The sequence below is a fragment of the Heteronotia binoei genome, chromosome 1, assembly GCF_032191835.1.
Source record: "Heteronotia binoei isolate CCM8104 ecotype False Entrance Well chromosome 1, APGP_CSIRO_Hbin_v1, whole genome shotgun sequence".
In the NCBI taxonomy this organism is placed as follows: Eukaryota; Metazoa; Chordata; class Lepidosauria; order Squamata; family Gekkonidae; genus Heteronotia; species Heteronotia binoei.
In genome coordinates, this window is record NC_083223.1 from 285,174,094 (window position 1) to 285,452,589 (window position 278,496).

The following is a 278,496-nucleotide window of genomic DNA, read 5'->3' on the forward strand; positions in this document are numbered from 1 at the left end:
AGCCCAGAGGGAGACCCGGCAGGCCAGGTGCCTCCTGCTCTTAAGGAGCCCAGGCTCAGCAGCCCAGCCTGTAGGTGATGGCTCCCTGGAGCCAGATCCAGCTAGAATCCCTAGGGAAGTGGGAGCCCTCCTCATCAGCAGGGTGGCAACTGAGCCTTTTTGCAAGCAACTCAAACGATGCTTGAGAGCAGGGCTGCCCTGCCAGAGGAACTGCAGGGGGATCGGAGTCTTGAGGGGCATTCTAACACCCAAGAAGGAGGTTGTTCCTGCCACATTAGCATCCTCCAGTGTCTTCTCCCCCCACAACAGACACCCTATGAGGTGGGTGGGGCTGAGAGGTCTCTCACAGCAGCTTTCTAGGACAACTCCTACGCGAGCTCTGGCTGACCCCAGGCCATTCCAGCAGGTGCAAGTGGAGGAGTGGGGAGTCAAACCCAGTTCTCCCAGATAAGAGTCCGCACACTTAACCACGACACCAAACTGGCTCTAGTGTGCTCTGGAGTCATTCTTCCTGAACTAGGACAAAAAATGTGTGAGCGGGAGGCTAAAAATCTGTGAGCTAGCTCACACTAACTCCGCTTAGAGGGCACACTGACTGCCAGCCATTCAGCACAACTGGGGCTGCCCTCCCCACCACTCTGTGTAGCAGCCCCACAGTCCTTCCTTGAGGCCTTGAGTGGAGTTGTGGGTCTCTGGGTGGAGCCCCCCCCCCCTCCGGGCGTAGTGTCCCCCCCCTCCCCAGCCCGCCATCTCCAAGTGGGGAAAGAAGAAGCTGAAGGCGCTGAGCCAAGGCAGCCCCCACCCCACCCCCATTCCTCCTTCTCTTTTCCCAAAATAAGCCGGGGGGGGGGGGAGGCTGTGTGTCTGCGTGTGCAGAGAGAGACCAGAGTTGGCTCCGATCTGAGCAGAGAGAGAGAGCGCGCGAGTTCCTCCTTTCATTCTCTTTCAGTCTCCCTTCGCAGACAAAAACGGATTTCCTGCTGCATTCCTGGCAGGGCTGGGAAGGGGGGGTCCAGCAGCTACAGCTTTCCTCAGCTGGGGAGACGGGGAGGCCCAGAGCAGGTTCTGCAGGCAGCAGGTAAGGAGCCCCCCCCCAAAAAAGACACCTGTGGCTGCTGCTAGGAGAGAGGCAGCAAGACAAGGGGATGCGAGAAGCATCAGCCCATTCACTGCCACAGGAGGTGGCGGCGGCTACAAGCACAGACAGCTTCAAGAGGGGACTGGATAAACATCTGGAGCAGAAGTCCATCAGTGGCTCTTAGCCACAGCGTATTGTTGGAACTTTCTGGAGTAGTGAGACTCTGTCTTCTTGCTGCTTGGGGGGGGGGGCACAGTGGGGGGGGTGCTTCTGGAGCCCTAGCCCCACAGGTGGACCTCCTGACGGCACCTGGGTTTTTTGGCCAGTGTGTGACACCGAATGTTGGACTGGAGGGGCCACTGGCCTGATCCAACATGGCTTCTCTTATGTTCTTATGTCTGGGGCGGTGGTGCTCTATATTCTTGCTGCTTGGGGTGGGGGGCACAGTGGGGGGGCTCCTGGAGTTTTGGCCCCACTGATGGACCTCCTGATGGCACCTGGGTTTTATGGCCAGTATGTGACACAGTGTTGGACTGGAGGGGCCACTGGCCTGATCCAATAGGGCTTCTCTTATGTTCTTACGTCTGGGACAATGATGCTCTGTATTCTTGCTGTTTGGGAGGGGGCACAGTGGGGGTGGCTTCTTGGGTCCTGGCCCCACTGATGCACCTCCTGATGGCACCTGGGGTTTTTTGGCCAGTGCATGACACAGAGTGTTGGACTGGAGGGACCATTGGCCTGATCCAACATGGCTTCTCTTATGTTCTTATGTCTGGGGTGGTGGTGCTCTGTATTCTTGCTGCTTGGGAGGGGGCACAGTGGGGGGGGCTCCTTGAGTCCTGGCCCACTGATGCACCTCCTGATGGCACGTGGGGGTTTTTGGCCAGTGCGTGACACAGAGTGTTGGACTGAAGGGGCCACTGATCTGACCCAACAGGGCTTCTCTTATGTTCTCTGATGTTCTTATGACCGCAGGGGATGGGAAGGGGGCAGGCAGGGCCCACCTGAGGGGCAGGAGGAGCTCTTTTGCTGGCTCCCCATCCTCTCAGGCAGGCCCCCGAACTGGGTGCCCTCAAGTCACAGCCGCCTTCTGGGGACCCCCTCTGGGGCAAAGAGGTGGTTTCCCCCTGGCTTCCTCTGCCCTGTGACCCCGGACTCCCTCGGGGCCTCAAAGCCATGCTGAGCTGGTGAGACGAGGCCAGACGGGCAAGAGGCATTGAGAGGGGCCAGCCCACGCCTGCCTCCCTGCAGCAATTCCTGGGTGGTGGTCTCCAGCCCCGCCCCAGGGCTTCCCCTCTCTGGGGAGAGCAGGACTCTGGCCTGTGGCCTGGCGGTCAGAAGGGCCCTCCAGTTGCAGGTGACTTCTGGCCAGCCCTCCTCCTGGTGTTTTCAAGGCAAGAGGCAGGCAGAGGTGGTTTGGGGAGAGACAGTGGCTCAGTGGCAGAGCATCTGCTTGGTAAGCAGAAGGTCCCAGGTTCAGTCCCTGGCATCTCCAACTCAAAAGGGTCCAGGCAAGTAGGTGTGAATAACCTCAGCTGGAGACCCTGGAGAGCCGCTGCCAGTCTGAGTAGACAATACTGACTTTGATGGACCTAGAGGGGTCTGATTCAGTAGAAGGCAGCTTCATAAGTGTTAGGGAGGGACGGTGGCTCAGTGGTAGAGCCTCTGCTTGGTAAGCAGAAGGTCTCAGGTTCAATCCCCACTGGCATCTCCAACTCAAAAGGGTTCAGACAAGGAGGCGTGAAAAACCTCCGCTGGAGACCCTGGAGAGCGGCTGCCAGTCTGAGGAGACAAGGCTGACTTTGATGGGCCCAGGAGGGTCTGATTCAGTAGAAGGCCGCTTCATGTGTTTGCCCTGGCCTGCCTCTCCGCCGGGTATTCCTTGGGGGTCTCCCACCCAAGCCCTGCGGAGCTTCCAGGCTCTGACTGGATCCCGGCAGGCTGGGCTCTTGGGCTGCTCTGGCTCCCCCAAACTCTGCCCAAAGGCCGATGTCCAAGAGGCTGGCTGAGGGCCAGTGTCCCGCCTTCAAAGGCTCTTGGAGCGGGGGTCCTCTCAGCCCGCCTCACCTGCCCGAGGGGGAGGGGGACATCTGAGCCTGGCCCTCTCTCCCAGGCCTGCAGGCACCGCCACGCCCGCCCGCCTCCCCCAGCATCGCCTGGAGCGCAGCCTGGGTCACGCGGGGGACTTCCCGGGGGGGGGGGCGGCCCAAGCGGCGGCGACTTCCCTTCCTGCCCCCCCCCCCAGCCTGCAGAGGGACTGCCCGCCTTGTGCCAGCCAGCCTGGGCACCAGCAGAGGCGGGGGGGGGGGGCGCTGGGGCCCTCCTGCTTTCACTTCTCCATCCTTGGCCCCTTCCGGGGGGGGGGGGGAGACACGCGCTGCCTTCCTTCTCCTTCTCCTTTCCGCACAGCCCTTGGAAGGCCTCCCGGCAACTGTCGAGCGCGAAGGGGCTTCCCGGCCAGGGTAGGGGGCTGCTGAGTTCGCAGGCATCCCAGCGCGCCCACCCGCCCGCCCATCGCGTCTCCGCAGGCGCGGAGGAGGCTGCTTAGCCCGGTGGGCATCGCTGCGGGGCCCCCGGCGGGGAGAGGAGAAGCGGGAGGGGAGCAGGCCGGCCTCGCCCTCGGGGGGCTGGGGGGGGGCGCGGGGCGCGCTCGGGCCTGGGAGGGGGGGGCGGGGGCGGCAGAAGCGCCAGGCGGCTGGACTCACTCGAGCCGCTGACATCACTCGGCGCGCAGGAGGAGGAGGAGGAGGAGGAGGCGGCGGCCTTCTCTTCCTCCTCCTCCTCCGCCGCCGCTGCCGCCGCCCAGGGTGGGCCGGGCCGGGGCCGGGCCGACGGAGGGAGCGCCCTTCTCGCCGCCGTCGCTTTCGCCCAGCCCTCCTGCTGCTGCTGCTGCTGGCGAAGGCGGCCGCCCCTCTCCTGCGCGCCTCGCCTCGCCTCGCCTGGCCAGCCGGCCCGCCCCGTCGGGGAAGGAGGGAGCCGCCCTTCGCCAGGCCGGCCTCGGGGCCCTCGCTGCTCGCCGCTCTTCCGCCGCCGCCGCCGCCGCCGGTGAGTGGGTCTGCGCGCCGCGCCCGGGTCCCCCGCCGCCTGCCTGGGGCTCTCTGCACATGCTCGGCGCCCGCTTCCCAGAGGGTCCCCGGCGCTGCTGCTCAGGGGAGGGGAGGGGCGGCCTTCTCTGGCCGGGCTCTGCTTCGGCGCCGCCCTCCTCCCTGCCCGCTGCACTGCCGCTGGCCAGGGAGGCTCGACGCCGCCCTCGTTGTGGCCCGCAGTCGGCTTAGTGGCGGCGGCTGGCGGAGTGGCGTCTGGGGCGTTCCGGATCTCGTCCCAGACGGCGCGGCTCTTCGGAGGACCTGACCCCGCCCCGGTGGGTCCTGCTGCCTGCCGGCCGCGCTGGAGCGGTGGGGGGGCCCAGGACCCTCCGGAGAACAGCACAGGCCCCCCTCGCTTGGCCCCCTCCGGGATCACCCCCCGCCCACCCCTGGAAGTGAGGCTGCCTCGGCCGTCCTGCCCGGAGCGGGGGACCCTGGCTCTGCCCCAGAGCTCCTCCTCTGGTGGGTCGGGGGGGGGGGGGGGCAGCCGCTGGTGGGGGGGGGGGGTCCGTCGGGCTGAGCCCTTCCACTCGGCTGGAGCTCAGGAAGGCAGGGCGGGGGGGGGGGGGGTTAGTGAAGTCCTGTTTCTCCTCTCCCCCCCCCCCCGTGCTTTGAGGGCGCCGCCGGCCCTGAAGGCTGCCCGCTCCCTTGCTGTGAGATAGCCGGCCGGGCGGGCAGCCTCTCGCCTGCTCGGGGGACGACGAAGCGCTTTTGCACCGCGGGCAGGGGCAGGATTCTTGCTGCCCTTCTCTCTGCTGAGCCGGCCGCAGCGGCCGCGGGGCTCTCCGAGGGGAGACCGGACTAGACGTGGCCCCGCTGGGCCCTGAGGGGGCGAGCCTCCCGCCCTCTCCTCCTCCTGCTGCGTCGTCCCTCGGGGCTGCTTCCTGGGGGGGGGACAGCTCCCCCTCCCCCCCCGCCCAGAGCAGTGGGGCCAGGGAGGAGGGAGATGGGGGGCGCTGTCCGCCGCAGAGATGGATGCCCCCCTCGGCCCCTCCTCCCCGGCAGCCGGCCCCATTTCCCGCGCGGTTCCCTCTCCCGCATGAGTCACAGCCGCCGCGGAAACTCCCTCCCGGGCCAGATGGGGGGGGAGGGGCTGGAGGCAAAGAGGTGCTCCTGGGCGCCCCCCCCCCCGGGGCTGTGCGTCCCTTTGGGCCCGCTGAAGAGCGGCGGGGGGGTGCTGCTCACCAAGGTCCCCTCCCAGCGGCAGAGTCCGGCGAGCAAGAATTCTCCTGGGCGAGCCACTGGCAGTCAAGTTGGGAGCTCTTCATTGGCTGGGGGCCATCTTTCCCGAGCTGAAACAAAAATGCCTGAGCTGGAGGCTAAAAAACTGTGAGCTGCCTCACACTCACTCTGCTTAGAGGGGACACTGATGCCCACACAGGCAGGTTCTGGGCAGAAAAGTGGGCACACATCCGCTGACTGGCTTTTAAAAAGAAGCAGGAAGGTTGTAGCCCTACTGGCCATGGGGATCTCTTTGGAAGGGGGGGGGCAGGCCAGGGTCTGCCGAAGGGCGGAGGGAGGCCAGAAGCAGGCGCTGCCAAGGGAGGGTGTTGCTAAAGGAGGGGGAGGGGCCACTGTGCTTTGGGGAGGGGCTGTCGCTTGTGGGGTGTGGCCAGCCTCTGTGGCCACCTGCTCCTCTGCAGGGGGGGGGGGAGCTGCTGTCGGCTGGTGGGCACGGGGTGTCAATGAGGCTGGCATGACAAGCTGGCAGCCAGGCTTAGTGCCAGAGGTGAGTTGGGAGGGAGCCCTCTGGCTGACCCCCAGGGAGGCTGTTGGGGCCTGGGCTTTGCGCTCATGCCCTGAACCTAGGAGAGCTGCTCACTGCAAATGTGGCTGACTCTGGGCTGCCTCTCTTAGCACAAGGCATCGCTCAGGATTGCTTTGGGAATAAAATGGAGGAAAGAAGAACCATGCAGTGGCGGGGCTGGGGGGGAGAAGGAGAGAAGGGAGAGAGAGAGAGATTCCCGGCCAACCTAATTTTTTGCTCTAAGGAGTGTGGATTCCTCACCTTGCCCTCATTTTATTTGAACAGCAGCCTCCATCTCATGCTCTCTCTGCAGTCTTTATAGCTTGCCCCTCCTTGAAATGTGAAACAAAGTTAGAGCCCAACAGAGTTGGAAGGGACCTCCAGGGTCATCTAGTCCAACCCCCTGCACAATGCAGGAAACTCACAAACCCCTTCCCCCAAATTCACAGGATCCTCATTGCTGTCAGATGGCCCTCTAGCCTCTGTTGAAAAACCTCCAAGGAAGGAGAGCCCACCACCTCCCCAGGAGGAAGCCTGTTCCACTGAGGAACCTCTCTAAACAGTTATAGAATCATAGAATTGGAAGAGACCTCCAGGGCCATCTAGTCCAACCCCCTGCACAAGGCAGGAAACTCACAAATCCCTCCCCCTAAATTCACAGGATCTTCATTGCTGTCAGATGGCCATCTAGCCTGTTTAAAAACCTCCAAGAAAGGAGAGCCCACCACCTCCCGAGGAGAAAGCCTGTTCCACTGAGGAACCGCTCTAATGGTCAGGAAGTTCTTCGTAATGTTGAGCTGGAAACTCTTTTGATTTAATTCAATACAGGTAGAGGGTGAGCAGTAAATTAGCACACAACAGAATGAAGATGCTGAGCAGATGCAAGGACCAACAGGAATAAGAAGCTTAGTTTATATGGTTACCAATGTTCCCTCTGAACTGCAGAGTCTTGTGAGCAAGAATTCTACTTTGTGAGCTCCTGGCACTAAAGTTGTGAGCTCCTGCATAAATAAGTGTGCTCTGGGATCATCCTTCCTGAGCTGTGTGTGAGCTGGAGGCTAAAAATCTGTGAGCTAGCTCACACTAACTCAGCTTAGAGGGAACACTGATGGTTACCGTTTGAGTTTAATTTGGGGAAAACATGAAAAAATGAAATGTATCAAAATTGGGAAGTGATGGGCAGATGTATCCTCAACTGTGGAGTGCTGAGAGTAATTAGCGGAGGCCCTGCTGTTACACTCCATCTGTCTCCTCTCAAGCACGGAGGTGACTTTACAGCATCTTCCTCTTTGAAGGGGGGTTGTGTAGAGTTATTTCCCCTGTCCCCAGACCAGAGAAGTATATTCCAGTCTACCGTTTCAAATTACATTTCATTCTACTATTCACTGTGTTACATAACAATCTGTTATTTCAAACAAGAACAAAAATGGCCCCTGGGGGGGGGGGTTGGTGAGAATACAGAGGCAAGGGCTGAAAGCATTTAGCGTATACAGTAAGATAAGAATCCAATATCCCTGCTAAATCCTGGGGGGAGGGGGGGGCTATTCCGAGTGTTATAATGACTTGTAGTTGAGCAATTCCCATTTCTAATCTGTCCCTGAATTTCTGTTGTAATAAAACAGCTATCCACTGAAGTGTTCCCCTACAGGTTCCTCACTCTTGTGATTCTTGATGTCAGATTTGTGTCTATTTCTCCTTTGGCATAGAGTTTAACCTGTTTGATCTGTGTAGAAAACTGAAGGGTGTTGTTGGCATTTCATGTTAGCAGATGAGCAAGTGAGTGAGCCTGAGATGGTGTAGGGATTGTGTTGTCTGGGTGCATAACACGGCAGCAAAGTTGGCTTCTGGGTTTATTGCAAGCTCTGGTACCAGCATCCACCTTCAAATCAGATGTTGCATTATTGTGGGTGAGGAGTTGTCCGAGATTGGGGGGCTGTTTGTGAGCAAGAAAAGGTTTGCCCCCCCCCAAGAAGCAGTTGAGAAACAGGCAGTTGCCCTCCCCCCTTCAAAGAAGAAGATGGTGTAAAATCACCTCCATGCTTTGGGGGGGGGGGGGAGAGATGGAGTGCAATGGCAGCCCCTCCCCCATAAATTACTCTCAGCATTCCACAGTTCATCTGCCCATCAGTCTCCCAAGCACCAAGAAGACAGAGCATCACTGGGGAGGGATGGTGGCTCAGGGGTAGAGCATCTGCTTGGTAAGCAGAAGGTCCCCGGCATCTCCAACTAAAAAGGGTCCAGGCAAATAGGTGTGAAAAACCTCAGCTTGAGAACCTTGAGCGCTGCTGCCAGTCTGAGCAGACAATACTGCCTTTGATGGACCGAGGGTCTGATTCAATATAAGGCAGCTTCATATGTTCCAGTTTTGACACATTTATTTCCTTCACTATGTCTCCCCCAAATTAACTCCCCCCCCCCCCAAAAAAAGAATAGTCATATAAACTAAGCTTCTTATTCCTGTTGGTCTTTGCATCTGTTCAGCATCTCCATTCTGCTGTATGCTGGTTTACTGCTCACCAGCTGCCTATATGTATGGACTGGTAACTTCCAATACATCATATCTGAAGAAGTGAGCCTGCACATGAAACTTATACACATAATAAGGGCTTTTTTCATAGCAGGAACTCCTTTGCCTATCAGGCCTCACACCCTGATGTAGCCAATCCTCCAAGAGCTTACAGGGTTCTTAGTAGAGGGTGTACTGTAAGCTGCAAGAGGACTGGCTACATCAGGGGTGTGTGGCCTAATAGGCAAAGCAGTTCCTGCTAGGAAGAAGAAGCTCTGCACATAATGAAACTCTTGTCAGTCTCCAAGGTGCCCGACTGGACTCCGGCGTTGTTCTGCTGCTTCAGGCTGACACGTCTGCCCACCTGAATCTGTTGCTGCAGGGGGAACAGAGGAGAGTTTTAGCCATATTCTCCCCCCCCCCCCCCACACACACACACACTCACACTACCAGTCTGGAGTTTCAGCCGGAGCTCTGGGAGATATGATGGAGTTGTGCTGAATGAGGCCTCGAGGGTACGCCAGACATCAGAGAAGCCCTGTTGGATCAGGCCAATAGCCCACTTAGTCCAACACTCTGTGTCACACAGGGGCCAAAAAACCCAGGTGCCATCAGGAGGTCCATTGGTGGGGCCAGGACACTAGAAGCCTTCCCGCTGTGCCCCCCCCCCCCCAAAGCACCAAGAAGACAGAGCATCAGTGCCCCAGGGAGAGAGTCCCAAGGATACCCTGTGGCTAAGAGCCACTGAGGGCCTGCTGCTCGATCAAGCCCAGAGTGGAGCCTGCCAGGCTATAGGGGTGGGGGGCTGCTGCTAGGCTGCTCCTTCCCCTTGCAGGGCCAGGCCAGGCCAGAGGAAACGAAGCAAGGGGGGGGGGGAGATCCGCGTGCTTGTGGCAGCCTGCTTGGGAGGCCGCCGTTGCTGTGGCGCGCTCGCCGGGCCCCAAGTGCCCAGAGAGGCTAGGGAGAAGCTGCCCACCCCCACCCCGCCCCCCGCCTCTCTCCAGGCCGGCAGCAGCTCCCCTCCCTCCCTCCCCTCCCCTCGCACCACATTCCTGCAGCGGCGGCGGCGGCGTCCAGGAATCCTGATTCATCCTCGGGCTGCTGATCCAGCGCTCTGGCGGGCGGGCGGGGGGGGGGGGGCAGCGCCGCCGGCATCCTGCTCTCCCCTCCCCCCCCCCCGCAGAAGCAGCTGGGCCTTGCTGGGCGGCAGGCGCTGGCCCCGGGCGGCAGGGGCTGCCCATTGTCCTCCGGGGCTCTGGGCGCGGCGGCACAAGAGGGCCATTGTCCGGCCCCCTCCCCCCCCCCCCGGGCAGGCCTGGCCCGCTCCCCCTTTGTTTGCCGCCAGCCGGACATTCCAGGGGGAGGGGAGGGGGGAGGGCGCATCCCCCCCCCGCTCCTTGCTTTGGGGCCAGGGGGCCCCTCCCCCTCTCCCACACTGGCCCCGCCCCCTCGGCCTCGGAGGGCGGGGCTGGGGCTTCCCGACGCGTGGGGTCCGAGCTCAGCTGGCCTGCGTGGTGGTGGCCCCGCGGGGGGTGGCGGAGGCGGCAGAGCAGAGACTCCGCTGGGAAGAGCTGCTCAGCCGGTTGGAGCTGCTGCTTTGGCCTTCCCCAGTCCTCCCCCGGGGGCAGGAGCGATGGAGCGGGCAGGCGGCAGAAGAGGCCTCAAGCGGGGAGGGGGGCTCGGGTTTGGGGAGCCCTCGGGCTGCACCGCCCTGGCTGGAGAGGAGCCGAGCAAGGGGTGCGGGGGGGGAGGACTGGTGCTGCGCAGGGGTCTGCACTTAGCAGCCGACCTTCGTCGCCTGTGGCCGGGGCGGGGCACAACTCTCTCTTGGCCTGGCCTTCCTCTCAAGGCCGGTTAGAGTTGCAGCAGCCAAGCGGGGGCCAAGACCGTGGAAGGGATCCGGGAGGGCTTTGCCGTCTCCTGGGCATGGAGCAGGGGGCACTGGGGAGGTAGGTGTGTGGAGGGGGAGGGTGTTTGGGAGTTACCTGCATTGGGCAGCGGGCTGGACTAGATGACCCTGGAGGCCCCTGCCAACTCTGTGATTCGAGAATTCAGACCTGCAGCTGGTGGGAAGGAGGGGGGCGACCCCCAAGGTGTCTTGCAGTGGGGCTGGACTGGGCAGGGCGCAGAATTGAACGGCCTGTAAACAAGGACTTGGGAAGCAGAGGGGGGGTATGCTTTGCCCCCCTCCAGGACAAGGTTCAAGGCAGGAGGGCTAATCCGGAGCATTAGGGAGACCTTGGACATTGGCTCCCTCTCTGCAGAAGCCAGACCCTCCTCGGCCTCTCTTTTACTGGCTTCTGTGGTGGGGGAGGGGGGAGGGAGTGTTCTGCTGCTCCCAGATCCTGATGTTGTCCCACCTGACACCTGTGGGGTGAAGGGAGTGGGAAACAAAGACAGGATGAGGTGGGAAGGAAGGAGGAAGGCGGCTGGGGAGAGGGCAGGCGGCCAAAGGCTGGGGGGGCGGCTCTCCTCTTTCTTCTCCTTGTGGCTGTTTCCCGAGTCCCACTTCCTGTGCTGACAGCTTGGGGTGGGCTGAGGGGGTGGGGGCTGTGCTGTACCCCAGCCGGTAGAGACAGGACCTGCCTGTATTTACACCGCCCCACAAGGAAAGGGAAGCGGGGCCACCCTGGTTGGAGGTGCTGATTGGGAGCCTGTTTCCACATGGGTTATGATGGGTTAAAATCATAGAGTGCGAAGGGATCTCCAGGATCATCTAGTCCAACCCACTGCACAATACAGGAAACTCACAAACACCTCCCCCCCCCCTGCACATATCCCCAGTAGCCCCTGCTCCATGCCCAGAGGATGGCAAAAATCTCCAGGATCTCTGGCCAAACTGGCTTGGAGAAAAGTATCTGACTGACCCCAAAGTGGCCTGGGCGTGTAAGAAAGGGCCATGAGAACTAAGCCCGGATGCAACCTTTCCTGCCCTCCTTCTCATGATCTGACTGATTCACAGGATCCACATTGTGGTCAAATGGCCATCTAGCCTCTGTTTAAAAACCTCCAAGGAAGGAGAGCCCACCGCCTCCCAAGGAAGCCTGTTCCACTGAGGAACCGCTCTTAACAGTAATAGAATCATAGAATTGGAAGAGACCTCCAGGGTCATCTAGTCCAACCCCCTGCACAATGCAAGAAACTCACAAACACCTCCCCCCTAAATTCACAGGATCTTCATTGCTGTCAGGTGGCCATCTAGCCTCTGTTTAGAAACCCCCAAGGAAGGAGAGCCCACCACCTCCCAAGGAGGAAGCCTGTTCCACCGAGGAATCGCTGTAACGGTCAGGAAGTTCTTTCTGATGTTGAGCCGGAAGCTCTTTTGATTTAATTTCAACCCATTAGTTCTGGTCCTACCTTCTGGGGCCACAGAAAACAATTCCACACCATCCTCTATATGACAGCCCTTCAAGTACTTGAAGATGGTGATCATATCACCTCTGCCGCCTCCTCTCCAGAGTGTTGGACTGGAGGGGCCATTGGCCTGATCCAACAGGGCTTCTCTTATGTTCTTATGTGACACAGAGTGTTGGACTGGAGGGGCCACTGGCCTGATCCAACAGGACTTCTCTTATGTGACACAGAGTGTTGGACTGGAGGGGCCACTGGCCTGATCCAACATGGCTTCTCTTCTGTTCTCCAGCTCAATTCCATCAAGAGAGGTTTCAAGGGGCAGGGCAGTTATAACAATCAGTCTGTCACAGTCTGTTAATTCACTGCCCCAGGAGGTGGTGGCGGCTACAAGCATAGCCAGCTTCAAGAGGGGATTGGATAAAAATATGGAGCAGAGGTCCATCAGTGGCTACTAGCCACAGCATGTGTGTTTGTGTGTATTTTGGCCACTGTGTGACACAGAGTGTTGGACTGGATGGGCCATTGGCCTGATCCAACATGGCTTCTCTGATGTTCTTATGTGACACAGAGTGTTGGACTGGAGGGGCCACTGGCCTGATCCACCTGGGCTTCTCTTATTTTCTTATGGGACACAGAGTGTTGGACTGGAGGGGCCACTGGCCTGATCCAACAGGGCTTCTCTGATGTTCTTATGTGACACAGAGTGTTGGACTGGAGGGGCCACTGGCCTGATCCAACAGGGCTTCTCTGATGTTCTTATGTGACACAGAGTGTTGGACTGGAGGGGCCACTGGCCTGATCCAACAGGGCTTCTCTTATTTTCTTATGGGACACAGAGTGTTGGACTGGAGGGGCCACTGGCCTGATCCAACAGGGCTTCTCTGATGTTCTTATGTGACACAGAGTGTTGGACTGGAGGGGCCACTGGCCTGATCCAACAGGGCTTCTCTTATTTTCTTATGGGACACAGAGTGTTGGACTGGAGAGGCCATTGGCCTGATCCAACATGGCTTCTCTTATGTTCTTATGTGACACAGAGTGTTGGACTGGAGGGGCCACTGGCCTGATCCAACATAGCTTCTCTTATGTTCTTATGTGACACAGAGTGTTGGACTGGATGGGCCACTGGCCTGATCCAACATGGCTTCTCTTATGTGACACAGAGTGTTGGACTGGAGGGGCCATTGGCCTGATCCAACAGGGCTTCTCTTATGTTCTTATGTGACACAGAGTGTTGGACTGGAGGGGCCACTGGCCTGATCCAACATAGCTTCTCTTATGTTCTTATGTGACACAGAGTGTTGGACTGGATGGGCCACTGGCCTGATCCAACATGGCTTCTCTTATTTTCTTATGTGACACAGAGTGTTGGACTGGAGGGGCCACTGGCCTGATCCAACAGGGCTTCTCTGATGTTCTGTCACTTTCCATGACAGAGATGCAAGTCTCTTCCCCCCCCCCCCCCCCGCCCGCTTCCTATGGAGATCTCTGCATTTCCCCTTCTGTCTCTGCAACGAAAGAGGCTGGAGATTTGCTTCTTTTTTTGGAGATAAATAGAATGAAATGAATTTGCTGACAGGAAAAACAAAACAAGCACAGAAAAAGGCCGGAGTCCTCGTGGGGTGGGGGGGAGAGGTGGCACCTGAGATCCCAGGGCCGGGGGGGGGGGGGCTGAAACAGGCAGCCGCTTGGGTGGAGGGGGGCTTCTCTTTCCTGGCTGCCAGCTGGGCAGAGGGAGGGGCTTGTTGGCCAGTTGGACTCCTTTCCATCCTCCAGGCGGGGGGGGGGGGACTTGCGCTTTGGAGGGGGGGCAGCGTCTGCTTGGGGGGAGGGGCTGGGGGGCATGACATTGTTTGCAGGCTTTCTTGTGTTTGTGGGTCAGAATCCGCAGATTAGTTTCATCCCGACTGCCTTGAACCTCCTGCAAAGACAGCCCCGCAAGGCCCAAAGGCACTCCCTCCCTCCCCCCCCACCTTCGGACTGCTGCAGAGGCCCCCTTGGGAGGGGAGGTCAGGGGCCGGCCCAGATGCTGCTCAGTAGGGAAGGGCCCAGGGTCCCAGCAGGGCCTGCCCCACAGCTGGCTTCCAAGCCTCGTGACCCACTTGAGGGGTGGGGGGTAGCACCTCCAGCTGGGGAGCCATAGTGGTCCTCCAGCAAGAGCAGCGGGGGGGGGGAGGTGTCCCCCCCAGGACAGTCCACTCCACTCTGCCAGGCTTCCCTCCCTCCCTTCCTGCTTTTGCGGCGGCAGCTGGGGGGGGGGCTGTGAGGAGGGGGGTGCTCCTTCGGCTGGGTGGGACTTGGCACGGAGAGGCGGCTCTGGCGTGGGTAAGGTTGCCAAGTCCAATTCAAGAAATACCTGGGGACTTTGGGGATGGAGCCAGGAGACTTTGGGGGCGGAGCCAGGAGCAAGGCTGTGACAAGCATAACGGAACTCCAAAGGGAGTTCTGGACATCGCATTTAAAGGGACTGCACACCTTCCTTCCATAGGAAATAACAAAGGATAGGGGCACCTGCTTTGGGCGCTCGTAGAATTGAACCCCCTGGTCCAATCCTTTTGAAACTTGGGAGGTACTTTGGGGTGAAGCACTGGATGCTATGCTGAAAATTTGGTGCCTCTACCTTAAAAGACAGCCCCCCAGAGCCCCAGATACCCTCAGATCAATTCTCCATTATTTCTCCCTAGGGAATAATGGAGTGCCCAGCAGCCATTTCCCTCCCCCTGGCTTTCTGATGACCCTGAAGCGGGGGAAAGGCCTCCAAACCGGGGGATCCCCTGCCCCCACCTGGGGATTGGCAACCCTAGGCGTGGGGCTGCCCTTGGAGGAGGCCTCCTGGCTTCCTGCCCCGCAGCCGTGGAGGAGGGCGGGTGCAGCAGCGGGCCTGGTTGGGCGGCCCCTTCTCTGGCCGGCCCCCTCCCTCCCCTCTTGCCGGACCCACCGGCCGAGGGGGCTGGGCTAGCGGGGGGGGGTGCATGGGGGTGGGCTGTCCTCTGGAGGGGCGGGAGGGGGGCATCTCTCTGCGCAGGGCGGCCATCCAGCCTCCTCCTCTGCTCTCACCTGCTCCCCGTCGCCCCCCCTTGGGGTCTCAGCCGGCCGCCCTGCCTGCCTGCTGGGGGGGAGGGGGCAGCAGCAGGAGCACCCCTCCTCCGGGGCGGGCCAGGCCAGGAGAAGCCCCCCTGCCGCCCCCCCCCATGCTGCTGCCAGGGCGGGTGAGCATCAGGCGCCATCGGGGGTGAGGTGGGGGGGGGGCGCTGTGGCTGCCCAGCTTTCCTGGCTTGCCTTGGCCCGCTCCTGCTGCGACCACTGGGCGCTGCTTCCCTTGGGCTGCTGCTGGGTGCTGGGCTTCAGCGCCCCTGGCCCCTTGCGCAGGGCTGGGGGCTGAGATGGGATCAGGGAGTCCAGGCCTGCTGTTCCCCGCGGCTGCCAGCTCACCCAGCCCCTATCCTGGCTGCCCTGCCGGGGTCCCCTTCTCCCCCACCCCCGCCCGCCCGCCCGCCAGAAGGGTTTCTGCAAAGGATGGCTGGAGCGATGGCTGCCTTCCCCAGAGATGCCACCGACCTCCTCCCCCCGTCCCCCTCCCCACTGTCTTTTTCCCTCGGCCTGTGAGAAAATATTCTTGGCAGGACTTGAGGGGAAATGATGGCTCTCATCACAATTCCTGCCCCCCCCCCCCCTCTGCTGCGCCTGCAGAATCCCTCCTTTCCATGAATGAGCCCCCCCCCCTCATGCATATGGATGGCTGCTTTTTGCATCTCAGCCCTGAATGGGGAGGTTTTCCTTTATTTATTTTGTTTAGCCCGCCTGGAGCCTTCCTCTGGCTTGCCACTCCCCCCACCCCCCACCCTGGGGGATGAGCTCATGGGTTTCCTTCCCCAGGCCCATCAGTCAAGGGCAGGCTCACACGTCCCCTGCAGAGGCTGAGAGGAGGGGGTGGGATTGTCAGACCAGAACCAACGGGTTGAAATTAAGTCAAAATGAGTTTGCAGCTCAGCATTAGGAAGAACTTCCTGACTCAGTGGAACAGCTTCCTTGGGAGGTGTGGGTTCTCCTTCCTTGGAGGTTTTTCAACAGAGGCTAAACGGCCATCTGACAGCAATGAGGACCCTGTGAATTTGGAGGGGGGGAGGGATTTGTGAGTTTCCTGCATTGTGCAGGGGGTTGGACTAGATGACCCTGGAGGTCCCTTCCATATGATTCCATGGCAGGTTCCCCAGTGGAACAGGCTTCCTCCTCAGGAGGTGGTGGGCTCTCCTTCCTTGGAGGTTTTTCAACAGATGCTAGATGGCTATCTGACAGCAATGAGGATCCTGTAAATTTAGGGTGAGGAATTTGTGAGTTTCCCATTGTGCAGGGGGTTGGACTAGATGACCCTGGAGCTCTTTTCCATGATTCTATGACTGTTAAGAGCAGTTCCTCAGTGGAACAGGCTTCCTCCTCGGGAGGTGGTGGGCTCCCCTTTCTTGGAGGTTTTTCAACAGAGGCTAGATGACCATCTGACAGCAATGAGGATCCTGTGAATTTAGGGGGAGGGATTTGTGAGTTTCCTGCATTGTTCAGGGGGTTCGACTAGATGACCCTGGAGGTCCCTTCCATATGATTCTATGACAGGTTCCCCAGTGGAACAGGCTTCCTCAGGAGGTGGTGGGCTCTCCGTCCTTGGAGGGTTTAAAACAGAGGCTAGATTGCCACATGACAGCGATGAAGACCCTGTGAATTTAGGGGGAGGCATTTGTGAGTTTCCTGCATTGTGCAGGGGTTGGACTAGATGACCCTGGAGGTCTCTTCCAACTCTAGGACTCTGTGACTTTCACAGAAGGACTTCGGATGATCCCGTGATGCTCCCAAGTTTTAAAAACGGGTCCATCAGCTTTAATATAAAATCCACCAGCCTTAATATAAAAGGTTCCAGGTCTAACCATTATATTCCCTGATTCGAGTGTGTTTCTTTGTGCAAAGCATGGTTCTCAGCTGCACGTGCAAGCTTACCGTGCAAACAGGGTGCTTGGTTCACCGGCTGCAGTGGCATCCTTTCCGGGAAGAGCATGGCAGGTTCCCTCTTTCACCCCCCTCCACCCCGCTCTGCAGAGGCTCGGCCTCAGTTGGGGGCGGCCCTCTCTGGCCCCCCTGGAGGGGGTTCTTCTGGAGCTCCAGGGGAGATGCCGGGGGCAGCAGCAGCATGCCCCCAAAGCCCAAGCGGGGCCTGACAGTTGCTGTGGGTTTTCTGGAGAGTTCAGGCTTTGGCAATGGAGAGGCGGTTGGAAAACTCTCCGAAAGGCTGCTCAACACGGCCCCAAACACTGTGGGGCTTCCTCCCCCCCCAGGAAATCTTTTGCTCCACAATTTGCCCGGTGGGAGGGGGAGTTCCCCCAGCCTGCCTGCAAATGCCAGAGTTCAGTCCATGAAAAGAATCCCTTCCTTGATGACCAGTTGGCTGGAGTTCAGTTCGGGGCTCTTTCACTGGCTTCCAAAGCCCGTCGTCAGCAGATTCAGCCTCCTGCAGGATTGGGGGCCAGATGAACTGAGGGGGGGGGGGGGCAGCAGTTGGCAAAAAGCTTTGCGGTCACACAACAGGCAGGCATTCTGAGGGCAGGGGGGCATCCTTCAGCTGGTGATTCCTAAGGTACTCTGGCCTCAGGGGAGCCGCTGCCCTTTCCTTGGGGAGGGGCTCTGACTCAGTGCTGGAGCCTCTGCTTGGCAGGCGGAAGGCCCCGGTTCAATCCCCGGCAGCATCTCCAGTCAGAAGGACCAGGCAGGAGGTGAGAGGGAAGACGTGCACCTCAGGCCCTGGAGAGCGTCTGCCAGTCTGAATAGCTAGGACTCCCTTTGATGGCCTGATCTGGTTTCAGGCAACTCTGTGGGTTCCTGCGTCCTGAGGAAGGGGTGAGGTGGAGTGTTTAGGTGCTCCTGACTAGGTCCTTCCTTCCCTGGAGAGCCATTTTGGTGTAGTGGTTAAGTGTGCGGACGCTTACTTGGGAGAACAGGGTTTGAGTCCCCACTCCTTGAAAGGGCAGCTTCTGTCAGAGCTCTCTCAGTCCCACCTGCTTCACAGAGAGTCTGTTGTGGGAGAGGAAGATAAAGGAGATTTAGGCCGCTCTGAGACGCTGTCCTTGAAAGGGCAGCTTCTGGGAGAGCCCTCTCAGTCCCACCCACCTCACAGGGCGTCTGTTGTGGGGGGAGAAGATATAGGCGATTGTAAGCCGCTCTGATTCAGAGAGAAGGGCAGGGTATAAATCTGCAGTTCTTCCTGCCTGCCTGCTTTCCTTCCTTCCTGCCATCCCTCCCTCCAAGTGGGAGAAGGAAGCAGTGGTGATGGAGGCCCCAGATGTGAGGCAAGGAAAGAGAGATGGTGTGTGGGGGGTGATGGGGAAGGAAGAGGGGGGAGCTTTGTGCTGATTCCCCTCAGGGTTGTCTGGGTTTGAGCTCCACAGGGAAGAGGAGAGGGGGAAGAGGCAGCAGTGTTGGGGGGGGGGGGAGGCAGGTTTCCCGGTCATGATTGGAAGGAGGTGAGAGGAGGGGATGGCAACACCGAGTCCTCCCAGTTTTGGGCATCAGGAGCAGCTCTTCCTGCCAGCTCCTCCTCCTCCCAGTGGCTGCCCTGGGGTCCCCGGGCGATCTGGGAAGTGACCGGGCAGAGAGACCTGCTTGTGACCTCCAGGCATCTCCTGGGCAACCAATGCTTGGATTTTGTAATTATTTGAAATGCTTGTGTGCTGCTTTCCCCCCCAATTAGGGCCCTCATGGCAGTAGCTGGTTGAAAGAGATTAAAAATGCAGGGTTTAAAAGCAGGCCAGGCACCTCACACTCACAGTTTCACACAAACGAGGAGGAGGCCCAGTAAGGCCAGTTTGGTGTAGTGGTGAAGTGTGCGGACTCTGACCCGGCAGGGCTGGGTTGGATTCCCCACTCCTCCACATGCGCCTGCTGGTGTGACCTTGGGTCAGTCACAGTTCTCGAAAGAGCTGCTCTCATGAGCAGTCCTCTCAGAGCTCTCTCAGGACCACCCACCTCACAGAGTGGCAGAGAGGAAGGGAAGGAGATTGTAAAGAATTCTGAGACTCCAGATGAAAGCATGAGATATAAATCCATCAGAGGTCCACTGATGGACCTCTGCTCCATATTTTTATCCAATCCCCTCTTAAAGCTGGCTATGCTTGTAGCCACCACCTCCTGTGGCAGTGAGTTCCACATGTTAGTCACCCTTTGGGTGAAGAAGGACATCCTTTTATCCATTTTAACCTGTCTGCTCAGGAATTTCATCGAATGCCCACGAGTTCTTGTATTGTGAGTAGGGGAGAAAAGTACTTCTTTCTCTGCTTTCTCCATCCCATGCATTATCTTGTAAACCTCTCTCATGTCACCCCGCAGTCGACATTTCTCTTCTCCTCCTCCTCACAAAAAGAAAAGGTCTTCACTTGCTGGAATGCAGTGATCAAGGCAGGACAGATTATGGAGACAGAGTTCCATAAATTTGGTGCCACGACTGAGAAGGCTCCAGCCATCTGCCCCCAGACAGCAAGGGCACCCAAAGAAGGGCCTGGCTGGAGCAGCCAGGGAAGTTCTGATGGGAGAAGGTACTCCTTGGGGCATAGGGGCTTAAAGGTCAGTATCAGCCTATGGGATTTGGCCTGGGTAGCCAGTTTAGATGAAACAAGTGGGGAGTGCTGCGGTTTCTGTGACCCCCCTCCTGCTGGCGTTCTCTCTGCAGTGTTCTGCACAAGCTGTAGTGTCTGGACAGTGTTCAAGGGCTGGCCCCACGCAAGAGTGCATTGTAGTAATCTAATCCAGATGTTAGCAGGGCGTGTAGCAGATCTTTCTTAGGAAAGGCTGCAGTTGGGACATCACTAGAAGCTGGCAGGAGGCCTGGTCCAGTAGTACCCCCAGGATATGAACCAGCTCTTTTAGGGGGAGTACAGCCCCCTCCAGAACAGACCCTAGATTAGTCCTTCTGGACACCAGGAACACCTCTGTCTTAGAATCATAGAGTTGGGAGGGACCTCCAGGGACATCTGTCCAACCCCCTGCACAAGGCAGGAAACTCACAAACCCCTCCCCCTAAATTCACAAGATCTTCATTGCTGTCAGATGGCCATCTAGCCTCTGTTTAAAACCTCCAAGGAAGGAGAGCCCACCACCTTCCAAGGAGGAAGCCTGTTCCACTGAGGAACTGCTCTTAACAGTCATAGAATCATACAGTTGGAAGGGACCTCCAGGGTCATCTAGTCCAACCCCCTGCACACGGCAGGAAACTCACAAACCCCTCCCCCTAAATTCACAGGATCTTCATTGCTGTCAGATGGCCATCTAGCTTCAGTTGAAAAACCTCCAAGGAAGGAGAGCCCACCACCTCCCAAGGAGGAAGCCTGTTCCACTGAGGAACCGCTCTTAACAGTCATAGAATCATAGAATTGGAAGAGACCTCCAGGGTCATTTAGTCCAACCCCCTGCACAATGCAGGAAACTCACAAACGCCTCCCCCTAAATTCACAGGATCTTCATTGCTGTCAGATGTCCATCTAGTCTCTGTTTAAAAACCTCCAAAGAAGGAGAGCCCACCACCTCCCGAGGAAGCCAGTTCCACTGAGGAACTGCTCTTAACAGTCATAGAATCCTAGAGTTGGAAAGGACCTCCAGGGTCATCTAGTCCAACCAGCTGCACAATGCAGGAAACTCACAAACACCTTCCCCTAAATTCACAGGATCATTGCTGTCCAATGGCCATCTAGCCTCTGTTTAAAAACCTCCAAGGAAGGAGAGCCCACCACTTCCCAAGGAAGCCTGTTCCACTGAGGAACCACTCTAGTGGTCAGGAAGTTCTTCCTAATGTTGAGCCGGAACCTCTTTTGATTTAATTTCAATCTGTTGGTTCTGGACCTACCTTCTGGGGCCACAGAAAACAATTCCACACCATCCTCTAGATGACAGCCCTTCAAAGACTTGAAGATGGTGATCATATCACCTCTCAGCCGCCTCCTCTCCAGGCTAAACATGCCCAGCTCCTTCAACCTTTCCTCATAGGACATGGTCTCCAAACCCCTCACCATCTTCATTGCCCTTCTCTGGACCCGTTGCAGCTTGTCTAGATCCTTCTTAAGATGCAGCTCCAGTTTATTGCTCCTCACCCAGTGCAGAACAGCCCAGCTAAAACTCTGCCTGACCTCAACCCGTCGTTTCATATAAATGTTGGGAAGCCTGTGGGGACAAGGTGGGGCCTTGTGGGACCCACACAGACCATGAATTCAGGAATGGAAGAAGCTGTTAGGAGCAGGGGAACTGACATCCAGTGGGCGCAGAAAGCCCTACAAAGCTAGACTGGGCTGGTGGCTGAGAGAGAGGAGCTGATGGCCGACCCAGATCCGACAGACGGCGGAGAAGCAATTCGATAAATCGAAGGCCCAGATCAGATCCCAGCGGGTGGAGGAGGGAGAGACCCTCTTTCTAGGGCAGGGGAAGGCATTCCCTGCTGCCCTCTCTCCCATCAGGCAGATCCCCCCCCACACATGAATGGATCTGCCAGGAATCCGCTCTGCTCCAGCCTGAGGGATCTGAGTGAGTCAACAGTGTCCCCTCTCATTATAATATCGGCGGCTGTCAAAATGTTGTGATCAAAGCTGAGCGTTTATCATGAGGGTTTATTTAGGTTTGGGGTTGCACTGTGCAAAATGTGCTTTACTAACATACTGGGGTAAATGATTATCTATCTGCAACCACCCGTGGGACTATTAGCTACAGTTTATCATTGGAACTCTCTGTCTGGGGCAGTGATGCTCTGTATTCTTGTGCTGGGGGGGCAACAGTGGGAGGGCTTCTAGCCCCACTGGTGGGCCTCCTGATGGCACTTGGGGTTTTTTTGGCCACTGTGTGACACAGAGTGTTGGACTGGATGGGCCATTGGCCTGATCCAACATGGCTTCTCTTATGTTCTTAGGAGACACAGAGTGTTGGACTGGATGGGCCATTGGCCTGATCCAACAGGGCTTCTCTTATGTTCTTAGGAGACACAGAGTGTTGGACTGGATGGGCCATTGGCCTGATCCAACAGGGCTTCTCTTATGTTCTTATGAGACACAGAGTGTTGGACTGGATGGGCCATTGGCCTGATCCAACATGGCTTCTCTTATGTTCTTCTGTGACACAGAGTGTTGGACTGGCTGGGCCACTGGCCTGATCCAACATGGCTTCTCTTATGTTCTTATGAGACACAGAATGTTGGACTGGATGGGCCATTGGCCTGATCCAACATGGCTTCTCTTATCTTCTTCTGTGACACAGAATGTTGGACTGGATGGGCCATTGGCCTGATCCAACAGAGCTTCTCTTCTGTTCTTATGTGACACAGAGTGTTGGACTGGAGGGGCCACTGGCCTGATCCAACAGGGCTTCTCTTCTGTTCTTATGAGACACAGAGTGTTGGACTGGATGGGCCATTGGCCTGATCCAACATGGCTTCTCTTATCTTCTTCTGTGACACAGAATGTTGCACTGGATGGGCCATTGGCCTGATCCAACAGAGCTTCTCTTCTGTTCTTATGTGACCCAGAGTGTTGGACTGGAGGGGCCAATGGCCTGATCCAACAGGGCTTCTCTTATGTTCTTATGAGACACAGAATGTTGGACTGGATGGGCCATTGGCCTGATCCAACATGGCTTCTCTTATCTTCTTCTGTGACACAGAATGTTGGACTGGATGGGCCATTGGCCTGATCCAACAGAGCTTCTCTTCTGTTCTTATGTGACACAGAGTGTTGGACTGGAGGGGCCACTGGCCTGATCCAACAGGGCTTCTCTTATGTTCTTATGAGACACAGAGTGTTGGACTGGATGGGCCATTGGCCTGATCCAACATGGCTTCTCTTATGTTCTTATGAGACACAGAGTGTTGGACTGGATGGGCCATTGGCCTGATCCAACAGGGCTTCTCTTATGTTCTTATGAGACACAGAGTGTTGGACTGGATGGGCCATTGGCCTGATCCAACATGGCTTCTCTTATGTTCTTCTGTGACACAGAGTGTTGGACTGGCTGGGCCACTGGCCTGATCCAACATGGCTTCTCTTATGTTCTTATGAGACACAGAATGTTGGACTGGATGGGCCATTGGCCTGATCCAACATGGCTTCTCTTATCTTCTTCTGTGACACAGAATGTTGGACTGGATGGGCCATTGGCCTGATCCAACAGAGCTTCTCTTCTGTTCTTATGTGACCCAGAGTGTTGGACTGGAGGGGCCAATGGCCTGATCCAACAGGGCTTCTCTTATGTTCTTATGAGACACAGAATGTTGGACTGGATGGGCCATTGGCCTGATCCAACATGGCTTCTCTTATCTTCTTCTGTGACACAGAATGTTGGACTGGATGGGCCATTGGCCTGATCCAACAGAGCTTCTCTTCTGTTCTTATGTGACACAGAGTGTTGGACTGGAGGGGCCACTGGCCTGATCCAACAGGGCTTCTCTTCTGTTCTTATGAGACACAGAGTGTTGGACTGGGTGGGCCATTGGCCTGATCCAACAGGGCTTCTCTTACGTTCTTATCTATCATCTATCTATCATATTTATATCCCACCCTCCTCTATTGTGCTCAGGGCAGCTAACAACAGTTAAAATGCATAATGTTAAAACAGAATACAATAAAATCGTTAAAATCATTTCATACACATATAATACATTTACAGTTACAATCCTGAAGTCCAAGATGGTGTATTATTAGCTTTTATTTAGTGCTGCATACAATAATGTTGTTAAATATTGTTAGGCGCTCCATGTTTATACTGGGATGGGTTTTGATTTCCGTGCTGTGCTGGAGGGGCCGCTTCCCCATTAGTTATTAAAGGCCACTTTAAACAATTCTGTTTTACAGGCCCTGAGGAATTGTGGCAAGTCCTGCAGGGCCCTGATATTTTCGGGGAGAGCGTTCCACAGGGCAGGGGCTGCTACCGAAAAGGCTCTAGCTCCAGTGGTAGCCCGCTGAGCATCTTTTGGCCCAGGGGTCACAAGGAGATTTTGGGAACTTCTGGGGCTCATATGGAGAAAGGGGGTCCCGGAGGTAAGCAGGTCCCAGGCCATATAGGGCTTTAAAGGTCATAAAGTATGACCTTTAAAGTATAGGTCATACTTTGAAGGTCAGTAGGATCCTGTTGATGTGATTTGTGTGCCGTTTAGAGGGTCACACGACTGTGCTTCTCTGCTTCTGGGTGGTTGCCGACTTCTAATTTCCGAATCCATCATTTCTTGAAAGCCTCATTTTCTTGATGGTATGGAATCACTGCGTGTAATCTATCGCGCCACGCGTCCCTGAGAGAAAGGTGGATGGGAATAACAGGAATGATAAATAAAATAAGGTTCTACCGGAATAGAATCTTTCTTGTCATTGAACTTCATTGTATAATGTTGGTGCAGTCATGATTAATGCAGTAATTATAGCAGATCCATCAAAACAGATGCAGGGATTTGCCCAAACATTTGATTAAAAAATTACTAGTGAATCCATCTAATCCAGGAATCTTTCCCCACAATATTTAATCTCACTTAATATAAATTATAGAAATAATTCATATTTTGAGAGCCTATTTGGTGTAGCAGTTAAGAGGAGCAGACTCAAATCTGGAGAACTGGGTTTGATTCCCCAGTCCTCCTCCACTTGCAACCTGCTGGGTGACCTGGAATCAGTCGCAGTTCTCTCAGAGTTCTCTCAGCCCCACCTGCCTCACACGGTGTCTGTTGTGGGGAGAGGAAGGGAAAGGCAATTGCAGGCCGCTCTGAGACTCTGAGTGATGGGAGGGGGATAGATCCAACTTTTCTTTGTATTCTGTAAGTCCCTTAAAGAGAATCCAACTAGAAAAATAATATTTCTTTTTCCTAGTGGCTTGGACAGTTGCTACCTACCTACCTATGTGAACGGATTATATGGTTTAGCATCTTTTCCAGAAATGTTTTATGTCCACAAAGTTCCTCCGTTCTTAAATATCTCTCAGTGACATGTCCAAGGAAACTTGCCCAAAACAAGAGAAAGAAAATACGACCCACCCTAGAAAAGTAGTCCTATCCGTATGAATAGGGAGTGGAGAAAGGCCACAACCAATGTTCCCTCTAAGCTGCAGAGTCTTGTGAGCAAAAATTCTACTTTGTGAACTACTGGTATTAAAGTTGTGAGCAACTGGCAGTCAAGTTGTGAGCGACAGCATCAATGATTGTGCTCTGGGGTCCTCCTTCCTGAGCTAAGACAAAAATGTGTGAGCTGGAGGCTAGAAATCTGTGAGCTAGCTCACACTGGCCACAACTCCTGGATGAATCTTCCACAACCTGGATCTTTGTGACACACCGAGCTGAAGAAAGGGCCATCCCAAGCTCACATTTCCATCTCCCCCCCCCGCCCCCCAGCATCCTGATGTCTTTATTTCAGGACTGTAGGAAGCCAGGCAGGAACACCCCCCCCCCCTTTATTTAAAGGTCAATTGCAGGTGTCTTTAGCTCCATGTTGGCTCATGCCCATCTAGGGTGGGGGAGGAGTCCTTAACCCTTGAGTCCCTGCATGGTCTTGATGAAGGCATAGCATTTTAAAAGAAACAAGACAGATCCTTTTAAAAGCTCATCTCCCCCCCCTCCCTTGTTATGCAGGGGGGCATTTTTGATTTGGAGAGCCACATGGGAGATGTATGATGAAAGGCCCTCCCTCCTCGCCCGCTCTCTCTCCCCCCCCCCACCCCAGTCTGAATTGGATCAAGGGTGTTCCAGAGTTACCTTTTAAAGACAAACGGGGACTATTCTGTTATCTTGGATGGCATTCAGATGTCACCGCTGACTCTGATGAAACGGGTCTGGGGGCCCTCCTGGGCACAACCCCATTGCCTTTGTCCAGTTTGCCCCCACCCTCCTCTTTCACCTCCTACTTCTCTCCCCCACCCCGCCAGCATGGGGATTGATGGAGCTTCTGCTCCAGTTTGCCCAGAGGTGGCTCAAGGGCAGGCTGTTCCCTTCTGATGCCGACGGACTCCTGTTGCGATGGAGGGGGGGTCTGCTAGAACCCCCAGGGGTGGGGTGGGGGGTTTCCACTGCCGTTTGTGTCGCCTTTCCCACAGTAGTTCTCTGGGCTGCTCTCTGTGGCCTGAGAATCTTTGGCAATGATTGGTGGAAGTAATGGGGTCACCGTTGCAGTGACGGGATGGGGGACGTCTTCTGTTAAATTGTCCTTGAGGTGGGAAAGGGATTGGTGAGTGCTGTGAACGATCCAGCTAAGCTGGTTCAAGGTCATTTTTGATCATAGAAGAGGACTCAGTGTGGGCTGAGGCTGGTGGAAGCCAGCGAGGCAAGCCGGAGACGCTTGGGCAAATGTGAGTGCCCCCTCCCACAGTCAACCCTGGCTGAAGTGGCAAAGGCCAGGGACCTCTAGGAGGCAGGGCCAAGATGCTGGGTTAAGAGACTCCTGAGATATAGGGCAGCCCCCCACTCACCCACAACATGGGTAACATGGCGCCTGCCCACATCTTTCCTGTACCCCTCAAGTGGTTTTAGAAAGTGGGTGGAGTTTTTCTGCTCAGGAGGGATTGGGGTTGGCTGTCCAATTTCTTTTTTTAAAAATTTGCTTGCCCTGACCCAGGTTGTAGCTCAGGCCAGCCCAATCTCAGAAGCGAAGCAGGGCTGATTCTGGCAAGTCTTTGGATGGGAGACCTCCAAAGGAACACCAGCAGTCGGAAGGGCAGGGGAAGGCTTTATTCAGCCACCGGGGAGGGCGGGATACAAATCAAATAAAAATCAAATAAAAAAATATCCTCCAGGCCCCCAGGAAGGGTCATTCGCCAGAGGTCACCATGACTTCACCACAGGTCACCAGGTACACACACACACACACACAGAGTCACATGCACACACATAAAAATACAAAGAAAGAACCCAAAAGAGCAGCTGCCACAACAGTACCCAGATAGTCACTGTGTGACTGAAGGTAATGCAAGAAAATATTTTTAACCTGTATGTTTATTTCAAGAGGCATCTTGCTAAGCTCCGCTTGCGCCTGAAATGTGTGCCTGTTAGAGTGAGCCATGCCTTCACTGCCTCTCCCGACAGACATTTTGTGGCTGGCTCCACCCCCTGCTGCAGCCATTTTGTAATTGCACGCACTGCCCTCAGATTCCAAAGGTGCCAACGGCAGGCCCAGAAGGCTGGGGGCCCCAATCTAGGGGAGCATCCACAAACGCTTGCCCCACAGCTGATCTCGCCCGTGATGTCGGAGCAGACCTTCATCTAATGTCCGCTGTGTCATGTCCTTTAAGGAAAAAGAGGTAACAAATGGTGGTGTCACCCTAGCAGGAAACCTTGTTAAGGGTTGAGCAGTAGAACCGGCTGGGTGTTATGACTACCCTAGAGATCCATTTCGCGGCCCACGGGTCCATCTCCCCCGTACTTTGTGTGATCTGTGGCAGAAACCCCTCTTCCCGAGGCGGTGGCCTGTGGTCTCTGAGGCAGGCTGAGCAATGGGACAGCGATGCCCAGCTTGCCCTTCAGACTGGATTCGGAGGAAGTGCGTCCAGTGCTGTGTCTGGGGTTTGCCAGAGAGCGCATCCAAGAGGCATCGTGCTAAGCACAGCTTCTTCCTGACATGTTGAAGGGTTCCTGTGAGGCATGACTTCACTGCCTGACATTGCAGGCTCTCAGGGTTGGCAAGTCCAATTCAAGAAATATCTGGGGGCCTTGGGGGTGGAGCCAGGAGACTTTGGGGGTGGAGCCAGACTTTCCTATTCCCAAAATAAACACATAAAAATACAGCAGTGCAGTTCACCTGGATAGTCATCATTTCCTCATCGCCCAATAGCTGCAATTCTAGTAAATGAAAGTGAATACACACAAAGCAGCCCAATGCACGGAGTTTGCAAGCTCACATTTCACTGGGGCTTTACTCACAGGAACTGCTGTTCTTCAGGCTAACACTGGCAAACAAAAAGAGAGAGAGGTGGAGTTTTCCTCCATCCCCTATACAAAGTCTCTGAAAACAATGAAAAACAAGCACAGAGACACGCACACCCCTCTTATTGTCTCTACAAAGACTTCTGAAAAGTACAGGGCCTGCTTTCTTTCTTTCTTTCTTTCTTTCTTTCTTTCTTTCTTTCTTTCTTTCTTTCTTTCTTTCTTTCTTTCTTTCTTTCTTTCTTTCTTTCTTTCTCTCTCTCTCTCTCTCTCTCTCTCTCTTTCTCTCTCTCTCACACACACACACACACTTAACTGAAGCTGGTTCCTCCACAATGAGGTCTGAAAAGTACAGGGGCTACGCGGCTCTCTTTTACACATACACTTACTTGCTTTGAAACGAAAGCAAAACAAACCGAGGGGCTGTGCTCTAACCAGGCTCTACTGCTGACCCTTACCCATTAAGTACTTCCTGCTTTCTGCTCAAATTTTAAAGGCACACACACACATTTTAAAACCAGACCTGTTTGCAGGCTTCCAAACCTGCCAGAGATCTAGAGGTACATGGTGACTGTGGGGACGGGGCTTCCCCCCGCCAGCCACCTGGCTGGGGGTGGGGAGAAGCCTGTAAAACTGGGAGATCCCTTGCTAGGACCTGGGGATTGGGAAGCCTAAGGTGGGGGCCTAGGCACAGCCTCCCCCTCCCCGTGTCCACCCAAGGCTTGGGAGGACACCCCCACCCCACTGATTGGAGCTGCTGGACATGAGTAACGTCAGACGGTTCATCCAGCCAAGTTTCAGGCTGCTTTTCTTAAAAGAGAGAGAGAGGGAGAATGGGTGGATGACTGTAATCCTGGCTTTTTTGGTTTGGGTTTTAAAAAATGTTTGTGTGTATATGCGTGTCTGCACCTGGAAGTCCTAGCGACCTCTGGTGTCTGAGCCCTACTGGGGGGCTGGAGGAGATTCAGGGAGATGGCTGAATAGAGCCTGCCCCTGCCTCTCAACTGCTGGTCTTCCAAGGAGGTCTCCCCTCCGAGTCCTTGCCAGAGTTGACCCTGCTGAGCTTCCGAGGTCTGATGAGATTGGGTTGCCCTGGACTGTAATCCAGGTCAGGCGCTATGACCCTGTTTTCCAGTGTCTGGCACTCCACAAAACCAAGGCTGCCTTGGAGGGCAGGACAACCTCCCACCCCCACCCCCCTCTGGATGGAATGTGGGAAGTGGGCAGACTGGGCAGCTGAGACTTCTCATCTCTTTCCTGCACCCAAAGCTTCCCTCCACCCTACCCCCCAATGCCACTGGGATCCCTGTGGATCCATGTCCCCCAAGGCACTCAGGTAGAATGAGCCATGGATCGCAGGTGGATGCTCACCAACCAAATCCCAAACCCCCACCCCAAGCACATCCAGAGAAGCGCCTAGAGGGTAGATGTCCATGCCGGGGCTGGGGCGGGGGGTACCTTCTACAGGTTTTGAGGGTGGGAGTTGAACTGCTTTGTGGAGTACCCCAGCAGGTACACTCTGTCTGGAGGAGTGATACTCTGTCTTCTTGGTGCTTGGAAGGGCAAGAGTGGGAGGGTTTCTGGAGTTCTGGACCCACTGGTGGACTTCCTGATGGCCCCAGGGTTTTGGCCACTGTGTGACACAGACTTTTGGACTGGATGGGCCATTGGTGTGACTCAACATGTATTCTGCTATGTCTGGGGCAGTGATGCTCTGTATTCTTGGTGCTTGGGGGAGGCAAGAGTTGGAGGGTTTCTGGAGTTCTGTCCACACTGGTGGACCTTCTGATGGCTCCTGGGTTTTGGCCACCGTGTGACATGGAGTGTTGGAGTGGATGGGCCATTGGCCTGACCCATCATGGCTTCTCTCAGGTTCTTCTGTCAGGGGCAGTGATGCTCCGTCTTCTTAGGGAGCAACAGTGGGAGGACTTCTGGTGTCCTGATACCCATTGGTGGCCCCTGGGTTTTGGCCACTGTGAGTGTTGGCCTAGATGGGCCACTAGCCTGATCCAGCATGGCTTCTCTTCTGTTCTTTTGTCTGGGGCAGTAATGCTCTATATTCTTGGTGCTTGGGGGACACAGCGGGAGGGCTTCTAGTGCCCTGGCCCCACTAATGGACCTCCTGATGGCACCTGGGTTTTTTTGGACACTCTGTGACACAGAGTGTTGTACTGGATGGGCCACTGGCCTGATCCAACATGGCTTCTCTTATGTTCTTATGTGACACAGAGTGTTGGACTGGATGGGCCACTGGCCTGATCCAACATGGCTTCTCTTCTGTTCTTTTGTTTGGGGCAGGGATGTTCTGTTTTCTTGGTGCTTGGGGGGCACAGTGGGAGGGCTTCTAGTGTCCTGGCCCCACTGGTGAACCTCCTGATGACACCTGGGTTTTGGCCCCTGTGTGACACAGAGTGTTGGCCTGGATGGGCCACTGGCCTGATCCAACATGGCTTCTCTTCTGTTCTTTTTTCTGGGGCAGTAATGCTCTATATTCTTGGTGCCTGGGGGACACAGTGGGAGGGCTTCTAGTGCCCTGGCCCCACTGGTGGACCTCCTGATGGCACCTGTGTTTTTTTGGCCACTGTGTGACACAGATTGTTGTACTGGATGGGCCATTGGTCTGACCCAACATGGCTTCTCTTATGTTCTTATATCTGGGGCAGTGATGCTCTGTCTTTTTGGTGCTTGGGGGGCACAGTGGGAGGGCTTCTAGTGTCCTGAGTCCACTGTTGGACCTTCTGATGGCCCTTGGGTTTTTTTTGGCCACTCTGTGACCCAGAGTGTTGGCCTGGATGGGCCACTGGCCTTACCCAACATGGCTCAGGGATGTTCTGTTTTCTTGGTGCTTGGGGAGGGGGTACAGAGGGAGGGCTTCTGGAGCTCTGCCCCCACATGTGGGCATAGTGATTGTGGCCCCAGAGGCTTGCCTAGGCAAAAGGGGGCTGAGGCGCTCCAGAGGAGGCCCTGACACTGAAGGTGGAGCAGGAGCCAGAGATTTTGCTAAGGGGGCAAAGAAGGGCCCTGCCTGGGCGAGGAAAGCCACAGAGTCTTCACCTCAAAGGGCTCACGGAAGGTGCCAACACTGCCAACTGATGTCCCAAAGACTGCAGATTTCCAAGGCCTTGGATGCTTTAAAGAGGGCGGCATCCTATGGTTTCCACGAGGCTGAAGGGGCTGGGGCAGCAGAAGAGGGCAGGAGTCTGGTCGTGCCTTTGAGACAAACAAACGTTGTGGTGTGGGAGGGATGCGTTTATTACGAGTCCTCCTCTGCCACAACATTTTATGAGGAGGAGGATGAAAGACCTCAACTGGAATCTTGTGTTCAGTTTTGGGCACCACATTTTAAGAAGGATCTAGACAAGCTGGAAGGGGTCCAGAGGAGGCCGACGAAGATAGTGAGGGGACTGAAGACCAAGTCCTATGAGGAAAGGTTAATAATAATAATAATAATAATAATAATAATAATAATAATAATAATAATAATAACTTTTTATTTGTGTCCCGCCCTCCCCGCACAAGCAGGCTCAGGGCGGCTCCCAACATATAAATGCAATACAATACAATCATATAAACAATAAAATCATCTTAAATCAATATACAGTCACATTAAAATTAACATTAAGGTGCTAAATAGATCTTCTTAAGTTCAGTGGAAAGAAAAGAAAACATCCACAGCGACATTATCTTAGCTCGGCATGGCGAAGGCTATTTTGAAGAGGTATGTCTTACAGGCCCTGCGAAATTGGTCTAAACATCGCAGGGCCCGTACCTCCTCCGGGAGTTGATTCCACAGTAGTGGGGCCGCAATGGAGAAGGCCCGATCCCGGGTGGCCTTTAATCTGGCCTCCCTTGGCCCAGGGATATTCAGCTGGTGCTTACCAGCTGACCTCAGTGCTCTTTGGGGCTCATATGGGGAGAGACGGTCCCTCAGGTAGACAGGCCCTCAACCATATAGGGCTTTAAAGGTCATAACCAGCACCTTGTAACGAAGTCGGTAGACCACTGGCAGCCAGTGCAGTTCGCGCATGTGTTCCCATCTTGGAAGCCCCAATAGCAGCCTAGCCGCCGCGTTCTGCACCAGCTGCAACCGCCGAGTTTGGCACAAAGGCAGCCCCATGTAGAGGGCGTTGCAGTAATCCAGTCTGGAGGTGACCGTAGCATGAATCACCGTTGCCAGGTCCCGGCGCTCCAGGAAGGGGGCCAGCTGCTTTGCCCGCCAAAGATGAAAAAACGTGGACTTGGCAGTGGCCGCTATCTGTGCCTCCATAGATAGTGAAGGCTCCAGAAGAACCCCCAAGCTCCTGACCCTGTGGGCCGCTTTCAGCGGCACACCGTCAAGAGCTGGCAAGGGAATTTCCCTTCCTGGGGCACCGCGACCCAAGCAAAGGACCTCCGTCTTCGCCGGATTCAACTTCAGTCCACTCAGCCTGAGCCAGCCAGCCACGGCCTGCAATGCAAGGTCCAGGTTTTCTGGGACGCAGTCAGGTCGGCCATCCATTAGTAGATAGAGCTGGGTGTCATCTGCATATTGATGGCACCCAAGCCCAAACCTCCGAGCAATCTGGGCAAGGGGGCGCATGTAGATGTTAAACAACATCGAAGAGAGGACTGCCCCTTGTGGCACCCCACACACTAGTGGGTGCCTCCGGGACAGCTCTCCCCCAATTGCCACCCTTTGTCCCCGACCATCAAGGAAGGAGGAGAGCCACTGTAAGGCCGACCCCCTAATCCCTGTGTCGGCGAGGCGGCGGGCCAGTAACCGATGGTCGACCGTGTCGAACGCAGCCGACATGTCTAACAGCATCAGTACCGCCACGCCGCCTCGATCCAGATGCCGCTGGAGGTCATCCACGAAGGTGACCAGCACTGTCTCCATCCCATGGCCCGGACGAAAGCCGGACTGGTGGGAGTCTAAGGCGGAAGTGTCATCCAAAAAACTCTGTAACTGTAGCGCCACTGCCCTCTCAATAACTTTACCTAAAAATGGTAAGTTCGAGACCGGTCGGTAATTCGCCAATTTGGCCGGGTCTGCTGTACTTTTTTTTAGGAGGGGGCGGACCATAGCCTCTTTCAATGCTGTTGGAAATTGCCCTTCCAAGAGGGATCTATTTATGATATCCCGTACAGGATATCTAAGTTCCCTCTGGCAAGATTTAATTAGCCAGGAGGGACATGGGTCAAGATCGCAAGTTGTGGGGCACACAGTAGAGAGAATTCCGTCGACTTCCCCTAGGCTGAGTGTGTCAAAGTGGTCCAAAGTAAGACCAGAGGACAGGCACGGAGCCTCAGGTTCTTGTACTGCATCTAATGTGGCGGGAAAGTCCTGGCGGAGCGATGAGATTTTATCTGCAAAAAATTTCGCAAAAGCCTCACAGCCGATTTCCAATTCCCTCATATTTGGTCTGCCTTGAGACAGAGTGGTCAAATTCTCAACTATCTTAAATAATTGTGCTGGGCGCGAATTTGCAGACGCAAGGTTGAAGAAGCTGGGGATGTTTAGCCTGGAGAGGAGGCGACTGAGAGGTGATAGGATCACCATCTTCAAGTACCTGAAGGGCTGTCATATAGGGGAGGGTGTGGAATTGTTTTCTGTGGCCCCAGAAAGTAGGACCAGAACCAGTGGGTTGAAATTAAATCAAAAGAGTTTCCTGCTCAACATTAGGAAGAACTTCCTGATAGAGTGATTCCTCAGTGGAATAGGCACTCTCGGGAGGTGGTGGGCTCTCCTTCCTTGGAGATTTCTAAACAGAGGCTAGACGGCCATCTGACAGCAATGAGGATCCTGTGAATTGAGGGGGAGGGGTTTGTGAGTTTCCTGCATTGTGCAGGGGTTGGACTAGATGACCCTGGAGGTCCCTTCCAACTCTATGATTCTATGATTTGTACCCTTTCCTGCTGCTACAGAGGGACTCCCAGGGTCCCCCATCTTGATCTGTCTCCAGGAAGGGACAGGGTTTGGATTGGCAGCTCTCCTCTTGTGCTTTTGCTGGGAGCTGGCTCTGCAGAGCTGGCATGGTGCCCCCTCTGGGGTGGGTGAGCCTGGGATGGTCCTTCTGTCCTCCCGTGCCAGCACGGGGGGGGGGGGGGTGCGGGGTGAGAGGGAGGCAGCAGAGGACCATGCTGCACCCTCAGATCCAGAGCCCGGATGGGGGAGCCATTACTGGAGGGCTCTGCAGGCTGCCCCTCCTTTCCCTTGCCCCACAGCTCCTGGTTCCCGATCTCCCTCTCCCTGGTGCCTGAGAAACGGGCAGGAGGCCCAAAGTAGGAGCCCCTTTGTGAGTTCTGAAGGGATCATGAATGCCACGCTGAGCACAAGGGAGAAGCGATCCAAAAGGGGGGGCTCTGAGTGAAAGAGGGCTGATGCCCCCCCCCCTGAACAGGACTACACTGAGTTGGGGGGAGAGGCTGTCCGGAACTCTGAATGCCGTGGCAAAGAAATCACCAAGCGACTCTGAGGGAGGCGGCCCAGGCAATGTGTGTGTGGGGGGGGCGTGGGAACTGGCTAGAGCCCTCTCCCCCCCCCCCGTGAGTCACTGTCTCAGGAAAGCAGGGTGGGGGGAGGGCTGTTTCCTCTTCCTGGGGAAGCTGCAAGGAGACCCAAACAGGAGAGGGCTGGGGGCCTCCTGGGGGGAGCCTCAGGGCAGGTCCGGGTGGCTGGGTTTCCGCCTCCACCCCGTGCTGGATCCGGGTTCCCAGGCGGGCTGCAGCCTTCCCCTCTCTTGTTTCAGCTGCCGGCCTCCCTCCCAGGCCAGGCTGCATTTTGGGATCCGGTTGGCCCTACAAGTGCCCCTCTTCAGGCTTGAGGCCCAAGCCAGGGGAGGAAGGGGAGTTCCTCTGCAGACCACGGGCTCCTTTTGACCCTCCCTTCGTGTGCTTGGTGCAGGTGTGCATGGGCCGGCGGGTGGGGAGGAAAGAATTCATAGAATCATAGAGTTGGAAGGGACCTCCAAGTCATCTAGTCCAGCCCCTTGCAGGAAATTTGCAACTACCACCCCTCTATACACACCCCCAGTGACCCCTGCAGGCTCCGTGCCCAGAAGACGGCAAAACCCTCCAGGACCCCTGGCCAAAGCGGCCTGGAGAAAAACGGCTGCCTGACCCCAAAGTGGCCATCGGCATTTCCCTGGGCAGGTAAGAAAGGGCCACGAGAACGGAGCAGCCCTTCCTGCCCTCCTTCTCATGATCTGACTGATTCACAGGATCAGCACTGATGTCAGATGGGTATCTAAAAGCTAAAGATAGTCTCCTGTGCAAGCACCAGTATCTAGCCTCTGCTTAAAAATCTCCAAGCAAGGAGAGCCCACCATCTCCCGAGGAAGCCTCTTCCACTGAGGAATCGCTCTAATGGTCAGGAAGTTCTTCCTAATGTTGAGCCAAAAACAATTCTGATTTAATTTCAACCGATTGCTCTGGTCCTACCTTCTGGGGCCACAGAAAACAATTCCACCCCTTCAAATACGTACTTGAAGATCATGACCATATCACCTCTCAGCTGCCTCTTCTCCAGGCTAAACAGGCCCAGCTCCTTCAGCCTTTCCTCATAGGACTTGGTCTCCAGACCCCTCACCATCTTCATTGCCCTCCTCTGGAACCGTTCCAACTTGTCTATATCCTTCTTAAAATGTGGTGCCCAAAACTGAACACAATACTCCAGGTGAGGTCTTACCAGAGCAGAGTAAAGCAATACCATCACTTCATGTGATCTGGGCACTATACTTCTGTTGATACAGACCCAAAATCGCATTTACCTTTTTAGCTACCACATCACACTGTTGACTCATGTTCAGTGTATGGTCCACTAAGACCCCTGGACCCTTTTCACACAAACTACTGCCAAGAGAAGTCTCTCCCATTCTATAACTATGCTTTGGATTTTTCCTACCTAAATGCAGAATTTTACATTTATCCTGGTAAAATTCATTTTATTGGTTTCAGCCCAGTTTTCCAGCCTGTCAAGATCATCCTGTATCCTGTTTCGGTCTTCTACTGTATTTGCAACCCCTCCCAATAGAGTATCATCTGCAAATTTAATAAGCATTCCCTCTATTCCTTCATCCAAATCATTGATAAAGATGTTGAACAAAACAGGTCCCAGGACAGATCCTTGAGGCACTCCACTTGTCACTCCTAGTTTTTTTGGCCCCTGTGTGGAACAAGTGTTAGATTTCTCTTATGTTCTTATGTTCCTCTCCAAGAGGATGAGGAACCATTCACAAGCACTCTTTGAGTGTGATCTGTCAACGAGTTACAGATCCATCTAACAGTAACAGGATCCAAACCACATTTTACCAATTTGTCAGCAAGAATATTATCAAAAGCCTTATTGAATTCAAGATAAACAATGTCTACAGCAAGGTAGTCACTTTCTCAAAAAAGGAGATCAGGTTGGTCTGACATGATTTGTTTTTGTTCTCTTAGGAATCCCAGACAACTTTTCTAACTGTTCAAACACTAACTATTAGGGTTTGTAGAATCTTTCGGGCTCAAGTGCCATGTTCTACTGGAGAAAGTTTTCCTTCCAGACGTTTCGTTCTCAGCTGCAGAGAACATCCTCAGTGGTGTTGCAGCCGGAGCAGGCGTTCTGACCTCTGACCGCCTGCTCCGGCTGCGCCACTGAGGATGTTCTCCACAGCTGAGAACGAAACGTCTGGAAGGAAAACTTTCTCCAGTAGAACACGGCACTTGAGCCCGAAAGATTCTACAAACCCTAATTATGTTCCCAGCCGTGAAAACCTGAAATCTTTGACAAACACTAACTCTTTGACAATTTCTTGCAAAACTGGATTGGTAGTTACCCGGATCCCCCTTTTCCCCCTTCTTGAATATGGGGTCAACATTTGCCCACTTCCCATCTTCTGGCACCTCACCTGTTCTCTGAGAAGTCTCAAAAATAATGGCCAGAGGCTCAGAAATTATGCCTGGAAGTTCTTTTAGTACCCTTAGGTGCAGCTCCTCTGGCCCAGAGGACTTGGTTTCATTTAAAGAAACGAGGTGTTTATGTCCTACCCCATGCCGATCTTAGGCTGCAACTCCCTTCCCTCATCACATGTTCAGTTTTTGCCATGTCGAGCACCGTTTCTCTCAAAGGAGAAGACTGAGGAAAAGGAGGAATGGATAGGACTTCCAGTCAAGTATTGCTAGTCTACCTTTGTGTAAAGAAAGAGGCCCCTTTGGGTGGTGCCGGTCGTGGCTGGAAGAGGCAGGAGTGAGAACCAAGAGGCTGACCTGTCCTGAGGGCAGCAGTGGTGGAGCACCTGCCAGAGGTGCCAGTAGGCCCCGGGCATCTAGCTCTAGTGCCCAGCTTGCCAGGACCTGTGAGTCCCCCCAGGTGTGTCTCCAGTTCACATGCTGAATTCTTCATGGCTAAAAAGTGAGCTTAGGAGGGCGGAGGAAGAGAGAAGGGCCTGGCCTGATGGGGTCGCAAAGGCTCTGCAACTGAACGAGGACAACAGCAAAGAGCAGGCCTCCGGGGGCCCTGGAGGGCAGACCAGTGTGGCAGAGTGCCCCCCCCCCCGGCCTTCCCCTCTCGCAGCACTAAAGCCTCTGAAGGAAGAAGGCGGGTCCCTGGGTGTGCAGTGGTGGAGGAGGGAAGTTGGCTTCTGAGGGAGGGGAGATGAGGTGGAAAATTCCACTGTGGGAGCAGCGAAGGGCAAGACTGGGGTGGGGGCGGGAGGATTTATTTTGGTGCTTTTTTGTTTTTGGTTTAACATGAAAAAGGAGACCCTCCCTCCTCTTGTGGCCCGGGCGGAAGGACTGGGTGGGAAGTCTCAGAGGACAGCAGCCCACCCCCATGCGTCTGCTCCCGCCCACCCAGCATCCTCACTCAAGGGGTCTGCCTTGCTTGCCACACAACATTCGGCCCTCCTGGCAACACACAAACCCACACCCCGGGAGCCTCAGCCCTCCCCTCACTGCCCTGCCTGCCCCCTTTATACAGAGCTGACACACACTCCAATGGTTTTTTTTGTGGGGGGAGGCATAAAGGAAAGGATACTGCAGTTGCCATGGTAATGCCCATGACCGTCATGGTGGATGCTGGCTGTCTCCTAGGCAACTGCAAAGAAGATCGTCCTTGGGGGGGGGGGTGGAGGGAATAATGCCTGAGAAGAATGCAGGGGGATGGAACAGACCTGGGGGCAGTGGGGGGCAGGGAGATGTGTGTGTGTTGACACGAAGGGGAAGGCGGCCAAGAGAGCAGCCCCCAGTGAGTCCAGGCTTCCGTCCTGAGGGGAGCAAGCTGGTCTCCTAGTTGCTCCCCCTATGTGGTCTTCTTCCCCTAGGAGCAGCATTTTGGGGGCACAGCTCCTTCCAGGAGGGCCTAAGTGGGTCAGTCTGAGCTTGGGTGCCCAGGCTTCATCCATCCAAGATAATGCATGGAATGGAGAAAGTAGAGAATGGAGAAAGTAGAGAAAAAAGTACTTTTCTCCCTTTCTCACAATACAAGAACTCGTGGGCATTCGATGAAATTGCTGAGCAGACAGGTTAAAACGGATAAAAGGAAGTACTTCTTCACCCAAAGGGTGATTAACATGTGGAATTCACTGCCACAGGAGGTGGTGGCGGCCACAAGTATAGCCACCTTCAAGAGGGGTTTAGATAAAAATATGGAGCACAGGTCCATCAGTGGCTATTAGCCACAGTGTATGTGTGTATATAACATTTTTTGCCACTGTGTGACACAGAGGGTTGGACTTGATGGGCCGTTGGCCTGATCCAACATGGCTTCTCTTATGTTCTTATCCCCAGCTCTCAGGTGTGGCCCTGGGAATTTGGGCGCAGGGTCAGCCTGCCAAGGCAGAGAGAGGGTCACTGATTCGCACCCCCAGTCTCTTGCAGCCTCCAACCAGACAGTGGGACCCCCAGGGAGCACCAACAGGCCTCCATCCTCCCTTCCACCCCACCCAGGAAGAAGAGACTGGATTTATCCCTCACCTTCCGTTGGCGTCCCAGAGCAGCTTCCAATCTCCTTCTCCTCCTCCAGCAGACACCCTGTGAGGCAGATGGGGCTGAGAGAGCTCTGACAGAAACTGCTCTTGAGCAGAGCAGCCTTGAGAGAACTTTTAGCTGACCCAAGGTCACATCTGCAGGTGTATGTGAGGAGTGGGGAATCAAGCCCGGTTCTCCCAGATTAGAGTCCACATGCTTAACCACTACACCAAACTGGCTCTCTGGATGTGGGTACCTCTCTGGAAGGAGGTCTTCTTCTCCTCCTCCTCCTCCTCCTTCTTCCCGGATTCCCAGGGACAGAGAGAGAACTTTGTCACTCTGTCCTGCCCTGCCAGGGCTTGAGGGCAATGATGCTGGTGGACAACAGGAGCAAGACAGGCAGAAGGAAATTCTGCCTCAATAAGTTATTAAAATGTGTGATTTGCTGCCAGAGAATGTAATGGTGGCTACAGTATATACGGCTTAAAAAGGGGATTAGACAGATTCATGGAGGACAAGTCTGTCAGTGGCTACAACCACAGTGACTGAGAGGAACCGTCCTTTGAGTCCCAGAACCAGCAGGAAGCATCAGGGAGCAGCCGCAGCCTCCCTGCCCTGTTGTTAAGAAAAGAAGAGAAGCCATGTTGGGTCAGGCCAATGACCCATCCAGTCCAACACTCTGTGTCACATAAGAGAAGCCATGTTGGATCAGGCCAATGGCCCCTCCAGTCCAACACTCTGCGTCACATACGAACAGAAGAGAAGCCATGTTGGATCACGCCAGTGGCCCCTCCAGTCCAACACTCTGTGTCACATAAGAGAAGTCCTGTTGGATCAGGCCAGTGGCCCCTCCAGTCCAACACTCTGTGTCACATAAGAACATAAGAGAAGCCCTGTTGGATCAGGCCAATGGCCCCTCCAGTCCAACACTCTGTTTCACATAAGAACAGAAGAGAAGCCATGTTGGATCAGGCCTATGGCCCCTCCAGTCCAACACTCTGTGTCACATAAGAACAGAAGAGAAGCCATGTTGGATCAGGCCTATGGCCCCTCCAGTCCAACACTCTGTGTCACATAAGAACAGAAGAGAAGCCCTCTTGGATCAGGCCAGTGGCCCCTCCAGTCCAACACTCTGTGTCACGTAAGAACAGAAGAGAAGCCATGTTGGATCAGGCCAGTGGCCCCTCCAGTCCAACACTCTGTGTCACATAAGAACATAAGAGAAGCCCTGTTGGATCAGGCCAATGGCCCCTCCAATCCAACACTCTGTGTCACATAAGAACATAAGAGAAGCCCTGTTGGATCAGGTCAATGGCCCCTCCAGTCCAACACTCTGTGTCACATAAGAAGATAAGAGAAGCCATGTTGGATCAGGCCAGTGGCCCATCCAGTCTGATTTTCTTCTCAGGGAAGGCCTCGGCCTCTCTGCCCTGTTGCTGGACCTTCAGAGGAACTGGCTGGCCACTGTGTGAGGCAGGAGGCTGGACTAGATGGACCCTCCCTGGTCTGACCCAGCAGGGCTCTTCTGAGGTTCTCCTCAGGGGAAGGCCTCGGCCTCTCTGCCCTGTTGCTGGACCTTCAGAGGAATTGGCTGGCCACTGTGTGAGACAGGAGGCTGGACTAGATGGACCCTCCCTGGTCTGAGCCAGCAGGGCTGTTCTGATGTTCTTCTCAGGGGAAGGCCTCGGCCTCTCTGCCCTGTTGTTGGCCCTACAGAGGAACTGGCTGGCCACTGGGTGAGACCGGATGCTGGATTAGATGGACCCTCCCTGGTCTGACCCAGCAGGGCTCTTCTGAAGTTCTTCTCAGGAGAAGGCCTCGGCCTCTCTGCCCTGTTGCTGGACCTCCAAAGGAACTGGTTGGCCACTGGGTGAGACAGGAGGCTGGACTAAATGGACCCTCCCTGGCCTGATCCAGCAGGGCTCTTCTGGTGTTCTTCTCAGGGGAAGGCATCAGGCTCTCTGGCCTGTTGCTGGACCTTCAGAGGAACTGGCTGGCCACTGTGAGAGACAGGAGGCTGGACTAGATGGACCCTCCCTGGTCTGACCTGGCAGGGCTCTTCTGATGTTCTTCTCAGGGAAGGCCTCAGCCTCTCTGCCCTGTTGTTGGCCCTCCAGAGGAACTGGCTGGCCACTGTGTGAGACAGGAGGCTGGACTGGATAGACTCTCCCTGGTCTGACCCAGCAGGGCTTTTCTGATGTTCTTCTCAGGGGAAGGCCTCGGCCTCTCTGCCCTGTTGCTGGACCTCCAAAGGAACTGGTTGGCCACTGGGTGAGACAGGAGGCTGGCAGTGCTTGATTAAACCCTGTGGAGGCCCCTAGGCAGTCAAAATCTTGGGAGGCCCCTTGCAAATTATCTCAGAGTTGGAGCGCCTGCCCCACCGCCTATAAGAACATAAGAACATAAGAGAAGCCATGTTGGATCAGGCCAACGGCCCATCAAGTCCAACACTCTGTGTCACACAGTGGCAAAAAATGTTATATACACACATACACTGTGGCTAATAGCCACTGATGGACCTGTGCTCCATACACTGTGGCTAATAGCCACTGATGGACCTGTGCTCCATATTTTTATCTAAACCCCTCTTGAAGGTGGCTATACTTGTGGCCGCCACCACCTCCTGTGGCAGTGAATTCCACATGTTAATCACCCTTTGGGTGAAGAAGTACTTCCTTTTATCCGTCTTAACCTGTCTGCTCAGCAATTTCATCGAATGCCCACGAGTTCTTGTATTGTGAGAAAGGGAGAAAAGTACTTCTTTCTCTACTTTCTCCATTCCATGCATTATCTTGTAAACCTCTATCATGTCACCCCGCAGTCGACGTTTCTCCAAGCTAAAGAGTCCCAAGCGTTTCAACCTTTCTTCATAGGGAAAGTGCTCCAGCCCTTTAATCATTCTAGTTGCCCTTCTCTGCACCTTCTCTAAAGCTATAATATCCTTTTTGAGGTGCGGCGACCAGAACTGCACACAGTACTCCAAATGAGACCGCACCATCGATTTATACAGGGGCATTATGATACTGGCTGATTTGTTTTCAATTCCCTTCCTAATAATTCCCAGCATGGCATTGGCCTTTTTTATTGCAAACGCACACTGTCTTGACACTTTCAGTGAGTTATCTATCATGACCCCAAGATCTCTCTCTTGATCAGTCTCTGCCAGTTCACACCCCATCAACTTGTATTTGTAGCTGGGATTCTTAGCCCCAATGTGCATTACTTTGCACTTGGCCACATTGAACCGCATCTGCCACGTTGACGCCCACTCACCCAGCCTCAACAGATCCCTTTGGAGTTCCTCACAATCCTCTCTGGTTCTCACCACCCTGAACAATTTAGTGTCATCCGCAAACTTGGCCACTTCACTGCTCACTCCGAACTCTAAATCATTTATGAACAAGTTAAAAAGCATGGGACCCAGTACCGAGCCCTGCGGCACCCCACTGCTTACCGTCCTCCACTGCGAAGACTGCCCATTTATACTCACTCTCTGCTTCCTATTACTCAGCCAGTTTTTGATCCACAAGAGGACCTGTCCTTTTACTCCATGATTCTCAAGCTTTCTAAGGAGCCTTTGATGAGGAACTTTATCAAAAGCTTTCTGGAAGTCAAGGTAAACAACATCTATCGGGTCTCCTTTGTCCACATGTTTGTTCACCCCCTCAAAGAAATGCAACAGGTTAGTGAGGCAAGATCTTCCCTTGCAGAACCCATGCTGAGTCTTCCTCAATAACCCGTGTTCATCAATGTGCCTACTCATTCTGTCCTTGATAATGGTTTCTACCAACTTTCCCGGTATTGAAGTCAGACTGACTGGCCTGTAGTTTCCCGGATCTCCTCTGGAACCTTTTTTAAAGATGGGGGTGACATTTGCTACCTTCCAGTCCTCAGGAATGGAGGCAGATTTCAATGAAAGATTACAGATTTTTGTTAGAAGATCCACAAGTTCAACTTTGAGTTCCTTCAGAACTCTCGGATGTATGCCATCCGGACCCGGTGACTTATTAGTTTTTAATTTGTCTATCAGTTGTAGGACCTCCTCATTTGTCACCTCAATCTGACTCAGGTCTTTCAACACCCCTTCCAAAATTAGTGGTTCTGGGGCGGGCAAAAAGTTCTCGTCTTCTACAGTGAAGACGGAGGCAAAAAATTCATTTAGCTTTTCAGCCATTTCCCTATCCTCCTTCAGTAATCCTTTTACCCCATGGTCATCCAAGGGCCCCACTGCCTCCCTGGCTGGTTTCCTACTTCTAATATATTTGAAGAAAGTTTTATTGTTGGTCTTTATGTTTTTTGCAATATGCTCCTCATAGTCCCTTTTTGCCTGCCTGATCACAGTCTTGCATTTGATTTGCCACAGCCCTGGCTGCAGCTTGCAGGCACTTTCCCAAAAGCCCCTTTGACCAATCTGCAGGGGAGAGGCAGAGAGAGGCAAACTTGGAGACGATGCCAGCAGCAGCCGCACCAGGCAAGTGGGGCAAAGAGCAGCTCAGTGGCTGGCTGCACATGCAGGCTGGGATGGCTGCAAGCAGGGAGGGGAACCGGGGGGGGGAATTGGCCTGGGGTGTGTAAAAGCATGCGGGCTCATAGGCCAGTGCCTACTTGGCCTAATTGTTAACCCAGCCCTGAAGGCTGGACTAGATGGACCCTCCATTGTCTGATGTAGGAGGCTTCTGTTCACCAGAGTGGAGGGCCTTCTGGGTGCACCCCAGGTTTTTGCCCTCCCCCGTGGACCTTTGAGGAGCCAGGGCTAGGCTTGCCTGGTTGGTCTTGGGGATCCTTGCTTCAAGCAGCCCCTGGAAACAGAATGTGTGCATGGCTGGCTTTCTTTTGCTGCTCTTTCGTTGATGTGACTCTTCCTCAGGTTTGAGAGCTTTGAAAATGCAAGGGTGGCATATAGCTAGAGTTGCGAAGTGCAGGTTGGGAAATTCCTGGAGATTTAGGGGGTGGAGCCTGGGAACTGAGGAGGGGAAGGAGCTCTGCTGCAGAATCCACCCTCCCCAGCAGCTGTTTCCCCCAGTGGAGCTGAACTCTGTAGCCTGCGAATCAGTGGTAATTCTGCGAGATTTCCTGGCTCCACCTGGAGGTTGGCAGCTTCCGCTACAGGACTTGCAGAGCAAACTAAAGAAATGAGCCAGCAGCCAGGAGAGAAAGAGCAGGCCTCTGTTCCAAGAGGATGGCAATCTCAGGTTTGGGGCGGAAAGGAAACGAAAGAGGAGACTGGATGCAGAAGGGCATCAAGCATCACACCGGCTTCACTTTGCTTTGGCCTCTGCTCCCTTGTCAGGCTGTCAGGTTTCCTAATGGCTGTTTCCACGGTGGGGTGGAGTATCTGCCCTGGGTTCGATGCTTTGGGGAAGTCGGGTTTTTTGCTCCTTGCTCCATGAATGCCTCCTGCTGCCTCCCCAGTCCTCCGCCCCACACCCTGCTCCTAGGCTGTTAGGGTTTTGCTTTTCAGTCAGCAGTTGAACCCTTCTATATTGCTAGAACATTAGCCGGAGGAAAAGGCAGTTTGGTGCAGCCCGATCCTGCCAGAAGCTCAGCAGGGTTAGTGCTGGAAGGGAGACCACCGAGGCAGAATCTCCCTGACTTAATCCCTTCCTTGGAAAGGCCCAGTCGTGGGTCGCCCAAGGTCGGCTGCCATCTGAGGGTCCTTCCCACACAGAGCGTGAGGCTCTTTGAATCCCCAGGTTCCATTGTTGCAGAGAGATCCAGGGGAAAGAGAGGATGGAAGCTTCTACCCAGAACAAAACTCGCCTGGGCTCAGCGGCGCCTGGCTGGACTCAGACTGGGTTCTCCTGCTTCAGACCAACCCGGCAGTGCCCACCTGGATCTCTCTTCAAGGAAGGGGAGAGGTCTCTGCACCAGAAGGGGACAGAGACCAACTTTGTTAACCATGAAACTGCACCTTCAGCGAAGGTGGCACACACACACACATTAGCATTAACGTTATATTCGTAGAGCAATAGTCGTTATATTCATATAGCAATATTTGCATATTCGTATAGCAATATTCGTATGTTCATATAGCAATATTCGTGTATTTGTATAGCAATATTCGTGTATTTGTATAGCAATATTCGTATAGCAATATTCGTTATATTCGTATAGCAATATTTGTATCGCAATATTCGTTATATTCGTATAGCAATATCCCTTATATTCATATAGCAATATTCAACTGCTTTTTAAGAAAAATCCCCCAAAGCGCTGATGGCATGTGGGGTGAGGCAAGGCAACCTGCCCTGGGGGAGTCCAGTTTGTGGCTTTGCTGGTGGCCAAGTTCTCTGCAGAAATGGGGCTAGCCACTCAGCTCAGCATATTTAGTCAGCCAGCTGCACCCCAGGAGCTCTCCAGCGCATGGTGCTCCCTGCCCAGGCTGAACCTCTTCCCAAATCCAGTGGGGCAAGCGGGCATGGGCCAGGAGGAGGGGTGCATCCTGTGTCTGTTTGCAAAGTTTGAGGGGAGGAGGGTTGAGTCTCCAGAGGAGTGGAGTGGTGTGTGGTTGCATGGAAGGGCGTGATGAGACAGTGCAGTGGGCGGTGTCAGGCTTTGCTCTTCCTGTGTGACTGTGGGCTGCTTGCTCCAGGGAGGAGGGAGAAGCAGGGAGAACCAGGGCTGGGGCTCTGCTTTGCCAAGAACCCCTGGGAGGCAGGAGGGGGGGGGGGACTGCAAGGACTGGGAATAACTCAGGAGGGAGCAAAGCTGCGTCATGGCGTGCGGGGGGGGGGGGTGAGGATCTGCTGCTGCTGCTGCCTTAATCTGAGAAGCCATGCCTGGAAATGCAGCTGTCGAATTAATCACTCAATGGGGGGAGGGAATTCAGAGGGCCAGCATGGGGGGGGGGGCAGGCGAGGGAGAGTCTGGCTGTTCCCATGTGGACCTTTAAAAACAAATCTGTCTCCCCCTTCTCAGAGGGGGTCACGTGCCAAGGTGCCAGCATGCCTCTGCTCACACACACAGCCACACACACACACGCACACAGAGAGAGAGAGAGCAGCACACAGTGGCTGGCTGGGAAGCACAAAGCACGAAGGAGAACGGGAGAGCCAAGAGCTGAGCTGCTTTATCATCCCCCCCTGGCCCCAGAAACAAACACTGGGTCCCTGCCCCCCCCCATGCTGCTTTCAAGCTGCTCACAGCTCAACCCCTTCTGGGGCTTCTAGGGGCTGTGCAACCCCCCCGAGGAGGCCCAAGGGAAGTTGGCATCCGGCTTTCCTGTCATGGGAAGGGGTGGATAGGGGGTGGGGGGATGAGGAGCAGCTGGGAGCCCTCTAAGCTTCCTCCATGAAGCAAGCAGCCCCCCCCAGAGGTGTCTGCTTGAAGTTTGCCAGGACTGCAGGCACAGCTGGAGCGAGGGGGTGGGCTGGGCCGGGGGTCTGAATTTTTCCTTTATCCCCGCCCCCCACATAGGGATGGCCGAGTACAGCACCCTTCTGGAGGAGCTGGCAGAGAACATCACCCTGGAGGATCTAGACCAGCTGAAGTCGGCCTGCAAGGAGGACATCCCCAGTGAGAAGCACGAGGAGATCACCACCAGCCAGGACTGGTTCAGCTTCCTCGAGAAGCACAAGAAATTGGACAAAGGTGAGGAGGGAGGGAGGGGGGTTGCCTGGGCCCTGCCCCCTCCCCCCTCCCCATGGTTCTTCTCCCCCCCCCCCCGCCCTCCTGCCCAGGCCAAACCAAGCAACTGGATCAGGGCTCCCATGGGTCTCTCAAGACAGTCTGGCCTGCTGGGGTCGGTCTCACACTGGGCTGGCATAGGCTGGGGCAGGAGGGGCTGCAAACCAGCCCCCAAGCCCCTGGGCCCAGAGAGGTTCCGTGAGAACAGAAATAGCTGCTGGGGAGCAGATGCAGGAAACAAAATTGGCACCAAGGAAAAGAGAACTTCCACTCCCTGCCTCAGTTAGGCACGTGAAGCCCCATGGCATTCCCTTGCCCCATTTGGGTAGAAGGAGCAGCAGCACTTGGAGGGAGGAAGAGGGGGGAGGGCTCCTCTCAATTACGTCGGGCTGCCCTGCCTGCCTCAGAGGATGGGTCCACCTGGGCCGAACTGTGGTAGGCAGGCTCTGCCCCACACCTGAGCTGGAGGCCTCCGTGGTGTGGCCAGCAGGCTGGCAGAGCCAGGAGGGGGAGGGGCTGGCTCCTCTGAGAAGGAAGGGGGAGATGCTCAGGCAGCTGCCCCATTGCAGACAGGAGTGTGGTTTTCTCCGGCAGCCGCAAAGGTCTTTCTGGCTGCCTTAGCTGTGTGGGCCTCTGTGGATGGCCTGGCCTGGCCTGACTGCCCGAGGACCCCGGCCTTCCCCCACAGGCTGCCCTGCCAGGCAAGTGACAGGCTGGGCATCTGGGGGGAATGACACCGTTGGTAAACAAACAGCACCCCCCCCCTCCGCAGGCTGGCTGCTCACTCCGATTCCCCTGGCCCTCTGCGGGGACCCAGCTTCCCATTGGGGTGGGGAAGGGCTCCCCGGGTTCAGTGTCTGCTGGAGATGCTTCTAGGGACTGAACCTTGGAGCCCCTTTCCCACTGAGCCGCAGCCCCTCCCCTCTCAGCCGCTGCTGCCGGGCCCCTCAAAGTCTGTCTTGGCTGCTCAGGCTGGCAGCCGCTCTCTCTCTCTCCAGGGTCTCAGGCAGAAAGTCTTTCCCATCCCCTCCTGCCTGGGCCTTTCCACCGGAGATGCTTCTGGGGATTGAACCGGGGACCTTCTGCAGGCCAAGCAGAGGCTCTGCCACTGAGCTGCCAGGGCCCCTCCCCTCCCCTCCTGCATTTCCATCCTGCCATTGCTCGGGATGGGCTCAGGGCGGCAGCAGCCTGCATGGTGTTCTCCTCTAGTTCTTTTCCTCACAACCCCCCTGCGAGGTTGCCTGTGCAGGGATTGGCCCCCACCCCTCTAGCCCCTGGGCCCTACAGCCCCTCCCTTCCACCCACTGGCAACCAAGACCCTTCCTGGGGCTTCATCCTGGGACAGCCGGCTGTCCACCCCCCCACCCCCGACCCCACTCCGTAGAGCTGAAGGATGTCATTGTGTTTGGATGAAGTGGGGCTGGTGCTCGGTGGGGGTAGAACCTCTCCCTGGCTGGCTGACACGCACTCCCCCCCTTCCCCTCTGCTCAGGCTCAGCCACCCACGCACCACCAGCCCCGGTGTGAAGAAGAAGAGACTCACCCACACCGAGAGAGAGGGGGGGCCTCACATGCCTCCAGAGAGATTCACAGTCGTCAGGCACACCTGCAGGCAGGCACCCCCTTGCAGAAAAGAGGCAGAGCTCCTTCCCTGTGCCCTGAGGAAGGGGGGGGCATGGACCCTTGAAAGCAGCTCAGACCCCTGAAATCTGGCTGGGCTGGAGCCTGCCTCCTCTGCTGCAGACCAAGGGGGGAGATCTCCAGGCCCTGATTGTGAGCAGCCAGTGGGGCCAGGCGGGCAAGGGAGTGGGTTCAAAAGCCCCACCTGCCTCTGCGCTTTGCCAAGGGCACCCTGGGCTGGAGAGGAGAAGAGAGGAGCCATCTGGTCCGGCCAGGGTTCTGTTTCCCATTCTGTGGCCAGCTCAGCCCCCGGGCCTTCAGGGCCTGCTCTACCACCAGGTGCAGGACAGGGGATGAGGAAGAGGAGGGGCAGCGCCAGCACACAGAGACAAGCTGGGAGGCCTTGAATAGAGTTGCCAATCCCAGGTGGGGGCTCTCCCCCCACTTCAGGGTCACCAGAAAGCGCGTGGGGGGATGGAGAGAAATGTCTGCCGGGCACGCCATTATTCCCTATGGAGACTGATTCCCATAGGGTATAATGGATAATTGATCTGCAGATCTTTGGGGCACGGTGGGGGGCGTGTTTTTGAGGTAGAAGAACCAACATTTCAGCATAGCATCCAGTGCCTTTCCCCAAAATACCCTCCAAGTTTCAAAAAGATTGGACCAGGGGGTCCAATTCTATGAGCCCCCAAAGAAGGTGCCCCTAGAAAGAAGTGCATTTAAAAGATGTGCGGTCCCTTTGAACATGATGGCCAGATCTCCCTTTGGAGTTCAATGATGCTTGTCACCCCTTGCTCCTGGCTCCACCCCCAAAGTCCCCAGATATTTCTTGTATTCGACTTGGCCACCCTAGCCTTGAAACCAAACTCTGGCGTGGGCTTGAGTGGCAGGGGCCCCGCTGGGCACCCAGAATGCGGCCACCTCGGCCCCCCCTCCCCCCGTTCCAGGATTGGGTGGGGAAGTGTCCTCCTCCTGAGAGGCAGCGCTGCCAAGACAGGCCTGGAGAGACCAAGGCCACAGAGCCACGCACATTTGCCCCCTTTTGCAGCAAAGTCGCGCCACACAGTTCGCAATGCCTTTTTGCAACCACAGGCAGCAGCAGACGGCTTCCCCACAGCTTCCAGCACCTGACCCAGTTCTTGGGCAGAAGAGGGTCAGCTGCCGAGTCAGGTCCAGGCTGACACTTCAGCCCCAAAGGAATGATGCCTGCCCCCCCGGCCAGTCAGCAGTGGGTCTCGGGGGGGGGGGGGAGAGGGGATGGTTGAGCAGTGAGCCAGGGTGGGCCTACCTCTGGGGGGCTCTGTGGAGTGGAGGGTCCACCGTTAGCACCCCTTGAGGTGGGGCATCTGCCAGGGCCCCAGCCTGTCCCCCTCTTCTGCTTGCCAGCAGTGTTCTCCCTGGGCAGCTCAGCACCACCAGGCAACAGGGACACATTCAGCGGCAGCAGGAGCTGCCCTCCCTCACCTGTGCCTACCAGGTGCCATTAAGGGGAGGGATTGCGAGCAGGCAGGGAAAGGGAGCCTGGGCAGCCATGGGGTAGGAGATAGGGGGCAGGGCAGGTGAGCGGTAGGAGGCTGGGGGCAGGACAGGCGAGAGGTTGGGGGCAGGGCAGGCGTGGGGGTAGGAGGTTGGGGGCAGGGCAGGCGAGAGGTAGGGGGCAGCACAGGCGAGAGGTAGGAGGCTGGGGGCAGGGCAGACGCGGGGGTAGGAGGTTGGGGGCAGGGCAGGCGAGAGGTTGGGGGCTGGGGTAGGAGGTTGGGGGCAGGGCAGGCGGTGTGCCCGGGGGCCCAGATGGTAGGCTGAATGCCCTCTGCACCAGGCCCCTCGAACGGTGGAGCTGATCAGGCTGCTGTGGCCTCCCGTCTCCCCCCAGACAACCTCTCCTACATAGAGCACATCTTTGAGATCTCCCGCCGCCCCGACCTGCTGACCATGGTGGTGGAGTATCGCACCCAAGTGCTGAAGATCTCGGAGGAGGACGAAGTGGACACCAAGCTGACCCGCATCCCCAGCGCCAAGAAGTACAAAGGTCGGTGTCCTGTCCCTCCCTCCCTCCCCCACCAGTGAGGCCCTGCTCCATAGGGGCAAGCCCCACCTCTGGCTCCCTCCCCAAACCAAGCCAGGGGGCAGAAGGCCCTTTTGGACTCTTGGGCGGATCCAGCCAGTGGCCCAAGGAGGCCCTACAATGCTGGATGTGCCCCAATCCAGCAACTCCCCCCCAAAAAATGGGGGACCAATTTGTGAATGAAATGGGGGGGCACAAGGGGTGGATGGCAGGAACCCGTCTGCTCCCTCACGGTCTTCTCCTTCCACCCCTCTCTTTACAGACATCATCCGGCAGCCCTCAGAAGAAGAGATCATCAAATTGGCTCCCCCACCCAAAAAAGCTTAGAGGAGGGGAGGCAGAACTCCCCGGGGGGCCCAGCCTCTGCCCCCTCCCCAGTCCTGCCTGCTGTGCCTCTCCTCCTCCCATGGATGGACAGCTGGATGGATGGATGCATTCTTCCCGTTTTCTGTACTGGCCCCAGGGTGGAGGGGGGGGAGGTAGCCGTGGCCACTAACTGAGCCCCCTTCACCTCCCCTCCCCCCTGGTTTCCCACCCCTCGCTGGCACTGAGAATTCAGTGCAGCTGCTGGTGGGGGCAGGAGGGTTTGGGCGATGCAGGAGCTGCCCTTCCCCCCCCCCAGGAGCAAAACCCCAAATGAAGCACCCCTGGATCCAGAGTGGGAGGGGTCGGGAAAGTTGTCCAGGTGGAGCTGAGTGCAGACTGAGAAGGGAGGGGCCAGCGGGGGGGGTACCAAGCCCAGAGTAGCCATTGGCCACACACCCCCGGGGTCCCTTCCCTTGGGTGGGGGGGCTGGGCCTGGTGCAGCCCATATTCTTGTAGGCTGCATTGCTAGGAGTTGGGCAGGAGGGGACAGCAGTCATTTGTCTCGTGCCCCCTTCCCCTGAAAGACAGGGTCCCGGGCAGGGACTCACAGCTCTGCTCCTTCGGCAGGCAGAGGGCTGCGGGGAGGGGTGTCTTTGGGGGGGGGCCTTGATTTCTCAGGTAAGGTGTGGCCGATCCTTCTGCCTTCAGGGCAGTGGCGGGCACTGGGTATGCCTGCGGATGCCAGCCATCGGTAACTCCCCCCACCAGTTTGCAGAACCAGCTGCTCTGAGAGCCAGAAGAGCACCTGGCAAGTGTGTGTGTGTGTGTGGGGGGGGGTGATTCTGGAGCTTGAGGGGAGGGGGGGTTGGAATAGCACAGCAGGAGGTTCTAGTGTGTGGGGGAGGGTGGGAGGAGGGACAGCAGGTGCAGGCAGGTGATTGGCAGGCAGGATGCTTCATTTGGGGCTCTCTCATCCCCCCCCCCCCTGCAGCCAGTGCTGCTCACAAGGCAGGCTGCAGTTGGGGGGGGAAACAGATCCACACTCCCCCTCCCTGTCACCCTTGTGCCTTTCCTTGGTGTTGATCACACTCTGTCGCCTCTCCTTTGCCTACTCCACTGGTGCCTCGCTACCCTCTGCCAGCTGTGCTTGAAAGTGGGGGGGGAGGATGTGCCCTTCTTGACCCCCCCCCCAGCTGGGGGCCTAGGCCAGCAGCCATGTGGATCCATGGGGCTGGGGGGGCTGCCCCCTCGACTTGCACTCCCCCTTCTGGCCCCTGAGGCATTCAAGCCCCCCCCCCCAAATCTCTGCTCTCTCCTACAAGGGAGACAGTTCCCCTTTGGTATGCACTAAAAGGTAAGCCAGGAAGGGAGCCCCCCCCCGTGCCCCTCCTCACAAAGCCTTTGCTCCTGCCGCCTCGGCCACCCACTTGGCAACGCTTCTCACCTGTGGGGCAGAGGGTGGGGGGAACCATTCCTGCAGCCCCCTTCGCCTCCCTGGGATGCAGGAGTGAGCAGGGGAGGAGCACAACTGCTCTGTCCCTTCAGACTGCAAAGGAATTTCTCTTTCACGATGTCTTTTATTTAATTCATGCTGAAGCCGGCGCTGTGCATCGCGGTTTGTGAGCCAGGGGCCCCCCAGCCCCCCCCCCCCAATTGGCAGTCTTGTGCGTCTTGTTTTGCATTGCAACAGCTGGGCTTGCTCTGCGCCTCCTTTCCTTTCCAGGCCAGGCCCCCTCTGCAGCTTCTCCTAACTCTGCCCACCCCCAGCACCTGCCTGACGGCTTTGATGCCCCCTCCCCAGGGATGGAAGGGCCAGCAGAGGTGGGGGCTCCTCTCCCACCCACCCCCCTTCCATGGGACCAAAGGGCTGTGCTGCAGGAGAGCAGGGGGGAGTGGGGAGCGCCCCCTGGCAGCTGGCAGGCCACGACTGTTCAGAGGTCCCGAGAGCTGGCAGAATGGGCATGGAAGAGCTGGTGGCTGGGAACCCCTTGGCCTCTCTGCACACAAGGGGAATGGAGGGGAGGGAGGAGGATCCCTCTCCCCGCCAGGCTCCCCGCACTGAAGGCCCCCTGTGGATGGCCCAGGCCCTTTCCAAACCACCACCTCATCTGCCCTTTAAGCAGGGCTGTGGCAAACACCAAGAGACAGAAACTGTGGGCTGCTTGGCTGCCAGCACTCAAAAGCATTGTGCCCCCTCCCCCCACACCCCATGGCTGGATGCGTGGGCCCCCTCTGCCCAAAAGCCAGACTTGCCTCAGGAGAGCCCAGTCATCAGGTGCCAGCCCCCCCCCCCCCCCATCGACTGGAACGGGAATTTCAACCCAGGACTACTCCCAGAACACTGGCCCCCCTACCTCCACTTGAAGTGACCCTCTTGCTCCCTGGCCGAAGCCCCCAGCCTCCACCAAGGACAAGGGTGCCCTTCCCCTGGAGCCCTTCAAACCCTGGGCCTGCTGCCTCTCCCCCTCTGGACAGCCCTGCCCCCCTGCAAGAGAAGGAAGTGGGGCCACCCCATAGCTGGGCCCCGAGAGCCCTCCAGCGAGGGCCAGCCCCTTCTGCCAGCTCTCAAGACTTCCGCCCTGTCCCCGCCACCCCCCACCCCGATGCTCAGACCGTGCTAACTGTGTGTACATATATATATTTTAAAATATATGTATATTAAATATAACATTGAGTGTTTTCCTTACTGTTGGTTTAGTGTTAACTTATTCTCTTTTTTTGTCAAGTGGACCAAAATTTAAAAGAAAAAGCAAAAAGCGAAAGAGAGGGGGGGGGAGCATTTTTACCCCTAATGCAGCACAGTCTTGCTTAAAGAAGTATTTTGTAAAACTGCCTGTCTCGGTGCCCGCCTTGGCCTGACCCTCTTCCACAGCTCCAGTGGGGGGGCCCAGAGGTCTAGAGGCTGCCCCCTCGCCTCCCTGGACAGGTGGCAAGGCCTCCCTCGCAGGGCCGGGGGGAGCGAGGCAGAAGGCAGGAGACGGGCCCCCCAGCAAAGGGGAGGGCAGGGGCTTCCAAGATGGCCGCCCCCTTGGCTACCCCCACTGTGTCTCTCCCCCCCTCCCCAAAGGGCCTCGGGTAGCCCTGGCCTCTTTTCAGATTTCATACTAGATTTTGAAAATATTTCTTTAGTACAAACTGGTTGTAGCTAGAGGGATTTTTTAAGTGGTGACAAATTCCAACTGACTCGTGCTTTGCTTATTCTTTCCCACCCCCGTTTCTCTTCAAAGTGTAAAGAAAGTTGTTGTGCTAATAACAGAAATAAAAATCAAAGGTATTGTCTCTACAGGCTGTGACTGGACTGTTCTTTGTGGCCCTTCTTTCTCCAGGCCTGCGGCTTGGACCGGTTGCAGCGCCCAGCAGCGGCGGCAGGGGGAGGTGGGCTCTGGCACTCCCTTTCCTCCACCATTCTGATATTTATACCACTACACCCCCACTTCAATACAGAGCAGCAAGTTACCCCCAACGGCCTTCTAGTCCAACCCACCCCCTACCCAACCCCTGCTGTACACCCAGAAGAAGGCAAAACCCACCAGGACAGCCAGTTTGGTGTAGTGGTGAAGTGTGCAGACTCTGATCTGGGAGAACCAGGTTTGATTCCCCACTCCTCCACTTGCACCTGCTGGGATGGCCTTGGGTCAGCCATAGCTCTTGCAGAGTTGTCCTTGAAAGGGCAGCTGCTGTGAGAGTCCTCTCAGCCCCACCCACCTCACAGGGTGTCTGTTGTGGGAGAGGGAGATAAAAGAGATTGTGAGCCGCTCGGAGACTCGAGTGGAGGGCGGAATATAAATCCAATGTCGTCTTCTTCTTCTTGACCAATCTGGCCAAGAGGAAAATAAGCCGCACCCTGGGCTTGTAAGAAGAATGAAGCCCTGGTGCAGCCCTTCCTGCCCAAGTCCAAGGAGTCAGCCTTGCTATCAGATGGCCATCGAGCCTCTGCTTCAGAACCTCCAAGGAAGACCTTTTCCCGCAGGGGCTCCAGCCTGCCGGAGGAAAGGCTTTCTGACCCTCGCCTAGCTCCAGAAGAACAGCCGCTGCAAGCTGAGGCCCTTTGGACGAGCCAGAGTCGTGCGGCTCTCACCACTTCTGCTAACGCAGGAAGGCCAGGAAAGCCCTGCTGGGGTGGGGGGTGGGAAAGTGCCAGGGAGGAGAGAGGCCAAGTCACGACAGATGGGGGCAGGCCCTGGCCTAGGCCATGAGCTCCACTCAGTGGGAGTTCATGCCCCCCTCTTAAGGAAGAGGCAAGGGAGGGGGGCCACACAAGGAGGCCCTGCAGCAGGTGTCTCCACACACTTCCAGGACTCTCTCTCAATTCTTTTATTGCATTTATATAATATATATATATATTTAAACTTTTACAATAATTTTAACTTGATAACATCCAAGTTTAATTTGGTTCTTGTCTTAATACATATAAAATTAGGCCTCTAAACAGCAATAAGGGGGATCTTCTTTCCCCCAAAAAACAAATGAATAATTCTGAAGAGGAAGAGAAAAATAACCTTCTGTCTGTCCAGGGATGGGAACTCCGCCTGCCCACGAGGGAGACTCACTCCTCGGCAGGGAACTCTGACTTCTCGGGGAAGGTGGAGCAGAAGATGGGGGCCAAGTGCAAATCACCAATATGTACAAACTAGAGGCAAGCAAACTCTGCCCAGCGCTGGGCTGCTCCTAAGGGTCGCCCCACAAACTCAGCCAAAGGCATTCTAGGCAGCCCACGGGGGGGGCCCTACGGCTGCAGGAGAGGAGAGAGAAAAAACACCAACAAAAAACAACAGGGGCACAACGCCCCAAAAGGGGAGGGCGGAAAAGTGTGCTCATCTCGGAAGCAGCAAAACCGGGAGCTGGGGGGGGGGGGGCATGCGGTGGTGCTCATCAGAAGAGAGGAGAAAAAATCCATGGGCTTCTACCATGTTCCACAGAGCTCCCACCAATGGCTTGAGGGAGGAATGGAACTCGCAACCCATTCCATGCAGCGCTGGGGAGGAAGAGGCAGCCAAGCCCCCACTGCATTGGGGCGGGGGGGGGGGACTAAAGGGACCAAAGCCACAGTGGGGGGGAGCCAAGGGTGGTGGTGGGGGGTCTCCTCCCCTCAGCTGGGGGCTCAGGCAGAAGTCCAAGCCCCTCGAGGCCACAGTGGCTGCCCGGAGAAGCATGGGGAGGGGGCAGAATGTCCTTGGGGGTTCCATAAAAAGCCAAAAAAAGAGAAAAAGTGGTGAATTAAAAGCTGGGGGGGGGGGCTTTGCTTCAAGTGTCCGCCCTTTTGTACCACCCCCCCTCCATGGAGGCCTCAAGAAGGCATGCACTGCACTCGGTCCGGGCCCTCCTCGTCGTCATCCGACGTGTCTGAGGAGCTGAGGGAGTCGTCCGAGTCACTGTCTGTTGCAGCCACGCCGGGATCTCTGCGGCGCTGCGGAGGACAAAGTGGGGTCAGCTCAGGGGAGAGGAGGTGACAGCAGCTCCCTTCGACCAAAATGCCCCCTCCCCAAGAGAGACCGCTGATCCACTCCGCTCCCAGCCCTGGCCACAGCTATGGCCTTCGGGCCCCAGTCCCCGGCTGGCTCTGCACGCCTACCCGGTGGTGGCCCCTGGGCCGGAACTGGTGCATCAGGAACCACAGCAGCTGGTTCTCGTACATGTCGGTGTGGTGCAGGCTGTCTTTGTCCCGCTCCCGCTTGTTCTTCTTGATCACCTGGGGGGGGGGGAGGGGGGAGTGTCACTGCCACCCCCCAAAGGCAGGGCCCACTGGCAGCGAGGGGTGCCTTCTGCCCCAGGGAGGACGCCTCATGCAGCGCCCCCCCGGCCCAACCCCTCACCTTCTTCAAGTCGGCCAGCTGCGTGGGGGTCTCAGCCGTGGGGGCCCAGACCTTGACGTCGTGATCCAGCCCGCTGGTGGCCAGCACAGGCAGGTGTGGGTGGGGCTCCAGGCAGTTGACCTGCAGCAGGACAGGAATGGGGGCAGGCTGGGGCACCCGATGCAGCTTCTGCCCTTCTCCCCTGCAGAGAAGGCCACAGCCCTCTCCCTCCCTCCCTCCCTCTCACGCAGAACACTCACTCACCACGCCACCGTTGTCGCCTTTCATTAACTGCACGACCTGGCAGGAGGCCTTCTCCCACAGAAAGATGTGGCCGCAGTCGCTGCCGCTCACCACAAACTCGCTCTTGGGGCCGTAGAAGTTGACACCTTTCACTGGAAGGGGACAGAGCCGCTCAGATCCCCACAAGCCGGGGAGGGGGGGCAGAGGACACTCCACTGGGGGGGGGGGAAGATCCCCTGCTAAAACCCCAGTTCAGCTCCCAAGGAAGGCCCTCCCCGCAGCCTCCCACATGGAATCACTGAGGGGGGGAAGAAGATGAAGATGATGATATTGGATTTATATCCCGCCCTCCACTCTGAAGAGTCTCAGAGCGGCTCACAATCTCCTTTACCTTCCTCCCCCACAACAGATGCCCTGTGAGGTAGATGAAGATATTGGATTTATATCCCGCCCTCCACTCCAAAGAGTCTCAGAGCGGCTCACAATCTCCTTTCCCTTCTCCCCCCCCCCCCCCCAACAGACACCCTGTAAGGTAGATGAAGATATTGGATTTATATTCCACCCTCCACTCCCAAGAGTCTCAGAGCAGCTCACAATCTCCTTTCCCTTCCTCCCCCACAACAGACACCCTGTAAGGTAGATGAAGATATTGGATTTATATCCCGCCCTCCACTCCAAAGAGTCTCAGAGCGGCTCACAATCTCCTTTCCCTTCCTCCCCCACAACAGACACCCTGTGAGGTAGATGAAGATATTGGATTTATATCCCGCCCTCCACTCCAAAGAGTCTCAGAGCGGCTCACAATCTCCTTTCCCTTCCTCCCCCACAACAGACACCCTGTAAGGTAGATGAAGATATTGGATTTATATCCCGCCCTCCACTCCAAAGAGTCTCAGAGCGGCTCACAATCTCCTTTCCCTTCCTCCCCCACAACAGACACCCTGTGAGGTAGATGAAGATATTGGATTTATATCCCACTCTCCACTCTGAAGAGTCTCAGAGCGGCTCACAATCTCCTTTCCCTTCCTCCCCCACAACAGACACCCTGAGAGGTAGATGAAGATATTGGATTTATATCCCACCCTCCACTCTGAAGAGTCTCAGAGCAGCTCACAATCTCCTTTCCCTTCCTCCCCCACAACAGACACCCTGCGAGGTAGATGAAGATATTGGATTTATATCCCGCCCTCCACTCTGAAGAGTCTCAGAGCAGCTCACAATCTCCTTTCCCTTCCTCCCCCACAACAGACACCCTGCGAGGTAGATGAAGATATTGGATTTATATCCCGCCCTCCACTCCGAAGAGTCTCAGAGCCGCTCACAATCTCCTTTCCCTTCCTCCCCCACAACAGACACCCTGCGAGGTAGATGAAGATATTGGATTTATATCCCGCCCTCCACTCCGAAGAGTCTCAGAGTGGCTCACAATCTCCTTTCCCTTCCTCCCCCACAACAGACACCCTGCGAGGTAGATGAAGATATTGGATTTATATCCCGCCCTCCACTCTGAAGAGTCTCAGAGCGGCTCACAATCTCCTTTCCCTTCCTCCCCCACAACAGACACCCTGCGAGGTAGATGAAGATATTGGATTTATATCCCGCCCTCCACTCCGAAGAGTCTCAGAGCGGCTCACAATCTCCTTTCCCTTCCTCCCCCACAACAGACACCCTGTGAGGTAGATGAAGATATTGGATTTATATCCCGCCCTCCACTCCGAAGAGTCTCAGAGCGGCTCACAATCTCCTTTCCCTTCCTCCCCCACAACAGACACCCTGTGACATGGGTGGGGCTGAAAGGGCTCTCACAGCAGCTGCCCTTTTAAGGACAACCTTCCAGCAGGTGCAAGTGGAGGAGTGGCGAATCAACCCCGGTTCTCCCAGATAAGAGTCCGCACACTTCACCACTACACCAAACTGGCTCTCCAGTTGGGGGGACATGCAGCAAGGTAAGAGGGGGGTCAGCAGGAGGCACAGAACCAAGGGAGGGGCTGGCTCTGCTCCCTCCCCTGGAGAACCAAGAGCCCAGTGGCAGAGACTCCCTCCCAAGACCTCCTCCCTTCAGGCCGCTCCCTAGAAGAAGGTCCCTGGGAACTCCCTCAGTCTGCTCAGCTTCAGGCAGAAATCAAGGGCCTTGGAGCAGCCGGTGGAGGCGGAGTTTGCTGACTGCCCTTTTCTCGGTTGTTTCAACTAGTTATTTTCTTCACCAGCTGCAGCTTTCACACTTGGGGAGCGCAGCTGGGTAGGGCTATTTCATGACAACTGATATGCTCCTTCAAGCTGGCCGATTCCTGCCAGCAGCCCGCGAGGAGACTGAAACCGCAGGGGCCTCTGCCACTCCGGGGGGGGGGGGGCACAGGGTTCCTCCGCAGACCCCAGCTCTGCCCCCAGGAGGCAGTGCAGACCCCAGGGCTAGCCCGGAGGGAAACCACCAAGGAAGGGCACACTGGCTACGAACCTGTGGCGCTATTTCGATGCCCCTTGTATCTCTTGATGTATGCCGCTCCATCGCTGTGGGAGGAGTCGAAGAGATAGATGTCTTCATCGTTGTAGCTGGCCAGGAGTTCTGCAACAACACGCCAGAGCCTTCCAGCAGACCACAGGGCGCAGGACCCCCAACCAGGAAGGCCGGCAGAGAAGAACAGCACCCCGCCCCCACGCAGGGGCTGCAGGCAGCCAGCTCGGCAAGGAGACTCTGCCAAGGGAAGGCAAGCCAGGGGGGAGGCTGGCTCACCCACAGCGACAGAAGTCAACCCAGCTGGGAAAGCTTCACCAGCTTCGTCAGTTATGCCAACAACTGATTTTTGGCCAGATGGGGAGAGAACACAAAAAGCCTCCAAAGCCCCAGCCCCCTCCAAGACGTGCGCGCACCTGACCCATCGTGGCTGTACACCAGGCAGGTGATGTTGGCCTTCGACTCACTGTTGACCTGGGAAGAGGAGGAGGAGGAAGCCTGTGAGACCCCCTGCAGCTGAGCCCCAAGGACTTTGCACAGGAGGGAGGGGGTATTTGCCCTCCCAAGGAGCGGCAGAATCAGCTTTGCAGGGTCCAGACGCGAGGAGCCGCCTGGGAGTGCTCCCTTCCCCTGTCCTCTGCCTGCAGAGAACCCCACAGGTAGGTGGGTGGGTGGGAGAGGCTCAGGCAGGCTCCCAAGCGGACCCATCAGGTCTGCCCAGCTGGGCATCTCCAAGCCCCGCCCCCCCCCGCCTTAGATGGAAGGAAGCAAACCCCGGGGAACTGCTGCAGGAAGAGGCCCGGCGGAGGGGAAAAACCAGCTTCTCACCAAGTGGGGTGGGCAGAACTTCTTCAACACCCCATTGCTCTCCTTCTCGTCTATCTTCCGCTGGTCATAGATCCTAGGCCAACAACAAGCAGGAGGGTCAGGGCAGCAGCGAGAAGGTCTGAAGGCCCTCGGCCACCCACCGCCAGCCCTCCCATGCAGCAGGGGGCAGCAAACCACCCGCTAGGAACACAGCACCACAGGGGGGGCCTTCTGAGGCGGAAGTGGCGTCTGGCCAGGCTTCTAGTGGCAGAGAGGCTCACCCACCCCACCCTCACTAGGGGAGGAGGAGGAGGAGGGATCAGAGACTGGCTTCCAGAGGGGCTCTAGCCTCTGGGAAGTCGGGAAAAACTTCCACTGGGGCTGCTGCAGGAAAGAGCAGAGAGAGAGAGAGAGCGCACCACACATCCCAGCCAAAAGCTTTTGACTTCCTGAGAGCTCAGGCAGGAGTTAAGAGACATGTCCCAATCCAGAGGTGGTGGCGGCAGCAAGCATAGACAGCTTCAAGGGAATGGATCAACATCTGGAGCAGAGGTCCATCAGTGGCTATTACCCACAGTGTATTGCTGGAGCTCTCTGTCTGGGGCAGTGATGCTCTGTATTCTTGGTGCTTTGGGGGGGCACAGTGGGAGAGCTTCTAGCCCCACTGGCGGACCTCCTGATGGCACCTTGGGTTTTTGGCCACTGTGTGACACAAGAGTGCTGGACTGGATGGGCCATTGGCCTGATCCAACATGGCTTCTCTTATATTCTTATGTCTGGGGGAGTGATGCTGTCTTCTTGGTGCTTGGAGGGGGGCACAGAGGGAGGGCTTCTAGTGTCCTGGCCCCACTGGTGGACCTCCTGATGGCACCTTGGGGTTTTGGGCCACTGTGTGGCACAAGAGTGTTGGACTGGAGGGGCCATTGGCCTGATCCAACATGGCTTCTCTTATGTTCTTATGTGACACAGAGTGTTGGACTGGAGGGGCCATTGGCCTCATCCAACATGGCTTCTCTTATGTTCTTATGTCTGTGGGAGTGATGCTCTATATTCTGGGTGTTTGGGGGGGCACAGTGGGAGGGCTTCTACTGTCCTGGCTCCACTGATGGACCTCCTGATGTTACCCAGGGCCTTTGGCTTGATCCAGCATGGCTTCTCTTACGTAGCGGTGGAGCCTCTCGCTCAAAAATGAGGAGGAGAGCTGGGATGTTCCTACGCGACAAGAGTGCACAAGGAGGGCCCCAGATTGTGTCCACAGTGGGGAAGACAGAGAGCCAAGAGGCTTTGGGGCTCTTCCTCTGGGGCCTGGAGTGGCACAGAGAAGAAAGAGGATCTGAAAAGAGCTGCTCTTCTCAGGGGCTTCCTGAGCAGAAGGCACTGCGGCTTCTCAGGGCAGCAAAAGGAGCAGGATGCTGCTGGAAGGAACAAGGAGAAGCCAAAGGAAATCCCCAAAGAGGAGGAAGGGCACCCTGGAACCACCAAAGAAGGGCTTGGATAGTTCTACAAGCCCAGCCCAGAGGCTCCCACACAGGAGGAGAGACCGGACCAGACCCACAGTGCCCAGAGCACGGGTGGCACTGCCATCTCGGTCACTGCCCTGAGCTGCCAGCTGCTGCAGTTCCCACTCTCCATTTAGAGCCCCCACCAGGCAGGCAGGGCTCTGCCTCCTCCTCTCTTGCAGGCACAGGGCACTCCGCTTGCAGGAGATTCCAGGCGGGAATCGCAGGATACCAGAGCTGGAAGGGGCCACAGAGGCCATCCAGTCCAACCCCCTGCCCCTAGAGCATCCCTGACAAGGGCTGTCCAGCTGCTGCTGGAAGACTGCCGGGGGGGGGGGGGCTCACCCCTCCCTTGACGTGGTGTAAAGAAGTTTTTCCTACTGCCTTCCCACCCTTAATTTAGACTCATTCCACATTCCACTAAAGACATTCCCACGACTCTGCATACCAACTCCCTGCCCACTTTCTCTATATTTAAGGATGGCTGGCCATTCCCATTCTGTCTGATGAAGCCTGCTTAGAGCATACGAAAGCTGGCATTCTGAATAAACTGTAGTTGGTCTTAAGGTGCCCTTGTCTACTGCTTTGTTCTATCCCTTCAGACCACCACGGCTGCCCACTTGGATCTTTCTACTCTTCGTGTTATGCAGAATCCTAGAATCCCAGAGCTGGAAGGGGCCATAAAGGCCATCCAGTCCAACCCCCTGCTCCATGCAGGACCAGACTAGGGCGTCCCTGACAAGGGGTTGTCCAGCCGGGGGGGGGGGGGGGCTCAACACTTCCCTAGGGAGCGATTCCACCGCTGAAGAACTCTCTGACTGCAGAAAGAATTTTCCTCCTATCCAGCCAGCTGCTAATATCCAGAGAGTGGTCTTGTCAGCCACCAGCGAGCCTGCAGCAGACGTGGGCCAAGCCGAGAGGTGCCCTTCATTTCCCCGTGGCTCTCATCCCCTCTCCCAAACTCCCCAGCCCCCCGGCTCCTACGGCTCACCGGACGTATTCGTCTCGACCCCCCACAGCGAAGTGGTGTGTGTTGGAGGGATTCACGTAGATGGTGTACAAGCCCACTTTCTTCTCCTTCTCCTTCGTCACCACCAGTTTCCTAAACACAAAAGCAAAGACACACAAGAGCCAGTGCTCGGCCACCCCACAAGCCCCTCCTGACCCCTCGTGGGCCACCGCTGCTCCCCCCAAGCCGAGCAGGGAAGCAAAACCCCATTTGCAATGGGGGGGGGGGAGAGGAAGACGGTGCAGCCTGAGACCACCAAGTGCCCAAACTGGATCCAGAAGGAAAAGCTGCTGCTGCTGCTGCCCCAGAGGAAAGTCACAGGCCTCCCTGCTCCCCCCACAGCCGTGAGAAAGGGCTGCTTGCTACAGAGGGTTGCCTGGCACGGGAGAGCCCCAACCCCCGCTTACGAAGCAGGCCGGTCTTGTCGCAGGTCAATGGTGAAGACCACGGCATCTTCGCCAGCAGACAGGAAAGTGCAGGGAGAATTCGGCTCCAGGGCCAGCTGCAAGACAGGCACACGGGACGGGAAGCAAGTGGCAACACAGGTACAGAGTGCTTGTTGATGGTTCCTCATCCTCTTGGAGAGGAGTGGCGACGCCAGTGTCTCAAGGATCTGTCCTGCTGGCGCCTGTTTTGTTCAACATCTACAGAGGGGAGGCTTTCTCTCATTTTATTAGTTTTTTTAATACACTGTTGCCTGTGCTTGTTTTGCTTTGGAGGGCAGCAGGCAGCAGCTGGAGTGAGGGCTCCCGGGAAAGCGGTCCCAAGCCTGGCGGGCGGTCCCCTTGGGCCAAAGCTGCTGGGCACACAGACCAAGTGCCTGCCAGCTCTTCCAAGCCCTCTGGGCCAGGGGCAAACCAAAGGGATTCCAAGGGAAGACTCGCAAGTACTTGCCAGAGCCAGCCCTGCTTAGCTGATGAGATCCAGGCCAGCCCCCTCCCCCCTTGCATGTTCTGCCTTTTGCAGCTATTATTTTAGAAGAAGGAGAAGAATTCCAGATTTATACCCCGCCGTTCTCTCTGAATCAGACTCAGAGCGGCTCACAATCTCCTATATCTTCTCCCCCCACAACAGACACCCTCTGAGGTGGGTGGGGCTGAGAGAGCTCTGACAGAAGCTGCCCTTTCAAGGACAACTCTGCAAGAGCTATGGCTGAACCAAGGCCATTCCAGCCGCTGCAAGTGGAGGAGTAGGGAATGAAGAAGAAGAAGAAGAAGAAAGAAGATATTGGATTTATATCCCGCCCTCCACTCCGAAGAGTCTCAGAGCGGCTCACAATCTCCTTTACCTTCCTCCCCCACAACAGACACCCTGTGAGGTGGGTGGGGCTGGAGAGGGCTCTCACAACAGCTGTCCTTTCAAGGAGAACCTCTGCCAGAGCTATGGCTGACCCAAGGCCATGCTAGCAGGTGCAAGTGGAGTGGGGAATCAAACCCGGTTCTCCCAGACAAAAGTCCACACACTTAACCACTACACCAAACTGGCTCTCAGAAGGTACCGTGGGGCTGAGAGAGCTCTCACAGCAGCTGCCCTTTCAAGGACAACTCTGCAAGAGCTATGGCTGACCCAAGGCCATTCCAGCAGCTGCAAGTGGAGGAGTAGGGAATCAAAGCCCCGTTCTCCCAGATAAGAGTCCACGCTCACTTAACCACTACACCAAACTGACAGAGAAGGACAAACAGTGCTGCTAAGAGCGAGTGCCTGAGTGGGAGGGGTTCCAAGAGGCAGGCAGAGCCCCCCACCCCCCCCTTCTCGGGGAACTCACCTTGTGCGACGCGCCCTTGTGCTGGGCCACCTTCTTGGTGTTCTTGCAGCACTGGGTGGCCGAAAGCTCAGCCACTCGCACTTGGCCGTCACGAGCACACATGGCGATGGTGGAGTCCCCGCTGTTGGGCAGGAACTTGGCCTGCAGGGGCAGAATAGGGAAGGGAGCAGCTGGAGCCTTGAAAGAAGCCCTTGCGAGGAGCCTGCACCCCCCAGGGCACAAGGCCTGCCCTCCCCTCCCCCGCCAGGCTTCCTGCTTCAGCCCTCCTCTCTGGCTCGCGGCCCAGGGCAGAGATCAAGGCAGGCCCCTGAGCTTGGCTGCTGTGCATTGCACAGGTCTGAGCGCCTGCTCCGGCTGCAACGCCACTGAGGATGTTCTCCGCAGCTGAGAACGAAACGTCTGGAAGGAAAACTTTCTCCAGTAGAACACGGCACTTGAGCCCGAAAGATTCTACAAACCCTAATGAACCTACAGCACTGATGGTGGGATGGAATCCTGGAGCTTATCTCAAGGTCCCTTGTCTGCAGTGGGGCAGAGCCACCCCTCCGCTCTCTCAGCCAGGTCTGCCCCTCTGGGTGAGATCGCAGGCTAGCCCTCCAGTCATGCCCAAGCCCGACTACCTACGCTCTCCAGGCAGTTTTCTCTGACTTCCCCTGCAGGGGCTGTATTCCTTGACGCCCTCGTTTTCTCCCACGTCTATCTTTTTTTTCGGAGGGGGGGGAGTGGATGACTTTGCCAAGTGAAGGGCAGGGGAGGGACGGTGGGCTCAGTGGTCGAGCATCTGCTTAGTAAGCAGAAGGTCCCAGGTTCAATCCCCGGCATTTCCAACTAAAAAGAGTCCAGGCAAGTTGGTGTGAAAAACCTCCAATTGAGATCCTGGAGAGCCGCTAACAGTCTGAGTAGACAATACTGACTTTGATGGGCCCAGGGGGGTCTGATTCAGTATAAGGCAGCTTCAGATGTTCATATATTTCATAAGGGCAGGGTATAAATCCAATCTCTTCTTCTTGAGTACTCTCTGCTGATGAGAGTCATTGGAAGGAAAGTGCAGAACAGACCTGGGAGCCACGACTGAGACGCTGTGTCCTCGCCCTCTGCTCTGGTAGGGTCGGCCTGCGATCTCTCCAATAGGAGTCCACTCAAAATCTGCATAGCCCTACCTGAGCACCTAACCCCGCCTGGATGACTTCGCTCCACGGAAGGAGAAAGTGCTAACAAGTCATGAGATGTTCAGAGGGGTTTGCCTGCCTCTGCATAGTGACCCTTGAGGTCTCCCACCCAAGAACTGCGGAGCTTCTGAGACTGGAGGAGATCAGGCTAGCCGGTGCCACCCAGGTCAGGCCCCGCACCCAATTCCATATAGAGAAGTGAAGTCAGTGGGGAAAGAAAAGGCTTTCCCAAGAACTTCAACACCACCCTTTTTGGACTGAAAAAATGGGGTAATTTGGGGGAGCGTTAAAAAAAAAGCACTATGAAATACCTTCTCTTTTAGAATCAATAAATTGCTTCTCAAAGCCAGGGAGCAATACAAAAAACTGAGGACATTTTCACTTTCTGAGTGAGAAAAGCTTACAAATATACAGCATCAAAACGGAAAAACTGGTGAATGCCAAGGAGCAATTACAACAAAACTGGAGAGCACTGTATACAGTATTTTGAACAATGTTTTATTTAAATGTACACAGTCTGGGCAACAATAGGGTATATTTTCTATGATAATAAACTATTTAAAAGCTTGGTGTTTTTGTTGCTATTTAACTTAATAACCAAACACGCAGCAAGTCCCACCTCTTGTGATTCTCACGTAGTTTCTGCCCAAATTATAACCTGATGGGATTTTTTCCTATCTGCGATTTCTTCTACCTCTCCAATGGCAAAAAATTAAAGACCCATGTGCTGCGGGAGCTAAGGTGAAAGAGGGTGCGAATATTTGCCATTTTTCTTAAACAAAGCCGTTTATATTTTTAAATCCCATAAATAAGAACATAAGAGAAGCTACATTGGATCAGGCCAGTGGCCCATCCAGTGGGTCACACAGTGGCCAAAAAAGCCAGGTGCCAACAGGAGGTCCATCAGTGGGGCCAGGACAATAGAAATCCTCACAGTGTTGCTCCCCACACCCCCAGCACCAAGAATACAGAGCATCCCTGCCCCAGACAGAGAGTTCCAACAATACACTGTGGCTAATAGCCACTGATGGACTTCTGCTCCAGACGCTTATCCAATTCTCTCTTAAAGCTATGCTTGCAGCTGCCACCCCCCCCGACCCCCCCTCCCCCCGTGGCAGTGAATTCCGTGTGTTAATCATCCTTTGGGTGAAGAAGTACTTTCTTTTACCCGTTCTAACCCGACTGCTCAGTAATTTCATGGACTGCCCACGAGTTCTTGTATTGTGAGAAAGGGAGAAAAGGACTTCTTTCTCTACTTTCTCCATCCCATGCATTATCTTATAAACCTCTATCATGTCACCCCGCAGTCGACGTTTCTCCAAGCTAAAGAGCCCCAAGCATTTCAACCTTTCTTCATAGGGAAAGTGTTCCAACCCTTTAATCATTCTAGTTGCCCTTTTCTGCACTTTTCCCAATGCTATAATATCTTTTTTGAGGTGCAGTGACCAGAATTGCACACAGTATTCCAAATGAGGATGCGCCATTGATTTATATGATACTGGCTGATGTGTTTTCCAAACAGGACACAAACCACACAAAGCTGTCTTCTCCTGAAGGGGACCTTTGGTCCGTCAGGGGTATCTACTCAGAACGACAGAGTCTACCCGCCCTGAGCCAGTTCTATGGGAAGGGCAGGCTACAAATCTAGCTAACTAAATAAACAAAACATCAAGGGTTTCAGGCGGAGGTCTTTCACATCACCTCCTGTCTGGTCCTTTCAACTAGGGATGCTGCTGGGGACTGAGCCTGGGAGGGACCTTCTGCCTGTTAAGCAGGGCCCCTCTGGTGAGCTACAGCCCCCCCCCCCCAATTTTATATGCTGTTGTAAATAATGCATTTATGTTACGGTAGTAAAACTAGTCCGTAGTTCAGGGAAGGTTTTGTGTCTATTTCACCTTCCGCAGTGCAAGAACTGTGATGTGCCCCCTGCCCCCGCCCCACACAAGGGCCTCAGATAGATAGATAGATAGATAAGATGATAGATAGATAGATAGATAGATTTATTGTCATTGTTCTCAAAAAAGGAAAATGAGAGCAACGAAATGAGGTGCTCTTCCACAAACATACCAACACATCAACACTAAAGAAAAAAACATATACATAAACCATTTAAATACATCTAAAACAAATAACCATTCATAACCCTGCAGTTCGCCTACATCTAAAAGAAATAACCATTCATAGTCCTGCATTTAGCCTAACCACAGCACTTAAGAACATAAGAACATAAGAGAAGCCATGTTGGATCAGGCCAACGGCCCATCAAGTCCAACACTCTGTGTCACACAGTGGCAAAAAATGTTATATACACACATACACTGTGGCTAATAGCCACTGATGGACCTCTGCTCCATATTTTTATCTAAACCCCTCTTGAAGGTGGCTATACTTGTGGCCGCCACCACCTCCTGTGGCAGTGAATTCCACATGTTAATCACCCTTTGGGTGAAGAAGTACTTCCTTTTATCCGTTTTAACCTTTCTGCTCAGCAATTTCATCGAATGCCCACGAGTTCTTGTATTGTGAGAAAGGGAGAAAAGTACTTCTTTCTCTACTTTCTCCATTCCATGCATTATCTTGTAAACCTCTATCATGTCACCCCGCAGTCGACGTTTCTCCAAGCTAAAGAGTCCCAAGCGTTTCAACCTTTCTTCATAGGGAAAGTGCTCCAGCCCTTTAATCATTCTAGTTGCCCTTCTCTGCACCTTCTCTAAAGCTATAATATCCTTTTTGAGGTGCGGCGACCAGAACTGCACACAGTACTCCAAATGAGACCGCACCATCGATTTATACAGGGGCATTATGATACTGGCTGATTTGTTTTCAATTCCCTTCCTAATAATTCCCAGCATGGCATTGGCCTTTTTTATTGCAAACGCACACTGTCTTGACACTTTCAGTGAGTTATCTATCATGACCCCAAGATCTCTCTCTTGATCAGTCTCTGCCAGTTCACACCCCATCAACTTGTATTTGTAGCTGGGATTCTTAGCCCCAATGTGCATTACTTTGCACTTGGCCACATTGAACCGCATCTGCCACGTTGACGCCCACTTACCCAGCCTCAACAGATCCCTTTGGAGTTCCTCACAATCCTCTCTGGTTCTCACCACCCTGAACAATTTAGTGTCATCCGCAAACTTGGCCACTTCACTGCTCACTCCCAACTCTAAATCATTTATGAACAAGTTAAAGAGCATGGGACCCAGTACCGAGCCCTGTGGCACCCCACTGCTTACCGTCCTCCACTGCGAAGACTGCCCATTTATACTCACTCTCTCCTTCCTATTACTCAGCCAGTTTTTGATCCACAAGAGGACCTGTCCTTTTACTCCATGATTCTCAAGCTTTCTAAGGAGCCTTTGATGAGGAACTTTATCAAAAGCTTTCTGGAAGTCCTTTGATGAGGAACTTTATCAAAAGCTTTCTGGAAGTCCTTTGATGAGGAACTTTATCAAAAGCTTTCTGGAAGTCGATAGAAGCTGCCCACTTGGATAGAAGCTGCCCTTAAATCTATTTGTCTTTGCCTTCAACACTTTATATCGTCTGCCCAATGGTAAGATCTCAAATAGCAAGTGGCCCGGATGTGAAGGGTCCCTTAAGATCATTTGTATCTTCCTTTTGCAGCCCCGAGGCTCAGCACACCCAGCAGCTCCTCCAGTCTCCGCCACTGCTGACCTTCATTTCTTTCCATGTGACCCTCCCCAGCACCCGCCTCCTTTCCGGGGCGCCCTCGCTCACCTGGAAGACGTTGCTTTTGTGGCCGCTCTCAAACTCCAGCACGGGCTTCCTCCAGACCCAGTCCCACACCACCACCTTGAGGTCATCGCTGCCGCTCGCCAGCCACGTCCCGCGCTGGTTAAAGTGCAAGGTGTTGACGCAGCCGGTGTGGCGCTCGAGGCCATACTGGAGGCAGAAGCGCTGCACAAAGACCCGGGCCCCGCAGGCCTCGTAGATGAAGCGGGAGCTGGAGCCCAGTTCTCTCCCCCGCAGGGCCCGCAGAGCCTGCCAGTGAGGCCGCGACAGGGCCGTCGTCTCTGAAGCCATCCAGTCCTCCAGGGCGCGCTCGTCGTCTGAGGAGTCTCGGTCCCAGTTTGGCCGCTTGCGCTGCGCTCGCCGGTGAGAGCGCTGCCCTTCCACCTCCAGATCCTCCTCTTCCTCCTCCTCCTCCTCGTCTTCCTCCTCCTCCGAGTGAGAGCGGTCGTAGGTCCGGCTCTCCTCAGTGATGGAGTAGTGCCCTGTGTCGTCCATGCTGTCAGAGTCCTTCTCCTCTGCAGAGCTCTCCGGGTAAGCCCGGTTGGGGGCCCCCTCGTCCCCCGTGAGGCTCAGGCTGAGGTCAGAAGCTTCCACTTCCACACCGGAAGAGGTCTCCCGCCCCTCCGTGGCTCCAGACATCTCTTCCGGGCTGCTGGACAAGCTTCCTGGGGAGCCCAAAACCACAAAAAGAAACCAGTTACGTTTTGCCCCGTTCCCAGCAGGATTTCTTCCTTCCCCACAGCTTACGGGCCCAGGCTTCACCAAGAGAGAAGTGCACACCTGCTCTCTGACTGGGCAGGGGGGCACACACAGTCGGAGGAGACCGGCAGGCAGCTGGGGCCCACCGCCTTGCGGAGGAGGGAGGGAGGGTTCAGCCTGCACCCCAAGTCTAGACACCAGGGTGGGTGTAACTGTCTCTTCAACACACGAACCAAGTTCCCACAAGGCCCAGCACCCCTGCAGTGTGGGTGGGGAATCAGTGCCATCCGGCTAGGATACTAGCACAACCACAATAATGCTGCATGGGCTTGCCCAACAGAGAAGCCAACCTTCATCCTCACAGCCACCACCAAGCAGTCCCTGCAGCTGCACCAGCCCCACTTGACTCCGCTTCCCCCAAGGCTGCCTTAGTATCCAGCTCCAATCCACGTGGCAGAGAAGCCCAACACTGCTCAAGGAACGCTTCTCCCCCTGCCCGAGATTTGCCTCCAAGCCCCATTTCGCCACCCAGAGCTCAGATGGAGCCAAGCCCCACAGCCTGGACCTCCAGGCAATCTATTCTGCCACAGAGCTGTGGACAGAGAGATCTTTGTTTGGACCAAAGCCCAGAGGGGCAAGAGAAGAAGATATTGGATTTATATCCCGCCCTCCACTCCGAAGAGTCTCAGAGCGGCTCACAATCTCCTTTCCCTTCCTCCCCCACAACAAACACCCTGTGAGGTAGATGAAGATATTGGATTTATATCCCGCCCTCCACTCCGAAGAGTGTCAGAGCGGCTCACAATCTCCTTTCCCTTCCTCCCCCACAACTGACACCCTGTGAGGTAGATGAAGATATTGGATTTATATTCCGCCCTCCACTCCGAAGAGTCTCAGAGCGGCTCACAATCTCCTTTCCCTTCTTCCCCCACAACAGACAACCTATGAGGTAGACGAAGATATTGGATTTATATCCCGCCCTCCACTCCAAAGAGTCTCAGAGAGGCTCACAATCTCCTTTGCTTTCCTCCCCCACAACAGACACCCTGTGAGGTAGATGAAGATATTGGATTTATATCCCGCCCTCCACTTCGAAGAGTCTCAGAGCAGCTCACAATCTCCTTTCCCTTCCTCCCCCACTACAGATACCCTGTGAGGTAAGTGGGGCTGAGAGGGCTCTCACAGCAGCTGCCCTTTCAAGGACAACCTCTGCCAGAGCTATGGCTGACCCAAGGTCATTCCAGCAGGTGCAAGTGGAGGAGCGGGGAATCAAGCCCGGTTCTCTCAGATAAGAGAGCTCTGGCTGACCCAAGGCCATTCCAGCAGGTGCAAGTGGAGGAGTGGGGAATCAAACCCAGTTCTCCCAGATGAGAGCTGTGGCTGACCCAAGGCCATTCCGGCAGCTGCAAGTAGAGGAGTGGGGAATCAAACCCGGTTCTCCCAGATAAGAGTCCGCACACTTCACCACTACACCAGACTGGCTCTCCAAGATGTGCCAGGGCTCCACGACTTTCACCCTGTTCTGCTACGGCCAGCCACGGCTGGAGCCCCAGCGGAATTCTGGGCAGGGAGTCTGGGCACACTGGCACAGGGCATGCCTGGGAAAGGAGACACCAGCAGTAGCAGAGGACGAGGGGCCCAATGCTCCTGCATGGCTGGGCTACCACCCCAGTTCTTTGGGTTTGCTTTTGGAGCAAACGGCATTGGCACCAGAGGAGACTAGAAGTGGGTCCCTGACGCTGCCCAAAGCCAAAGGGCTGTGCCCCACAGAACTCTCCCAAGGTGCCAAAGGCTCACAGCATCTGAGACACTTCGGTGCGAAGGGCGGGGTATAAATCCCAATATAAATAAATAAATAAATAAGCATCTCACAACTCTCCTGCAGCCCCTGAACAAAACAGGCAAAGGGGACACCTTTCCTTGACTCAAAGGTGGTCTTCAGAGGCTCCCAACTGCGCAGTTCTTTGAGCAGAACCAGCGCTCAGGGTGGAACCCCCGACTGCCAGAGGTACCAAGTCCCCAGGCACAAACACCAGTCTGGGCAATCGTTCTCTTAGGCAGCAGAGCCCAAACAGGGTTCTGGTCAGGCTTTGCCAGTTTAGTCTGCCATTTTCCAAATGTGTGCATGATTCCCGCTGCTACGATTTGCAATGCTGTTGTTGCATTCTTAGCCAGCCACCCTCAGTCTGAGGAAATCAGAGGGGATATAAACGTTCACATCCTTGTGGACCCAGACAGTGGGAGAAAGGTGGCAGAGCATTTAAATCATAACAAAGATCCTAAACAAAGCAATGGCTTGGATTTCCAGATTCAAGTGGAGCTTAAGAGGCGCTTTCAGCCCCGGGCCAAGAGGGAAGACCACCAAGTGTCCTGGACACTCGGCCGCACGACCAAGGGGCAATTTTCCTGCCAACAGGACTCGGGCCAGAGATCTTCCTGGTGCGTGAGGTCACGTGCAAACTCCTGCCTCATTGCAGGCTGAAGCCAGCTGGTGGGGAAGTCTGTTCTTCTTCTTCAGGCCTGCCACTGGAATCCGCCAGCATCTCCTGACAAGAGCGGCAGGCGTCCTTGGAAGAAGCGAGCGGCCCCGCCACTTCTCTTACCGTTGGGTATCTCTGTTTTCCCATCTGTGTTATTCCCTGCATCTGACATCTTGCTTCTTGAAAATTCACCCTGAGAATTCAACAACACAAAGAAAAACGAGAGAGAGAGAGGGAGAGAGAAAGAAGCATCTGTCACTGCTAGTGGTGCCAATCAATGCAAGGTTTCTATGGCCACGTGGCTCTCTGGCCGTCCTTGGCTTTCCAGAAGAGAAACGTTCTGTACCACTCGTGCCTCTCCTCCCCTCTGAAAAGAGCACAAGGCCCTCGGGAACAGCCCGTACAGCCTGCTCCAGCTCCAGGCCATTGTTCTGAGACCCAGCACCCACCGCCTCTCAGGAGCGGCAAGCAGCGCAAACAGCCAGGGCAAGCTAGCTAGGGCAGGTGTCTGTCCATCACACAGCGGAACATTGTGGTCCTCTCTCCAAAGGCCAACCACTGCCCTCTCACCCCACACCCTCCTCTCTGCCAGTGCCTGATCTAGAAGCCCCACAGTCGATTAGGGGCTACTAGCCTTGGTGGCTGAGGGGAACCTCCAGATCCAGAGGCAGTCAGCTTCTGAATCCCTGAGCCAGGAGGCAACCTCTGGGGAAGGCCTCAGCCTCTCTGCCCTGTGGTCTGTTGGCCTCTGTGTGACGCAAGAGGATGCTGGTCTGGATGGATCCTCCCTGCTCCGACCCAGCAGGGCTCTTCTGAAGCGCTTATGTGTTCCTGCCTGCACAAGTTGTAGCCAGACCCGTCAGGAAGTGAGGAACGGTGGGGAGTGCTGCTTCACACCACTGCTGCCATCTCAGCCATCTACCTGAGACCAAGCAGGGCCGCAGGAATCAAAGCAGCCTCTTCTACACCAAAACAGACTTCCTTCCAAAGGTACAATACGCAGGGGTTTGCCCGAGCTAGGCTGGCAAGGAACAAACCAGAGTCAGGAAGAACTGGCTGGAGACTGGGGTGGGGGACATGCTCTGAACATTTGGTGCCCCTCCAACTGAGAACAAAAGTCCACATGAAGCATGCAAGGGCGAGCCCACAATGGGAAAGTCCTGTGCCAAAGAAGAGGCACAAATGTGGAGGGGTGTTTCTATGCCAGCTCCAGAGCCCTCAAAATCACCGTTAAGAGAGCGAGACCCAGCAGGGATCTAAGAACACCCACCGGGCTGGGCACAGAGCTTGGAGGATCTCTCCAGACTAGAGAGGTGAAGGCCCAGGGAAAAATACAGACAAAATTGGGAAAAAACTGTTTTCCCCCTTTTTTTCCCTTAAGTCTTTTTTTTTTTGGGGGGGGGGGGGGTTACGAAAAATTGGAAAAATTGAAAAAAAGAAAAGAAAGCTGATTATGGAACATTTTATTTTAACATGATGAATAAAATATTTTAAGACAAGGTGTGCAAATATTTTCCAAATCATTTCTAAAAAATATGTCTGGTATCAGATTATTCTAATTTCTGTGCACTGAGGACAAGCAAGTCCTAGTCAGGCCCATTCATGGAAACTTAGTCCTGCGCTCCCTTCTAGACACTCCCCCCCTCTTCAGGACTTTTTAGGAGAATGAGTTTTTTATTTTTATTCAATACTTTGGAGAGGAAATATGAATAATTGTGACTTCTGGATTTTTAAAAATTGTTTTGTGGAGGTTTTTTTTCTCTGCTCCACATAAACTAGTAAACAGTTCAGGAGATGGTTGCTCCATTTGTTACAATTGCAAATAAATATTATTTAAAAAATAAATTCTGTCTGTAATAATTGTTTGGATACACTATATTTTAATATGCTAGTTGTGATAATTTCATGCCAAGTAAAATTGTCCGTAGTAATATTTTATGTTCCTAAAGTAACAGAATGTCTTTCAATCTGGAAAAGAAAAAAGAAGTGCTGATGTAGTGGGTTTTTTAGTTTCTCCGAAAATTTCCAGCAATTTTCCGTCTCTACTCCAGACTGGGTAAAGGGGTGTTCAAAAGGGCAAGGGAAGCTAATGTACCTGGCCACAAGAAATCCTAAATCTACACACACCGACCAGAAGGGTCATGGGTGGTGGGCAGCACAACAAGAAAAGTCAACTCTGAGAGCAGCTAATGAAAGCTGGCACTGTGATGCCTCCGTGTAGGTCCAGGGTGCGGGGGCACACAGCAGGTGCCAGGGACTCCTGAAAGGCCACTGTGGAGCTGGAAAAGGTGCACTGCAGATGTTCGGAGCCCCTGCTCAGTGAGGAAAGGGGGCTTCTGAAGCAAGAGGGGAGAAAAAGAGAAGAGACTGGATTTATACCCTGCCTTTACTACCCAAAGGAGCCTCAGAGTGGGTCGCAATCTCCGTTCCCTCCTCCTCCCCACAACAGATGCCCGGTGGGGCTGAGAGAGCTCTGACAGAAACTGCTCTTGAGCAGACAGCTCTGAGAGAACTTGTGACTGACTCCAGGGCACTCCGCAGGTGCAGGTGGAGGAGGAGGAGTGGGGAAGCAAAGCTGCTCCTTATCCTTTCCTTGCTGGGCTACCCTGCAGTGCACCGCCTCCCAGCTCCGCAAATGTCCCTTCCGAGATTCTAAAGCTACCACTGGGTGGACCCTGAGTCTTGACATCACCCTGGGCGGTCCATTCCTGACACACAGCCTTCGCACACCAAGGAAGCGACTCCCAGAACCCACTGCCACCAGCTGACACGGAGGAAAAAGGCATTGGGAGAGCAGCCGAGACCTGGATGACGGAGCGAGGATCTGCCATGCACAGACTTGGGGGAGGGGGAGGGAGAGAACTGAGGGCCTGGGGGGAGGGAACCCAAACATTTCTGCTTATGTTTAATTCGATTTATACCCCACACTCCCCGCTGAGGCGGGCCCAGGGCGGCTTACATCAGATCATAGTATACTATGATCACAGTCATAAAATCAACAAAACCATTGAACAATATAAGTTAAAGCAAGGTCCTGCAAGGCCATGACCTCTTCCGGCAATTGATTCCACCAGGAGGGGGCTGCCACCGAAAAGGCCCGATCCCCGGTGTTCGACAGTCTCGCCTCCTTCAGCCCGGGGATCACTAGGAAATGTTGAGAACCAGATCTCAGCACTCTCTGGGAAATGCATGGGGACAGACGGTCCCTCAGGTAAATGGGTCCTCAGCCATATAGGGCTTTCAAGGTGATAACCAGCACTTTGTAATGAATCCGGTACACTAATGGTAGCCAGTGCAGTTCCTGCAGCGCTGGCTGTATGTGCTCCCACTTGGGCCACCCCAATAGCAGCCTAGCAGCCACATTCTGCACTAGCTGAAGTTTCCGGGTTCGTGACAAAGGCAGCCCCAGTAGAGGGCATTACAGTAGTCCAATCTCGAGGCGACCGTCGCCAGGTCACCATGGTCAAGAAGAAGATGATGATATATCCTGCCCTCCACTCCGAAGAGTCTCAGAGCGGCCTACAATCTCCTTTACCTTCTTCCCCCACAACAGACACCCTGTGAGGTGGGTGGGGCTGGAGAGGACTCTCACAGCAGCTGCCCTTTCAAGGACAACCTCTGCCAGAGCTATGGCTAACCCAAGGCCATTCCAGCAGGTGCAAGTGGAGGAGTGGGGAAGCAAACCCAGTTCTCCCAGATAAGAGACCGCACACTTAACCACTACACCAAACTGGCTCTCCAGGAAAGGAACCAACTCTTTCGCCCGCCTAAGATGAAAAAACTGGATTTCGCAGTTGCGGCTATTTGGGCCTCCATTGTCAGGGAGGCCTCCAATCGCAGCACCAAGCTTCTGACCTTGGGCGCCATTATCAGTGGCGCCCCATCAAAATTAGTAGGGGGATTTCCCTGCCCGGGCTGCCGCAACTCAGGCAAAGGACCTCTGTCTTTGTCGGGTTCATCTTCAGTCAGCTTAAGCCAACCAGCCACGGCTTTCAATGCCTGATCCAGGCTTTTGGGGACATCTTCAGGTCGGCCGTCCATCAGCTGAGAGAGCTGGGTGTCATCAGCGGACTGCTGGCAACTCAGCCCATCCCTCCAGACAATCTGGGCAAGGGGTCGCATGTAGATGTTAAACAGCATTGGGGATAGAACCGCCCCAAGAGGCACGACTCTCCCCTAATCGACACCCTTTGTCCCCGACTGCATGGGAAAGCGGAAAGCCACTGTAAGGCTAGCCCCTGAATCCCTGCGTCGGTGAGGCGGTGGGCTAGCAACTGATGGTCGACTGTATCGAACGCAGCCGATAGGCTAACAGCGTCAGTACCACGGAGTCGCCCCGATCCAGATTGATGGGGGGAAAAACCCTGACGCTGTTTTTCCTCTAAGACCTCCTCCCCCATTTTACCAAAGCAAACATTGGGATTTTTTGGGGGGGGGGAGAGGGGGGAAGAGAAAAAACCTCTTATGAAATATTTTCTCCTTTAGAACGAGCGAAGTGTTTTTAAAGACAAACTCAGCAGGCTTCTTATGGGCAGCCAGCGCTACAGCTGCTTCCGTCCCCAAGCTCTCCTCACTCCCACCAGCTGCCACCCTGGGAGAGGCCCTTCCAGCAGGGTCCGGTTTAGAGACCAGCCCAAGAATGGGGGGCAGAGGTGGGTACGGGGCGCCTCTCGTCTTGCCTGCCAGTATCAGTAGCCCCTCTGGTGAAGAGCTCCCCAGAGACCCTGACGGCCTGTCCTCAGCATGTTCCTTCTGTCCCGCCCCCCCTTGTTCAGAAGGCTCAGCAGACAGCTGCGGCACTCAGGCTATTGAACAAGTCATCCACGCAAAAATAAAGACCTGTTACCTGCTGCAGACAGCAGGTCCATCTGGGGAGAGGCTGCCCACCTTCCCTCTCTCTCTCACGCACACACGGAAGAGAAAATACTTCCTTCCAGCTACAGCGCTCAGAGACTGCTTAATGACAGGGGAGGGGGTGCACTTTGCAGACACGTGATCACGCAGCCCTCCACCCTCCTCCTTTCCAGAGGTCTTTAACCAGGCGACATCCCTGCAGAGGAGGCCCAAGCAGCCACTCCACACTGGGTCTCCAAGCTGGATGACGCACCCCTTCAGAGCAGCTTGCTGGAGAAAAAGGCTGTTTTCAATAAACACCCAAATGGCGTGGGGAGGGAGGGAGGGGAGGGGGCAAGCTGTCTTGCTGTGCCACCCCCCTCCCCCCAGCCAGCACTGCACCTGGGGGAGGTGGGAGTGGATGAGGCATAGCGTGGGCCGGGCAAACCGACAGCGTGAGGCATCCACCACCTCCTCTCACATAATTTTAGAAGTTTATAGAATTATTATGAAAGACAGACATTTCCCCCCCTCTCCCGAAATACTAGAAGCCAAGGGCATCCAACAAGGCTTATCGAATGGAGGTTCAGGACGGACAACAGGAAATATTTATTTGTCACAGAGAGGGATTAAAATGGGGAACTCGCTGCCAGAGGATGGAGGGATGGTCACAAGAATAAACAGCTATAAAGAGGGATCAGAGAGACTCATGGAGGTCTATCAGTGGCTACTAGCCATGGGGACTCTGAGGGGAACCCTCCGTGTTCAGAGGCAGTACACCTCTGAATCCCAGAGCCAGGAGGCAACATCAGGGGAAGGCCTCGGCCTCTCTGCCCTGTTGTTGGCATTTTAGAAGAATTGGCTGGCCCCTGTGTGAGACAGAAGGCTGGACTAGATGGACCCTCACTGGTCTGACCCAGCAGGGCTCTTCTGAGGTTCTTCTCAGGGGAAGGCCTCGGCCTCTCTGCCCTGTTGTTGGCCCTCCAGAAGAACTAGCTGGCCACTATGTGAGGCAGGAGGCTGGACTAGATGGACCCTCACTGGTCTGACCCAGCAGGCCTCTTCTGGTGTTCTTATGAAGGCCTCGGCCTCCATGCCCTGTTGTTGGCCCTCCAGAGGAATTGGGTGGCCACTGTGTGAGACAGGAGGATGGACTAGATGGACCCTCCCTGGTCTGACCCAGCAGGGCTCTTCTGATGTTCCTCTCAGGGGAAGGCCTCGGCCTCTCTGCCCTGTTGGTGGCCCTCCAGAGGAACCAGCTGGCCACTGTGTGAGACAGGAGGCTGGATTAGATGGACCTCCCTGGTCTGACCCAGCAGGGCTCTTCTGATGTTCCTCTCAGGGGAAGGCCTCAGCCTCTCTGCCCTCGTGGTGGCCCTCCAGGGGAACCAGCTGGCCACTGTGTGAGACAGGAGGCTGGATTAGATGGACCCTCCCTAGTCTGACCCAGCAGGGCTCTTCTGATGTTCCTCTCAGGGGAAGGCCTCGGCCTCTCTGCCCTGTTGGTGGCCCTCCAGAGGAACCAGCTGGCCACTGTGTGAGACAGGAGGCTGGACTAGATGGACCCTCCCTGGTCTGACCCAGCAGGGCTCTTCTGATGCTCCTCTCAGGGGACGGCCTCGGCCTCTCTGCCCTGTTGTTGGCCCTCCAGAGGAACTGACTGGCCCCTGTGTGAGACAGGAGGCTGGACTAGATGGACCCTCCCTGGTCTGATCCTGCAGGCTCTGTTTACAAAGGCCTCCATTTCTATGCCTTGTAGTTGGTCATCCAGATTAACTGGCTGGCCACTGCATGAGACAGGATGCTGGACTAAATGGATTACTGGTCCAATCCGGCAGGGCTCTTCTTATGCTCTTAACCCTGCATGGGGGGTTTCTGCAGCTGCCCCCACCATATGACTGCAGCCCAAGCCCCATGAGGCCACATCACTGTTTTCTCTTCAGAAAAGGCTTAAGCCCCCCCACCCCGGTCATTTCGGTATTCCCAGTAGCGACAATATTTGCACACCATTAACGTGGGACCGTGGGCTTCTGAACCGCTGCCCTCCTCTGCCCAAAAGGAAGCTTTTCGCCAGGGTTTCTCGTGTGACCAGAAAGACTACTGCACAGAGCAGGGAGGGGAAGGGTGAGGAACTTTCATGTGACCCCCCCCCCCACTCAAGAGCCAAGCAAATGTGGCCCATGAGCAAAGCCAGCAGAGCTCCAAGAAGCTGGGGGGGGGGGGCTGGTCCCTCCCAGCATCCCACCGACTGAGCGCCAAGCCACAAACTGCAGCCAGCCCTGGACGCCAAAACTGAATTCCGGCCAGCAGCCAGCTACAATAATTCTTACGAAAACTGTGTCCTGTAATAGTTATAAAAAGATAACATTTATGCATTCTTCTCTTCATTTGATTCATTAGTGTTTTGAGAAGTGTTATAAACGGCATTTTCTCTTCTCTTGAAGTGTGAGAGTGTGTGTGTGTGTGTGAAGTGCCATCAAGTGCTTCCACCTTACAGCAACACTACCAAACCAAGGCCTCCAAAACATCCGGTCGTTAACAGCCTTGCTCAGAGCTTGGGAACAAGGGCCCTCGGGGCCTCCTTTATTGAGTCAATCCATCTCCTCGCTTCTCCCTCAAAAAACACTTCCTAAGAACTGAGCAATACAACATTTTTAATTTAGAAGATCTATGGAACTGAACACTCGCGGCACTAACCCCAAGGGGCACCGGGTGCTATCTGATTATACAACACTGAGGGGCTCCCTGTTTTTAGGATAGGTTCCACTCAACAGGAAGATCTGTTAAATACTCTCCCAGAGTCCACACAGCAGCCCACATTTTGCTTACTGCAAAATGTAGAGTTCTCTCTCTCCTCCCCCCACCCCCACCCCGTTCCTTTTTCTTAGATACCAAAACTAAGGGATACGCAAGCTGGTTGACAGAACATGGCACAATTCTTCGCCAACTGCTCAGTCTCTCAGTATACTAGCAATTTTCTTTCAACCAAGCCAGATAATTTTCTAAATCAAGCACTAAATCTATACACCAAATACACAACTATATACTATATAGTATATATATTATATACTAACAAGGTTATGGATACAAAATTTTATGCTCTTAAAGCGCTAAAGTAAGTTCAGGTTTGAGAAAAGTATTGCATATATTGCAATTTTTCACACAAAAAACCCTTTAGATGCAAAAACTGGCCTGATTCTCTCTGCAGGCCTGACTGACCCCCTGGGAATACGGAAGGTGGGGCGAGTGGGGGGAGGGGAGAGTGTGAAAAGGGGTAGGCTGCAAACCAGATTTTTTGGGGCGGTGGTGGTGTTGATGAGGCATGTCCACTCAGAAGTCAGCTTAGCTTCAACCTCTCTCACACTCTGCTTCTAAATGTGCAGTGTAAAGACTGTGGGCAGCTTCCCAATCCGGGTCCCGTCTTGCAGGCAACCCTGTGTGCACGTCTTTGCTCCCTGCTGGGGTTGGGGGCGGGGGGGAGACTTGTGGCACCTCAGAAGGCCCACAGAGTCACAGCTCAAACCTTAAGCCCCACTGTACTCTGTGGGGCTTGCAGTCAAGAAAGTGTGTCAGTCTTAAGGTTTTAAAGGGAGAGGGGGAGAGCATGGGTGGTAGAGAGGCTAGCCATTTGGGGGCTCAGCTGCAGGCCTTCCGCTATTCACTGTCTCTGCAGGAGTCCACTTCAAACCCCCTCAGGAGCTTTGCAGGCCTCTATAGCCACGATATGGCACCCTTGCTGGCCCCACCCCCACAGCTCTCCTTCCTCCCCAGTCCTGCCTTCTCCTGCTTCGTGCCCTGCAGGGACTCAAGCAAAAGGAGATGGAAAATCTCTGAAAATTTTGAAGCAAGGGTGTCAAGTCCTCAATGCTCCAAAGAACGAGATCCTTTGCTGTTTCAAACAGATTCATTTATTTCGAGCGAAGGTGAAGCGACCACTGACAATTCAGTGAAGAGAATAAAGCAAAGCAGGGACTGTATAGATGGATGCCAGCCGTTACTAGATGGCAGGCAATATTCAAAGCTAGGGTTACAGGGCTGCCATAATACTGCAAGCACAGCCAGCTTCAAGAGGGGATTGGATAAAAATATGGAGCAGAGCTCCATCAGTGCCTCTTAGCCGTGGTGTGTGTATATGTGCACGCGTGTGTGTATGTATGTATATGTGTGTGTGTGTGTATATATGTATATATATATATATACACACGCCGATATATTGACCACTGTGTGACACAGTGTGTTGGATTGGATGGGCCACTGGCCTGATCCAACATGGCTTCTCTTATGTTCTTATGTGACACAGTGTGTTGGATTGGATGGGCCACTGGCCTGATCCAACATGGCTTCTCTTATGTTCTTATGTGACACAGTGTGTTGGATTGGATGGGCCACTGGCCTGATCCAACATGGCTTCTCTTATGTTCTTATGGGACACAGAGTGTTGGTCTGGAGGGGCCACTGGCCTGATCCAACATGGCTTCTCTTATGTTCTTATGTGACACAGTGTGTTGGATTGGATGGGCCACTGGCCTGATCCAACATGGCTTCTCTTATGTTCTTATGTGTGGGGCAGTGATGCTCTGTATTCTTGTGCTTGGGTGGCCACAGTGGGAGGGCTTCTAGTGTCCTGGCCCTACTGGTGGACCTCCTGATGGCCCCTGGGTTTTGGCCCCTGTGTGATACAGAATGTTGGAATGGAGGGGCCATTGGCCTGACCCAACATGGCTTCTCTTATGTTCTTATGTGACACAGAGTGTTGGACTGGAGGGGCCACTGGCCTGATCCAACATGGCTTCTCTTATGTTCTTATGTGACAGAGTGTTGGACTGGAGGGGCCACTGGCCTGATCCAACATGGCTTCTCTTATGTTCTTATGTGACAGAGTGTTGGACTGGAGGGGCCACTGGCCTGATCCAACATGGCTTCTCTTATGTTCTTATGTGACACAGAGTGATGGACTGGAGGGGCCACTGGCCTGATCCAACAGGGCTTCTCTTATGTTCTTATGTGTGGGGCAGTGATGCTCTGTATTCTTGTGCTTGGGTGGCCACAGTGGGAGGGCTTCTAGTGTCCTGGCCCTACTGGTGGACCTCCTGATGGCCCCTGGGTTTTGGCCCCTGTGTGACACAGAATGTTGGAATGGAGGGGCCATTGGCCTGATCCAACATGGCTTCTCTTATGTTCTTATGTGACACAGAATGTTGGAATGGAGGGGCCATTGGCCTGATCCAACATGGCTTCTCTTATGTTCTTATGTGACACAGAATGTTGGAATGGAGGGGCCACTGGCCTGATCCAACAGGGCTTCTCTTATGTTCTTATGTGACACAGAATGTTGGAATGGAGGGGCCATTGGCCTGATCCAACATGGCTTCTCTTATGTTCTTAGGTCTGGGGCAGGGATGCTCTGTATTCTTGTGCTTGGGTGGCCACAGTGGGAGGGCTTCTAGTGTCCTGGCCCCACTGGTGGACCTCCTGATGGCCCCTGGGTTTTGGCCCCTGTGTGACACAGAATGTTGGAATGGGGAGGCCACTGGCCTGACCCATCATGGCTTCTCTTATGTTCTTACCAAGCATCTACCACATACTTGAAAACTGATAAGGCTAGGGGGAACGAGATGTCACACCTCACATTCTTTCAGCAGACACAACATAGGAAAAAGTAATAAACCAACCAAGCTGCCATCCTGCCAGGACGACGAGGGAGTTGAGCAAGGGGGGGAGGGAGGCCGAATGGCCAGGAGGGAAAGGAGACTGAAAGAGGGACTTGGCAAAGGGAGGGGGAAACTCTTCCTCCTCCTCCCCAGAGAAAAGGAAAAGGGGGTTTAATACACACACAGAATTTTCCTATCAAGCCTAAACGTATTTTGTTGTTTTAATACAAAACGCATGATTCATAACTTAGTACACAAAACTGTACTGATTGGTACATTTAAGAAGTTTAACAGTAAAACGCCTCAACGTACAGCAAGGAGAATGACAAGCAAGCACCGGATAAGGGACAGACGGCTCCAGACTGCCTGAAGCACACGCGTTTCCATTTTTGCCAGGTAGGCAGTGACAGGTCTGGGTGGGCAGCTGGGTTGGTCTGAAGCAACAGAACGAAGCTGGAGTCCAGCGGCACCTTTCAGACCTACAAAGTTTTGCTCAAGGTGTGAGCTTTCGTGTCAGACAACAGGAGGAATGCAAGGAGGGGCCCTTGAGGCTGCTAGGCTTATCTGCACCTCAGCGGCAGTTGGTGTGGCAACCATCACACACACCCCTTATACCATCACAGGGTAGTCTTGTGTGGCTGTCGGGAAGCACCAGAGTGCAGACGAACGCAATTTGTGGCAACGTAGGAGCTGGCATGAGCACTGCCCACTTCGCCATGTATCTGAAGAAGTGCATCTGTCCAGGTATCTGAAGAAGTGAGCAGCGACTCAAGAAACCTCTTGCCCTGCCACAAATTCCATCCGTCTTTAAGGTACTACTAGACTCTTGTTCTTTTCTACATTATACCAAGCAGACTGCTAACAAAACTAAGGTTTTTTTAAAAAATATTCTTGTGATTATGCGATATGCATCCAACACTGCAGATTGAAAGAAGAATTGCAGGTTTATACCCCGCCCTTCTCTCTGAATCAGAGACAGAGTGGCTTACAATCTCCTGTATCTTCTCCCCCCACAACAGACACCCACTTCGGGGTGTGGGGGCGGGGAGGAGACTGCATACAGAAGGGCCAGGCAGGTGGAATGCCCTCCCTCCCAGGATCACCTGTCCCCTCTAAAGGAAGAAGACTGCAGATTCATACCCCACCCTTCTCTTTGAATCAAGAGACTCCGAGCAGTTTACAATCTCCTATATTTTCTCCCCCAACAACAGACACCCTGTGAGGTGGGTGGGGCTGAGAGGGCTCTCACAGAAGCTGCCCTTTCAAGGACAAAGGCTCAGAGTGGCCTACAATCTCCTTTCCCTTCCTCCCCCACAACAGACACGCTTGGAGGTGGGTGGGGCTGAGAGGGCTCTCACAGCAGCTGCCCTTTCAAGGACACAGTCTCAGAGGGGCCTATAATCTCCTTTCCCTTCCTTCCCCATAACAGACACCCTTTGAGGTGGGTGGGGCTGAGAGGGCTCTCACAGAAGCTGCCCTTTCAAGGACAGAGTCTCAGAGCGGCCTACAATCTCCTTTCCCTTCCTCCCCCACAACAGACACCCTGTGAGGTGGGTGGGGCTGAGAGGGCTCTCCCAGATGCTGCCCTTTCAAGGACAACCTCTGCCAGAGCTATGCCTGACCCAAGGCCATGCCAGTAGGTGCAAGTGGAGGAGTGGGGAAGCAAACCCAGAGAAGAGTCCGCACACTTAACCACTATACTACACTGGCTCTCTAGAATATATCTAGCACATTTCTTCGTGCTATACGTTGTGAATGAATAAAACCTCATCTCCAAAAGCACTTTGCTCATTCCAAACAAAAACAAAAATATTTCATAGGAGTTTCTTCCAGGCGCTCCTCCAAATCGCCAAAGTTTTCTGTTATAAGAAAACCACGCAAGTATCAAAGGAGAAGCCAGGAGATGCCCCTTCAGGCCAGAAAGGTGGCAGAGCAGCTGAGGGAAGCTGACGGCAGCTGGAGGGTCTCTGGTCCAAAGGGATGTTGCATTAAATGACTGGGGAAACCCTGGTGGGAAAGGGCTAAAGCATGGGTGTCAAACATGTGGCCCAGGGGCCAAATCAGGCCCCCGGAGAGCTCCTATCAGGCCCTCGAGCAACTGGCTGCCATCTGCTTCCTTCTCCCTCTCTCTTGCTTCCTTCTGCATCTCAGCTTGCTTTACCAGGCTTGCTCAATTGCACAGCAGCTACAGAGCAAAAGCTCTATTTTCTTCATTGGCTGAGGCTCCTCCCTTGGGGAGGAATAGCTTGCTTTGCCAGGCTCTCTCAATTGCACAGCAGAGCTACTGAGCAATGCCTCTCTTCCTTCTAGTGGCTGAGGATCCTCCCCCCCCCCCCCCAATCCCCTGGGGAAGGAAGAAAAGAGCCAAAGCTTCCTTTGCCCATTCCCTGGATCCCATGGGAGAGATACAAAGAAAGCATCTTTAAAACCAGTGAGTGCTAACGTTTTAAGCATGTTTTAAGTTTTTTAAAATATATATATATATTTGCGTTTGTGTGTTCTTTATAAAATTTATATCTCTGCTACCTAGTCTTCAATAGGTACACCCATGGCCCGGCCCGACATGTTCTCATTTATGTCAGATCCGGCCCTCACAACAGATGAGTTTGACACCCTTGGGATAGAGCTGGAGTGCTTGGCGCCGACTGACGATGCTCATTGGGGCTCCCAAAGTGGGAGCACATACGGCCGGGGCTGCGTGGACTGCACTGGCTGCCAGTTGTATACCGGATTCGCTACAAAGTGCTGGTGATCACCTTTAAAGCCCTATATGGCCGAGGACCTGCCTACCTTAGGGACCGTCTCTCCCCATATGAACCCCAGAGAGCACTGAGGTCAGCTGGGAAGAACCTGCTGACTATTCCTGGGCCGAAAGAGGTGAAGCTACAAAGCACCCGCGACCGGGCCTTCTCCTATGGAACCAACTTCCACGCCTATGGAACCAACTTCCAGAGGAAACGCGGGCCCTGCGGGACCTTGAACAGTTCCGCAGAGCCTGCAAGACTATCCTCTTTCGATTGGCCTTCACCGACCAAGAGGGAAACTGCTAAGGAATTCGCCTTTGTAAATAGCACCAGCATATTTTTATCAATTTTAGAATTTTAATAGATTTTAATTAAATTGTTAATGTAGTCTTTGTGTAAACATTTTGTATAACTAATGTATGGAATTGTGTTGTTAGCCGCCCTGAGCCTGCTTCGGCGGGGGGGCGGGATATAAATAAAAATTGTTGTTGTTGTTGTTGTGTTGTTCATGTCATTTCAGATACTTGTTACTATGAGGAAAATCAATGCCGGGATATATACTCTGCAGACAGCACAAGGAGGGATGTGTTGAGGGCAGTGATGGTCTATATGTTAAAGACATCACCGAGTCAAATTTAGAAACTATCAGGGGACGGAACAGCTATGGGCAGACGCAATGGGACTTGAGACAGCCAGCATGATGTAGCAGTCAAGGGCAATGAATTGTAGTCTGAAGAACCAGTTTTGATTCCTCACTCCTCCGCCTCCACATGAAGTCTGCTGGGCGGCCTTGGGCCAGTCACAGCTCTCTCAGCGCTACCTACTTCGCAAGGTGCCTGTTGTGTGAAGAGGAAGGGAAGAGAATTGTATGCCACTAGGAGACTACTTAAGATAGAGAAAGAAGGTGAGGTGGCCTCCTGTCCAAGCACCGGTCGTTTCCGACTTTGGGGTGACGTTGCTTTCACAACTTTTTCACGGCAGATTTTTTACGGGGTGGTTTGCCCTTGCCTTCCCCAGTCATCTGCACTTTCCCCCCTCATTTGACCGACCTTGGAAGATAGAGAAAAGCAGGGTATAAAAACCCTTCTTCTTCTAGAGGATACTTTAAAGTGGAAGTGTGCTATTCTCCCCCACCGCCCATATCAAAATCAAAGGCTGATCTCAAGATGGGAAGGTAAATAAGGGAGATGACTAAAGCAGCAGAACGTTTTCTGACTCTGGGTGACTTCAACTACCCTCCCACTGACTGGGCAAATGTGTGCTTGAGTCATGGCACAGGAAAAAGCTTCCTCGCTGTCACGTGGCTGTGCACTGGAGCACTGGGTCCCAAAGCCAGTTGGAGGTTTGGCAGCTCCCACATGACTCAGAGCAGTGTTTGAAACGGGTTCCAAAATGTAAATGCTGTTGCAGCAACTGGGGAGGAACTGCGGCTCAGTGGTAGAGCATCTGCTTGGTAAGCAGGAGGTCCCAGGTTCAATCCCTGGCATATCTACCTAAGAAGATCCCGGCAAATAGGCATGAAATACATCAGCTTGAGACCCTGGAGAGCCTCTGCCAGTCTGAGCAGACAAGACTGACTTTGATGGACCCAGGAGGGTCTGATTCCATATAAGGCAGCTTCATATGTTTATGTTTAACAAGGACCACAAATGGCATTAAATCCAGCCTTCTTCTCAATAGAAAGTTATCCTCCAGGCCCAAAATAATCGCTACTTATTTCAAAAGACGGAACCATAAACAAATGACAGGCTGAGGGAGCAAGTCAGAAGGAAACGGAAAGGGAGAATTAAGCGAATCAAACCACTCCGACGTGTCTGGAAACAATTCAACCATCTGGGCCCCCTCCTGGTGGAATGAGCTCCTACTGGAGATCGGGGCCTTGCAGGAGTCGTCTCACTTTTGCAGCGCCTGCAAGACAGAGCTCTTCTGCAAGGCTTTTCCTTGATCTGTCCTCTGAAATCTTTGCTTCCCCCAGCAGTTGACTATGTTCCTTAGTTGTGCCAAGGATTTGAATTATAGTTCTAAGTGGTGCTAATTATCTGAAGTTGTGTCTAAGCTGTGCCAATTAGCTGAAATTGTATCAACTGTCTGCACTGTGGTCTCAGGCTGAGCCAATTGTCTGGACTATGGTCCTTTGTTTTAATCTTTATGTTTATATGTATAAGATAGTTTAATGCTGTTGATATGCTTTATTTATTGTTACTGTAATGTTCTCAATGTTGTAAGCTGCCCTGAGCCCACTTTGCGGGATAGGGCGGGATATAAATCGCAAATTTAAATAGCAAGGGCTCCCCACCTTTTTAAACCCGTGGGCAGCCCCTCAGAAGCTCCAACGCAGGGTGGTGGGTGCAACCACAAACTGGCAACTGGGGGAGGCGGAGCCAACAACAAAACAGCCACTGCAGAGGCCGCTGACACCACAGAAAGCCCAAACACAAGGGACAAGGAGTCATTTTCAGGAGTCAGCTCCCCAGAGAGTACTAAGATCAGGAACTCAAAATCTCCTTGTTGTCCCCGGGCCAAAGGAAGCCCGTTTGAAAACTACAAGGGATAGGGCCTTCTCCGTAATGGCCCCTTCCTGGTGGAACCAGCTGCCGGAAGAGCTAAGGGCCCTGCGGGACCTTGCTCAATTCCGCAGGGCCTGTAAGACAGTCCTCTTCCGGCTGGCTCACAACTAACGGGCACTGAAACTTGAACTGAGTGTAGTTTGTAAGATCGCTGTATGTTTTTTAATGTTTTAAGTATATAACCGTGAGAAATGTTTAGATTTTAACTATGTAAATTGTGAAATGTTTAAACTTTTATGCTTAATTTTATACTCTTATGTTAGTCTTTATATGTTGTAAGCCGCCCTGAGTCACCTGGTGGGAAGGGCGGGATATAACTTACAAATAAATAAATATAATTTTTTAGAAATGCATTGGAAAAGAGAATGAAACAAACAGGAACAATTTTATTTTAACCAGTAGATCCCCAGTTCTGGCCAGCAGCCCACATCCATGTTCTAAAGCCGCTTGGCAGGCGCTAGGAAAGGGCAGGTACATGGCACCCACAGGTGCCATGCTGGGACTCTTGATTTAAGACTACACTAACTGAAGCCCAGACAGAATGCAAACCTCAAACTGAGAAATGTAACACCAAATCCAAAAAGGATGCTTGTGTGGTTAACAACTCAAGTCAAGGAAGTAAAAGAAAATGATTTCTTTGGAAAAGTGCAAGGTTTCCCCATCAGAAGTTAATGGGAAGGTTCCAGGCAAAACACATTTAGGCAAGCAAAGAGAGAATACAAGGACTGGCCAAATAAAAACATTAAGACAAACAAGATACATTTCTTCAGATCACAGGAACAGGAAACCAGCAAGGGAGGCAGCTGGGCCTTTGGATTTCAAAAGAATCACAGAATCAGAGTTGGAGAGGACCTCCAGGGTCATCTAGTCCAACCCCCTGCACAATGCAGGAAACTCACAAATCCCTCCCCCTAAATTCGCAGGATCCTCATTGCTGTCAGATGGCCATCTAGCCTCTGTTGAAAAACCTCCAAGGAAGGAGAGCCCACCACCTCCCAAGGAGAAAGCCTGTTCCACTGAGGAACCGCTCTAACAGTCAGGAAGTTCTTCCTAATGTTGAGCCGGAAATTCTTTTGATTTAATTTCAACCCATTGGTTCTGGTCCTACCTTCTGGAGCCACAGAAAACAATTCCACACCATCCTCTATATGACAGCCCTTCAAGTACTTGAAGATGGTGATCATATCACCTCTGCCGCCTCCTCTCCAGGCTAAACATCCCCAGCTCCTTCAACTTTCCTCATAGGACTTGGTCTCCGGATCCCTCACCGTCTTTGTCGCCCTCCTCTGGACCCGCTCCAGCTTGTCTAGATCCTTCTTAAAATGCGGTGCCCAAAACTGAACACAAGACCCCAGGTGAGGTCTTACCAGAGCAGAGTAAAGCAATACCATCACATCACATGATCTGGACACTATACTTTTGTTGATACAGCCCAAAATTGCATTTGCCTTTTTAGCCACCACATCACACTGTTGACTCATGTTCAGCATATGATCCACTAAGAGCCCTAGATCCTTTTTGCACATCCTACTGCTAAGGCAAGTCTCCCCCATCTTATAACTATGGATGGGATCTTTCCTACTGAAATGCAGAACTTTACATTTATCCCTGTTAAAATTCATTTTATTGGTTTTAGCCCGGTTTTCCAGCCTGTCAAGGTCATCCTGTATCCTGTTTCTGTCATGTACTGTATTTGCAACCTCTTCCGATTTAGTATAATCGGCAAATTTAACGAGGAGTAAAAGAACTGCTTAAGGAGAGTGGGGAAAAGGCAGAGCAGCTCAATGAATTCTTTCTGCTGTGGGGCATGTACCCATGCCAGAGTCACTGTTATTAGGAAGCGTGTCTGAAAAACTGAGTAAAATTGAGGTGACAAGATATGAAGTTCTAGAACTATTTATTTTTGTTTTTGTTAATTTGTATTCTGCCCTTTCCTGCAAGCAGGTTCAGGGCGGATCACAACAAAGACTACTAAGACGGCATACATCTGAAGAAACTCAAATATGAAACTGTTGATCTACTTTCTGTAATCTGTTGCTAAAATCTGTCTTTGTAGCCAACGCCACCCAAGTTATCAAAACTGGCTCTAGAATGGATCCAGGGAATTACATCTGTTCCAGGTAAACAAATTATTAAGCACCCTGAAGAACATCACCTGCTGACAGAAAGTCAGCATGGGTTCTGCAAAGAGAAATCCTGCCTTACCAACCTCCTGGGAGTTTTCTGTACCAGTTAACAAGCATGGGGATAAGAATGATCCAGTAGACATCATATACTTGGACTTCCAAAAGTGTATAGGCAAGGTATCTCACCAAAGACTCCTGAGTAAGGTCAGCAATCACAGGGCCTCTGACAGACGACAAACTGGCTGAATGGCAGGAAGCAAGAGAGCAGAAACAAAGGGACTGTTGTTGCAACTAAAGGGGGTGAACAGTGGGGCCCCTTAAAGGACTGATATGGGGATCAGTGAGATTTCTGCAATGTGCTTTTTGAGATACAGTGACCAGCCGCTGTGGCCGGACCTGCCTGTCCCACATTGGTCTTGTCAGCCACCAGCGAGCCTGCAGCAAACGTGGACTATTGCACCCTTCTTAAATCTTCGTTCGCGAAGCCAAGCCGAGAGAGAGAGACCAGCACTGAACACAGTATTCCAAATGAGGATACAACACTGATTTTATATATATGCACACACACACATATACTGGCCACAGTGTGACACAGAGTGTTGGACTGGATGGGCCATTGGTCTGATCCAACATGGCTTCTCTTATGTTCTTATGATGTTGCTTTATTAGTTGTTAACTGCCCTGAGCTCGTTAAGGAGAGGGTGGGATATTAAGCTAATAAATTAAAATAAATAAAGTTTATAAAGGGGCATTATAATATTGGCCATTTTATTTTCAATCCCTTTCCTAATAATCCCTAATATAGAGTTTGCCTTGTTTCCTGCTGCAGCACAGCGGGTTGACACTTTCATTGAGCTTCCACTATGACCCCAAGATCATTTTCCCTCTCAGCCTCAGCAAGTTCAGACCCCATCAGCCTATACCTGAAGTTGGGATTCTCTTGTTCCAATGTGCATCCCCTTTCGCTTACCAGCACTGAGCTTCCTCTGTCACCTGCTCATCCAATCTGTGGTGATCCCCCTGGAGTCAGCCTTGGTTTTCACCACCCTGAATTATTTTGTGTCATCTGCAAACCTGGCCGCTACGCTACTCGCCTCTATGTCCAGGTCACTAATGAACAAATTAAACAGTACCAGCCCTGATGCCACTGCTTGTGGGACCCCACTGCTTACTTCCTCCAGGGTGAGAACTGTACATTAATTCCTACTCTTGACTTCCTGTCATTTAACCAACTATTAATCCATAATAGAGCCAGTTTGGTGTAGTGGTTAAGTATGCGGACTCTTATCTGGGAGAACCGGGTTTGATTCCCCACTCCTCCACTTGCACCTGCTAGCATGGCCTTGGGTCAGCCATAGCTCTGGCAGAGGTTGTCCTTGAAAGGGCAGCTGCTGTGAAAGCCCTCTCCAGCCCCACCCACCTTACAGTGTGTCTGTTGTGGGGGGAGGAAGGTAAAAGATTGTGAGCTGCTCTGAGACTCTTCCGAGTGGAGGGCGGGATATAAATCCAATATCTTCATCTACCTCACAGGGTGTCTGTTGTGGGGGAGGAAGGTAAAGGAGATTGTGAGCCGCTCTGAGACTCTTTGGAGTGGAGGGCGGGATATAAATCCAATATCTTCATCTACCTCACAGGGTGTCTGTTGTGGGGGAGGAAGGTAAAGGAGATTGTGAGCCGCTCTAACACTCTTCGGAGTGGAGGGCGGGATATAAATCCAATATCTTCATCTACCTCACAGGGTGTCTGTTGTGGGGAAGGAAGGTAAAGGAGATCATGAGATGCTCTGAGACTCTTCGGAGTGGAGGGCGGGATATAAATCCAATATCTTCCATCTTCTTCTTCTTCTAAGATAACCCAGTCTCTTATCCCATGACTGTGAAGTTTACTCAGAAGTCTTTGGCGAGGTCACAGAATCATAGAGTTGGAAGGGACCTCCAGAGTCATCTAGTCCAACCCCCTGCACAATGCTGGAAACTTACAAATCCCTCCCCCTAAATTCACAGGATCTTCCTTGCTGTCAGATGGCCATCTAGCCTTTGTTGAAAAACCTCCAAGGAAGGAGAGCCCACCACCTCGCAAGGAGGAAGCCTGTTCCACTGAGATAACTTGTCAAAACCCTTTTGAAAGTCCAAGTATCTAATGTCTACCAGGTCACTGCTGTCTACATGCTTCTTAACTTTCTCAGAGAATTTCAAAAGGTTGGTGAGGCTGGACTTCCCCTTGTAGAAGCCTTGCTGATTTTCCCCCAGCAGGTTTTGTTCCTCTATGTGCCTCAAAGTTTTATCTTTGATTAGTTTCTACTAATTTATCTGAAACAGACATTAGGTTAACTGGTCCCTAATTTCCTGGTTCCCCTCTGCACCCATTCTTAAAAACTGGTGTGCTATTTGCTACTCTCCAGCCTTCTGCTGATGTGGCTGAATATAGCGATAACTTTCATCTGCAGGTTAGCAGACCAACAGCTTCTGATTATTTCAATGTGCAACCTGTACTCTGGACAAGAAACCACTGCTAGGACAGCATATGGAGAAACAGAATGCTTCCCAATTGGCAAAGGTGTCCAGACAAGGGTGCATTTTATCTTACTCCACTCTGCATGCAGAATGCACCATAAAGAAAGCTGGATTGAATTTAGATGAAGGTGCAGTAAGAATTGGTGGAAGGAGCATTAACCATTTCAGACATGCAGATGACACCACGTTATGGGCAGAAAACAGTGAAGAACCAAAGCGGGATTACAGTTGAATATCAACAAGACTAAAGTCTTAACGATATGACATTTTGGAGGATATTAATTCTCAGTGTCACCAGAAGTTGGACGCAATTTGACAGCACTCAACACACAGAGAGATCCACAATTTTGCATTTGAGTTCCCTGAGAACTCTTGGGTGTCTGCCATCACAGGTTCTGGAGACTTATCGGTTTTTAATTTCCTCAACTGGTCACCCAAATCTGACTCTGTTCTTCAGATCTCCTCCCTGAAACTAGGGGCTTTGGCATGGGTACGTGCCCCACACATTCCAGTGAACACAGAAGCAAAAAAGTCATTGAGCTTCTCTGCCATCTCCCCATCCTGCTTTAGCAATCCCTGTATTCCTTGGTCATCAAAAGGCTCACCTGCTTCTCTGGCTGGTTTCCTGCTCTGGATAGATTTTTAAAAAGATGTTCACAGTTTGTCATGATGCTATTACAAACCCACTCCTTGAAATCTCTTTTTGCATGCTTAATTATCAACTTGCATTTCTTTTGTCAGAGCCTGTGGTCTCTCCTGTTCAATACATTGAGGGCAGACCTTCCACTTTTTAAAAGAAATCTCTTTACTTTTTACGACTTGCTAACCACACAGGCATTCTTTTAATCTTCACAATCCCTTCCTTTACCTGTGGAATGCATTCTTACTGGGCTTCAATTAGTGTGGCTCCAGGTTGGTCACTGGTCTAGACTTGACTGGTCTGGATCAGCAGCCACTCCTTATGTTCTTAAGGAAATCGGTGGAAACTGCAATTAAAAACAAAACTATTAAGCACATGGCGAGAACGAACTTTTCTAGGGACGAGACAACATGGCTGCTGTGAATGGAAGTCTTGTTACACCAGCCTATTGGATTTCTTTCAGTAGATTAATATTAAAATATTTATATGCTGTCCTTCCCAAAAACCATGGCAACTGGAATAACCCAAACCACAGCAGCTATAATAAGATGTGTACACTTGGGCTTTTGATACTGTCTTTCAATAAGGATTCTTATGTAAATTCAGCAGTCACAAAATAATTGCAAGAGTCTTCTCTCGGAGGAAAAAATGTTTAAATGACAGAAAACATGTAGCATAAATAAACCAAAAGAAAAGTGAGCAGCAAGGCACCTTAGTGATTGGAATCAGGATTGGCACTGTGTATAATGGGGACTGAAACTATGAATAATGCAGAATTTGGGGCAAGCAGCGAAGTAGCCCAGTTTACAGATGATACCAAAGTGTTTGGGAAGGTGAAAGATAAAGCAGGTAGCAGAAAAGTTGGAAAAGGCTCTCTTCAAAGTGAGTGACAATGTGGCAAAGAAGGTTCTCCGTAAGTGTCAATGATACACAGAAAATTGAAAACAGAACTCCCAACAATACAGATTTGCTGATGAAGTTAAATTGGTCAACACTGACCAGAAAGGAGCCCAATCCAGGGTGTGGCAGCAAAACAAGAGGCAAATTCCGTGGTGGGGATGATAAAGAGATGGCAAATTAAACAGCTGGTACCTAACCTGATCTCATCACATCTTGGAAGCTCAGCAGGGTCAACCCTGGTTAATATGTGGATGGGAGACCACCAAGGAAGCCTCTGGAGGCAGGAAACAGCAGGCCACCTCTGAACATCTCTCACCTTGAAAACCCCTTGAGGGAGTCACCATAAGTCAGAGCGATTGCTGGCACCTTCCTCACCACCCTCACCTATAATGCCCTGGTTCAGATCCACAGTGTGACTGTATTTATAGCACTGTGTACAGTTCGGGTTACCCCAAGGCAAAAAACAAAATAACTTCAGAGTTGGAGCACTTTCCTGGTAAATAAAAACAGTAGTATCTGAAGCTCTTAAATTTAGCTACTAGGAGACTAAAAAGGAACACAGCAGTTTCTAAACTTATACATGGGTTGAAGAAAACAGAGAGAAAGCCAAAAGTAGACATCAATTAAATTCAGAGGAAGCACGTTCAGGACAGCCAAAAGACAATATTTCTGTCATTAACTTTTGGAGTTGACCACTGCCAGATGCAGTGAATGACCAGTTGCTCAGCTGGCCTCAAAAGGAAGTCAAGTTCATGGGGAGTAAATCCATTAGTAGTTATTAGCCATGATATGTGAACATGATGTTCTGAGAGAGCAATCCTCTGAACCCCGCTGCAAGGAGCACCTCCGGCACCCAGAACTTGCTGATGGCCTTCCGGAGGCACTTGGTTGGGACCAGGAGGGCCATAGACACATTTCTGGAGACGTTTGTGACTCCTGCAAGGTTGCTACAGGGCTCAACACAATATCGCAAGGCGACAGCCGCGGCAAAACCCCACCAAATTATGGTGGCTGGTTGTTGCTGGCACCACAATATGGCAGCTCTTCCTTCCCATAATAAAAACATTAATGCAAAAACCATAAACTTCAGAGTCTACATACCAATTGTATATTCATTTACTCCAAGTAAGTCCCACAGGAATCAGCCAATCCATGTGCAGAGAGCTAGGTTACCAACCCCTGCAACAGGTATGAGGCATGGCCAGTGCGCTCACCTGTCCCTCAAAGTAGATCCACACGTATCTGGAAACTGACGGTGAAGAAATACCGTCTGTCACACTGAGGAAGAGGAAGAAAAAGAAAGAGTCAGGTGGAGAGTCTGGGTGGCGATTCCATACTCTTGCTCCAGCCAGTGTGGGAGCAGGCCAAGTAGGTGGCCGCCTAGGGTGCCACCTGGCCTATGGGCACCACAAGGTGCCGCCTCTCCTCACACCCGCTGCCTTCCTGACTTCACCGGGGCTCAGGAAGCCTCAGTGAAGTCTGGGAGAGGGGGGGCGTGAGTGCTCAGCCCCCTGCTCTGAGCGTGCCTGCTGCTTTTCTGACTTTGCCAAGGCTTGGGAAGGCTCGGCAAAGTCAGGGTGTGTGTGATGTCATCAGGGTGTGTGCAAATAAACACCGGGGGGGGGGGGTGGCCTGGGGCGCAAGAACCTCCAGCGCTGGGTCTGGCTCTGGCCCCCAAGTCTGTGCAGCCTGACCTCCTGCTGAATGCCAGGGAGGGAAGCACTGAGAGCCAGCCAGAAGAGCCCCTGCTCTGCCCCAGGCAAGCTCCTCCTTGCCTCCTTCAGCCCAAACGCTTCTTCGTGGGGGGGCAGGGAGAGCGGGCTTGTGCTTCCCTCCTTGCAGGCTGCAGCCTCAGTCCTCCAAAGGCTGCCCCCCCCCCCCGCCCACGTCAGAGGCCGGCTCAAGGAGGTCCAGCCCCGAACTCTCCCCATTCCCAACCACGGAAGCTGGGAGGGGCCTTCTCTCCCCTCCTGCCTCCCCTATTCCCCTCCCTCCCCTGCCCCTCTGTCTCCCCTCCCCACTTCTCTCCCCTCCTGCCTACCCCCTCCCCCCTCTCTCCCCTATCCCCCCTCCCTCCCCTTCCCCTTTTCTCCCCTCCTGCCTCCCCCTCCCCTCTGTCTCCCCCTCCCCCCTTCTTTCCCCTCCTGCCTCCCCCTCCCCTCTCTCTCCCCTATCCCCCCTCCTTCCCCTCCCCCCTCTGTCTCTCCTCCTGCCTCCCCTCCTCCCTCCCCTCCCCCTTCTCTCCCTTCCTGCTTCCCCCCTCCCCTCTCCCTTCCCTCCCCCTGCCTCCCCCTCCCCTCCTGCCTCCCCCTCCCCTCTCCCCCCTCCTTCCCCTCTGTCTCTCCTCCTGCCTCCCCTCCTCCCTCCCTCCCCTCCCCCTTCTCTCACCTCCTGCCTTTCCCCTCCCCTCTCTCTCCCCTATCCCCCCGCCCTCCCCTCCCCCCTTTTCTCCCCTCCTGCCTCCCCCTCCCCCTGTCTCCCCTCCCCTCTGCTTTCCCCTTGCCTCCCCCTCTCCCCCTGCCTCCCCTCCCCCTCTCCCTCCTCTCCTCCTTCTCTCCCCTCCTGCCTCCCCCCTCCCCTCTGTCTCCCCTCCCCCCTTCTCTCCGCTCCTGCTTCCCCCTCCCCTCTCTCTCCCCTCTCCCTCCCCTCCCCCTGTCTCCCCTCCTGACTTCCCCCTCCCCTCTCTCTCCCCTATCCCCCCTCCCTTCCCTCCCCTCTCTCCCTCCCCTCCTCCTTCTCTCCCCTCCTGCCTCCCCTGTCTCCCCTCCTGACTTCCCCCTCCCCTCTCTCTCCCCTATCCCCCCTCCCTTCCCTCCCCTCTCTCCCTCCCCTCCTCCTTCTCTCCCCTCCTGCCTCCCCTGTCTCCCCTCCTGACTTCCCCCTCCCCTCTCTCTCCCCTATCCCCCCTCCCTTCCCTCCCCTCTCTCCCTCCCCTCCTCCTTCTCTCCCCTCCTGCCTCCCCTGTCTCCCCTCCCTCTCCCCTCTGTCTCCCCTCCTGACTTCCCCCTCCCCTCTCTCTCCCCTATCCCCCCTCCCTTCCCTCCCCTCTCTCCCTCCCCTCCTCCTTCTCTCCCCTCCTGCCTCCCCTGTCTCCCCTCCTGACTTCCCCCTCCCCTCTCTCTCCCCTATCCCCCCTCCCTTCCCTCCCCTCTCTCCCTCCCCTCCTCCTTCTCTCCCCTCCTGCCTCCCCTGTCTCCCCTCCCTCTCCCCTCTGTCTCCCCTCCTGACTTCCCCCTCCCCTCTCTCTCCCCTATCCCCCCTCCCTTCCCTCCCCTCTCTCCCTCCCCTCCTCCTTCTCTCCCCTCCTGCCTCCCCTGTCTCCCCTCCCTCTCCCCTCTGTCTCCCCTCCTGACTTCCCCCTCCCCTCTCTCTCCCCTATCCCCCCTCCCTTCCCTCCCCTCTCTCCCTCCCCTCCTCCTTCTCTCCCCTCCTGCCTCCCCTGTCTCCCCTCCCTCTCCCCTCTGTCTCCCCTCCTGACTTCCCCCTCCCCTCTCTCTCCCCTATCCCCCCTCCCTTCCCTCCCCTCTCTCCCTCCCCTCCTCCTTCTCTCCCCTCCTGCCTCCCCTGTCTCCCCTCCTGACTTCCCCCTCCCCTCTCTCTCCCCTATCCCCCCTCCCTTCCCTCCCCTCTCTCCCTCCCCTCCTCCTTCTCTCCCCTCCTGCCTCCCCTGTCTCCCCTCCTGACTTCCCCCTCCCCTCTCTCTCCCCTATCCCCCCTCCCTTCCCTCCCCTCTCTCCCTCCCCTCCTCCTTCTCTCCCCTCCTGCCTCCCCTGTCTCCCCTCCCTCTCCCCTCTGTCTCCCCTCCTGACTTCCCCCTCCCCTCTCTCTCCCCTATCCCCCCTCCCTTCCCTCCCCTCTCTCCCTCCCCTCCTCCTTCTCTCCCCTCCTGCCTCCCCTGTCTCCCCTCCTGACTTCCCCCTCCCCTCTCTCTCCCCTATCCCCCCTCCCTTCCCTCCCCTCTCTCCCTCCCCTCCTCCTTCTCTCCCCTCCTGCCTCCCCTGTCTCCCCTCCCTCTCCCCTCTGTCTCCCCTCCTGACTTCCCCCTCCCCTCTCTCCCTCCCCTCCTCCTTCTCTCCCCTCTCTCTCCCTCCCCTTCCCCCTCTTTCCCCCCTTGGCGGGGCTGAGGGGAGGCGAGGCGAGGGGAAGGGGCTCCCGTGAGGGCCGTGGCGGGGGAGGGGAGGGGGCGCTACCTGCGCGGGGGGCGGGGCCTGCCGCTGCTTCTCCGCCGCCGCCTCCGCGCTCCCCTCCCGCGGGTCTCCGGCCTGCCCAGCGCCGCCCCGCCGCCATTTTATCCCCCGCCGCTCCTCTGCCCGACAGCCGCGCTTGACGGCAGCGCCCGCCTGCGCGACACCCCGCCCCCGCTTCCGGCACGCGCCACAGAGACGGCAGGACGGCAGGAGCGGCTCCGGAAGTGCGGCCTCCTCCTCCCCAAGCCGGCCCGGCCCGGGCGCCAACCTCCCGGAATCCATGGAGGGAACAGTGCAGCCCAGACGCCACGTGACTAGGGTGGCCAAGTCCATCTGGGGGCTTTGGGGGCGGAGCCAAGATCGAGGCTGTGACAAGCATCGGTGAACTCCAAGGGACCTCTTCAGTGCCTTCCTTCCCTAGGAAATAATGGAGGATAGGGGCACCTTCTCTGGGGGCTCATAGAATTGGACCCCCTGGACCAATCCTTTTGAAACTTGGGGGGCATTTTGGGGAGAGGCACTGGATGCTATACTGAAAATTTGGTGCCTCTACCCCAAAAAACAGCCCCCCCCAGAGCCCCAGATCGATTCTCCATGATTTTCTATGGGAATAAATCTCCACAGGGAATAACAGAGTTCCCAGCAGACATTTCCCCCCCTCCCCCCGCTTTCTGACGACCCTGAAGAGGGGGGAGGGCCTCCAAACCGGGGGATCCCCTGCCCCCAGCTGGGGATTGGCAACCCTACATGTGACATTTATACAGTGGTCCCACAAGAAATGAAAGAGCCGGTCCCGTTTTGCTTTGGGTGATAGGAAGCGTCCTCCTTCAGGGGACTGTCTTTTCAGTAGAGGCAAAGTGCCATCATTCACTTCCTGGCACTTCCCCTAATTTCTCTTATGTTGACATTCATTTTCTGGAATGCCATTGCCAGTTACAACCCTTCAGCATTTGGTTGAGTTTGTCATTTTCCTCCAGCTCTTTGTGCCTCCGCAGTCCCGATCTCAGCCGATGTCATCTCCCTGGAAAAAGGGCAGCTTCGGAGAGCAGACCCCAGGGTACCACAGCCCCTCTCCTGAAATGCACCTGTCTGGAGCAGGCACCCCTGCAAACCTCTGCAGAGGGCGAGAGCCACCCATTGGGCACAGCCCAAGCGAGAACCATGCACAGATTAAGGTCCCAGCAGAGCACCCAGGCAGGTTCAAGGTTTCAGTACAGACTTTTAAGTCCCACATGTATATATTTAGGGCTGCCTCCTCTAGTATCCCCCCCCCCCCCCGAGTGCTACACTCTGCAAAGATCTTACTGGTGGTTCCCAATCCAAAAGATATCTGGTTGTCCTTGACAAGTGCTGGAAAGGCCTGGCTCTAACTCAGTGGAACTCTCTGCCAAATAATAACATCTGCAACTTGCAGGACCTTCCACGGTTTATAACCTGCGGGACCTTGACAGAGCATGCAAGAAAGTGATGGGTTCCACCTAAGAAAGCCTTTTCTCCCTTTCTCACAATACAAGGACTCGTGGGCATTCAATGAAATTGCTGAGCAGTCGGGATAGACCAGATAAAAGGAAGTCCTTCTTCACCCAAAGGGTGATTAACATGTGGAATTCACTGCCACAGGAGGTGGTGGCGGCTACAAGCATAGCCAGCTTCAAGAGGGGATTGGATAAGCATATGGAGCAGAGGTCCATCAGTGGCTACTAGCCAGTGTATTGTTGGAACTTTCTGTCTGGGGCAGTGATGCTCTGTATTCTTAGTGCTGGGGGGGGCACAATGGGAGGGTTTCTAGCCCCACTGGTGGACATCCTGATAGCACTTGAGTTTTTTGGCCACTGTGTAATAGAGTGTTGGACTGGAAGGGCCATTGGCCTGATCCAACATGGCTTCTCTTATGTTCTTAAGTGTCCCCCCCTCTGCTTTTCAGCCCTCCTCAAGGCAACCTGTAGTTTTAGCACCACCTGATAATGTTTTAAATGTTGCTTATTTTAATGGGAATTGTTTTTATCCATGTAAGGACATTTTTATTTTGTTCTTAGCCTTGCATATGAATAAAATTATATAAATAATCTTGGCAGGCCCAGGTTGGCATCTCACCCATTCTCAACACGACCCATCATCTAGAGGGGCTGTGGTGATGGTGAGGCTACGAGAGAGAGAAGAACGGAAGGGGAAGAAGCTGGAGTCGGACCTTTCTTATAGATCTACTTGTGGTCACAGTTTGCCAGGAAAGAAATGGAGAGGCTTTTCTCAGATTACTGCAGGAAGTGAAGAATCAGGTCTTTTATTTGCAACCCCCCCCCCCCCCCGCAAGCAGGCTAGTTGGCAGGTAAGGCAAGTCCAGCATCCCAAAACGGAAGCCTCAGTTTAGGCAAAGAAAACAGAAAGCCAAAAATACACTCAAAAGATAAACTTCCACCTTTATTTATTCCAAAGAGTTCCATCTCCATCAAGTTCTGCCACCCGACCATCCAAGCTGGGTTCAGATGGAGAGGACCTTCCTCCAGTTTCATGCTGGGGCAGAAAAGCCAAGATCTTCCTACCCCCCAGCCTGGGGCATTCCAGGCAGCAGAGAGGAAAGGACCATGAGTGAAGGCGGCAGAGAGAAGCTGAACCCCTCCATGCTGCCTCCCCCAGGGACCCCTGGCCAGGCTGTGCTTGGAAGAGGCCTGCCTCCCCTTTCACCTCCAAAGGAGGCCACCCACCTGACAAGCCTCAAGACACCAGCAGCAAAGGGGGAGCCGAGATACAAATGGTTCAAGCCCCCCTCCAACAAGGCCCAAACTGGAGAGCCACTCGCCAGTCCCACCTGGACCCCTTTGCTGGCCACTCTCAGCTAACGGCTGCCTTGGCAGCTGGCTCCACTCCTAGTGGGAGAAAGGAGAGCGGGGCAAGGAGCACACACACGGAGGCTAGCCATGCTCAGCGTGGTTTACCGAAATCCAAAGGGCAGAGGGGTCCAGGTCTTCCACTCAGGAGACAGCAGAAGGGCGTGGGGAGGGGAGGGGAAGGGAAGGAGGGCACAGCTGCTCCTCCCCCAGTTCACTCTGGAGACCTCAGGAAAGCCTCAGGTGGGGGATTATCCTAGTGGGACCCTCGTCCATCAAGAGCTACATGGGCAGCATCAGCCCCAGGCACCCCGGTGATGAAGGAACGACGCACAGTCACTCTCAAGACACGCCGCTCGACATGCGGGACGGTCACATGATCCGGCATTGGTCTCCTCCGGCATTGGCCCCATCGGGCAGATTCAGTCCTTCCAGGTCAAAGTTCAGGCCAGGCGGCTGGACAAGGCATGGCGGGAGGGGGAGAGAGAAGAGAAAAGGCTGAGGCATGCACCAGGCAGAGTGGGGCAATGGGGCTTTAGCCGCCAGGAACGCAAGAGCAGCCACAAAAGTGCTGAGCCTTCGGCAGGCTCTGGGTGACCTCACTGACCAGAGGCTTGGTCCTGGCACTGCAGCTCTGCTCCGTTCCTTCGTGGCCAGCCTCCGCCACAAGCAGACAGAGAGCTGCCAGGCCGGCACAGAGCGAGTGCCCACAAGGGCTTTTCTCCTGCCCTGCTGCTCTGACCCAAGGGGCCAGGCTCCCCACACTGCCAACCGGCTGGAAGACAGAGGGCAGGAATCTGAACCCGTCTCTTCCCACCCCCAGTCTGGCACACGAACCGCTACCCCCTGTTGTCGCTCCTTTCTGACAGACGTTGCCTGACTGTTCCGGCAGGAGTGCCTCGGAGAATGGCTGCTCTCGCAAGCAGTGCTGGCTGCAGAGGTGAGGGTGAGTTTCTCGAGAGAACTTGTGGCTGACGCAAGGTCACTCCAGCAGGTGCAAGTGGAGGAGGAGTGGGGAATCAAACCCGGTTCTCCCAAATAAGAGTTTGCACACTTAACCACGACACCAAACTGGTGGTGAGGCAGTGAAAGGGCAGCAGCACCTGATGGAAGAGGGCCAGGCAAACCCCAGATGCCTTTCTTGGGTGCTTCACACAAAACGTGAGGTTAGCCCAGTCTGTCCCCTAGAAAACACCCCCTCTTTCTCTGCCTGGGAGCAGATGGCACCAGGCCTCACCCCAAAAGCATGCATGCAAACACACACACACACACACAGAGACTCACCGATTCACCAGCCAGCTCCTTGGGTGGGTGGCCCAGGTCCTGAAGCTGAAAGGCAAAGTCAGGATAAGCCGCAGAACACCCCCCACTCCCGCCCTCCCCAACTCCCAAAGCCGCTGCTCGCCTGCTGCATGAGGTCCAGGACCAGCTCGAAGCGGGCCTTGTGCTCCGTGTCGCCGTCTGTGGGCCGCTCCGCCTCAAACTGCTCACAGATCTTGCCCATGATGCCATGCTGCTCCCGGTACTTGTCGTACTGCTCCTTGGGCAGGGAGTCCCGATGGCTCCGGAGCCACTCTGGGTACTGCAGGGGGAGGAAGGCAAAAATGTAGGCGGTGGGGGAGGGGGGTGCCGCAGAGCCCAGGGGTCTGCCTACCTTCTCCGTGATCTCCTTGAGGGAGGGGTAGAGGACGTCTTTCGAGAGGAGGTTCTGCATGATACTCTGCATGAGGGGCAAGAGGTTGCCTTCGCCCTCCCCCTCCTCCAGGCACAGCCCCTCCATGGTCTTGGCCAGCTCCTCTTCAGCCACCGTGGAGTTCTGCAGCGGGGGGGAGGTGTGAGAGAAGAAGAGACTGGATTTATCCCCTGCCCTTCGCTATGCGAAGGAGACGCTTACTGGCTCACAATGTCCTTTCCCTGTGGGGCTGAGAGAGCTCTGGCAGAAACCGCTCTTGAGCAGAACAACCTTGAGAGAACTTGCGGCTGACCCAAGGTCACTCCATGTGGAGGAGGTGTGGGGAATCAAACCCGGTTCTCCCGAATAAGAGTCTGCACACTTCACCACGACACCAAACTGGTGGTGGAGCAGTGAAAAGGCAGCAGCACCCCATCCGCCAAGGAAGCAGGGTAGGCGGCTGATTGGCTGGGAAGGTGAGAGCCTTCCTGCAGGCTTCTGTTCCCACTCTCTCCAGTTCTGAGCAGGAGCTCCCTGGCAGAACCCCATTTGTGGACATGCCTGAAGAAAGGCAGAGGGGCAGAGAAAGCGAGAACTGCGTCCTCCCCCTGCATTCAGCAGACCTGGTGGGGCAGGAGAGGCTCCAGGGGCTGGAAGGGGGTTCCCAACACCTCCCCTCCGTGCAGCCCTGCGGGAGCCTTGTACCTGCAACTCAGTGGCATTCTTGGCCAAGCCACTGAGGGTCTCCTTCAAGCAGGAAGTGAACTCTTGCTGGGACGTGGAGTCACTCCCTGCAAAGAGAAGGGGAGAAAGAAGCGCTGGCTGCTGCCGTCTTCCAGGCACCCAAAGCTCTGCAGCTCCGCCTTATGCAAAGGGAGCTTTGAGTCTCAAAAGCAACTCACCCTCCAAACATCTGGCTAGCGTCCCAGGGGCTCCCGGACTCGAATCTGGCTCTGCCCTCTGCAAAGGCAGGAGCCACAATGGCTGCAGTCACACACGCACACCCACACACACCAGCCTTGGCTGAACAGGCTCACATCCCGCCCCACCTCCCCCCCCCCGCCCCGTGAAACCACAAGCCACCAGCTACTTTCCAGTCATTCGAGATGATCATTCGAGACCCAAGTGACAAGTTAAGTGCCCCCGTTGATCAACAGCTACCATTTCAGTCTGGGAGACCCTTCCCTTCTGCAATCGTAGACTGGCTAGTCTTCAGTTTGCCTCTAAGCCCTTCAGTTTCATCTCTCATCCCCTCAGCCTGACTCAGTTTCTCAGACACTGGTCCTAAAAACAACAGCTCGGCTGTGCCCCGTAGCTCTGTAGCAAAAACAGCGTAAGACCATATCGGTCTGCCATCCGCAGAAAGGACTCCATCTAAGGAGTAATTTCACAGAATCCTAGAGTCGGAAGGGGCCACAGAGGCCATGTAGTCCAGCCTAGGGCATCCCTGGCAAATTTCCCCCCAGCTCAGCCGGACACCCTCCAGCCTCAGGACTCTCCTTCTCCACTCCACAATGGCAGGGGGGTTACTTAGCCACAGCACAGGGGTGGGGCAGCTGCAGCAGGTCCCCGAAAGACCTGTCCACACCCCTCCTTCTCCTCCAGGTCAGCAACCCCGGAGAGCCTACAGCTCACACACCAGCAACCAGGGGCGGAATTCTAGCAGGAGCTCCTTTGCCTATTAGGCCACACACCCCTGATGTAGCCAATGCTCCTGGAGCTTTCAAAAAAGAGCCTCGTAAGCTCTTGGAGGATTGGCTACATCAGGGGGGTGTGGCCTAATAGGCAAAGGAGCTCCTGCTAGGATTCCACCCCTGCTGGCAACTGCTGTCCAGTGGGCAGACACATGTTCATGTGGCACTCTTTCTAAAAGTCTGCATAGCCCTCAACCGATTTTGTGGCTGCTTTGGCTGTTCATAGGTGTTAAGGAGTAAGAAAAGGTGTTCACTAGAGACAACCCAGAACCGGGAAGTAAAGAAGCTCTTTGCTTGTATGTCAACACTGGAAGAAGCTTGTTCCTCCCTCAATTTCTGCACAGCTCCCTATATGCTTTAGGAATAGCTGCTTGTCTTTGGAGAGGTCTGAGCAACCAGCAGCTCTGTCCATAATACCTGGGACCTCGTGACAGCCCTGGGAAAGTGATCAGGCTGCTGCAGTTACGATGCATCAGATTTTGAGACGGTTTATTAAGCTTTTGCACTGAGAAAAGCAGGCCCTCCTGAAACAACTGTGCCAGCTCCCCAGTGAAGTCAGGCCACAGCATTTGTTCCTTAGAAGGAAAGGCCTCACAAAGAGCAAGAGAGTCAAAGCAAGGCAGCCCCGAAGCATGCAGAAAGCACACCCACAGACAACTTGGCACTGAGATGTGGCTGAAAGGCGCAGAGGCAAAGATGGCTCCAAAGTCCAGTACCAGCAAGCAGTGCTGGGAGTTTATTTAGGGAGAGGTCTTTGGGAGTTTCCTGCATTAGGCTGGGGGCTGGACTAGATGACCTTGGGGGATCCCTTCCAACTCTGTGGTTCTATGTGAAGCCTCCGTGGGCGGCAGCAGCAGGCCCAGCCCGAGAGGGAGAGTTGTGCAAAGGCCCCACCCGTGCAGCCCACACACGGGCCTGTTTCCCAAGAGCCTCTGGGCAGGGTCACTGCCTCCTCCCGTCTCCAGCCCCCAGGAAAGGAGACAGGGCTGGGGGGCCCTCGGGGCTGCTGGGGGGGGGAGGGAAGGGCTGCAATCCTAAAGGAGGTGTGGCCTGCCGCCCCTCCCTTCTCCCGCCGGGATCTCCCGCCCTCCCTCCGGGGTCTGACTCACCGACGCGTCCTGCGGCCTGGGAGAGCTTCTGGAACTGCTCGACGAGGTGGGGCTCGTCGTGGGCCAGCTGCCGCATGGCCTGCTCGAACTCAGCCGTGGCCTGCGAGGCCAGCTCGCCCTCGAAGAGCTCCTGGAAGAACTCCTCCTGCGACGCCAGCAGCGCCTCCTGCCCCGGGGAGGGAGGGAGGGAGGGAGGGAGGGCACGCGCCGTTAGCCTCGGCTGCCCGCCAGCCCCCCAAGAGCTCCTGCAAGAACCGCGAGGCCAGCCAGCCCCTCGACGGCCCCCAACCCTCCCTGCCTCCCTGGGCGCACCTGGGCCGCCTCCTCGGGCGCCTTCTGCCCTCCTCCTCCTCCGCTGCAGGCGCTGGGGGGCGGCGGCGCCTTCTCGAAGTCGTCCAGGGCACCTGGGGGGGAAGGGGAGAGGGGAGGGGAGGGGGGGTCAGCTCCGCAGCGCAGCCCCCCCCAACCCCCCCCCGCCCCACTTACTCTCGAGGAGCTCGTCCAGCTCCCGGTCCTGCTGCTGCTCCGCCGCCTCCGCCATGGTGGAGCGCGCTGCAGCCGGCGCGGCCGGGACGGGACCCGACGGCAAGGAAGGAAGCGGCGCCGGCCTCTCGCTCTCCCCCTCCCGGCGCGGAGGAGGCTGCGGCAGGGGCGGGGCCAGGGCAGGGGGCGGGGCTCCCCGGCGTCTCCCGTTGCCCCCGCGACCGCCCCGCAGCCCGCCCGCCCCGCCGCCGCTGCAGCCATGGGGAAGAAGGGCGAGCGCGGCGGCAAGGACAAGACGGCCGCCGCCTTGGAGGAGGAGGCCCGCAACGCCGCCCGCCGCGCCGAGCACGGAGAGGGTGGGTGGGGGGAGAGGGGGGGCTGGGGGCGCCCTCTCCTCCCCCCCCCCCCAGGCTCACCCCCTCTCCCTCCCTGCAGAGGAGTACCAGTGCTGCGGCATCCTGGAGCAGGACTTCGCCGAGCTGTGCGCCCGCGCCGGCTTCCAGGAGATCCCCCGCGTGGTCCTCCGGCCCCACCCCCCCGCCGCCCCCGCCCCCCCCGCCGCACCAGGTGAGGCCCCGCCTCCAGCTCCGCCCCCTGGGGGTCATAGAGCCCCTCTCCCGCGGGGGGGAGGGGGCCTGGCACCCTAGGCGAGGCTTACTTCTGGCGCCCCCCCCCCCCCCCGCGCATTGGGGACATCCCTGAGTGACATGCGGAACGCCCAGTTGGGCACCCTCCAGAAGGCTGGCGCCCTAGACACTCACCTGGCAGCCCTGGCGGCATTTCCACACTGACCGTCTTCATTTATTATCCCTGGCCTGCCTGGTCCTGCTGAGGCTCAAGGGAGACAACACAATACTGAAAGCGCGGCCAGCAGGCCTCCAGTAAGGCATCCAGTGAGCCACGCACCAGGACAAAGGTTATCGTAGCCTTAGAAAGGACTGTGGATGAGAAACCAGCAAAGGCCAGACAGCATGAATAATGACTGTTAGAGCGCTTCCCCAGTGGAACAGGCTTCCTCCTTGGGAGGGGGTGGGCTCTCCTTCCTTGGAGGTTTTTCAACAGAGGCTAGATGGCCATCTGACAGCAATGAAGATCCTGTGAATTCAGGGGGAGGGGTTTGTGAGTTTCCTGCATTGTGCAGGGGGTTGGACTAGATGACCCCGGAGGTCCCTTCCATATGATTCTGTGACAGGTTCCTCAGTGGAACAGGCTTTCTCCTCGGGAGGTGGTGGGCTCTCCTTCCTTGGAGGTTTTTCAGCAGAGGCTAGATGGCCATCTGACAGCGAAGAAGCTCCTGTGAATTCAGGGGGAGGTGCTTTTGAGTTTCCTGCCTTGTGCAGGGGGTTGGACTGGATGACCCGGGAGGTCCCTTCCAGCTCTATGGTTCCCGTGTACAAACGCAGCTCTGCCTGCAGAGGCTGACACAGAAGGGGAAGGGACCGTGCCGCGGGGACAGGGGCTGCCAGGTGAGCTGCACTGGTGAGGGGCATGGTGTGCCAGGAGCTAAAGCGGGAGCCCCCTGGGCAGGATGGAGTCTGTGCTGCGGAGGGTCAGGGGGGTGAGGGGAGCCAGGGGGAGGGGCTGGGGGGCTCCTGTTTCTGGGCAAGCCCTCCCCCTTTCTCCCCAGAGGAGCTGGACCTGCTTGCGGAGAAGGAGGGGCAGAACATCCTGGCCCAGATCCAGGGCAAGTACGCCTACTTCCGTCCCACCATCCAGGTGGAGCTGGAGCACGACGACCCCAAGACCACCCGCGATATCTTCATCCGCAGTAAGCCTTGCCCTCCTCCTCCTCCTCCTCCCCGCCCCTCCCGGGTGCCTGTGGCAGGGAAGCCAAAGCGATCCTCTTCTCCCCCCCCCCCAGGCTGGAGACTGGAAGGCAAAATGCTGGGCGTCTTGGCGGAGTGCTTGCCGGCCCTCTCCAGCCTCCAGGCCATCCGGTGAGTGGTGCTGGGTGGGAGGAGGGCCTGTGCCCAGAGGCCACGCTTCCCCTGTGCTCTTGGCCTGGTTTGGCAGTGGGGTGGGTGGTGCAGGCCTCCTTTCTCTCCAGTCACGTGCGGGCCGGAGCCCTGGGTCCCCCGCCAGACCCTCCAGGCTTGCTTCCCAAGCAGTAGGAGCCGAGAGCTGCTGGGCAGAGGGGCCCGCTGCTAGGCCTCGCAGGGCAGCTGAAGAGGGGGGCCTGGGCCTGAAACATGGTGGGGCTTCCCTGGGCTGGGCTTAGGGGCTCCTTTGCTCCCGGCTGCCTGTGCTTTGGGGCAGAGGGGCCGGCTCCTAGGCCTGGCAGGGCAGCTGAAGAGGGGGGCCTGGGCCTGGCACATGGTGGAGCTTCCCTGGGCTGGGCTTAGGGGCTCCTTTGCTCCCGGCTGCCTGTGCTTTGGGGCAGAGGGGCCGGCTCCTAGGCCTGGCAGGGCAGCTGAAGAGGGGGGCCTGGGCCTGGCACATGGTGGGGCTTCCCTGGGCTGGGCTTAGGGGCTCCTTTGCTCCCGGCTGCCTGTGCTTTGGGGCAGAGGGGCCCGCTCCTAGGCCTGGCAGGGCAGCTGAAGAGGGGGGCCTGGCACATGGTGGGGCTTCCCTGGGCTGGGCTTAGGGGCTCCTTTGCTCCCGGCTGCCTGTGCTTTGGGGCAGAGGGGCCCGCTCCTAGGCCTGGCAGGGCAGCTGAAGAGGGGGGCCTGGGCCTGGCACATGGTGGAGCTTCCCTGGGCTGGGCTTAGGGGCTCCTTTGCTCCCGGCTGCCTGTGCTTTGGGGCAGAGGGGCCGGCTCCTAGGCCTGGCAGGGCAGCTGAAGAGGGGGGCCTGGCACATGGTGGGGCTTCCCTGGGCTGGGCTTAGGGGCTCCTTTGCTCCCGGCTGCCTGTGCTTTGGCACAGGAGGTCCAGTTGCCCTCTCAGCTCAGCTTCTGCCAGGGCATCCGGGGGCTGTGGGGCGAGCCCTCCTGCCATGCCCTCTCCTTCCCTTTCAGCCTCTGGAAGGTGGGCCTGACAGACCTGACCTTGCTCTCCTTGATCTCCATCCTGCCAACCTGCCCCAACCTCAAGTAAGGGAGGAGGCCCTGGGGGGCTTGGGGCCAAGGGGGGGAGGAAAGGAAGACCCCCGAGGGGGGGGCAGTCAGTGGCCAGGTGTTTTCCCGCCTCCTGCAGGGTGCTGTCCTTGGAAGGGAACCCACTGCCAGAGCGGTCTTTCCACAAGCTGATTGGTGAAGACAGCACGTAAGGGGGAGTCTGGGGGACCTGGCCAGAGCCGGGGGGGGGGCATTGCCACAGCCCGGGAGGGGCCATTGGGCAGGGGGCACAGAGGGGTGGCTGGTGCAGTCTGAGCCCGCCTCTCTCCAGACTGGGGCCTTGCTTGGAGTCTCGCCCTCTAGCCTCTGCCCTTTAGCCTCCCTCCCTCCTGGGGCCAACACAGCCAGGTGGGGTTGCTGTGCACCCCCCCCCAAGCCCAGCCGGGGGGGAAGGGGCAGTTGCGAGGGGGAGAGGCCTGCCAGGTGGGGGAGAAGTGCAGCTGAGCCCCGTCCCCTCTCCCCCCCCCCAGCTTGGCCCATGTCTCCCTGCGCAACAACGACATTGACGACGAGGCGGCTACCCTGATAGGGCAAGCGCTCTCGTCCCTCCGGAGCTCCAACAAGAGCTTGGCCTCCATCAACCTCAGCTACAACCGCATCACCGACACCGGAGCTGCTTCCCTGGCAAACGTGAGCCCTCTCTCATGTCACCCCACAGTCGACGTTTTTCCAAGCTAAAGAGCCCCAAGCGTTTTAACCTTTCTTCATAGGGAAAGTGTTCCAACCCTTTAATCATTCTAGTTGCCCTTTTCTGCACTTTTTCCAATGCTGTAATATCTTTTTTGAGGTGCAGTGATCAAAATTGTGCACAGTATTCCAAATGAGACCGCACCATCGATTTATATAGGGGCATTATGACCAGAGACAATCCATTACAAGAATAGCTGCTTATTGATACATGACAGGTCAGAGCAAGACAGCCCTTGCGTAAACTGGTTTGGGGGGGTTGCCCCTTTATTTTATCAAATTTATATCCCGCCCTCCCTGACAGGTGCAGGGCAGCTAACAACAACAAATTAAACCACATAAATATTTAAAACAAAATACACTATAAAATCATTTATACAATTTACAATCCTAAAAGATTGTGTGCATTTGTGCATTTCTAATTTCCCTGATGTTTCAGTTATAATAATTCAGTGTGATTATCAGTGCCTTGGAATAATAGCTACCTCCCTTCAACCGTTAAAGCAGGTTTAAATAGTTCGGTCTTACAGGCCCTGTGGAACTTCGGCAGGTCCCACAGGGCCCTGATGTTTTCAGGGAGGGCATTCCACAGAGCGGGCTATTACTGAAAACACTCTGGCTCTGGTGATGGACAGTTGAGCCTCTTTCAGTCCGGGGATCTTAAGGAGGTTTTGAGACCCCCAACGGAGTGCTCTCTGGGACACATATGGGGAGAGGAGGACCCGAAGGTAGGGGGGTCCCAGGCCATGTAGGGACTTATAGATCAGGCTTAGACTGTTACAAAATCAAACTTAGGCATGAAGCGAGCAGTCCCTCCCCCAATAGTTCTTCCCAGGCCCATTGCAGGTGCCGGCATAATCAGACAGGAACGACCTTGGCCATCCCTGAGACTAGGCAGAAAGAATGCTTCACTTGTTACACAGAGATAGGAGCAGTGCAAAGCAGAGACAGTGGAAAGTGAAAGTACTCCCGGCCAATGGCAAAAGTCCTCTTGACACCAATGAAGAAAGTCCTTATGAGAGTATTGGAGAATGAGAAAAAAAATATTATTGGGATAGAATTAAAGTCATGTGTCCTGAATTCAAATTCAAAAAGATCCTCTCAAGCAGCACACAAGACTACCACGTCATGAGCACCTCCACAGATCAGCCACAGCAGGGAGCCCAGCGGAGAAGCTCGAAGGGGAGATGGCAACGCAAGACTGCTGAACTGGAGTTCAGGCCCAAGTCCAGAGCAATGGACCGCCCAGGACCCAGGAGTCTGGTCTCACTACAGGTGCTGGTTTTCTGCCTCGAAGCAATTCCAGACAAGAGGATGACAGCATTTTTGTACCTCTTCACCCTGAGTTCCTTTTCTTTGCCACACCTGCCTTCCGACTGGAGGGCTCCAAAAGGAGCTTTCACTCGCACAACCTTTTTTCCTGCAAATCTTGGAGATCTCTGAGGGACTGCTGGACTAAAACCTAGCAGGAGAGAACCAGGTGTTTGCAGAACTGTAAAGGAGAACAAGGAAGTAGTGACAGACTTCACATTTCTGGGATCCAAGATCACTGCAGATGGTGACTGGAGCCATGAAATTAAAAGACGTTTGCTCCTTGGGAGGACAGCTATGGCGACCCTGGACAGCATAATAAAAAGTAGAGACATCGCCCTGCCAACAAAAGTCCGTATAGTCAAAGCGATGGTCTTCCCAGTAGTCATGCATGGCTGTGAGAGCTGGACCATAAGGAAGGCCAAGCGCAGAAGAATAGATGCTTTTGAGCTGTGGTGCTGGAGAAGACTCTTGAGAGTCCCTTGGACTGCAAGAAGATCCGATCAGTCAGTCCTAAGGGAAATCCACCCAGACTGTTCCCTGGAAGGTCAGATGCTGAAGCTGGAGCTCAAATACTTTGGCCACCCAATGAGAAGGGAGCACTCCCTGGAGAAGACTCTTGAGAGTCCCTTGGACTGCAAGAAGATCCAGTCAGTCAGTCCTGAGGGAGATCAACCCAGACTGTTCCCTGGAAGGTCAGATGCTGAAGCTCAAAGACTTTGGCCACCAAATGAGAAGGGAGCACTCCCTGGAGAAGAAGACCCTGATGCTGGGAAAGACAGAAGGCAAAAGAAGAAGGGGACGGCCAAAGAGGAGATGGCTGGACAGCATTACTGATGGAACTAACATGGATTTGAGCAGACTTTGGAGGGTGGTGGAAGACAGGAGGGCCTGGCATGACTTGGTCCATGGGGTCGCAAAGAATCAGACTTGACTGTGCGATTGAACAACAACAAAGGAGAACAAGAAGCCTCGTAAATGCTTAGGTTTTGACTATATGGGAGCGAGGCAGAACTTCCTACAGGGCGTTTTGTTTTTTTGACTGCCTGAAATTTGCCGCCTGAAAATCCTCTTGTCTTCTGCTCTGCAGGCTTCTGATAAAGATTTCAAAACAGGACAGGATGCCAGATGCCTGCCTTACCTGTCCTTCGGATGGACTGAATGACAGCCCTCTCTTGAGGATTCTCTACATCGGTTGATGTGTCCAGTCCAGTAGAGCTAGACAGTGTAGTGCTTTTTAGTGTTCTTTTACTGCGCGTTATGTCCACACTGTGTTCCTTTCCAGTGCGAGGGAGGGGGGGGAGGGAAGGAAGGAAGGGGAGGGTGGGTGGGTGGAGCAGTTCCTCAGGCATATCTCTGATGCTGCTGGACCTCTCCTGGCCCAGTGGCCACAGGGCTTCCCCACTTATTTTCTTTTTTACTGGTTTTACCAATGGACATATAATTTGCTTTTTACTGACTGTGGGGGGGGGGGGGATAAGGAATGTTCTTATTTTAAGCCAAATGCTGAGTCCAGCTGCCTGCAGTTGACTGTGCTCCTCTTCCTTGGGGAGGGGTCATTGATGAGTGGAAGGGCACCTGTTCTTCATGCAGAAAGTCCCCGGTTCAGTCCCCACTTAAAAGCATCGGCCAGTAGGTGGCGTGAAAGACCTTTCTCTGCCCTGGAGAGCCACTGCCAGTCAGAGCGGACAAGACTGGCCTTGAAGGACCATTGGTCTGATTCAGCAGAAGGCAGCTTCCAAGTTGGCAAGATGTGGTTTGGATCCTGTGGCCATTAGGTGGCTCTGTCACTGGATCAGCACCCCAAGAGTGCTTGTTGATGGTTCCTCATCCTCTTGGAGAGGAGTGACAAGTGGAGTGCCTCAAGGATCTGTCCTGCTGGGGCCTGTTTTGTTCTACATCTTTATAAATGATTTGGATGAAGGAATAGAGGGAAGGCTTCATAGGAGGGGCTGCAAATACAGTAGAAGACAGAGACAGGATACAGGATGATCTCGACAGGCTGGAAAACTGGCCTAAAACCAATAAAATGAAACTTAATGGGGATAAATGTAAAGTTCTGCATTTAGGTAGGAAAAATCCAAGATTTGTCTTGGTGGTAGTCTGTGCAAATAGGATCTAGGGGTCTTAGTGGACCATACACTGAACGCAAGTTAGCAGTGTGATGCAGTGGCTAAAAAGGCAAATGTAATTTTGGGCTGTATCGACAGAAGCATGGAGTCCAGATCACAAAGTGATGGTATCACTTTACTCTGCTCTGGTTAGACCTCACCTGGAGTATTGTGCTCAGTTTTGGACACCACAATTTAAGAAGGATCTAGACAAGCTGGAAGGGGTCCAGAGGAGGGTGACGAAGATGGTGGGGGGTCTGGAGACCAAGTCCTATGAGGAAAGGTTGAAGGAGCTCGGGATGTTTAGCCTGGAGAGGAGGCGGCTGAGAGGTGATGCGATCACCATCTTCAAGGACTTGAAGGGCTGTCCTATAGAGGATGAGGGGTCTGGAGACCAAGTCCTATGAGGAAAGGTTGAAGGAGCTGGGCATGTTTAGCCTGGAGAGGAGGCGGCTGAGAGGTGATAGGATCACCATCTTCAAGTATTTGAAGGGCTGTCCTATAGGGGAGGGTGTGGAATTGTTTTCTGTGGCCCCAGAAGGTCAGACCAGCAATGATTCTGTGACTGAGGCAGATCATGAGGAGGAGGGCGGGAAGGGCTGCATCAGGGCTTAGTTCTTGTGGCGCTTTCTTCCACACCCAGGGAAGTGCTGACTGCCTCTTTTGCCTCTTTCTCCAGGCTCCTTTGGCCCCAGGGATCCTGGAGGCTTTTGCCATCTTCTGGGCCTGGAGCCTGCAGGGGTCACTGGGGATGTGGGGTGGGGGGGTGGGGAGGTATTTGGGATTTGTGAATTTCCTGCAACATGCAGGAGGTTGGACTAGATGACCTTGGAGGTCTCCTCCAGCTCTGATGCCAGGTGTGTGTTCTGGGTTGCCTTTGGCCAGGGCTTGCGCCTCAACCGCTCCCTGCTGTCGCTGTCCTTGTCGCACAACCACATTGGAGACGAAGGAGCCATAAAGCTGGCAGAGGTCAGTCTCCAGGGGCCCCTCAGATCTCATGAGGATGCCGGGGGGGGGGGGACTTGGGGTCTGCAGGGCAAAGCTTCGGGGCCACTCCGTGTTTGGTGCTCCTTCTGCGAGCAGGTGGGGGGGCGAGGAGTGGGCAGGCTCGAAGGCCCTGGAAGGAAGACGGCCTCTTTGGCCATTACACTCCCCTTCCTTCCCTAGATGGAGTGCTGGGGGGTGGCTAAGCATGAGCTTTGAGATTCTTGCCAGACCCCTTTGTCCAGGGAACGCAAAGGGCCACGAAGCCCTTGCTGAGGCACGGCTATTCCCTGTGGGCTGGTATGAGGCTTGAAGTGGAGCCCAGGGTGCATGGCCTGACTTGGGGTGGCCTCCCTACACAGGGGGAGGCAGGGAATGCTGGCCTTTAGCAACAGCTAGAGTGCCCCCCCCCATTTGCCTTGTAGATTCTCGCTCCTTTTGCGCTCACTCACACCGAGGTTGTGGAGAGGAGGAGGCTTCTACTGGAGAAGGAGTGCCAGGAGCGATGCCGGATGGTAAGGAGAAGGCGGGTGCCCCCAGAAGGGCCTGGCATCAGGATTCCTGCCTCCAAGGAGAGGGCAGCCGGGCACGGGGTTGGCTGGCTGGGGAGGGGAGGGGAGGGGGTCTTGGATCCCCCTTTTAGAAATGGATTCTTTAAATGAACGAGGTGATAGATGACCACATCAATGCCTCAATGTTTATGTGGTCCTTTTTTAAACTAAAAAGAGAGAAAGCTATTGGGGGGTGGGGGTGACAGACCACTTTCCTTTCCTTTCCTTTCCTTTCCTTTCCTTTCCTTTCCTTTCCTTTCCTTTCCTTTCCTTTCCTTTCCTTTCCTTTCCTTTCCTTTCCTTTCCTTTCCTTTCCTTTCCTTTCCTTTCCTTTCCTTTCCTTTCCTCCAGGGCTTGGTTCACAGGAGCCCCCCCCCCCCAGATTCTGGAATTGAGCGGGGGTGGGGAGGGTTTGCTGCCAAGCCCTTCTGCAGCTCCTTGCTGTCCATTGCAGATTTGGTTCTGAGCGCTTGATGGGGGGGGGTCCCCTCAAAGGCAGTGCATGAAGGGGGGAGGGTCCCGCAGAGGCTCTTAGAGCAGAGAGTGACCCTTCTGCACCCCTTTCCCATCTGCCTTCCTTGTGGTGGGGAGAGGAAGGGAAGCCACTTTGAGGCTCCTTCAGGTAGAGGAAACCAACTCTTCTCCCAGCCCCAAAGGCAATCGGATGTCAAGACCGACCGTCCATCCAGCCACCTGAGCAACACGACGCTGGACAAGCTGCAGCCCGCCAAGGCCAGCAAAGTCACCACCAAGAAGAAAGTGAGCACCTTCCAGACCAGGGGGGCCTAGTTTGCTTAGCGTAAGAGCCGCCTAGAATAAACGTCAGATGTCTGAGGGCCACAAGACAGGAAGGGAGGAATGCAAATAGACACGGGGAGGGGAGGTGGAAAGAAAGCAACGTTAAATGCATTCTCCAAGCTGCCAGCTGGCTCGGCTTGGCAAAGGGCTTTAAAGAGACAAATGCCTTCTCCAAGCCAGCCGATGCTTTGAGAGCCACACAATGTGTGTGAAAGAGCCGCACGTGGGTCCCTAGGCACAGTTTGGCCACCCCTGTTCAAGACTGACAACATTTGTGGCAGGGAAGGAGTTTTCCTGAGTCACTGCTCAGTTCTATACATGAGTTTTCCTCCCCTGCCATGAACACTGTTAGTCTTGAAGGTGCTGCTGACCTTTCGCTCTTTTCAGCCGTTAGAGGCAGACTGACGCGGCAGCCCATCTCGATCTATTTGCCGCCTGTGCTTCTGTTGAAGCCAAAGGAACCGCGTCAGGATATGTCAGAATAAACCCGTTGCTTCTAGGGAGACTTTGGGAAAGGTCCCGCTATGTCTGCGGCCGCATGCTGAAATGCCTCTCCCAGGAGGGGGAGGGCTTGCAGAGGTACTCCCTCCTTGCAGTCGCTTTTGCCCACTGGCGAGTCACACAGGGTCCAACCAGCATCCCTGCCATTTTTGTGCTTACCTGGGCTGGTAGGAATTCGACAGGAGCTTCCCATCTGGTCTGGTTGATCCCCAAATTCCCTGCACAAGGTACGTCGTGAGCCGACTCCTTGAGTCCTTCCTGCACGTTCCTGGAACAAGTAGAATCCCACCAAAAACAATACATATACTTAAATCCTTATATATAATTCTTCAAATATACAGTTTTAAACCAGTGTATACATAAGAGCCCCATGGCAGAGTGGTAAAGCTGCAGTACTGCAGTCAGAGCCCTCTGCTCATGACCTGAGTTCAATCCCCAGTGGAAGCTGGATTTTCAGGTCGCCGGCTCGAGGTTGGCTCAGCCTTCCATCCTTCCGAGGTCGGTCAAAGGAGTCCCCAGCTTGCTGGGGGGAAGCGTAGATGACTGGGGAAAGCAATGGCAAACCACCCTGTCAAAAGTCTGCCGTGAAAACGTGAAAGCAATGTCACCCCAGAGTCGGAAATGACTGGTGCTTGCACCATGAAGGTAGAATACCAGCAGGGGGGTGGGGGCTTTCCAGTGTTTTGCACTGAGTGTCACATGTATGACTATCTGCCCACAGAACAGAAGTCTTGGGTGTGTGCTCGATGCAAGGAGCTCCTGGTCCTCAGGGAACGAGTTTGTATCCTTGAGGCTGAGGTGACTGCCCTGGAGAAGCAGAGACGGTCAGTTAGGCTCTCGGAGACGTGTTAGATGAGCCCCGCTCTGAACTTGGCACCCCGTTGCTGCCAGGGAGCATGAGGGTCGAGAGGGAACAGGGTTTTCTAGATGCTCTCTAGATGCTCACAATGACTGTGCTATGGAGCAGATTGTCTCTGAACCTACCAGGGGTGGGGCAATCCTGGATTTGGTCCCAAGTAAGATAGTGTAAGGAGGAAGGGTTTAAGTTTGTTAGGCACTGGGATGCTTTCTGGAACAAGCGGGAGCTGTACAAAAAAGACGGTCTCCACTTGTCCCCAGATGGAACCAGGCTGCTGGCGCTTAAAATCAATAAGGTGGCAGAGCAGTTCTTAAACTAAATCTTGGGGGAAAGCCGACAGAAGATGAAATGTCTCTGGTTCAGGAGGACTCATCTCAAAGAGATGAAGGGTTAGCTGTTACTTTTCTACCGGGTAACGGATCAGAGTTGTCCACTGTGATGGTGACAAACAGTATGGACTGTCTGCCAGAGTCTCGAGGCGGCAGGAGGAAGGTGGCGGGCCTAGCTTGCCTGGGAAATTATAGATGTTTGTAGACAAATGCTAGAAGTATTCAAAGTAAAATTGGAGAATTGGAATGTTTAGTGTTGGGAGAAAACATAGACATTGTGGGAATTGCAGAAACTTGGTGGAATGAGGAGAATCAGTGGGACACGGTGATTCCTGGATATGTTATATCGGAAGAATAGGGAGAGAAGGGTTGGAGGTGGGGTGGCTCTGTATGTCAGAGAGGGTATATGGTCCAGTAAGACTGAGGTCAGAGAATTAGATTCCCTTCTAGAAATGCTTTGGGTTGAAATAGAGGGCCCAAAAGGCAATTTAACTATGGGAGTTTGTTATCGCGCACCAAATCAAAAGATAGAGGACGACTATAATATGATGGAAGGCTTAAAGATAGTGGCTAAACATAAAAACTGTGTTGTCATAGGTGATTTTAACTACCCACAGATTGATTGGGTCAATATGTGTTCTGGTTGAGAGAAAGAGATTGAGTTTCTTGATGCTCTCAATGACTGTGCTATGGAGCAGATGGTCTGAGAACCTACCAGGGGTGGGGCGATCTTGGATTTGGTCTTAAGTAATGCCCAAGACTTGGTGAGAGATGTAAAAGTGATCGCACCACTTGGGAGCAGTGACCATAACGTTATTGATTTCACCATTTGTATAAATAGAGAGTTGCCCCAAAATACCAGCACAACCACGTTTAACTTTAAAAGGGGTAAATTCTCTGAGATGAGGAGGTATGTGAAGAGGAGACTGAAAGGAAAAGTAAATACAGTCAAAACCCTTAAGGAAGCTTGGAGGCTATTTAAAACTACAATCCTAGAAGCTCAGATAAAATATATACCACAAGTTAGGAAAGGCACAAACAGGTATAAGAGAAGGCCTGCATGGTTAACAAACAAAGTAATGGAAGCTGTAAAAGATAAGAAGCGGTGGAAAGCTAGTCCAAGTGAAATTAATAAAAGGGAACACAGGCAGTGACAAATCAAATGCAAGACTGTGATCAGGCAGGCAAAAAGGGACTATGAGCAGCATATTGCAAAAAACATAAAGACTAGGAATAAAATTTTCTTCAAATATATTAGAAGCAGGAAACCGGCCAGGGAGGCAGTGGGGCCCTTGGATCACCAAGGGGTCAAAGGATTACTGAAGGAGGATAGGGAAATGGCTGAGAAGCTGAATGCATTTTTTTGCCTCTGTTTTCACTGTGGAAGATGAGAAGTGTTTGCCTGCTCCAGAACCACTTATATTGGAAGGGGTGTTGAAAGACCTGAGTCAGCTTGAGGTGACAAGAGAGGAGGTCCTACAACTGATAGACAAATTAAAAACTAATAAGTCACCAGGTCTGGATGGCATACATCCAAGAGTTCTGAAAGAACTCAAAGTTGAACTTGTGGATCTTCTGACAAAAATATGTAATCAAAGATTTCAGGTTTTCACGGCTGGTAACATCATTAGGGTTTATAGAATCTTTCGGGCTCAAGTGCCGTGTTCTACTGGAGAAAGTTTTTCTTCCAGACATTTTGTTCTCAGCTGCGGAGAACATCCTCAGTGGCGTTGCAGCCGGAGCAGGCGCTCTGACCTTCTTGGCTGCTGTGCATTGAGTGAGGCCAGGGCTGCTGGAGAGCTGCTGTTTCTAGGCTGGAGGGGGTGTGGTGAAAGGGCAATTGGTGAAAGGGCAAATAGGCACATCCACAAACCAATTGCCCTTTCACCACACCCCCTCCAGCTTAGAAATAGCAGCTCTCCAGCACCCCTGGCCTCACTCAATACACAGCAGCCAAGAAGGTCAGAGCGCCTGCTCCGGCTGCAACGCCACTGAGGATGTTCTCTGCAGCTGAGAACTAAACGTCTGGAAGAAAAACTTTCTCCAGTAGAACACGGCACTTGAGCCCGAAAGATTCTACAAACCCTAATAAAAATATGTACTCTTTCATTGAAATCTGCCTCTGTTCCTGAGGACTGGAAGGTAGCAAATGTCACCCCCATCTTTAAAAAGGGTTCCAGAGAAGATCCGGGAAACTACAGGCCAGTCAGTCTGACTTCAATACCAGGAAAGTTTGTAAAAACCATTATCAAGGACAGAATGAGTAGGCACATTGAGGAACACGAGTTATTGAGGAAGACTCAGCATGTGGACAAAGGAGACACGATAGATATTGTTTACCTTGACTTCCAGAAAGCTTTTGATAAAGTTCCTCATCAAAGGCTCCTTAGAAAGCTCGAGAGTCATGGAGTAAAAGGACAGGTCCTCTTGTGGATCAAAAACTGGCTAATTAATAGGAAGCAGAGAGTGAGTATAAATGGGCAGTCTTCGCAGTGGAGGACGGTAAGCAGTGGGGTGCTGCAGGGCTCAGTACTGGGTCCCATGCTCTTTAACTTGTTCATTAATGATTTGGAGTTGGGAGTAAGCAGTGAAGTGGCCAAGTTTGCAGATTACACTAAATTGTTCAGGGTGGTGAGAACCAGAGAGGATTGTGAGGAACTCCAAAGGGATCTGTTGAGGCTGGGTGAGTGGGCGTCAACCTGGCAGATGAGGTTCAATGTGGCCAAGTGCAAAGTAATGCACATTGGGGCCAAGAATCCCAGCTACAAAGACAAGTTGATGGGGTGTGAACTGGCAGAGACTGACCAAGAGAGAGATCTTGGGGTCGTGGTAGATAACTCACTGAAAATGTCAAGACAGTGTGCGTTTGCAATAAAAAAGGCCAACGCCATGCTGGGAATTATTAGGAAGGGAATTGAAAACAAATCAGCCAGTAATCGATGGGGTGTCACATAAGAGAAACCATGTTGGATCAGGCCAATGGCCCATCCAGTCCAACACTCTGTGTCACATAAGAACATAAGAGAAGCCATACTGGATCAGGCCAGTGGCCCATCCAGTCCAACACTCCGTGTCACATAAGAACATAAGATAAGCCATGTTGGATCAGGCCAATGGCCCATCCAGTCCAACACTCTGTGTCTCATAAGAACATAAGAGAAGCCCTGTTGGATCAGGCCAATGGCCCATCCAGTCCAACACTCTGTGTCACAGAAGAACATAAGAGAAGCCCTGTTGGATCAGGCCAGTGGCCCATCCAGTCCAACACTCTGTGTCACACAGTGGCCAATATACTGGTTTAAAATTATATATAAGGATTTAAGTATTGTTTTCAGTGGGATTGTACTTGCCTGACTTTACGGTGGAACCTCGTCTTGTGAGCACTGGCTGTTTCAGAGCAGGGAGGCTTTAGACTGGGCAGGGAGGAGCAGGCCTGAGGGATCCCGCGCAGCATCCGAGGCCTTTCAGACACGCCAGGATTTCTGGGGCCAGACGGAGCAGGGAGTGGGGCCGCAATGCCCATCTATACCAGTGGGTGGCCCTTCAGGGCTTCTTTCAGAGAGAGGACCGTCTTTCTCCCCCCCACCCCGACAGGAACCCGCCAAGAAGGAGGAGAAGGGGCAGGCGAGTGGCGGGGCAGCCGCCCAGGCTGGGGGAGCTGCCCAGGCCAAGAAGGAGGAGGTCAAGCTAGCCAAGAAAGGTCTGTGCTGGAGCAGCCCCTGGGGTGGGAGTGGGGCCTGAGTCGGCGAGGGCCGGGGCCCCCTGACCCCATCCTGCCGGTTCCCTTCCTCAGCCATTTCTGCCCTGGAGCAGAAAGCAGCTCGCGGCAAAGGGGCAAGATCCGGCAACAGAGACAAACGATCCCAAGTCCTGGAAGTGGAGGTAAGGCCCCACATCCTCCGAGGCCAAGCTTGGTGAGAAGACTCTTGTGCTGGGCTGGCCGGGTAGCAGAAGCCCCACAGCCAAGCCCCCCCACCCCCAAGGTCCTTGCGTCGGAGCCTGGGCTGGAGCCTCCAGGAGGGCAGACAGGAAGCCGGGGGGCTGCGGTTTCCACCCAGCACTACTCCTGCCCCGCGAGAGCCACGCTGCAGAAGGGCCTTCCGCTGCCTCAGTTTCTCAAAGTGTGTCCCTGTCGGGCCTCCCAGACATGCACCATGAAATCAGGCCTTTCAGCCAGCAAGAACGCGCCATCAAAAGAGCACAGAGAAATATACAAAAGCAACGATGATGGGGCAGGAAGGGGGGATGGCTGAGGGAAGGCCAAAGAAGGGGACAGGACAGGCTGCCTGGAGGGAGAGTTTCGGAGTTGCGGGGCCACAGCTGAGGAGGCCGGGCCCCTCTCCCGAGTTGCCTCCTCCCTGGTTGTAGAAGGCACCCCCTCCAGCAGGCCTTGGGAAGGTAGGGGTTGGGGTCATGCAGGCGCATTGGGGAATCCGCAGTCCTTTAGGCGGGCAGGCCGCTTCAGCAGCCCACTCCAGTCAGCATCAAGGCAGCAGCGTCCTGGGCCGTTCTGCACCACCGAAAGTTCCCAAATATTCTTCAAGGGCAGCCCCACGCAGAGCACACTGCAGTAGTCTAATGCGGCTGTGAACTGGGCTCGTACCGGAGCAGCCAGATCTCTTCTGCCCACGAAAGGCCCCAGCTGACCAGCCAGGTAAAACTGCTCAGCGGCACTCTTGGCCAAACGGCTACCACGACCTGCCTCCCAGAGCAGCCCTGGACTGCAGGCTTCTTCCTCCAAGGGGTGTGGAATCCCACCCAGGGCAGGTGACTTAAAATCCTCAGCCCACCGACAGCGCTCCCCTCTTGCTGGGACTCAGCTCCTCCTCGTTCGCTCGCCTCCACTCCGGGCGCTGCATTTGGGATTCTGCTTGGGCTCTGCTGAGCGTGCGCCAGCTGAGGTCAAGTGTCAGGAGCCGCAGAATGTTAAAAATCCCGTCGTCCACTGCAAGGGTCCTGAAGAAACCATCCTCCCCCCCAGCCGCTTGGCGTGAGACCCCCTCCTGCCCCAGAGTTGTCTCCACAGGACCCCCCTTTCTGGTCTGCAGGCAATGGAGCCCACGGAGATGGTGAACCCGCTCCTGGAGCAAGCCGAACACCGAGACGGGAAGGTGTTCTTGCCCGGGAACCGCATCCTGATCTACTTGAACCTCATTCGTATGTTGGGAGGGGGGGGGCTTGGCCGGCCCGCATGGAGGCCCCCGCAGGGCACTCGGGGCACAGCCCTGGCTGCTTGGCCTCTGCTGCTTGAGGAGGGGGTGACGGAGGAAGGGGCGGAGCACTTGGGCCCAGTGGGAGGTCTTAGAACCCTAGAGTTGGAAGGGACCTCCAGGATCATCTAGTCCAAACCCCTGCACAACACTTCCTCTTTGCCCCCCCCCCCAGGGAACCAAATCACCGAGCGGGGGCTGAAGGCCTTCCTGACGGCCGTGGAGCATCAGGCGCTCAAGGGGCCCAGCCCAGGAAAGGGGCCGACGGGACTCATGCGCCTCTCGCTGGGGGTGAGTCTGCGTCTCGGGGCCCTTCCGACTCTGCCTTTCTCGTGCAGGTGGGAGAAGGTTGGGGGGATTGCAGCCCCCTTGGCTCAAGTCTTAAGGGGGGGGGGTCCCACGGATCGAGTGCCATCTCAACGTCCGGGGCCTGAAAGCAAACCCAGATGTTCAATCTAGAAGTGGGGAGGGTGGGAGGAAGCAGAGCGGGGCCAGGGGAAGGGACTGTCGGGGGTGGTGCTCTCTCCCACCCCCTGATTCTGCTGACCCTTGTAGAAGAACAACTTTCCCTCAGAGAGCAAGACCTTTGCGCGGATCCAGGAGCTGATGATGCCTCGTGACCCCATTCCGAAGACATCCAAGGCCGGCGAAGACGACTCCACCACTGCCTAGCTCCTGCCCCCCCCCCAAGCTCTGCCTTTGGACTCTCTTTCGCCCCCCCCCCCCCCCCCGAGCAGAGGGCAAATAAATGAGAAGCTGGTCTCACGTGGTCTCATCCTTCCTGGCTCCAGGATGTGGTCCTGAGGAGAGAGGAGAGTGTGTGGCGGGGCTACCAAGGCTCCTGTGGTCCATGAAAGGACGTGCTAGAAATCCAATAAATAAATTTGCCTGGGCCACGCTCAAAAAACATAAGAACATAAGAGAAGCCATGTTGGATCAGGCCAATGGTCCATCCAGTCCAACACTCTGTCATAAGAGTAGCCATGTTGGATCAGGCCAGTGGCCCCTCCAGTCCAACACTCTGTGTCGCATAAGAACATAAGAGAAGCCCTGTTGGATCAGGCCAGTGGCCCCTCCAGTCCAACACTCTGTGTCACATAAGAGAAGCCCTGTTGGATCAGGCCAGTGGCCCCTCCAGTCCAACACTCTGTGTCACATAAGAGAAGCCCTGTTGGATCAGGCCAGTGGCCCCTCCAGTCCAACACTCTGTGTCACATAAGAGAAGCCCTGTTGGATAAGGCCAGTGGCCCCTCCAGTCCAACACTCTGTGTCACATAAGAACATAAGAGAAGCCATGTTGGGTCAGGCCAATGGCCCCTCCAGTCCAACACTCTGTGTCGCATAAGAACATAAGAGAAGCCCTGTTGGATCAGGCCAGTGGCCCATCCAGTCCAACACTCTGTGCCGCATAAGAACAGAAGAGAAGCCCTGTTGGATCAGGCCAGTGGCCCATCCAGTCCAACACTCTGTGTCACATAAGAACATAAGAGAAGCCCTTTTAGATCAGGCCAATGGCCCCTCCAGCCCAACACTCAGTGTCACATAAGAACATAAGAGAAGCCCTGTTGGATCAGGCCAGTGGCCCCTCCAGTCCAACACTCTGTGTCACATAAGAACATAAGAGAAGCCATGTTGGATCACACCAACGGCCCATCCAGTCCAACACTCTGTGTCACACAGTGGCAAAAAATTTTATATATACACACACACTGTGGCTAATAGCCACTGATGGACCCCTGCTCCATATTTTTTTCTAAACCCCTCTTGAAGGTGGCTATGCTTGTGGCCGCCACCACCTCCTGTGGCAGTGAATTCCACATGTTAATCACCCTTTGGGTGAAGAAGTACTTTCTTTTATCCATTTTAACCTGGCTGCTCAGCAATTTCATTGAATGCCCACGAGTTCTTGTATTATGAGAAAGGGAGAAAAGTACTTCTTTCTCTACTTTCTCCATCCCATGCATTATCTTGTAAACCTCAAAAGACCCCAAAAGCCACACCGGGGGGGGGGGGGGGGGCAGCGGAGGGAAGAATAGTTGACTGTTTCTTTTTTTAAAAAAATCCTTCGCATTAAAAGAAAGAAAATTAAAAAGGCTCTTCGCCAACAGAAAATCTAGAGGAGTTAGCCATGCTAGTCTGTTGCTGCAAAACAGCAGAGAGTCCTGCAGCATCTGCCGAAGAGAGCTGTGTCTCTCGAAAGCTTGTGCTACAACGAAATTTGTTAGTCTCAAGGATGCTGCTGCACCCTTTACTATTCTGCAGCAAACAGAAGGGCCCCACAGCCTGGTCTCTCTGCTTTGAATCCTAGAGTTGGAAGGGACCTCCACGGTCATCTAGTCCAGCGGTCCCCAACCTTTTTGGCCCCAGGGACCGGCTCCGGGGCCAGCCTGCCGACCACAGCCTCAGAGTCAGCGGGGGGGTGGAAACCCTATTCCCACCCACCCCCACCCCCGCAGCACCACCTCCCTCCTGTTTTCCTCCCCCGTGCCTGAGTGACTGGGGAGGCCGATTCTCTCTCTTAGCGGGACACCAAGCAGAGCTCCCTTCCCACAGCAGGCCCACCAAGCACAAACTCTGAGGCCGGAGGGACTAGCACCACCTTCCCACTCCCGAGGGCGCATGGGGGAGACAGCCCAGCCCTGTTTGGAGCATCCCCACCCCAACCCACCTCAGCCAGGCTGACGGAGCCAGTTACCAAACATGGTGGGAGGGCAAATGAGAAAGACATTGCAAAGGCCAACGGTCTATTCTTATATTTACAGTAACTCAATACACATACATACATATTTATATCAAACTGAAGGTCTGGAAGCAGCTGGTCTCTCTCCAAGAAGCAAGGAGAGAAGAAACAAAAACCACCCCCCAAAAAGTGCAATTATACAGAATATATTCCAGCTTCCGTGTCCAGGGGGAAAGCAAGTCTGCAGGATATGGAGAGATCTGGGCCTGAGAGGGAGACGACCAGGGAGCCAAGCCGCAAGCCTGGCGCAGACGTGCAGGGCAAGGGCAGGGCACCAACGCTTCCCTCTGGCAGGCCTTCCCGGCTGTCCGTCACTGGATGGAAAGAAAGAAGTCCTGGCATCGCATAAAAAACAGTTTAAATTAAACCAGCAACGAAGATTCCAGTTTCTCTTTGCAGCTTCAGGCCGCTTGCAGGCTACGTCCCGGGCAGGCAGGCAGGCAGTCCGTCCGTCCCAACGGGGCAGGAGAGACACAAGCCCCTCCCCTCAGGGCCACAGAGACAGCCCAAGCTGGCTGGCGAGTCTTCCTTCGAGGAAAGGCCGGTTCCCTAGAGGGTGACTTCCTGGTGGCTGTCTGCAGAGGGGGGCAGCTGACCTGGAGCGGAGGCAGAGATGGGAGAAGAGGCACAGGCTGCGCAGGGCAGAACAAGCTCGGCAATGACCCCCCCACACAAGGAGATCACAGCTTCTGCGGGGGGGGGAGAGGGGGGGTCAGACGGGAGCTCCCTTCTCCTTACCAGGCTCAGCCGCCAGGGACTGCAGGGAGGGGCAAGGGTTCCGGAGGGCATCCGGGTTGCACCGGCTGTCTGGCGATGTTGGGCAGGGCCGCTGGGGTGCCTCAGCCACAGAGGGGGGGCCCACGGAGGCCTCCGTGCTCAGCGACCGCCGCAGCTCTTGATGGGCCACTTCGACATCCTGCAGAAGAAACCAGCTCAGAAGGCCCTGAGAGGGAGGGGGTGAGGGGGGCCCTCAAAAGGGGTCTCCACGACAAGGCCAGGATCCAGGTGGGGGGGCACTTTGCAACCTGGCTGCACTTCAGGGTGGGGGGGAGGAGACTGCATACAGAAGGGCCAGGCAGGTGGAATGCCCTCCCTCCCAGGATCACCTGTCCCCTCTAAAGGAAGAAGAAGACTGCAGATTTATACCCCACCCTTCTCTCTGAATCAGAGACTCAGAGCAGCTTACAATCTCCTATATTTTCTCCCCCCACAACAGACACCCTACGAGGTGGGTGGGGCTGAAAGGGTTCTCATAGCAGCTGCCCTTTCAAGGACAGAGACTCAGAGACCTACAATCTCCTTTCCCTTCCTCCCCCACTACAGATGCCCTGTGAGGGGGATTTATATCCCGCCCTCCACTCCAAATCTCAAAGCAGCTAAAAATCTCCTTTATCTTCCGTCCTCAACAGACCCCCCCCCATGTGAGGTGGGTGGGGCTGAGAGAGCTCTCCCAGCAGCTGCCCTTTCAAGGACAACCTCTGCCAGAGCTCTGGCTGACCCAAGGCCATGCCAGCAGGTGCAAGTGAAGGAGTGGGGAATCAAACCCGGTTCTCCCAGGTAAGAGTCCGCACACTTCACCACTGCACCAAACTGGCTCTCACCACGTCCCCCAAACTACTGCTTACAGTTTGCTTTCCGTGAAGGAACAGAGCTCTTGCAATAGGAAAAGGACCCGAGAACTGGATGCATTTTGCTGATGGAGTACTTTTACCCAGGGAGCTGACACTGATTTGGGGAACCATTTCTAAGCCATGTAGAGAGACCGAGTCCTCAGCGGCTACTCAGTAACCCAAATAACTTAGACGACACCCAGCTAACAGATCCCATCGACCACCAAGAATAAGTGGGTTCAGGATCAAATCAGTGGGTTCAGGATCGAATCCAGCCTGAACTCTAAACGGAGGCGACTGGACCATGATTGCATCAAGAGTCACTGGAGAAGGCTATCCTGCCAGAGAGAAGTGTAAGACTCACGGCTGGACATTACTGGCAGAATCTAATAAATTGTGCAAATATATATAACGCTTATCAATGTTGTACAAAAACAACTTCAAATGTGTGTTAATAGACTCATTAATGTATAGAAATGGTTGCAGTGGAATTTATGGGATACTGAACTGCTGTTCTTTTAGTCTCTGCAATTGGGGGGACTAAGATTTCTACACATTAAGTCCCTGTGCCTATTAACACACATTTGAAATTGTTTTTGTACAACACTGATAAAGATTATATACATTTGCACCATTTCTTAGATACTGCCAGTAATTTCCAGCCATGAGTCTTTGTTTTTCTGCTGCTTATTCTCTCCCCGGCTTCCTCAGCCTTGCTGCTAGAGAGAGGTCGGAGGCGCAGAGGAGGACACCCCCCCTGCCCCATCGAGGAAGCCATGCGGGTCCTCCGGCTGCAAGACCCCAGCAAGGCTGTGAAGGACGCCACGCTTTGGAGGACACGGATTCAGAGAATCACCAGAAGTCGGAAGCGACTGGACGGCCCTTCACGCACACACGGAAAGAGATGTTTCCCTTGTCAAATTCATGAAAGCCTGCCAGTGGCCTGATATCTTGGGTTCCAAGCACGGCCAGCCGCAGCCCTTCTGGCACCCTAGTCGGCACAGCTCCGTCCCACTCCAAGTCACCGTGCCTGCCACCAGGGCTACTTGCGAGTAGTGGCAGGCGCAGGGCTACTCGTGGGAAGAGGCTGCAGCGGGGGGGGGGGAGGGAGAGGCAGGCAGACAAACTAGGCGCCCCCCCCCCCCCCCCCCCAGAGCGCAGCGCGACTCAGCACGGCCCTACCGGCTTCGACACGGCCGACTTCTTATCCTTCTTTGAAGAACGCGCTGGAGGAGGCTTCTGCCCCCTCCTTTCCAGAACCGGAGAGGGAAGCTTCCTCCAGCACTGTCTTCAAAGAAGGATAAGATGCTGGCTGCGTCAAAGCTGGTTGGGTCAAGCCTCGGGGGGGGGCAGGCGGGAAGGGAAGGGAAGGTGCAGTGGGGGGGGGAGGTAGGCAGGCAATTTAGGCATTTCCCATGGGAATGGGGGGGAGCCCAATTTGGCACCCCCTTCCTCCCGGCACCCTAGGCAAGCACCTAGTTTGCCTGGTGGGTGAACTGGGCCTGATTCCAAGCACAGTTCTCTCTCCCATTCTTCCCTCTGCCCCCTGCAGTCCAAGAGCACTTGGGAAGGTGTGACGGCCCCCAGCCCAGCTGCCTCTGCTGCCCCCACACCTTGTTTCTCCTTTGTCAGGAACTTTTCTACCCCGGTGCAGTGAGATGTGGGCTTGAGGTATGAATGCCCCCCTGAATCCTCCACTCCCCCACCCCCTCCCCCATTTCCCCGGGGGCTGCCCTCTCCTCCCCCTCACCTTTAGCCTGGTCAGCTTCAGGGTCAGCCGCTGGATTGTCCGGAAGATGACCGCCACGTCCCGAGCCACTTGGCCAGAGGGGGGCTGCTCCGGAGGCACGGAGCCATCAAGAGCGTTCGGCCGCTGCAGGGTCTCCTGGGGGTGTTGCTGGGGGGCAAGGGGTATGGCAGAAGACACGGCCCTTTGCTGGCCGAGAGGGTCTGGGGGCTCCGGGGGGCACGGGCTGCCAGCATCTGTGTGGGACTCCGCACCACCTGGGAAGCTGACGTAGAAACAGTTCCCTGCAGAAGAAAGACCAGGCTGTTCACCCGCACTTGGTGGGCGCAAACATCTCAAGGAAACTCCACCGTCCTGGCTGTACATTGCCCTACTTGCCATGTCCCAGGAAAGAAATGTGGGCACCGCAGCAGCTGGGGGCACTGTTCGGCAAACACACAAGAAGCCGGGCGGAGGGCAGACCCCAGAGAGGAGAGAGGGCTGGGCGCCTTGCCACTGAAGGGGAAAGGGCCCTTGTGCCACGCCCCCGCCCCACCCCCACTCAGGGCCTTAGGAGCAGAGAGCGGAAGAGCCGGTCCCCCCCCACCCCCCCAATGAAAGGCAGTGTCCGGGGTGGGTGGGGGCGACTGACTGTGCGGGTCCTCCTGCTTTTGGGAAACAAAGGACTTCTTTTAGGGGGAGGCAGGGGTTTACCATCTAGGTGAGGGCCCTCTCCTGCGTCACTGTCTGACTGGCTGCCAGCTGGTAAGGAGTGGGCATCGCAAGCTCCCTCCACCGTGGCTGTGCGAGAAACACCAGGAGAGGGGGGAGACAGAGAGGGAAATCCTGATCAGCCCCCACAGAGAACAGCCAGAGGGCGAGAGAGGGGAAGGTCTGTGGGCCGAGGGAAGAGACCAAGGTGCCCGGGGAAAGGCGCATCCAGAGAGTGGCAGGCCAAGCAAAAGTGCAGCAGAAGCAGTGGGGGTGGGGAGGAATGGTGGCGGACTTCAGTCTGCAAGACTTGGGTTCAAATCCTGACTCAGCCTTCCCTGCTCCATACCTACTTTGAGCCCAGAGGGGGGGCTGGGTTAGTCTGCAAGCTGCAGGGGGGCCGTGGGGCAGCCGTTAGTCTTGAAGGGGCAGGGAGAAATCCTCTGAATACGTTCAGAGAGAGCCAAAGGCAGGCCGGGTGTGGCCAAGAGCCCTCTCCCCATTCTGGGTTGGGGGGAAGAGGCAGGAGTCCAGCAGGCCAGCCCCCCTCCCCTCCCCTCCCCTACCTTTCCGCACCACGCGGAAGCTGCCTGCTCCTTCAGTAGCCACTGGCCCCTCAGCAGCCTCTTGAGATCCCGCCTGAGCCATGGGGAAGTCTTCCGCCGTGCCAGTCTCTGCACCCTCCTTCTCCTGCTCCAGGGGCCCGGAGCTCTGGGGCCTGGGCACTTCTGGGCCAGCGATGCTCAATTCAGAGTCCACCGGCAGAGACGGCTCTCTGCCCTCCACGGCCGGCCCCTGATTTCCCCAGTCCTGCCGGGACAGCCCCACAGAAACAACCACGGATGGGGTCGGGGTCAAGTCCTCTTCGGGGTCGGGGTCTTCGCTGCGCAGGAGCTTCTGCAGGAGGAGGTGGCGCAGGGTTTCCACTGCACACAACAAAACACACACAGAACATATGAACATATGAACATATGAAGCTGCCTTATACTGAATCAGACCCTTGGTCCATCAAAGTCAGTATTGTCTTCTCAGACTGGCAGCGGCTCTCCAGGGTCTCAAGCTGAGGTTTTTCGCACCTATTTGCCTGGACCCTTTTTAGTTGGAGATGCCGGGGATTGAACCTGGGACCTTCTGCTTCCCAAGCAGATGCTCTACCACTGAGCCACCGTCCCTCCCCTCAGTGTGCGCATATTGGAGGGGGGGCTCATTGCCTCAAAGCATTGTGATTCTACAACTCACTTCGCTTTGTGTCCCAAGCACAACGCGGCAGGAAGCCCCACTCGTACAGAAGAATGTGAGGGAAGCCATGTTGGATGAGGCCAGTGGCCCCTCCACTCCCACACTCTGTGTCACACAGGTGCCACACACCGTCCACCAGCACGGCCAGTGCACTAGAAGCCCTCCCACTTTTGCCCCCCAAGCACCAAGAAGACAGAGCATCACTTGCCCCAGACATAATAAAATCAGAGAAGTCATGTTGGATCAGGCCAGTGGCCCCTGTGTCACACAGGGGCCAAACCCCAGGTGCCATCAGGAGGTCCACAAATGGAGCCAGAACTCCAGAAGCCCCCCATGGTGCCCCCCTAAGCACCAACACGGCAGAGCATCCTTGCCCCAGACATAAGAGAAGCCATGCTGGATCAAGCCAGTGGCCCATCCAGTCCCTCCAGCCTTCCGTGTCACACAGTGGCCAGAACCAAGAGGCCAGAACTCCAGAACTCCAGAAGCCCTCTGGTCGTTAGCTTGGAGAAACGTCGACTGCGGGGTGACATGATAGAAGTTTACAAGATAATGCATGGGATAGAGAAAGAAGTACTTTTCTCCCTTTCTCACAATACAAGAACTCGTGGGCATTCGATGAAATTGCTGAGCTGACAGGTTAAAACGGATAAAAGGAAGTACTTCTTCACCCAAAGGGTGATTAACATGTGGAATTCACTGCCATAGGAGGTGGTGGCGGCCACAAGCATAGCCACCTTCAAGGGGGGTTTAGATAAAAATATGGAGCAGAGGTCCATCAGTGGCTATTAGCCACAGTGTGTGTATATATATATATAAATTTTTTTTGGCCACTGTGTGACAAAGAGTGTTGGACTGGATGGGCCACTGGCCTGATCCAACATGGCTTCTCTTATGTTCTTATGAGAAACAGAATGTTGGACTGGATGGCTATTGGCCTGATCCAACAGGGCTTCTCTTATGTTCTTATGTGACACAGAGTGTTGGACTGGAGGGGCCACTGGCCAGATCCAACAGGGCTTCTCTTACGTTCTTATGTGACGCAGAGTGTTGGACTGGATGGGCCACTGGCCTGATCCAACAGGGCTTCTCTTATGTTCTTATGTGACGCAGAGTGTTGGACTGGAGGGGCCATTGGCCTGATCCAACAGGGCTTCTCTTCTGTTCTTAAAGTCCCCCACTGGATGGGAGGGATTGAGGGAGTTCTGGCCGTTGTTCTCACAGGCTTCTCTTCCCCCCATTCTAGAATCTCCCCGTCCTGCAAGAAGAGAGGGGCTGAGAGGGCAGCCGGGCAGGGGCAGACACTCACCGTCCTCCAAGGCCGACTCGGCCAGACTGGCCACTGAGACGGGGGCTGGGAGAGGCTCCAGAGGCCTGCCCAGTCTGGACTCCTCCTCCGTGGAAGGAATTCCCTCGCCTCTCAGTGCAACAGGCTGCAACTCTTCCTCCTCCGCCTCCAGCTCCTGGCTGTGTTCAGCCTCGGGTTCTCCCGGCAGCACCAGGTGGGACTCTGCGTCCACGGCCTCCGTGGGGGTCTCATCTGCAGGCAAGGGGGAGTGGAGAGAGGGACTGAGCCGCAACAAGGAGGCATACTTGCTCCTTTTCTATTTAATTTATTCCTCTAATGATTTGGCTCCTGTACTAACAGAAGTAGATTGTCACCCCCCAGAACTGGGTTCCCTACGTGTTCCCGTTTCGCTATGCGCAGATGACACAGTACTCCTTTCTCGTACGAGGGGTGGGCTCCGACAACTACTGAACAGATGCCTTAGCTTTTTTCAAGAAAACAAACTGCACCTGAACTATGAAAAATCTAAGATACTGGTTTTTTGCTAAATCTCGTAAAACTCACAAATGGCTATTTGATGGGAAAGAAATAGAACAGGTTAGTCATTTTAAATACCTAGGTCTCCACTTTAGCTACAACATGGCTTGGTCATGTCACTGTAAATCTATAATTAACTTAGCAGCCATTAGCGCATCAGGCATTTCTCTGTTTTCCTTCAATAGAGGCACCCAGTCTGTTCCAGCGGCTTTAAAAATCTACAAGGTCATAGTAATCCTGCAGTTACTGTACAGTATCCCAACATGGATTAGTGCCTCTGAGTCCGATATTGAAAGAGTTCAGTCAAAATTTGTTAGGAAAATCATGGGTCTACCATGCTGTGTCTCATATGCCACTCTTGGTCTAGAATCAGGCCTCAATATGTTAGAAACAAGAGCATGGCTTATATCTATCAAATATTGGCTACGTGTGCACAATTCCACTGACTGTGGGAGCTATCTATACCAAATGCTGTCTGAATTATTTTATTTATTTTAGTATATTTCTATTCCGCCCATTCCTGAACCCATTCCTTGGAGGGCTCAGGGTGAAGTATAACATATAATAAAACAATAAAATACAATAAAAACATTTCATCGACGAACAACTCAACAGCACTCAGGAAATTTTCCGTATCATCACAAATTGCCCAGCCTGGCCGTCTCACATCATAACGAGACGTTGTCCCATAGAGATGGCAGATATGATTCCATTTTGAACCCCAGAGAGCACTGAGGTCAGCTGGAAAGCACCAGCTGAATATCCCTGGGCCAAGGGAGGCCAGATTGAAGACCACCCAGAATCGGGCCTTCTCCATTGTAGCCCCACTGCTGTGGAATCAACTCCCGGAGGAGGTACGGGCCCTGCGATGTTTAGATCAATTTCACAGGGCCTGTAAGACCTACCTCTTCAAAATAGCCTTCACCTAATACCGAGCTAAGAAAGCTTCGCTGGACATGTTTTAGCCATTGAATTTTATTAAGATCTAAGTTATAGCACCACAATGTTAGTTTTAATACAGTTGTTAATGGTTTAATGATGATTTTATTATTAGGGTTTGTAGAATCTTTCGGGATCAAGTGCCGTGTTCTACTGGAGAAAGTTTTCCTTCCAGACGTTTCGTTCTCAGCTGCGGAGAACATCCTCATTGTAATTGTAATTACTATGTATGGTTTTATTGTATATTACATGTTGTGAGCCACTCTGAGCCTGCCCTGGCGGGGAGGGCGGGATATAAATAAAAAGTATTATTATTATTATTTTGTAGCCCAGGTGACAGTGCCGACAGGGGAGGCCAACCAGATCACGAATAGACGCCCACAGCCTCAACGAAAAGCCTGGCGGAACAGCTCCGTTTTACAGGCCCCACGGAAGGCTAATTAGCCAGGTAGGGCCCGGATCTCTGTAGGGAGCTGATTCCACCAGGTTGGGGCCAGGACTGAAATGGATTGCTTGCATAGAGAAGAAAATGCCCACCTTGGGTTCATCTATGGATTCACTCTACATGCCCCCTTTTACAAATGCATATTATCTAATTAAACGTAGAATTTTAGATATAGAATTTCCAAAACTAATCAGTGCTGCAAATACATCTTGCTCCCCTTTGAATTTTGGAATTTTCCCAATTATTGGTCATCTTATCTAGCAACTCTCCATGTTCCACAACTGCACAGAGCATTTACTCTTGCCAGAAGCAATGCTCTCCCATCAGCAGTTACAAATGGTAGATATAAAAAAATCCCATTCTCATTAAGACTTTGTACATGGAACTTAAAGCAAGTTGATTCATTGTCCCATATTTCTCTTTACTGCTCCCAATATGATACTATCTGCCTTCGGTTTCTAGACCCAATTCTGCTCAATATGACAAGTTGCTCAGAGGCTGCAAAAATTTGCCAGCTTCTGAATGATTTGTCATCCGAAATAACTGAAAAGGTTGCTTTGTTCTTGTGACTGTTAATCAAGGATCGATTGTCCAATGTACAGCTGCATATGACTGGTGTATTCTGTTATTTCTGTATCTCTTTTTTTGCCTTATTTATAATCTGATAGAAGCCAATAAAGGCTTGTGTTTGTTTGACTGAGCCACAGCCCCTCTCCTCTCTCTCTCTCACACACACACACACACACCCTGCCAGCCTCCGACAGACAGGGCCGGCCAACTAGCCCCAGCGAGGGCCAGAGAGAGTCTGCGGACGGCAGAGAAGGCGGCCTTGAAAGTGCAGCTGGTGCCAACCTCTGGCCCTGGAGCGAGAGGCCTTCCCAGCAACACCTGGTGCCCTGCCCCCTCTGCAGCCACTCACCTGAAGCCGCCTCTTCTTCTGCTTCGTGGCTGGAGGCCCCGTCTCCGTGGGTCAGGCTTGGGGGAAGTCCCGCCTCCTGGAGCACCAGACTGCAAAGGAAGGGGCAGGACGTCCAAAGGCAGGTGGAAAGTGGGAAGCAGGAGGGGGGGTCAGGCTCCCCCGAGAGCCACACTGGGGAAGGGGCCAGAAGGAAGAAGGGGCCCCTCGGCAGGGAGCCTGAATGTTTCACAAGCGACTCTGGGCAGGTCATAGAATCATAGAATCCTAGAGGGGAAGGGACCTCCAGGGTCATCTAGTCCAACCCCTGCACAATGCAGGAAACTCACAAACCCCTCCCCCTAAAGTCACAGGATCTTCACAGGTGCTGGATTTATTATATTCTGGAAGAAGAATCTGCATATGTCATAAGGTGAGCGATAAGAAGGGATATAAGCTCCAGAGTCCCGTGAGAGGAAGAGCAGAGAGGAGGCTCTTATACCCTGCTCTTCTCTCCCTCCAAGAGGCTCCTTCTCTTCCCCTCCCCTGTCAGGTAGGCGGGGCTGAGAGAGTCCCAGGAGACTTCAGGGGAAGAGGGAAAGGCAGTCTTCTTCTTCCTCACCTGGCAGGTGCTGGGCAGGGCAGAGGCAGCTCCTGGGAGCGGGGCTTGGGAGGGAAGGTGGCGATCCGTGTGGCGCTTTTCACCGCCTCGTCCAACAGCTCCATCCACCTGCCAAATATGGGAAGCGGGGGAGAGAGGGGGGGCGGGAGATGAGACCAAGAAATCCCCGAGTTGGAAGGGACCTCCAGGGTCATCCAGTCCAATCCCCTGCACCATGCAGGAAACTCACAAACCCCTCCCCCTAAATCCACAGGATCCTCATTGCTGTCAGATGGCCATCCAGCCTCTGTTGAAAAACCTCCAAGGAAGGAGAGCCCACCACCTCCCGAGGAGGAAGCCTGTTCCACTGAGGAACCGCTCTTAACAGTCATAGAATCCTAGAGTTGGAAGGGACCTCCAGGGTCATATAGTCCAACCCCCTGCACAATGCAGGAAACTCACAAACCCCTCCCCCTAAATTCACAGGACCTTCATTGCTGTCAGATGGCCGCCTAGCCTCTGTTGAAAAACCTCCAAGGAAGGAGAGCCCCCCACCTCCCGAGGAGGAAGCCTGTTCCACTGGGGAATAGAAGTTCTGCTGGTTGCTGCTCTCTGGGCTGGTTCCAGCAGCAGGAATCCCAAGAAGGAGACAGGCATGGGGCCCCGCTGCCCATTCACCGCCTGCCCTCCCAGAGAAATCTCATGCCCAGGCACTGAGCGGCTTGCAGTCATCAGGCCATCCCCGCCCTCCTCTTGGTCTCACCCCTCTCTCTTCCCAGCAGCCTCTGCTTCCTTCCCTCCCCCCTTCCGCATTCTGCCATCATCCACTTACGTGTTCTTCTCCGAGGAGGTCTGCGCCACCAGTTCGTAGATCTGGGGACCTAACTCGGAGGTGCAGATGATGAAGAGGGCTCTCTTATCTGGGGGGGAGGGGAGAGAAGAAAGGAGAGACCCCTCCTTATTTAGCAACACACCAGAGTCCAACCTTGGGGGTTCAGACCTGTTTCCCCCCCACACACACACACACAGCTGCTCAGATACCGAGAAGACGGGTGGTGACTTGAGGCTGTGCTAACTGAGCAGGGCCTCTGATGGGCCAAGTGAGGGCTGCCAGCTCCAGGGCGGGTGTGGTGTATGCCCCTTTAAGAGGGTTATATATAAGTTAAGAAAGGAAGTAGGGCGTGAACCCTGCAGCTGTAGGAAGTGGTTTTATGTTGTGTGTGTTGACTGACTTGGAGATAATAAAACAAACTTGAAGACTGATGTGGAGGCTTTATTGAAGAGACATAAAATTGGTGACGAAAGAGGGATGGCATTTTTGCCTTTGAATCCACCGGTAAATTTCTTAGACACGAAGCAAGGAAATCATTGTACAAGACTTGGTCTGAGGTCAAAAATCAAGTGTACAGATATACTCCCAAATGGCTTTCTCCGGTGGAAGCGTCGGTCCAACCAAATCTTTTTAGTTGGGAAGATAATTATACCTACGAATGCTTATTAGATGTTAAGCAAAACCTGAATATTGATAAAATCCCCAGAATGGATTGGTGGCTTAAAACGCAAATTAAGTCAAGGTATAAGGTGGATAAGGGAGTAGGCTTTCCGAAAAAAGTGAATGAATTCGACCGTATTATATTGGAATCAGATCGAAAATTGATTTCTAGATTTTATAATTGGCTACTGGAACTGAAGATGCAAGATGAAAATGTAAAGGTAAATTGGGTTAAATGGATGCAAGAATTCGGCTATACTACTGAATTAAATAAATGGGAGAAAATATGGAAGGAAAATTTAAAATTGACAAAATCCTTGTTACTTAAAGAAAATTTGTACAAGATGGTTTACCGTTGGTATTATACCCCTGAAAGGCTTTCCAAAGCCTTCCCGAATGTATCTGACAAGTGTTGGAAGTGTAGAAAGGTGAAAGGCTCGCTATACCACATGTGGTGGAAATGCGATTTAGCAAAAAAGTATTGGGTGCAAATATCTCTCTGGTGCCAAAAGATGCTAAAAATGAGAATTCCTCATGTACCAGAATTATACTTATTAAATATTTGCAAAATCGCTATTCCAAAAAACCCGAAAAAGTTATTACTCTATGTTGTTACTATAGCAAGGACTTTGTATGCTAAATACTGGGAAACGCAGCAAATACCGAACAAAAATGAATTTTTGTGCAAATTACTTGAAGCAGCTGAAATGGATATGTTAACGTGCAGGTTAAAAGGAGGAAATGTGGAAGAGTGTGAAGAAGCTTGGAATCCTGTGTGTTTGTGGGCTAAACAACTGGGTTTTGAAACGACAGGAAAATATTAATGATCTTAGTTTTTAGTTCATTCGCTCCATTAGATGTTAATGTTGATGTTGAGGATGTGTATTATGTGTGTATATCTGTTTGTGTGGTTTGTTGTTTTGTCAAATTCTTATTAATAAAAATAAAACCTTAAATTAAAAAAATAAATTAAAAAAATAGTATTTGAACAGAATCCACTGGTCCCTTTTTTGCCCTTCTCTCCTCGCCAGGGCAGGACGGGATACGAGGCGGGGGGAGGGGCCTGCTCTAGAGCAGGGGTCTCTGACTCATTCGTTGGGAGGGCCAGATCTGACATAAATGGGACCTTGTCAGGCCGGGCCACATATGCCATAAAATGGAAGGCCAGGTAGTGGAGATATAAACTTTATAAAGGACACAGGCCAAACACAATTAAAGATTTTTTTAAAAAAACCCTTAAAATAAAACCTGCTTAAGACATTAGCACTCATTGCTCTTAAAGATGCTTTCTTTGTATTTCTCCCATGGGATCCAGGGAACTGGGCAAAGGAAGCTCTGGCTCTTTCCTTCTTTCCCCAGGGGACTGGGGGAGGAGGAGCCTCAGCCAATAGAAGGAAGAGAGGCTTGGCTCAGTAGCTCTGCTGTGCGATTGAGACAGCCTGGCAAAGCAAGCTCTCCCTTCCCCCCTTCCTTCTCAAGGGAGGAGCCTCAGCCACTGGAGAAAATAGAGGCTTTCCTCTGTAGCTGCTGTGTGATTGAGCAAGCCTGGCAAAGCCAGCTGTGACGAAGAAGGAAGCCAGAGAGAGGGAGAAGGAAGCAGACGACATCCAGTTGCTCGACACCCCTGCTCTGGAGCCCACCCTTGGAAGCCTGCTTGAGTCTGGATTCCTCCTCCTCCTCCTCCCCTGCCCTGGCAGACCCAGAGGCCCACGGGGGTAGAGTCGAGGGGCTTCGGCCTTTCCGTGGCTTCTTACCTGTGGCTACTGAGCGGATGAGGACAGAGTTGAGCTTGAGGACGGGGCTGAAGGTCTGCTTGGTGTCCGTCTTGCTGTGGCACTTCAGCACCAGCTTCTCGTCTTGCCGCTGAAGGAGCACCAGGAGGTCTTCGAGCAGCAGGACGTGCAGCTCTGAAGGGGAGGGAGGGGGGCGGAGAGAGAGGAAGCAAAACTCAGCCTGCTTGAGCCGCCTGGAAGGAACCCAGGACTGGGCAGAGAACGCCAAGAGGGCAGGCGGGGAAAGGAGGCACGCACCCACAGCCTTGTCTTTGCTGATGCGCCAGTTCAGTGGCCCCTCGTGGATCATGCGCCGACTTCGGAGGTCCAGATTCTGGGCGGGAAAGGCAGAGCAGATGGCACAGGTTGGAGGGGGCAGAAGCACGGGAGGGGGAGGGAGGGAGGGAGGGGGAGGAGGCCGTACCTTGAACTCGGCTGCCAAGGGGTTGCTGCTGCGCTCCAGGGAGGTTGCGTCCAGGCGCTTCTGGTAGGCCTCCAGGCGGTGCTGGTTCTCGGCCCGCCTCACCGCCTCGTTGACGTACCTCAGGATCTCGCGGCACTGGTCCCGCGCCCGGCACAGCTTCTTGTGTTCCAGCGTCTCCCCTGCAGGAGGCAGCCACGAGGCGGGTCAGCAGGACCTGGGCTGGAAGGCCCCTCCCCCTCCGCAGGCCCCGCCCCCTCCGCCCACCTACCCGGGGTGTGCTTGAGGATGCTCTCCAGCAGAAGGGGGTACTTGGTCAGGCGCTGCATCTCCGAGATCAGCAGGTCCTTCAGCTGCAGCCGGCGGCACTGGGGGGTGCTCTCCGCTTCCTGCGCACAGAGGGGAGGCCGGGAGGAGAGAGGCGGGGGGCGGGGGTTGTCTCCTGAGGGCCTTGGAGCAGGGAGGCACTCGAACATATGCCCCCCCCCCCCCCGCAGAGGGAAAGACCCCATGGAGCAGGTGCGAATTCTCTGCACCTCCCTTTTGGTTGAGGAGAGCGACAGGACAATAAAGAGTCTGTCACTCTGGGACTCCCCAAGTTATCGCCCCCCCATGTACCCTCAAAAGCTGGGAAGCAGTAACATTAATTAGTTTGTTCACCTTGTTTACCATCTAATTGTTTTTCAATCCGAATTTAACAATATTCTAATATTATTTAATGTAATTGATTTGGATTGTCTGTTGTTTTTAGAGTGTTTTTATGTTGACGGGAGCCGGGAGCCAGAGCCCTGCTGGCAGAGGAGGGCAGCCCAGAAGTTCACATTACAAATAAATAAATAATCCATGCAGGGGGTTGGACTAGATGACCCCGGAGGTCCCTTCCAACTCTAGGATTGTAAGAAGAAGCCCTTTCACAGTCAGCCAAACCTAAGGAAATAGGTAACAGGATAAACCACTGAAATATCTGGAGTGCGGAAAAGCCTCCGTGCCAATTTTAAGCGCACAAAAGCATTTTAAATCTCAAGTATGTGTAAACTATTTACTGAGACGCCAAAATATTGAACAAATATATCCTATCACATTTCAAACATGAATGCCTCTCCTAAATAATACAGAAGTGACACAATAATACAGAAGTTTGAAATGTGATAGGATATACTTGTTAAATATTTTGATGTCACAGTAAATAGTTTACACATACGAGATTTAAAACGCTTTTGTGTGCTTAAAATTGACACGGAGGCTTTTCTGCACTCCAGATATTTCAGTGGTCCTTTATCTTATTGCCTATTTCACAATGAAACCCTAACGTGTGTAGCTTCATAAACCTAAGGAGATAGCGGGGGGGGGGGGGGGTGTGGCCTGAGCTTTGCCCCCCTGCCATTGCCCCCTCCTCCACAAGCGAACAGGGGCTTTGGTTTCCCCAGAAGGAGAAGACGGGATCTCTCTCTAAGCATCCCATTGACTAAGGGGAGAGGAGCAGGCAGAGGGAAACCTCAAAGGCCCCCTTCTTGCATTGTCCAAATGCTGAGGCAGTTGGGGAGAGCAAGTGACATTTAAAAAAATCTGGAAATTCTGAAGACCTAGTCACCTTCTTGTCAATCTTACTGTACTGCCTTATTAGCATCAGTTATAACTTTGGGTATAACTTAAGGGTAAATTTAGCATCAGTTATAACTTTGGCATATCTGTGCAATTTAGAAGGGTAAATGCTTTTGTTTCTACAAACTGAACGGTGAAGAGTGATGTTTAGACTTTAGCGCGTGGACTCTTATCTGGGAGAACCAGGTTTGATTCCCCACTCCTCCACTTGCACCTGCTGGAATGGCCTTGAGTTACCCATAGCTATCGCAGGAGTTGTCCTTGAAAGGGCAGCTTCTGTCAGAGCTCTCTCAGCCCCACCCAGCTCACAGGGTGTCTGTTGTGGGGGGAGAAGATATAGGAGATTGCAAGCCGCTCTGAGTCTCTGATTCAGGGAGAAGGGCGGGGTATAAATCTGCAATTTTTCTTCTTCTTCTAAACGGTCTCCTTTAGGATTCATAGCATTCAAAGTCTGGCGGGGTGGTTTCCACTGCAATTGGGAAGATGGTTCCACTGGTAGAAGAGCCACTCCTCTACCAGGACAGCAACTGCCAAGGCAACCAATGGCCTCTTCAGGACTGCAGGCTACTGAAGGGTGGGTGGGGTGGGTGGAGGTCTCCATCTATTCCCCCAGACTCCCCCCACACACACACACATGCTCTTCCTGTCTCCCTTTTGGGCAGCATTTGGGGGCTGCTGTGGGAAGGGGAGGCAAAGGAAGTTGTCTTCTCTAATGGAAATGCCTTCTTGACACAGAAATAGCTAGAAGATGCAAGCCAGTGCCTTAGAAGGCGGCTTCAAGCGTGGAGGTCTCACACAGGAGCTTTTTCAGTCCCACCCAAAGCTCCCAATTTCCCCATTTGCTTAAAGGTTTTGTGGGGGGAAGTCCTGCCTTTTGTCTAAGACGTTCTCGGCTTTTCTCCTGTGCCTCCTCTTCCCCTCCAGCTGCAGGGGTCTCCTCCCCCGACCCTTCCCTCCCCCCTGTCCATGGGGGGGTGGGGGGAATGCCGCTGAAGATACCTGCATGAAGAGCTGGAAGCGAGTCTCCTTCCGCTTCTTGGTCTTGATCAGCTCAATGGCTGCGGACTGGTACGCGCAGAAGTCAGCAGCCACCAGCTGCAAATCTTCCCGTCCTGGCCCATCAAACTGGGGAGAAGAGGGAGAGACACACCCCGCCCCCGCTCAGGTCCTCATCCAGAAGCTGAACCCCCCCAGTGCCCCTGTCCCCAAATCTCCCACCCCCACCCCTGGCCTCCAAGAACTGCTCAAAGAGTTACTTACCCAGGTGAGCATGAGGTCCCCGATTTCCTTGACCACCGGCCCTTCCTCCCGGAGTTTCTTCATCGATTCAGACAAGGAATCTGAACCAGGAAGAGAGAGCCAAGGATGACGAGTGGGGCAGATGAGAGAGGAAACCAGGCCAGGCAAAAGGGGAGGGGGGGGCTTCCAGCTCTGTTGCGAGGCCCCCTCAGGCCAACCCCTCCCCTACACGTCACCTTCTTGTGCCACTTGAAAGTGAGACCGGGGAGCCTCACACCTCTCAGAGCAGCCCTCAGTTCTGCTTCTGCCCCCAGCCCCCCTTTCAGAACCCCCCACCCCACCCCGGTCAACTGTCTCTTCCCCACTGCTTGCCCCAACACGAATGGAAGGGGGCCAGGGCCACAGGCCAGAGCAGGCCAAAAGAACGGGCGAGGCGCAGAGCCTCTGCTGGGCAAGCAGAAGGTCCTCCGTTCAGCCCCGCAACGTATCTCCAGTGAAAAGGACCCGGCAGGAGGTGAGGGGGGGGATCTTTCTGCACCTGCCAGTCAAGGGGCCAATGCTCAGCTTGGAGAATCAGCGGCCTGACTTGGGAAAAGGCCGCTTCCTATGGAGAAGGCAGCCCCCTGAGTGCTCACGTGTGGCAGAGACAACTCCACCACCGTCAAAAAGAGTGGGAGACTATTTCGGGCCCCCAGGAGACTGGCTGACCTCCGAGACCCCACTGTTCTGGGCCCGCCTCAAAGGGCTAGTTTCTGCTTTGTGAGCAAAGGGCGCCTTCCAGAATGGAGAAGCCAAGCACGCAAGCCCCAGGCGGCATCTGGAAGACCAGCGCTGGGTTGCAAACCACAAAACGAAAATATCACCTGAACCCAGAGAAAGTGGACAGCGTACAGCTGTAAACAGCATTCTATCTACCATCACATTAAGAAGTTGGTAAATGCACAGAAAAAGAAACAGTATATTAGGGTTTGTAGAATCTTTCGGGCTCAAGTGCCGTGTTCTACTGTAGAACGCGGCACTTGAGCCCGAAAGATTCTACAAACCCTAATGATGTTACCAGCCGTGAAAACCTGAAATCTTTGAGAAACAGTATAATTTGGAGGAACAGAAGAACCGTCCATCAAAAAGGAGTTGCCACACCTGACAAACTCCGCTTCAGCTTATGCTATTTAGCATCTCAGACTGGGGGGGTGGGGGGGACAAGAGACCTTTTTGGGCTCCATGGAATACACAGAAAAGGGTCTGATGCAGATTTTATGCTTTTCTCAATGAAGTCCCTGTTCCAAGTCCCCTTATTAAAGAAACTCCAACACGATAAAACACCTGCCAACATCTGCCCACTTCTCTCCCCTTCCTGCATACCGGCTTCTCTACGTCTCCTTCCTGAGCAACAAGTTCTCTTAAAGTAACATACCTAAACACAATATTTCCTCCACTAAATTCACAAGATATACATTTTACTTATACAAGTACCAAAAAAGTCAGCAGTTTCTATAAATGTACCACACACCATTCCATAACACAGTTTTTAGTCCAACATACAATCATAGAATCATAGGTCGTTTTCGCACTCACCTTCCGCTGGCGCGACCCCCCCTCATCACCGCGCAGGATCTGCGCGGATTTCGCACTAAACGCTGCGGAGCAGCCAGAAAAGCCAGAAGCTCCCGTCGCAAAAGCCGCGCAAACACCAAACTGCTTTTTGGCGGTTTCAGTTTGAGCGGCTTTTGCGCCGGGAGCTTCCGGCTTTTCTGGCTGCTCCGCAGCGTTTAGTGCGAAATCCGGGCAGATCCTGCGCGGTGAAGAGGGGGGTCGCGCCGGCGGAAGGTGAGTGCGGAAAACGACCATAGAGTTGGAAGGGACCTCCAGACCTCCCATCTAGTCCAACCCCCTGCTCTCTCGGCTTGGCTTCGCGAACGAAGATTTAAGAAGGGTGCAATAGTCCACGTTTGCTGCAGGCTCGCTGGTGGCTGACAAGACCAATGTGGGACAGGCAGGTCCGGCCACAGCGGCTGCAGGGAAAAGTCTGATTTAGGGTTGGTAGTCTTTGCACACTTTGTGAGGCAGGTGCATGCCTTTTCTTTGTTGTTATTTTTCGACCGCAAGTAAGGATGCCCGTTGACCGTGGCTAGCCAACTGGGGTGGGGGAGACGAGCTTTGTTTAGGCCACCTTTTCTAGGCCCCTCTCCGTGTGGAGCAAGCAGTGCTGTCCCTAGATAAGGCTGCTTGGTCGTTCAGGGTGCTGCCGAAAGATGCTTTCGTCTCCGGGTTAGCATCAGGCGACCAATATCCTGAACCGCCTACATGCAGGATCGGGACTGCGGCTTCCAGTGGCACCTTCCACCTGCCGTTTCGCCCTTGCCTATCGCTGCAGGACTTGATGCGTTGTGGGTTGTGTGTGTGGATATGCCCTTCAGGCCTGCGCAGAGGAATTTTTTAGGTGAAGCGCAGTGTGCGCGGTACTGGCTCCACCCTTTCACCTGGGGGTCATCTGCCATGGCCCAGTAAGCCGGGACGCCGGCAGTGAGTCCTCCAGGTGGTAGGTGTTACATTAACGAGCTCTATCTGCCCGGGTTTGATGTTAGAGTTTTCCTTCTCTTAGGCTGACGAAGTTGGTGGGCCCAGCCTGCCCATCCGGTTATACCGCCGGACAATTCGGTCGCACCATGACGTAGCAAACTCTGTGAAAACGGGGGGGACCAGCGAGAAGGTGTTGCTACGGATGCAGTAATGCAGGAGAGGCCATTGCAGTGACCATCTGCCAGGCATAGCCAGACAGTGACCACGCGGCGTTCACTACACCGGGAGAGGAGAGGCTATGTATTGCTATGTATTGCGCATGCACTTTCCCTGGGGGGGTAGGATTCCCAGAGGGAGCCCACCCCCCAACCCCCTGCACAATGCAGGAAACCCACAAATACCTACCCCAAATTCACAGGATCTTCATTGCTATCAGATGGCCAGCCAGACTCTGTTTACAAACCTCCAAGGAAAGAGAGCCCACCACCTCCCAAGGAGGAAGCCTGTTCCACTGAGGAACTACTCTAATGGTCAAGAAGTTTCTTCCTAATGTTGAGCCAGAAACACTTTTGATTTAATTTCAACCCACTGGTTCTGGTCCTACCTTCTGGGGCCACAGAAAACAATTCCACACCATCCTATATATGACAGCCCTTCAAGTACTTGAAGATGGTGATCCTATCACATCTCAGCCGCCTCCTCTCTAGGCTAAACACCCCCAGCTCCCTCAACCTTTCTTCATAGCACTTGGTCTCCAGACTCCTCACCATCTTCGTCGCCCTCCTCTGGACCCGTTCCAGCTTGTCTAGATCCTTCTTAAAATGCGGTGGCCAAAACTGAACACAAGACTCCAGGTGAGGTCTTACCAGAGCAGAGTAAAGCAATACTATCACATCACATGATCTGGACACTAGACATCTGTTGATACAGCCCAAAATTGCATTTGCCTGTAAAAAAGGCAGACATCTAATTCTTACATCTCTTTTCGCAACCACTACTGCAGAAAGTCTGTCTTCAGATGACAATGTCAGTCATATATCTCACGGTGCTGACAGGAGGCCTGGATTAACCCCAAGGTCTCTACTCTATTCATGCAACACAACTGAATGGGAACCATTTTTGACCCTGCCAGTTCTGAAAACACCTCTTCTACATGTGGCTGTGGATGGCTGCCTATCAACCTCTCTCTCTCTCGGCTTGGCTTCGCGAACGAAGATTTAAGAAGGGTGCAATAGTCCACGTCTGCTGCAGGCTCGCTGGTGGCTGACAAGACCAATGCGGGACAGGCAGGTCCGGCCACAGTGGCTGCAGGGAAAAGTCTGATTTAGGGTTGGTGCTGTAGCAGTGCGATTCTTCCTCAATCTCCTTTTGTCCTCAAGACCAGCTATGCGTGCGTTCTCAACCACAACCACAAGAGCCGTATTTGGTTCTCTTTAATCTGCACAAAGGCAAATAATCCCATTCTTCTTCCTCACCACCACTACAGGTGAAATCTATGCTGATGATTTCAATAACCATCCTTCTGCACCAATTTCCTTTTTAGATTGTATATTGTTTTATTATATGTATTTGATTTTAATCTTGTATTATTGACTGTTGTTGCCCACCCAGAGCCCATTTGGGAAAAGGTGGGCTATGTTGGTGAAGAGAGCCAGTTTGGTGTAGTGGTTAAGTGCATCAACTCTTATCTGGGAGAACCGGGTTTGATTCCCCACTCCACCACTTGCACCTGCTGGAATGGCCTTGGGTCAGCCGTAGCTCTCTTATCTGGGAGAACTGGGTTTGATTCCCCACTCCTCCACTTGCCCCTGCTGGAATGGCCTTGGGTCACCCAGAGCTCTCTTATCTGGGAGAACCGGGCTTGATTCCCCCCTCCTCCACTTGCACCTGCTGGAATGGCCTTGGGTCAGCCAGAGCTCTCTTATCTGGGAGAACCGGGTTTGATTCCCCACTCCACCACTTGCACCTGCTGGAATGGCCTTGGGTCAGCCGTAGCTCTCTTATCTGGGAGAACTGGGTTTGATTCCCCACTCCTCCACTTGCCCCTGCTGGAATGGCCTTGGGTCAGCCAGAGCTCTCTTATCTGGGAGAACCGGGCTTGATTCCCCCCTCCTCCACTTGCACCTGCTGGAATGGCCTTGGGTCAGCCAGAGCTCTCTTATCTGGGAGAACCGGGTTTGATTCCCCACTCCACCACTTGCACCTGCTGGAATGGCCTTGGGTCAGCCAGAACTCTCTTATCTGGGAGAACCGGGTTTGATTCCCCACTCCTCCCCTTGCAGCTGCTGGAATAGCCTTGGGTCAGCCAGAGCTCTCTTATCTGGGAGAACCGGGCTTGATTCCCCACTCCTCCACTTACACCTGCTGGAATGGCCTTGGGTCAGCCAGAGCTCTCTTATCTGGGAGAACTGGGTTTGATTCCCCACTCCTCCACTTGCACCTGCTGGAATGGCCTTGGGTCAGCCAGAGCTCTCTTATCTGGGAGAACCGGGTTTGATTCCCCACTCCTCCACTTGCACCTGCTGGAATGGCCTTGGGTCAGCCAGAGCTCTCTTATCTGGGAGAACCGGGTTTGATTCCCCACTCCACTACTTGCACCTGCTGGCATGGCCTTGGGTCAGCCACAGCTCTCTTATCTGGGAGAACCGGGTTTGATTCCCCACTCCTCCACTTGCACCTGTTGGAATGGCCTTGGGTCAGCCATAGCTCTCTTATCTGGGAGAACCGGGTTTGATTCCCCACCCCTCCACTTGCACCTGTTGGAATGGCCTTGGGTCAGTCATAGCTCTCCCAGGAGTTATCCTTGAAAGGGCAGCTGCTGTGAGAGCCCTCTCAGCCCCACCCACCTCACAGGGTGTTTGTTGTGGCGGGGGGCGGGGAGATAAAGGAGATTGTGAGCCACTCTGAGTCTCTGATTCAGAGAGAAGGGCAGGGTATAAATCTGCAATTCTTCTTCTTCTTCTGTAATACTAAATAATAAAATAATAAAATTTCTTAAACCCCTGTAACACTGCCTCTCCAACAGAAAATGGTAAACGTCATAACTCCTGTCATGCAGGGAACACAACAGATTTCATTTTCACTTGATGAATGAGTCCTTGTGTAACCAAGTCCCCATATGGAATTATCCCCACTCACAACTGGGACTACCTTTACGATGTCTCATTTGGGGAGCAACTACACCCCCCCAGCCACCATCCAATTTAATGTGGCAAATGATTCCCTACCAAGAATAAGGCTACCATGAAGCACAATGTATAATTCTCCTGGAGCACAACATGCACCAAAACTCACTTCTGCAGATAAACAACCACAGAAAAGTATCCGATTTCTAAAATAACACACCAACTGTCATTTTGGTTCCACCAGTGGTGCATTTTTAAATGTTGCAAATTAACGTAAATCAGTTAATACAGAGACTGCTGAGAGAGTATCCAGCATCAGCTCAATATCTTGGCCTTCTCCAAAAGGAGCTGCAAAGCTCTTAACATAATTCTTTTGGCTCATGATACAGGTGCACTCCTACCCACACACAGCACAAAACCCCAAAAAATCTTCCATGCTGCAAGAGGAATCTGATATTTATCACCAGTGAGGGAATAAAGAAACTGATGGACCTCCTGATACCACCTGGGGTTTTGGGGGGCTTTTTTTTTGGCTACTGTGTGACCCAGAGTGTTGGACTGGATGGGCCACTGGCCTGATCCAACATGGCTTCTCTTATGTTCTTATGTGACACAGAGTGTTGGACTGGAAGGGCCACTGGCCTGATCCAACATGGCTTCTCTTATGTTCTTATGTGACACAGAGTGTTGGACTGGAGGGGCCACTGGCCTGATCCAACATGGCCTCTTATGTTCTTATGTGACACAGTGTTGGACTGGAGGGGCCACTGGCCTGATCCAGCATGGCTTCTCTTATGTTCTTATGTGACACAGCGTGTTGGACTGGATGGGCCACTGGCCTGATCCAACAGGGCTTCTCTTATGTGACACAGAGTGTTGGACTGGATGGGCCATTGGCCTGATCCAATATGGCTTCTCTTATGTTCTTATGTGACACAGCATGTTGGACTGGATGGGCCATTGGCCTGATCCAATATGGCTTCTCTTGTGTTCTTATGTGACACAGAGTGTTGGAATGGATGGGCCAGTGGCCTGATCCAACAGGGTTTCTCTTATGTTCTTATGTGACACAGAGTGTTGGACTGGATGGGCTATTGGCCTGATCCAACAGAGCTTCTTATGTGACACAGAGTGTTGGACTGGATGGGCCCACTGGCCTGATCCAACAGGGCTTCTCTTATGTTCTTATGGGACACAGAGTGTTGGACTGGATGGGCCACTGGCCTGATCCAACAGGGCTTCTCTTATGTTCTTATGGGATACAGAGTGTTGGACTGGATGGGCCACTGGCCTGATCCAACATGGCTTCTCTTATGTTCTCATGTCTGGGGCAGTGGTGCTCTGTATTCTTGGTGCTTGGGGGGCACAGTGGGAGGGCTTCTAGTGTCCTGGCCCACTGATGGAGCCTGGGTTTTTTGGCTTTTACGTGACACAGAGTGTCAGATTGGATGGGCCATTGGCCTGATCCAACATGTTTCTTACATCTGGGGCAGTGATGCTCTGTATTCTTGGTGTTTGGGGGGCACAGTGGGAGGGCTTCTAGTGTCCTGGCCCCACTAATGGACCTCCTGATGGCACCTGGTTTTTTTGGCCACTGTGTGACACAGAGTGTTGGACTGGAGGGGCCACTGGCCTGATCCAACAGCGCTTCTCTTCTGTTCTTAAAAGAACTGTTGTCCTACTCCCAAGGAGTGAATAAGCGCTGCAAGTTTTCTTTCCTCCTCCCCCTCTCTGTCACTTTGTCTTCAAGGAACATCCCAAAGCAGCCACAGATCTGCTCAACATGGCTGGCCATCCATGGTCTGTCCCGTGTGCTTCTTATAGTTCTACAATTATCCTCTTTATTTTCCTGTGCGTTTATACCCGTGTGAATGGTGCATTGGGCATGGTGCATAATGGATGCTTGTCATGTTTATCCATCACTATGCCCACAGGCAGCCAATGGCACAATTTCCGTGACTCATTCTGTAAAGAAATACTTGGTCTTCACCCATCAACTCTCCTGGGTGCCCACGAGGAATTCTGTGACACAGACAGTTGCCTTCTACTGAATCAGGCAACCAGCCCATCAGTCAGTCTTGTCTACACAGACTGGCAGCCTCTCTCTCCATTCCAAAATGGGTTTCTCAAGAACAAGTCATGTCAAACTAACCTGCTGTCTTTTTTTTGAGAAAGTGACTACCTTGCTGGATCAGGGAATGCTGTAGACATCGTTTATCTTGATTTCAGTAAGGCTTTTGATAAAGTTCCACATACTATCCTTGTTGACAAGTTGGTAAGTTGGTGAAATGTGGTTTGGATCCTGTTACCATTAGGTGGATCTGTAACTGGTTGACAGATCGCACCCCAAGAGTGCTTGTGAATGGTTCCTCATCCTCTTGGAGAGGAGTGACAAGTGGAGCGCCTCAAGGATCTGTCCTGTGGCCTGTTTTGTTCAACATCTTTAGCAACGATTTGGATGAAGGAATAGAGGGGATGCTTATTAAATTTGCAGATGACACTAAATTGGGAGGGGTTGCAAATACAGAAGAAGACAGAAACAGGATACAGGATGACCTTGACAGGCTGGAAAACTGGGCTAAAACCAATAAAATGAATTTTAACAGGGATAAATGTAAAGTTCTGCATTTCAGTAGGAAAAATCCCATCCATAGATATAGGATGGGAGAGACTTGCCTTAGCAGTAGTCTGTGCGAAAAGGATCTAGAGGTTTTAGTGGATCATATGCTGAACATGAGTCAACAGTGTGATGCGGTGGCTAAAAAGGCAAATGCAATTTTGGGCTGTATCAACAGAAGTATAGTGTCCAGATCACATGATGTGATGGTATCGCTTTGCTCTGGTAAGACCACACCTGGGACTATTGTGTTCAGTTTTGGGCACCACATTTTAAGATGGATCTAGACAAGCTGGAACGGGTCCAGAGGAGGGTGACGAAGATGGTGAGAGGTCTGGAGACCAAGTCCTATGAGGAAAGGTTGAAGGTGTTGCGGATGTATAGCCTGGAGAGGAGGCGGCAGAGGTGATAGGATCACCATCTTCAAGTCCTTGAAGGGCTGTCATATAGAGGATGGTGTGGAATTGTTTTCTGTGGTCCCAGAAGGTAGGACCAGAACCAATGGGTGGAAATTAAATCAAAAGAGTTTCCGGCTCAACATTAGGAAGAACTTCCTGGCTGTTAGAGCAATTCCTCAGTGGAACAGGCTTCCTCCTTAGGAGGTGGTGGGCTCTCCTTCCTTGGAGGTTTTTTAAGCAGAGGGTAGATGGCCATCTGACAGCAATGAAGATCCTGTGAATTTAGGGGGAGGTGTTTGTGAATTTCCTGCCTTGCACAGGGGGTTGGACTAGATGACCCTGGAGGTCCCTTCCAACTCTAGGATTCTATGACTGTTAAGAGCAGTTCCTCAGTGGAACAGGCTTCCTCGGGAGGTGGTGGGCTCTCCTTCCTTGGAGGTTTTTCAACAGAGGCTAGATAGCCATCTGACAGCAATGAGGATCCTGTGAATTGAGGGGGAGGTGTTTGTGAGTTTAGAGCGGTTCCTCAGTGGAACAGGCTTCCTTGGGAGGTGGTGGGCTCTCCTTCCTTGGAGGTTTTTAAACAGAGGCTAGATGGCCATCTGACAGCAATGAAGATCCTGTGAATTTAGAGGGAGGTGCTTGTGGGTTTCCTGCATTTTGCAGGGGGTTGGACTAGATGACCCTGGAGGTCCCTTCCAACTCTATGATTCCTAGAAGGTCCAAGAAAGATGGGGCACAAAAGCGAGGAGGAGGAGTCTGTGTCAGGCCATCCCCTCCTAGTGCTGCTGAAAACCGGCCTCTAGGACAAGGGCTGCGGAAGCTCTGCCCTGCCCACTGTTGCTGCCCAGCCAGGCCCACCAGTGAGAGGAGCAGCCCAGAGGCCTTACTGTGGATGTCGATCAGGTCTGGGAGGTTGGGGAAGAGCAGCGCCAGTTCCTCGCGAGAAAGCAGGTTCTCCTTCCTCATGCGCTGGTAGAAGACCAGATCCAGGACTCGCAAGATCCGCAGATGAGAGGCCTCCGTCACAAACAGCTCTGCACAAAGAAAGGGGCGGGAAGGAGCACCATTCATGAGGCTGCAGCCGGCTATGGAAGCAGCACAGCTGAAGGAGCGCAGACACCCCCCCCGGCCCCCCGCCTGCCAGGCAGCTATGGGGCCAACCCTCCTCTCTCTCCTCTGGGGCTGGGATGGCAGCCAACCTTCTCCAGTGAGGGGGGCGGAGGGGAGCTGTGGACGGCAGACGGCCTTGTGGTCTGGGCAACCAATTTCCTATTTTCTGTCTAGCATTCCTTACCAGGAATCCCAAGCACCTCACGGGCTCTGAGGCACCCACCCGTGAACCCAGAGCTAGAGTCCCTGCCCGGCCATCCCCTGGGGGGGAGGGAGGCTGCCTGCCCGCCCCCAGCAACGCAAGGCCGGACGTGTCTCCCTCCTCACCGTTGATGGACCTCCTGGCGGTCAACCTCCCGCTGCGGCAGAAAGGCCGCCACGTCCCGGCCGATGGTGTGCTGCCAGTTCTGGGCATCCAGCTCCGGTTCCAGGTCCGAGAGATGGCTGAAGTCGTCCCTCCAAGACATGCGGCAGGGCCATCTCCATGCTGAAGCCCAGGCTGGGGGGACTCCATGCTCCTGCAGGGGCCAAGAGAGCAGCTGCCCAAACCCTCTGGGCACCCCCCCCCTGACCCCCACAGGCTGGAAACCACCCCCAGCCACACGGGGGGTTCTTTATGGGGAGGGGAGTGAGGAGGGCACATGAGGCCAGGCACTGCGTGTGCTACTCAACGCTTCACAAAAATGCACAGCAGGATTTAGGGATAATAATATGTCAACAAGGACATGAATAAAATCAGTTAATTAACAATGAAGAAAGGACTAAGAATAACAATCATCAGTGGTATTCCAAAATCAGTGCAAGAACCCAAGAAGAGCCAAGGAAGGGTCCATCTAGTCCAGCCTCCTGCCTCACACAATGGCCAACCAGTTCCTCTAGAGGGCCAGCAACGAGGCAGAGAGGCCGAGGCCTTCCCCTGAGAAGAGCATCAGAAGAGCCCTGCTGGGGTCAGACCAGGGAGGGTCCATCTAGTCCAGCCTCCTGTCTCAAACAGTGGCCAGCCAGTTCCTCTGGAGGGACAACAACAGGGAAGAGAGGCTGAGGCCTTCCCTTGAGAAGAACCTCAGAAGAGCCCTGCTGGATCAGACCAGGGAGGGTCCATCCAGTCCAGCCTCCTGTCTCACACAGTGGCCAACCAATTCCTCTGGAGGGCCAACAACAGGGCAGAGAGGATGAGGCCTTCCCCTGAGAAGAACCTCAGAGGAGCCCTGCTGGGTCAGACCAGTGAGGGTCCATCTAGTCCAGCATCCTGTCTCACAAAGGGGCCAGCCAGTTTCCTCTGAAGGGCCAACAACAAGGCAGAGAGGCTGAGGCCTTCCCCTGAGAAGAACCTCAAAAGAGCCCTGCTGAATGAGACCAGGGAAGGTCCATCCAGTCCAGCCTCCTGCCTCACACAGTGGCCAGCCAGTTCCCTGAGAAGAACATCAGAAGAGCCCTGCTGGATCAGACCAGGGAGGGTCCATCTAGTCCAGCCTCCTGTCTCACACAGTGGCCAGCCAGTTCCTCTGGAGGGCCACAACAGGGCAGAGAGGCCGAGGCCTTCCCCTGAGAAGAACACCAGAAGAGCCCTGCTGGGTCAGACCAGTGAGGGTCCATCTAGTCCAGCCTCCTGTCTCACACAGTGGCCAGCCAGTTCCTCTGGAGGGACAACAACAGGGCAGAGAGGTTGAGGCCTTCCCCTGAGAAGAACATCAGAAGAGCCCTGCTGGGTCAGACCAGGGAGGGTCCATCTAGTCCAGCCTCCTGTCTCACACAGTAGCCAGCCAGTTCCTCTGGAGGGCCAACAACAGGGCAGAGAGGCCGAGGCCTTCCCCTGAGAAGAACACCAGAAGAGCCCTGCTGGGTCAGACCAGGGAGGGTCCATCTAGTCCAGCCTCCTGTCTCACACAGTGGCCAGCCTGTTCCTCTGGAGGGCCAGCAACAGGGCAAAGAGGTCGAGGCCTTCCCCTGAGAAGAACACCAGAAGAGCCCTGCTGGGTCAGACCAGTGAGGGTCCATCTAGTTCAGCCTCCTGTCTCACACAGTGGCCAGCCAGTTCCACTGGAGGGCCAACAACAGGGCAGAGAGGCCGAGGCCTTCCCCTGAGTAGACTTTAAGAACCTGTCCTTTGGAGAGCGCTCCTGTCCTCCTCACCTGCGGCCCATTTTGGGAGTGTAGGGTGGAGTGGGGTTTTCCAGTGACCTGCCAAAAGAGTAAGAAATTAACTCAGACCAGGACTCATCGAACAAATACTGAACTAGGGAAGGACAATGTTAACCCCACACGCCCCCCAGCATAACAGAGACCTCCCCATCTTGGGGTGGGGGGAGTAGGGGAGAGGAGATCCCAAAGGAGAATGCGACCAAGATCCAGAGGAGTGGAGCAGGCGACTTCCCTCTGGCACTCCGGACAGGCTGAGCCTCACAGCTTGCAAGAGGAGCGAAGGGCCTCCCCCCCCCCCGCCACTGGCCGACAGCGCTTGGCTCCTACCTGGCCGAGAGACTGGAGGCTGAGGAGGAGGCTGACTGGTGGAGCCGGGTGGCTTCGGCCGCAGCCTCCATGTCGACGTCACTCCGCGAGCGAGGCACATTCTCCGCCTTGCGCAGCCGCTTCAGCTCCTCTCGCCCCTTCAGGCTCTCTGACCGGCCCAGCTTGACCTCTGCCTTGGAGCTGTGGAAGAGGCCGAGGCCTTGGGGCTTGAGAGGAAAGAGGCCCGCAGACACACTGGGGCCCAAACCCAGGCCCTCCTCCCCGTTCCAAGGCCCACTTCTCTCCTTTCCACCAGAGGTGGGCTCCCTCACAAGAAATGGTGGGGTGGGGGGAGGGGGGAAGGCATGCACGTACTCTCCAGCACTCCCGCTCAAGACCATCCCATCATCCTCTAGGAATTAACACCGGTGACTGGAGCCATGGTTGGCTCTGTTCCCAAGAGCCTCGAGCCCAGAATCGGCCTGGCCCGGCCGGCCACTGGTTGCTGCTTGGTCCAGCCCCCTTGGCACCAGCCCCTCCGGCCTCCTACCTGTCCATCTCCAGAAGGTCTTCGGGGAAGCTGCCGGTGGAGAGGCGCTGGAGGCCCAGCTCCTGGGGGTCGTAATACTGGCTGTTCTCAAAGTGCTGGATGATGTTCCGCACGTTGCCTGGCTTAACTGGGGGCAGAAAAAGGTCAGCGTTGCAGGGCGGAGGGCAGGAGCAGAGGTTCTCCGGGGGCCCTGCAGGCTGTGCTGCTTCCAAAGCCCCGTGGAGGAAGGCAAGTCGGGCACGGAAAAGGCCAGCTGCTCCTGCTCAAAGCAACCCCCTTTCACAGAGACACAGGACAGCCCCCCCAGCACAGAGTCCCCGGAACCAGCTGTGGCCCCACCAGTCTACCGCCTGCCCCAGTGGGAACTGCAAACACCATGCCAGAGAGAGCACGGCAGAGGTCAGACCACCGCAGCTCCACTTGGCCCAGGGCACTGCCGGCCTCCCATGCCCCCTGAGCTGAGGGGGTTTCCCTGCCTATGGTCAGGGCAATGCCACCCCCCCCGGGCAGGCCAGAAAGGGGGCTGCAGGAGGGCCAGAAAGGGTGGGGTGGGTGGGCTGCCTGTGAAGGTCGCGCACCGGCCACAACAGACTCGGAGAAGCCCGGAAGTTCTGGACTCTTCCAGAGCCCAGAGTGACCCTTGGCCTCCCAGCTGGGGGGGGGGGCTATTCCTCAGGGGACTCCACAGCCGTCCTCTGCAAATGTCCCCTCCCCTAGTTTGGAAAGAAATGAGCTGGGGGAGGGGTTCGTTTTTACCTTCCACAGGGGACAAAGGGACATGAAATGCTAGAAAGAAAAGAAAAACAAGATGGGATGTCAAAAATTAAGCTTTGCACTGCACAATGGAAGATGAGCAAGGAATGCCAAGAGGAGGAGTCAGGGGAGCCCCCCCCCACATCCCCCTCCCCTCTGAGGGGGCTTACTGCTCTGGGAGGAGCTCTTGGGCTTCCCGATGTACTTCAGGATGGGGTTCCGCCTCTTGTCCTCCGGGGGCTCCTTCTCCTTCTTGGTGCTGCTGCTCTGTTGACCCAGGAGAGGCAGTGGGGGGTGTCAGGGGGGGTCCTTCTCCGAGGGGCTGCTCCTGGGCTCTCGGGGAGGGGCCCCCCGTGGCAGCACCCCCCGCCTCTTACCTTCTTGGCCTTGGGGAAGAAGGGCAGCCACTTCTCCTTCTCCTGGGCCTGCAACTTCTCCGTGGTGCTGGGGGGGCGCGGGTCCCTCATGCGGATCCCCACGTGGCTTGTGTAGGTGCTCAGGGCAAAACTCATGGGGGAGCTGCGGGGGTGGGGGGAGGAAGAGAGGAGAAAGGAAGCCTTGCGCGGCTACAGCTGGGAAAAGATACGATCGGACACAGCGATGTCCCAATCTGGGCCCAATGCAGCTTCAGCCCATGCCGTGGTTTCCCACACAGTGGGTCACATAGGTGGCCCCGGGAAGATGAGAAAAACTCTGCTGTGGCCAGTGGGAAAGGACAAATGCCAAGCTCAACCTCCCGGGGGGGGGGATCGCCCCGTGCCTTCAAGACCCTTCTGAGTCCCAGCAGAGCCCTTTCTGGCCCTCCTGTCAGCACCCCCCCTTGCCAGCTGCTCGGGTCCCCCTGGGCTTCTTGGAGCCCCACTGAAGCCCCCTGCAATCTGCCCTGCTCCAGTTCTGCTCCCCCCGCCCCCAAAGGCCTGCCCCTCACAGGGGAGAAAGCGGCAGGTGCCGACAGAGCACAGGGTCACCACCGTGAACCATCAGACCCACGGGCCCCGGGGAGCCGCCTCCCCCAATTCCTCTGTGGCCCTAAGGAGGGAAGGCCGGCCAAGGAATCTGCACAAACACTCCCAGGCAGCCATGTTTTCATGCTCAAGGAGTGCCTAAGAATCCCTTGTGAGCCAGCCTGCCTGCCTGACAATGGGGCCTTCTCTGGAGACCTTGCTTGGATTAAGCAGGGCCTTCTCTGTCGTGGCACCAGAACTCTTGAACTCTTCCCCCACCCCGCCTGCAGGTGAAGACTCCTTTGTTCCATTGGGCACTCGCTCCCTGAACCCTCCTTCCTAGCCCCCCCCCCCCTTTTCATGCTCAGGGTGCATTTTACCCATTTTGTATGTATTTTAACTCTTTCAAAAATTATTTTATCCATGCAGGTCTTCCAATGTCGTATTATCTTGCATGGTTTAAATCGTGAGCTTCCTTGGCAGCCCCCCTCAGAGGGCAGAAAGTGGGGTGGGGGGAAGATAAATGTGTATAAATAATTCTAAAAGTTACAAAAAGGGAAACGTGGAAGGTCACAGGGGGACCCAAATCTGGTCTGCAACAGCCTTCTGCTAGACCCCGATTCTCCAAAGGCCGCCCCCCCCCCCCACAGTGGGACGCCCCCCCCTCCCACCACCTTCTCAGCCGCCCATCAGCTCTGAATTCCGGAGAACCACTCACCTCCTGTCCTCTTCATATTTGGATCTGCAGCAAAGGGGGGAAATGGCCTTACTCACAGTCTGTCTCCCCAAACGTCTCTTTCCAACCATTGCTACCAGAGGTTCCCCTGCCCCCCACGCCCCCAATTCCCCTGCCTCATCCGTCTCAGGCAGACCAACTCCAGCTTCTCTGGAGCAGAGGAGATCCCTGTGGCAGGGCAGGGGACCTGCGTTCTGTGGCAAGCGCCTCCTGGACAGGCACTCCCAACGCCAAGCCTGAGCCTGGCACAGCCATCTTGGCAGAGGGCCACAGCTGCCAGCCTGGGTGCCCCAGTCTGCCCTCCTTTCCCCTGAGAGCTGAAATTAACTCCCAAAGATGTTCCTCCTTCTGGCCCCCAATGAAGTGCAACACAGAGCAAAGCCAGAAGCCAGCTCCGCCTCCAGAGAAGAGAGAGCCCCCTGCCCCCCCAAGGATTCCTCCCAAGCCCCCACCCAAGGCAGTGCCCTCCCCGCACTCACAGGATGTCCCCGAGGTGGGCCACCTGCTTCTCAGCCACCTGCCGCTCCTTGTGGGGGTCCCGCTCCAGCTCCATCAGGTCGTTCTCCCCATACAGGCTCCCCAGCCCCATGGTCCGCTTGGTCCTGCAGACACAGCAAGGCAGCTCCAGCCTCACCCCTCTCATCCCCCCTCCCCCCCCCAGCTCAGGGGACCGGAGGCTGCAGAGGACAAGGTGGGCGGGCAGCTCGGAAACTCAAACGAGGGCAAACGACAGACGCTGGCAACGAGGCCTCCTTGAAAGCAGAGGAGGAGGCTAGCAAAGCAACCCCCTTCATGGCCACGGCCAGGAGCCCTCCCGGCTGGCCTCGGCGGGCACAAAGGCCCCCCCTCCTCCCTGCAGGAGCTGCATCTCAGCCCCACGACAGCCACGTCTCCCAAGCCACGTCGACATTCCAGACAGGCAGGAAACGCCACCCCAGCAGACCTCAGGATCACAGCCATGGGCCTCTGCTGGCTTAACCCAGGCCGGCCCCTCCAGGAGCCCCCCGCCAACTATTCCAAAATGGGCCGAAGGGCAGAGAAGGAAGGAGGGGCCCACAGCTCAGCAGCAGAGCCTCACCCTCCCGCCCAGGAATCCCACAGAGCCCCTGCTGGGGAAGTCGGGGGGGGGGCGCCCAAAGGAAGCTCAAGGAAGAAGCTCTCACCTATAATCCTGGATCTGCTCCTGGATCTCCGGCATGACAGCCTCCTGGACCTCCACGAAGGCGCTCCGTGGGTCCTCCCCATTCCGCAGGCGAGTCTCTGAAGGAACCAGGGGAGGGGGGGCAGAAGATGAAGAAGAAGATGATGTTGGATTTATATCCCGCCCTCCACTCCAAATCTCAGAGCAGCTAAAAATCTCCTTTATCTTCCCTCCCCCATAACAGACCCCCCATGTGAGGTGGGTGGGGCTGAGAGAGCTCTCCCAGAAGCTGCCCTTTCAAGGACAACCTCTGCGAGAGCTATGGCTGACCCAAGGCCATGCTAGCAGATGCAAGTGGAGGAGTGAGGAATCAAACCTGGTTCTCCCAGATAAGAGTCTGTGCATTAAGAGTCTGTGCCGCCCTGAGCCCGCCTCGGTGGGGTAGGGCGGGATATAAATCGAATAAAATAATTAATTAATTAATTAATTAAATTAACTACTACACCAAACTGTCTCTCCAGATTTATAAGACAACTGCAGATTTATACTCCGCCCTTCTCTCTGAATCAGAGACTCAGAGCGGCTCACAATCTCCTATATCTTCTCCCCCCACAACAGACACCCTGTGAGGTGGGTGGAGCTGTGAGAGCTCTCCCAGCAGCTGCCCTTTCAAGGACAGAGACTCAGAGCAGCCTACAATCTCCTTTCCCTTCCTCCCCCACAACTGACACCCTGTGAGGTGGGTGGGGCTGAGAGGGCTCTTACAGCAGCTGCCCTTTTAAAGACAACTCTGTGAGAGCTATGGCTGAACCAAGGCCATGCTAGCAGCTGCAAGTGGAAGAGTGGGGAATCAAACCCAGCCTTCAATCTCGCCTCTCTCAGCCCGGGGATTGTTAGTAGGTTTTGTGATCCAGATCTGAGTACCCTCTGGGGAATATGTGGGGAGAGACGGTCCCTAAGGTAGACAGGTCCTCAGCCATATAGGGCTTTAAAGGTAATGACCAGCACCTTGTAGCAAATCCGGAATATTATTGGCAGCCAGTGCAGTCTCCGCAGCCCCGGCAGTTTATGGTCCCGCACAGGGAGACCCAATAGCAGCCTGGCTGCCGCATTCTGCACCAGCTGCAGTTTCCAGATTTGGGACATGAGCAGCTCCATGTAGAGGGCATTGCAGTAGTCTAGTCTCGAGGTGACTGTTGCATCAATCACTGTTGCCTAAGTCACTGTGCTCTAGGAAGGGGACCAACTGTCGTGCCCGCCTAAGGTGGAAAAAGGCGGATCTTGCAGTGGCTGCTATCTGGGCCTCCATAGCCAAATTGCTATTGTTGAGCGTACAGTTGCGAGGATTCTGTCAACTTCCTCCAAGCTGAGTGCTGTAAAACTGTCTAGAGCCGATCCAGAAAACAGGCACGGAGCCTCAAGCTCACATACTGTTTCAATCGTGGCAGGGAGGTCACGGCGGAGCAACGAGACTTTATCTGTGAAAAATGTTGCAAAAGCCTCACAGCCAATCTCCAGTTCCCTAGGATTTGGTCTGCCTTGTGGCAGAGTTGTAAGAGTCCGAATGATACTAAATAATTGGGCCGGGCGTGAATTCGTGGATCCAATCTTGGCCGCAAAGGAAGCTCTCTTTGTGGCCTTGACTGCCATCTCACAGGATCTCATATACTCCCTATAAGATGTTCTGGTTGCTTCGTCGTGAGTCCGCCACCACTGCCTCTCCAGTCGTCTGAGCCTCCGTTTCATCAACCGCAAATCCGTGTTGTACCACGGTGCCATCTTTCAGCGAGGGCACCGAGGAGCGATGTCATCCACAGCCATGGTGAGCCGATTTTGCCATAGCTCAACCATGTCATCCAGCGAGTCGCCAGGGGGCCAGGGATCCCGCAGTTCCCTCAGGAACTGTATTGGGTCCATTAGGTTCCATGGGCAAGCTAAAATGTGCTCGTCGCCTAAACGGGTTTGGGGTGGTACATCCTCACGGGCCTTCAGGACGTAGTGGTCCGACCATGGCACTGCATCGGCAGTAATTCGGGTCACTAACCCCCGACGCAAAGATCAAATCCAGCATGTGCCCAGCTTGATGTGTGGGTGGAGCTACAAACTGAGAGAGTCCTAGCGTAGTCATGGATGACACCAGGTCCGTCGCTGGATTGGAGTTCGCGTCATCAGCATGGACACTGAAATCACCCAGGATTAAAAGCCTTGGGTGTTCCAACGCCCAGCCTGTTGTGGCCTCCATCAGGGACGGTAAGGCGCTGGTTGGTACGTTAGGAGATTGGCACACCAGCCAGATCACCAACCCCCCCACCCCCCCCCCCCGAAGCACCAAGAACACAGAGCATCCCTGCGCAAGCCATAAGAGCATAAGAGAAGCCCTGCTGGATCAGGTCAGTGGTTCATCCAATCCAACAATCTGTGTCACACTGGTCAAAAACCCCAGGTGCCATCAGGAGATCCATCAGTGGGGCCAGGACTCCAGAAGCCCTCCCACTGTGCCACCCCCAAGCACTAAGAATGCAGAGCATCACTGCCCCAGACATAAGAACATAACAGAAGCCCTGTTGGATCAGGCCAGTGACCCCTCCAGTCCAACACTCTGTGTCACATAAGAACAGAAGAGAAGCCATGTTGGATCAGGCCAGTTGCCCATCCAGTCCAACACTCTGTGTCACACAGTGGCCAAAAAAACTCAGGTGCCTTCAGGAGATCCATCAGGGGGACCAGGACTCCAGAAGTCCTCCCACTGTGCCCCCCCAAGCACTAAGAATACAGGGCATCACTGCCCCAGACATAAGAACATAAGAGAAGCCCTGTTGGATCAGGCCAGTGGCCCCTCCAGTCCAACACTCTGCGTCACATAAGAACATAAGAGAAGCCCTGTTGGATCAGGCCAATGGCCATTCAGTCCAATGCTCTGTGTCACACAGTGGCCAAAAAACCCCAGGTGCCATTAGGAGATCCATCAGGGGGACCAGGACTCCAGAAGCCCTCCCACTGTGCTCCCCCCAAGCACTAAGAATACAGAGCATCACTGCCCCAGACATAAGAACTTAAGAGAAGTCCTGTTGGATCAGGCCAATGGCCCCTCCAGTCCAACACTCTGTGCCACACAATGGCAAAAAAAAAAAAAAAACAGGTGAGATCAGTGAGGCCAGGAGACTAGAAGCCCTTCTACTGTGCCCCCGAAGCACCAAGAATACAGAGCATCACTGCCCCAGACATAAGAACTTAAGAGAAGTCCTGTTGGATCAGGCCAATGGCCGTCCAGACCAACACTCTGTGTCACATAAGAACATAAGAGAAGCCATGTTGGATCAGGCCAATGGCCATGCAGACCAACACTCTGTGTCACATAAGAGGAGCCCTGTTGGATCAGGCCAATGGCCATCCAGACCAACACTCTGTGTCACACAGCATTCTCACACAGGATGACTCAACATACCAATTTCGGCCAGCAGCTGGTCGGGGACCTTCACCCTCAGAAGCTACAGGGAGGAAGAGAAACAGGCAGGACATCAGGGAAGGTTTCATGCCCCGCTTCCCTCTCCCCTCCGGTGTCTCAGAGCAGCTGAGCAGTTCCTGAGGGGCACCTTCCTTTCCCTCCTCTCCCCACAAGCAGCACCTGGTGAGGCAGGGAGGGGCTGAGAGAGCTCTGAGAGGAACTGTGACAGGCCCAAGGTCACCCAGCTGGCTCCACTGGGAGGGAGGGAGGGAGGAGTCGGGAATCCAGCTTCCTTCTCTACACTGGAGTCTGCGGCTCTGAGCCACGATGACACCACCAGGCTACCTCACAACTGGGCCGGTGTGCAGCTGAGCCCCTGTAGCCAAGGGCGGTAACATCTCTTGGCTTGGCCCGGCTGGACACACCTCCAGGCCTCTGCCCCCAGCTCCATTTTCTGACCGGGGAAAGCCACAGCCCACACCTTTCGCCTGCTCCCCCCCTCCTACCGCATTCTTGTCGAGGAAGATATTCCAGAGGTCTCTGCAGAGTCCTCGTGCCTCCTTGGGGTTCATCTGCTGGCAAACATCTGCGCACAAGTACAAGAGCTGCAGGCAGAGAGAGAGAGAGAGAGCTCAGGAAGGAAGGAAGGAAAGAGTCGTAAGAGGGGCCAACAGGTTGAGAAAGGGGAAGTGGGTGGAAGGCCCTCCTTGGCTCCAAGATAAGACAGCCGGGCCCCGTGGCCACCCAGAGCACTCACTCCCAGGGCAGCTACACGTTTCTCCCGACGGGGCTTCTTGCACCCCCCAAACACCCACCCAGTGAGGGCAGTTAAGCCAAGACTGTGTGACAAAGTCACCCGGTGAGTCTCTGCGGCAGCGTGGGGATTTGAACCTGAGTCCCCAGACAACTCCAGCCCAGTACTCTAACCACTGTGCCACGCTGGCCCTCAATTCTTTTCAGTGGCTGCCCCACAATAATGCAGCAACCACCATTTCGATCTTTAGGAAACAGCTGAAGAGGGCTTTACTTGGGACCACGTCTGATTAAGTCTACCAACAGCCCTAAATAAGAGGAGACTGGAGTTCTGTCCCACCCTTCACTCCCCAAGGGAATCTCAGAGCGGCTTCCAATCTCCTTCCCCTCCCCCTCCCCACAACAGACACCCTGTGAGGCAGGTGGGGCTGAGAGAGCTCTCCCAGAAATTGCTCTTCAGAGAGCAGCTCTTTCAAAAACTGCGACTGGCCCACAGTCACACCAGCAGCTGCATGTGGAGGAGGAGGGGGGAATCAAACCTGGTTCTCCCAGACTGACCGCTCTTAACCACTACATCAGGCTGGGTTTTATGTCCTTTTATGCATCCTATTTTGTGTGTTTTCTGTATGTTGGAAGCTGCCTTGAGCATCATCAGGAAGACAGCCATTAAATGTCTTATAAACTAACTAAATAAATCCAAACACTTATGAACGCCTCGACATGGGACTCATGCACACGCAGTCTGCAAAAAAAGTATGCAGGAGAGCCAGAATGTTCGGAACTAGGGAGGGGCGGGGAGGGGGGTCACCCACCAGCAAACCCTGCAGCCTCCAGCCCGCTCACTCCCCCGGTCCAAGCAAGGCCCCACGGCAGGCCCACTCACAGCTGCCCCCCATTTGGAGACGCCTCTCTCAAAGCCCTGCAAGCTCCCCTCCCCACTGGTGCCCAAGAAGGTGCCAGCTGAGCTGATCTTTTGGGAGGAGGGAGGGGCACGGAGGCCTCCATGGGCACCCAGTCCTCGGTTCCTGCCACGTGCCCAGCCCTTGCCAACGACAGCCCTTCTCCCTTGCCAGCTGCCAGGATCCTCCGGGGTGGAGGGGCACGTGTTCTACCAGGCCCAAAGCAGCTGCAGCAATGCCAGCCTGCCTGCTCATACCAGAGGGCTCGGATCCGCCTGAGAAAAGATGTAGCGCAGGAAAACCCCAAGGTGAGCCGGCCGGGCCTTCAGCCTCCCCAGGTCCTGGAAGAGGGAGTCGCTCTAGGGCAGACAAAGATCACACCGACGTCAGAGTCGGAGGGGAAAGAGGTCTGCTCGCCCCCCAGCCCCACCCAGGAAAGCCAAGGCTCTCGGGCAGTGCCCACCCCACGCCTCCCCCTGGCACCTCCGGACACTCACCTCATTGTTGTTAAAGCACCCCGGGTCGCAGTCTTCCTCCGGGCCAATGATGAGGGGCCGGAGAGCTCCGTCTGTGCCCTGCAGGCGGGACAAAGAAAGAAAGACAGGTCTGCAGGAGATGTGGGGAGGCACAAGCAGGATGAGGAGCCACCCAGGAAGGAACAGCGAGAAAGCTCAGCCCCGCTTCCCCCCCCCCCCAGTACTCCTGCTAAGCTGCGCTGTCTGCACAGATTTCCCACCCATCCCCAGCACAGAAGGGTCTTCTTCTTCTCTCTCTGGGGCAGCCCCCCCTCTTCGTTGGCCCTTTAAAGTGGGGTGCTGGTGCCCGGCAGTCCTCACCCTGTCGCCGTTGCCCCAGAGCTGCACCTCCACGCTAACCAAGCCCCCCCCCAGCTCCCCACCTAGAGCTTAGCCAGCCCCAACCGCACCCCCCTCATTCTAGTGCCCTGCTGCATCCAGTGAGTTCCCAGGCCCCCTCAACAGCCACTGGCCAGCCCCACTAGGAGTGGGGGGAGGTGCAGGTCCCCTGCAGGCAGGGATGGCGGTCTGGAGCTCCAGGCCACACTCTGGAGTGGGCTTGCCTCCGCCTTCGGTCTCCTGCACCCAGGCCCCCTCCTCTCTGGGAAAAACCTGGCCCCACTGGTGGGCCTCCTGATAGCACTTGGGTTTTTTTTTTTTTTTTATTAGCTCCAACTTGTCATACAATTCTATAAAGAAAAAAAAATAAGAAAGAACGAAAACACATATATTTGTACAAACAAATCATCTATCACCATTTTAGACTGGTCCATGAAACTACCTAAATGGCATCTTGCCTCTTCCGTCTAAACTTTCATATGGGGTGAAACTGTGGTGAAACCAAGATCGACTGTTATCTTCCATTTCACGCAAAACAAGTTATATAGCATAGAAGTTACTAATATAACAATATTACAATATAACAATATGATTAATATAACAATTATAATATCCAACCCTTGTTCCATTTTAATTATTCTCTAGCCAAGTATAAACCTTTTGCCATCTTTCTGTGGCTTTCTCCTTTGTGTTACCCTTAATAATATTTGCTAATATGTCCATTTCTATCACAGTTAAAAATATTTGAGAAATTTCTTCTCTGTCCGGTATAAATTTAGATTTCCAATACTGTGCAAACAAAATTCTGGCTGCCGTTATGATGTATACTGTAATTAATTCATCCTCCGGTAATACCACATCTTTGACTAGTGACAATAACATAAATTCTGGTTTAAAAGGAAAATTTACCTTCAATATCTCAGTTAGAATTTTATGAATTTCCTTCCAATATTTTTTCGCAACATTACAGGACCACCATAAATGATAATATGTTCCTGTTGTTACTTCGCATTTCCAGCAGAAAGGTTTCACCTTTCAGCACTTGGGGTTTTTTAGCCACTGTGTGACACACAGTGTTGGACTGGAGGGGCCACTGGCCTAATCCAACATGGCTTCTCTTATGTTCTTATGAGACACAGAGTGTTGGACTGGATGGGCCACTGGCCTGATCCAACATGGCTTCTCTTATGTTCTTATGTGACACAGAGTGTTGCACTGGATGGGCCACTGGCCTGATCCAACATGGCTTTTCTTATGCTCTTATGAGAAACAGAGTGTTGGACTGGATGGGCCATTGGCCTGATGCAACATGGCTTCTCTTATGTTCTTATGAGACACAGAGTGTTGGACTGGATGGGCCATTGGCCTGATCCAACATGTCTCCTCTTATGTTCTTATGTGACACAGAGTGTTGGACAGGATGGGCCACTGGCCTGATGCAACATGGCTTTTCTTATGTGCTTATGTGACACAGAGTGTTGGACTGGATGGCCCATTGGCCTGATCCAACAGGGCTTCTCTTATGTTCTTATGTGACACAGAGTGTTGGACTGGATGGGCCACTGGCCTGATCCAACAGGGCTTCTCTTATGTTCTTATGTGACACAGAGTGTTGGACTGGATGGGCTATTGGCCTGATCCAACAGAGCTTCTTAGGTTCTTATGTGACACAGAGTGTTGGACTGGATGGGCCACTGGCCTGATCCAACAGGTCTTCTCTTATGTTCTTATGGGACACAGAGTGTTGGACTGGATGGGCCACTGGCCTGATCCAACAGGGCTTATCTTATGCTCTTATGTGACACAGAGTGTTGGACTGGATGGGCCACTGGCCTGATCCAACAGGGCTTCTCTTATGTTCTTATGTGACACAGAGTGTTGGACTGGATGTGCCACTGGCCTGATCCAACAGGGTTTCTCTTATGTTCTTATGTGACACAGAGTGTTGGACTGGATGGGCCAGTGGCCTGATCCAACAGGGCTTCTCTTATGTTCTTATGTGACACAGAATGTTGGACTGGATGGACTATTGGCCTGATCCAACAGAGCTTCTTATGTTCTCATGTCTGGGGCAGTGGTGCTCTGTATTCTTGGTGCTTGGGAGGGCACAGTGGGAGGGCTTCTAGTGTCCTGGCCCCACTGCTGGACCTCCTGATGGAGCCTGGATTTTTTGGCTTTTATGTGACGCAGAGTGTCGGACTGGATGGGCCATTGGCCTGATCCAACATGTTCTTATGTCTGGGGCAGTGATGCTCTGTATTCTTGGTGTTTGAGGGGCACAGTGGGAGGGTTGGACTGGAGGGGCCACTGGCCTGATCCAACAGGGCTTCTCTTATGTTCTTATGTGACACAGAGTGTTGGACTGGAGGGGTCACTGGCCTGATCCAACATGGCTTCTCTTATGTTCTTATGTGACCCAGAGTGTTGGACTGAAGGGGCCACTGGCCTGATCCCACAGGGCTTCACTTATGTTCTTATGTGACACAAGAGTGTTGGACTGGATGGGCCATTGGCCTGATCCAACAGGGCTTCTCTTATGTTCTTATGTGACACAGAGTGTTGGACTGTAGGGGTCATTGGCCTGATCCAACATGGCTTCTCTTATGTTCTTATGTGACAGAGAGTGTTGGACTGGAGGGGCCACTGGCCTGATCCAACAGGGCTTCTCTTATGTTCTTATGTGACACAGAGTGTTGGACTGGAGGGGCCAATAGCCTGATCCAACAGGGCTTCTCTTATGTTCTTATGTGACACAGAGTGTTGGACTGGAGGGGCCACTGGCCTGATCCAACAGGGCTTCTCTTATGTTCTTATGTGACACAGAGTGTTGGACTGGAGGGGCCACTGGACTGATCCAACAGGGCTTCTCTTATGTTCTTATGTGACACAGAGTGTTGGACTGGAGGGGCCACTGGCCTGATCCAACAGGGCTTCTCTTATGTTCTTATGTGACACAGTGTTGGACTGGAGGGGCCATTGGCCTGACCCAACATGGCTTCTCTTATGTTCTTATGTGACACAGAGTGTTGGACTGGAGGGGTCATTGGCCTGATCCAACATGGCTTCTCTTATGTTCTTATGTGACACAGAGTGTTGGACTGGAGGGGCCATTGGCCTGATCCAGCAGGGCTTCTCTTCTGTTCTTATGTGACGCAGAGTGTTGGACTGGATGGGCCATTGGCCTGATTCAACATGGCTTCTCTTATGTGCTTATGTGACACAGAGTGTTGGACTGGAGGGGCCATTGGCCTGATCAAACAGGGCTTCTCTTATGTGACACAGAGTGTTGGACTGGAGGGGCCATTGGCCTGATCCAGCAGGGCTTCTCTTATGTTCTTATGTGACACAGAGTGTTGGACTGGATGGGCCATTGGCCTGATCCAACAGGGCTTCTCTTATGTTCTTATGTGACTCAGAGTGTTGGACTGGATGGGCCATTGGCCTGATCCAACATGGCTTTTCTTATGTTCTTATGTGACACAGAGTGTTGGACTGGAGGGGCCACTGGCCTGATCCAACATGGCTTCTCTTATGTTCTTATTTTTGTATTTTGTATATTTAGATGGCCTTCATGTTTCTTTTAAGGCAAATGTTGTAAACTGCTCTGAGTCTGCTCTACTGGGAGGGCGGTATCAGTGTTCAATAAATAATAATAATTTTTACTGTTATGGTGCATTAGTCTAACAAGATGACAGAAGTGAAAACATTTTCTGTAATGGAATTTGACTTGATTCAGTTTTCACTTCCAGTGTTCAAATTGGTGCACACATTCAAGCCGTAACGGGGCGGCCAAACTGCGGCTCTTTCACACATATTGTGCAGCTCCTGGAGGTCAGGAAGAACCTTAATGCAGGCTTACTCTCAAGTAAACATGTTTAGCATGAGGATCTCAGTCAGCTTCTGAGTGCTGACCCACAGGTTGGTGACTATTTCCACTGTACATGAAGTGGGGAAGGAGGGAAAAATAGGCAGGCTAGCAAACTCTTCTCCTCCACCGCAAAGATCACCTGGAGCAGAGAAAGAGAATGCAAGAGCCGAGGGAGCCACTGGAAGGAGGGATGGAAGAAAAGAAGGAGTCGCAGGGTTCCCTCTTAGTTTCAAAGCTCTTGTAGGAACTGTATTTACTCACCTTGGTGTCAAGGCAAAGAGAGATGCATAATGATGCAAACTGTGGTTAGTGATTTCTCTTGGACATGTGTGTTTCCTTCTCCCACTGGTGCAAAAAAATTAATTCCCCAACCTTTCCCTATGCCAGTTTTATTGGGACTATTATTCCCAGCTTCTGTTTTTTTAAGTCTCCTTCTAGCATGGTCATGTTGTAAAGTGCATACATATGTATTTTATATTTCTGTGCAAAGAAAGTATTCATAAAGACGTGTAATATCTGTTCATGTCTTGTGGCACTCAAACATCTGATGTTTATTCTATGTGGTTCTCATGTTAATCGTGCTTGACCCACCCTGGTTTGTAATAGTAACAGTTTACATGATAGTACTTTATATGACTAGTAAACTGTAATGCAAATGATAATAGCAAGGGCAATATGGATGGTATGTGTTGTATGTTTGTAAACTGCATTTTTAAAAAATTAACTGTTGGCTCAGTCACAGTTTTCACGTTAGCTGCTTTTTTGGTTCACAGAGCAGAATTTTCGCTCACCAGAGCCCACAGCTCAGAAGGAACATCAGCTCTAAACGAAGTGTCTCGCTCCCGTTGTGGAGGGCACAAGACGCAAGGCCTCTCCTGCTGCCACCGCAGCCCAGGCCTCTCGCAGACTCACCTGTTCCACCGCCGGGGAGAACGGAGAGTCGGCGCTGGGGCCCCAGTGGTGCTGGAAGGCAGGGATGACCGGGGAGGTGTGTGGGGGACTGTCCACTCCCGGGTCGGACAGAACGGAATTCCGATGCAGAGAGATCTGCTGAAAGACACACCAAGCTGCCCAGTCTGCATGAACAGAGCCCCTCGGCAGCCCCACACGGCCCCTCGGCCCTCACCTCGCTCACTGAAGGGAAGCGCTCGGGACCCGACTCCAAGCCGCTGTCGCCATCCTGGGAGTCCAAGGAAAGGAACCCTGCGGGGCAGGCGAACAGAGAAGAGAGCACATGCCATTAAAGGTCCCACGGGACACAAAAAGTAGCCGTTTGGCTGCCAATGGAGTGAGCTGGGCCGTTTCTTACCCACCCATTTCCACCTGCGCTCTTCCACTTCAGGCCACAAGTGAGTGCTGCCCAGAGACAACACCCGCACCCCCCTTTGAAAACAGCTCGAGCCACGCCTTCTCTTCACATCCTCTCTATTTCGGTGCAAAAGTACCCTCGTCTGCAGGCAGGGAGGGGGAATTCTCCATCAGCTAAACTCCCACCTGCCACTGGCCATGAGCTGAAAGCCCCTTCCCACTCCGTGCATCTTTTCCAACACCAAGAAGCCCACCCAACAGCAGCCTGCGCTGCGCCACACAACCCCAACACAAAACCCAAGAGACGGAAAAGCACCCCCACCACACAACTCACCATCAGCTGAGCGGGAACCGACAAAGCCGGAGTCACCAGCCTGTAAGGGAAAGAAAGGTTTTTATACCATTCCCTTCACTACCCAAAGGAGTCTCAGAGCAGCTTCCAATCCCCTTCCTTTCATCTTCCCCTCCGAGGCAAGTGGGGCTGAGAGAGCTCTGGCAGAAGCTGCTCATGAGAGAACTGCGATCAGCCCAAGGTCACACCAGCAGCTGCACACAGAGGAGGAGTGGGGAATCACACCACTCCTCCAGGGTAGATTCTGCTGCTCTTAACCACAACACCAGACTGGCTCTCAGAGGCCAGCGCCACAGACCCTCCTGCCAGGGGAGGGTGGGAACAGGAAGGAAGCCCCCGCCCATCTTGCCTCCCACACCCAGCCTCTGCCAGAGAACCTGAGGGGGCTCGGCCCCTCTGCCTGGTGCCCCAGGAGGTCTGGAAATGGCCCGGTCTCACCCACCTCCTTCCAAAGCCTGCCTGTTACATCAAAGAGGGCATGAAATCCAATAAGAGAAAACATCTGGGGAAAGAATTCCCCACAGACACGGCATGAGTGGAAATAGCGGGCTCTAAGGGTCATTTCAAAGTAAGGGTATCCTATCGCCCACCTGATCAAATCCTTAAGGCCGGAGAAGGAAACAAGGGAGGGGACTAAAGCAGAGAATGTTGGGAATCTGGAAGACTTCGACCACCCAGAACCAAGTCTGAGGCTGGTGGCACCTTTAAGAGCAACGGGGAGGGACGGGGCTCAGTGGCAGAGCATCTGCTTGGGAAGCAGGAGGTCCCAGGTTCAATCCCCGGCATCTCCACTAAAAAGGGTCCAGGCAAATAGGCATGAAAAACCTCAGCTTGAGACCCTGGAGAGCCACTGCCAGTCTAAGTGGACAAGACTGACTTTGATGGACCGAGGGGGGTCTGATTCAGTAGAAGGCAGCTTCATAAGTGTTATGGGGGGATGGTGGCTCAGTGGTAGAGCATCTGCTTGGTAAGCAGAAGGTCCCAGGTTCAATCCCCGACATCTCCAAAAAAAAGGGTCCAGGCAAAAAGGTGTGAAAAACCTCAGCCTGAGACCCTGGAGAGCGGCTGCCAGTCTGAGTGGACAAGACTGACTTTGATGGACCGAGAGGGTCTAATGCAGTAGAAGGCAGCTTCATATGTTCAATATATATGTTCAAGTTTAATTCTGGGCAGCAGCTTTCTTGTGCAGGTGGCCTGGGCAAGCAGCCATGCCGACTTTTGCAGCCGGCTCTCTTGCCAGGAGTGTGAGCCCTGGTCCCTCCGGTTCTATTCTGGCAGAGAGTGACTGCCCAGCCCCAAGCGGAGAGAGGTCCTCCTCAGCACTCAGGTGCGTCAGAATCAGTCCTCTCTACTCAGACTGGAGCAGCTCTCTCTCCAGGGCGTCAGGCAGAGAGAGGCCTTTCCCATCACCCACTGCCCGGTGCTTTGTAACTGGCGATGCTGCCGGGGATTGAACCGGGGACCTTCTGCATCACCCCTGAGCCAGGCCCCTCTCCACTCACTGCGCAAGGCCAGAGGATAGCAAGGATGGAGCAGGGCCCCTCCTGGCTGGCTTACCGAGGAGACCGCCATCTCCTGCCTGATCTTCAGCTGCAACTGGCTGACCCGCCGCTTGGCACCTTCGATCTGCTCCTCCAGGGGGGAAGCCGGGCTCCGGCTGTAGACCTCGTAAAAGTGCTGCGGAAGAACCACAAGAGGATCAGCCCCAGCACCTCTCAGGGGACCACAACAGGACAGGCCTTTCTGAATGGCCCACATATTGTTATTGTTATTGCTGTGGTTATTATTATTTTATTGCATTTGATGAATCACAGAAGCATAGAGCTGGAAGGGACCTCCAGGGTCATCTAGTCCAACCCCCTGCACAATGCAGGAAGCCCACAAATACCTCCCCTTAAATTCATTGCTGTCAGATGGTCATCTAGCTTCTGTTGAAAAACCTCCAAGAAAGGAGAGCCCACCACCTCCCGAGGAAGCCTGCTCCACTGAGGAATCGCTCTAACGGTCAGGAAGTTCTTCCTAATGTTGAGCCGGTAACTCTTCTGATTTAATTTCAACCCACTGGTTCTGGTCCTACCTTCTGGGGCCACAGAAAACAATTCCACACCATCCTCTATAGGACAGCCCTTCAAGTACTTGAAGATGGTGATCCTATCACCCCTCAGCCGCCTCCTCTCCAGGCTAAACATCCCCAGCTCCTTAAGCCTTTCCTCATAGGACTCGGCCTCCAGATAGAAGGCAATGCACAAGTCGTACCTTTAAACATTGGTTTAATTTCTTACAAAGTAGCGTTTGAAATATATCACTGATATGTACTTGGTGCCCTCTAGTGCTTGTTTTAGGAGTTCCATTTTTCCTTCAGAAATTGCAGGTAGCCATGTTAGTTCATAGAATCATATGATGACCTCCAGGGTCATCTAGTCCAGCCCCCTGCACAATGCAGGAAACTCACAAATACCTCCCCCTGAATTCACAGGATCCTCGTTGCTGTCAGATGGCCATCTAACTGTTTAAAAACCTCCAAGGAAGGAGAACCCGCCACCTCCCAAGGAGGAAGCCTGTTCCACTGAGGAACCGCTCTAACGGTCAGGAAGTTCTTCCTAATGTTGAGCCGGAAACTTTTGATTTAATTTCAACCCACTGGTTCTGGTTCTACCTTCCGGGGCCACAGAAAACAATCCCACCCCATCCTCTAGATGACAGCCCTTCAAGGACTTGAAGATGGTGATTCTATCACCTGTCAGTCGCCTACTCTCCAGGCTAAACATCCCCAGCTCTTTCAACTTTTCTTCCTATCCCAACTAGTGCCAGGCTCTGGGTGATGTACAACATTAAAAAAGATACATACGATATATATAAAATCAGTTACATTAAAACCCTGATAAGTCGGTCGCAGACCACTAAAGGCCTTTAAGGTCATAACCAAAAATATATCCCACCACCCTCCCAGGACAGAATTTTGCAGGTGGCAAATCACAAGAATGACCACCAAACAATGAAAAGCCAATGAGCAGACTGCTGCTGAGAAGGACCAGTGCAATGGGAATAGTCCCTAAAAGCTGGGGGGCAGGGGGGCAGCCTAAAGATGTGAAAGCCCGGGGGCGGGGGGCAAATTTTAAAAAAACAAAACCTTCTTCAGTTTTTCTGATAGTAAAACTGAGAAATTTGGGGGGAACACTGGGGGGGGGGAGGACCCCTAGGAAATATTTTTCCCTTGGAGTGAGAAAGCTTTTATCTTTAAAAAAAAAAATTCACCAAATATATACAGCACAAGAAAGTCTGAGGACCTTTTCATTTGAGGGAACACCGGAAGGAGGAAGATGGAAGACAAGCTATTTCTCAAAAATGTGTAGTGTGCGATTTTTTAATAAGACTATCAACAGAACTAGAGAATAATTCCTGTGTATATGGTATACACTACTTCTTCAGTAATTTTTTCGTTATCTTGGCAACAGTTAATATCCTATAGTATAATTAATGATCATCAGTGTTTTCAGAGTTCTAACATTATTCAGCTTGATATGCAAATATACAGGAAGCCCTATCCATGGTGACTCTATGGGGGAGATTCTTTTAAAGCAGTTTCTTTTGTTAACTACAGAATTTTTCTTCTACCTTCTGCTTTTATTTTTCCTGTCTCTCAGATAGCACAGATTCCCTGCTTTGGATGGAAAGCTGGGATATAAATTGGAAATAATAATAATAACAATAATATCACCAGAAGGCAGCAGTTTGCAATGTTTCCTCAACTACTGTGTGCTTGCAATTATAGAAAACAAAGCCATTTCTTGTAGAAAACAGAGACATTTACGCTTTATAAATGCCTTGAATACACCAAATAGTACAATTCTGCATGGTAATTAAGCTACAAATGATGCACTTTGTGTTGTTAAATCAGTAAAAGCCATTTAGGTTTAACAGGACACTAAGTATTGCATATAATTGATTTTTCCCAAAATTCTATTTCTCCCGAGGGGGAGACCTACTTTTTACCATGGCTTGAAAATTTCTGGAAATATGACCTTCCTTTGCCTGCCATCCAGAAGACAGCCACGAAGGGCCCGTGTCCCTCCTGAGAGGGAAGCCACTACACAAAAGTCTCTCTCCTTGCCTGATCTCTGAAGTCAGGGCCGCCTCGCCTCCTGGAGCAGGGCTTTGCATGGCTGCTTCTCAGACTGGAAACGGTTCCTCCCTTTAAGGAATTTAGGGGGAATTTAGGGGGAGAGATTTGTGAGTTTCCTGCATTGTGCAGAGGGTTGGACTAGGTGACCCTGGAGGTCCCTTCCAACTCTAGGATTCTAGGATTCACTATTATTCACTCTAGCACCTTAAATATTATGATGTTTTTATGATATTATGTTTTTATGTCTTAATGTATTTCTATATTTCATGTGATATACTGAACATGTAAGCTGCCCTGAGCCTGCTTTGGTGGGGAGGGTGGGATATGAATCGAATAAATAAATAAACGTTCTATGACCTTCTTGCTCCTGGGAACATCAATGCATAGGCCAGGGCTGCTGGCAGAGCAGCAAGCCAAGGGAGGCAAGGAAAGAAAGGTCTGGATCTTCATGCCAAGAAATCTGCTCTGCTACCAGAAGCAGTCCTAGAATGCAGCAGTGCCTGTAGCTCCGCCTCTTCCTGCCTCACCTGCAGCTCTGCCTCTCCCTGCCTCACTTGTAGCTCCGCCTCTTCCTGCCTCACCTGTAGCTCCACCGCTCCCTGCCTCACTTGTAGCTCCGCCTCTTCCTGCCTCACCTGTAGCTCCGCCTCTCCCTGCCTCACTTGTAGCTCCGCCTCTCCCTGCCTCACTTGTAGCTCCGCCTCTTCCTGCCTCACCTGTAGCTCCACCTCTCCCTGCCTCACTTGTAGCTCCGCCTCTTCCTGCCTCACCTGCAGCTCTGCCTCTCCCTGCCTCACTTGTAGCTCCGCCTCTTCCTGCCTCACCTGTAGCTCCACCGCTCCCTGCCTCACTTGTAGCTCCACCTCTTCCTGCCTCACCTGTAGCTCCGCCTCTCCCTGCCTCACTTGTAGCTCCGCCTCTTCCTGCCTCACCTGTAGCTCTGCCTCTCCCTGCCTCACTTGTAGCTCCGCCTCTTCCTGCCTCACCTGTAGCTCCGCCTCTTCCTGCCTCACCTGCAGCTCTGCCTCTCCCTGCCTCACTTGTAGCTCCGCCTCTTCCTGCCTCACCTGTAGCTCCACCTCTCCCTGCCTCACTTGTAGCTCCGCCTCTCCCTGCCTCACCTGTAGCTCCGCCTCTTCCTGCCTCACCTGTAGCTCCACCTCTTCCTGCCTCACCTGTAGCTCCGCCTCTCCCTGCCTCACTTGTAGCTCCGCCTCTTCCTGCCTCACCTGTAGCTCCGCCTCTTCCTGCCTCACCTGTAGCTCTGCCTCTCCCTGCCTCACTTGTAGCTCCGCCTCTTCCTGCCTCACCTGTAGCTCCACCTCTTCCTGCCTCACCTGTAGCTCCGCCTCTCCCTGCCTCACTTGTAGCTCCGCCTCTTCCTGCCTCACCTGTAGCTCCACCTCTTCCTGCCTCACCTGCAGCTCTGCCTCTCCCTGCCTCACCTGTAGCTCCACCTCTCCCTGCCTCACTTGTAGCTCCGCCTCTTCCTGCCTCACCTGTAGCTCCACCTCTTCCTGCCTCACCTGTAGCTCCGCCTCTTCCTGCCTCACTTGTAGCTCCGCCTCTTCCTGCCTCACCTGTAGCTCCGCCTCTTCCTGCCTCACCTGCAGCTCTGCCTCTCCCTGCCTCACCTGTAGCTCCACCTCTCCCTGCCTCACTTGTAGCTCCGCCTCTTCCTGCCTCACCTGTAGCTCCGCCTCTCCCTGCCTCACCTGTAGCTCCGCCTCTTCCTGCCTCACCTGTAGCTCCACCTCTCCCTGCCTTACTTGTAGCTCCGCCTCTTCCTGCCTCACCTGTAGCTCTGCCTCTCCCTGCCTCACTTATAGATCCGCCTCTCCCTGCCTCACCTGTAGCTCCGCCTCTTCCTGCCTCACTTGTAGCTCCGCCTCTCCCTGCCTCACCTGTAGCTCCGCCTCTTCCTGCCTCACCTGTAGCTCCGCCTCTCCCTGTCTCACCTGTAGCTCCGCCTCTCCCTGCCTCACCTGTAGCTCTGCCTCTTCCTGCCTCACTTGTAGCTCCGCCTCTTCCTGCCTCACTTATAGCTCCGCCTCTCCCTGCCTCACCTGTAGCTCCGCCTCTCCCTGCCTCACCTGTAGCTCCGCCTCTCCCTGCCTCACTTGTAGCTCCGCCTCTCCCTGCCTCACTTGTAGCTCCGCCTCTTCCTGCCTCACTGTAGCTCCGCCTCTTCCTGCCTCACCTGTAGCTCCGCCTCTCCCTGCCTCACTTGTAGCTCCGCCTCTTCCTGCCTCACCTGTAGCTCCGCCTCTTGCTGCCTCACCTGTAGCTCCACCTCTCCCTGCCTCACTTGTAGCTCCACCTCTTCCTGCCTCATCTATAGCTCCACCTCTTCCTGCCTCACTTGTAGCTCCGCCTCTTCCTGCCTCACCTGTAGCTCTGCCTCTTCCTGCCTCACTTATAGCTCCGCCTCTTCCTGTCTCACCTGTAGCTCTGCCTCTTCCTGCCTCACTTATAGCTCCGCCTCTTCCTGCCTCACCTGTAGCTCCACCTCTCCCTGCCTCACTTGTAGCTCCGCCTCTTCCTGCCTCACTTGTAGCTCCACCTCTTCCTGCCTCACTTATAGCTCCGCCTCTTCCTGCCTCACCTGTAGCTCCACCTCTCCCTGCCTCATTTGTAGCTCCGCCTCTTCCTGCCTCACCTGTAGCTCCGCCTCTTCCTGCCTCACCTGTAGCTCTGCCTCTTCCTGCCTCACCTGCAGCTCTGCCTCTCCCTGCCTCATTTGTAGCTCCGCCTCTTCCTGCCTCACCTGTAGCTCCGCCTCTTCCTGCCTCACTTATAGCTCTGCCTCTTCCTGCCTCACCTGTAGCTCCACCTCTCCCTGCCTCACTTGTAGCTCCGCCTCTTCCTGCCTCACCTGTAGCTCCGCCTCTTCCTGCCTCAGCATGTTGCGGAGAATCTGGGTGGCGTGTTTCTGGACTTCCGGATCCTGGAGTGGGAAGCAAAGCAGTAGCAGAAGAGTGGTCCTGGCCTTCCCGGCTCTCTCCCCCACCCCCGGCCCCAAGGAAGGCATCCCTCACCACCCCCACGCTCCACGTACCTGCAAGGGCTTGGGGCCAGTGATGCGCTGAGGGGGAGGGAGTGGTGGCGGAGGTGGCAGCGGGGGACACGAGGGCACCATCTGCGGTGCCCCAGTCTGCTCTCCATCTTGCTGGGAACTCAGGAAGCCCGCAGAGGGAGGCGGAGACCCCAGCAGGGTGAGAGCCACGTAAGCCCCAGCTGAAAGAAACAGAAGAGCAGAACAGTGCAGAGAGGGGCTTCCATCAGAGATACAGAAAAAGACACCTGCAGAAGGTGGGGGTGGGGGGCTGGATTGGGCCTCCTGAGCCAACCCTCTGAGAGAGACTGAGGAGATTGTCCCTCAGTCTCAGTGCTCAGGAAACTGAAAATAAGTGACTGAAAGATCACCATGACTGTGAGTTGCCAGCGGGATGTAGCTGGGAGCTTCCAACACTTCCAGCCCAGGTGCTTTGCAACAGAACACCCCACCGCCCCACCCCGGGTCCCCCAGAGTGCCTGGGGCATGTTTGAGGGCAGGAACACTCAAGAGGGTCTGCCCCATCAAGGGAAGCACCAGGGGACGGCGGCAGACTCAAGAAGCGGGAGTGGGGCTGGTCGGTCAGCACCCAGGCACCAGAAGGGAGAGAGGTGCAGGGCTTCACCAAGGCAGAGGAGGGGTCCCTCTAGCTCACTGCCTGTCCAGCTCCTCATGGGGGAGGCTGCCCTGAACCCACTCCTGAGGCCCTTCATCGCGAGAGGCCACTGGGAGCAGAAATGGGACCTTCTGCTCGGAAAGAGGGGCAGGAGAGGAAAGGTGCTCAAACAAATCCACACACAAACTCTCCACAGGTGTTTTTCTCTGCATGTTTCCTCACGTGCAGCTTTCTGCAACATGGATTTTGAAAGCCACCTCAAAGGCTACGTGCAGAGCCAGAGGAAAGGGCGGGGGACTCAATCTTCACAGAGGAGCCCAAAAAATTCGAGAAAACACTCCCTCCCTCAGCACACTCACATTTGATGAGTTTCACAACCTCGAGATGAGAGCTGTTGGTCACCATCGTCCCATTGACCTGCCAGGAGAAAACAGGAGAGTCATAAATAAAATAATTTTTTATTTTTTATAAAGAACATCAGAAGAGCCCTGCTGGGTCAGACCAGGGAGGGTCCATCCAGTCCAGCCTCCTGTCTCACACAGGAGCCAACCAGTTCCTCTGGAGGGCCAACAACGGGGCAGAGAGGCTGAGGCCTTCCCCTGAGAAGAATCTCAGAAGAGCCCTGCTGGGTCAGACCAATGAGGGTCCATCCAGTCCAGCCTCCTGTCTCACATAATGGCCAACCAATTCTGGAAGGCCAACAACAGGGCAGAGAGGCTGAGGCCTACCCCTGAGAAGAACCTCAGAAGAGCCCTGCTGGGTTAGCCACCTGTCTCACACAGTGGCCAACCAGTTCCTCTGGAGGGCAAAGAACAGGGCAGAGAGTCCGAGGCCTTCCCTTGAAAAGAACATCAGAAGAGCTCTAATGGATCGGACCAGTGAGGATCCATCTGGTCCAGCCTCCTGTCTCACACAGGGGACAACCAGTTCCTCTGGAGAGCCAACAACAGGGTAGAGAGGCCGAGGCCTTCCCCTTAAAAGAACATCAGAAGGCCTTCCTGGGTCAGAGCAGGGAGGGTCCATCTAGTTCAGCCTTCTGTCTCACACAGTGGCCAGGCAGTTCCTCTGGAGGGCCAACAACAGGACAGAGAGGCTGAGGCCTTCCCCTGAGAAAAAGCATCAGAAGAGCCCTGCTGGGGTAGACCAGGGAGGGTCCATCTAGTCTAGCCTCTTGTCTCACACAGAGGCCAGCCAGTTCTTCTGGAGGGCCAACAACAGGGCAGAGAGGCTGAGGCCTTCCTCTGAGAAAAAGCATCAGAAGAGCCCTGCTGGGTCAGACCAGTGAGGGTCCATCTAGTCCAGCCTCCTGTCTCACACAGTGGCCAGCCAGTTCCTCTGGAGGGCCAACAACAGGGCAGAGAGGCTGAGGCCTTCCCCTGAGAAGAACATCAGAAGAGCCCTGCTGGGTCAGACCAGTGAGGGTCCATCTAGTCCAGCCTCCTGCCTCACACAGTGGCCAGCCAGTTCCTCTGGAGGGTCAACAACAGGGCAGAGGCTGAGGCCTTCCCCTGAGAAGAACATCAGAAGAGCCCTGCTGGGTCAGACCAGGGAGGGTCCATCTAGTCCAGCCTCCTGCCTCACCCAGTGGCCAGCCAGTTCCTCTGGAGGGCCAACAACAGGGCAGAGAGGCTGAGGCCTTCCCCTGAGAAGAACATCAGAAGAGCCCTGCTGGGTCAGACCAGTGAGGGTCCATCTAGTCCAGCCTCCTGTCTCACACAGTGGCCAACCAGTTCCTCTGGAGGGCCAGCAACAGGGCAGAGATGCCGAGGCCTTCCCCTGAGAAGAACCTCAGAAGAGCCCTGCTGGATCAGACCAGTGAGGGTCCATCTAATCCAGCCTCCTGCCTCACCCAGTGGCCAGCCAGTTCCTCTGGAGGGCCAACAACGGGGCAGAGAGGCTGAGGCCTTCCCCTGAGAATAGCATCAGAAGAGCCCTGCTGGATCAGACCGGGGAGGGTCCATCTAGTCCAGCCTCCTGTCTCACACAGAGGCCAACCAGTTCCTCGGGAGGGCCAACAACAGGGCAGAGAGGCCGAGGCCTTCTCCTGAGGAGAACCTCAGAACAGCCCTGCAGGATCACACTTCTTTGAAGTGTGCCTACACATGAAAACTTTTTCCCAGAATTCAACTTTGTGGGTTTTACTTGGTTCTGAGGAAGAGACTTCATAGCAGGGACAAGATTCAAAGGCAGGGACTCTCTGAGCCCCTCCCCCACCCTAGCAGCCAGGCCAAACCCTAAGCTTGCCAATCCCCAGGTCCTAGCAGGGGTTCTTCCGCTTTCCCAGTCTCCTTCCCGCCCCCAGTCAGCTGGCCAGCAGGGGGAAGCCCCACCCCTAAAGCCACCATGTGATTTTTTTTCCCCTTCAGAGGCTCCAGTCTCCGATTGAAAGGCTTCCTCTTGGGATGGGGTATCTGTGTAACTTGGAAGAAGTTGGCTGCAACTCGTGAGTAGAGAGGCCAATCCCTCACTTCAGAGTTGCCAGAAAACGGGGGGGGGGGGAGGAGGGGAGGAACGTCTGCTGAGCACTTCATTATTCCCTATGTGGAGATCGATTCTCATAGGGTATAATGGGGAATTGATCTGGAGGTTTGGAGGGCTCTGGGGGAGCTCTTTTTTGAGGTAGAGCACCAAATTTTCAGTATTGTATCTAGTGCCTCTCCCCAAAGTACCCCCCCAAGTTTCAAAATGATTGGACCAGGGGGTCCAATTCTATGAGCCCCAAAAGAAGGTGCCGCTATCCTTCATTATTTCCTAACGAAGGGAGACATTTAAAAAGGTGTGCTGTCCCTTTAAATGTGATGGCCAGAACTCCCTTGGAGTTCAATTATGCTTGTCACACCCTTGTTCCTGGCTCCGCCCCCAATGTCTCCTGGCTCCACCCCCAAAGTCTCCTGGCTCCACCTCCAAAGTCCCCAGATATTTCTTGCATTGGACTTGGCAACCCTAGCAAACCCGTTCATCGGCCCTGGGGGTCCCTGGGCCAGTCTTCCTCCGTCCCCTTCCCCCCCACCAGGGAAGGAAGGAAGGAAACTGTCTGGCTGGGGGGTTCTGGAAAGGGGAGGGGGCCGCAGGGGGTTGGGGGACTCACTTTCACAATCCGATCTCCTTCCTGCACTCCTGCCTTCATCGCGGCTCCCCCTGTAGAAAGAAGCAGAACCCATGAAGGGGGGGGAGTTGGGGGGGGGGGGCGGGTGGAAGAGTCACAGCAAAGCCCTACCTGAAAAGGACTGCAGAGGTTGAGAGCCATTTATTGACTGCCCCTTGGCCTTATGGGTAGAAAGGCCGCTTACAATGCGAACAAAACAATAACCGTAAGAATACATTAAAAATACAGTTTAAACATTAAGGCTGCCAATAAATAGAATAACTAAATTAATCAAATGCCCTCCCAAATAAAACCAACTTTCTCCTGGAGGCTGGCAGCGGGGGGGGGGGGGGGGGGGGGCAGGCACTCTGAGGTTTGCCATCGAAAACTAAAGGACGTTATTTTTTTCACAGCCGGCTGGGAGATGGGGTCTTGTGGAACCATGAAGCCCCACGGGCAGTGCTGGCATCTCCAGGCTGCTTTCCTAACCTGACCTCATCCTGGTCCACAGGTATGTTTTAAATTCACCAAGCCAGAGGGGCCGAGGGCAAGAGGGAAGGCTTGGGGTCTAGGAAGGCCCAACGACCCCATGCCCCAGAGCACAGGGCTCCCGTTTCAAGGGCAGAAGACGGTTCTGCAGAGTGCGGCTGAAAAGGAGCAGACTCCCAAACCCCCTTCCTTCAGGCTCCTGGAAGACTGAAAAACCCAGCATCCATCCAGAGCAGGGGTGGCCAAACTCAGGAGCCACACATATTGTGCTCTTTCACACATATTGTGTGGCTCTTGAAGCCCCCATCAGCTGGTTTGGAGCAGGCATTTGTCTCCTGAAATCATTTCGCCAAGCCAGCTGGCAGCTTGGACAATGCATTTCAAGTTAAAGTTGCTTTCTTTCCATCTCTCTCTCTCCATCTATTTTCCTTCCTCCCTGTCCTGTGGCTCTCAAACATCTGCTGTTCATGTCTTGCAGCTCTCATTGAATCATAGATTCATCCTTGCCAGAGGCAGAAGTGGCTCAGCTGCAGCAGAAGGTGTTTGGATCTAGAACAGAGCTGCTGGTAAGGTGAGTGAGACTTGATTTGCTTTTCTAAACCTGCTGGGGAGCATTACCTAGGGTTGCTCTGGGAGGTAACTGTGTGAGTGCTTGGTGCCTGCTGGAGAGGGGTTTCTGATTGCTTTTGTGTAGCTGTTGCTGAGTGAGGAGAGCTTGATTGCCTGGGGGTACATTGCTGGCCCCACCCTCTGCTATTGCTCTGGCTGTTGACTCAGAGGTGGGTGAGGGCTTGAGCCTTTAATATGCAAGGCTCATCCTTGCCAGAGGCAGAAGTGGCTCAGCTGCAGTAGAAGGTGTTTGGATCTAGAACAGAGCTGCTGGTAAGGTGAGTGAGACTGGATTTGCTTTTCTAAAACTGCTGAGGAGCATTACCTAGGGTTGCTCTGGGAGGTAACTGTGTGAGTGCTTGGTGCCTACTGGAGAGGGGTTTCTGATTGCTTTTGTGTGTCTTTTGTGTAGCTGTTGCTGAGTGAGGAGAGTTTGTTTGCCTGGAGGTACACTGCTGGCCCCACTCTCTGCTGTTGCTCTGGCTGTTGACTCAGAGATGGGTGAGGGCTTGAGCCTTTAATATGCAAGGCTCATCCTTGCCAGAGGCAGAAGTGGCTCAGCTGCAGTATCTAGTATTGCTTTTGTGTGTCTTTTGTGTAGCTGTTGCTGAGTGAGGAAAGCTTGTTTGCCTGGGGATATTTCTATGATTCTATGAGCCAGCTCTCAAACATCTGACATTTACTCTATGTGGTTCTTGCATTAAGCAAGTTTGGCCACCTCTGATCCAGTCTCCACCTTCCCTCACACCCAGGGGTACCCAAATGCAAACTGGGCAGTAAATGCCACCCCCAGCAAATCACAGCGTGTCTTTCCCTGAATCGGTCTGTGCCTTCAGTCCTCTAACCTGCATTGCCCTTGAAAGGCACGGCCTCGTTGCCACCGCCGCCGCCTCTGACCGTCTCTTGCCATGAAAACCATACAGGGTAACCCCGCAGTTGGCTGCAGACTGATGGCAAACCCCTCCCCAAAGTCCCTCAACTGCCTTGTCCCTCTCCCCCCTTTGCTCCTGCCAGCTAGTACAGGGACAAACAATTGCAACATCACCACTTCCATCAGGCATCCAGCTCCAGGAACGGGGGCCACTCTCTGCCCCTCCCTTTTACCAGTCTTTGGATAACCAGACTGAACAGGTGTGGTTGTGTGTACAGCGATAAGCCTTCAAGCACACAAAACATGAGAACGTTTAACAAACAGAAGTGCATATGCACAGTCTCTTCCAGCACCCGCTGAACAAGGAAAAGAAAAGGTGGAAACACACAGTCCTCTCTGAACCTGAAGCTTCATTCTGATCCTAAACAATGTTTAATTAGGTGGGCCAGTCAGGATCATTTACCTTTGTTCTCACAACTGGGCCTTCTCCCTCTCGCCATAGGGGCAACACAGAGCCCTAGGCAAAGACTTAATCGTTCGTGGCTTGTGGACATCCACGGAGAAGAGGAAGATGGAAGAGACGTCTTTCCCATGACCGGGAATTTAGAATCCTGCTGCTCCTGTGTGTCCCCCCCACCCTCCCATCCCCCAAGTGTGGCTCTGAGCTTCCTGCCTCAAGAAAGAGAAAACTATCTGGCCGTGTGGCTGCCCAGGTCTCTGCCCCAGGAGATGTGACATCCTAGTAAGGCATGAGAGGTTGACTTGCCGTCCTACTTCTGCCGGAGCCATTTGCAGCTGGTAGCCCCCCCCCCCCACCAAGCACCCTGGGCCTCACAGCTTGTCAGCTCAACCCCTCCCCCCTTTCTGCCAGTGACGAGATTTCAGTGAGGCTCCAACTCATGACCAGCGTGTCTCTCCTCTCCTGTGAGGGGAATTCGAGGGCGAAGGGCATTTAGGGACCCCAGCAGACATTCCAGGAGGGTCTCAGACATGGGTCTGGGGTCAGCCTTCTTCTGCCTAGCCCAGCATTAGTGCTCCACACAGACTGGCAGCATCTTCTTCAACACACCAGTAAGTCCTGGGGGAGAGGGGGGCCAGGGCACAATCAGCCACTCCACAGCCAAGTGTAACTCCCAGCAAAAGTGTGCAGCAAGAAAAGTAGGCCTCTCTCTCTCACACACACAAGAGTTTCCACTTGGGGCCAGGTCCTGACCAGACAGAGCCAGAGTCCCCAGTCCACCTTTGCTCACCTGGCCGGACGGACTGCACCAGCACGATCCTGTCCCCGCTGACCGTGAAGCCGAAGCCGTGCTGGTCCTTCTGGATGATGACACATCGCTGAACCAAACCTGTGAGGGACACAAGAGCAAAATGATTCATCCTCCACCATGTTCAGGGGGGGCTTTCGGATTCAGCCCTACCTCACAACAACCCTGTGAGGTAGGCCAGGCTGAAAGACTGCAACTGACCCCCGGCCAAGAGGGACGAGGCCCTTCCTGCCCACTGAAGGCCCTCAGTCTTCCCACTGCAACAAAAGGGTTCACTTCCTCCTCTGCACAGGCCCACTCCTGCAGCCTCCCCCCCCCCTCTCTGGATACCACCTCAGTCCCCTTTGGGGGGGGGGGGTCGCAGGCACTCCTCCCCCTTCTTCAAGGCCGGCAGGGCACAGGCGGAAGCCCTGGGGAGGGGCGGGCACAAGGCTTTTCCTGGAGGAAGCCTCTCTCCAAATGCGAGGAGCACAGACTGCGGGAGGCCTCTGGGTGGTGCCCCCAGGGGGACTACAGTGACTACAGAAGCCTCCAGCCACAAAGACGGCTGTTCTGTCGGAGGAAAGGAAGACGGGGTGGCTGCCTTTGGAAAGGAGGCAAAAATGGCAGAGGGTGCAGGCATCTGGGTAGAGAGAGCACCCACACCACTGTCTCAGTTCCATAGAATCACAGAGTTGGAAAGCACCTCCAGGATCATCTAGTCCAGGGGTGTCAAACATGTGTCCCGCAGGCCAGATCAGCCCCACAGAGGGCTCCAATCAGGCCCTCCAGCAACTGGCTGCCGTCTGCTTCATTTTCCCTCTCCCCCCTCCCTTTTCCCAAAGGGAGGAGGAGGGAGGAGCAGCCTCAGCCAATGAGGGAACTTGGCTCTATAGCTCTGTTGGGTGATTAAGTTTGCCAGGCTCAATTAATCACTCTGCAGAGTTACTGAGACAAGCTTCTCTTCCTTCTAATGCAGGGGTAGGGAACGGTGGCTCTCCAGATGTTTTTGGCCTACAACTCCCATCAGCCCCAGCCGTTGGCCATGCTGGTTGGGGCTGATGGGAGTTGTAGGCAAAAAACATCTGGAGAGCCACCGTTCCCTACCCCTGTTCTAATGAATGGCTGAGGCTCCTCCCCCTGCTCATGCCCTGGGGAAGGAAAGAAAGAGCCAGAGCTTCCTTTGCACAGTCCCCACCATCAGGAGAGCTACAAAGGGTGCTTTTAAGAGGAGCAATGTTTTAGTGAAGGTATGAGGTTTTTGCCTTGCTACAGAGAGAGAGGGGGGGGGATTTGGTGGGGCGTGTTATGGGTGTCACTGGGTTCCCCTCCTCTTTTTCACTGTGCTCATGCCCTCCAGTCTTTCTCAATAGGAAAGCATGTGAACTACTTAGAAGAGAAATATCAGGATTAGGCTGAGAGTGTGTTCCACCCCAGGTTTACCCAGCAAATTTAATTTTTCTTTCACATTTTTCTTTGATTGGGGGTTTTGAATGTAGACTTCCCAGATAGTAGGCTGACTCTGACCACTGTACATGGCTGTCTCTCTGTCCTTGTAGTTGTTTTTGGGGGGGAAGTTGTATTTTTTTTTAGTTGTAGTCATTTTTCTGGGGAAGATTGTAGTTTTGTAGACAAGCACATAGCCCCCTCTGTGCCATGGGGCCTTCACACGTTCTTGACCAGCACATGAAGCAACTTGTATACAAAAGCTCACAATGCCCAGCTGCTTCATGTTCCCCTGGGTCTTAGGCTCAAAGCATTGACCATGAGATGTCTGTAATGAATGTCAATGAATCAAAAATAGGTTTGTAACTTAGAGATGTGCACACCTGAGCAGCACATATTCAAGACTGGTGCAGCGCAGACATTGCCTGCAGTTTTTGATGCAATAATTCATAGCAAGAGGTGACATTTATCAGAGACTGTAAAACAAAATGTGGCTAGCATGCTAATATTTTAAGCATGTTTTATTTTAAGTTTTAAAAATTATTTAATTGTGTGTCTGTGCGCCCTTTATAAAGTTTATATGTCTGCTCTTGGCATTACATTTTATGATCCACATGGTCTGGCCTGACCCAACAAGGTCTCATTTATGTCAAATCCGGCCCTCGTAACAAATGAGTTTGACCCCCCCCACACACACCCCTGACCCGAAGGCCAGGAGTACAAGGCAGCCCGTGTGCTCTCAACGCTTTGAACCCGGGAAGCCCTCTGGCCAGAATACCCATCGACAGGGAGGACTGCGGCCTGGACGCTGGCCTCTTCTGCAGCCTCAATAATACAAGCACTCCGTAAAAGGAGGAAAGAAATTAAAACCTGGACTGAGAGCAGCTGGCTGGCACACTAACACACACAACACCCCTGTTCTAAGTTTTTAAAAATATATATATTTAATTGTGTTTGTCTGTGTCCTTTATAAAGTTTATATCTTTGCTACTTAATCTTAAACAGGTACACACATGGCACGGCCCAACATGTCTCATTTATGTCAGTTTGACACCCTTGATCTAGTTCAACCCCCTTCGATATATATACACACACACTGTGGCTAATAGCCACTGATGGACCTCTGCTCCATATTTTTATCTAAACCCCTCTTGAAGGTGGCCATGCTTGTGGCCACCACCACCTCCTGTGGCAGTGAATTCCACATGTTAATCGCCCTTTGGGTGAAGAAGTACTTCCTTTTATCCGTTTTAACCTGTCTGCTCAGCAATTTCATCGAATGCCCACGAGTTCTTGTATTGTGAGAAAGAGAGAAAAGTACTTCTTTCTGTACTTTCTCCATCCCATGCATTATCTTGTAAACCTCTATCATGTCACCCCGCAGTCGACGTTTCTCCAAGCTAAAGAGTCCCAAGCGTTTCAACCTTTCTTCCTCCCTCCCTCCCCTGCACCGTGGTGGGACCTTGCCCCTTCTCTGCACACACCTGTGGTTTCGCTGCAGTCAGAGGGCTGGCGATGATGGCCGGGGGAGCGTCGCTCTGGAGCGGAGTCACCCAGCGAAGACAGGCTGCTCAACCTGCAGGAGAGAAGAGAGCGCTAGCCAAGACCAAGAGGGAAGCAGCCAGGCCTCGGCCTGCAGTGGCGACAGGACTTGGCTCATCGCTGCATGTGACCCCCCCCCTTGCCCCCCTTCCTCGGCTCTGCTGGGGGGCTGTTCCAAGGATCAAGGTGACCTCCCCCTTCACCTGCTTTGGCAATGGGAGCCCCGCATCCCCCCGCCAAGGCTGCAGGAAGCTGGGCAGCCCTGCCCTCCCGGACTTGGGGGGGGGGGGGACGTTGCATAGCGGGATCAAAACACCTTTGCTCTCCCCATTGTAGTCCCAAGAGCTGGGCTTGTGATGGAACCGCACCCTGCCTGAACGCTGGAGGTTTCATGACCCCTAACCAAGAGGGTCCTCCGTCCAGCTGGGCTCCAGCCACCGCTGGGCCTGCCACAGCAAGTACTGGGTCTCCCTGCCCCCCTTCCCTCCCCTCAGCCACTCAGCCTGCAGCAGACCCGGCCTCCCACCTCTGGGGCAGGCGCTGGGCCAAGCCAGCCCCCCTCAAACCCTAACACCAGGTCTCCAGAGGGGGCCCAGCATGCCATGCTCCAAACACCAGCTGGAAGCAGGAACCGCAGGGAAGGAGCAGCCACTGGGGCGGGCCACTGTGCTTCTGGCTGTGCACAGTGGTGGAGGGGTCCAGGGGGCACGAAGCAAGGGCCACGGGAGAGAAAACAGGGGGCGGGGGCAGCCAGAGGAGGACACCCAGAGACCCATACCCAGATCTTACCAGGCGGCAATGGGGCTGCCAGACGCGAGACAAAGCGGCCACAGAGGGGGAGACAGACAGACAGTTACAACCGGAGCCTGCTTTGGGGCCCCCAGCTTCACTCATCCCCCCACTGGACCGCAGCCACCCCTGGGCGGGAGGGGGGAGAAGACCCATTCCCCCACAGCCTGGAGGCTTCTGATCCCTAGACCCCTCCCCCGCTGGCCAGCTGGCTGGCTTAAGAGAGAGAAGGATAATTAAACCGGACACGTTCTCATTCAATGCTTTAATTTAAAAAGTCTCCCAACTGCCAAACCGTTGTTCTCGCACTCGGCTCGTAGCACGTCTTGGGAATTTTGCAGCCGACACAAAGCGCTCCAGTCCACCAGCAGAATCAGGCCCAGGCTGCATGGCTCATTCAACACATGGGGGGGGGGGCTTGCAGCAGGATATCAACTACGGGACCCCCAAAAGAGCCAGATCTGAACGGAGCCTGCAGCATACGGGGGAGGGAGTTCCATCCCACTTCCCTTGGGCCCTTTTCCCACCCTCCCACAGCCCCAGGGGGCTGCACAGGCCTCCGTGGTGGGTCAATGTCCCTCGGGGCCCTTTCAAAGAGAGAGAGAGAAAAGGGTCGGGGATGCTGAATTGGGCCTCTGCGACACGGGAGACCTGAGCTTCCACAAGGAACGTACAGCTGCTGGGTGGGCCTGTAATGTCAGGGGGTCAGCAATTGCTCAAAAAGGGCACCTCGCTCGGCCTAGGTTGCCAGCAAGAGCTGCTCTCCCTTCCTCTCCCGGAGCCCTCAACGTGTGGGGCCTCCAAGGGCCTGACACCCTCGCCCCTCAAACTCAGCACTGCCAAGACCACTCTCACAGATGTCTCCAATGCCTAGAAAGAGGCCAGCCAGAAGACGAAGGGCACCACGACGGGGAAGCCACAGCCCTCCAACACCTCCAGGGACTTCTCAACCACCTCGGCTGGGGACTGCAAATTGTCGGCTAAGTGGTGCTGGACTCTGAAGCACAGCAGCTGTCCCGGGACGCACACATGGGCCAGGGCACCACCAATGACTGGCTCTCCCCTCTCCAGGCCGGCCAGTGGGATCGCAGGACTCCTCGCAACACGGAGAAGGCCCTGCCCTCCCTGGGGCCCCCAAGTGCCCTGCAGCTGGGCCCAGTCACCCATTTCAGAAGCCTGCTGGCTGCCCAGTGGGACAGACTCCCTCAAAGCACCTCAGCCGTCTTGGGCTCAGGCAAAGGCAAATGCATTTGTCACAACAAGGGCCGGATCTGACATCAATAAGACCTTAACATGCTTAGAACATTAACACTAATTGATCTTAAAGGCGTTTTCTTTGTATCTCTGCCATGCAATCCAGGGAACTGAGCAAAGGCAGCTCCGGCTCCTTCCTTCCTTCCTTCCTTCCTTCCTTCCTTCCTTCCTTCCTTCCTTCCTTCCTTCCTTCCTTCCTTCCTTCCTTCCTTCCTTCCTTCCTTCCTTCCTTCCCTAGGGGGCCAGGAGGGGGAGGAAGAGAGGCTTGGCTCAGTAGCTCTGCTGTGCGGTTGAGAGAGCCTGGCAAAGCAAGCTCTGCCTCCCCCCCTTCCTCCCCAAGGGAGGAGCCTCAGCCAGTGGAGAAAATGGAGGCTTTGCTCTGTAGCTCCTGTGCGATTGAGCAAGCCTTGTTAAAGCAAGCTGTGATGCAGAAGGAAGCAAGAGAGAGGGAGAAGGAAGCAGACGAGAGCCAGTTGCTCGGGGGCCTGAGAGGAGCCCTCCAGGGGCCTGATTCGGCCCCGGGATGCATGTTTAACCCCCCTGGCCTAAGGAGCCCAGGGACAGCACTCTGGGGAGGCCAGGGCTGTGTGGAGATGGATGTCTTTGCTCACACAGTCTGTATCCCACCTTTCTGGCCTTCCAAGGGCCCCCTTCAGCATGGGAGATATCATGGAACAGCACAGGCTATCTGGGCCCAGAGGAGCAGCAGCTGAAGTCGGAGCCCCACCCTCAGCCTTGCCTCTCTGAGGACCCACAGAGCCCAGCCCCCCCCCACATACCCCTGGGCACAACACCCCCGACCCGAAGGCCAGGAATACAAGGCGGAAAGGGAGCAACACTTTGAACCCGGGAAGTGCTCTGGCCAGAATGCCCATCGACAGGGAGGACTGCGGCCTGGACGCTGGCCTCTTCTGCAGCCTCAATAATACAAGCACTCCGTAAAAGGAGGAAAGAAATTAAAACCTGGACTGAGAGCAGCTGGCTGGCACACCAACAAGGAAGCTGCCTTCCACTGACTGAGACCCTGCACAATGCTCCAGATTCTGACCTCTCTGCTCAGACTGGCAGTTGCGCGCTCTCTCTCTCCAGGGTCTCAGGCAGAAAGGGGTCTTTCCCATCCCCTCCTGCCTGGTCCTTTCAACTGGAGTTGCTGCAGTCGGGGACTGAACCGGGGACCTTCTGCATGCCAGGCAAATGCTCTGCCCCTGGACCTTCCCTATAAGGGAGTCCCACATCCTTCCTTTCTCCTCTGCTGGCTCCAGCTCTCACCCCCCCCCCCCAGGTTCCAGGTTCTTTTGAACTCTGAAATGTTCCGTTCTGCAGCTCAACCTGCGCAGCTGCAGGGCGGAAGCAGGATGGGAAAGAGCCCCCCCACCTGCTCCCCAGTGGCATTCACTCATCCCACAGTCCCTCAATCAGCCCCTCCAGCCATAAACCCCACCCCCAGCACATTCCCGTCTTACCTGGGCAGGTGAGAGTGCTTTTTACTGGCTGCTCTGTTGTAAAGGAGGGAAAGAGAGAAGTGGACCCCCAAGACAAGGCGGATGGCAAAGAGAATGCCCACGGCCCCAACGGTGTGGCGGGGGGAGAGAGAGAGAGAAAGAGAGAGGACACAGGTCCATGAAAAGGCAGACGAGAGAGCCGACACTCGAGCCCTGCAGTTGGGGGAACATGGATACCTAAGGGGCACGCTGCCCCTGGCCATATGCAGACCGCTCTCCTGATGAGACAGACGGAAGGCCAGAATGCAGCTGAACATGTGCAGAAAGCTCCCCCAGGCAGTGCCAGGGCACCGTGCCAGATGCAAACTCCAGGGCCAGCCCAGTTCATGCCTACACAAGCAGCTTCTTCAAGTGAGTCAGAGCTCCCTCCCTCCCTCCCTCCGGGAGACACACCCAGCTCACCAACGCTGCTGCTTCGGCCTCAGTCGTCGCCCCAGGGCCCACGTTTTATGCTGCTGTGCGCAGCTCCCCACCTGGAAGGTATTTCTAGCTCCTGGGGGCCCCTCCGCCTCCCACCCACTTTCCTTCCCTGTCCTGCCCTGCCCTGCCCTGATGAGAGGCTGGAGAGAGAGTTCTGGCCAGGCCCGCCGTGCCCACCAAGACAGGGCGGCAAAGGAGAGCTCCAGCGCCAAGCACAGCAGTCCCAGGCAAGCAAGGAGGGAAGGCAGGAAGGCTGCAGCACCCCCAAAGTCACAGATCTCCCCCACACACCCCGCAAGCGCATCCTTGAAAACAAAGAGCCTTAATTTCCAGGCACTGCTCCTCTCCCTTCCTCTGGCACCTGGGATTTCTTAAAAGGCAGCCCCTGTGGCCAGAGGCAGGGCCCCCGCTCCGTGGTCAGGCATCTCCAGGGTCAGCATCCCCCACCCCGTGGCAACCCCTGGCTGGTGGGGCCCGTGAGCTCTGCAAGGTGGGTGGAGAGCCACAAGACCCCCGCACCAGAGAGCCCACTCTGGACATTTACACCATCTTGGCCCAGTGGCCTTTCTGCTGGACTCCATCTTGCCCCCCCCCGCCCCACTGCTCAATAACTGAGGAAATCCCCAGGAGAGCCCCCAGCCCCGTCTGGGGATCTGGAATCTGCCCATAACCCTCAGCTCTCTCTCTCCTCTGCAGCTGAGCCAAAGGAGGGGCCAAGAAGCTGAAGCTCAACCCAGACAAGACCAAAATCCTCTTGATTAAAGACAAAGACACCCCAAGAGTGCAGTCAGCCTGTCCTACATGTGGTGGCTCCCCCCGCCCCCCGCCAAGGAACAAGTTCATAGTTGGGTCCTGGAAGCCACCGCTAGAGGCTCGGGGGGGGGGGGCTCCCTTCTGCCAGCTTCAGCCAGCCCAGCACCCAAGGCCTATGCCGCCTCTCTAGGGACCTGCTCAAAGGCTTCGAAGCACAGACAAGAACATCGCAAAGCAAGCGTGCAGTTGGGGTTAAGAGTGTTTGATTGGTATCTGGAAGACCCAGGTTCAAATCTCTGCCCTGCCAAAAAAAGCTCTCTGAATAGAATCATAGAACCATAGAGTTGGAAGGGACCTCCAAGGTCATATAGTCCAACACTCTGCGCAATGCAGGAAACTCACAAACACCTCCCCCAAAATTCACAGGATCTTCATTTCTGTCAGATGGCCACCTAGCCTCTGTTTAAAAACCTCCAGGGAAGGAGAGCCCGCCACCTCCCGAGGAAGCCTGTTCCACTGAGGAACCGCTCTTAACAGTCATAGAATCATAGAGTTGGATGGGACCTCCAGGGTCATCTAGTCCAACACTCTGCACAATGCAGGAAACTCACAAACACCTCCCCCAAAATTCACAGGATCCTCATTGCTGTCAGATGGCCACCTAGCCTCTGTTTAAAAACCTCCAGGGAAGGAGAATGACTGATCTATTAAACAGGAGATAGTTCACTTTGCAATGATTTCATAATTATCTATTTCATGTGGTAAATAGCCAATCATAAGTTTTCTGATATAGATTAAAGCAACCTGTAAAGTTATTATACTAAAATGAAACCTTCATCCAGTTGTAAATATTAAGGTCAGCAAGAGCCTTTTTGGAGAAAACCATGATTTAAATCGAATCTGACTGACCAGTGATCTGAATCATGATTTAAGTCAAATCCACCTTGGCCCCAGCTTTGACTGTTTCCCCATAAGAACATAAGAGAAGCCCTGCTGGATCAGGCCAATGGCCCATCCAGTCCACCACTCTGTGTCACATAAAAACATAAGAGAAGCCATGCTGGATCACACCAATGGCCCCTCCAGTCCAACACTCTGTGTCACATAAGAACATAAGAGAAGCCCTGATGGATCAGGCCAGTGGCCCATCCAGTGCAACACTCTGTGTCACATAAGAACACAAGAGAAGCCATGTTGGATCAGGCCAGTGGCCTCTCCAGTCCAACACTCTGTGTCACATAAGAACACAAGAGAAGCCATGTTGGATCAGGCCAGTGGCCCATCCAGTCCACCACTCTGTGTCACATAAGAACATAAGAGAAGCCATGTTGGATCAGGCCAATGGCCCCTCCAGTCCAACACTCTGTGTCACATAAGAACATAAGAGAAGCCATGTTGGATCAGGCCAGTGGCCCATCCAGTCCAACACTCTGTCACACAGTGGCCACTGATGGACCTCTGCTCCATATTTTTATCTAGCCCCCTCTTGAAGCTGTCTATGCTTGTAGCCGCCACCACCTCCTGTGGCAGTGAATTCCACATGTTAATCACCCTCTGGGTGAAAGAAGGACTTCCTTTTATCCGTTTTAAACTGACTGCTCAGCAATTTCATTGAGTGCCCACGAGTTCTTGTATTGTGAGAAAGGGAGAAAAGTACTTCTTTCTCTACTTTCTCCATCCCATGCATTATCTTGTAAACCTCTATTATGTCACCCCGCAGGCGACGTTTCTCCAAGCTAAAGAGCCCCAAGCGTTTTAACCTAACCTTGGAAAGTGTTCCAAACCTTTAATCATTCCAGTTGCCCTTTTCTGGACTTTTTCCAATGCCATAATATCCTTTTTGAGGTGCGGTGACCAGAATTGCACACAGTACTCCAAACGAGACCGCACCATCGATTTATACAGCGGCATTATGATACTGGCTGATTTGTTTTCAATTCCCTTCCTAATAATTCCCAGCATGGCATTGGCCTTTTTTATTGCAATCGCACACTGTGTTGACATTTTCAGTGAGTTATCTACCACGACCGCAAGATCTCTCTCTTGGTCAGTCTCTGCCAGTTCACACCCCATCAACTCGTATTTGTAGCTGGGATTTTTGGCCCCAATGTGCATTACTTTGCACTTGGCCACACTGAACCTCATCTGCCATGTTGTCGCCCACTCACCCAGCCTCAGCAGTTCCTCACAATCCTCTCTGGTTCTCACCACCCTGAACAATTTAGTGTCATCGGCAAACTTGGCCACTTCACTGCTCACTCCCAACTCCAAATCATTTATGAACAAGTTAAAGAGCATGGGACCCAGTACTGAGCCCTGCTGCACCCCACTGCTTACCGTCCTCCACTGCAAAGACTGCCCGTTTATACTCACTCTCTGCTTTCTATTAATTAGCCAGTTTTTGATCCACAAGAGGACCTGTCCTTTTACTCCATGACTCTCGAGCTTTCTAAGGAGCCTTTGATGAGGAACTTTATCAAAAGCTTTCTGGAAGTCAAGGTAAACAACAAAGGCGGGATCCACAGAGGCTCAGGCTCCGATGGCTTCCAGGTTAGATTACTGTCATAGGCTTCTCGTGGGGCTGCCTGTGAAAATAGTCTGGAAAGCTCATGCCCCACAGAGGGTTGCAGCCAGGCCCTCGCCGGGGGGTGGGACGCAGGGATCGCATCCCCCCAGGGCTGAAAGAGCTGGCCTGGCTGCCCACTTGCTACTTGAGAACCAGTTTGGCGTAGTGGTTAAGTGTGCAGACTCCTATCAAGGCGTCTGTTGTGGCAGAGAAAGGTAAAAGGACTCTTATCTGGGAGAACTGGGTTTGATTCCCCATTCCTCCACTTGCAGCTGCTGGAATGGCCTTGGGTCAGCCTTAGCTCTGGCAGAGGTTGTCCTTGAAAGGGCAGCTGCTGTGAGAGCCCTTTCAGCCCCACCCACCTCACAGGGTGTCTGTTGTGGGGGAGGAAGGTAAAGGAGATTGTAGGCTGCTCTGAGACTCAGTCCTTGAAAGGCAGCTGCTGTGAGAGCCCTCTCAGGCCCACCCACCTCACAGGGTGTCTGTTGCGGCAGAGAAAGGTAAAAGGACTCTTATCTGGGAAACTGGGTTTGATTCCCCACTCCTCCGCTTGCTGCTGCTGGAATGGCCTTGGGTGGGTCAGCCATAGCTCTGGCAGAGGTTGTCCTTGAAAGGGCAGCTGCTGTGAGAGCCCTTTCAGCCCCACCCACCTCACAGGGTGTCTGTTGTTGGGGAGGAAGATAAAGGAGATTGTGAGCTGCTCTGAGACTCTGAGTGGAGGGCGGGATATAAATCCAATATCATTTCTTCTTCTTGGGCAAGCCAGAGCTCTGCTAAATGGCCGGGGGGGGCAGGGCAGCTTTAGGGCGACCCCCTCCCTCCCGTATTGCCTAGCCTGCCAGTTAACACTCTTTGCACACCACGTGCCCTGCGCCCTTGCCCCCACTGGAGAGGTGAAGTGGGCAGCGAGCAGAGAAAGGTCATGTTCCGGGGTCACACCCCAGTGATGCTTCCCTCCCTGGGAAGGCCTGCCTGGGCCTTGGCTGGCACACGGAAGAGATAAGCTGAGCCCTGAGAAGACTGGAAGGAATGCTGGCTGAGAAGGCAGAGATCTTGAGGGACACGGCACTTCCCACTTTGGATCTAACTGCACTGCTAGAGAAGCCAGTCAACGCAGCCGCCAACAAACCCGCTTTTTTCCAACTCAGCCTAGCCCAGACGACGGCCCCCTGCCTTGACTGGGCGCAGAAAGCCACACCTATGATCAGGAGACAGAAGCAACAGGCCTGTTATTCCCACCCGGCAGTTTCGGTCACCAGGCTGGATTCCAGGCACTGAGGCTGCCACATGCAAAGCCCTTCACGGCTTCGGACCTTCAGACAGGACGGCGTCTCCCCCTCTGCTCCACCACGAGAGCTTTGCTCATCCATGCAGAGTTCTGCAGCTGCCGCCTTGCAAATGGGCAAAACCAACAAGTGCCCATAGCAGCGCCTTCTCTGTTGTGGCCCCCCCCAGCCTTGTGGTCAGGAAAGCTTCCCCTCCCCTGGTTTCCCACAAGCTCTGCCAGAGTGAATTGCCCAAGAGGGCTTTTCTACGCTGCTTGCCCTGCGCACCACGCCTCACAACACTCCAGCGACTGAAGCCTTTTTTCCAAAAAAATTGGAAGAATTGGAAAAAAAAGAAAAGAAATTGATTATGGAACGTTTTATTTTAACATGATGAAAGAAATATTTTAAGACAAGATGTTCAAATATTTTCCAAATCATTTCTAAAAAATATGTACGCTATCAGATTATTCTAATTTCTGTGCATTGAGGACAAGCAAATCCTAGTCATGCCATTCACTGACATTTAGTCCTATACTCCCTTCTATAAGAACATAAGAACATAAGAGAAGCCATGTTGGATCAGGCCAACGGCCCATCAAGTCCAACACTCTGTGTCACACAGTGGCAAAAAATTTTATATACACACATACACTGTGGCTAATAGCCACTAATGGACCTGTGCTCCATATTTTTATCTAAACCCTTCTTGAAGGTGGCTATACTTGTGGCCGCCACCACCTCCTGTGGCCGTGAATTCCACATGTTAATCACCCTTTGGGTGAAGAAGTACTTCCTTTTATCCGTTTTAACCTTTCTGCTCAGCAATTTCATCGAATGCCCACGAGTTCTTGTATTGTGAGAAAGGGAGAAAAGGACTTCTTTCTCTACTTTCTCCATCCCATGCATTATCTTGTAAACCTCTATCATGTCGCCCCGCAGTCGACGTTTCTCCAAGCTAAAGAGTCCCAAGCATTTCAACCTTTCTTTATAGGGAAAGTGCTCCAGCCCTTTAATCATTCTAGTTGCCCTTCTCTGGACTTTCTCCAATGCTATAATATCCTTTTTGAGGTGCGGCGACCAGAACTGCACACAGTACTCCAAATGAGACCGCACCATCGATTTATACAGGGGCATTATGATACTGGCTGATTTGTTTTCAATTCCCTTCCTAATAATTCCCAGCATGGCGTTGGCCTTTTTTATTGCAGACGCACACTGTCTTGACATTTTCAGTGAGTTATCTACCACGACCCCAAGATCTCTCTCTTGGTCAGTCTCTGCCAGTTCACACCCCATCAACTTGTATTTGTAGCTGGGATTCTTGGCCCCAATGTGCATTACTTTGCACTTGGCCACATTGAACCGCATCTGCCACGTTGACACCCACTCACCCAGCCTCAACAGATCCCTTTGGAGTTCCTCACAATCCTCTCTGGTTCTCACCACCCTGAACAATTTAGTGTCATCCGCAAACTTGGCCACTTCACTGCTCACTCCCAACTCTAAATCATTTATGAACAAGTTAAAGAGCATGGGACCCAGTACCGAGCCCTGCGGCACCCCACTGCTTACCGTCCTCCACTGCGAAGACTGCCCATTTATACTCACTCTCTGCTTCCTATTACTAAGCCAGTTTTTGATCCACAAGAGGACCTGTCCTTTTACTCCATGACTCTCAAGTTTTCTTTTTTGTCTTTACTTTTACACTTCCCCCTTCTACAATCCTTTTTAGGAGAATGAGTTTGTTATTTTTATTCAATACTGTGGAGAGGAAATATGAATAATGGTGACTTCTCGATTTTTAAAAATTGTTTTGTGGAGGTTTTTTTTTCTCTGTTCCACATAAACTAGTAAACAGTTCAGGAGATTGTTGCTCCATTTGTTACAATTGCAAATAAATATTATTTAAAAAGTAAATTCTGTCCGTAATAATTGTTTGGATACACTATATTTTAATATGCTAGTTGTGATAATTCAATGCCAAGTAAAATTGTCCATAGTAATATTTTATGTCCCTAAAGTAACAGAATGTCTTTCAATCTGGAAAAGAAAAAAGAAGCGCTAAGGTAGCATTTTTTTTTTCATTTTTTCTGAAAATTTCCAGTTATTTCTGGAAAAAACCTGGGATTTTTTCCAAGCTTCAAAATTTCCAGCAATTTTACATCTCTAGTTCTGGATCATTTACTGCATCATGTTGCCTCGTCTCTCCTCGTCTCTCAGGAGGGCCTAGTGAGGCCGCCCACGGGAAACTACCTCTGAACCCCTCATCCCCTGCAAACCCCAGAACGGATCACCACAAGCAGGTCGGCTGAACTGGAGGGCATTTTCTACCACCCCTCTGTCAGTCATACTTCAACTTCGCTTCAGTTCTGCTTAGAGATTCCTGGCTGATTTCTACAACTCTAATCCTATCTGTTCACTGCGTGTCCAACCCAGCGGATTGTGTTGACTTGCTCAGCGTAATCTGGGATCCCAATAAGAAAAAATAGGACCTTTTTTGTGCCTTCAAGTCACAGCCAAATCCCAGTGCAGTTTCTCAAGGCCCTTCCCTGGGCTCCCTTGGTGGCCTCCCATCCAAGCACTTCCCAAGGCTGATCTTGCTTCGCTTCCAAGATCTGTAGAGATCAGGCCAGACTCGGCCATCCACGTCAGGGCGAGAGACACGCCAAGGGGGGTTGCTATTGTCTGCCTCTGCAGAGCCACCCTGGACTGCCTTGTGGTCTCCCTTCCAAACACTGACCAGCCAGAGCCCACCAGGCTTAGCTTCTGGGAGCTGACAAGATCAACCCAGCCAAGGCTACCCAAGTCAGGGCAAAATAATGGATACAGGCCTATCTCTTACAGCTGTTTTAATGGACTGCTCCTATTTCTAGTTTTATGAGATTTTTATTTCCAATTATCTCCAACCATATAAACACAATTATAAGAGATAAATGACAGTAAAAGAACATAACAACAGCCTCACTGGATCAGGCCAGTGACGGTCCACCTGGTCCATCATCCCGTCTCACACAGTGGCCAACCAGTTCCTCTGGAGGGACAACAACAAGGCAGAGAGGCTGAGGCCTTTCCCTGAGGAGAACATCAGCAGAGCCCTGCTGGATCAGGCCAGGGAGGGTCCATCTAGTCCAGCCTCCTGTCTCACACAGTGGCCAGCCAGTTCCTCTGGAGGGACAACAACGGGGCATGGAGGCTGAGGCCTTCCCCTGAGAAGAACATCAGAAGAGCCCTGCTGGGTCAGACCATGGAGGGTCCATCTAGTCCAGCCTCCTGTCTCACACAGTGGCTAACCAGTTCCTCTGGAGGGACAACAACGGGGCATGGAGGCTGAGGCCTTCCCCTGATGTTGCCTCCTGGCTCTGAGATTCAGAGGTTGACTGCCTCTGAATGTGGAGGTTCCGCTCCGTCACCAAGGCTAGTAGTCCCTGAAGGCTGATGGTAAATGCAGACTGCCAGGAAGCTCCAGCATGAGAGTCCAGTAAAGCCGTTAAAATCTTCCTGCCAAAAAGCAGACACCTAAAAAGTGAGTGTTGTTGGAGAATCCGTTTCCTGCCCTCTCTCCCCCTCCTCTGCGGCTCCAGGCTCAGAGGCCCAGTCCAGAACAAACCAAAGTCCAGAGCAAGAGCAAGCCCAAGCGCGGTGCTGCAGCAGCACAATTTCCAAGACGGAATGTCTCCTCGTAGCCACAATTAGAGGCGTGTTGGAGGCAGAGGGAGCTAATTACATCCTCATTCCACCAGATCAGCGTTCTATCCACCACCACCCCTCCACACTGCAGAAAATGCAAACACCCCCTCCCTGTGCCAAGCCAGAGTCTGGCATCTCACACAGAGGAAGCTGCCCACCACTGAATCAGAGACCTTCTTCCACACTGACTGGCAGCAGCTCTCCAGGCCCTCAGGCGAGAGCCAGTCTGGTGTAGTGGTTAAGTGTGTGGACTCTTATCTAGGAGAACCGGGTTTGATTCCCCACTCCTCCACTTGCAGCTGCTGGAACGGCCTTGGGTCAGCCAGAGCTCTTGCAGGAGTTGTCCTTGAAAGGGCAGCTGCTGTGAGAGCTTTCTCAGCCCCATCCACCTCACAGGATATCTGTTGAGGGGGGGGGGGAAGGTAAAAGGACTCTTATCTGGGAGAACCGGGTTTGATTCCCTACTCCTCCACTTGTAGCTGCTGGAATGGCCTTGGGTCAGCCAGAGCTCTCACAGAGTTGTCCTTGAAAGGGTAGCTGCTGTGGGAGCTCTCTCAGCCCCACCCACCTCAAAGGATATCTGTTGAGGGGGAGGAAGGTAAAAGGACTCTTATCTGGGAGAACTGGGTTTGATTCCCCACTCCTCCACTTGCAGCTGCTGGAACGGCCTTGGGTCAGCCAGAGCCCTCACATTGTCCTTGAGAGGGCAGTTTCTGTGACAGCCAGTTAGGTGTAGTGGTTAAGTGTGCAGACTCTTATCTGGGAGAACCTGGTTTGATTCCCCACTCCTCCACTTGCAGCTGCTGGAATGGCCTTGGGTCAGCCATAGCTCTCACAGAGTTGTTCTTGAAAGGGCAGCTGCTGTGGGAGCTCTCTCAGCCCCACCCACCTCACAGGATATCTGTTGAGGGGGAGGAAGGTAAAAGGACTCTTATTGGGGAGAACTGGGTTTGATTCCCCACTCCTCTGGCAAAGATTGTCCTTGAAAGGGCAGCTGCTGTGGGAGTCCTCACAGCCCCACCCACCTCACAGGTTTTGGGGAAGGAAGATAATGGAGATTGTGAACCACTCTGAGTCTCTGATTCAGAGAGAAGGGCGGGGTATAAATCTACAGTCTTCTTATAAATCTGGAGAGCCAGTTTGGTGTAGTGGTTAAGTGTGTGGACTCTTATCTGGGAGAACCAGGTTTGATTCCCCACTCCTCTACTTGCAGCTGCTGGAATGGCCTTGGGTCAGCCAGAGCTCTCTTATCTGGGAGAACTGGGTTTGATTCCCCACTCCTCCACTTGCACGTGCTGGAATGGCCTTGGGTCAGCCAGAGCTCTCTTATCTGGGAGAACCGGGTTTGATTCCCCTCTCCTCCACTTGCACCTGCTGGAATGACCTTGGGTCAGCCATAGCTCTGGCAAAGTTGTCCTTGAAAGGGCAACTGCTGTGAGAGCCCTCTCAGCCCCACCCACCTCACAAGGTGTCTGTTGTGGGGGGTGCAGAGATATAGGAGATTGTAAGCTGCTCTGAGTCTCTGATTCAGAGAGAAGAGCAGGGTATAAATCTGCAGTAGTCTTCTTCTTCTTCCCATCCCCTCCTGCCTGGTCCTTCTGACTAGAGATGCTGCCGGGGATAGAACCGGGGACCTTCCGCCTGCTAAGCAGCTGCTCTTCCGCTGAGTCATGGCCCCTCCCCATCCAGGCCACACAGCAGGTTCCTTCCTTGGTTCCTCTCCCAGAGGAGCCACTGGAGGCTTCCACAGGCCAGAAGCTTCTCACAGAGCTGAGGACGCTCAAGGCCACCGTGGGGAGGCAACTTTCAGCTGGACCCTCCGTCCTGCTGGGACAGGTGGCCAAAATCCAGCTGCTCTGCCAGCCTCCCCTGCCGCAGCCCAAGAAATTCTTCTTCCTGGAGACTCCAAGCCCAGCCCCTCACTGTGCCCAGGGAAGCCCCACCACCAGCCCCACGCAAAGCCAACAAGGGACACCTGAAGTCAGAGGAGAAGCCCCCCACAAAGCAAGGCCAAGCCTGCAGTGTCTGTGGGAGACGCCCAGCTCTGCCTTCTCCAAGCCACACAGCTCAGCCTGGTCTAAGACGGCAGAATGCAAAGTCTACAGCCCACGAGTCATCTCGATGTGCCCCCTTGCCCAAGGTTTTGGGCTGGGTTGTCACCACCCAGCTCTATCTGTTGATGGAGGTCAGGCCGTCTTCTGCCCCTGACCATCTGTCTGAGGCGTTAGGAGCCATGGCGGGATGGCTGCAGCAGAGCCGACTGAAGTTAAATCCAATCCAGATGGAAGTCCTGTGCCTGAGTCGAGGGGGGGGGGGGTTCGTGCACCAACTCCCAGCCTTGGACGGTGCTGTTTTAGTGCCGACCCAACAGGTGGAGAGTTTGGGAGTGATTCTGGATGCCTTTCTTTCCATGGAGGCCGAGGTCACGGCGGCTGCCGGGTCTGCCTTCTACCGTCTACGGCAGATCACCATATCTATCCCCCCAAGACCTGGCCACAGTGACCCATGCAATGGTCACTTCCAGGTTGGACTACTGTAACTCGCTCTACGCTGGCTTGCCCTTGAAACTGATCCAGAAACTGCAGCAGGTGCAGAATGTGGCAGCTCGCCTGCTGACCGCATCACCTGTACGGGTGAGCATTTGGCCGGTGCTCTGCGGCCTGCACTGGCTGCCTATGGAGTACTGGATCCGTTTCAAGGTGCTAGTTACGTGGCCTGGGACCAACATACCTGCGGGACCGTCTCTTCCCGTATATGCCCCAGAGGTCGCTTCGTTCGGCCTCCCAAGATAGGCTGGAACTGTCCCCGGCCCAAGAGATGCACACCTTGTCTCTACCAGGGGCTGGGCTTTCTCAGTCCTGGCCCCGACCTGGTGGAATCAGCTCCCTATGGAGATCCGGGCCCTACCTGGCTTGCTGGCCTTTCACAGGGCCTGTAATACAGAGCTGTTCCGCCAGGTTTTGGGGTGAGGCGGCGGGCATCTACCCGTTAGATCGGTTGGCCTCCCCTACTGCGCTGCACTGTCCTGCAATGCCATTTTATTATGTCGTTCTGCTGGACCATCCTGATGTACTTGATACGTAATTGATTTTACCGTTATGTTGTTGTGATTTTATTGTAATTTTTATTATTTACGATGTACTCTGCTCTGAGCCCCTGGGGGGAAATGGGCGGAAGAGAAACAAACAAACAATAATAATAACAACACTGTGGGATGGCTCATCGGGACGGCCCCGCAGCTCTTCAGCGTGTGGCCCACATGGCAGCCGGTGAGCCACCAAGATCCAGGCAGAGCAAAGCCCGAAGGCTCCCCCCCCCCCCGCCTCGTTCAAGCAGCTGGGGTGGGGGCCATCACTCCAATACTGTATTTATTTCCTTTTAAACATCTATTAAGTCCCCTTCTGCCTCTGTGGAACTCAAGGTAACTTGCAGCAATAGATATAAAATGATCACAAAAACACAATAAAAACAACAATAAATAAAACAGCAGCTATAAAAAGCTCACATCAAAACTCCAGTTAGGATTGCCAAGGGACAAAGACTAAGCCAGCCAAATGCAGCTCCAAATAGGACCATCCTGAACTGGCACAAAGATCGAGAGGGAGGGAGGGCCAGGCTCACCTCTGTGGGGAGGGCCTTCCAGAACTGTGGGGCTGCCCCCAAAAAGGCCCTCCTATCAGGCACACACTTCTTTGACCAATGGGACAATCGTTCCAGTCCCAAGTTTGAACGTACAGGAGCAGATGGCATGCAGAAAGAGGGGGAACATCAGCCGCTGCCCTTGTGGGAACTCTAAGCCAGCATGCCCAAGCACAACACAACTTTTCTCCAAGGGTGTCAACTCCGTCAAGCCATGGGGAGGGAGGGAGACAGAGCGGCCACAAGCCGGCAGGAGTTAGACTGTGGGCCACCCTCAACCCCTTTCCTGGTCCACACCACCTTTGCAACAGGTTCAAACTGGCCCAGGCTTCCCAAGAGAGAGGCAGGAGTTGCGGGGGTGGGGGAGCAGCAAGGGGAGGGGGCAAGCCTCCGTGAGAAGTCTGTGTACAAGAAGTCACTGGTGTCTCCCGGGCTCTTCCTGCAGAGCTCCGTGGCGGCTGCCCACCGTACCCACAGGGCACAGGAGAGGCAAAGCAAACCTTCCGTCACTGTCCAGGCTGCAAATTACCTTTGCAAGAGGCTGAGCTCACCAGGAATTAGCTCTCGGGGGGAGCAGGAGCCGGGGTGGCTTAAAATAAATCCTATTGCACACAGACAACTCTCTTGGTGCGCACACACACATGCCCCGAGCAGGTCTTCATTTCCTTCAGGAGATGTGGGGACAGGGGCCCTACATGCACCAGATCTCACATTCTCTTGGGGGGGGGGGGGAGGGCGTGTCTAAGAGAACCCTTCTGCTGGGCACCCCGCAAGGGAAGAGGGAGCAAACACAGGAGACCTGACAGTGCTAAGAAAGAAGGGAAAGGAGAAGCCCCATGCCTGGCACAGAAAAGGCAGCCGCCATCTTGGGAGCCAGAGTGGAACAATTGCTTCCCTTACGAGATTAGGGGGAGCAGGATCAGCTCCACAAAGTGGGTCACTCGGCAGCCAGGGCTTTGTGGCACGTCTCCCTGGAAGCTTCCAGTGGCCAGGCACACACAGCAGCAGCGCCCACTCCTCGTGCCCAGGACGCCCGGCCAGGATAAACAGAGCAGCCTGACAAGCGTCCAAGAGAGCGGGGGGGGGGCGCACTATTAACAGGGCTTTTACAAAATACTTCTGCAGCAGCAGACTTCTGGTCTGGTGAGCGATGCAGAGAACCTTGTGGCTGAAACTGGCTCTGGAGACTGAGGCAAGAGCTCCAAGCCCCCCCCCTTCCCCCCTCCCCACCTCCGTCTCTGGGGGAGGAGATGAAGGGGGTGCTGGGGACTGCCCCCCATCTCATACACACCTTCCATGCAAGAGAGCTCCCCACACCCACACACACACAGCAAGTCTTAGGGAGGGCCTGCTCTTCAGGGCACAGAGCGGGCTTTGCACCATGAGTGGGGAATCAAACCTGGTTCTCCCAGATAAGAGTCCACACACTTAACCACTACACCACACTGGCTCTCCAGAGGCAGACTGGGAGTGGGGAGAGGTATCTGTGAGTTTCCTGCATTGTGCAGGGGGTTGGACTAGATGACTCTGGAGGTCCCTTCCAACTTCTGTGGCCCTGGAAGGTAGAACCAGAACTAATGGGTTAAATTAAACCAAAAGAATTTCCAGCTCAACATTAGGAAGAACTTCCTGATTGTTAGAGTGGTTCCTCAGTGGAACAGGCTTCCTCCTTGGGAGGTGGTGGGCTCTCCTTCCCTGGAGGTTTTGAAACAGAGGCTGGATGGCCATCTGACAGCAATGAAGATCCTGTGAATTTAGGAGGAGGGATTTGAGAGTTTCCTGCCTTGTGCAGGGGGTTGGACTAGATGGCCCTGGAGGTCTCTTCCAATTCTATGATTCTATGACTGTTTAGAGAGGTTCCTCAGTGGAACAGGCTTCCTCCTTGGGAGGTGGTGGGCTCTCCTTCCCTGGAGGTTTTGAAACAGAGGCTAGACGGCCATCTGACAGCAATGAAGATCCTGTGAATTTAGGGGGAGGTATCTGTGAGTTTCCTGCCTTGTGCAGGGGGTTGGACTAGATGTAGAGGTCCCTTCCAACTCTATGATTCTATGAACCTTCCAACTCTGTGATTCTAGGATTCTATGGAAAGCTTTTTTAATAGGCAGCACAAGAAGCCTCCCCTCCCCCCACGTAAGAGATATGATGGCCTGCGGGGGAAGGTGGAAAATTTAGAGGGAGTTTTTCTCCACTGAATTTTTCCTGATTTTCCAATGGAAAACATGAGAAATTTTGGAAACCACTGAAAAAAATCCAATGAAATATTTTCCGTTTCTTTCTTTGGGGGTTTTTAAGCAGAGGCCTTCTGACAGCAATGCTGATTCTGTGAACGAGGCAGACCATGAGGTGAGGGCAGGAAGGGCTGCGTCAGGGCTCCGTTCTCTCGTGCCACACCCAGAGAACTGCTGAGCACCCCTTTGGGGTCGGTCAGTAATTTTTCTCCCGTGATCCTGGAGGGTTTTCCCCCATCTTCTGGGTGTGGAGCAGATGGGAGTCACTAAAGATGGGAGTATTTGTGAATTTCCTGCAGGGGGTTGGACTAGATGGCTCTGGAGGTCCCTTCCAACTCTAGGATTCTATGAAAGGCTTTTTAAAGCACATTTTACTCAGTCTAAATGTGTAGCATTGATAATTCATCTCTGATGTTTTATTTAATGACATCTGCTTCTGAATAATGAAAAATATCCCAAGTTACTTCCCTCCCACACACACATCATATTACAAAGATCCCGCTCCCCTCTCTCTCTCTCTCTCTCTTCTCCCTTTTGAATAATATAATGGAATACTGTTTGTAATAGAGTGCAATATATAGGTATAGGTTTTTTTCAGACACAACACCTCTAAGAACATATTGGTATAGAATTTAGAACAACATATAACGATTGTCACCTTCACACTTGGGATGAGGCAGATGAGCATCATAGAGTTAACTTTCGAACAATTAGAAAAGATTCTCTTACACCCTAATCTCCTACTTTGACATATTTATTGCTTCAACTGTTGTTTCCCCTTAATTGGATCCACACAGCTGTTGACCCTGTGGCACTTGGCTTGTTGTGCCTGCTTTGTCTCACAGTGTCTACATCGTATTATATGCTAATTCATTTTTTTCATCTCTGCTTATAAATTTAAATGCTATTCTTCCATTTCCTTGTATCTAAAGAAGTGTGTCTGTAACGCATCAAAGTTTATGCCCTGAATAAAACTTAGTTGGTCTTAAAGGTGCCTACAATCTCCTTTACCTCCTTCCCCCACAACAGACACCCTGTGAGGCGGGTGGGGCTGAGAGAGGTTTTACAGCAGCTGCCCTTTCAAGGACAGAGTCTCAGAGTGGCTCACAATCTCCTTTCCCTTCCTCCCCCACAACAGACACCCTGTGAGGCGGGTGGGGCTGAGAGAGGTTTTACAGCAGCTGCCCTTTCAAGGACAGAGTCTCAGAGTGGCTCACAATCTCCTTTCCCTTCCTCCCCCACAACAGACACCCTGTGAGGTGGGTGGGGCTGAGAGAGCTCTGACAGAAGCTGCCCTTTCAAGGACAACTCTGTGATAGCTATGGCTGACCCAAGGCCATTCCAGCAGCTGTAAGTGGAGGAGTCGGGAATCAAACCCAGTTCTCCTAGATTAGAGTCTGTGCACTTAACCATTGCACCAAACAACCATGTATCGTAAAAGCTCCCCAGCACCTTCCTTTCAGCCTAAAGCAGATCTTTTTATTGCTTTTCTCTTCTTCTTCATCCAGAGGGCACACAAGCTATTGTGCAGCAGCCAGAGAGCTCCTTACAGCTCACAAACTCCCCCTTGGAGACCCCGGGGGGGGGGGGGTCTTTGGCCCTCATGTCTGCTGCCAGCCTCCCCGAGGCACCTTCAGCCATCTATTTCTTGTTGTGGCCCCAGAGCCACAAATACTTCTATGCTCTTAACAGCAGTCAGCCCAGGCTTGGTAAGCAGATATTTCAACTTTGGCGCCAACGTCCATGTTTTTCTCCATGCCTCCAAATTTTCTGGAAGCGCTCCATTATTATACCGACATTGGGCACATTTTAAAACCAAAGTCTAACAATATTCCTCTTTTGCACACACAAGTCCTTGGACAATAACTGCTGTACTATGGAAGCAGAGAGGCCAGGCAGGCCGGGCACCTCCGTCCTCCTGTCCACCCCCCACCCCCACGCAAGCAGCTAAATGGCCCCCTCCAGCGCCCGTCTGCTCCAGACAGCTAATCTGATTTCCTGGGGGGGGGGGCTGTGACCTCCTTCTGGGAGAGACCCAAGGCAGAGCCGATTAGGGGCTGCTCGTCAGCTGCCAGGAGGGGCCAGGCTGCCCTCCCCTGCCCCACCCCAGGCTAGCTGACCTCACGTTCATCCTTTGCTGCAGGCACTGGAGTCAACGCAGCAGAGCGGTTCCCTACCAGAAGGGCAGGTGGCTGCGTTCTCTCCTTCCCTGGGGAAGCTCTTTCCTCCGTCCTCTGGGGTGTTTCTGGCTCATGCCCAGAGCCAAGCGGGAGGCTCCCAGCAGCCCCCACACACACCTGGGTGGGGAAGAGTTTGTCCTGGGAGGACCAGGAAGTTCTGCAAAGCCTCCATCCTCCACCAAGAGCAGGGCAGTGGCAGCGCGTTCCCCTTGGAATAAAAGGGGGCTCCAGAGCAGCTCTCCAAGGGACAGCCCCTCCCCCCTCCTTCCCCCCCTCCCAAAGCAGCCCTGCAAGGGACATCATGCCGAGTCCCATAGCGTCTAAAATCACAGCAGCCTTTAACTTCCTGAAACTGCCAAAGTTCAATGAATACGTATCAGCCTGTGAAAGGCAACGGCCTTGCTATCTTACTAGACAAGCCCGGAGAGGCACTCAGGGTGTGTGACGTCTGTGTGTTTTTATTGCATTTCATTTTATTTTGAAGTGAAGCAAAGGGACTTTTGCAGGCCAGAAATCCAGAGTCTGCACCTCGGAAACTGAATCCCTGAGACTGCATGACGACCATTTGTTTGGCCTCACTGACTTGACTTCCCAAAGCCCAGCTGGAAAGAACTGCAGAGGCCTCTGGCAAGGAAGGAGAGGGACACCTGAGGCAGGCCCCCTCCTCCCCCTCACCTGCCGCCCTGGCTCAGCACCTGCCTCTCCGGGCCCCTGGCCCAAGTCCCAGGCTGACCACAGCCCCACTTTCCCTGAGCCTCCACAGTCTCCTGGGTTGCTCTGAGGACAAAGTGGAGGAGGAGAGAGAGAGCCATGCGCAGGAAGGCAGGAGGGAAATGTTGTCATTCGTAAATAAATAAAGCCGCACCAGACTCAGCCAGCTGTCTCCAGGGTTTCTTCCCACCTCACTTCCTTCTCAGAAAGCAGCAGAGATTTCTACAAGGACGATGATCAACCCCCGGCGGCCTGGCTGGGCTCCGTTCCCCATACGGAGGTGGATGACCAGCTGATGCAGCAGCAGCCGCCGGAAACGGGGCAGGCCAAAGCCCAAGCCAAGGGGTAGGGTCAGGGGGCTGCAGTCACTCACACCCCACACTGCTGTTGGCCTTCGCTGTAGGGGGGCTTTGGGACCCACTCCACACAGAGGGGAGGCTGGAACTCCATCCAAGCAGTTCACCAGACCCCAGCCAGAGACCCCAAGGACCACAGCTGGGCAGAAGCCCCCAAACCGGGCCAGGGGAGGCCTTCACACCAGAAAAAGGGCTCACTGCCCTGAGTCACTGTTCAGCTTCCCAACTAATGCAGACCGTCCCAAAGCTACCAGGGGCCACAAGGAAGAGTAAAGTCCAGCACTGTTTAGATGGACTTTTACTCCAAAGAGTCCGGAGTGCCACACACAGTTCCTGTCTATCGCCTGTATTCTGTCCTACAACCACCCTGAGGAAGGTTAGGTGGAGTCCGAGAGAGAGGCTGACCCAAGGCCCCCCAGTGGCAGAGGGACTGGAACCCAGGACCCCCCGGTCCCAGGGAGACACTCCAACCACAAGACAACTCTTCGTTTCGAGAGTTTCCAGTCTACAACAAAACTGGGCTGGGGATGATAAGAGCTGAGGAGTCCATCTGCCCTGGAAGGGGCAGCACACACACACACACACCCGGTCAAACAAGCACACTTGTTGCTTGGGGTGCCACTTGCTCCAGGCTGCAGCTGGAGACTCAGCTGTCCCCCCCACTGACAGCCACCGAACTGGCCACAGGGCTCCAGGCTGTGATTCCACCTGAGGACTGCCATGCAGGCAGTTTGGTGTAGTGGTTAAGTGTGTGGATTCTTCTCTGAGAGAAGCAGCTTTGAGTCCCCACTCCTCCCCTTGCAGCTGCTGGAACGGCCTTCAGTCAGCCATTGCTCTTGCACAGCTGTCCTTGAAAGGGCAGCTGCTGTGAGACCGCTCTCAGCCCCACCCACCTCAGAGGTTGTCTGTTGTGGAGGAGGAAGGTGAAGAAGATTGTAGACCACTCTGAGACTCCTGTCCTTGAAAGGGCAGCTTCTGTCAGAGCTCTCCCAGCCCCACCTGCCTCACAGGGTGTCTGTTGTGGAGGAGGAAGGGAAAGGAGATTGGAGACCACTCTGAGACTCCTGTCCTTGAAAGGGCAGCTTCTGTCACAGCTCTCCCAGCCCCACCTGCCTCACAGGGTGTCTGTTGTGGAGGAGGAAGGGAATGGAGATTGGAGACCACTCTGAGACTCCTGTCCTTGAAAGGGCAGCTTCTGTCAGAGCTCTCCCAGCCCCACCTGCCTCACAGGGTGTCTGTTGTGGAGGAGGAAGGGAAAGGAGATTGGAGACCACTCTGAGACTCCTGTCCTTGAAAGGGCAGCTTCTGTCACAGCTCTCCCAGCCCCACCTGCCTCACAGGGTGTCTGTTGTGGAGGAGGAAGGGAAAGGAGATTGGAGACCACTCTGAGACTCCTGTCCTTGAAAGGGCAGCTTCTGTCAGAGCTCTCCCAGCCCCACCTGCCTCACAGGGTGTCTGTTGTGGAGGAGGAAGGGAAAGGAGATTGGAGACCACTCTGAGACTCCTGTCCTTGAAAGGGCAGCTTCTGTCACAGCTCTCCCAGCCCCACCTGCCTCACAGGGTGTCTGTTGTGGGGGGAGAAGATATGGGAGACTGTAAGCTGCTCCGAGTCTCTGATTGAGAGAGAAGGGCGGGGCATAAATCTGCAGCCTTCTTCTTCTGTGTGGGGCAGCCTTTGAAAATGCTCCAGAAACTTTAACTGGCCCCAAATGTGGCCCCCATCTCCACTGGCTCCACACCTGTTTCCAGATGGCCTTCCAAGCGCTGCTTCTCCGGGGCCCCAAACGGCCCAGGGCCAGGGTGCCTGAGAGACCAACCACCTCCTGCCAGACCGCCCAGCCCACCAGCTGAGACCCCCTGCAGACACGGGAGAGGGAAGGCTGGGCCTTGAGGCAGGAGCTGGTCTCCCCTTTCCCTTCTCTAGAGGCCCCAGGGCCAAGCACGCCTCCGCAGCCGGGCCATGAACAGAAGGGCTCCTTCTCTGAGCTGCTCTTCCGACCCCCCTCCCAGCTAATCCTGCTTCCCTGCCCCTGACAGGCTGTCAGCTGCTTGTCTGTGGACTGTAATTGACAAATGCCCCGCTTCTGCTCTCTTTTACTTGGTGAGCCACTTTGAGCGAGTCTCTGGAGAGCTGATGTAAAAATTCCCCCCCAAAGTAGCTGAATGGGAGTGACTGAGGAACTGGGGTCTTCCTCTCACCCCCCCCCCCCCGCATGTTTCTGCAAAAGCTTCTCTGGCTATGGCTGTAGGTCTGGGCCCTCGACCAGCCTCTCAAACACACCAGCAGCTACTGGGGCAGCCCAGCTCCCAATAGGCCGTGTGGGGGACAACCACAGTCGTCACACCGTCCGGCCTCCTGTCCTGGTCAATGCCTCCTGTCAAGGAAAGAGCCTCACGTGAATGTCATCGACTGTCAACAAGACAAATCCAGTGGGTTCTCAATCAAATCAAGCCCGAACTCTTCCAGGAAGCTAAAATGACACATCATGAGAAAACAAGACTCACTGGAAAAAGCAATCATGCTAGGAAAACTTGATGGCAACAGGAAAAGAGGAAGACATAAGAACTTCAGAAGAGCCCTGCAGGATCAAAAGAGTGGTCCATCTAGCACCCTGTCTCACACAGTGGCCAGCCAGTTCCTCTGTAGGGCCAACAACAGGGCAGAGAGGCTGAGCCCTTCCCCTGAGAAGAACATCAGAAGAGCCCTGCTGGGTCAGACCAGGGAGGATCCACCTAGTCCAGCCTTCTGTCTCACACAGTGGCCAGCCAGTTCCTCTGGAGGGCCAACAACAGGGCAGAGAGACTGAGGTCTTCCCCTGAGAAGAACATCAGAAGAGCCCTGCTGGGTCAGACCAGGGAGGGTCCATCTAGTCCAGCCTCCTGTCTCACACAGTGGCCAGCCAGTTCCTCTGGAGGGCCAGCAACAGGGCAGAGAGGCCAAGGCCTTCCCCTGAGAAGAACCTCAGAAGAGCCCTGCTGGATCAGACCAGGGAGGGTCCATCTAGTCCAGCCTCCTGTCTCACACAGTGGCCAACCAGTTCCTCTGAAGGGCCAACAACAGGGCAGAGAGGCTGAGGTCTTCCCCTGAGAAGAACCTCAGAAGAGCCCTGCTGGGTCAGACCAGGGAGGGTCAATCTAGTCCAGCCTCCTGTCTCACACAGTGGCCAGCCAATTTCTCTGGAGGGCCAACAACAGGGCACAGAGGCTGAGGCCTTCCCCTGAGAAGAACCTCAGAAGAGCCCTGCTGGGTCAGACCAGGGAGGGTCCACCTAGTCCAGCCTCCTGTCTCACATAGTGGCCAGCCAGTTCCTCTGTAGGGCCAACAACAGGGCAGAGAGACTGAGGTCTTCCCCTGAGAAGAACATCAGAAGAGCCCTGCTGGGTCAGACCAGGGAGGGTCCACCTAGTCCAGCCTTCTGTCTCACACAGTGGCCAGCCAGTTCCTCTGGAGGGCAAACAACAGAACAGAGAGGCCGAGGCCTTCCCCTGAGAAGAACCTCAGAAGAGCCCTGCTGGGTCAGACCAGGGAGGGTCCACCTAGTCCAGCCTCCTGTCTCATACAGTGGCCAGCCAGTTCCTCTGGAGGGCCAACAACAGCGCAGAGAGGCCAAGGCCTTCCCCTGAGAAGAACCTCAGAAGAGCCCTGCTGGGTCAGACCAGGGAGGGTCAATCTAGTCCAGCCTCCTGTCTCACACAGTGGCCAGCCAATTTCTCTGGAGGGCCAACAACAGGGCACAGAGGCTGAGGCCTTCCCCTGAGAAGAACCTCAGAAGAGCCCTGCTGGGTCAGACCAGGGAGGGTCCACCTAGTCCAGCCTCCTGTCTCACATAGTGGCCAGCCAGTTCCTCTGTAGGGCCAACAACAGGGCAGAGAGACTGAGGTCTTCCCCTGAGAAGAACATCAGAAGAGCCCTGCTGGGTCAGACCAGGGAGGGTCCACCTAGTCCAGCCTTCTGTCTCACACAGTGGCCAGCCAGTTCCTCTGGAGGGCAAACAACAGAACAGAGAGGCCGAGGCCTTCCCCTGAGAAGAACCTCAGAAGAGCCCTGCTGGGTCAGACCAGGGAGGGTCCACCTAGTCCAGCCTCCTGTCTCATACAGTGGCCAGCCAGTTCCTCTGGAGGGCCAACAACAGCGCAGAGAGGCCAAGGCCTTCCCCTGAGAAGAACCTCAGAAGAGCCCTGCTGGGTCAGACCAGGGAGAGTCCATCTAGTCCAGCCTCCTGTCTCACACAGGGGCCAACCAGTTCCTCTGGCGGGCCAACAACATGGCAAAGAGGCTGAGACTTTCATAAAAACATAAGATCCCTGCTGGGTCAGAACAATAGTTTATCTAGCTCATCCTTCTGTCTCACACAGGGGCCAGCCAGTTCCTCTGTAGGGCCAACAACAGGGCAGAGAGGCCGAGGCCTTCCCCTGAGAAGAGCATCAGAAGAGCCCAGCTGGGTCAGACCAGGGAGGGTCCATCTAGTCCAGCCTCCTGTCTCACACAGAGGCCAGCCAGTTCCTCTGGAGGGCCAGCAACAGGGCAGAGAGACTGCCTTCCCCTGAGAAGAGCATCAGAAGAGCCCTGCTGGGTCACACCAGGGAGGGTCCATCTAGTCCAGCCTCCTGTCTCACACAGGGGCCACCCAGTTCCTCTGAGATCCAACAACAGGGGTGCAGAAGCCAGGGCCTTTCTTTCTTGGCTCTGGAATTCAGAGGATTAGTGCCTCTGAAGCTGGAGGTTCCCTTTGAATCTACCCAATCCCCCGTTAAGGTCGCTGATTCCTGTGGTCTTCGCTCCATCCTCTGGCAGCAGATTCCACATCTTAATCCCTCTCTGTGTTTCCTTTTGCCCATCAGCTTCCTTGGATGCCTTCCAGTTCTAGCATTTTGGGAGGGAGAGAAAGTTCTCTCGGCCAGCTCTCTCCCCCGTAAGTGTAATTCTGTAAACCACTCTCGTCCCCCCTGCCCCATTAGTAGTCTCTGAGACCCACCAGGAGATGGGTGGAAGACTGCAGGGCCCTTCTGCGTTTGCAAGCCCAGAGCAAGGCTGCCAAGGAGTTGGCGTTTTGGAGGTCATTCATTCAGAGGGTCCCCATGAATCAGAAGCAAGATGATAGCACTTCATGCACACACAAACACACACAAGGTAAGAGCTGGGGACAAGCGTGGGGGGTGGGGAAGGGGGCCATGTGGGGAGACTTTGGGCCTTCCCCTGGCTCCTCCCAGACAAAGGGAACTTTGACTCTGGAAATCTTGTTGGTCTAAGGTGCCACAGGACTCGAATCCATAACAACGTTTACCTCCCATTCTTTCCCAAACTCTGCCTGTTAAAGCTGAAGCCCTTGGATGGAGTCATCCAGAGATATGGGGCACAGAGCCCCCTGCAGAGGGCTGTACTCTCTGCCCAGGCCGTGTGCTCAGAAGGCACCTATGTTCAAGCCATTCTGGAAGCTGCAAGAGGGGGCGGCCTGTGGAGGGGAGATGCCCATCTTGCGGAGGGTGAGGCTTGCCTGGGAAGAGCTGGCTCCCCCCCCCCACACCCCGTGTCCTGCTTGCCACCTTCAGCCTGGGGCATCCTTTGCCCACCGTGGCTTCTCTCAGAGGAGTGAGACCCGGCTGCTCTCATTCCCTCCCCCGTGGCCGCTGCAGCACAACCTTTGCGGGGCTGCCCATGAAGACTGTGTGGAAACTGAGCAGTCGTTGCAGCTGGATATGTGTCAGAGACCAGTGGAAGATGCCACAGGAGAGCAGCTGGGGCGTGGGTGTTTCAAGGAGCGTCTGCCCCCACATGCAGCTCCTCCTGAAAGCCTGGATGTGGGCAGAGGAGCAGGGCCTTGTGAGGGGTGGCCTCCTCTCTAATGGCCACACTTGGTGCTGGCCACTGATTCCCACCTGGGCTTGGGACCTGGCCAGCCGTTTGTTCTGCTGTGGGTTGTAGTCGGAATGGGCTGCAGTCTGGTCTGGCCAAGGGGGACAGACATTTGGGGAACATGGGGGGGGAGGGGGGGTGGAATCCCCCTCCCCGCGGTTTTTGCAGCAGCCTCCTGACTTGCTCACGGTATGGGTCCCAGGAACTCCGCAAGCCTCACCCCCCCCCCCTGCAGGTCCCTCCTGGCCTCCCGGGGAGCTGAAGGCGGGAGCAGGGGGGCGGGAGGGGCTCCCTGGAGGCGGCTCGGTGCAATACCCCCCCGCCCCCCGCGCAATGCAATGCAATGCAATGCCAGGCCAGGCCCAGGCGCGCCTTCTTCGCCCCCCTCCCGCAGGGCCCCTGCCCAGCACTGAGCATCCTCCCGGCGGGAAGGTGGCACCGCGCTCCCGGGGGGGGGTCGTACCTGTCGAGGGCGGTCTGCGGGGGCCGCATGCTCATGGTGCGGGGCTGGGGCTGGGGGGCTGCCGCCGCCTCCTCCTCCTGCAACGCGCGAGCCCCTCGCGCCCCCCGACCACGCTGCTCCTGGCGCCGCGGCTCTCCATGCAAGCCGGCCGGGCGGGCAGCCTCTCTCGCCGGGCCTAGGCGCAGCCCTCCAGCCCCGGCCTCGCCTGCCGCAGCCAGCCCGGCCCGGCCTCGCCTCCCGCCTCCCGCCGCCGCAGCCCTGGGCGAGGAGGGAGGGGAGGGGAGGGGAGAAGGGGAGGGGCGGGCGGCGGGGAGGGCTCCTTCCTTCCCTCCCTCCTTCGCCAGCAGGTGGGAGGAGGCCAGGCCAGGCCGGCCCAGGAAGGGGGAGGGAAGAAGAAGCTGCTGCTGCTGCTGCGCCCCCCCCCCGCCCTCGCCTGGAAGGAGAGACCCTCCCCTCCCCTCCACCCGCAGCAACCCCGGGGGCCACTCCCGGCGGGAGAGAGCCTGGGAGGGAGGGAGGGGGGCCTCGCCGCAAGACATGGTGTCATGCCCCCCCCCAAATGGCCCTACCCCCCCCAGCAGTAGAGCACCGGTCCTTCTCACCTCCAGGAGATCCCGGCGGGAGCTTGGGAACCCGGCGAGGGCAGGGGCAGCAGGCAGACACTTCTGGGGCTGCAGCGGGTGGAATCCTGGGGCAGGGATTCAGGAGGGGACCCTCCATGGGGGGCGGGGGAGGCCACATCAGACCCTGCAGGGCTCTTCCAGCCAGGAGCCGGCGGGGGGGGGGGGGAGTGACCTCAGCACAAAAAGCCAAGCCCCTGCTGCCCCCCCTCCCCCATCTCTGGATCCCTTCTGGGCACGGCCTACCTCACAGGAAAAAGCCCAGTGTGTGTGTGTGTGTGTATGTATATACACACACACACTCACATATATTGGCCACTGTGTGACACAGAGTGTTGGACTGGAGGGGCCATTGGCCTGATCCGATATGGCTTTTCTTATGTTCTTATGAACTCATTTGCATATTAGACCACACACCCTGATGCCAAGCCAGCCGGATCTGCGTGCCTGTGCGTTCCTGCTCAAAAAAAAGCCCTGCCTACCTTACAGGGGTGTTGGGAGGAGAAAGTAGAGAGGGCAGCACATGCCCAGGAAGACTGCACACCTTTGTGGCCTGTGTACACTCCATACAAGGTACCTGTGCGTTGTGCAGGAGGTTGGACTAGATGACCCTGGAGTTCCCTTCCCACTCTATGATTATACCATGAAGTACGCACCTACCTGGCTTCCTAACAGACTTTGGCTTTTCCTGCTGCTGATTTCTGAGATATCTGATTTTAATTCTTGGCCACTTCTTTTTTTCCTTTGGATCAGTGAGGTCCTGAGAGGGCTGGTGTAGCCCCCCCCCCCCCCCCAGAGGGTGTCAAGACAGGAAGGCCTCAGTCCATCTCAGCCCCGGAGAGCGGAGCAGAGGACGCAGGGATGCCTCACAGAGTTCTTTCAGTGGGCAACCGTGTTGCTCTGCGGTGGAAGAACCAGGTTCGAGACCTGCAAGCAAGGGAGCTCTGACAGCCCTTAGCATTTATGAAACTGCCAATACATTTTACACAAACTAGATATATCACTGTAACATAAGATGTTGAATAATAAATAAAGTATTATAAAAATTCTGATTGTGTATTTCTTGTCTTTTCGGTACTGACCATGCCCTATGCACAACACAGAAATCCAAATAGAGTAGTAGCAAAAGCACTAGAGCCACTAAAGTCCAAACAGTGACAACTATGTATATATCCAAACTTCAAGCAGAAAAAAATTATCACAGGGATCATATATACTATTCAAAGAAACTAAATGAAGATGAACAAGTTCACAAGACAGATTTAGAAGATTACATTAACCAAAATAATCTTAACAAATTGACAGAAGAACAGCAAAACATTTTAAATGAACAAATAACAATAAGAGAACTTGGAGACGTAATGGCATCCCAAAAGAATGGCAAGGCCCCAAGCCCAAATGGACTGCCTGTGGAATTCTACAAAGCTTAGGAGGAGTCTTTACTGTTACCATTTAAGCGTCTCCTTGAAAAGATTCAAGACGAAGGCCAAATACCAGCTTCTTGGCAAGAAGCTACAATATCCTTAATCCAAAAGAAGGTGCGGATTTGAAAGATACAAAAAATTATCATCCAATTTCTCTTTCAAATGTGGATTATAATATCTTTGCTGCAATACTGGCGCAACGTCTGAAGAAAGTTCTACAGTCTGCAATACATCAAGACCAGGCTGGATTTCTTCCTAGAAGATACTTGAAAGATAATGTCAGAACAGTTTTACAGAGTGTTGGACTGGAGGGGCCACTGGCCTGATCCAACAGGGCTTCTCTTATGTTCTTATGTGAAACAGAGTGTTGGACTGGATGGGCCATTGGCCTGATCCAACAGGGCTTCTCTCCTGTTCTTATGAGACACGGAGTGTTGGACTGGATGGGCCACTGGCCTGATCCAACAGGGCTTCTCTTATGTTCTTATGTGAAACAGAGTGTTGGACTGTATGGGCCATTAGCCTGATCCAACAGGGCTTCTCTTATGTTCTTATGTGAAACAGAGTGTTGGACTGGATTGGCCATTGGCCTGATCCAACAGGGCTTCTCTCCTTTTCTTATGAGACACAGAGTGTTGGACTGGAGGGGCCACTGGCCTGATCCAACATGGCTTCTCTTATGTTCTTATGTGACACAGAGTGTTGGACTGGATGGACCGTTGGCCTGATCCAACAGGGCTTCTCTTATGTTCTTATGTGACACAGAGTGTTGGACTGGAGGGGCCGTTGGCCTGATCCAACATAGCTTCTCTTATGTTCTTATGTGACACAGAGTGTTGGACTGGATGGGCCATTGGCCTGATCCAACGTGGCTTCTCTTAAGTTCTTATGTGACACAGAGTGTTGGACTGGATGGGCCATTGGCCTGATGCATATCTACTACAGATGAAGACGCAAGATGAAGTTGTAAAAGATTGTATGGTCCAATGGGCGAAAAACTTGGGTCATGACATTACATTAGAAGAATGGGAGAGATTGTGGAAGTTCAATATTAAATTAACTAGGTCAGTAACTTTTAAAGAAAACTTGTATAAGATGTTTTATAGATGGTACATGACTCCACAGAAATTGTGTAAGATTTATATTAATATGTCTAACAAATGCTGGAAATGTGCTAAACAGGTTGGTTCTTTTTATCATATGTGGTGGACATGTGAGATGCTGAAGGACAACTGGGAAATGGCTCACGAACTACTACAGAAGATTATGAGGACACAGATTCAATTCAAACCAGAACTATTTTTATTGAATGTATTTCCTGAGGACTATTCTAAAGAAATGAGGCCTTTGTTGGCCCATTTCTATACAGCAGCCAGGATTCTCTTGGTGCAGAAATGGAAATCTCAGGAGATCCGCACGAGAATGGACTTGGTGGGGAAAATTCTGGAAACAGCAGAGCTGGACTTTTTATCCCAGCTGTTGGCTGGGAAATCTAAGGAAGAAGCAAGAAAATATTGGATGAAATTTTATGCCTGGCTAGATACTCAAGACTCTTGCAGCAGACGTGGACTATTGCACCCTTCTTAAATCTTCGTTCGCGAAGCCAAGCCGAGAGAGAGAGAGAGAGAGAGAGAGCAGATGTAGACATATTCTTTGAAAGTATTTTTATGCAGATTAAGACTGATTGGCAATCTTTATTTCTTATCCCTTCCTACTCCCTATTCCTAATTCCTTGAAACTAATAAAACTTTTAAAACTATTCAAAGAACAATTCCTAGAATACTGAAACACCATCTAGATCAAAGGTGTCAAACATACGGCCCAGTGGCCAAATCAGGCACCCAGGAGGCTCCTATCAGGCCCCTGAGCAACTGGCTGTCATCTGCTTTCTTCTCCCTCTCTTGCTTCCTTCTGCATCACAGCTTGCTTTGCCAGGCTTGCTCAATCACACAGGAGCTACAGAGCAAAACCTCTATTTTCTGCACTGGCTGAGGCTCCTCCCTTGGGGAGGAAGGGAGGAAGAAGAGCTTGCTTTGCCAGGTTCTCTCAATCCCACAACAGAGCTACTGAGCCAAGCCTCTCTTTCTTCTATTCATAGAATCATAGAATTGCAAGGGACCTCCAGGGTCATCTAGTCCAACCCCCTGCACAATGCAGGAAATTCACAAACACTTCCCCTAAATCCACAGGCTCCTCATTGCTGTCAGATGCCATCTAGCCTCTTTGAAAACCTCCAAGGAAGAGGATACCACCACCTCCTGAGGAGGTGGCCAAGGCTCTATTGCCCCCCCTCCTAGTCCCCTGGGGAAAGAAGGAAAGAGCCAGAGCTTCCTTTGCCCAGTTCCCTGGATCCCATAGCAGAAATACAAAGAAAGCACCTTTAAGATCAACAAATGCTAATGTTTTAAGCATGTTTTAAGTTTTCTAAGAAGAATTGCAGATTTATACCCTACCCGTCTCTCTGAATCAGAGACTCAGAGTGGCTTACAATCTCCTATATCTTCTCCCCCCACAACAGACACCCTGTGAGGTGGGTGGGGCTGGAGAGGGCTCTCACAGCAGCTGCCCATTCAAGGACAACCTCTGCCAGAGCTCTGGCTGACCCAAGGTCATTCCAGCAGGTCCAAGTGGAGGAGTGGGAAATCAGACCCGGTTCTCCCAGATAACAGTCCACGCACTTAACCACTACACCAAACTGGCTCTCTTTAAAAAAAAAACTTGTCTTTGTGTCCTTTATAAAGTTTATATCTCTGCTACCTAATCTTAAATAGGAACACACGTGGCAGGGCCATCAACAACATTATGGGCCCCTACGACAACTACTCACAGGAATAAAAATGTAAATGGTCCATAAAATTAAATATTTATTTATTTTATTGGCACTTCCAACAAATCTGTATGGGGCCTCTATGCTCTTTAGCTTGGAGAAATGTGGACTGCGGGGTGACATGATAAGAGGTTTACAAGATTATGCATGGGATGGAGAAGGGAGAGAAAGAAGTACTTTTCTCCCTTTCTCACAATACAAGAACTCATGAGCATTCAATGAAATTGCTGAGCAGTCGGGTTAGAATGGATAAAAGGAAGTCCTTCTTCACCCAAAGGGTGATTAACATGTGGAATTCACTGCCACAGGAGGTGGTGGCAGCTACAAGCATAGCCAGCTTCAAGAGGGGATTGGATAAAAATATGGAGCAGTAGTCCATCAGTGGCTATTAGCCTCAGTGTATATATATATGTGTGTGTGTGTGTCTGTGTATGTGTGTGTGTATATATGTGTGTGTGTGTGCATATACACACACACACACACATATATTGGCCACTGTGTGACACAGAGTGTTGGACTAGATGGGCCACTGGCCTGATCCAACATGGCTTCTCTTATGTTTTTAAGCTAAGTGATGCAGGAGCTCACGAAGTAGAATTTTTCCTCACCAGACTTCACAGCTTAGAGGGAACGTGGCACCTGACATGTATACAATTCACTCGGCAGTTCTCATCAGCTGTCAGCTATTGGTCAGTTATTTGTCCATTAATTCCCACTCATCCTTAAAGGAGCCCTTCCTAGAAAACAGGAGTGTCCCGCAGGCTTATTCAAGCCAAAAGGGGCATCTGTTCTTAGTCAATGGATCCAAAATTATTCCTTACGGAAAATGTTTTACAGACATCTTGCTTATTATATGAATTAGCAGTAAGCTTCAGGAATCACAACTCTAAACATATTTATGTTTAAGGGCAATAAAATGCTGAACAAGAGATGCCTCAGTCATTCGGTTCTTAATATGCAATTTGTGCATCTAGATTCTTGAAAAGTTTATCATCTAAATCTTAAATTCCAAATGAACAGTTCCAACAGTTATGTGATAGAAAACCATAAAAGACAAAAGACGCTCTGACTGACATACCTACTTGCTTCAATAGCCGCCTTCTTCAAAGTCAAACCAGCTTCCCAGCTGATCACATGCCGCTTTTAGTCTGGAGCCTCATGGGGATCAGCACACTGAGCAGCCAGGCTCAGCTCTCCCCCTTAAACAACACTGGCTATTCTTGAAACTGTTAATTTGGAATTGGACATTTTTGTCATTTTGCTTATGGGTTTGTATGTACACATTCAGTTGGAACTATTTTTCAGCTGTAATTTTTAACTCTGTCCACATTAGTGGGTGATCTGGTCACCATCTTCAACTACTTGAGGGGCTGTCGTACAGAGGATGGTGTGGAATTGTCTTCTGTGGCCCCAGATGGTAGGACCAGAACCAATGGGTTGAAATTAAATCAAAAGAGTTTCTGGCTCAACATTAGGAAGAACTTCCTGACAGTTAGAGCGGTTCCTCAGTGGAACAGACTTCCTCCTAGGGAGGTGGTGGGCTCTCCTTCCTTGGAGGTTTTTCAACAGAGGCTAGATGGCCATCTGACAGCAATGAGGATCCTGTGAATTTAGGGGAGGTGTCTGTGAGTTTCCTCCATTGTGCAGGGGGTTGGACTAGATGACCCTGGAGGTCCCTTCCAACTCTGTGATTCTATGACTGTTAACAGCGGTTCCTCAGTGGAACAGGCTTCTTCTGGAGGTGGTGGGTTCTCATTCCTTGAGTTTTTTAAACAGATGCTAGATGGCCATGTGACAGCAATGCAGATCTTGTGAATTTAGGGGGAAGTGTTTGTGAGTTTCCTGCATTGTTCAGGGGGTTGGACTAGATGACCCTGGAGGTCCTTCTAACTCTATGATTCTATGAATGAGCTTCCTGAGGAGGTTAGGGCCTTGACCACCGCAAAACACAGGCTCAACCCTAAGATTTTTCTTCTTTTTCTCTGAGGAACATCTGATGGTAACGGCTGATGGTGGAATTAGACACAGAATGGATCGGCACCTCTCCACCATCGTAAAATATACCATCATTATCAGATCGCCATAGCCCCTGAAATTGTGTTATGTTTTTAATGTATTAGGAATATAGTGGCTTATCTGGTTTTATGTGATATTCTATGAATATGTAAGCTGCGCTGAACCTGCTTCGGCAGGGAGGGCGGGATATAAGTAAAATAAATAAATAAAATTGCCAATTAATTTTGGATATGAGTTGTAAACAGTACCTTTGATTTATAGATATAATTTCTAGATACATCCTTGGATATAATGGGTAGTCGTTAATCACAGTGTTTCCTTTATTCTGTATCCCATTACACAGTGATCCTGTTTTGTGTTATCTATATTGTTGCTGGCAGATCAAATCAAAATGGAGAAGGATAATTATGGCAGCGAATAAAACATGCCTGTGAGCACAGGGAGAAAGAAGGCAACTCGCAGAAGTACTGCCACACTAGTGTGAGAGCATAAGAATAAAAATGTTTCAGAAGTCATTATTTTTATTTATTTATTTATTTTATTCCATTTATATTCCACCCTCCCCGCCAAAGCGGGCTCAGGGCGCCTTACGTGCTCATGCTCATGCATGAGTATAACATATAAAAGACATAAAAACCCATAAAACAGTTTAAAAACATAGAAAAGTTAACATGTTGATGCGATGGTCTTAAATTCAAATTTATATTCTCTGTAGGCAGATGTTACTCGGTCCTTTCCGCTGCTGCTGCAGGTGGTCCAGATGTTCCCTGAGGACTGTAGTGGCAAGCAATCTAGTTTGCAAATGCCTGGTGGAAGAGTGCCGTCTTACAGGCCCTGCGGAACTGTATGAGCTCTCGCAGGGCCCTAACTTCTTCTGTCAACTTATTCCACCACTGGGGGGCTACTACAGAAAAGGCCCTGGCTCTAGTTGTCAAGAGTCTGGCCTCCTTAGGGCTGGGGATTGACAGCAGATTTTGTGATCCAGACTGCTTTCCGAGGAACATGTAGGGAAAGACGGTCCCTAAGGTATGCTGGTCCCTGGCCATATAGGGCCTTAAAGGTAAGGACCAGAACCTTGAAATGAACCCAGTATGCCAGGGGTCCCTTGACTTCCAGTATGCCAGGGGTCCCTTGACTTCCAGAAAGCTTTTGATAAAGTTCCTCATCAAAGGCTCCTTAGAAAGCTTGAGAGTCATGGAGGAAAAGGACAGGTCCTCTTGTGGATCAAAAACTGGCTGAGTAATAGGAAGCAGAGGGTGAGTATAAATGGGCAGTCTTTGCAGTGGAGGACGGTAAGCAGTGGGGTGCCGCAGGGCTCGGTACTGGGTCCCATGCTCTTTAACTTGTTCATTAATGATTTAGAGTTGGGAGTGAGCAGTGAAGTGGCCAAGTTTGCGGATGACACTAAATTGTTCAGGGTGGTGAGAACCAGAGAGGATTGTGAGGAACTCCAAAGGGATCTGTTGAGGCTGGGTGAGTGGGCATCAACGTGGCAGATGAGGTTCAATGTGGCCAAGTGCAAAGTAATGCACATTGGGGCCAAGAATCCCAGCTACAAATACAAGTTGATGGGGTGTGAACTGGCAGAGACTGACCAAGAGAGAGATCTTGGGGTCGTGGTAGATAACTCACTGAAAATGTCAAGACAGTGTGCGTTTGCAATAAAAAAGGCCAACGCCATGCTGGGAATTATTAGGAAGGGAATTGAAAACAAATCAGCCAGTATCATAATGCCCCTGTATAAATCGATGGTGCAGTCTCATTTGGAGTACTGTGTGCAGTTCTGGTCGCCGCACCTCAAAAAGGATATTATAGCATTGGAGAAAGTCCAGAGAAGGGCAACTAGAATGATTAAAGGGCTGGAGCACTTTCCCTATGAAGCAAGGTTGAAACGCTTGGGACTCTTTAGCTTGGAGAAACATCGACTGCGGGGTGACATGATAGAGGTTTACAAGATAATGCATGGGATGGAGAAAGTAGAGAAAGAAGTACTTTTCTCCCTTTCTCACAATACAAGAACTTGTGGGCATTCGATGAAATTGCTGAGCAGACAGGTTAAAACGGATAAAAGGAAGTACTTCTTCACCCAAAGGGTGATTAACATGTGGAATTCACTGCCACAGGAGGTGGTGGCAGCCACAAGTATAGCCACCTTCAAGAAGGGTTTAGATAAAAATATGGAGCACAGGTCCATCAGTGGCTATTAGCCACAGTGTATGTGTGTATATAAATTTTTTTGCCACTGTGTGACACAGAGTGTTGGACTTGATGGGCCGTTGGCCTGATCCAACATGGCTTCTCTTATGTTCTTATGTTCTTAATCCTCAGGCCGTGGACCAGTATGGGTCTATGGCCTGTTAGCAACCGGGCCGCAGAGTGAGGTAGAGGCACAACACCACCTCTTTCATCCGCCCGGATCCCAGGCAGGCAGAAGGGGCAGTGCAGCGGCAACCTTAACCTACCCCTCATTTAAAGCCCCTGGGGGGGAGGGACAAGGTGTGGGGACAAGCCTGGGGAAGCAAAAACCCAGCACCCCCCACCACCACCACCACCAGTCTGTGGAAAAATTGTCTTCCACGAAACCGGTCCCTGATGCCAGAAAGGTTGGGAGCCACTGCGGTATGCAACCGGCAGGCAGTGCCGTGCTCTCAGCCCAGGCAGAATGTGCTCCCGTAAGGGAAGACCCAGCAGCAGCCTGGCTGCTGCATTCTACACGATGTGAATCTTCCAGGTTGGGGACAAGGGCAGCCCCATGTAGAGGGCATTGCAGTAATCCAGTCTTGAGGTGACCCTGGCGTGGATCACTGTCGCTAAGTAACTTATCGTAGTTCCATTGAGAGCATTTTATCTTATTGCCTCTGCGTGTGGTTTGGGAGCTGCACGGAAGCAGAGAGAAGGGTGCTCCAAAGAGTGATGGTGAGAGCACAGAAGATTTGTGGATGTTCTCTCCCCTCATTGGTGGATCTGTATGATATGGGATGTAGAAGGAAGATACAAATGATCTTAAGGGACTCTTCACATCCGGGCCACTTGCTATTTGAGATTTTACCGTCAGGTAGGCGATATAGAGTGTTGAAGGCAAAGACAAATAGATTCAAGGGCAGCTTCTATCCAAGTGCCGTGGTTAAGCTAAATGCAGGGTTATGAATGGTTATGTGTTTTTAGATGCATTTGAATGGTCTATGTATATGTCCTTTTGTGGGTGTTGATGTGTTGGTATGTTTGTGGAAGAGCACCTCATTTCGTTGCTCTCATTTTCTTTTTTGAGAACAATGACAATAAATTTATCTATCTATCTATCTATCTATCATCTATCTATCTATCTATCTATCTATCTATCTATCTATCTATCTATCTATCTATCTATCTATCTATCTTAAAAGTAACTCAGTGAAAAAGTTCTGCAATTGCTTGGCAATGTATTTTCCTTATTTTTATTACAATAGAATTTGGGGGGCTGAAACGTGGGAGAAAAATACCATAAGGGGGCACAAAATAATTCTGCATTTCTCTGCTGTCATTCAGGTGATCCGGATATGCTTCCAAAAGGCTGGCACACGAGGAGATGAGAACACCAGGGGGCTTAGCTGGCACCCAGGATTTTCTCTCTGCCACGGGGAAGCAGGAGGGAGAGAGAGAGAGACTCTAGTCTACCCCTTCCCAGGGTGGTGGAAGATCCTGGACAAGAGTCTGGAAAGTGGGTGGTGGCAGGAACTAATGAAGGCTGCTCATCTGATCTCCGTCCCATCCCGAGAGACACCGGTTCGAGGGCCCAACTCCCTCAGCTTCTTCATGAACACAACGCCGCACCCAGCCAAACAGGAATAGATATCTATTTAGGAAACATTTTTGCCACCTTTCTAGCAACCTGCCTGAGGTAGTTTACAAAATGAGAATAATGACAATGAAAAACTGAAAGATCTGAATTAAAATCCATCCTTTAAAAAGCACAAAAACGTAGTAGACTATAAAAAGAGACCGTTTTAATTAAGCCCCCTGGGGGAACAGAAATGGTTTGGCCTGGCGCCTAAAAGAGACTGGCGTAGGTGCCAGCCAGGTGAGACGCCACTTGAGGCCCTCAAGCGGAAGAGCACGGGACGTGTGTGTGTGTGCATGTGGTGCGTTAAGAGTCATGGCTTCCAACTCAAGGGGACCCTCTGAAGGAATGCCCGCCAAACTCTCCTCTCATTCACAGCCACGTGGGCTGTTCCTCTCGCCCTACTGCTTTTCCTTCCTCCCTCCCTTCCATCCGTCTTGCAGCCCTCAAAGATCTGACGTTTATTCTGTGTGGCTCATACATTAAGTAAGTTTGGCCCACCACCTCCCAAGGAAGCGAACCACTCTCTGTAAGGAGAAGCACTGAGACTTCATGGAGGAACCACCCATTGTTGCCCTTCACTTTTATATAGGGAGTGGGCCAATCCCTTTCCTTTATGAGGGTCCGTAGCTGGCATAATGCTCTCCAAAATTACAAGCAAATGTGTCCTCATGAAGGGAAATATAAAGAGCATGGCATTCTTTCTAAAGCAGGAACGAAGCCTTTTCTTCTAGTCATGGCAAAAAGCCTCTAAAGATACTAACTAGTCCCCGTCCACCGCTGTCTACTCAGAAGATACGCAAACAGCTGTAGTTCCGCAAGCATTTTGTAACTATTACAGCAGCAACACTGCTCTCTGCGCAGGCGTTCTTGATGCAGAAAGATGCAACGACGTGCATTCTTGGTAGCCGCGGATGGGTTTACAGATTGGGCTTTGGATTTGTGGTCCTTGGACTTTGGGTGAAATATCTGACACAGAATATAAAATCAAGCACTCATAGTAATCTTTGTGTTAAGAATTTATTAATATTTACAACAGCACAAATTGATTAATAATACTGTATTTGCAAAGTGAATTCTGTTGTCTTGATTTTGTCTAACTGGACATGGGGCTTCCCCTTGTTGATATATTAGGGCAGGGGTGTCAAACATGTGACCCGGGGCCCAAAGCCCGTTGCCCCAAGCAACTGGCTGTCATCTGCTTCCTTCTCCCCCTCTCTTGCTTCCTTCTGCATCTCAACTTCCTTTGCAAGGCTTGCTCAATCGCACAGGAGCTGCAGAGCAAAACCTCTATTTTCTCTGTTGGCTGAGGCTCCTCCCCCTCCTGGTCCCCTGGGGAGGGAGGGAAAGAGCCAGAGCTTCCTTTGCCCAGTTCCCTGGATCCCATGGGAGAAATACAAAGAAAGCGCCTTTAAGACCAACGAGTGCTAACGTTTAAGCATGTTTTAAGTGTTTGTTTGTTTTTTTTAAATTCTTTAATTGTGTTTGTCTGTATCCTTTAAAAAGCTTATATCTCTGCTACCTAATCTTAAATAAGTACACAGCCCGGCCCGACAAGCTCTCATTTATGTGAGATCCGGCCCTCATAACAAATGAGTTTGACCCCCCGCCCCCCGTATTAGAGCTCAGAGGGGCAGCCAGCCACAGGCCATGGGAGCTGGAGGAGTCCCACTTGCATGACCTTCTGTCATCAGGCGACTTCACACTGCAGCCCTCACGGTGTGGGGATCAGAGTGCCAGACGAGGGTCTGTGAGGCTCCACCTTTCGTTTTCCAGCTGGCTGGATGACTCTTGCTCTCGAACCTGACTCACGGAGAAGTATAGCCTGAGCCCAGTCAGGCACCTTGAAGACGCAGGAAGCGTAATTCTGGGTATAAACATTGGTGTGCAGGGACAGAGCAGATTCTGGGTATACTTCCATGTGTGTGTGCAGACTTGTGGCCAGAATGAAACCCGGCTGGTCTTAAAGGGGCCTGGGTGGACTCGAACTTTGTCCTGCCGCTTCAGCCCAACAGGGCAGTGCCCATCTGGATCCACCTCACAGGGCTGTTGTGAGACTAAAGAGGGAACAGGGTCAGTTGCTTTGGGGCCTCCTTGGAGACAACGGCAGGGCACAAATAAAGGAATAAATACTGAAATACTGTTCAGGCTATGATAATTACTTCTTTCCAAAGCTGAGGATTATGGACGTCAGTGTCTGAAAGAAGCACCCTGGACAAAGAATAAGAAGATATTGGATTTATATCCTGCCCTTCACTCTGAATCTCAGTCTCAGAGCGGCTTACAATCTCCTATATCTTCTCCCCCCACAACAGACACCCTGTGAGGTGGGTGGGGCTGAGAGGGCTCCCACAGCAGCTACCCTTTCAAGGACAACCTCTGTTAGAGCTACGGCTGACCCAAGGCCATCCCACCAAGTGCAAGTGGAGGAGTGAGGAATCAAACTCAGTTCTCCCAGATAAGAGTCCGCACCTTTAACCTTTAACCACTACACCAGACTGGCTTTACAATCTTCTTTACTTTTCTTCCCCTTCCCCCACAAGAGACACCCTGTGAGGTGGGTGGGGCTGAGAGGGCTCTCCTAGCAGCTGCCTTTTCAAGGACAACTCCTGGGGGAGCTCTGGCTGACCCAAGGCCATCCCAGCAGGTGCAAGTGGAGGAGTGGGGAATCAAACCTGGTTCTCCCAGATAAGTACCAACACACTTAACCACTACACCAGACTGGCTTTACAATCTTCTTACTTTTCTTTCCCTTCCCCCCACCCACAAGAGACACCCTGGGAGGTGGGTGGGGCTGAGAGGGCTCTCCCAGCAGCTGCCCTTTCAAGGACAACCTCTGGCTGACGCAAGGCCATCCCAGCAGCTGCCAGGGGAAGAGTGGGGAATGGGACCCGGCTCTCCGCGCCCTTCACCGCTCCCCTAAAGTGACCCGAGGCCAGGGAGAGGGGAGGGGCGCTGCTGAGGGGGAGGGGGCTCCGGGAAGTGCTTGCCATGAGCCCCCGCCGCCGCCAGGGGGTGCTGTGCCGCCGCAGGAGAGGGAGGGAGGGGGGGAGGGAGGGGGAGGCTCCCAGGGCTGCGCTGCTGCTGCAGAAGGACCCCCCCGTGGCCGCTTCGCCCGGAGGAGGGGGGCCAGGGCAGACCGACCCGGTCGCCCCAGGAAGGGGAGGAGAAGGGCTACGACGCCCCCGCGGTCAGCAGCCCCTCCCCCTCCCTCCCCAGCGGGGGGGCCGCGCTCGGCTGAGAGAGAGAGAGAGACCCCCCCCCGCAGGCGCCGCCCTGAAACTCCGCGGCATCTCCCCCCCCCCTCGCCGGAAAAAGCACAGCCTTGCTTTGCTTTTGGAAATATCTACAGTCCCCCCCACCTTCCCTTCCCGGCCCCAGGCAAATCCAAATATACACTCCCCCCCCCAAAAAACCCCCATAAGAACAGAAGAGAAGCCCTGTTGCATCAGGCCAATGGCCCATCCAGTCCAACACTCTAAAGTGTCACATAGGGGCCAAAAACCCCAGGTGCCATCAGGAGGTCCACCAGTGGGGCCAGAACTGCAGAAGCCCTCCCACTGTGCCCCCCCCCCCCAAGCACCAAGAATACAGAGCATCCCTGCTCCAGACATAAGAACATAAGAGAAGCCCTGTTGGATCAGGCCAGTGGCCCCTCCAGTCCAATACTCTGGGTCACTCTGGGTGTATATATATATACACACACACATACATTGCAGCTAATAGCCATTGATGGATCTCCCCTCCAGATGTTTATCCAATCCCCTCTTGAAGCTGGCTATGCTTGTAGCCACCACCACCTCCTGTGGCAGTGAATTCCACATGTCAATCACCCTTTGAGTGAAGAAGGACTTCCCAACTGCTCAGCAATTTCATTGAATGCCCACAAGTTCTTCTATTGTGAGAAAGGGAGAAAAGTACTTCTTTCTCTACTTTCTCCATCCAATGCATGATTCTTGGGAGGTGGTAGGCTCTCCTTCCTTGGAGGTTTTTAAACAGAGGCTAGATGGCCATCTGACAGCAATGAAGATCCTGTGAATTTAGGGGGAGGGTCTGTGAGTTTCCTGCATTGTGCAGGGGGTTGGACTAGATGACCCTAGGGGTACCTTCCACCTCTATGATTTTATAAACCTCTATCATGTCACCGCACAGTCGACGTTTCTCCAAGCTAAAGAGCCCCAAGCGTTGTAACCTTTCTTCATAGGGAAAGTGTTCCAAAGCTTTAATCATTCTAGTTGCCCTTTCTGCACTTTCGCCAATGCTATAATATCCTTTTTGAGGTGCGGTGACCAGAATTGCACACAGTACTCCAAATGAGACCGCACCATCGATTTATACAGGGACATTATGATACTGGCTGATTTGTTTTCAATTCCCTTCCTAATAATTCCCAGCATGGCGTTGGCCTTTTTTATTGCAAACGCACACTGTCTTGACATTTTCAGTGAGTTATCTACCACGACCCCAAGATCTCCCTCTTGGTCCGTCTCTGCCAGTTCTCACCCCATCAACTTGTATTTGCAGCTGGGATTCTTGGCCCCAATGTGCATTACTTTGCACTTGGCCACATTGAACCGCATCTGCCACGTTGACGCCCACTCGCCCAGCCTCAACAGATCCCTTTGGAGTGCCACACAATCCTCTCTGCTTCTCACCACCCTGAAGAATTTAGTGTCATCTGCAAACTTGGCCACTTCACTGCTCACTCCCAACTCGAGATCATGAATGAACAAGTAAAAAAACCCACCCCCTGCGGCACCTCCACCAACACCTGCTGCCTGACTTCCATTACAAGCCCCCCAAGGAGCCTGCTGCCCCCCCCTCTGCCAGTGCCCAACCAGATAGAAAAGAGTAGAATCCCCCCCACACACACACACATTCCAACTGGTGGCTGCGCAGAGATCTAGCGGGGTTCCCCGGTGACTGTGGCTGACCCCTGGGAGGGGCTGAAAGTCAACTCGGCTTGCTCTCCCTGCCTTTGTCCCTTCCAGCCCTGGAGCTCATGTCCAATGGGGGGGGGGTCCCAAGGTCACAAGTGCTCCTCACAAGTGCTCCTCCCAGGGTGAGTGGCGGAAACCCTGCACAGCAGGGTCAGTCCAGGGCGAGGGGGGGATTGGGGCCCTGAACACACAGCATTGTAGGGGTGGAAGGAGGGGACTGCTAGGCTGACCTGGGCTAAAGGGCTCTGCTTTAATAGAACCTCTGGCTGGCACGCATTTGCCCAGAACACAGTCCATGCCATCATACCTTCTACATATCTGTAATTCACACTCTGATGAGCTACCAACTCAGAGCAAATAAACCCCTACGCAGAGAGAGAGAGAGAGAGAACGTCTCCAGCACCATGACTGTATTCTCTGCCCCTCCTGAAGAGAGGGACGGTGGCTCAGTGGCAGAGCATCTGCTTGGGAGGCAGAAGGTCCCAGGTTCAATCCCTGGCATCTCCAAAAAAGGGTCCAGGCAAATAGGCGTGAAAAACCTCAGCTTGAGACCCTGGAGAGCCACTGCCAGTCTGAGAAGACAATACTGACTTTGATGGACCAAAGGTCTGATTCAGTATAAGGCAGCTTCATATGTTCAGAGGCCAAAGAAACACAGGCGGATTCTACCCTCTCCTCTCTTCCGCCCTGCTGTGGAATTCTGGAATGCCAGCCTGTGCTTGTGTTGCAAAGCACCCTCCACAAGGACTGGGCGCAAGAATGCAAAACAAGGGAGATATTCTCTTGCTCTGACTGAGCTGCTTCCTTCTCCCTTGCTGGGTCGCTCTACAACACTTGCAACTCAGTGGCCCTTGCTGGCTTAGTCCTGTGTTGGATGTCTTGGGCTGTTGGCTTAAGAACAGAAGAGAAGCCCTGTTGGATCAGGCCAGTGGCCCCTCCAGTCCAACACTCTGTGTCACATAAGAACATAAGAGAAGCCCTGTTGGATCAGGCCAATGGACCCTCCAGTCCAACACTCTGTGTCTCATAAGAACAGAAGAGAAGCCCTGTTGGATCAGGCCAATGGCCCATCCAGTCCAACACTCTGTGTCACATAAGAACAGAAGAGAAGCCATGTTGGATCAGGCCAATGGCCCATCCAGTCCAACACTCTGTGTCTCATAAGAACATAAGAGAAGCCCTGTTGGATCAGGCCAATGGCCCCTCCAGTCCAACACTCTGTGTCACATAAGAACAGAAGAGAAGCCATGTTGGATCAGGCCAATGGCCCATCCAGTCCAACACTCTGTGTCTCATAAGAACATAAGAGAAGCCCTGTTGGATCAGGCCAATGGCCCCTCCAGTCCAACACTCTGTGTCACATAAGAACATAAGAGAAGCCATGTTGGATCAGGCCAATGGCCCATCCAGTCCAACACTCTGTGTCACATAAGAACATAAGAGAAGCCCTGTTGGATCAGGCCAATGGCCCATCCAGTCCAACACTCTGTGTCACATAAGAACAGAAGAGAAGCCATGTTGGATCAGGCCAATGGCCCATCCAGTCCAACACTCTGTGTCACATAAGAACAGAAGAGAAGCCATGTTGGATCAGGCCAGTGGCCCCTCCAGTCCAACACTCTGTGTCACATAAGAACATAAGAGAAGCCATGTTGGATCAGGCCAATGGCCCATCCAGTCCAACACTCTGTGTCACATAAGAACATAAGAGAAGCCCTGTTGGATCAGGCCAATGGCCCATCCAGTCCAACACTCTGTGTCACATAAGAACAGAAGAGAAGCCATGTTGGATCAGGCCAATGGCCCATCCAGTCCAACACTCTGTGTCACATAAGAACAGAAGAGAAGCCATGTTGGATCAGGCCAGTGGCCCCTCCAGTCCAACACTCTGTGTCACATAAGAACAGAAGAGAAGCCATGTTGGAGCAGGCCAATGGCCCATCCAGTCCAACACTCTGTGTCACATAAGAACATAAGAGAAGCCATGTTGGATCAGGCCAGTGGCCCATTCAGTCCAACACCGTGTCACATACGAACATAAGAGAAGGCATGTTGGATCAGGCCAGTGGCCCCTCCAGTCCAACACTCTGTGTCACATAAGAACAGAAGAGAAGCCCTGTTGGATCAGGCCAGTGGCCCATCTAGTCCAACACTCTGTGTCACATAAGAACAGAAGAGAAGCCATGTTGGATCAGGCCAGTGGCCCATCCAGTCCAACACTCTGTGTCACATAAGAACAGAAGAGAAGCCATGTTGGATCAGGCCAGTGGCCCCTCCAGTCCAACACTCTGTGACACACAGTGGCCAATACACACACACACACACACACACTGTGGCTAGTAGCCACTGATGGACCCCTGCTCCATATTTTTATCCAATCCCCTCTTGAAGCTGGCTATGCTTGTAGCCGCTGCCATCTCCTGTGGCAGTGAATTCCATATGTTAATTAGCCTTTGGGTTTGGCTTGCACTGTCTTCCCATTACATGATGGATTCCGGTGGGTCTGAAGCAATAGAACAAAGTCTGAGTCCAGTCCGGCACCTTTAAGACCAAGAAGGCTTAATTCTGGGCATAATGTTTTGTGTGCTTTGTTAAACTTGTGGGTCATATTGTTGGTCACCCACAATCATGCAACATCTGATTTGAAGGTGGACAGTGGTACCAGAGCTTGCCGTAAACCCAGATGCCAACTTTGCTGCCGTATTATGCATCCAGACAACACAATCACCTCATCTAACACCATCAGATACACCATCTCAGGCTCATCGCTTGCTCATCTTCTAACATTAGAAGACGAGGAGGTGGAGATTGGATTTATACCCCACTTTTCACTTGGAGTCTCAGAGGGGCTTACAATCTCCTTTCCCTTCCCCTCCCCACAACCCCGTGAGGCAGGTGGTGCTGAGAGCTCTGGCAGAAACTGTTTATGGTCCACTAAGACCACTAGATCCTTTTCATACATACTACTGCCAAGATAAGCCTCCCTCATCCTATAACCATGCATTGGATTTTCCCTACCAAAATGTACATTTAGCCCAGTTTTCTAGCCCGTCGAGGTCATCCTGTATCCTGTTTCTGTCTTCTACTGTGTTTGCAACGCCTCCCAATTTAGTATCATCTGCAAATTTAATAAGCATCCCCTCTATTCCTTCATCCAAATCGTTGCTAAAGATGTTGAACAAAACAGGTTCCAGGACAGATCCTTGAGGCACTCCACTTGCCACTCCTCTCCAAGAGGATGAGGAACCATTCACAAGCACTCTTTGGGTGCGATCTGTCAACCAGTGACAGATCCACCTAAGAGTAACAGGATCCAAACCACAATTCACCAACTTGTCAACAAGCCCTGAGTCCGCTTGCGGAGAGGGCGGGATATAAATTGAAAGTAATAAATAAATAAATAAATAAATAAGAGCCTTGTGGCACAGAGTGTTAAAGCTGCAGCACTGCAGTCCTAAGCTCTGCTCACGACCTGAGTTCGATTCCCGGTAGAAACTGGGTTTTCAGGTAGCCGGCTCCAGGTTGACTCAGCCTTCCATCCTTCCGAGGTCAGTCAAATGAGTACCCAGCTTGCTGGGGGGAAAGTGTAAAAGACTGGGGAAGGCAATGGCAAACAACCCCATAAAAAGTCTGCTGTGAAAATGTTGCGAAAGCAACGTCACCCCAGAGTCGGAAATGACTGGTGCTTGCACAGGGGACCTTTCCTTTTCCAACAAGAATAGTATGTGGAACCTTATTAAAACCCTTATCAAAAGCCTTACTGAAGTCAAGATAAACTGTGTCTACAGCAGTGTTCCTTCTAAGCTGAGTTAGTGTGAGCTAGCTCACAGTTTTTTAGCCCCTGGCTCACACAGTTTTGTCTTAGCTCAGGAAAAATGGCTCAAAAGAACATAAGAACATAAGAGAAGCCATGTTGGATCAGGCCAACGGCCCATCCAGTCCAACACCCTGTGTCACACATTGGCAAAAAATTTTAAATATACACACACACTGTGGTTAATAGCCACTGATGGACCTGTGCTCCATATTTTTATCTAAACCCCTCTTGAAGGTGGCTATGCTTGTGGCCCCCACCACTTCCTGTGGCAGTGAATTCCACATGTTAATCACCCTTTGGGTGAAGAAGTACGTCCTTTTATCTGTTTTAACCTGTCTGCTCAGCAATTTCATCGAATGCCCACGAGTTCTTGTATTGTGAGAAAGGGAGAAAAGCACTTCTTTCTCTACTTTCTCCATCCCATGCATTATCTTGTAAACGTCGACTGCGGGGTGACATGATAGAGGTTTACAAGATAATGCATGGAATGGAGAAAGTAGAGAAAGAAGTACTTTTCTCCCTTTCTCACAATACAAGAACTCGTGGGCATTCGATGAAATTGCTGAGCAGACAGGTTAAGACGGATAAAAGGAAGTACTTCTTCACCCAAAGGGTGATTAACATGTGGAATTCACTGCCACAGGAGGTGGTGGCGGCCACAAGTATAGCCACCTTCAAGAGGGGTTTAGATAAAAATATGGAGCACAGGTCCATCAGTGGCTATTAGCCACAGTGTATGGAGCACAGGTCCACCAGTGGCTATTAGCCACAGTGTATGTGTGTATATAACATTTTTTGCCACTGTGTGACACAGAGTGTTGGACTTGATGGGCCGTTGGCCTGATCCAACATGGCTTCTCTTATGTTCTTATGTTCTATCATGTCACCCCGCAGTCAACGTTTCTCCAAGCTAAAGAGTCCCAAGCGTTTCAACCTTTCTTCATAGGGAAAGTGCTCCAGCCCTTTAATCATTCTAGTTGCCCTTCTCTGGACTTTCTCCAATGCTATAATATCCTTTTTGAGGTGCGGCGACCAGAACTGCACACAGTACTCCAAATGAGACCGCACCATCGATTTATACAGGGGCATTATGATACTGGCTGATTTGTTTTCAAATTAATTTATGCAGTAAATTAATTTATGCAGTAGCTCACAACTGTAATGCCAGTAGCTCATGAAGTAGAATTTTTGCCCATATGACTCAGACTCCAGAGCTTAGAGGGAACATTGGTCTACAGCATTCCCAATCCAGCAAGATGGTAACTTTTTTAAAGGGGATACTGTTAGTCCGACATGACTTGTTCTTGTGAATAATATGGCCAAGGGTCCAGGTGCACAGTTCAAACCAGTCTGTGTTTAAGGACAGGAGGGAACCAGGCATGATCCGCTCCTGCTTCCCTCTCACCCTGCTTTGCAGTGAGCCTGGGGAAGACCCGGAAGGGCACGCTTGCCCAGATACCAACATCAGCTGCCTTGAATGAATGAGGAGGAAAGACCAGATGCCAGTGTTCTTTAACAAATGAGGGGAATGAATGGACACCCCCCCCCTTGCACCTCTGTGCAACAGAGAGCAGCACAAGCAAGGCAGAAGGCCCACTTGGAGAGCTTGGGGGGGATCCACTGGGCTTGCTGTTGCCTGCAGAAGAGGGAATCGTGAGCATCCTGCATGATGCTCTCATCCATCTCCTACAGCTGCATCGACTAGGAAGGATTTCCCTGCTGCCCCTCACTAGCTCTCTTGGGATGGGCTCCGTCTCCCCCACCTCCAGCCAGAGCAGAGCTGCCACTGTCCCTGCAGAGAGAAAGCAAAGTGTTTGCCCGCTGCGGGGGGGGGGGGGGAGCCCACTGCCCTGCCCTGTCTGCCTGGCTCCTTCACAGCTCTGGTGCTGGTGCTTCTGGCTCTTCTGCAGCTTGGGAGGAGGTCAGAGCAGGCCTGCCAAAGGACGGTCCAACTGCCTAATGCGATTACAACTGGCCAGCTTGGGGGGGGGGGATTAGAGGCTCTCCTTGGAATAGCGAGTGGCCTTGGCTGTCTTGGGGTGGGGGTGGGGACAGAGCCGCAGGAGGTCTCCCCCAAGGGCAAGAGGGGGGGCTTGAGGAAGGGTCACCCAGCCCTCCCACCCACAGGCCTCCTCCGTCAGCCAAGAAGGCCAGTCAGTGGCCCATCAAGGCCAGTCAGCCAGCAGGGCCCAGTGGGGAGGCCAAGACGGGGAGGGGGGAGGAGGTGGCTAAGGATGGACAGAGGGAGGGGGCGGGGATGCAACTTAGCCTGACAAGCAGTGGCCTTCCCAGGCTGCCAGGGCATCCGTCGCTTGCCTCTGCGGAGTGGAGGGCTGGACTCTGCCCGAGGGGAGCGCTGCCTTTTCTCTGCATCTGCTTGCTCACCTCCAGCCCCACCTGCACCCCTGTGGGGATAGGCTGCGGCTCAGTGGCACGCAGAGGGTCCCTGGCATTGGATTCTCTGGTCTTAATAGAGCCAGGAATCCCTGTCAAGGTAGCAGAGTGTACCAGGCAGTGCTGTACAGCAAAGCCTTGATAATGAGTGTGCTAGCAAGCTTACAAGGTTACACAGAGCTACTAGTCAGAGTCAAAACAAATAAGAGTTCTTTATTATAGAGACTCCATTCTAGACAATATTAGAGAGGCGGAGGCAGAATCTAATCTATCTAACTTGGAGGAGTGTGGATGCTGGAGGGGAAACAGGCTCTGCATACACTGCTACAAAGATGGAGAGCAACCTCCTCCTCCGTGTGTGTGTGTGTGTGTGTGTGTGTGAGAGAGAGAGAGAGAGAGAATGAGTCAAGCCGAATGGCATTCTACTTCTCAAAGAGGATGGGATCAGATAAGAAGGAGGAAAGGATTCTCTTTGTGTCCTAAACCTGGGGTGACCGCCTGAAGTCCATGACAAGAGGCAGCCCACAGGCCTTCCCTTTTCCAACCCTGAGTTCAATCCCTGGCATCTCCCATTAAAAGAAACAGTGAAGGACCCCTGCCTGAGACCCGGGAGACCCCCTGCCCATCTGAGGAGGAGAAATGTACTGGCCTCTAGGGGACTGCTTGGAGAACCACACTCAAGGAGTAGCTGTCAGTGGCATTGCATCTGAATGGGGGGAGGTGTCTAGTGGGGTGCCACAGAGCTCAGTTCCGGGCCTGGTACTTTTCAATGTTTTTATCAACAATCTGAATGAGGGTGTGGAGGGGCTACTCATTAAATCCACCGATGACAGCCAATTGGGAGGACAAGTGAACGCACCAGATGTTAGAGACAGGATCTGATGAGCTCTGGATATACTGGAAAAGTGGGTGGAAGTGAAGAAGATGCCATTGAACAAGGATAAGTGCAGAGTTCTAGATCTGGGTAACAAAAATGAGCAACGTACATACGAGATGGGGGACACACTTCTGGGTAGCCTCACGTGTGTGTGTGTGTGTGAGAGAGTGAACAAGATCTTGGGGTACAGGTGGACCACCAGTTAAATATGAGCAGCCAGTGTGGTGCAGCGTCATAAAAGGCAAAGACAGTCCTGAAGTGTATCAACAGAGGCATCACATCAAAATGATAAGAGATCATAGTCCTGCTGTTACACCTTATTGGTCTGACCGCACCTGGAGTCTCGAGTGCAGTTCTGGAGGCCTCCCTTCAAGAAGGATGCAGGCAGAATGGAGCAGGTGCAGAGGAGAGTGACGAGGAGGATCAGGGGCCAGAGACCAAGAAGCCCTCCAAGGACAAAAGACTGAGGGACTTGGGAAGGCTCAGTCTGGAGAAGAGACAGTTGTGGGGTGCGGGGGGGGGACATAACTGCTGTTTGAAAAGTATTTGAAGGGCACTTAGAGGAGGTCTGTTCCTGTTGGTAGCAGAGGAGAGGACTCATAATAATGGGTTTAAATTAAGGGCGGAAAGGGGTGTCAAATGTCTGGCCCATGGGCCAGAACCAGGCCTGCAGGACTCTTTCTCCCCCCCCCCTTCCTGTCCTCACCCTTTGAAGCTCCGAGGCTGATGAAGTTCCCTGCTCTTTCTGCAGCTGAATCTACCATTGGACTGTGACCCATTCAGAAAGGGATGGGACTCCATCTGTAATTTGACTGTATTAATGGATACTGACTACTTACCTGATTCCACAGGTGGATGTTATTCTCATCTCTTGGCAAAGGAATCAGCCTTTGACACTGTTATATGCGTTACACCCTACTGATGAAGGCCTGCTTTAGGACTACAGGTTTGGGAATCCTTTCTACATTGGAATCTCCTGCCAGGGGGTGGTGAGGAGTATGGGTGGCTTTAAAAGAGGATTAGACAAAGCCACAGAGGAGAAGAGAGGTAGAGGTCCACCAAGGTCTGAGTCCCAGTGCCAGGGGGCAGCATTTGGGGAAGGCCTTGGCTTCTACGCCATTTCTTGGTTCATCAGAATAACTGGCTGGCTGCTCCATGAGACGGGACTAGATGGACCTTCAGTGGTCTGATCCAGCAGGGCTCTTCTGATACTCTTAAGCGCTGATAGCTTCTTACCAAGGAGTTATCTTCAACCAGAAACCTAGGAGGAGCATAGGCAAAATCCCCCAAGGACAACAAACGAGATGGGTGTGCTCTTGCCCTACAAAGTGCCCCTCAGAAAGAGTCTTCATCGCCTGAAGGAATCTCCAGGACGCCTTGCCTGGGAAGCCCTAGCTGGGCAGGGCCTTGGCTCTCCTCCAAGGCAGGCCGGAGCCCCCAAGCAACTTCAGGCCGGCTTCCTGAAGAGGTTGAGGCTGGCTCTCACTTGGAGCCCCTCTCCCCCCCCCCCCCGCCAGGCACGTTCTAACTGTGCTCCACTTCAGAAGGGAATGGCTGGGGGGCATGTCTGGGCGTGGACCTCTGCCTTGTGCCACTGGACTCCCAGCCCACTCCTGCTCCCACAAGAAGGCGCAGCAAGACAGGGAGCTGTGTGCCTTCAGAGGCCTGGGATTCCAAGTGGGAAGTCAACTCTGTTTTTTTAGAAAACCAACCTGCTAATCCAGTCTGGGAGGCTGCCGGGCGAGAGAAACCGGCTGCCCCAGAACAGCCTGCAGCTTCCGACAGAATCAGGCCAGAGGTGTTTCCCATTCTCTTGTGTAAGACGACGATGTTATATCAAAGGCTTGCAGTCCTCCCGGCAACGGATGTTCGCTCTCCACCCCCACCCCCCGCACAGCCCTCCTCTGTCAAGAAAGAAGGGCCCTCTGGCCCCAGAGATCTGAAGGCAAGCGAGAGCCCAAGGATTCCCTCACTAAACCCACAATGGCAAAAGGTTGAGTTGGGAAACAACCATTCTCAAGGTCTCAAACTGGAGGGAAAAATGAGAGGGCTAGTTTTCCATGAACACAAACTCTTCCTTTCACAGAAGGACACGGGCAGGAAAAAAGCCCCTCCCCAAAGGCCAGTCTGCGGATGAGCAAACCCTGGGGGGGGGGAGCCATTTGTCCCTGTCCAACAGCAGCCTCTCTGGCCTTGGAAAACCCCTCGACACAACACATGTTGGGCCTGACTCCAAGCATCTCATAAGAACAGAAGAGAAGCCATGTTGGATCAAGCCAAGGGCCTATCCAGTCACACTCTGTCTGTTGGTCCAGTCCAACTCTCTGTGTCACACAGTGGCCAAAAAAACCATCAAGTGCCATCAGGAGGTCCATCAGTGGGGCCAGGACACCAGAAGGTCCCCCCATTCCCCCTCCCATGTACCAAGAATACAGAGCATCACTGCTGCAGACATAAGGACATAAGAGAAGCCATGTTGATCAGGCCAATGGCCCATCCAGTCCAACACTGTGTCACACAAGGTCAAAGAAATCAGGCGCAATCAGGAGGTCCATTAGTGGGGCCAGGACACTAGAAGCCCTCCCACTATGCCCCCAGCACCAAGAATACAGAGCATCACTGCCCCAGACATAAGAACGTTAAGAGAAGCCATGTTGGATCAGGCCAGCGGCCCATCCAGTCCAACACTGTGTGACACAGGGGCCAAAGAAACCAGGTGCCATCAGGTCCACCAGTGGGGCCAGGACACTAGGTCCTCCACTGCGCCCCCCCCCCCAAGCACCAAGAATACCGAGCATCACTGTCCCAGACAGAGAGTTCCAACAATACACTGTGGCTAATAGCCACTGATGGACCTCTGCTCCAGATGTTGATCCAAGCCTCTCTTGAAACTGGCTATGCTTGTAGTCGCCACCAGCTCCTGTGGCAGTGAATTCCATGTGTTAATCGCCGTGTTGGTGGGAGAAGAATCGGATTTATATTTCACCCTCCACTCTGGGAACTGGAGCTGTGCGCCTCTGCTGCTCACTTGAGCCCTTGACGAGTCACAGGGAGGAACACAGAAGAAGGTTATATAACAACAGGCCAGCGTTACTTACGGGATTTATGTAAAACATGTTAGGGCACCTTTGCACCTGATATATGCGTTGTTCATGAGGCAGCAAACACCCACACAAACATTAAAAGAAAAAAAGCCTTTTTGCCACCTGTTAGCCGTGCCTCTTGTTTCGACAGCCTTCTGGGGTGTCGGGTGCCAAACGATCAATGCTTTGCTTGGGTGTCTGTGCTGGGCACCCACTGGATGGATTGCAAGCGAATGTTTTAGCCTCCATTTAGACATTGTTTTATGGAATGTTGTGAACCACCCCAAGGCCTGCGACCGGGGAGGGGCGAGGGAGACGGCCAACAATAAAATAAAAACACAGAAACAAAGAACACCAGGAGGGGGGGCAGAACAGGTATGGGGGGCGGTGCCAGATGAAAGAAAAAAGGCACTGGGAGAGGCAGAAAGACGCATCTCCCTGGGCAGCGGGTGCCAAAGTGTGGTGCCGCGACTGAGAAGTCCCTTCCTTGGCCTGCCGTGGATCTAGCATCAGACTCCCTGTTGTAACCTGTTCTGCTCAAGAGCAGTTTCCGTCAGAGCTCTCTCAGCCCCACTTGCCTCACAGGATGTCTGTTGCAGGAAGAAGGGGAAGGAGATTCTAAGCCCCTCTGAGACTCCTCCTCCTCTGCTGCTGAGTGTCCAAAGAGGACGTGGGAGGTCCTGTTCCAAAGCCTCACCCTGTCAGGCAGGCTTTGTGGGTGACCTGGGGCCGGCCAGACTCTGCAAAACCACCTCACTGGTTGTTGTGAGAAGGAACAGAGGGCGAAGATTGCTGGAACCCACTTTGAGGGGGAAAGTGGGGCACATGGGAACAAAATTTGTCAGAACACATTTTTCCTTTTCCCTTAACTAACAACTTATTGTATGTTTGTTGAAGGTCATTTATGTATTTAGTTTAGAATTTATTGGACTGGTCACAGGTCCTTTCCCCTTTCCCTTTTTGGTGACTCATGAAGAGCCCCCCCCCCCTCAAGCACAGATACAAGACTGCCACAGGGTTAGCGATGGCCCATCTCGGGGCCAAGAGGTGCTGCCCCTGCCACTAAGTGGCTCTGGAGCGCCCCCCCCCCCAAGCTGAGGCCCTGTGCTTTATCCCCCCCCCCACCCCCCCCCCCCGTGGGATGCAGACAGCCCCCAAAGCGAAAAACTCCAAAGCAGACTGGGAGGCTTATTTAAAAGGTTTATTTAACTTCTTAATTTGAGGTAAAATACTTTTCATATCAACTTTCATAACAAAATACAGAGCTATCAGATACCCCTGGAAAAATATGTATATTATACATATATCTCTATAACATTACATCATATATATAATATATATGCAAACTTTTTTTGAAGACTTTATAGAAAGTGGAACGTCTAAAGGCACCGCACAAAAGCATGAGGACTACTTACTTTTTTTTTTTTACACACAATTTTTAATCCTGCTTCACACGGACAAATACCTCAAGCTAAGAGCAGCCGTCGCTCAGGTTGTATCGTCCTGCTGTGTCAAAAGCATCGTAAAAGACAGGACCATGTCTTATGAAGAGTGACGAAGAAAAGTCAGGAATACTTTGCCACTTGAACACTCTAAAATCGAACAATTGCAAAAAAACAAAACAAAACAAAAAAACAAAAAACCCAACTAATTGAAAATATTCCAAACCAAAGAAGTTGCTCTTGTTAAAATCCACCAGGATTCGTAAGACCAAAGGAAAAGAGATACATTTTTCAAAAGCAAAACAATTTATGGAATAAAGTAACCAAAGAGGCCAAAGCCCCAACACGCATGCCATCTCCCCCGCTGTGCAGCGCAAGACAATGCACCTTGCGGGGCAGGCGAGGGTGCCACGGCTGGGGTGGGTGGGCCACTAACCCCAGGGGCCCCAGGCCTCCCCCTCCTCTTTGGCATGCGCAGAGGAGGGGAAGCTGCTTCTCCATGACCCACATTCACACCTCCCTTGGAGGGGCGTGGGGCTAAAGTCTGGGCCTTGAGCACAAGGGGAGCTGGACCCTCTGGGCAGAGGGAAGGTGGGGGGGGGTTCCCCTCTCCCCCAACACTGTGAAGACCCTCCCTGCTGGGAGGGGGCATAGCTAGGGGGTTGCAGCTTCAAGTTTTCACTTCCTAACATCTTCTGTGGCTAGCAAATCAAAAAATGCATGCAATGCGAATTATGCTCTTGATTAGTCACGAGTGGGATTTCAACCAACTTGCCCTCCGCTGGCTTTAAATATTTGGCACAAGGAACAGACTTTATGCAAAGTGTTCTGCCACTTTCCCTTCCTGCTGGGAAGAGCACCCCCCCAGTCCCTCCCCCCTGCAAAGGGGGCGGCTTCCTGAGAAGGCAGAGCGCTTGGGGGGGTCCCGCTCACCTCCCCCTGGTCCCTTCCCCTCAGCACCTGAGTCCTTTTATCCCTGAACGAGGAATTCTCACTTTGCAGTGCTATGGCTATTTAATCAGGGCCGAGACCACTCCCAAGGGAGATGCGTGATTCTGTCTTCCTTTCCAGAAAGAAAGGGGGTGCTGTCTCTCCGCCCCACACTGACTCACTCTCTCCAAAGGAAACAGAGCCCCCCCCCCCGCCTCCATTCTGGCACTTGGGTACACGGACAGCGAGACTTGCATCGACTGAAAAGGCCTCATGTTTCAATTCCTGAGTCAGAGCCCCCCTCCCACGCTGAAAGTGCCCGCCTCAAAGCACCGTGCAGACCCCTTGCCCCCACCCAGAGAGGCGTCTAAGGCCGTGAGCACATGGAGGCTGGTGGCCAAAGCCCAAGACAGAGGAGGAGAGGCCCCCCCTCCCATGCAGCAACAGCCCAGAGTCCACGTCCTCCCCCCCTTGCACAGTCCACACTCTCCCCCTCCCCAACACACGACCTGCAATATTTCATTCAACACCATCTGCAGGGCCTTCAGCGTAGCAGTCATTCCAGAGGCAACCCAACTGCTCTTCCTGTTGTTTTTTGGTATTTTGCGTGTATGTGTGTGTGTGTGTGTCTGTGCACACGCCTGGAAGCCGTGGCTGACTTCTGGCGACCCCTACTGGGGCTAGGAGGGAAGGACATCGGGAGAGGTGACTTGCTCCTGCCCGCCTCTGCCTCCCGGCCATGGTATTCCTTGGAGGTCTCCCACCCAAGTCCTTGGCAGGCTCGGCCCTGCTGAGCTTCTGAGATCTGACCAGATCACTGGGCCTGTGGCTGGGCTATCACCCAAGGCAGGGCTCTTGACGTCCTTCACGAAGAGGAGCTGGGTTCCAGGCCAGGAGCACCTTAAGACAGCAACCGGACTTTGAGGGTCTGAAGTTCCCTTCATCAGGTATCTGACCAAGGAGAGCCGCTCATACCCTCAAGCTGGCGTTGGTCTCTCAGGTGCTCCGGGACTGGAACCCAGCCCTTCCCCTGCAGGCCTCCAAGAGTGAAACACAAAGCAGATTCACACAGGTGGTCAGCAGCCTGGCGGGGAGAGGGAGGAGGAGGAGTCAGTGTCCTCCCCAGGCAGCCTCTGTCCTGCTCCACAGCAATAAGGCCACCAGCTCCAACAGCCCTGAAGTCTTCGCCCCACCTTGCCAGGAAAACCACCTGCTCTGTCTCTGCGGTTTTCCACGGGAGCCGTGGGGAAGTGGCGTTCAAGGTGGCAGGACAAGGAACACCCTCTCCCATGCTCCGCTCGCATCCCCCAAACACCTCTCCTCAGAAACAGGAGGAGGCCAGCCTCTCCCACCCCTTGCCCCTCCCCACCCACGGCTGGCCCCCCAGCACTCAGCAAGGCAAGGCAGAGGAGGAGCAGCCCCGACCCCCAGCATGCAGGCCCCTCCCCCTCCCCACAGACAGGCAAGAAGGGCTCTGACAAAAGGCATCCAGGTTTGTTCCACGCCCACATTCCTTCCTCTTCCCTGAAAAGATTCTGCCACAGCCCATCATGGCTTCTCCAAGGTGGTTTGAAATGGGACCCTTCAGTGTCTCCTCTAAGCTGCACCGTCTTGTGGGCCAAAAGTCTCCTTTGGGAGCCAAAAGCTCTCCAGTCCACGATGGCCTCCGGAGAACGGGTCCTCTCTGCCCCTTCCCACCAGATTGGTAGACTCGGCCTCCGGAGAACGGGTCTCTCTGCCCCTTCCCACCAGATTGGTAGGCGTGGCCTCCGGAGAACGGGTCTCTCTGCCCCTTCCCACCAGATTGGTAGGCGTGGCCTCCGGAGAACGGGTCTCTCTGCCCCTTCCCACCAGATTGGTAGGCGTGGCCTCCGGAGAACGGGTCTCTCTGCCCCTTCCCACCAGATTGGTAGACCTGGACTCCGGAGAACGGGTCTCCCAAGCCAGTGGAAAGGGAGGGGCACACCTGGCCTCAGACGGTTGCCTGCATGGAGTCTAAACTCTCCTGCTCGGGGGGTGGGGAAGTACCCTGCACGTGCAGCTTAGTGGGAACACTGGAGGTCATTCCTGCCCCCCACCCTTCCCCACCCCAGTCCCAGAAGTAACACTTAGGTTGAAAAGCCCTACCGCCAGCCACAAAGCATGCGGTGCCTCCCCCTACCCTCCCCCCCCCCCCCGCCGGCTTCCTGCCCGGCCACCTCGGCTTCTCCAAGGTCCAGACACAGCGCGACATTCCGGAAGCCCCCCCACCCCTCCCCCAGGCCCCAGCCACATTCCAGTTTCCAAGTTCTCCTCTGCTGCCACCTCACTTCTTAGCAAAGAACTATATACATTCAGACAGACTCTGGCTTCTAGAAACGGCAGAGTACCAAAGCAATTCTGGAAAGCCCGCCCACTTCAGCGGGCCCAGCGAGAGAGGCAGAGACGGAAGAGAAGAGGCAGGCCGGCCTCCACTGTGTGACCCCCTCCCCAACCCTCCCGCCTCTGATCAAACACACAAAGCGCAACCCCCGCCCCCATGCTTCCAGCACCCCCCCCCAAACTCTGCTGCCTACACATCTGCCGCCCCTGCGGCTGCCACGGCCTTGGGAGCCCCCAGGCTGTGGGGGTTGCTGAGGGGACTCTCCCCCCAGTAGGGCTTCCCCCCCTCCAGGAAGTCCGCCGGCCGGTCACCATGCCAACGGCGCTTGAGGCGCAGCTTGGGGGGCATGGCTGCATCTTCCCTCTTCTCCTGGGGGCTCCGGTCCCCCCCTCCTTCCTCCTGCTTGGGCAAGGGGGCTGGGGTGGGCCACGAGGGGGCCACTGGCCTGGCAAAGAGCGCCTTCCCCGCTTCCTGGTCCTTCTTCTCCGGGGACTCCGGGCTCTCGGCCTCCTTGTCCAAAACAGGCTCCATCTTGACATGAGGCGGCGAAGGGGGAGGCGCCTGGGAAGCCCCCGCCCCACTGCTGCTCTCAGGCCTCTCTCGGTTCTTGCGCCCCACCGGCGGGGGCTGCAGCTTGATGGGGAAGGGGGGCTGCTCCTCCGGAGGCGGTCCCTGGCGCTGCAGGGGCGGGATCAGCAGGCCGGGGTAGCGGGGGAAAGTCCTCGGGCTGAGGTGGTAGTTGAAGACGGAGCAGGCCTGCGAGTGGAGATAGTGCTTCATGTCGTCGGGGTTGAAGGAGAAACAGCTGCTGCCCGGGAAGGGGCTCAGGCCCGGGGAGGGGCTGTAGGAGAAGAGGGTGGGGGTCAGGGACAAGGCCGGGGAGATGGGGACATTCAGGACGCCCCCGCGGGCAGCGAGGGGGGAGACGGCAAAAGGGCTGTGGGGGTCAGGGTAGATCCCCGGCCGGCTGAAGAGAGGAAGCACCAACTCTGGCTTGCGTTTGGGGGGGCCGATCCCGGCCGCGCCGGAGGCTGAGTTGCGCGAGGAGGGCAGGAGGTCCACCCCGTGCCTCCAGTCGGGAGAGCTGCCGTCCCGCTCCGGCACCGGAGAAGACTTCTCGCCGAAGCTGCCGTTGTTGAGGGGCTCTGGGCCCGCCGGCACCATGGATCGGGCCGAGAAGCGGTTCGGCTGGGGGTCCTCGGTGGGAGAGTGGCTGTCCAGCGGAGGGAAGTGGAAGCGGGAGGAAGCCGTGGGGACAGGAGGGGCGCTCTGCGGGACGACACCTGCCAGAGGAGGAGGAGGAAACAGGAGACCAGCATTAGCAAGAGAGGCCCCCCAAGGCTCAGCTGACAAAACTAGCCCTGCACGGCTCTTGCAAGTGGATGAGAAGGAGCGAGGGAGGCGAGAGCACGGAGTGGGGGGGTCCCTCCACTTGCAGCTGCTGGAATGGCCTTGGGTCAGCCATAGTGGTTAAGTGCATGGACTCTTATCTGGGAGAACCGGGTTTGATTCTACACTCCTCCACTTGCACCTGCTGAAATGGCCTTGGGTCAGCCAGAGCTCTGGCAGAGCTGTCCTTGAAAGGCCAGTTTCTGGGAGAACTCTCTCAGCCCCACACACCTCACAGGATTTCTGTTGTGGCGGGAGAAGATACAGGAGATTATAAGACGCTCTGAGTCTCTGTTTCAGAGAGCAGAGCAGGGTATAAATCTGCAATTCTTCTTCTTCAGAGAAAGGACAGCAGAGATCAGCTTCTGGCCAAGGAGGAGCTGGGGCAGTATCAAGGGTCTCCTGGGGGCACCTGCCGGCCTGTGTAGTTCGAAGTGGGGAAAAGGGGGAGGGAGGTAAAAGGTTGCTTGGGAAGCTCAGCCTGCACTCTGAGGGAAGCCGCCCCCCCCCTCCACAACATAACTCCTGCTTTGAATTTTCGAGAAGAGTTTTTCACGCTCCTCCAACTACGGAGGAATCCCCAACCGGCGTGTTCTTGGGACCTCCTGTGGGTGACCCCCATGCACTTAGAGCCCCCCTCCGCCCGGCTGTCACGGGGTCAGCTGCGGCCCAGAAGTGCCAAGCCCTGACCGGAGGAGCCTGAACCAGCTTCAGGCAACACCTCAGGCTGGAAGCCTGCCCTTTCGATGAATCACTCTCGCCCCTCCCACGGCTCAAGCACGATGGAGTGGCAAAGCCCTTTGCCTGCTCAGTGCCAAACGCCAGGGAGGCTCTTGCTTCAGACACACGTGTGGGTGTGGCAGCAGCACAGGCCCGGATGCCCACCGCCTCCTCCAGAACAGGTCGGATGGCTCCGTCTCCACCTCGCTCTGCCGAGGAGGAAAGAAAACAAGCTGCCACTGCAAAGAGGCACCAAGCGGCATTCCGGGAGCCAAGCGCCCTGTCCGCCTGGCCCAGGGCGTGCCCGCCCGCCTGCCAGCAGGGCGAAAGGAAGAGTCACCAGCAGGCAACTGCCTGGACTCGCTGTGGGAATCACCGTCGCTCCAGCAGGGCAGCTCCAGCCTGAGGAACACGCAGCCCAGGTTCTCTTTCACAGGGCAATCTCGCTCAGCAGCCCACGCCCAGGCGGAAACCAGACTGCCCCCCTTCCCAGGTGCAACACGGCCTTTGTCCAAGAAAGCCCTCCACCCTTTGGAAAACAAGGCATGCCTGAACAAAGAGGAACAGGCCGCTCTGCCCCCCCAGGCCCAGCGGTTCTCAAGGGGACATTTCCTGAGGGTTTCCCCGCCACTCCCCACACAGCCCAGGGCTGCAGGAAGCAAAGAAACAAAGCTCCCTCAAGGCTTCTACCGCAGCAGAGGCCGGCCGGGCAGCTGAAGCAGCAGCTGGAGAAGGAAACTCAGCTCTCAGCCAGGGCCTTTCCCCACCTCTTGGGCAAAGGAGCTTCCTTGCGGAAAGCAGGGCCTCCTCTGCACTGGCCACCCCAAGACACCCTCCCCGCAAGGGGCTGGCTGGTGGAAGCTCCGGGCCCTCACAAAGCAGCTCAGAAGGGAGCGCTCCTTTGGAAATCCACACGCAACGGGAGGTGGCAGAATTGTTTCTACGGCAAAGATTAGTCACCAATTGTCCCAGGCCATTTGATGTGAAACTGATGCATGAGCTCAAAACTTCAGCCCAGGCGTGCAGTGTTCGGGGGGGGGGGGGCAAACACACACAGCACCAGCAGGGACCAGATTTCCAACGTGGGGAGGGCACCGAGCAAGGGGGCGGGAGGAAACCACAGCTAAACATACAAGAAGCCCTGGCCCCACGTGCCACTGGAGCCCGCTGCGACTGGCACACTGAGAGTCATCGTCCTGGTGCCCCTCTGCTCTCTTGGAGCCTACACAACTGCACTGCCAGCCCACAAGCCACAACCTGCCAGTGGAGAGGGTGACAAGCTGCACAAAGCAGACAGCTCAGAACCTCCAAGGGGTCCGACGGGCATCCCCACTCCAAGCCCCGACTCCAGGACTCCGGTTATGACGCCGCCACCCAAATGGGGTCATCCCACTCAGACTGTCCAAACCGCTGAGGTGTGCCTGAGGACATTCTCGGCTCCCTCCACCCAGCACCAGACCACGCCTGCCTCTCCACTCACCGTTGGGCCGGATGTTGATGAAGGGGTAATTGGGCATCACCAGCTTATTGAAGTTGAACTTGTAGGTGAACCTCTTCCCCTTGGTCTTGTGAAGGATCCTTTTATTGTAATAGTATCTGCAAAAAAGAGAGAGAGGCTTGACCCCCCCAGTCCTGCTCTGGCAAATAAAGCACAGGGGCCTCCATTCTCCCAGTTCAAGGTGGGTTTTGCTCCTCAGCTGGGAGAGAGAGCAAGGAGGAGACAGCGAGGGAGAGAGAGCAAGGTCAGGGAAGCCCCGCTGACTCATCTTCACACACACACACACACACACACACCCCTCAGCAGACCTGAACCAAAACTGACTAAGAATTCTGCTTCCCCTCCCAGGAATCCACCCGCACATTTGCATTTTATTATTTCCTTCCTCTTCCATTCTGCAAACTAACACAAGCTTTTTCTTGCCTGTCTTGGCCTGGCCTGCTCACCCAGAGGGCCAAGGCAGCCACCCGGGTGCTCAGGAGAGGCAGAATCCGGCAGGAACAAAAGCTGCGCTCTCAGCTCGACCCCTCAGAGCAGAAAAGCTCTTGCAACAGGCAGGCCTGAGGCTGCGAAGGACCCTTCTCAGCACCAGCAGTTCCCGCCTGACCCGTTAGGAAGACCAGACTAGCTCTTACGGGCATCACCCAAGCGTCAAAGGAGGGCTTGGGGAGAGAACGAGGTCAGGAACTCTCCTGGAAACCCAACTGTGGGATTGCCCAGGGCTCCAGGAACGTGAGCACAGGATTTCAGCCCAGGCAGTTCGGACTGCGGAATTCTGCAAGCGAGGGACAGGTCCGTGGCCAAGAATTCCCTTCGCTGCCTCCCAACCCCCCCGGAAAGGGCTCTGCCTGCTGACAAGTCCAGCTTCCGTCAGTCCATTCAGGACACACGCAACCCCCCCCCCCCGCACTGACCTGAGGGCCCGGCTCAGCTTGTCGTAGTTCATCTGCGGCTTGCACTTCCTCCTGCCCCACAGGCGCGCCACCTCGTCGGGGTCCTTGATCACAAACTCCCCGTACTCCCCCTGCTGCCAGGCGATGACGTGGCGGAACTCCTCTTTCTGCAGCAGCTCCAGGATGAAGTGCCAGAGCTGGATTTGGCGGGAGCCCGGGCTGGACTCCGTCTTGTAGGCCCAGTCGGGGAAGTGGTAGCCTGCGGGAAGGGAGCGGTCAGGAGGCAGCAGGCAGCCCCCCAGCCACGAGCCGGAAGACAAAGCCCTGCTCAGGCAGCCGCAGGGGTGAGGCCACCCCTCCCCTCCCCACTTTGCAGAACCTTTGCAAGACATTTGGGGCCACTCTTTTAAGACCAACACAGCTGGTGAAAACTTGCACAGTCAAAGGTAGCCCTGCACGCGCCCATGAGAAAAACCGTCTCAGAGTTCAAGGTGCATGAAAGGCTTCTGACGAGGCTAACTATTCCTCAGGGATCATGCAAAGATGGCAATGAAACCCACCCTCTTAAAAGCGCCCGTCTACAACAGCAGCGCATGGAAACTGCTAGATCTCTGCAAAACACACCAATCCCTCCCAAGGGGTCCTGTGGCCCCTTTCAGCTTGCGAGATCCTGGGCCAGATCCTCTCGGCATCAGGCAATCGGGGCTTTCTTCCCTGGGTTGTTTGCTTCAAGGACTCTGCTTGGGGAGGGGGCAGCCACTCCACCATCGGGGCGCTCTACTTTCTGCCCTGCCAGTTCACATCCCTGTCGGAAAATGCTTCATAACTAAGCAAAGCCAAGGCCCACAAGACCTCGCGAGGAGCCCTTAAGGGGGGCGTTGACTCCGGCACAATCAGCTCGCTCAGCGTCAAGCCCAGAGAGGCTGCATGGCAGCAGAGGGCTTGACCTTACCTCCTCCTCCTTCTGACTTCTCCACAATGCTGCAGCCAGCCTTCATTTTGCTCCTCCTGCTGAAAGGGATGGGGGGTGGGGAGGGGGAGAGAGAGAGAGAGAAGGCACAGTTACCTACCCAGAGGCAATTACCACATACAGTATTCCTGCCACTCATCCTTGAGAAGCCACCTCTGCGAGTGTGTGCCCAGGGGTTTCTCGGCTACCAACAGCTGTAATTGCACACCACCCAGAGTCTAACCACAGGCTCCAAACGTAGCATTTAGGGCTTGCTCACCCGCCCAGCTTGCCACTGACCTAAGGAAAGCAGAGAAAGCTCTGCAAGAGAGTTGCAGCACAAGGCCTCTGGCTGCAGAGGGGTCGGCTCTTGCTGCTGGCCCTGCACTCTACACCCCCCTTGCCCATTTCACACCCACTACTGAGACCACAAGAAGAACTGCCTCAGCGAGCGCTTAGTACACGCAGATGCAAACCCACCAACTGAAGATCAGAAAAGGCCTGCTGGATGGGACCCATGGTCCACCTAGTCCAGCGTCCTTTCTCACACAGAGGCTAACCAGTTCCTCAAGAGCTCCAGAAACAGCGCACAGAGGCTGAGGCCTTCCCCAGATGTTTCCTCCTGGCCCTGGGACTCAGAGGCTGACTACTTCTGTCCATGGAGGGCCCCTTCAGCCACCACGGCTAGTAGCTACTGCTAGATCTCTTCTCCAAGAATCTGTTTAATCCCCCTTGAAAGTCGTCTAGGCCTGTGACCATGACTACATCTTCTGGCAGCGAATTCCACATTTTAATCACTAGCTATGCAAACAAGAATTGGAAAGAGGGAGACAGAGCACACCCAGGCCTTGGGAAACAGCAACACAGGGACAGCCAGCAAGATGGCAGAAATAACGCCCCCTTCCTTCAAGCTGGGTTTCGACCCCCAGGAGGCCCTGAAGCTCTGACCAAGCCAAGTGAGAGTAATTGTTCCGGATTTGCTCTCCTTCGGTGAAGCAGCAAAGCTGGAAGACAAGGGGAAAGTGCCAAGCACGTGCAGAAGGCTGGAAACAGTTCCAGGAATGACTCCCCTGACTCTTAGGGGCTACTGTGCTACAGCCCTTCCACACACGGCCTACCTGGGGATCCCCAAACCTCTGGCACGCTCCACAAGGCCTCCTGGTTGAGCAGCACAGCTGGAGCAGGGGAACCCTCCAGGCTGCTCCCCTGCCAGTCTCCTTCCGTTCACCTAGTCCAGGAGTCCCTGGGAGGCTTCTCAGAGAAACCTGCAGAGCCCCCCCCCCCCGCCAGAACTGATGCAGGAGCGGCCTGCCCTCCCTCCCCCCCTCAAGGACTGATAAGTGGGGTAATAAAAGGGATTAGCAGGGCAGCACCAACAATGCGGCAGAGCCTTCGCACTCCCGTACAGACACACCCTTGGCTGGCCTGCCTGGATTCCTTCCGCTGCAGCCCACCCCCCCTCCAGCAATGGCCCTGCAGGGAGAACATATGAAGCTGCCTTCTACTGAATCAGACCCTCCTGGGTCCCTCAAAGTCAGTCTTGTCTACTCAGACTGGCAGCCACTCTCCAGGGTCTCCAGCTGAGTTTTTTCACACCTCTTTGCCTGGACACTTTTGAGTTGGAGATGCTGAGAATCGAACCTGGGACTTTCTGCTTACCAAGCAGATGCTCTTCCACTGAGCCACCATCCCTCCCCTAACTGGCAGTGGCTCTCCAGGGTCTCTAGCGGAGGTTTTTCACACCTCTTTGCCTGGACACTTTTGAGTTGGAGATGCTGGGGATTGAACCTGGGACCTTCTGCTTACCAAGCAGATGCTCTCCCACTGAGCCACCATCCCTCCCCTAACTGGCAGTGGCTCTCCAGGGTCTCAGGCTGAAGTTTTTCACACCTCTTTGCCTGGACACTTTTGAGTTGGAGATGCTGGGGATTGAACCTGGGACCTTCCGCTTACCAAGCAGATGCTCTACCACTGAGCCACCATCCCTCCCGTAACTGGCAGCGGCTCTCCAGGGTCTTAGGCTGAGGTTTTTCATACCTTTTTGCCTGGACCCTTTTTAGTTGGAGATGCCGGGGATTGAACCTGGGACCTTCCACTTACCAAGCAGATGCTCTCCCACTGAGCCACCATCCCTCCCCTAACTGGCAGTGGCTCTCCAGGGTCTCAAGTGGAGGTTTTTCACGCCTACTTGCCTGGAACCTTTTTTAGTGGGAGATGCCGGGGATTGAACCTGGGACCTTCTGCTTACCAAGAGGAGGCTCTACCACTGAGCTATAGCCCACTTCATGGCTCTCCAGGGTCTGAAGCGGAAGTTTTTCACGCCTCCTTGCCTGGACCCTTTTGAGTGGGAGATGCTGGGGATTGAACCTGGGACCTTCTGCCTACAAAGCAGATGCTCGACCCCTGAGCCCCCGTCCCTCCCCTTAGACACATGACCCTCTGAAGCGGCCTTCTACTGAATCAGACCCTCTTTGGTCCCTGAAAGGCAGTCCTGTCTGCTCAGCCTGGCAGCGGCTCTCAGGGTGTCAAGTGGAGGTTTTTCACGCCTACTTGCCTGGAACCTTTTTTAGTGGGAGATACTGGGGATTGAACCTGGGATCTTCTGCTTACCAAGAGGAGGCTCTACCACTGAGCCACAGCCCCATTCATGGCTCTCCAGGGTCTCAAGCTGAGGTTTTTCACACCTACTTGCCTGGACCCTTTTGAGTTGGAGATGCCGGGGATTGAACCTGGGACCTCCTGCTTCCCAAGCAGATGCTCTACCCCTGAGCCCCGTCCCTCCCCTTGGACACATGAGCCTCTGAAGCGGCCTTCTACTGAATCAGAGCCTCTTTGGTCCCTGAAAGGCAGTCCTGTCTGCTCAGCCTGGCAGCGGCTCTCAGGATCTCAAGTTATTCATGCCTACTTGCCTGGAACCTTTTTTAGTGGGAGATACTGGGGATTGAACCTGGGATCTTCTACTTACCAAGTGGAGGCTCTACCACTGAGCTATAGCCCACTTCATGGCTCTCCAGGGTCTCAAGCTGAGGTTATTCGTGCCTACTTGCCTGGAGCCCTGTTTAGTGGAGATGCCGGGGATTGAACCTGGGACCTCCTGCTTCCCAAGCAGATGCTCTACCCCTGAGCCCCGTCCCTCCCCTTGGACACATGAGCCTCTGAAGCGGCCTTCTACTGAATCAGAGCCTCTTTGGTCCCTGAAAGGCAGTCCTGTCTGCTCAGCCTGGCAGCGGCTCTCAGGATCTCAAGTTATTCATGCCTACTTGCCTGGAACCTTTTTTAGTGGGAGATACTGGGGATTGAACCTGGGATCTTCTACTTACCAAGTGGAGGCTCTACCACTGAGCTATAGCCCACTTCATGGCTCTCCAGGGTCTCAAGCTGAGGTTATTCGTGCCTACTTGCCTGGAGCCCTGTTTAGTGGAGATGCCGGGGATTGAACCTGGGACCTCCTGCTTCCCAAGCAGATGCTCTACCCCTGAGCCCCGTCCCTCCCCTTGGACACATGAGCCTCTGAAGCGGCCTTCTACTGAATCAGAGCCTCTTTGGTCCCTGAAAGGCAGTCCTGTCTGCTCAGCCTGGCAGCGGCTCTCAGGATCTCAAGTTATTCATGCCTACTTGCCTGGAACCTTTTTTAGTGGGAGATACTGGGGATTGAACCTGGGATCTTCTGCTTACCAAGTGAAGGCTCTACCACTGAGCTATAGCCCACTTCATGGCTCTCCAGGGTCTCAAGCTGAGGTTTTTCACACCTATCTGCCTGGACGCTTTTTTTGGAGATGCCAGTGGGGATTGAACCTGGGACCTTCTGCTTCCCAAGCAGATGCTCGAGCCCTGAGCCCCGTCCCTCCCCTTAGACACATGAGCCTCTGAAGCGGCCTTGAAGTGAATCAGACCCTCCTGGGTCCCTCTGCTCAGCCTGGCAGCGGCTCTCCGGGGTCTGCAGCGGAGGTTGCCTGGCCCCTTCTCAGCTGAGGCGCCCGTGGGGACCGAGCCCGGGGCCTCCCGCTTTCCCCCGAGGAGCCGCGGCCACGCGAAGGCTGCAGGGGCTTCTTCGGGGCGGGCCCGGGGCGTGTCCTGGCTGCGAGGCCCCTCCCCCGGCGGCGGGATCTCACCTGCGGCTGCCGGGGCTGGCGGGCGGGCGGGCGTCGGGCGGGCGGTTGGTGGGGCTTCTCCCCGGCTCGGGCCTCCCTGCCTGGCTCCGCTCCTCGCCGCCGCCGCCGCCGTCCTCCCACCCCAGCTGCTGCTGCTCCTGCCGCCGGAACCGGAAACGCCGCCTCCTCCTCCCCGCCCACTGGTCTGACTCACCGCCCGCGTCACGCGCGTGCCCGGAGGCCGCTTCCGGCAGGGGCCACCCGCGGCCTTCCCGGCCTGCCCCGCGCCCCGGAAGTCCCCTCGCCGCCTCCTTCCGGTCCTCTCCTGGGGGGGGAGGGTTGCCAGCCTCCAGGTGGGGCCAGGAGATCTCCCTGAAACCGGCCAGCTCCTCTTCTCCAGCACAGAACATAAGAGAAGCCCTGCTGGAGCCGGCCATCCAGTCTCACGCAGTGGCCAATAATTTGTGGCTAATAGCCACTGATGGACCTCTGCTCCATATTTTTATTTAACCCCCTCTTGAAGGTGGCCATGCTTGTGGCCGCCACCACATCCTGTGGCAGGGAATTCCACATGTTAATCACCCTTTGGGTGAAGAAGTACTTCCTTTTATCCGTTTTAACCTGTCTGCTCAGCAATTTCATCGAATGCCCACGAGTTCTTGTACTGTGAGAAAGGGAGAAAAGTACTTCTTTCTCTACCTTCTCCATCCCATGCATAATCGTGCAAACCTCTATCATGTCACCCCGCAGTCGACCTTTCTCCAAGTTAAAGAGCCCTAAGCATTTTAACCTTTCTTCATAGGGAAAGTGTTCCAAGCCTGTAATCATTCTAACAGCACAAGAGAGAGAGGAGGCGGGAGCCCCGCGGGTAGCACAAGACACACACACGCACACATGTCCTTGCCTGCGGAAAGTATTCCTCAACAATCGTATCCAAGCAACATCTATAGAGCACAACAGGTGAACATAAGAGAAGCCATGTTGGATCAGGCCAATGACCCACCCAGTCCAACACTCTGTGTCACATAAGAACATAAGAGAAGCCCTGTTGGATCAGGCCAGTGGCCCATCCAGTCCAACACTCCGGGTCACATAAGAATATAAGAGAAGCCATGTTGGATCAGGCCAGTGGCCCATCCAGTCCAACACTCTGTGTCACATAAGAGAAGCCATGTTGGATCAGGCCAATGACCCACCCAGTCCAACACTCTGTGTCACATAACATAAGAGAAGCCCTGTTGGATCAGGCCAGTGGCCCCTCCAGTCCAACACTCTGTGTCACATAAGAACATAAGAGAAGCCATGTTGGATCAGGCCAATGGCCCCTCCAGCCCAACACTCTGTGTCATGTAAGAATACAAGAGAAGCCATGTTGGATCAGGCCAGTGGCCCATCCAGTCCAATACTCTGTGTCACACAGGGGCCAAAAAACCCAGGAGGTTCATCAGTGGGGCCAGGACATTAGACGCCCTCCAACGGCTGCCCACCCCCCAGGCAGCAAGAATACAGAGCATCAGTGCCCCAGGCATAAGAACATAAGAGAAGCCCTGCTGGATCAGGTCAGTGGCTCATCCAGTCCAACATTCTGCATCACACTGGTCAAAAACCCCAGGTGCCATCAGGAGGTCCATCAGTGGGGCCAGGACACGTGAAGCGCTCCCACTGTTGCCCCCAGCCCCAGCACCATGAATACAGAGCATCACTGCCCCAGACATAAGAACATAGGATAAGCCCTGTTGGATCAGGGCTGTGGTCCCTCCAGTCCAACACTCTTGAGTCACACAGGGGCCATCAGGAGGTCCACCAGTAGCCCCTTCCCACTCTGGGATTCTATGATTCAAGGGAAGAGCTATGCGTAGTGCATCACAGTATCTAGTCTTAATGAGGGACCGTCTTTCCCCATATGAACCCCAGAGAGCACTGAGGTCAGCAGGGAAGAACCAGCTGACTATCGCTGGACCAAAAGAGGCCAAACTACAAAATACTCGCGCACGGGCCTTCTCCATCGCAGCTCCACACCTATGGAACCAGCTCCCGGATGAAGTGCGAGCCCTGCGGAGCCTTGACCAGTTCCGCAGGGCCTGCAAGACCACCCTTTCCAGGATGGCCTTTGCCGGCTGAGAGACTGATGTCGAGCGACTTCTGTTATCATGATCCTACGAATAGAATTTAGCACCTGAAAAATTTTGTATTGTATTTGGTTAAATGGCATGTTTTTAAAACTAATGTGATTTTAAACCTTTGTATAACCATATGAATATGTTGTTAGCTGCCCTGAGCCCGCCTCGGCGGGGAGGGCGGGATATAAATACAATTTTATTATTATTATATTGTTCCAGTGGCATGGACCCAAAGTTGGAAGCAGCTGCTCCAGAGCTCATGTGTTCTTGAGTGCTGCGCCTCCTGTGGTCCCTGCCAGCCCCACAGATGTGTTGCCACGTTAACGCCCGCTTGGTCAGGGCATCCAGGGGCGGCTTCGGTCCTCCCTCCGGGCTGGGGGGGATTCTCCCTGGCTGCGGCACGTGCACGTGGGCAGGCCTCTGGGCGGCTTCGTGGGGAGGGGCGCAGTGCAAGGTGAAGGCGGGACGGTGCAACCCTCGAGCTCTTGCAGCGGGCGTCCCTCTGGGCCACTTCCTTCCTTCCCTCCTCTCTTTGCAGGGGACGCCCGGGCGGGCGCAGGGACTGCAAGTCCCGGGAGGCGTTGCGCGGCGGGCTCCGGCTCCCGGCCTGCAGCGCGGCCTGTGTGCGCGCCCCGCGAGCGTGGTGGGCTCCTGAGCGGGTGCAGAGCGCCGGGAGGGAGGATGCGGCTGTGGGCGGCGCTGCGGGTGGCGCAGAAGGTGCCGCTGCCTCCGCACTACCGCTACGGCATGAGCCGCCCGGGCACGGCGGCCGACAAGCACAAGAACCCGCCCGGCATCCGCCGCAAGAAGCTCTGGGTGGAGCCCATCGCCCACCACGAGTGGAAGTTCTTCCAGGGAGACACGGTAGGCGGGCGGGCGGGATGCGAACCCAGCGCCCGGGATGGGTGGAGGGGGGGCGCTACGCGGGGCCGGAGGCTCACTCGCTCCTCCTCCCCACTCCTCCTTCTCTCCCTCCTCCCCCTCCCCCTCCTCCTCCTCCCCCCTTCTCCCCCTCCTCCTCCCCCCTCCTCTCCTCCCCCTCCCCCTTCTCCCCCTCCTCCCCTCCCCCTCCTCCTCCCCCCTCCTCTCCTCCCCCCTCCTCTCCTCCCCCCTCCCCCTCCTCCCCCTCCTCTCCTCTCCCCCTCCTCCCCCCTCCTCCCCCTTCCCCTCCTCCTTCTCCCCCTTCCCCCTCCTCCTCCTCCTCCCCCTCCTCTCCTCCCCCCTTCCTCCTTCTCCCCCTCCTCCCCCCTCCTCCCCCATCCTCTCCTCCTCCCCCTCCTCCTCCCCCTCCTCTCCTCTCCCCCTCCTCCTCCCCCTCCTCTCCTCCCCCTCCCCCTCCTCTCCTCCTCCCCTCCTCCTTCTCCCCCTCCTCTCCTCCTCCCCCCTCCTCCCCTCCCCCTCCTCTCCTCCTCCCCCTCCTCCTCCCCCCTCCTCTCCTCCCCCCTCCCCCTTCTCCCCCTCCTCCCCTCCCCCCTCCTCTCCTCTCCCCCCATCCTCTCCTCTTCCCCCTCCTCCTTCTCCCCCTCCTCCCCCACTCCCCCCATCCTCTCCTCCTCACCCTTCCCCCTCCTCCCCCCATCCTCTCCTCCTCCTCCATCCTCTCCTCCTCCCCCTCCTCCTTCTCCCCCTCCTCCCCCATCCTCTCCTCCTCCCCCCTCCTCCTTCTCCCCCTCCTCCCCCCATCCTCTCCTCCCCCTCCTCCTCCTCCTCTCCTCTCCCCCCATCCTCTCCTCTTCCCCCCTCCTCCTTCTCCCCCTCGTCCCCCACTCCCCCATCCTCTCCTCCCCCTTCCCCCTCCTCCCCCCATCCTCTCCTCCTCCCCATCCTCTCCTCCTCCCCCTCCTCCTCCCCCTCCTCCCCCCATCCTCTCCTCCTCCTCCCCCTCCTCCCCCCATCCTCTCCTCCTCCTCCCCTCCTCCTCCCCCTCCTCCTCTCCTCTCCCCCCATCCTCTCCTCTTCCCCCCTCCTCCTTCTCCCCCTCCTCCCCCACTCCCCCCATCCTCTCCTCCTCACCCTTCCCCCTCCTCCTTCCCCTCCTCCCCCTCCTTCTCCCCTCCCCCCATCCTCTCCTCCTCCCCCCTCCTCTCCTCCCCTTCCCCCTCCTCCTCCCCCTCCTCCTCCCCCATCCTCTCCTCCCCTCCTTCTCCCCCTCCCCCATCCTCTCCTCCTCTCCCCCCCCCGCTTCCTCTCCTCCTCCACAGGTGCAGATCCTGATCGGGAGGGACGCCGGCAAGCAGGGGCTGGTGGCCCAGGTCATCCGCCAGCGCAACTGGGTCGTCGTGGAGGGCCTAAACGTGGTAAGGAAGGCAGCCGCCCATGCAGCAGCCCCTGGCCCAAGGGAGGCAGCGGGGGGGGGGCGGCCGCAGGGAGGATCTCTGCTGCGCTGCCCGCTTCTGTCCCGCGCTTCCTCCTCCTCCTCCTCTCGCCTGCAGCATTACCGCTACGTGGGGAAAACCGCCATCCATCCCGGGACCTACGTGGCCAGCGAAGCCCCCCTGCTGGTGAACCAGGTGGCCCTGGTGGACCCCACCGACAGGTCAGTGCCACAGCAGCCCCTGCCTGCCACGAGGAGGGGAGGGGAGGGGGCTTCCAAAGCAGGAGACTTTCCCAGGTGACCCAAAGACTAAGCAGGGCCTGCTGGGCTTCCGCAGGCTGAGCAGAGCCACCCAGCTCCCGGCAAAGACACACCAGCGCTCACCCTGCAGTGGTGCCCCCTCTGGTTTCCCTTCCTGACGCTGACCAGCAAGGCTTCCTACAAGCCTTTTCCTTGGCATCCCAGAACTGTGTTGGAACTCTCTGTTGGGGGCAGAGTCTTCTTGGTGCTGGGGGGGGGGGCACAGTGGGAGGGCTTCTAGTGTCCTGGCCCCACTGGTGGACCTCCTGATGACACCTGGGGTTTTTGGCCACTGTGTGACACAGAGTGTTGGACTGGAGGAGCCATTGGCCTGATCCAACAGGGCTCCTCTTATGTTCTTATGTCTGGGGCACTGATGCTCTGTCTTCTTGGTGCTTGGGGGCAACAGTGGGTGGGCTTCTGGTGTCCTGGCCCCACTGGTGAACTTCCTGATGGTGCCTGTTTTTTTGGCCACTGTGTGACACAGAATGCTGGACTGGATGCACCATTGGCCTGATCCAACATGGCTTCTTATGTCTGGGGCAGTGATGCTCTGTCTTCTTGGTGCTTGGGGGGGGGGGAAGTGGAAGGGCTTCTAGCCCCACTTGTGAACCTCCTGATGGCACCTGGGTCTTTTGGCCACTGTATGACACAGAATGCTGGACTGGATGCACCATTGGCCTGATCCAACATGGCTTCTCTTATGTTCTTATGTCTGGGGTAGTGATGCTCTGTCTTCTTGGTGCATGGGGGGGTAACAGTGGGAGGGCTTCTGGTGTCCTGGCCCCACTGGTGGACCTCCTGATGGTGCCTGTTTTTCTGGCCCGTGTGACCCAGAGTGTTGGACTGGAGGGGCCATTGGCCTGATCCAACAGGGCTTCTCTTATGTTCTTATGTGACACAGAGTGTTAAGAACATAAGAACATAAGAGAAGCCATGTTGGATCAGGCCAGCGGCCCATCAAGTCCAACACTCTGTGTCACACAGTGGCAAAAAATGTTATATACACACATACACTGTGGCTAATAGCCACTGATGGACCTGTGCTCCATATTTGTTGGATTGGATGGGCCATTGGCCTGATCCAACATGGCTTCTCTCATGTTCTTATGGACCTCCAGGGTCACCTAGTCCAACCCCTGCACAATGCCAGAAATTCACAAGGAGCTCCCCCAGCCCCCACCTCTGTGTGTAAAAACAGTGTCTTTGGTGCTCAAGCATTATGTGCAGCCAACCTGTTTTGGGAATGGGACAGTCCCCCCCCTTACCTGTGTCCTGTCCCCATCTCCCGCCGCCCCAGGAACCCCACAGAGGTGGAGTGGCGGTACACAGAAGAGGGCGAGCGGGTCCGTGTCTCCATGAGGACTGGTAGGATCATCCCCCAGCCCCCGGTGATCAGGGAAGACGGGATCGTCCCAGAACAGTGGAAAGGTGAGACAGTGGGGGGGGGAGGGTGGCAGCTGCCTAAATGGGGCTTGTTCCTGAGGAGGCAAGAGGACTGGGAACTTTAGCAGAGGCTGGAGAGCAGCCTCCAGCCATCCTCCTCCTTTTGCCCCTCCTCAAGATGGCCCCAAGGACACCTCTGTGGAGGACGCCCTGGAGAAGACCTACACGCCCTCCCTGAAGACCTTCCAGGAGGAGGTCATGGAGCTGCAGGGAATCGTTGAGACGCGCACTTTCCGGAAGTCCTACTGGTACTGACCTCTCTGCAGCCAGCTGGGCAGCGTGGTCCTTCTTGAAGAGTTCCAGCCAGCGAGGATTCAGGGTGGATCTTCCAGCTAACCAGAACAGCCTGGCAGTGTGAAAGGGCTCCCTTTGGGCCATGGCTGTGCTCTGGATGAAAAGCTCTTTGCCCTTTTCAAATAATTAAAAAAGCGAGAGCAGGCGCAGACCTCCTTGTGAAGGCATTATTTATTGAAGCACGGACCCCCCCCCCCTCCCCTTTCCTCTTGGCTCAGGCGGGTCTGCGGTGGAGAGTCTGTGCTCGAAGCTGGGCTTCTCCGGTCGCTTCCCGTCAGGTGCTCCAGCCAGAACCTGCTCTCCGGCCTGCTTCTGGGCTGGCATTCCTGCCCTCTCTCTCCACGTTCTTGTTCTCTGCCCCCCAACCAGCAAAAGCAGAGCTCAGCCCTTCTGTCTTTGCTGCCACCAGCACAAGATTTCGGGGGGAGAAGGTGGGGTTGAACAGCGGGATCAACTCGCACTGGAAGCCTGGGGGGAGACAAACAAGGGGGGGGGCTGTCAAGAAGCTCTGGGCACTTGCATTGGAGGGAGAGCTCCTGGGGGGCGGGGGAGGGGAGAGAGTGAGGCAGCTGCAGTGAGATGAAGGGGTAGAGAACAAAGCAAGCTGCTTTAGGGGGAAGGAAATTATCAGTCTCTGGGGAAGAAGGGCAGCCCACAACTGCCTCCCTCAGCGGACCATCCCAGCATCAATGCTGCTACCCCAGTGAGCTTTCTTGGCAGCGCTGGGATTCATAGAATGCTAGAGTTGGAAGGGACCTCCAGGGTCATCTAGTCCAACCCCCTGCACAATGCAGGAAACTCACAGATACCTCCCCCTAAATTCACAGGATCCTCATTGCTGTCAGTTAGCCTGTTTAAAAACCTCCGAGAGCCCACCACCTCCCAAGGAGGAAGCCTGTTCCACTGAGGAACCGCTCTTAACAGTCATAGAATCCTAGAGTTGGAAGGGACCTCCAGGGTCATCTAGTCCAACCCCTGCAAAATGCAGGAAACTCACAGATACCTCCCCCTAAATTCACAGGATCCTCATTGCTGTCAGATGGCCATTCAGCCTCTGTTGAGAAACCTCCAAGGAAGGAGAGCCCACCACCTCCCAAAGAATCATAGAATCTTAGAGTTGGAAGGGACCTCCGGGGTCATCTAGTCCAATCCCCTGCACAATGCAGGAAACTCACAAACCCCTCCCCCTAAATTCACAGGATCTTCATTGCTGTCAGATGGCCATCTAGCCTCTGCTGAAAAACCTCCAAGGAAGGAGAGCCCACCACCTCCCGAGGAACCCTGTTCCACTGAGGAACTGCTCTTAACAGTCATAGAATCCTAGAGTTGGAAGGGACCTCCAGGGTCATCTAGTCCAATCCCCTGCACAATGCAGGATACTCACAAACGCCTCCCCCTAACTTCACAGGATCTTCATTGCTGTCAGATGGCCATCTAGCCTCTGTTGAAAAACCTCCAAGGAAGGAGAGCCCACCACCTCCCGAGGAAGCCTATTCCACTGAGGAACTGCTCTTAACAGTCATAGAATCCTAGAGTTGGAAGGGACCTCCAGGGTCATCTCGTCCAACCCCTGCACAATGCAGGAAACTCACAAACCCCTCCCCCTAAATTCACAGGATCCTCATTGCTGTCAGATGGCCATCTAGCTTCTGTTGAAAAACCTCCAAGGAAGGAGAGCCCACCACCTCCCAAGGAAGCCTGTTCCACTGAGGAACCGCTCTTAACAGTCATAGAATCCTAGAGTTGGAAGGGACCTCCAGGGTCATCTCGTCCAACCCCTGCACAATGCAGGGAACTCACAAACACCTCCCCCAAATTCACAAGATCCAGACCCAGTTGCCACCAGCAGCTGCTACTTGGCTACTCCATGCCTGGTACAGTCCTTCCAGGTGCCTCGTTGCTAGGCCCCACCCCCCACAGCTGCCTGGCACCTTCAAGGCTAAGAAGCTGCTTGAGGGCTCTGTAGAGCACTCTCCCCGCCCCGCCCCACCCCACCCCCCAGACTCAGCACCCATGGCCTGGGCACAAGAACCCCATGAGGCTGGCCAGGCTACCGCGGCTCCCTGGTGAACTTTGCGGCTATGCAAGGGCTGGGCCCTGAATCGATGCTGCCACGCTGGGTCTGCCACGTGGCTGCTTTGCCCACCTCCCGTGAGAGCTGCTCCCCCTCGCTCAGCAGTGACCTGTTTGCGCTCCCTGCGCACAGCCCTCCTGCCCCGCCCGTACCTTGCTCCTGCAGGTAGATCATGCGGTCCAGCAGGATGAGGGTCTCCACCACGGGGGCCAGCAGCAGGGCCAGAGAGAAGAAGGCCACCACCCTCTGCTGCTGGCCCAGCATGGACTCCAAGGCCACGTGGTCCAGGGCCACGTTTGGGTCCAGCCCCACTCGCTGCAGCCCGAGCCGGATGTACCTGGGAAGGGGAACAGGCAGGGAGGGACGGTGGCTCAGTGGCAGAGCATCTGCGTGGCAAGCAGAAGGCCCCAGGTTCAATCCCCGGCATCTCCAGTTCAAAGGACCAGGTAGTGGGTGATGGGACAGACCTTTCTCTGCCAGCGACCCTGGAGAGCGGCTGCCAGTCTGAGTAGACAAGACTGATCTTGATGGACCCAGGAGGGTCTGTTTTAGTAGAAGGCAGGGGGAGGGACCAGAGAACTTCCGCTGGAGACCCTGGAGAAGCCAAGTCTGAGAAGTCAAGACTGACTTTGAGGGACCCAGGGGGGTCTGATTCAGTAGAAGGCAGCTTCATAAGTGCTAGGGAGGGACGGTGGCTCAGTGGTAGAGCATCTGCTTGGTAAGCAGGAGGTCCCAGGTTCAATCCCCGGCATTGCCAACTCAAAAGTGTCCAGGCAAGGAGGCATGAAAAACCTCCACTTCAGACCCTGGAGAGCGCCTGCCAGGCTGAGTAGACAAGATTGACTTTGATGGACAGGGGGGTCTGATTCAGTAGAAGGCAGCTTCATATGTAGGGGAGGGAAGGTGGCTCAGTGGAAGAGCATCTGCTTGGTAACCAGAAGATCCATGTTCAATCCCCGGCATCACCAACTCAAAAGGGTCCAGGAAAAAAGGTCCCAGGTTATTAGAAAAAAAGAATTAAAGTATTATTTGGGAGGGATGGTGGCTCAGTGGCAGAGCATCTGCTTGGTAAGCAGAAGGTCCCAGGTTCAATCCCCGGCATCTCCAACTCAAAAGGGTCCAGGAAAGGAGGCCTCAAGAACCTCAGCTTGAGACCCTGGAGAGCCGCTGCCAGTTAGGGGAGGGACGGTGGCTCAATGGTAGAGCATCTGCTTGGTAAGCAGAAGGTCCCAGGTTCAATCCCCGGCATCTCCAACTCAAAAGGGTCCAGGCAAGGAGGCGTGAAAAACCTCCGCTGGAGACCCTGGAGAGCTGCTGCCAGTCTGAGGAGACAAGACTGGCTTTGATGGACCAAGGAGGCTTGGATTCAAGAGAAGGCAGCTTCAGATGTCCCTCCTGCTTAGGATGTCTGCCTTCTTGGGCGGGGGGGGGGACGGAATATGTGTCCCAGAGCTCCTTTGAAGCAGGCTGTCAGGGCAAGGGGGAGGGGTTCAGGCTGCCCAACCAGTATGCAGAGCTCCCCACCCCCCCGCCCACCACCACCATGTGGGTCGCTGCCTAATGTCTTTAGAAGGCAGGCACTCACACAACTGGCCCCTGCAGGTATTATCTATTTATGCTATTTATAGTCCACCTGTCTCCTCAAGGAGGATTAGACAGAGCGAGTCAATCCAATTAACAGGATTTGGGCTGGAGAACCAGCCAGAACAACTGAAGCAAAGTGGATCTGTTAACATGACACATTAAATGATGCACAGTTACACAATGGGGTCTAATTGGCTGTGCAGATTAAAACATTTCAGCACCACAGTGTTGGTTGTATTCTCTCTCACTCACTACGGGATCCCGATGTGGTCTTTAAAGGTCTTCCTCTTTGCCCCTGAACTTGGCCTTCCTCTTCGTGTGGGCATGGCGCTGTCTATCGTGCTTGACACCTCCTCCTACGGCAACCATAAGAATTAGAAAGGTGCCCACTGCCTCAGAGATTGGAAGGCAGCCCTGCGATGCCATATATATGCTCTACAGGAAGTGGGAATGACGCCTGGGGAAGGCCTTGCCTGTTCCTTGTATACATTATCTTGCTCTCGCTGCATTATTTTCTACTGATGTGATATCATTTTTCTGCAGTGTGTAACTGCACATCTGTTTCAGGTTTCTATATTCTAACTGTGTTGCTTATTAGAGCACCATGGCACAGAGTGGTAAAGCTGCAGTACTGCAGCCAGAACCCTCTGCTCACGACCTGAGTTCGATCCCAGCGGAAGCTGGTTCAGGTAGCCGGCTCCAGGTTGACTCAGCCTTCCACCCTTCCGAGGTCGGTAAAATGAGGACCCAGCTTGCTAGGGGAAAAGTGTAGATGACTGGGGAAGGCAATGGCAAACCACCCCGTAAAAAGTCTATCGTGAAAACGTTGTGAAAGCAATGTCACCCCAGAGTCGGAAACAACTGGTGCCTGCACAGGGGACTACCTTTACCTTTTTACTATGTTGCTTATTACATTACCTTTAATCAAGGGTGATTAACACATGGAATTCACTGCCCCAGGAAGTGGCGGCAGATACAAACATAGCTTCAAGAGGGGATTGGATAAACACATGGAGCAGAGGTCCATCAATGGCTATTAGCCACAGAGTATAGATGGATGTCTGGGGCAAATGATGCCCTGTATTCTTGGTGCTTTGGGAGGGGCAACAGTGGGAGGGCTTCTAATGTCCTGGCCCCACTGATGGACATCCTGATGGCACCTGGATTTTGGCCACCGAGTGACAGAGTGTTGGACTGGATAGACCATTGGCCTGATCCAACAGGGCTTTTCTTATGTCTGGGGCACTGATACTCTGTATTCTTGGAGCCTGGGGGGGGGCACAGTGGGATGGCTTCTAGTGTCCTGGCCCCACTGGTGGACCTCCTGATGGCACCTGTTTTTTTTGGCCACTTTGTGACACAGAGAGTTGGACTGGATGAGCCATTGGTCTGATCCAACAGGGCTTCTCTTATGTCCTTATGTCTGGGGCAGGGATGCCCTGTATTCTGGGTGCTTGGTGGGGAGGGCTTCTAGTGTCCTGGCCCCACTGATGGATCTCCTGAGGGCACCTGGGTTTTTTGGCTTCTATGTAACACAGAGTGTTGGACTGGAGGGGCCACTGGCCTGATCCAACATGGCTTCTCTTATGTTCTTATGTGACACTGAGTGTTGGACTGGAGGGGCCACTGGCCTGATCCAACATGGCTTCTCTTATGTTCTTATGTGACACAGAGTGTTGGACTGGAGGGGCCACTGGCCTGATCCAACAGGGCTTCTTATGTTCTTATGGGACACAGAGTGTTGGACTGGAGGGGCCACTGGCCTGATCCAACATGGCTTCTCTTATGTTCTTATGGGACACAGAGTGTTGGACTGGAGGGGCCATCGGCCTGATCCAACATGGCTTCTCTTATGTTCTTATGTGACACTGAGTGTTGGACTGGAGGGGCCACTGGCCTGATCCAACATGGCTTCTCTTATGTTCTTATGTGACACAGAGTGTTGGACTGGAGGGGCCACTGGCCTGATCCAACAGGGCTTCTTATGTGACACAGAGTGTTGGACTGGAGGGGCCACTGGCCTGATCCATCAGGGCTTCTCTTCTGTTCTTATGTGACACAGAGTGTTGGACTGGATGGGCCACTGGCCTGATCCATCAGGGCTTCTCTTCTGTTCTTATGTGACACAGAGTGTTGGACTGGATGGGCCACTGGCCTGATCCAACATGGCTTCTCTTATGTTCTTATGTGACACAGAGTGTTGGACTGGAGGGGCCACTGGCCTGATCCAACATGGCTTCTCTTCTGTTCTTATGTGACACAGAGTGTTGGACTGGATGGGCCACTGGCCTGATCCATCAGGGCTTCTCTTCTGTTCTTATGTGACACAGAGTGTTGGACTGGATGGGCCATCGGCCTCATCCAACATGGCTTCTCTTATGTTCTTATGTGACACAGAGTGTTGGACTGGAGGGGCCACTGGCCTGATCCAACAGGGCTTCTCTTCTGTTCTTATGTGACACAGAGTGTTGGACTGAATGGGTCACTGGCCTGATCCAACATGGCTTCTCTTCTGTTCTTATGTGACACAGAGTGTTGGACTGGATGGGCCACTGGCCTGATCCATCAGGGCTTCTCTTCTGTTCTTATGTGACACAGAGTGTTGGACTGGATGGGCCATTGGCCTGATCCAACATGGCTTCTCTTATGTTCTTATGTGACACAGAGTGTTGGACTGGAGGGGCCACTGGCCTGACCCAACAGGGCTTCTCTTATGTTCTTATGGGACACAGAGTGTTGGACTGGAGGGGCCACTGGCCTGACCCAACAGGGCTTCTCTTATGTTCTTATGAGACACAGAGTGTTGGACTGGAGGGGCCACTGGCCTGATCCAACAGGGCTTCTCTTATGTTCTTATGTGACACAGAGTGTTGGACTGGAGGGGCTACTGGCCTGATCCAGCATAGCTTCTCTTATGTTCTTATGTGACACAGAGTGTTGGACTGGAGGGGCCATTGGCCTGATCCAACAAGGTTTCTTTTATGTTGTGTCTTATCCTGTGGGTTGCACTGACTGACACTGAGTGAGAAACGTGGAGTGTAAAATCTATTAAAACATTTGGAGAACAAAGTGTGAGTCCAGTCGCACCTTTAAGACCAACAACGTACACGCCCCTCTTTGGACACAAAAGTTTATGGCCAGAATTAACTCTGGTTGGTCTGAAAGGTGCCCGAGGGGACTCGCCCTTTGTCCTGTGGCTTCAGACCAAGACTGGATCCTTTACAACTTTTGTCTCCCGCCTTTCTTGTGGTTCAAAGCAGCCTCCAATGTTAGTGATGATGACCCCTCCCCCCCCAACAAGCCTGGAGTGGGGGTGGCTGTTCCCGGATGTGCAAAGCCCCCCTGGGGCCTTGGTGGGTCAGGCCAGGGAGCTGAAGGCCAGGCTTGCCACGAACGGCATGAACAATGTGTCCCTGCACGCATACTCGTACGCACCCAGCTGCACTCACTCTTCAAAGGTCAGCCTGTGGGCCTTCTTGATGGTCTGCACCCCGAGCCGCTTCTTGGTGGGGTCAGCGGCCCTTATCACCGTCTCCAGCATTGCCCGGAAGCAGTGAGTCCTCAAGGTGGCGCTCTCAGCTGCGAGCCTCAGCGCGTAGCCCTCGATGGCGTGGCAAGCCCCTTCGCGGGCCTTGTAGGAGAGCTGGTGGCCCGGGAGGCTGGACACCCACGTGCTGAGCGGGTAGCCGTGGCCCCCGGGGCCGGTGGATGTGCCTGCCGCCCGCACACTCAGCTTCATGTGGCAGCAAGCCACCGAGGTGATGCCCACCACCTGAGGGCAGAGGGCAAAGTGCCGCAGGAGGGCCACGCTGAGATCCCCGCAGGCATGGAGGCCCGTCAGCAGCACAGGCGTTTCCAGGGGAGGGGGGCTGTGCAAGGAGAGCAGCCGGAGGCCCCCTCCCCCCCAGGGTCCTTGTGGCTCGGACGCTGAGGCTTCCCTAGCCTGTTGGCAGCTTTCCCGGTCGCTCACCAGGCTGTTGGCATTTTGGCAGCCCTTCTCTGCAGTTCCCCCCCGGAAACTGGGCCTCGTCTTTGGGGTTCCATCAACTTGAAAGAGGCTGTCCGCCGCGGGGGAACCTTCCTTGCCCCTCCTTCGCTGCAACAAGCGCAAGAATTCCTGCCATGGGGCCTGGGGGTCAACCCGGCCCACCACATGGCTCGGCCCACGGAGAGAGAGGTCGCCTGCCGTCTGCGAGGGAATGAGAGGAACAGCTGAGAGCCTCCCGTGCTCTGCCAAGCACCACAGACCCACCCAAGTCCTGGCTTAGCATTTGGGCAAGGTCCAGCCTCCAGAGGCAAGGAAAAGGTCCTGACACCTTGCTCTGCCTGTGGAACTGACTGCCACAGGAGGCAGCGATGGCCCTCAAGGGGTGGAGGAAGAGAAGTCTCCCCTGTGAAATGGAACCTTCTGAAGGTGCCAACCTGCAAACAGGTAAGATCAGCAGGTGCCTGTTCACGTGTCTTCTCTGGGGTGGCCCCTGCCTTATGGGTCAGGCTGCCTGAGGAGACCAGGAAGGCTTCTAGCATCCCGCAGCATGTGCAAAACAGAACAGGAAAGCATTTTTGTAAAGGGATTAGAATTGCTGGGCCATGGAAGAGTCCAGGAGAAAGACTCCACAAAGGAGCAGGACAGTAGGTACAGGGTAGTCTTTACTGCATGCATCCCTTGGCTTCTGCGGCAGAGGGGGACAGCTGCCCTTTGGGAATCCACTTTCTACGGTGTATCGTGCCTTAGTCAGGCTTTGAGCCCTTCCCTCCCTTCTCCAGACCCGCCTTACCTGTGTCCCTCTGGCTTGCTCTTTCTTCAGGGCCTGGAGCAGCTCTTGGTCAAACATGATTGCCCGGCCCACCAGGTGTGGGTCTTCCTCCACTGCAGTGACGGCCAAGTGGAGGCCAAATGCCAGGAAGCGGGAAAGGTGGCCCTTCAGGGAAAGAGGCAAGAACAGGCACATCAGCTCTGGGATCCCAACAAGGCGCACGCCCCGTGATCGCTCCCCTTCGTGTTGTCTCATGTGAGTATAGCACAGCGCCAGGGCGATGTAGTGGTCAAGAGTGGTGGACTAGTCGCTGGGAGACTTGGGTTTCCACTTGTCCCACGGAAGCTCCCTGGCTGACCTTTGGCCAGCCACCACCTTTTAGCTTAGCCTACCTCACAAGTTTGTTGTGACCTCGAGAGGAGAAGAGAGGGCTGTCAGCTGCTTTGGGTCCCCCACTGGGGGAGAAGGGTGGGGAACAAATGAATTTTAAAAAGCAAGTGTCATGCCCTTTGCCCAGGGCCAAGTTCTGAATTTGGGGAGGGAATTACAGCCCCACAATTCCGAGAGCAGTAGAGTTCCCCCCCAGACCTACCTGGCCAGAGCCGACATCCACCACGCAGCGGCACCCTGTGAGGTCACTGAGTTTCTTCACCAGCTGTAAGAAAGAGGGAGGTCAAAGGTCAGAGAGAGCTTGCAAGCCCCCTGGGGGGGTCCATCCAAGGGCAGGGGGCCACAAGGCCCCTCAGACTGCTTGGAGACGGACGGCCTTTTTCTCTCCACAGCAGAGGAGTCGTGCCCCAGACTGCAGCAACTTGGGAGAGCAATAAGAAGAGACAAGGCGACAGCGAGGGAAGGAAGGAGGAGGAGGAGGCAAAAACATGGCAAAAACAGAACATATAAGGAGGATATGAAATTCCAACTTAGGATCAGCATAGGGGTAGTACATAAACGCCTCGTCTCTTTAAATGAAACTAAATCCTCAAGGCCAGATGAATTGCATCCAAGGGTTCTAAAAAAGCTTGTAATTTCTGAGCCTCCGGCTATTATTTCTGAGAATTCTTGGAGAATAGGAGAGGTGCCGGAAAATTGGAGGCGGGCGAATGTTGTCCCCATCTTCAAGAAGGGGAAAAAAGAAGATCCAGGTAACTACCGACCCGCCAGCTTGACGTCTATACCTGGAAAAGTTTTAGAACAAATCATCAAACAGTCGGTCCTGGAACATTTAGAAAGAATCGATGTGATTACTAAGAGCCAGTATGGTTTTCTCAAGAACAAGTCATGTCAGACTAACCTGATCTCTTTTTTTGAGAAAGTGACTACCTTGCTGGATCAGGGGAATGCTTGACCTTGTTTATCTTGATTTCAGTAAGACTTTTTATAAAGTTCCACATACTATCCTTGTTGACAAGTTGGTAAAATGTGGTTTGGATCCTGTTACCATTAGGTGGATCTGTAACTGGTTGACAGATCGCACCCAAAGAATGCTCGTGAATGGTTCCTCATCCTCTTGGAGAGGAGTGACAAGTGGAGTGCCTCAAGGATCTGTCCTGGGACCTGTTTTGTTCAACATCTTTATCAATGATTTGGATGAAGGAATAGAGCGAATGCTTATTAAATTTGCAGATGATACTAAATTGGGAGGGGCTGCAAATACAGTAGAAGACAGAAACAGGATCCAGGATGACCTTGACAGGCTGGAAAACTGGGCTGAAACCAATAAAATGAATTTTAACAGGGATAAATGTAAAGTTCTGCATTTAGGTAGGAAAAATCCAAAGCATGGTTATAGGATGGGGGAGACTTGTCTTAGCAGTAGTATGTGCAAAAAGGATCTAGGGGTCTTAGTGGATCATACGCTGAACATGAGTCAATAGTGTGATGCGGTGGCTAAAAAGGCAAATGCAATTTTGGGCTCTATCAACAGATATATATTGTCCAGATCACGTGATGTGATAGTATCGCTTTACTCTGCTCTGGTAAGACCTCACCTGGAGTCTTGTGTTCAGTTTTGGGCACCACATTTTAAGGATATAGAAAAGCTGGAATGGGTCCAGAGGACGGCGACGAAGATGGTGAGGGGTCTGGAGACCAAGTCCTATGAGGAAAGGTTGAAGGAGCTGGGCGTGTTTAGCCTGGAGAGGAGGTGGCTGAGAGGTGATAGGATCACCATCTTCAAGTACTTGAAAGGTTGTCATATAGAGGAGGATGTGGAATTGTTTTCTGTAGCCCCAGAAGGTAGGACCAGAACCAGTGGGTTGAAATTAAATCAAAAGAGTTTCCGGCTCAGCATCAGGAAGACCTTCCTGACCGTTAGGGCAATTCCTCAGTGGAACAGGCTTCCTCCTTGGGAGGTGGTGGGCTCGCCTTCCTTGGATGTTTCTAAACAGAGGCTGGACGGCCATCTGACAGCAATGAAGATCCTGTGAATTTGGGGGAGGTATTTGTGAGGTTCCTGCATTGTGCAGGGGGTTGGACTAGATGACCCTGGAGGTCCCTTCCAACTCTATGATTCTATGATCTATGAGGAGGGGAAAGGTCATGTAGGCCACTGGTTGGCCTGCTGGCAGAAGATTGGTTCAGTGAGGCCTGCCTCCACTTCAGGACACTGAGATGGCCATAAGAGCGGAGCATCCCATCTCACAAAGTATGGCAAAGTATGGTGAGACAGGCCAGTTCTGTACAGCAGCCAGAATTTGCTTAGACCTCTCTCTGGTTCTCTCCCATAAGGCATTACAGGAAGCTCTTCAGCCTGACAACACACCCTGTACTCTGTTCTGAAAGGACAGTGTACATGTCTGACTTCAAATCTCGAAGTCAAGGAATCTAGATATCAGGACCTGGGGCTCCAAGCTCTTGTCTAGAAAGGAAGGGTGTTCTTAACCTAGTGATGCAATGACTCTGGTCAGAAGACTGAAGGGTCTGACCATCCGATGTCTTGACTGACAGCTAATCGGGATTCTGAAGGTATTTGACACCAGTGTTGGAGATGCTAAAGGCCCCTCTGCCAACGCTGCGGTTAAGTCTTGCCAAGCGGCCAGAATGCATTCCTAAATAGTTAATGTGCAGTTTATTTATAAATGCTGGTTTGTCTTTTCCCTTCTGTAAGATGAATACTGAAATTACTTCCAGCTGGAATATTTGTACAGTATGGCTTTCTTTCAATGAACCATGAATACTTTGGAACAAGTTTCTATCTCTGCCAAATTATGGGGCTCCTGCCAGTTTCAACCCCACCCCTTGTCGATCCTAACCCTAGGAAAGGTTTCTGTACTCCTCAATTCCCTACACTAAGCAGCCAAGCAGCTGCCCTTGAAGGCCAAGCATGCAGGGCACAGAAGACGAGGCTTTCATAGATCATAGACGAGTTGGAAGGGACCTCCAGGGTCATCTAGTCCAACCTGCTGCACAATGCAGGAAACTCACAAACACTTCCCCCTAAATTCACAGGATCCTCATTGCTGTCAGATGGCCATCCAGCCTCTGTTTAGAAACCTCCAAGGAAGGAGAGCCCACCACCTCCCGAAGAATCATAGAATCTTAAGAGTAGGAAGGGACCTCCAGGGTCATCTAGTCCAACCCCCTGCACAAGGCAGGAAACTCACAAACCCCTCCCCCTAAATTCACAGGATCCTCATTGCTGTCAGATGGCCATCCAGCCTCTGTTTAAAAATCTCAAAGGAAGGAGAGCCCACCACCTCCCGAGGAGGAAGCCTGTTCCACTGAGGAACTGCTCTAACGGTCAGGAATCCTAGAATTGGAAGGGACCTCCAGGGTCATCTAGTCCAACCCCCTGCACAATGCAGGAAACTCACAAACACCTCCCCCTAAATTCACAGGATCTTCATTGCTGTCAGATGGCCATTCAGCCTCTGTTTAAAAACCTCCAAGAAAGGAGAGCCCACCACCTCCCAAGAAGGAAGCCTGTTCCACTGAGGGAACCGCTCTAACGGTCAGGAAGTTCTTCCTAATGTTGAGCCGGAAACTCTTGATTTAATGTCAACCCGTTGGTTCTGGTCCTACCGCTCCTTCAGCCTTTCCTCATAGGACTTGGTCTCCAGGCTTTCCCATATTACCTCCTAGTCTAGGCATTTGGAGGATGTCTGCCTCTGAATATGTAGAATCCCTCTGCTGACCACAGCTAGTAGCCCTGAGAGTTCATGAGTCTCCCTCACCTGCATGCCAAGTTTAGGAGTGATCCCTACCCAGTCCACCTGTTACCTGGAATGTGGGGGGCGGGGTCTTCTTTTGATTTTCCTTGCATTCAGCAGCTCAGCTCACTTGCCTGAGTTTCCCCCACCCCACCCTCCTGATTAAATGGGAGGTGTACCTCGGCCAGCTGTTGGATTTCATGTTGCTTTTTTGGCTTCACGTGCTTCCGGAAAAGGGGGTGCAGTTTTGAGCTGTGCCACTGGTTTCCCCTGAATTCTTCTGGCTTCCCATCAACCAGTTTCCCCACCTCGCCCCTGGGTCCTCGGGGAAATGCCAAGGCATGGGCAGTGGCTTTGAAGGCCAGGAGGGAGAGTGGCCACACAGAGGGATAGCTAAAAAATGAAAGACCAAGGAAGAAGTCAGAGCAGCCGCCAGCTCAGTGGGGAGCCGTCAGTGGGGCTGTTGTGTGCTGGGCTGGCTGCCCCATCACAGACGTGGACACAACGCAGGCATCATCTGTCTCCTCTCCCCCTCAACTCTTGAAGCAGTGCAAAGAAAAGCTCCTCAGCAGCTGGGCAGCAGCCTGTTTCAGGAGCAAGTACCCCTCCCTACCCACACTGGGGGCCAGATGTGGCACCCCCACCCCACAAGCCAGCGACTCTGCTTTCCAGACAGTTCGCCCCTTGAGCAGAGGTGGGTGCACTCCTGAGGCGATTGAGACCTGGGGGCACCACTCCCGATGTCTCACCTGACTTGCCGGCCTGGGGTGCTTTTCTCCAGCAGGAGCGCTGCCAGCTGTGGGGAGGAGAGATCGGCCAGAGCCCCCTGCCAGGAGAGGGGCAGCCCGCCCCATAGCTCATCCGTGAAGAACTCCTGCCGGAAGAGGAGAGGGAGAGATCCAGAGTGTAGGGGGATTTTCGTTTTATATAATTCATAAACACTTTCTTTTATCACAGTTCCCCAAAACAACCCAAAGCTCTCAGGATCTAATACATGAGACTCAAAGAATTTTCAAAACAACAGATAAGCTGTATTATTCTCCAGTTCTCTCTCAAGACAGTACGCTCAAGCTATGTATAGAAAACAAAAACAGAAAGCACTCTTATATTATACTCTTAAAATTAGAACTCTTATACATGCTTATATAATTCAGATAATTTCCAGTTTCAGTAGTTAGGACTTACACACTCTATTTCTTTAGTTAGCAGATCTCATACCTGCTAGAGTCTAAGTGTTCTAAAACTCTTAAGTTCCCAATTTTTCTCTTCTCTAAGTTCTATCAGCCCAATCTTTAGTTAAAGATCTTTAACCCAGCTTTTGGCTTAACCTGCCCAGAGAAAGCCGTATGGCTCTCTGATGCAAGCATTAAGATCCTGGGAAATGTCTGAAGTATATATAGGTTCTACCATGAGAACTTCTCACTTATCTCTAATAGATCTCTTCTGGGTCAATGTGGCAATTTTCTCACCCGCTGCAGTGCAGATGGGCACCCCATACTGGCCAGTGTCTTTAGATCTCACGTTGGGCTCTTTAGATCTCAGGTTGGGCTCAGCTATTGTCGGATGAGAACTTCTCCCCTTATCTGATTCTTCCCATCTACTAATCCAGACAAACTTGCTTAATGTAAGAGCCACATAGAATAAATGCCAGATGTCTGAGAGCCACAAGACATGAATGCCAGATGCATGAGGGAAGGAAGATGGGGAGAGAAGTGGAAAGAAAGCAACTTTAAGCACAGCGATTTACAGAGAGAAATGGCTTTTACAAGCCAGCTGATGGGGCTGTGGGGGCTTCAAGAGCCAGTTTGGCCAACCAAGAGATCTTTCTGGCCAGAATAGTTTCCCCACATTGTCCTCCCACTATCTCTCCTCTAGTGGCCTAAATTCTACCCCAGCTCTGAATCTGGCAGGGGGCAGAGGCCCCGCCCCTCCCTCCCCCCCTCACCAGCAGGGGGGCGTCCAGCAGGAAGCGGTAGCGGCGGAGGAGGCGGCTGATGCCCCCCGCCCAGCCCTTCTGCTCCTCCGCGGAGAAGCCGCGCATGGCCCCGCACACCTGCCGCAGGTAGCGCCGCGGCCCCGCCCACCAGCCAATCAGGCCCCCCCTATGCAAAAGCAGGCGTGCCCCGCCCCTGAGCGCCGCCCGGCCTCCCTCCTCGCGCTTTGGCCCCGGCCGGCTCCCGTCCCGCTCTCCCCGGCAGCCTGTGGGCGGGCTAGAAGGGCCGGAAGGGGCGGGCCGGAAGCCCCAGGTAGGCGGCGGGAGGGAGGACCCGTGGCGGCGTTTCCGCTTCCTGTGCGCCCCTCGCCCGTGTGGAGGTGGCGGCCGGAGGGGGAGAGGCTGCGCCGCGCGGGTCACAAAGGCGCCTGGACGCCTCCGCCCGCCGTCCACAGCGCCCCTGCCAGGTAGGCCGCCCCGCCGCGACTCTGGCCCTGAAGCGCCGCTCCCTGCTCCGCGAGCCCCTCGGCCGCAAGGGAGCCTGGGAGGACATGCGACGCTGCCTGCGCGTGGATCCCGCAAAGCCAGTCTGGTCTACTCGGACTGGCAACGGGGTCTCCAGCTGAGGGTTTGTTGCCTGGACCCTTTTGAGTTGGAGATGCCGGGGATTGAACCTGGGACCTCCTGCTTCCCAAGCAGATGCTCTGCCACTGAGCCACAGCCCCATTCATGGCTCTCCAGGGTCTCAAGCTGAGGTTTTTCCCGCCTATTTGCCTGGACCCTTTTGAGTTGGAGATGCCAGTGGGGATTGAACCTGGGACCTCCTGCTTCCCAAGCAGATGCTCCACCACTGAGCCACAGCCCCATTCATGGCTCTCCAGGGTCTCAAGCTGAGGTTTTTCCCGCCTATTTGCCTGGACCCTTTTGAGTTGGAGATGCCGGGGATTGAACCTGGGACCTTCCACTTCCCAAGCAGATGCTCCACCACTGAGCCACAGCCCCATTCATGGCTCTCCAGGGTCTCCAGCTGAGGTTTTTCCCGCCTATTTGCCTGGACCCTTTTGAGTTGGAGATGCCGGGGATTGAACCTGGGACCTTCCACTTCCCAAGCAGATGCTCCACCACTGAGCCACAGCCCCATTCATGGCTCTCCAGGGTCTCAAGCTGAGGTTTTTTCCCGCCTATTTGCCTGGACCCTTTTGAGTTGGAGATGCCGGGGATTGAACCTGGGACCTTCCACTTCCCAAGCAGATGCTCCACCACTGAGCCACAGCCCCATTCATGGCTCTCCAGGGTCTCAAGCTGAGGTTTTTCCCGCCTATTTGCCTGGACCCTTTTGAGTTGGAGATGCCGGGGATTGAACCTGGGACCTTCCACTTCCCAAGCAGATGCTCCACCACTGAGCCACAGCCCCATTCATGGCTCTCCAGGGTCTCAAGCTGAGGTTTTTCCCGCCTATTTGCCTGGACCCTTTTGAGTTGGAGATGCCGGGGATTTGAACCTGGGACCTTCCACTTCCCAAGCAGATGCTCCACCACTGAGCCACAGCCCCATTCATGGCTCTCCAGGGTCTCAAGCTGAGGTTTTTCCCGCCTATTTGCCTGGACCCTGTTTAGTTGGAGATGCCAAGGATTGAACCTGGGACCTCCTGCTCACCAAGCAGATGCTCTGCCACTGAGCCACCGTCCCTCCCCTAATGCTCTCTTATGCTCTCAGGTCCGGGTAGCGATGCTCTGGGTGCTTAGGGGGGGGCACAGTGGGAGTGCTCCCGTTCTTCTGGTTCCATTGCACGACTCTGAGTTTTGGCCACTTTGGGACCCAGAGAGTTGGGCTGGATGGGCCATTGGGCTGATCCAACATGGCTCCTCTTATGTTCTTACATCTGGGGCAGTGATGCTCTGTATTCTGGGTGCTTGGGGGAGGCACAGTGGGAGGGCTTCTGGAGTCCTGGCCCTGCTAGTGGAACCTCCTGATGGTACCTGGGTTTTTGACTACTGGGTGACACAGAGTGTTGGACTGAAGGGGCCATTGGGCTGGTCCAACATGGTTTCTCTGATGTTCTTATGTGTGGGGCAGTGATGCTTTGTATTCTTGGTGCTTGGGAGAAGAAACAGTGGGAGGTCTTCTAGCGTCCTAGACCCACTAATGGACCTCCTGATGGCACCTGAGTTTTTTTGGCCACTGTGACACAGAGTGTTGGACTGGATGGGCCATTGGCCTGAGCCAACAGAGCTTCTCTTCTTTTCCTCCTGTAAAACTGCAGACTTGGGAGTCTCCCATTGGACTGTGGGAGGGAAGCGGTGCCTTTCCTTGCTGGGAAGGGACTGTGGAAGAGAGTAACAGAAATCTCTCAGATAAACAGATTGTACCATGCAATATTTTTTAAAAATGTCCTTGTACTGAAAGGAGTTAAAGGCATCCTTAATCCCTGCCAAACCTCCTGTGAGCCCAATTTCCACTGAAGACAAGGGGAAATCTTAAATGTCCAGGTATTTATGCTAAACCGAGCATTCAGAGTTCAAGAGAACATGCAAACTTCGCTGCTGGTTTGTGGTATGTTGTTTGGCCCTAAAATGCTACGTCCATTGAACTCTTTTAGAAATTGTTTGTGATCCAGCATGGCTGCTTGAAATCTGTGTCCATAATCACGACAGTAAATGTCTGGCATACCCATTTGTTTGCTTTATTGGCAAGCATTTTGAATTGTTGTGGTTATTTGGGAGAAATGCCTGTGTTTCTAAGAACAAAGACAAATTTGTTCTCCTCCAACTTCTTTCCCTAGATGACGACGTGAGGCAGTTTGTGCCATGTCGCTATTGCAGAGAAGTGCCTGCTCGTGGTAACCAGCCATGTCGGATATCATTATCAATCTGGATACGTCCCTTCATGAGTGCCCCAGAAGGTGTTCGGAAGGCAGCAAGAAGCACCAGCGCTTTGTCAGGCGACGCCGTTTCTTGGAGCGAAGGGGCTTCCTGAAACAGAGACAGCTGCCGCCAGAGTCTGCCCTGCCCCAACGGGACGCTTCCCACAGAGGCACAGGGGTGGATGAGGAGAGGGGCAAGAAGAGAAAGAAGGTGGACGGTCAGGGTGGCCAAGATGGAGCAGGAAGGGAAGATGGCTTTGGAGGCGGGGCCAGAAAGCTTCCCAAGGAAAATGCCTCACGCAGCAGCAGCAAGACTTCAGGCTCTCGCCCCTCCCCGCAGTCTGAGGCCCCAGCAGCACCCAGCAAAACAGGAAGTAGCTCTGCACTGCCCAACGGGACCAAAAGCAACTGTGGCACCCACGGGATTAGCAGAGCCCACCTGTGGAGCGAGTATGAGAGCGGCCTCAACTCAGCCCCAGAGAAGCCCAGCAAAATGGTGGCCATTGACTGTGAGA

General features: G+C 54.1%; 9 protein-coding genes across 9 annotated transcripts in view; 4 read left to right on the top strand and 5 right to left on the bottom strand.

The window, feature by feature from the left end:
- Nucleotides 1-1,060: 1,060 nt before the first annotated feature.
- On the top strand, nucleotides 1,061-50,240 carry PEA15 (proliferation and apoptosis adaptor protein 15). The gene is made up of 4 exons (XM_060261445.1): nucleotides 1,061-1,078; nucleotides 46,012-46,185; nucleotides 49,717-49,872; nucleotides 50,171-50,240. The coding sequence occupies exons 2-4, from the start codon at nucleotides 46,014-46,016 to the stop codon at nucleotides 50,233-50,235; spliced, it is 393 nt and encodes a 130-aa protein (XP_060117428.1). The 5' UTR covers nucleotides 1,061-1,078; nucleotides 46,012-46,013; the 3' UTR covers nucleotides 50,236-50,240.
- Nucleotides 50,241-54,513: 4,273 nt separating this feature from the next.
- DCAF8 (DDB1 and CUL4 associated factor 8) lies at nucleotides 54,514-95,134 on the bottom strand. Its single transcript, XM_060256677.1, has 13 exons — nucleotides 95,074-95,134; nucleotides 72,009-72,078; nucleotides 68,692-69,371; nucleotides 63,782-63,922; nucleotides 62,424-62,518; nucleotides 61,999-62,109; nucleotides 59,530-59,602; nucleotides 59,118-59,175; nucleotides 58,705-58,812; nucleotides 56,271-56,401; nucleotides 56,028-56,147; nucleotides 55,787-55,903; nucleotides 54,514-55,621 (listed from the first exon to the last, which is right to left on the bottom strand). The coding sequence occupies exons 2-13, from the start codon at nucleotides 72,055-72,057 to the stop codon at nucleotides 55,502-55,504; spliced, it is 1,803 nt and encodes a 600-aa protein (XP_060112660.1). The 5' UTR covers nucleotides 72,058-72,078; nucleotides 95,074-95,134; the 3' UTR covers nucleotides 54,514-55,501.
- Nucleotides 95,135-100,451: 5,317 nt separating this feature from the next.
- PEX19 (peroxisomal biogenesis factor 19) lies at nucleotides 100,452-105,536 on the bottom strand (the record flags this gene model as incomplete). The annotated part of the gene is made up of 6 exons (XM_060256690.1): nucleotides 100,452-101,327; nucleotides 102,156-102,200; nucleotides 102,277-102,453; nucleotides 102,526-102,687; nucleotides 103,249-103,334; nucleotides 105,347-105,536. Coding segments are annotated over 6 exons (744 nt in total), but the record flags the coding sequence as incomplete, so codon positions are not given.
- Nucleotides 105,537-106,088: 552 nt separating this feature from the next.
- Nucleotides 106,089-122,897, top strand: LRRC71 (leucine rich repeat containing 71). The gene is made up of 15 exons (XM_060260765.1): nucleotides 106,089-106,185; nucleotides 106,265-106,396; nucleotides 107,457-107,597; nucleotides 107,691-107,766; nucleotides 108,786-108,860; nucleotides 108,964-109,032; nucleotides 109,355-109,514; nucleotides 113,879-113,962; nucleotides 114,403-114,492; nucleotides 115,177-115,287; nucleotides 120,610-120,715; nucleotides 120,809-120,897; nucleotides 122,064-122,172; nucleotides 122,401-122,516; nucleotides 122,781-122,897. Exons 1-15 carry the CDS (start codon nucleotides 106,089-106,091, stop codon nucleotides 122,895-122,897), a joined length of 1,572 nt encoding a protein of 523 aa, XP_060116748.1.
- A 2,066-nt stretch (nucleotides 122,898-124,963) lies between these two features.
- Nucleotides 124,964-214,121, bottom strand: ARHGEF11 (Rho guanine nucleotide exchange factor 11). The gene is given in 45 exon segments (XM_060256735.1): nucleotides 124,964-125,561; nucleotides 125,704-125,881; nucleotides 128,326-128,606; nucleotides 129,016-129,102; nucleotides 129,579-129,938; nucleotides 131,561-131,791; nucleotides 134,380-134,468; nucleotides 134,978-135,085; nucleotides 135,789-135,876; nucleotides 138,203-138,355; nucleotides 138,479-138,554; nucleotides 138,645-138,823; nucleotides 138,913-139,030; nucleotides 141,243-141,368; nucleotides 141,504-141,583; nucleotides 151,033-151,179; nucleotides 151,583-151,589; nucleotides 151,591-151,710; nucleotides 151,712-151,754; nucleotides 151,756-151,773; nucleotides 153,389-153,436; nucleotides 153,725-153,904; nucleotides 154,254-154,380; nucleotides 155,010-155,039; nucleotides 155,177-155,273; nucleotides 155,384-155,525; nucleotides 156,669-156,692; nucleotides 157,166-157,288; nucleotides 157,850-157,946; nucleotides 161,273-161,315; nucleotides 161,779-161,877; nucleotides 163,182-163,283; nucleotides 163,422-163,499; nucleotides 168,559-168,696; nucleotides 168,773-168,849; nucleotides 169,289-169,328; nucleotides 170,864-170,983; nucleotides 176,305-176,376; nucleotides 176,488-176,666; nucleotides 177,460-177,517; nucleotides 180,189-180,238; nucleotides 183,405-183,503; nucleotides 186,332-186,423; nucleotides 189,896-189,928; nucleotides 214,060-214,121. Coding segments are annotated over 45 exon segments (4,719 nt in total). The 5' UTR covers nucleotides 214,095-214,121; the 3' UTR covers nucleotides 124,964-125,514.
- Nucleotides 214,122-244,797: 30,676 nt separating this feature from the next.
- On the bottom strand, nucleotides 244,798-250,134 carry LOC132588445 (ETS translocation variant 3-like). Its single transcript, XM_060260873.1, has 4 exons — nucleotides 250,061-250,134; nucleotides 249,130-249,367; nucleotides 248,198-248,313; nucleotides 244,798-245,891 (listed from the first exon to the last, which is right to left on the bottom strand). Exons 1-4 carry the CDS (start codon nucleotides 250,104-250,106, stop codon nucleotides 244,798-244,800), a joined length of 1,494 nt encoding a protein of 497 aa, XP_060116856.1. The 5' UTR covers nucleotides 250,107-250,134.
- Nucleotides 250,135-256,871: 6,737 nt separating this feature from the next.
- MRPL24 (mitochondrial ribosomal protein L24) lies at nucleotides 256,872-260,767 on the top strand. Its single transcript, XM_060256700.1, has 5 exons — nucleotides 256,872-257,132; nucleotides 258,470-258,565; nucleotides 258,701-258,804; nucleotides 260,183-260,313; nucleotides 260,447-260,767. The coding sequence occupies exons 1-5, from the start codon at nucleotides 256,950-256,952 to the stop codon at nucleotides 260,581-260,583; spliced, it is 651 nt and encodes a 216-aa protein (XP_060112683.1). The 5' UTR covers nucleotides 256,872-256,949; the 3' UTR covers nucleotides 260,584-260,767.
- An 11-nt stretch (nucleotides 260,768-260,778) lies between these two features.
- METTL25B (methyltransferase like 25B) lies at nucleotides 260,779-275,227 on the bottom strand. The gene is made up of 8 exons (XM_060256713.1): nucleotides 275,131-275,227; nucleotides 273,935-274,059; nucleotides 273,365-273,578; nucleotides 269,630-269,692; nucleotides 269,059-269,202; nucleotides 267,730-268,469; nucleotides 262,849-263,033; nucleotides 260,779-261,090 (listed from the first exon to the last, which is right to left on the bottom strand). The coding sequence occupies exons 1-8, from the start codon at nucleotides 275,224-275,226 to the stop codon at nucleotides 260,897-260,899; spliced, it is 1,761 nt and encodes a 586-aa protein (XP_060112696.1). The 5' UTR covers nucleotide 275,227; the 3' UTR covers nucleotides 260,779-260,896.
- Nucleotides 275,228-277,912: 2,685 nt separating this feature from the next.
- ISG20L2 (interferon stimulated exonuclease gene 20 like 2) overlaps nucleotides 277,913-278,496 on the top strand; it is a 6,761-nt gene continuing 6,177 nt past the window's right edge. Inside the window, exon 1 of the mRNA XM_060261457.1 lies at nucleotides 277,913-278,496. This exon is cut by the window's right edge and continues 191 nt beyond it. Within this exon, the coding sequence (XP_060117440.1) occupies nucleotides 277,968-278,496 (529 nt within the window). The 5' untranslated portion in view covers nucleotides 277,913-277,967.

What these genes read in the sequence shown, in the direction of transcription:
- PEA15 (XM_060261445.1), top strand. Translation starts at nt 46,014, where the DNA reads ATGGCCGAGTACAGCACCCTTCTGGAGGAGCTGGCAGAGAACATCACC. An exon ending in GCACAAGAAATTGGACAAAG is followed by an intron (nt 46,186 to 49,716) that starts GTGAGGAGGGAG and finishes GTCTCCCCCCAG; the next exon opens with ACAACCTCTCCTACATAGAG. An exon ending in CAGCGCCAAGAAGTACAAAG is followed by an intron (nt 49,873 to 50,170) that starts GTCGGTGTCCTG and finishes CTCTCTTTACAG; the next exon opens with ACATCATCCGGCAGCCCTCA.
- DCAF8 (XM_060256677.1), bottom strand. Translation starts at nt 72,057, where the DNA reads ATGTCAGATGCAGGGAATAACACAGATGGGAAAACAGAGATACCCAAC. An exon ending in ACAAAAGCAACGTCTTCCAG is followed by an intron (nt 63,923 to 68,691) that starts GTGAGCGAGGGC and finishes CTGCCCCTGCAG; the next exon opens with GCCAAGTTCCTGCCCAACAG. An exon ending in AGCTGGCCGACTTGAAGAAG is followed by an intron (nt 55,904 to 56,027) that starts GTGAGGGGTTGG and finishes CCCCCCCCCCAG; the next exon opens with GTGATCAAGAAGAACAAGCG.
- LRRC71 (XM_060260765.1), top strand. Translation starts at nt 106,089, where the DNA reads ATGGGGAAGAAGGGCGAGCGCGGCGGCAAGGACAAGACGGCCGCCGCC. An exon ending in CGCCCCCCCCGCCGCACCAG is followed by an intron (nt 106,397 to 107,456) that starts GTGAGGCCCCGC and finishes CTTTCTCCCCAG; the next exon opens with AGGAGCTGGACCTGCTTGCG. An exon ending in GCCAGGAGCGATGCCGGATG is followed by an intron (nt 114,493 to 115,176) that starts GTAAGGAGAAGG and finishes CTCTTCTCCCAG; the next exon opens with CCCCAAAGGCAATCGGATGT.
- LOC132588445 (XM_060260873.1), bottom strand. Translation starts at nt 250,106, where the DNA reads ATGAAGGCTGGCTGCAGCATTGTGGAGAAGTCAGAAGGAGGAGGAG. An exon ending in GAAGTCAGAAGGAGGAGGAG is followed by an intron (nt 249,368 to 250,060) that starts GTAAGGTCAAGC and finishes CCCTTCCCGCAG; the next exon opens with GCTACCACTTCCCCGACTGG. An exon ending in AAGCTGAGCCGGGCCCTCAG is followed by an intron (nt 248,314 to 249,129) that starts GTCAGTGCGGGG and finishes TCTTTTTTGCAG; the next exon opens with ATACTATTACAATAAAAGGA.
- MRPL24 (XM_060256700.1), top strand. Translation starts at nt 256,950, where the DNA reads ATGCGGCTGTGGGCGGCGCTGCGGGTGGCGCAGAAGGTGCCGCTGCCT. An exon ending in TCGTGGAGGGCCTAAACGTG is followed by an intron (nt 258,566 to 258,700) that starts GTAAGGAAGGCA and finishes TCTCGCCTGCAG; the next exon opens with CATTACCGCTACGTGGGGAA. An exon ending in CGTCCCAGAACAGTGGAAAG is followed by an intron (nt 260,314 to 260,446) that starts GTGAGACAGTGG and finishes CCCCTCCTCAAG; the next exon opens with ATGGCCCCAAGGACACCTCT.
- METTL25B (XM_060256713.1), bottom strand. Translation starts at nt 275,226, where the DNA reads ATGCGCGGCTTCTCCGCGGAGGAGCAGAAGGGCTGGGCGGGGGGCATC. An exon ending in ACCCCAGGCCGGCAAGTCAG is followed by an intron (nt 273,579 to 273,934) that starts GTGAGACATCGG and finishes TTCATTTTTTAG; the next exon opens with CTATCCCTCTGTGTGGCCAC. An exon ending in GATCTACCTGCAGGAGCAAG is followed by an intron (nt 261,091 to 262,848) that starts GTACGGGCGGGG and finishes GTCTCCCCCCAG; the next exon opens with GCTTCCAGTGCGAGTTGATC.